Source organism: Eptatretus burgeri, chromosome 12 (assembly GCF_056783735.1).
Source record: "Eptatretus burgeri isolate ZD-2024b chromosome 12, Ebu_testis_v1, whole genome shotgun sequence".
In the NCBI taxonomy this organism is placed as follows: Eukaryota; Metazoa; Chordata; class Myxini; order Myxiniformes; family Myxinidae; genus Eptatretus; species Eptatretus burgeri.
The window spans coordinates 12,604,884-12,829,883 of NC_140972.1; the positions used below are offsets into that span (position 1 = coordinate 12,604,884).

The 225,000-nt window shown below is 45.5% G+C and overlaps 3 protein-coding genes across 15 annotated transcripts in view; all 3 read left to right on the plus strand.

The window, feature by feature from the left end:
* The window catches only part of LOC147015115 (uncharacterized), an 82,316-nt gene extending 76,942 nt beyond the window's left edge, over window positions 1-5,374 (plus strand). For 9 of the 10 annotated variants that reach the window (XM_085849552.1, XM_085849549.1, XM_085849555.1 and 6 more), the window contains 2 exons: window positions 3,370-3,429; window positions 4,669-5,374. In XM_085849552.1, coding sequence (XP_085705678.1) covers window positions 3,370-3,410 — 41 coding nt within the window. In that variant the 3' untranslated portion in view covers window positions 3,411-3,429; window positions 4,669-5,374. The remainder of the gene's footprint in view (window positions 1-3,369; window positions 3,430-4,668) is intronic. The other variant, XM_085849550.1, reaches the window with a different exon arrangement.
* Window positions 5,375-11,312: 5,938 nt separating this feature from the next.
* SETDB1 (SET domain bifurcated histone lysine methyltransferase 1) lies at window positions 11,313-175,795 on the plus strand. 4 transcript variants are annotated; one of them, XM_085849563.1, is made up of 27 exons: window positions 34,724-34,738; window positions 35,172-35,423; window positions 37,853-38,313; window positions 59,014-59,189; window positions 60,748-60,791; window positions 70,966-71,095; window positions 81,475-81,720; window positions 84,472-84,673; window positions 84,936-85,009; window positions 91,932-92,122; window positions 96,809-96,932; window positions 97,196-97,421; window positions 103,490-103,648; window positions 109,999-110,074; window positions 111,370-111,561; window positions 124,057-124,409; window positions 131,510-131,626; window positions 137,372-137,541; window positions 146,878-146,983; window positions 154,895-155,043; window positions 155,952-156,211; window positions 156,553-156,587; window positions 157,414-157,483; window positions 162,579-162,789; window positions 164,915-165,180; window positions 165,458-165,546; window positions 174,775-175,795. In XM_085849563.1, exons 2-27 carry the CDS (start codon window positions 35,244-35,246, stop codon window positions 174,890-174,892), a joined length of 4,425 nt encoding a protein of 1,474 aa, XP_085705689.1. In that variant the 5' UTR covers window positions 34,724-34,738; window positions 35,172-35,243; the 3' UTR covers window positions 174,893-175,795. The 4 variants fall into 4 exon arrangements, with proteins under 4 accessions (XP_085705690.1, XP_085705689.1, XP_085705687.1 ...); XM_085849561.1 differs by lacking the exon at window positions 34,724-34,738 and adding an exon at window positions 34,838-35,075; XM_085849562.1 differs by lacking the exon at window positions 34,724-34,738 and adding an exon at window positions 34,862-35,054.
* Window positions 175,796-211,527: 35,732 nt separating this feature from the next.
* The window catches only part of LOC147015117 (choline transporter-like protein 5), a 200,938-nt gene continuing 187,465 nt past the window's right edge, over window positions 211,528-225,000 (plus strand). The window contains exon 1 of the mRNA XM_085849565.1: window positions 211,528-211,916. Within this exon, the coding sequence (XP_085705691.1) occupies window positions 211,625-211,916 (292 nt within the window). The 5' untranslated portion in view covers window positions 211,528-211,624. The remainder of the gene's footprint in view (window positions 211,917-225,000) is intronic.

Below are 225,000 nucleotides of genomic sequence, written 5' to 3' on the forward strand. Positions count from 1 at the left end.
TTAATCTGCACTTATTTTATCTAAACCTTTCATTATCTTAAACATCTCTATCATATCTCCTCGTAACCATCTGAAACATCTCCATCAGATCTCCTCGTAACCGCCTCTTTTCTAGTGAATAAAGCCCTGTCTCCTTCAACCGCTTCTCATAGCTGAGTCTAGCTCAGCCCGGAATCAATCTAGTAGCCCTGCACTGAACCTTCTCTATTGCATCCATGTCCTTCCTAAGTTGTGGTGACCAAAACTGCACACAATATTGTAGATGTGGCCCTCACTAAATTCCCATACAATGTTAACACCACCTCTTGATTTATAAATGATCCCTCTCTGAATATAACCTAAAACCACATTTGCTTTACCTTTAGCTGCCTGGCATTGTCCTGCCTGCTTTCCTCAGATATCTATTACCACCCCCAGATCCTTCTCCTGTGTGACACGCTCCAAAATTACCCCTTACATCCTGTAATCTCTATTTTCATTGTTCCTTCAAATCCCAAACACCTTACACTTGTTCAGATTAAATTACATCTGCCCATCTTTTGCCAAATCAATGCAAGTACCAATATTTTCCTGAATCTGATCACCACCCCCTCTGCTATCCACCTTACCTCCAAGCTTTGTGTCATCTCCAAATTTGGAAATCCTACTCTTCACCCCACTATCCAAATCATTGATGTAAACTAAAAGGGCACTCTGTAGAGCGCATACCTCCGCCACGTAATGCCTGATCCACGAGAACATATCGGGCCCAATACATTTTTGAAATATCATTAAAAATATTTATATCTCTCAATGGTGAAGAATCACTTTTAAAATTAAATAATTCTCGTATCCAGATCCGGATCCAGATCTTCACCTAAATTGAAGCAATTCTTCATCGTCAAAAACCCAACATGTCCACCAAGTTTCGTATGAATCCGTCCACAACCTTTTGAGATATCGTGCTATTTATCGGTTTTGCCCCAACTCTCAATGGTGAATAATCACTTTAAAAATTCTTGTAGTTGGATCCGGATCTTCACCAAAATCAAATCAGTTTGTCCTTGTCACACACCGAACCTGTCCACAAAATTTCATCCGGATCCGTCCACAACTTTGAGATATCCTTTGCACAAACAAACAGACAGACAAACACAGGAAAGGGGTGAAAACATAACCTCCTTCACCTGTGGTGGTGGAGGTAATAATGAATAGTACTGATCCCTGAGATACCCAACCACTTACGTCGTCCCAGCAAGACATCCTCCCACTCACATTCACTCTTTGCTTCCCACCACGAAGCCAGTTTGCAATCCAATTAGCTCCCTGACCAGCCACTCCACAAGCCCTCACTTTGGCTAACAACCTCCGATGTGGTACCTTATAAAATGCCTTCTTGAAGTCCAGATATACTATGTCCACTGCCTTTCCATCATCCACCCAATCAGACACTACTTTGTAGAACTATAAAAGATTTGTTAAACAGAAACCACCTTTGGTAAACCCATGCTGACTACCTTTAATTAGTTTGTATTTATTTAAATGCTTCCTCATCTGCTCCCGAATTAATGTCTCCAACACCTTCCCCCCAACTGAAGTCAAACTAACAGGTCTATGGTTTCCCAATTCTTCTTTGGATCCTTTCTTAAATAATGATGTTACATTTGCGACTCTCCAATCCTCCGGTACCTGTCCTGACTCCAGTGAGCAATTAAAAATATCCGTTAACATCTCGCTTACCTGCTCAGCCACCATCAATACTTTCGGGTGCATATTACCTGGCCCCGGAAGCTTATCCTCTCTTCGATTTCCTCGCTGTTCCTTTACTTCCTCCACTCCCACCTGGATCTTCTGTAAAAGCCCTTCCTCACCTCCTTGACAGATACTCTCAGCTATTGGCAATTCTCCTGACTGTTCTTGTGCAGAAGTTGAAGAAAAATACCTGTTTAATAAGCCTGCCATCTCACTTTCATCACTAACCACTCTCCCAGTGCTATTCCTCAATGGGCCCACACTGGTCCTAACTTGTTCTTTTCCCCTGATATACTTAAAGAAAGCCTTGCTATTATGTTTAATATTCTTAGCAATGTCCCTCTCGGACTCTCTTTTGGCTTGCCGAGTTATTTTCTTAACTTGCCTCTGTTTACTTCGATAGTGATATAAATCTAACTCCAGTCCTGTTATTTTATACCTCATAAATGCCTTCTGCTTCTCCTTAATCGCATTTCTATCTCACTACACAACTACCCTGACCTCTTTCTGCTTCTAGTTTTACACCTCGAATTTAGACCTCCTTAAAGTCACGTGACTGGAACGAGCTTTGCAATGCCTGTGACCAAGCAGGAAGGGAACCTTGCTGCCAAATTTCAGCCGGATCAACCCAGCGGTTTGGCCGGATAAGTCAAAATAGGAGACGGACAGATGGCCGGACGGATTGTTGGTGCACGATGACGATACCTCATCTGAATTTACAATTACAGATGAGCTAAATAAATATTTGTAAGAGCCCTCATAGCCTGTACAGATCCAACTCCCCTCCACCCACACTCTCCCCCCCCCTTCCCGTCTTCCCATACATTATCAATATTAAAAAATGTCATCACTTTAAACCTACCATGTGCAGACATGCCTCAAATATGACCTTCCCATCAGTGTTGAGAAACAACCAAACCAGATACGGTGTCTCGCTTTGGGAACTCCACGTGGATGTTAGTCATGATGGCATCGTCTTTCTGACTGCAGACGTCCAATTAAATATTTCACCAAGCCTGCCATGTTCACACGTGGTAATCCGGCAAGGTTTAAAGTCCATTCACTGGCAGCGATGGTCGAAGGTTTGGGTAGAACGTACCCTTCGACAAACCATCGGGCCTTGTTCCGGTCAACTTTCTTGGGAGTTTGCAGTATGGGTAGCTGCAAGCTCTTTGCTTGTTGAGCGAATTCGGAAAGTTCAACAACTCTTTCATTGTACAGAAGCACTCCCCTTTCTCATCGGTACGTTTCAAAGTATTTTTGGCTTTTTGTTTTTGAGAAGCTTTTTAAGCCATTTTAGATAGCAATCCTTAGCTCGCACACACGATATATGTTCTGTGCTTGGATGACCCCTATTGCTAAGGGTTTCTACGGATGCACGCCGACCATTCTGGGGGCAGATTACCTCATTTTGGAAGGCCCGTATTGTATATCTATAACTGTCGATATGTCTTTATTTTGAAAAGGTCTTTCAGTGATTGCAAATTTTATAAATTACGAAAAACTCTGTTGTACCTTCAAAACATTAAAATTTTAATAACAACGGTTCGTCAACTTCCTGTACCTTAAACCAATTTTAATGATGGTATTTTGTTTTATTGAGTATCTGAAGGTCCCTCTCCTCCTCTGTGTCACCAGATACGTGCTTTTTGTGGAGCGCATCAACAAAACGGACTTGACAGTTGGAGATGTTTGGCGGTAAGTTTGCATGAGTCATACGATCCTCCCAATACCAGAAAACAAAAGGATAACTTGAACCGAGTCCGAAGCAAGGAGTCACTCGACAAAATCGACAAATAAATTTATGATTAATCGATGACTCGATGACTTGCGCTTGGTGTTCTTGCTTTGGCTAGCTGAAGATGTTCATTTTTCCTACAAATATAACTGAGGGTTAGGGTCTCCTCTGTAATGGAGAGCAATAAACCCCATTCCTCACCCCCACTTGGTTCGTACGGGTCCTTAAAACCCATAAAAGTCCAACATTTCTGAGTTGTACAATTTAAGTACATAAATGTCCTTAAATTTCAGGAAAATGTTCAAAAGTCGATAAAAATCAGAATTTCCTGTTATTTGGTGAAGGGTGTTTCATTTTCCTCGCACTAGTATTCTAAACAAGGACAAATGTGTCCAAGAGCCGCGTCCTTAAGGTTTTGTCGTCACCAGAAGAACAAGAGGAAGAAGAAGAAAAAAAAAAAAAACAACAACAAGAACTTCCGATATTTCGTCACGTGCCTTGATTAAGCCAATAGCGAGACCCGTCATAGTGTATTTACGTATTTATAAAATATAGTGTATTTACGAAATTACAACACATTAAATGGAATAATCTTTAAATAGTAACGTGAACTTTTCGAAACTTTAAAGCAAATGTCCGAATATATTTAAAAGTTCATGATAGACGCTCTCAAAAGGCACCCTCAATGCGAGGATGTGTACAAGTGCTTAGTATTTAAGGAGATCCGGATCCTGTATATAAAAGAGCCGAGTCCCAAAGGTTTTGTCTTCACCAGAAGAAGAACAACAACAACAACGCCGAGCTCTCTTCGAGCCACGTTCGCTACGCGAGACGTGGCGAAAAATGATACTTTATTGGAATTTCTATTTACCCTCAATTTACCTCTGGAATTTCTAGGATGTGGTCCTTAAAAAGGGGTTATTTTAACCCTTAAACGTCCTTAAAAAAAGACATCTCAAAATAAGTGGAAACCCTGCCCCAAACGCAATGGGAGGCCTCCCATTGCGTGCACTGCTGGAGGATACCCCCTGTACCCTGCGTGGGACTTCTCTGCACGTGTTGTGCGGGAGCCCCCTCCCGCCCCTCCCTCTCCTGTACTCTGTGTTGAAGGCCCTTGCTGTTTTTCTTCTCGGCAAAATATGACCAAATATTCAATGGTCTTAATGTATTTTTCCGTTGCCTTTCGTATTATTTTTCAGCAGCTGATGCAAATCCATGCACAGAGAGTGGAGAACCATTGTGCCTGTGAAGAACCAAAGAAAGGTGCGAAGTTCTCATTCTGGACTTCACCGAGCGGTTCGGTCTCCCCAAAATCTCCATCTGCCATGGCTTACAGTGTTCCTCTGAACTTCAACCTGAATGGACGTCCTGATGTTTTTTTGTGCAATACGAATTGGTTAATGTTGGGAAATTACTTGAAGCATTCTGCCAGTAACCAACTTCTGCGGAAACTCTCAAAATTCAGATTCACGGATTTCCGCCCCGATTAATAGTTTGTGAAGCAGCAATCGCACGTCAGGACATTGTGTCACAAATTCCGTCACAATTTATGCTGTACCTCGGACACACGTTAGACTGGGCACCTCATCTCTTAACATTTTGATTGTGGACGATAAAGATCACACGGTGTTTTCCACTAAGAGTAGGTGAGTTATCTCCTGCACTCTGAGCAAACTACAAATTCCTGCAACACCTACGCCACTTGGAAGAGATTTTAGTCGAATGGTGGGCCTGGCCAGCTGGTTCCTGAAAGCCATCTTCGCTGAAGTCTTTCTCCATCGACCCCATAGAAATGTCCATCAACGAAGTAGTCATCGACTTTGTGGCCATAACGTAGACAGGGAGCGTTTCAATGGATGATTGTTCATTGTTTGAGGCAACAATAAAAACGTGTAGAACATAAAATGACTTTGGTACAATGATTTTCACACTATTAATGTTTCTCACATTTGAAATACATCGGTGTGTTCCATGGACAAACGGCTTGTTATCGCTCTCCAAGCAGCTTGCTTGATTCAAAGCGCTCAAGCAAGCACTCCAAAGGAACGCAGTGCTTGGTGCTGCTTAACAACACGGCCGTCTCCATGGAAACGGTGCTATCGTGGTACTCAAGCAAACGCGTCGTTTTCAGTTGTAATCGATCCTCTTTTGACAATTTCCTCAAACTACTACATCGTCTTAGCAGCAGCTACAGAGTACAAGGAAGAGGGAAATAAGGATAAAGAAATGGGGAGTCAGAATGAGGGCCCCCTGCCAAGCTTATGGACCCACCACTGTGCATTTTGGGGAGGGGGGCGGGTTTGCATGATTGTAGATCTTGAAGAATGAGGATGAAAAGTAGAATGACAATTAAAGTATGAAATGCACGTTTCAATAATATTGGCAAAGTACCCACCCTCTGTGTCGGTAAAGTTTGCGCATGACTTGCTGAAAAATGTCTCGTCTGTGTTTTGCAAAAGACTCTTTTGATGCTTGTATGGTGTGTGGTGTGTGTTTTAAAGGTGTCTAAAGGGTTGTAAAGCTCTGGGTCTAAAAGGGTAACGGGGTACAAAGGGTATGTTCCAATAGTAGCTAGTTTTTAATGGGTGAAAGGGGTCTAAAGGGTCAAACGTGTTAATGGGGTCTGAAGGTCGAGAGGGGTCTAAAGGATGGAAATTATTAAATGCATCTAAAGGGTCTTTTAAAAGGTCGAAGGGGTTTAAAGGGGTCAAAGCAGTCTAAAGGGTCTATAAGTTTGAAAGATATGTTCCAATAGTTTACCGAGCAGCTTGCAAAGCAGTTGATTATAGTAACGACTGGCTTGGAAAGCGATAGCAAGCTGCTCTCTAATGGAACACACCCTTGACTTAAGCTCGGTTGTCAAATGCTCAACTTGGAAGCACTTGGCTGCTTCACTGTAACGGTTTCAAAACGGAATAATAAACCCTCAATTGTGAACAATGAAAGAACCGGGCGTAGTGGCGTGCGCCTGTAATCTGGCTACTCGGAGGCTTGGGTTGGAGGATCGCTTGAGGACGGGAGCTCTGTGCTGGGCTGTGCTATGAGAGGGTGTAGAGCAGCCTGGAATCATGGCGAAACCCAATCCTTATCCCTGTGTCGTAAGAGGCGACCAGGGTTGCGTCAGGAAGGGCATCCGGCATAAAACCTGTGCCAAATCAGTATGCGGATCATAACAGATGATCCGCTGTGGCGACCCCTAACGGGAGCAGCGGAAAGACGAACAATAACAATTGTGAACAACGAAAGAAGCAAAATGAATGATTGGGAAGAGACGTAATCCGTTGAATACATTCAGATCGAAGGAATTTAGATCGGGAAGTTTGTGGAACACTCCATGGGGATGAGATCTCCGCAAGGCATTCACTTGGGCCACCACTTGCGAGAGACGTGCTGTCCAAAGACTACCTGTATTTACACAAGCTCATGGAAACACAAGACACAAATGGCAACTTGTCTTTTGATTACCAGTAAGCCTCTTGTTTTCTTTTTTTTTAATCCAAAAATGCTAAAAAAAACTCCCTTTAGCCTGTAGACCGAAGGACAGTTAATGTCAATAACTCGAAGACCTCACCATAAAAAGGTACATCTGTTGTTTCTACGTTAACGGTTTCATCAAGTGAAGCATCCTAACATCTTTCATTTTCAAATTTCATTGCCTTGCTCTTCAAGGAACAACACGGATCTTCAACGACCACTACCAATCACCAACACATCCTGCAGTGGGGTACGGCTTGGCAATCCTGTTATGTTCAAAACTATTCATTATATCTTAATAACTTGAACAAACGTTTCTTCAAAATGAAAATTCCACATCAGGGCTGCGTGGTTATGCCCTCAATGTACAAACATTTCTTCAAAATGAAAATTCCACATCAGGGCTGCGTGGTTATGCCCTCAATGTACATGTTGTAATACATGAATAGTGTACAATTCTACCTCTTTACAATTCTACCTTCATGGTGCTGAAACTGATATCCATCTCAATGCAGGGCTCATGGTGCCAAGAAAAAGATCCATCTCAATGCAGGGCTCATGGTGCTGTGACCGAGATCCATCTCAATGCAGGGCTCATGGTGCTGTGACCGAGATCCATCTCAATGCAGGGCTCATGGTGCTGTGACCGAGATCCATCTCAATGCAGGGCTCATGGTGCTGTGACCGAGATCCATCTCAATGCAGGGCTCATGGTGCTGTGACCGAGATCCATCTCAATGCAGGGCTCATGGTGCTGTGACCGAGATCCATCTCAATGCAGGGCTCATGGTGCTGTGACCAAGAACCATCTCAATGCAGGGCTCATGGTGCTGTGACCGAGAACCATCTCAATGCAGGGCTCATGGTGCTGTGACCGAGATCCATCTCAATGCAGGGCTCATGGTGCTGTGACCGAGATCCATCCCAATGCAGGGCTCATGGTGCTGTGACCGAGATCCATCTCAATGCAGGGCTCATGGTGCTGTGACCGAGATCCATCCCAATGCAGGGCTCATGGTGCTGTGACCGAGAACCATCTCAATGCAGGGCTCATGGTGCTGTGACCGAGATCCATCTCAATGCAGGGCTCATGGTGCTGTGACCGAGATCCATCTCAATGCAGGGCTCATGGTGCTGTGACCGAGATCCATCTCAATGCAGGGCTCATGGTGCTGTGACCGAGATCCATCTCAATGCAGGGCTCATGGTGCTGTGACCGAGATCCATCTCAATGCAGGGCTCATGGTGCTGTGACCGAGATCCATCTCAATGCATTGCGCAATGTGACGAGATTGAGATCCATCTCAATGCAGTTAGGGACAGAGTAACATACCACAATCTATTTATTACGTAAGCAGTTCAACCTTTTTCCTGAATGCATAGTCGGTATCAATTGAATTGGTGTTAAAATAGCCTGAACATAAAGTAATAAATATTGACACTATGGGTGTAATGGGTAAAGCGGGATTCTCCGAAGTCTAATGAGGCCCCACACGTTTCTCTATGATGTAGGATTCAGAAATTATGGACCGAGGAACATACCATGTTCCACCTATTTATTATGTACACAGGTCAGGTCAGGCGTGGGAGCATGCGCCGGAGCAGCGCGTCGCTGCGTCCACTTTCCTCCGGTACTCCAGAGGTCTATGTCTGGCCATCCGCAAGGGAGATGCCGAGCCCATCCCCATCTCCATGAGACTGATCAACCTGCTGCAACCACGAGGCACATGGTCGGCCCACTGGCCTCCTCCACTCACGAGACTCCCTTGCTGAGATAATCTGATGAGCAGGATCAGTGTGAGGAAAATGAGCCACATGTCCATACAGCCGCAACCGACGCTCACGGACTATGCAGGTAACAAACCTCATTCGAGTCTCTCTCAGCAACCGCTCGTTGGACACAAAGTCCGACCAGCGATAGCCAAGGATTCTCCGAAGAGACCTGGTACCAAAGGAATTGAGTCTCCATCTCAGATGGGCTCAGAATCCAAGTCTCATCCGTAGAGCAAGCACCAATGACCTGAAGACTGAGACTTTCATTCTCCTGCACAGGTACCGACAGCGCCACACCTCATGATCCAGTGAATCCATGACTCCCCAGGCCCGACCCAGACGTCTGATGACCTATGGCTCACAGCCGGCGGAGATAGCAATACAAGGTAGCAGTATCCAAGATGTCATTGAAAGCCTGGATTTTAGTTTTGACCCAGGAAACCCATAATCCCAGTGGCTCCGACTCCTCATTCAGCACCACAAGGGCTCCCAAAAGTATATCCAGAGTCTCCGCAAAGATGACTGCATTGTCTGCGAAATCAAGGTCAGAGATCTTGACATTCCCAAATGATGCACCGCAGCTTGATCTCTCCGACATCCTTCCCAGAATCCATACAAGCGCTGAAAGGTGATTGACCTCTTGTGTAAAGCCTGACTGCTCTTGGTGCTGGTGCTCAAGAAGATGGTGGCGAATGCTATGAAGAATTATCTTCGCAAAGACCTTGCTCGCCACTGAGAGCAGTCACACCTCAGTAGTTGTTGCAGTCCTGGTGATCGCCCTTCCCTTTTAAGAAAGGGACAACAGCCTGCGTTCCAGGCAGAGCACAGACCTGCATGAAACGACATGAGTACAGCATTTCCACCAGCCTTGAGCAGTTCAGCATGGATGCCACAGATCTCAGGAGCTTTACCACATTTCAACCCTTTCACCGCAGCCCGTGTTCCCACAAACGAAGGTGGATCTCAGTTGATTGGAGGGTCAGCATTTGGGATAGTTACACCCCTGACATCCAACTCGACAGCTGGTGGGTCAGCCTGGTACAGCCGCTCAAAGTCACCGGCCCAGCAGGCATTCACTTCGGACTCCGCTGTCAGGAGCCCGCCACCCTCCGCTCTCACTGCAGTACTCTGAGGGATGGGCTTTGGTTTGGAGAGTCTAGCAGAGGCGATCTCGGTCTCGGCACACTAATTCCCCTGTAAGCAGGATGAGAATCACTTGACCACAGGTGATGCTCTACCCCCTTAAAGATTCCTTGCACATAGGCCTCCTTGTCCACCTTGAGCACACATCAAGTTTTACACTTCATCTCCCTGAACAGCTCAGCTCTGCAATGAAACCTGGCCCTGTGACTTGTCTATGGTATCTAGCATCCCTTGACAGACAAACTTGTTCTTCGCCCTCCGGTGAGTTAAAGACATCCACCGGCAACATCAAGGACGGTGGTCTTGAAGGCGCTCCACAACTCTTCAGGATTTCCCAAAGCACCCAGACCCCACAAACCCTCACTCAGCCTGTTCGCAAACTCCTCAGATACCCTTTCATCCTTGAGCTTGCCAACATCCCGCCGAGGCTGGGATGGTACCATTCTCCCGGATTTAAGGTGCAACTTCAGAGTTGCCCCGACAAGCCGGTGGTCAGTATGTCTCGTAACCATCCCCATCAGTTCCAGACTCGAGGGTGGCATCGAATGCGTCCCTCACGGTGAGATCACTCGCCTCAGGCAAAGCATAAACAGAGACCAGGGAAACGACCAGTGACGAATCCTTAGTCTCATAATACGCTCGTTGGCCGGTGTTACCTCAATTATCATTAGTCAGATTATTGGACACAACTGCAGCAACTCCTTGGGCATGGTAACCATCAGAGCGACCAGACCAATAGTAGGTGTAACCACCCACCATGATCTCGCCGCAATCCGGTCTCTGAACCTCAGAGAGAGCTGCAATCCCGATGTCCAAACGCTTGAGCTCTTTGGGATAGGACATTCCAGGCACCCATCTGAAGGACCTCCTCAGGTTGACCCAAGGAGTCCGCCCTCTGGTGGACGACACCTCAGCACCACTCCGACACACTCTCCCTGCAATCTGACCCAGGAACGTTTACCCCATGGTTTTCGTGCTATCATCAAGGAATGGGGGTCCCTAAGGTTTTATCCCAAGGCTGTCATCCGTTGAGCTGCCCTTCGAAAGGGAGGAGGTTCTCCACAGAGTGGTGTTTGTAGTTTTCTTTGCATTTGTGGGTTTTGCGGAATGAAGTGTTTCACGGTGGCCGGAGTGCAAATCCTGTCACCAACCTCCTGACTAAAAGTCACCCAACTGCAGGAGGACATCCGCAGTCACAGTTGGGCACCAGATATGGATGGGCGTTACCTCACAAGGAGCTCCTCCGCCCTTTGGTCCCCCTTCCTCCCCCGAAAAAGGTATTTGCTCTCTTCTGGGTAAAATAATGCAGTATTTATTTTTCGTCTCGAAATCCAGTAATATCCAGTGAGTAAGTACATTCTCAGGCAGTTCAGTTCGATAAAATCGCCGCGAGTTTGTCCTTCTGTCGTGCTTCCCTCCATGGCGGTGTAAAGGGCGCCCGGACTCGAAGGCGGTGTTTTTTAAAAACAGCTTTTCTCAAGACGTTTCAGAAGCATTTATGATAAATAATACACAATCTGTGTGATATTTATAAACCGAAGGATAATAAAAAATCGCCGATTAGTGGAGAATAATTAATTAATTCCACCGTGTCGTTGCGACAAAAGGTCCAAGAACGAGCACGGTCATCGCGTCAACTCAGTGCGATATCTCGACGTCGCTTGTCCTTGTCCTGGTGCTCCGGTGCGCGAGGCTCTTCACTTGGAATATCATGCAAGAAGAAAAGGCTGAAAATGTGAGTTTTATGTGGAGACTGAGTTTTCGCGCGGTTTTGTTTGTTGTGTGGCGTTTTGATCACTTGCATTGGGAAAACATGGCGTCGAATCGATTGTCCACATCGACTCGGTGTCCCTCACCCCTCGTGGACTCCTTCCCTACCCTCGTGGACTCCTTCCCTACCCTCGTGGACTCCTTCCCTACCCTCGTGGACTCCTTCCCTACCCTCGTGGACTCCTTCCCTACCCTCGTGGACTCCTTCCCTACCCTCGTGGACTCCTTCCCTACCCTCGTGGACTCCTTCCCTACCCTCGTGGACTCCTTCCCTACCCTCGTGGACTCCTTCCCTGCCCCCCCCCGTGGACTCCTTCCCTGCCCCCCCGTGGACTCCTTCCCTGCCCCCCGTGGACTCCTTCCCTGCCCTCGTGGACTCCTTCCCTGCCCTCGTGGACTCCTTCCCTGCCCCCGTGGACTCCTTCCCTGCCCCCCCGTGGACTCCTTCCCTGCCCCCCGTGGACTCCTTCCCTGCCCCCCGTGGACTCCTTCCCTGCCCCCCGTGGACTCCTTCCCTGCCCCCCCGTGGACTCCTTCCCTGCCCCCCCGTGGACTCCTTCCCTGCCCCCCGTGGACTCCTTCCCTGCCCCCCGTGGACTCCTTCCCTGCCCCCCGTGGACTCCTTCCCTGCCCCCCCGTGGACTCCTTCCCTGCCCCCCCGTGGACTCCTTCCCTGCCCCCCGTGGACTCCTTCCCTGCCCCCCGTGGACTCCTTCCCTGCCCCCCCCCGTGGACTCCTTCCCTGCCCCCCCGTGGACTCCTTCCCTGCCCCCCGTGGACTCCTTCCCTGCCCCCCGTGGACTCCTTCCCTGCCCCCGTGGACTCCTTCCCTGCCCCCCCGTGGACTCCTTCCCTGCCCCCCGTGGACTCCTTCCCTGCCCCCCGTGGACTCCTTCCCTGCCCCCCGTGGACTCCTTCCCTGCCCCCCGTGGACTCCTTCCCTGCCCCCCGTGGACTCCTTCCCTGCCCCCCGTGGACTCCTTCCCTGCCCCCCCGTGGACTCCTTCCCTGCCCCCCGTGGACTCCTTCCCTGCCCCCCGTGGACTCCTTCCCTGCCCCCCGTGGACTCCTTCCCTGCCCCCCGTGGACTCCTTCCCTGCCCCCCCGTGGACTCCTTCCCTGCCCCCCGTGGACTCCTTCCCTGCCCCCCCGTGGACTCCTTCCCTGCCCCCCGTGGACTCCTTCCCTGCCCCCCCGTGGACTCCTTCCCTGCCCCCCCCGTGGACTCCTTCCCTGCCCCCCCCGTGGACTCCTTCCCTGCCCCCCCGTGGACTCCTTCCCTGCCCCCCCGTGGACTCCTTCCCTGCCCCCCGTGGACTCCTTCCCTGCCCCCCGTGGACTCCTTCCCTGCCCCCCGTGGACTCCTTCCCTGCCCCCCGTGGACTCCTTCCCTGCCCCCCCCGTGGACTCCTTCCCTGCCCCCCGTGGACTCCTTCCCTGCCCCCCCGTGGACTCCTTCCCTGCCCCCCCGTGGACTCCTTCCCTGCCCCCCCCGTGGACTCCTTCCCTGCCCCCCCGTGGACTCCTTCCCTGCCCCCCGTGGACTCCTTCCCTGCCCCCCCCCGTGGACTCCTTCCCTGCCCCCCCGTGGACTCCTTCCCTGCCCCCCGTGGACTCCTTCCCTGCCCCCCCGTGGACTCCTTCCCTGCCCCCCCGTGGACTCCTTCCCTGCCCCCCCGTGGACTCCTTCCCTGCCCCCCGTGGACTCCTTCCCTGCCCCCCCCCCGTGGACTCCTTCCCTGCCCCCCCCCGTGGACTCCTTCCCTGCCCCCCCGTGGACTCCTTCCCTGCCCCCCCCGTGGACTCCTTCCCTGCCCCCCCCGTGGACTCCTTCCCTGCCCCCCCCCGTGGACTCCTTCCCTGCCCCCCCCCGTGGACTCCTTCCCTGCCCCCCCGTGGACTCCTTCCCTGCCCCCCGTGGACTCCTTCCCTGCCCCCCCCGTGGACTCCTTCCCTGCCCCCCCGTGGACTCCTTCCCTGCCCCCCGTGGACTCCTTCCCTGCCCCCCGTGGACTCCTTCCCTGCCCCCCCCCGTGGACTCCTTCCCTGCCCCCCCCCCCGTGGACTCCTTCCCTGCCCCCCCCCGTGGACTCCTTCCCTGCCCCCCCCCGTGGACTCCTTCCCTGCCCCCCCCGTGGACTCCTTCCCTGCCCCCCCGTGGACTCCTTCCCTGCCCCCCCCCCGTGGACTCCTTCCCTGCCCCCCGTGGACTCCTTCCCTGCCCCCCCCTGGACTCCCCCTGTGGACTCCTTCCCTGCCCCCGTGGACTCCTTCGCTCCTTCCCTGCCCCCCCGTGGACTCCTTCCCTGCCCCTCCTTCCCTGCCCCCCGTGGACTCCTTCCCTCCTTCCCTGCCCCCCGTGGACTCCTTCCCTGGTGGACTCCTTCCCTGCCCACTCCTTCCCGTGGACTCCTTCCCTGCCCCCCCGTGGACTCCTTCCCTGCCCCCCCGTGGACTCCTTCCCTGCCCCCCCGTGGACTCCTTCCCTGCCCCCCCGTGGACTCCTTCCCTGCCCCCCGTGGACTCCTTCCCTGCCCCCCGTGGACTCCTTCCCTGCCCCCCGTGGACTCCTTCCCTGCCCCCCCGTGGACTCCTTCCCTGCCCCCCCCCCTCCCTGCCCCCCCGTGGACTCCCCCCCCGTGGACTCCTTCCCTGCCCCCGTGGACTCCTTCCCTGCCCCCCCCCCGTGGACTCCTTCCCTGCCCCCCCGTGGACTCCTTCCCTGCCCCCCGTGGACTCCTTCCCTGCCCCCCCGTGGACTCCTTCCCTGCCCCCCCGTGGACTCCTTCCCTGCCCCCCCGTGGACTCCTTCCCTTCCCCCCCCCCGTGGACTCCTTCCCTGCCCCCCCGTGGACTCCTTCCCTGCCCCCCCCGTGGACTCCTTCCCTTCCCTTCCCTCCCCCGTGGACTCCTTCCCTTCCCCCCCCCGTGGACTCCTTCCCTTCCCCCCCCCGTGGACTCCTTCCCTGCCCCCCCGTGGACTCCTTCCCTGCCCCCCGTGGACTCCTTCCCTTCCCTTCCCCCCCCGTGGACTCCTTCCCTTCCCTTCCCTCCCCCGTGGACTCCTTCCCTGCCCCCTCCCTTCCCTGCCCCCGTGGACTCCTTCCCTGCCCCCCTCGTGGACTCCTTCCCTGACCCTTCCTTCGTGGACTCCTTCCCTGTGCCCCCGTGGACTCCTTCCCTTCCCCCGTGGACTCCTTCCCTGCCCCCGTGGACTCCTTCCCTGGACTCCTTCCCTGCCCCCCGTGGACTCCTTCCCTGCCCCCCCGTGGACTCCTTCCCTGCCCCCGTGGACTCCTTCCCTGCCCCCCGTGGACTCCTTCCCGTGGACTCCTTCCCTGCCCCCCGTGGACTCCTTCCCTGCCCCCCGTGGACTCCTTCCCTGCCCCCCGTGGACTCCTTCCCTGCCCCCCCGTGGACTCCTTCCCTGCCCCCGTGGACTCCCCCCCCCGTGGACTCCTTCCCTGCCCCCCCGTGGACTCCTTCCCTGCCCCCCCGTGGACTCCTTCCCTGCCCCCCCCCCCGTGGACTCCTTCCCTGCCCCCCCGTGGACTCCTTCCCTGCCCCCCCGTGGACTCCTTCCCTGCCCCCCGTGGACTCCTTCCCTGCCCCCCCGTGGACTCCTTCCCTGCCCCCCCCGTGGACTCCTTCCCTGCCCCCCCCGTGGACTCCTTCCCTGCCCCCGTGGACTCCTTCCCTTCCCTTCCCTCCCCCCGTGGACTCCTTCCCTTACCTTCCCTCCCCCCGTGGACTCCTTCCCTTACCTTCCCTCCCCCCGTGGACTCCTTCCCTTACCTTCCCTCCCCCCGTGGACTCCTTCCCTGCCCCCGTGGACTCCTTCCCTCCCCCGTGGACTCCTTCCCTTCCCTTCCCTCCCCGTGGACTCCTTCCCTGCCCCCCGTGGACTCCTTCCCTGTGGACTCCTTCCCCCTCCCCCCTGTGGACTCCTTCCCTGCCCCCTTCCCTTGGACTCCTTCCCTTCCCCCCGGTGGACTCCTTCCCTTCCTGTGGACTCCTTCCTGGACTCCCCCGTGGACTCCTTCCCTGTGGACTCCTTCCCCCCCCCGTCTCCGACTCCTTCCCTGTGGACTCCTTCCCTTCCCTTCCCTGCCCCCCGTGGACTCCTTCCCGTGGACTCCTTCCCTGCCCCCGTGGACTCCTTCCCTGCCCCCCCGTGGACTCCTTCCCTGCCCCCCCGTGGACTCCTTCCCTGCCCCCGTGGACTCCTTCCCTCCCCCCCCGTGGACTCCTTCCCCCCCCCCCCGTGGACTCCTTCCCTGCCCCCCCCCCCCGTGGACTCCTTCCCTGCCCCCCCCCCCGTGGACTCCTTCCCTCCCCCCCGTGGACTCCTTCCCTGCCCCCCGTGGACTCCTTCCCTGCCCCCCCGTGGACTCCTTCCCTGCCCCCCCGTGGACTCCTTCCCTGCCCCCCGTGGACTCCTTCCCTGCCCCCCCCGTGGACTCCTTCCCTGCCCCCCCGTGGACTCCTTCCCTACCCCCCCCGTGGACTCCTTCCCTGCCCCCCCCCCGTGGACTCCTTCCCTGCCCCCCCGTGGACTCCTTCCCTGCCCCCCGTGGACTCCTTCCCTGCCCCCCCCCGTGGACTCCTTCCCTGCCCCCCCCCCCGTGGACTCCTTCCCTTCCCCCCCCCGTGGACTCCTTCCCTGCCCCCCGTGGACTCCTTCCCTGCCCCCCGTGGACTCCTTCCCTTGGACTCCTTCCCTGCCCCCCGTGGACTCCTTCCCTGCCCCCCCCTCCCCCGTGGACTCCTTCCCTGCCCCCCCCGTGGACTCCTTCCCTGCCCCCCGTGGACTCCTTCCCTGCCCCCCGTGGACTCCTTCCCTGCCCCCCGTGGACTCCTTCCCTGCCCCCCGTGGACTCCTTCCCGTGGACTCCTTCCCTGCCCCCCGTGGACTCCTTCCTTCCCTTCCCCCCCCGTGGACTCCTTCCCTTACCTTCCCTCCCCGTGGACTCCTTCCCTGCCCCCCCCCGTGGACTCCTTCCCTCCCCCCCGTGGACTCCTTCCCTGCCCCCCGTGGACTCCTTCCCTGCCCCCCGTGGACTCCTTCCCTGCCCCCCGTGGACCTTCCCTCCCCCGTGGACTCCTTCCCTGCCCCCCCCCCGTGGACTCCTTCCCTCCCCCTCCCCCGTGGACTCCTTCCCTGCCCCCCGTGGACTCCTTCCCTGCCCCCCCGTGGACTCCTTCCCTTACCTTCCCTCCCCCCGTGGACTCCTTCCCTTACCTTCCCTCCCCCCGTGGACTCCTTCCCTGCCCCCCCGTGGACTCCTTCCCTGCCCCCCCGTGGACTCCTTCCCTTCCCCCCCCGTGGACTCCTTCCCTCCCCCCCGTGGACTCCTTCCCTCCCCCCTCCCTCCGTGGACTCCTTCCCTCCTCCCGTGGACTCCTTCCCTTCCTTCCCTCCCCCCGTGGACTCCTTCTCCTTCCCTTCCCCCGTGGACTCCCCCCGTGGACTCCTTCCCGCTCCTTCCCTGCCCCCCGTGGACTCCTTCCCTGCCCCCCGTGGACTCCTTCCCTGCCCCCCCGTGGACTCCTTCCCTGCCCCCGTGGACTCCTTCCCTGCCCCCCCCCGTGGACTCCTTCCCTGCCCCCCGTGGACTCCTTCCCTGCCCCCCCCGTGGACTCCTTCCCTGCCCCCGTGGACTCCTTCCCTGCCCCCCCCGTGGACTCCTTCCCTGCCCCCCCGTGGACTCCTTCCCTGCCCCCCGTGGACTCCTTCCCTGCCCCCCCCGTGGACTCCTTCCCTGCCCCCCCCGTGGACTCCTTCCCTGCCCCCCCGTGGACTCCTTCCCTGCCCCCCCCGTGGACTCCTTCCCTGCCCCCCCGTGGACTCCTTCCCTGCCCCCCCGTGGACTCCTTCCCTGCCCCCCCCGTGGACTCCTTCCCTGCCCCCCCGTGGACTCCTTCCCTGCCCCCCCCGTGGACTCCTTCCCTGCCCCCCCCCGTGGACTCCTTCCCTGCCCCCCTCCCTTCCCTCCCCCGTGGACTCCTTCCCTGCCCCCCGTGGACTCCTTCCCTGCCCCCCCGTGGACTCCTTCCCTGCCCCCCCCGTGGACTCCTTCCCTGCCCCCCCGTGGACTCCTTCCCTGCCCCCCGTGGACTCCTTCCCTGCCCCCCCCGTGGACTCCTTCCCTGCCCCCCCGTGGACTCCTTCCCTGCCCCCCCCGTGGACTCCTTCCCTGCCCCCCCCCCGTGGACTCCTTCCCTGCCCCCCCCCCCCCCCGTGGACTCCTTCCCTGCCCCCCCGTGGACTCCTTCCCTGCCCCCCCGTGGACTCCTTCCCTGCCCCCCCCGTGGACTCCTTCCCTGCCCCCCCCCGTGGACTCCTTCCCTGCCCCCCCCCGTGGACTCCTTCCCTGCCCCCCCCGTGGACTCCTTCCCTGCCCCCCCCGTGGACTCCTTCCCTGCCCCCCGTGGACTCCTTCCCTGCCCCCCCGTGGACTCCTTCCCTGCCCCCCGTGGACTCCTTCCCTGCCCCCCCCCGTGGACTCCTTCCCTGCCCCCCCGTGGACTCCTTCCCTGCCCCCCGTGGACTCCTTCCCTGCCCCCCCGTGGACTCCTTCCCTGCCCCCCCCCCGTGGACTCCTTCCCTGCCCCCCCCGTGGACTCCTTCCCTGCCCCCCCGTGGACTCCTTCCCTGCCCCCCCCGTGGACTCCTTCCCTGCCCCCCCCCGTGGACTCCTTCCCTGCCCCCCGTGGACTCCTTCCCTGCCCCCCCGTGGACTCCTTCCCTGCCCCCCGTGGACTCCTTCCCTGCCCCCCGTGGACTCCTTCCCTGCCCCCCCGTGGACTCCTTCCCTGCCCCCCGTGGACTCCTTCCCTGCCCCCCGTGGACTCCTTCCCTGCCCCCCGTGGACTCCTTCCCTGCCCCCCCGTGGACTCCTTCCCTGCCCCCCGTGGACTCCTTCCCTGCCCCCCCGTGGACTCCTTCCCTGCCCCCCCGTGGACTCCTTCCCTGCCCCCCCCCGTGGACTCCTTCCCTGCCCCCCCCGTGGACTCCTTCCCTGCCCCCCCGTGGACTCCTTCCCTGCCCCCCCGTGGACTCCTTCCCTGCCCCCCGTGGACTCCTTCCCTGCCCCCCCCGTGGACTCCTTCCCTGCCCCCCCGTGGACTCCTTCCCTGCCCCCCGTGGACTCCTTCCCTGCCCCCCCGTGGACTCCTTCCCTGCCCCCCGTGGACTCCTTCCCTGCCCCCCGTGGACTCCTTCCCTGCCCCCCCGTGGACTCCTTCCCTGCCCCCCCCCGTGGACTCCTTCCCTGCCCCCCCGTGGACTCCTTCCCTGCCCCCCCCCGTGGACTCCTTCCCTGCCCCCCGTGGACTCCTTCCCTGCCCCCCCCGTGGACTCCTTCCCTGCCCCCCCGTGGACTCCTTCCCTGCCCCCCCCGTGGACTCCTTCCCTGCCCCCCGTGGACTCCTTCCCTGCCCCCCCGTGGACTCCTTCCCTGCCCCCCGTGGACTCCTTCCCTGCCCCCCCGTGGACTCCTTCCCTGCCCCCCCGTGGACTCCTTCCCTGCCCCCCCGTGGACTCCTTCCCTGCCCCCCCGTGGACTCCTTCCCTGCCCCCCGTGGACTCCTTCCCTGCCCCCCGTGGACTCCTTCCCTGCCCCCCCCGTGGACTCCTTCCCTGCCCCCCCGTGGACTCCTTCCCTGCCCCCCGTGGACTCCTTCCCTGCCCCCCCCGTGGACTCCTTCCCTGCCCCCCCGTGGACTCCTTCCCTGCCCCCCCGTGGACTCCTTCCCTGCCCCCCGTGGACTCCTTCCCTGCCCTGCCCCCGTGGACTCCTTCCCTGCCCCCCCGTGGACTCCTTCCCTGCCCCCCGTGGACTCCTTCCCTGCCCCCCGTGGACTCCTTCCCTGCCCCCCGTGGACTCCTTCCCTGCCCCCCGTGGACTCCTTCCCTGCCCCCCCGTGGACTCCTTCCCTGCCCCCCGTGGACTCCTTCCCTGCCCCCCCCCGTGGACTCCTTCCCTGCCCCCCCCCGTGGACTCCTTCCCTGCCCCCCCGTGGACTCCTTCCCTGCCCCCCCCGTGGACTCCTTCCCTGCCCCCCCGTGGACTCCTTCCCTGCCCCCCCGTGGACTCCTTCCCTGCCCCCCCGTGGACTCCCCCCCCTGCCCCCCGTGGACTCCTTCCCTGCCCCCCGTGTGGACTCCTTCCCTGCCCCCCCCCGTGGACTCCTTTCCCTCTCCCCCCCCCCCCGTGGACTCCTTCCCTGCCCCCCCCGTGGACTCCTTTCCCTCTCCCCCCCCCCCGTGGACTCCTTTCCCTCTCCCCCCCCCCGTGGACTCCTTTCCCTCTCCCCCCCCCCGTGGACTCCTTTCCCTCTCCCCCCCCCGTGGACTCCTTTCCCTCTCCCCCCCCGTGGACTCCTTTCCCTCTCCCCCCCCCGTGGACTCCTTTCCCTCTCCCCCCCCCCGTGGACTCCTTTCCCTCTCCCCCCCCCCCCTCCCCCCCCCCGTGGACTCCTTTCCCTCTCCCCCCCCCCGTGGACTCCTTTCCCTCTCCCCCCCCGTGGACTCCTTTCCCTCTCCCCCCCCGTGGACTCCTTTCCCTCTCCCCCCCCCGTGGACTCCTTTCCCTCTCCCCCCCCCGTGGACTCCTTCCCTCTCCCCCCCCCGTGGACTCCTTCCCTGCCCCCCGTGGACTCCTTCCCTGCCCCCCGTGGACTCCTTTCCCTGCCCCCCCGTGGACTCCTTTCCCTCTCCCCCCCCCCGTGGACTCCTTTCCCTCTCCCCCCCCCGTGGACTCCTTCCCTGCCCCCCGTGGACTCCTTCCCTGCCCCCCGTGGACTCCTTGCCTCTCCCCCCCCCCCGTGGACTCCTTTGCCTCTCCCCCCCGTGGACTCCTTTGCCTCTCCCCCCCCGAATCTGAATGAGGATCTGGATACAAGAGTTATTTAATTGTTAAAGTGATTGTTCACCATTGAGGGATCGGGCCAAACATGATATATGGCCTGATATTTAAATATAATGTATTGGGCCCAATATGTTCTCGTGGATCAGAATTACATGGCGGAGGTATGCGCTCCACCGAGTGCCCTTCTCGTTCAAAAATCAATTTCTCTGTTCATTGAATAAACCAACTGATATCCCACTCGTGTTATTATTATCCCCTGTCAACCCACGAGGTTGGCGGGGGATATAGAAATGGGTTCCGTCCGTCACATTTCGTTTCCAGAGCTTAACTACAAATCCCCTCAAGATATATTTACGAAATTTGGTTCACATATCAAGCTAGTGGTGAACTGGTGCCTTTTGATATTTTCCAATTTACAGGTCACCTGGTTTGGCAGCCATGTTGGATTCAAGAAAAATATTAAATAATATTTTCTCTTGAATCACATAACCTAACGAAGCAAAAATTTGCAACTATCATCTTCCATCATGTCTGCATACTTAGTAAAAATTATGACGTCACAAGTCACGTGGTTTAGTGGTCATCTTGGATACAAATACACACCTTATCCGATTAACACGAAACTTCACACACTTATTCCACTGGAGGATTGGAGGCAGAATGTAAATTTATGATGTCAGAGGTCACATGGTTCGTCAGCCATCTTGGATTGATAATTAAAAAAATATTAATAATCTTCTCCAGAACGGCTGGACAGGTTGAGGCAAAATTTCACATACACTTTCCCCAAGACATCCTTTCAGAAGTTTGTGAATTAATTTCCGCCATCGAAGATCGGAGGTTACTGTTTTCACTCCTTTCTGTTTGTTACTTACGAAATCTAAAGATTTCGGAGGATATTGATGACTTCCATCCTCTGTTTGTTACTTACGAAATCTAAAGATTTCGTAAGTAACAAATCTAAAGATTTCGTAAGTATATTGATGCCTTCCGTTTCTGTTTGTTTGTTACAAAATCTGAAGATTTCGAAAGAAAATTGATGACTTCCGTTTCTGTTTGTTTGTTTTTTTGTTTTAAGGCACGATAACTCGAGAACGGAAGAAGCTACCAATGTCAAATTTCACCATGAGATTCAGGAGGGTGATGGCAAGTGCGGATGAGATTTTGGTCAAAATCGGTCAATGGTCAAGGTCACAGTGAGGTCAAACATCCAAAACATTCGATTTTTTTTTATGGTTTGGTACAGAAAATCATCGTAGAAACTTCTGATTTGTGTCGCAACCTTCTCAAGAGACAGCTTTTATTCGACAAGGTCAGAGGTCAAGTTGACGATTTCGGAAGTACCAGTCTATGACTGCTTATTTGTTTGTTTGTAGGCACGATAACTCGAGAACGGAAGAAGGTACCAATGTCAAATTAGACCACGTGATTCAGGAGGGTGATGGCTAGTGCTGATTAGATTTTGGTCGAAATCGGTCAAAGGTAAAGGTCTTTATATTATATCTTTATATATATATATATATATATATATATATATATATATATATATATATATATATATATATATATATATATATATTAAGTCTTTTATCAGATTCTTCTGAAAAGTAATACACCTATTATCTGGCATATCCTGCTGGAACTGAATCACTTTTTTCAAAAATAAAAACAAAAAAATGGAATTTTCAGAAGAAATCTAGTTTTTGTCTGGGACTCATTATCTGCAAACCACAGTGTAAAATCGTAGACCACAATGAATTCAGAATTCAAGCTCCCCTTGGGCTTCTGACTGAGGCAAGGTCAGAGGTCAAGTTGACGATTTCGTAAGTACCAGTCTATGACTGCTTGTTTGTTTGTTTGTTTGTTTGTAGGCACGATAACTCGAGAATGGAAGAAGCTACCAATGTCAAATTACACCACGTGATTCAGGAGGGTGATGGCAAATGCTGCTTAGATTTTGGTCGAAATCGGTCAAAGGTCAAGGTCACAGTGAGGTCAAATATTCGATTTTTAATGGTTTGGTACAGGTAACTCGAGAACGGAAGAAGCTACCAATGTCAAATTACACCACGTGATTCAGGAGGGTGATGGCTTGTGCTGATTCCATTTTGGTCAAAATCGCTCAAAGGTCAAGGTCATAGTGAGGTCAAACATTCAAAACATTCGATTTTTGATGGTTTAGTACAAAATCATCGTAGAAACTTCTCGTTTGCCTCGCAACCTTCTCGAGAGACAGCTTTTATTAGACAAGGTCAGAGGTCAGAGGTCAAGTTGAGGATTTCTAAGTACCAGTCAATGACTGCTTGTTTGTCACTTACGAAATCGAAAGATTTCGTAAGTATATTGATGCCTTCCGTTTCTTATTGTTTGTTTGTTTGTTTGTTTGTGGGCACGAGAACTCGAGAACGGAAGAAGCTACCAATGTCAAATTACACCATGTGATTCAGGAGGGTGATGGCTGGTGCTGATTAGATTTTGGTCAAAATCGGTCAAAGGTCAAGGTCACGGTGAGGTCAAATATTCGATTTTTGATGGTTTGGTTCAGATAACTCGAACGGAAGAAGCTACCAATGGCAAATTACACCATGTGATTCAGGAGGGTGATGGCTCGTGCTGATTACATTTTGGTCAAAATCGGTCAAAGGTCAAGGTCACAGTGAGGTCAAACATCCAAAACATTCAATTTTTGATGGTTTGGTACACAATCATCGTAGAAACTTCTGGTTTGCGTCGCTACCTTCTCTCGAGACAGCTTTTATGAGACAAGGTCAGAGGTCAAGTTGACTATTTCGTAAGTCCCAGTCTCTGACTGCTTGTTACTTACGAAACCTAAAGATTTCGAAAGTATATTGATGCCTTCCGTTTCTGTTTGTTTGTTTGTTATCTTGCCAAAACGAAGTTTTGCAAGATACGTTGGTCAGCTTGTATGTTTTTTTTTTTTTCTTGTTTTGTTTTTTTTTTGTTTGTCTGTTATCACGTATAAAAAATTCTGCAGAGCACAGTTATCTTCGGAAATTTTTGTAACTTCGCATATCAGAGGCCTATAGAGGTCCCTTTCAGTGCACAACAATTTGAAGGTCAAGGTCACTTTGGCGCAAATCAGGGGAGTCGACGAAACCCTTATTTTTGAGTAATTTTGATCTGATCGTCTTCAAACTTCATGGGAATATAGTTCATGGTCTGTCGCTCATCTGATTAATTTTTGGTGGCGATTGGCCTTGACCTTCATATTGTGACGTCCACGGGACTTGAACAGTCCCGCCAACGTAGAATGAGCCGAAACGATGGAGGCGGTTTATTTATTTATAACCCAAACATGGCGGTTCTAATCGCTCTACCGCAAACGGGATGAAGAAGGTGGCACGAGTCACTTTTTACTGAGTTGATGATGTTTATTCTTTTTTATTATTACCAGAAATTACAAGACTCGGCAAGAAGAGGGATCCGGGCCGATTCGACGGGATGGTGTGGGATCGGGCGTGGGGAAAAACACAGACAATTCCAATGAATATACAGTTCTCAATCCCTCAAAGGCGCCAAGCACGCACGCACGCACGCACGCACGCACGCACGCACGCACGCACGCACGCACGCACGCACGCACGCACGCACGCACGCACGCACACACACACACACACACACACACACACACACACACACACACGTAGCTATTTCTGGTGATTAGGCTGGACCGTGGTGTGGACGCAACTGTCCCTGGATGGGCGCCGGACGAGCTGGCCTTGCTCTCGTCAGGGGGGCAGGAGAAACCGTGGTGCTGTCGACCTCCTGGTCTTGGCCCAAGTCCGCTCACAGCCGCCAGGGAACCAGCTCCGGCGCCAAGCCGCGAGCAGGAGAGGGAGGCAGGTCCGCCCGACCCCGCACTCCGAGTCAGCAGAACCCCAGAGCCAACCAAAGCGAGGCACGAGGCTCGGCAAGGCTCCCAGACACGATCAAGAACACTATCGATTCAGCACAACAACCAGGACGCTCTCTGCCGCCACAGCTTCCACACCAAAAAAACACGATCGTTCTGGTTGTAATCTTCTTCTTCTTCCTTTTCGACCCCGAACAGAACCTTTTTATCCTTCCGTCCTCGTCACTTCAATCGAGCCGTTTATTGGCCCACCGCCATCGCCTTCCGCCAATCGTGATCACGGGGCGGAGCCATCCGCTGCACTGTCCTGTGACGTAACGGCCAGTCTCCAGAGAATACCAAAAGGGGTTTACGCAGACACACTTACCCTATCCCGTGTCCCTATCTAATTACGTGACAATTATCATCCCCCCCTTGAAGAAATGAACATTTACTAGACAACTTATCACCCCTGAATTGCTACTTATTACATCGAGATCCTGGTAAACTCGAACAGCATGGCAAACCTAATTAAACATCCTAATTACCCTTTGAATGCATACCCCCACCCCCCCTCAAAAGTAACAATGTTTTTTTTTTTAATTATTTTTTATTTTTTGGTCTGTAATCGCGTATAAATCACTCTGCAGAGCACAGTTATCATTGGAAATTTTTGTAACTTTGCATATCAGAGGCCTATAGGAGGTCCCTTTCAGCGCATAAAATTTTGAAGGTCAAGGTCAAAGGTCAAGGTCACTTTGTCGCAAATCAGGGGAGTCGACGAAACCCTTATTTTTTGAGTAATTTTGATCGGCTCGCCTTCAAACTTCATGGGAATATAGTTCATGGTCTGGCGCTCAGCTGATTAATTTTTGGTGGCGATTGGCCTTGACATTCATGGTTAGCGCCTCAGGTCAAACATATTTGACCCCAAGGTCAAATTTTCAAGTTTTAGGAACCATATCGTGTGGTACCTCAAATTGAACACCTCGATGAGTGCTTTCTAGATATGTCAAGCTTGAGACATTATGATGTCATTTGGTGAAGTTATGAGGCAAAAGCATATTTTTCATGGTTACTCTGGAGAACGATTCTCATCGGAATCTCTCGTAGGCAGATATTCCTCAAGGAGTCGCTCCTGGTGGATAGCAGCTCTGTTCACCTCAGTGTGACCTTTAAAGAAGTCACACGTGTTCACCTTTTGGCAAGATACGGGTCACCCTGCGGGTGACATTGGTTTATTTGATTGTTTGTAGGCACGATAACTCGAGAACGGAAGAAGCTTCCAATGTCAAATTACACCACATGATTCAGGAGGCTGATGGTTCGCGCTGATTAGATTTTGGTAAAAATCAGTCAATGGTCAAGGTCACAGTGAGGTCAATATTCGATTTTTGATGGTTTGGTACAGAATCATCATAGAAACTTCTGGTTTGCGTCGCTATTCTCGAGAGATAGCTTTTATTAGACAAGGTCAGAGGTCAAGTTGACGATTTCGTAAGTACCAGTCTATGACTGCTTGTTTGTTTGTTTGTTTATAGGCACGATAACTCGAGAACGGAAGAAGCTTCCAATGTCAAATTACACCACATTATTCAGGAGGCTGATGGCTCGCGCTGATTAGATTTTGGTAAAAATCGATCAACGGTCAAGGTCACAGTGAGGTCAAACATAATTCCGTAAATCATGTGGAGAAATGAAGTATTTTTGCTTCACTCGACGTTACGAGTTCGTTTTAACTTCGATTTTAATTTTGTCTTCGGTTTTTGCGATTGCTTCGGACGCTTAAAACTCGGTTGTCCAAATTCTGGTAAAAATCGGATGTTTTGGAGACGTTTTAAGATTGTATAAAAAATATTTCACTCGATGCATCACGGGTCGTCCCATGATGCAGTGCGTTCGCGCAGACGCGTCGTTGAGTTACGTTAAGGTATAATTGCGTGGAGAAATGGAGATTTTTGCTTCGGTCGACGTTCCGATTTTTGAGAGTTTGATACAGAATCATCGTAGAAACTTTTGGTTTGCGTCGCTACCTTCTCAAGAGACAGCTTTTATTAGACAATGTCAGAGGTCAAGTTGACGATTTCGTAAGTACCAGTCGATGACTGCTTGTTTGTTTGTTTGTCGGCACGATAACACGAGAACGGAAGAAGCTACCAATGTCAAATTGCACCACGTGATTCAGGAGGCTGATGGCTAGTGCTGATTAGATTTTGTTCAAAGTCGGTCAAAGGTCAAGGTCACAGTGAGGTCAAACATCCAAAAAATGATAACTCGAGAACGGAAGAAGCTTCCAATGTCAAATTACACCACGTGATTCAGGAGGGTGGTGGCTCACGCTGATTAGATTTTGGTCAAAATCGGTCAAAGGTGAAGGTCACAGTGAGGTCAAACATCCAAAACATTCGATTTTTGATGGTTTGGTACAGAATCATCGTAGAAACTTCTGGTTTGTATCGCTACCTTCTCAAGAGACACCTTTTTTTAGACAAGGTCAGAGGTCAAGTTGACGATTTCGTAAGTGCCAGTCTATGACTGCTTGTTTGTTACTTACGGAATCTAAAGATTTCGTCAGTATATTGATGACTTCCGTTTGTTTGTTTGTTTGTTTGTTTGTAGACACGATAACTCGAGAACGGAAGAAGCTTCCATTGTCAAATTGCACCACATGATTCAGGAGGGTGATGACTGGTGCGAATGAGATTTTGGTCAAAATCGGTCAAAGGTCAAGGTCACAGTGAGGTCAAACATAATTCCTAAATTCATGTGGAGAAATGGAGTATTTTTGCTTCGCTCGATGTTACGAGTTCATTTTAACTTCGATTTTCATTTCGTCTTCGGTTTTTGCGATCGCTTGGGACGCTTAAAACTCGGTTCTCGAAATTCTGGTAAAAATCGGATGTTTTGGAGACGTTTTAAGATTGTATAAAAAATTATTTCACTCGATGCGTCACGGGTCGTCCCATGATGCAGTGCGCTCGAGCAGACGCGTCGTTGAGTTACGTTAAGGTATAATTGCGTGGAGAAATGGAGATTTTTTGCTTCGCTTGACGTTACGAGTTCGTTTTCACTTCGATTTTAATTTTGTCTTCGGTTTTTGCGATCGCTTCGGACGCTGAAAACTCATTTGTCGAAATTCTGGAACAGCGATGAATAACTGATATATATATATATATATATATATATATATATATATATATATATATATATATATATATATATATATATATATATATATATATATATATATATATATAATCTTTTATCAGATTCTTCTGAAAAGAAATAAACCTATTATCTGGCATATCCTGCTGGGACTGAATCACTTTTTTAAAAATAAAAACAAAAAAATGGAATTTTCATAAGAAATCTAGTTTTTGTCTGGGACTCATTATCTGCAAACCACAGTGTAAGATCGTAGACCACAATTAATTCAGAATTCAAGCTCCCCTTGGGCTTCTGACTGATTCATGCTTTTATTAGACAAGGTCAGAGGTCAAGTTGACGATTTCGTAAGTACCAGTCTATGACTGCTTGTTTGTTTGTTTGTAGGCACGATAACTCAAGAACGGAAGAAGCTCCCACTGTCAAATTACACCACGTGATTCAGGAGGGTGATGGCTTGTGCTGATTAGATTTTGGTCAAAATCGGTCAAAGGTCACAGTGAAGGCAAATATTCGATTTTTGATGGTTTGGTGCAGATAACTCGAACGGAAGAAGCTACCAATGTCAAATTACACCACGTGATTCAGGAGGGTGATGGCTAGTGCTGATTAGATTTTGGTCAAAATCGGTCAACGGTCAAGGTCACAGTGAGGTCAAACATTCGATTTTTGATGGTTTGGAACAGGATCCTCGTAGAAACTTCTGGTTTGCGTCGCTACCTTCTCTGGAGACAGCTTTTATTAGACAAGGTCAGAGGTCAAGTTGATTTCGTAAGTACCGGTCTATGACTGCTTGTTTGTTCCTTATGAAATCTAAAGATTTCGTCAGTATATTGATGACTTCCGTTTTTGTTTGTTTGTTTGTAGACACGATAACTCGAGAACGGAAGAAGCTCCCAATGTCAAATTGCACCACATGATTCAGGAGGGTGATGGCTGATGCTGATTAGATTTTGGTCAAATCGGTCAAAGGTCAAGGTCACAGTGAGGTCAAACATCCAAAACATTCGATTTTTGATGGTTTGGTACAGAATCATCGTAGAAACTTCCGGTTTGCTTCGCTACCTTCTCTCGAAACAGCTTTTATTGGACAAGGTCGGAGGTCAAGTTGACGATTTCATAAGTACCAGTCCATGACTGCTTGTTTGTTTGTTTGTTTGTCGGCACGATAACTCGAGAACGGAAGAAGCTACAAATGTCAAATTACATCACCTGATTCAGGAGGGTGATGGCTAGTGCTGCTTAGATTTTGGTCAAAATCTGTCAATGGTCAAGGTCACAGAGGTCAAACATCCAAAACATTCGATTTTTGATGGTTTGGTACAGAATCATCGTAGAAACTTCAAGTTTGCGTCGCGACCTTCTCGATAGACAGCTTTTATTGGACAAGGTCAGAGGTCAAGTTGCCAATTTCGTAAGTACCAGTCTATGACTGCTTGTTTGTTTGTTTGTTTGTCGGCACGATAACTCGAGAACAGAAGAAGCAACCAATGTCAAATTACACCACGTGATTCAGGAGGGTGATGGCAAGTGCTGATTAGATTTTGGTCGAAATCGGTCAAAGGTCAAGGTCACAGTGAGGTTAAATATCCGATTTTTGATGGTTTGGTACAGATAACTCGAGAACTGAAGAAGCTACCAATGTGAAATTACACCACGTGATTCAGGAGGGTGATGGCTTGTGCTGATTAGATTTTGGTCAAAATCTGTCAAAGGTCAAGGTCACAGTGAGGTCAAACATAATTCCGTAAATTCATGTTGGAGAAATGGAGTATTTTTGCTTCGCTCGACGTTACGAGTTCGTTTTAACTTCGATTTTAATTTTGTCTTCGGTTTTTGCAATCGCTTAGGACGCTTAAAACTCGGTTGTCGAAATTCTGGTAAAAATCGGATGTTTTGGAGACGTTTTAAGATTGTATAAAAAATATTTCACTCCTCGCTTCACGGGCGGTCCCATGATGGAGTGCGCTCGAGCAGACGCGTCGTTGAGTTGTGTTAAGGTTTAATTGCGTGGAGAAATGGAGATTTTTGCTTTGCTCGACGTTACGATTTTTGATGGTTTGATGCAGAATCATCGTAGAAACTTCTGGTTTGCGTCGCTACCTTCTCTCGAGACAGCTTTTATTCGACAAGGTCAGAGGTCAAGTTGACGATTTCATAAGTACCAGTCTATGACTACTTGTTTGTTTGTTTGTTTGTCGGCATGATAACTCTAGAACGGAAGAAGCTACCAATGTCAAATTACACCACGTGATTCAGGAGGGTGATGGCTCGTGCTGATTAGATTTTGGTCAAAATCGGTCAAAGGTCAAGGTCACAGTGAGGTCAAACATACGATTTTTGATGGTTTGGTACATGTAACTCGAACGGAAGAAGCTACCAATGTCAAATTACACCACGTGATTCAGGAGGGTGATGGCTCGTGATGATTAGATTTTGGTCAAAGGTCAAGGTCACAGTGAGGTCAAACATCCAAAAAATGATAACTCGAACGGAAGAAGCTACCAATGTCAAATTACACCATGTGATTCAGGATGCTGATGGCTCGTGCTGATTAGATTTTGGTCAAAAACGGTCAAGGTCACAGTGGGGTCAAACATTCGATTTTTGATGGTTTGGAACAGAATCATCGTAGAAACTTCTGGTTTGCGTCGCTACCTTCTCGACAGACAGCTTTTATTAGACAAGGTCAGAGGTCAAGTTGACGATTTTGTAAGTACCAGTCTATGACTGCTTGTTTGTTCGTTTGTTACTTTCGAAATCTAAATATTTCGTCAGTATATTGATGACTTCCGTTTGTATGTTTGTTTGTATGTTTTGTTTGTTTGTTTGTTTGTAGGCACGATAACTCGAGAACGGAAGAAGCAACCAATGTCAAATTCCACCACGTGATTCAGGAGGGTGATGGCAAGTGCTGATTAGATTTTGGTCGAAATCGCTCAAAGGTCAAGGTCACAGTGAGGTCCAATATTCGATTTTTGATGGTTTGGTACAGATAACTCGAGAACGGAAGAAGCTGCCATTGTCAAATTACACCACGCGATTCAGGAGCGTGATGGCTAGTGCTGATTAGATTTTCGTCAAAATCGGTCAAACGTCAAGGTCACAGTGAGGTCAAACATCCAAAACATTCGATTTTTTTTGATGGTTTGGTGCAGAATCATCTTCGAAACTTCTGGTTTGCGTCGCAACCTTCTCTCGAGACAGCTTTTATTAGACAAGGTCAGTGGTCAAGTTGATGATTTCGTAAGTACCAGTCTATGACTGCTTCTTTGTTTGTTTGTAAGCACGATAACTCGAGAACGGAAGAAGCTACCAATGTCAAATTACACCACGTGATTCAGGAGGGTGATGGCTCGCGCTGATTTGATTTTGGTCAAAGGTCAAGGTCATAGTGAGGTCAAACATAATTCCATAAATTCTTGTGGAGAAATGGAGTATTTTTGCTTCGCTCGACGTTACGAGTTCGTTTTAATTTCTATTTTAATTTTATCTTCGGTTTTTGCGATCGCTTAGGACGCTTAAAACTCGGTTGTCGAAATTCTGGTAAAAATCGGATGTTTTGGAGACGTTTTAAGATTGTATAAAAAATATTTCACTCGACGCGTCACGGGTCGTCACGTGATGCAGTGCGCTCGAGCAGACGCGCCGTTGAGTCACGTCAAGGTTTTCCATGTGCGCGCTGACGACGTTTTCGATAAAGATGGTGATTAAAAGTCGTTTTTATCCCACTAAAGGTTATCGTCGCATGCCTGACTCGCTGAGTCGTCGGATTATGTTAAGATTGTTGGTGGATGGCCGAATATTACGGTTTTGTAACTTTGATAAAATAATATTAAGTAATTGCGTTGAAAAATGGAGATTTTTGCTTCGGTCGACGTTACGACTTTTGATGGTTTGGTACAGAATCATCGTAGAAACTTCTGGCTTGCGTCGCTACCTTCTCTACAGACAGCTTTTATTGGACAAGGTCAGAGGTCAAGTTGACGATTTTGTAAGTACCAGTCTATGACTGCTTGTTTGTTACTTATGAAATCTAAAGATTTCGTCAGTATATTGATGACTTCCGTTTGTTTGTTTGTTTGTTTGTAGACACGATAACTCGAACGGAAGAAGCTCCCAATGTCAAATTGCACCACATGATTCAGGAGGGTGATGGCTGATGCTGATTAGATTTTGGTCAAATCGGTCAAAGGTCAAGGTCACAGTGAGGTCAAACATCCAAAACATTCGATTTTTGATGGTTTGGTACAGAATCATCGTAGAAACTTCCGGTTTGCTTCGCTACCTTCTCTCGAAACAGCTTTTATTGGACAAGGTCGGAGGTCAAGTTGACGATTTCATAAGTACCAGTCCATGACTGCTTGTTTGTTTGTTTGTTTGTCGGCACGATAACTCGAGAACGGAAGAAGCTACAAATGTCAAATTACATCACCTGATTCAGGAGGGTGATGGCTAGTGCTGCTTAGATTTTGGTCAAAATCTGTCAATGGTCAAGGTCACAGAGGTCAAACATCCAAAACATTCGATTTTTGATGGTTTGGTACAGAATCATCGTAGAAACTTCAAGTTTGCGTCGCGACCTTCTCGATAGACAGCTTTTATTGGACAAGGTCAGAGGTCAAGTTGCCAATTTCGTAAGTACCAGTCTATGACTGCTTGTTTGTTTGTTTGTTTGTCGGCACGATAACTCGAGAACAGAAGAAGCAACCAATGTCAAATTACACCACGTGATTCAGGAGGGTGATGGCAAGTGCTGATTAGATTTTGGTCGAAATCGGTCAAAGGTCAAGGTCACAGTGAGGTTAAATATCCGATTTTTGATGGTTTGGTACAGATAACTCGAGAACTGAAGAAGCTACCAATGTGAAATTACACCACGTGATTCAGGAGGGTGATGGCTTGTGCTGATTAGATTTTGGTCAAAATCTGTCAAAGGTCAAGGTCACAGTGAGGTCAAACATAATTCCGTAAATTCATGTTGGAGAAATGGAGTATTTTTGCTTCGCTCGACGTTACGAGTTCGTTTTAACTTCGATTTTAATTTTGTCTTCGGTTTTTGCAATCGCTTAGGACGCTTAAAACTCGGTTGTCGAAATTCTGGTAAAAATCGGATGTTTTGGAGACGTTTTAAGATTGTATAAAAAATATTTCACTCCTCGCTTCACGGGCGGTCCCATGATGGAGTGCGCTCGAGCAGACGCGTCGTTGAGTTGTGTTAAGGTTTAATTGCGTGGAGAAATGGAGATTTTTGCTTTGCTCGACGTTACGATTTTTGATGGTTTGATGCAGAATCATCGTAGAAACTTCTGGTTTGCGTCGCTACCTTCTCTCGAGACAGCTTTTATTCGACAAGGTCAGAGGTCAAGTTGACGATTTCATAAGTACCAGTCTATGACTACTTGTTTGTTTGTTTGTTTGTCGGCATGATAACTCTAGAACGGAAGAAGCTACCAATGTCAAATTACACCACGTGATTCAGGAGGGTGATGGCTCGTGCTGATTAGATTTTGGTCAAAATCGGTCAAAGGTCAAGGTCACAGTGAGGTCAAACATACGATTTTTGATGGTTTGGTACATGTAACTCGAACGGAAGAAGCTACCAATGTCAAATTACACCACGTGATTCAGGAGGGTGATGGCTCGTGATGATTAGATTTTGGTCAAAGGTCAAGGTCACAGTGAGGTCAAACATCCAAAAAATGATAACTCGAACGGAAGAAGCTACCAATGTCAAATTACACCATGTGATTCAGGATGCTGATGGCTCGTGCTGATTAGATTTTGGTCAAAAACGGTCAAGGTCACAGTGGGGTCAAACATTCGATTTTTGATGGTTTGGAACAGAATCATCGTAGAAACTTCTGGTTTGCGTCGCTACCTTCTCGACAGACAGCTTTTATTAGACAAGGTCAGAGGTCAAGTTGACGATTTTGTAAGTACCAGTCTATGACTGCTTGTTTGTTCGTTTGTTACTTTCGAAATCTAAATATTTCGTCAGTATATTGATGACTTCCGTTTGTATGTTTGTTTGTATGTTTTGTTTGTTTGTTTGTTTGTAGGCACGATAACTCGAGAACGGAAGAAGCAACCAATGTCAAATTCCACCACGTGATTCAGGAGGGTGATGGCAAGTGCTGATTAGATTTTGGTCGAAATCGCTCAAAGGTCAAGGTCACAGTGAGGTCCAATATTCGATTTTTGATGGTTTGGTACAGATAACTCGAGAACGGAAGAAGCTGCCATTGTCAAATTACACCACGCGATTCAGGAGCGTGATGGCTAGTGCTGATTAGATTTTCGTCAAAATCGGTCAAACGTCAAGGTCACAGTGAGGTCAAACATCCAAAACATTCGATTTTTTTTGATGGTTTGGTGCAGAATCATCTTCGAAACTTCTGGTTTGCGTCGCAACCTTCTCTCGAGACAGCTTTTATTAGACAAGGTCAGTGGTCAAGTTGATGATTTCGTAAGTACCAGTCTATGACTGCTTCTTTGTTTGTTTGTAAGCACGATAACTCGAGAACGGAAGAAGCTACCAATGTCAAATTACACCACGTGATTCAGGAGGGTGATGGCTCGCGCTGATTTGATTTTGGTCAAAGGTCAAGGTCATAGTGAGGTCAAACATAATTCCATAAATTCTTGTGGAGAAATGGAGTATTTTTGCTTCGCTCGACGTTACGAGTTCGTTTTAATTTCTATTTTAATTTTATCTTCGGTTTTTGCGATCGCTTAGGACGCTTAAAACTCGGTTGTCGAAATTCTGGTAAAAATCGGATGTTTTGGAGACGTTTTAAGATTGTATAAAAAATATTTCACTCGACGCGTCACGGGTCGTCACGTGATGCAGTGCGCTCGAGCAGACGCGCCGTTGAGTCACGTCAAGGTTTTCCATGTGCGCGCTGACGACGTTTTCGATAAAGATGGTGTTTAAAAGTCATTTTTTATCCCAATAAAGGTTATCGTCGCATGCCTGACTCGCTGAGTCGTCGGATTATGTTAAGATTGTTGGTGGATGGCCGAATATTACGGTTTTGTAACTTTGATAAAATAATATTAAGTAATTGCGTTGAAAAATGGAGATTTTTGCTTCGGTCGACGTTACGACTTTTGATGGTTTGGTACAGAATCATCGTAGAAACTTCTGGCTTGCGTCGCTACCTTCTCTACAGACAGCTTTTATTGGACAAGGTCAGAGGTCAAGTTGACGATTTTGTAAGTACCAGTCTATGACTGCTTGTTTGTTACTTATGAAATCTAAAGATTTCGTCAGTATATTGATGACTTCCGTTTGTTTGTTTGTTTGTTTGTAGACACGATAACTCGAACGGAAGAAGCTCCCAATGTCAAATTGCACCACATGATTCAGGAGGGTGATGGCTCATGCTGATTAGATTTTGGTCAAAATCGGTCAAAGGTCAAGGTCACAGTGAGGTCAAACATTCGATTTTTGATGGTTTGGTACAGAATCATCGGAGAAACTTCCGGTTTGCTTCGCTACCTTCTCTCGAGACAGCTTTTATTGGACAAGGTCAGAGGTCAAGTTGATTTCGTAAGTACCGGTCTATGACTGCTTGTTTGTTACTTATGAAATCTAAAGATTTCGTCAGTATATTGATGACTTCCGTTTTTGTTTGTTTGTTTGTAGACACGATAACTCGAGAACGGAAGAAGCTCCCAATGTCAAATTGCACCACATGATTCAGGAGGGTGATGGCTGATGCTGATTAGATTTTGGTCAAATCGGTCAAAGGTCAAGGTCACAGTGAGGTCAAACATCCAAAACATTCGATTTTTGATGGTTTGGTGCAGAATCATCGTAGAAACTTCCGGTTTGCTTCGCTACCTTCTCTCGAAACAGCTTTTATTGGACAACGTCGGAGGTCAAGTTGACGATTTCGTAAGTCCCAGTCGATGACTGCTTGTTTGTTTGTTTGTTTGTGAACAGTATTACGGAAAAACTCCTCGATGAATTTCGACGAAACTTGGTTGGGGGGGGGTTAGGTATGCTCCAAGGATCATGCCATTAGATTTTGGACTTGGTCCCACCCCCCCCCAAAAAAAAAATTGTTAGAGAAAAATATTTTTTTTTTGGCTTTTCCACATGTTTTAAGTGATTTCCAACTCCCCCCCCCTCCCCAAAAAAAAATTGTTGGAGAAAAGAACTATAACTGTCAGTCAGCACTGTTGACATCATATTTAATGAATAAGATATAAGGTTCACTTGAGTGACCCAGCAGTATTGGCGGCGGAGGTTTTGCACTCTCCCGAGTGCTCCCCCTTTAGTTTCTAATTGATAGGTCACATGGTTTGGTGGCCATATTGAATTTACCCTAAAACCTTCAAACATCTTCTTCTCCAGAACGGCTGTTCAGATCAAGGGGAAACTTCACATACATATTGCACACGTTTCGGGAGTACAAGTTTGTTAATCCTCATATACTATGGTGGGGGATATCGAAGACTTTGTCTTCAACGGATGCTAGTTATTTTTAATGTTGGTTTTATTATTAAATGTGTATAGTCCTATATGGTGAGCAATACTTGAGGATCTGTGTGTGCTCATTTGAGCCATTTCTCGAAGAAAACCGTTTCATCATCTTGTGCCGACGATCATGTGATTATTACGATCATGTCACAAAGATTGAAGAAACCCCAAAAAGTTTTCAATTTGTTTTTCTCTTTGTCATCTTTGCCCCTCCGGTTAAGGGTGTCTCGAGCGTAGTTGGTAGAATAGGAGAGTAGTTGGGATGTCGGATATACGAGGTATTTTACTGTACCCCAGTGTAGCCTGGTTCTGGCTTAGTGGTTGGGGTGGCGGCTTGGGATCCTCGGGTCCTGAGTTCAATCCTCATTGGGCCGCTGAATTAATGCACCAGGAGGTTGACTCAGGCTGTCATCCTTCCGAGGTCGGCAAAATGCGTACCAGTATACTGGTAAGGGGGACACTACATCAGCGGCATAGCTGCGTCCCAACCAATGATGCAACCAGCAGCCACAGGCTGCACTCGGTAGAGAGAGTGATTGTACCCCTGTAACCCCTCGTAACAAAGTAGTTTGGGGCAGCCTGGATATATTTCATGCCTCCCATGTTAAGGATTGTAGAATGAAACGACGAATTTTTTTTTTTTTAAAGAAGCCACACATACTTATAAGCATACGTCCAATAAGGTGATATCTTGCTCTCCGTATTGCAAAACCCCCCGACGATGTGCGGCCATAGAAGGCCGAAGGTTCGTGGATGGGTTTGTTCGATCCAAGCCGTCGTGCTCCTTAACACTGATGGGAACGTCATATCTGGTGCTTGTCGATGCACAGGGTAACTTTAAAATGATATTTACTATTGATCATGTATGGGGTGGTGGGGGGGGGGAAGGGGGAGTTTTGTGGGCTGTGAGGGTCAGTATAAATGATTGTACATTGTTTGGTTCCGGGACCACAAGATCACCTCGAAAGGCACTCAGTGGAGCACATACTTCCGCCACCCAATGCCTGATCCAATAAATATATCGTTTTTAGCCCGTCTCTCAATGGTGAACAATCGCTTAAAAAATTAAATAAATCCCATATCCGGATCTTCACCAAAATCGAATCGATTCGTCCTTGTCACACACCCAACGTGTCCACAAAGTTTCATCCGAATCCGTCCACAACTTTTTGAGTTATCGTGCAAACAAACAAACATACAGGAGTGAAAACATCACCTTCACTTTTGGTGATTGAGGTAATTGTATGAGATATATTTTGTTTGTTTTTTTTTCCATTTATTGGTGCAAGGGTGCGTGTGCGTGCGTGCGTGCGCACGTGCCATGACCGCTCCAAAGTACTAACAATAAATGGTATGAACCTCTTTGTGTCTCTCGTATACCCATCAGGAACGGAACCATTATCGTTAACCACTGAAATTGCCACTATCGTGTAAATGCTGAAAATTATGTTTTAAAGACTATTTGAATCGCACATTTCACGTCGGCAACGGCAGGGTAAAAGGTGCTGGGTGATTAGAACAGAGTCAGTGTAAACATAGAGCGTATGCGCAAAAGGCCTTGTTTAACATTCGTACGTCATTTTGAAGGTCGTGTATTGTCCAATTTTAACTTAAAATAAAATGCAGTACGAGAAACACCCTCTCCCTTTGGGAGCATTTACAAGTGGTTTCCTCCCTCCCCTCACGGGGAGGGGGGGTTAAATACCCTGGGTGTTGGTCACCAACACTGATGCAAAATTTGTGGATTTTTCCCCCCCCCCCACCCCTTGATTTTTCTGGTGCATATACATATACATCTGGAGAATTGCTTTGTTTAATACAGTAGGATATTTTCTTTTCAGAATCAAGAGATTACTTTTCACATGGACAAACACATGGTTGAAATTGGTATCGGATCTAAGGAGAGGGAGATGGAGGCCGAATCGAAGACGACAAAGGAGAATCCACCAGTGTCAAAAGTTGGAGAAGACTTGCAAGGACCAGCGAAGGAGGCGATCGTTTCAGAGAAAGGGCAGCGCGTCGATCGAAATGCTGTACGAGAAACGAAGGATGACGTAAACAATGGAGATGAAGGAAGAAAAGATACTTGCGAAGAGGAAACGTTGTGCGACGATATGACTGCTGCAGCAAAAGAGCTCAATATTTCTGTGGAAGAGCTGGAGAAACTTTTAAAAAAGTACGTTGAGGAACAGATGCAGCAGGAAACGCTATTACAGGAGAGGGTTCCAGACCTGCGTGAGCGAGTGCAACGGCAGGAGGCAAAAGATATTGCTGTTTCGAAGATGTTTGAAGATATTATGAGGTATGAACTCGCTTTTATATTTTTTAATTATGTGAAGTTATCCCAAATGAACTTGATGAACCTGACTTGCTGCTAATTTAAGTGAAATTTTCAAAGGTTTTGGATTCTGATGGAAATCTAATGCATTTTTTGTGCCTTTCGATGAAATGGGTCCCCCAATAGACATCAGACCTGAGAGTGAAAGTAATGACCATAATCTGCCTCGCCTGTTTGTGAACATGGCACGGCAGAGGTTATTGTAATAGGTTTTCTTCCTTGAGTGTGTTTGAGAGTCCGCACGCAGATTGACTTTGATAAACACTAGATACAATCTGACCAGCGATTAAATAAGGATTCTCCGAAGGGATGTGGTACCAAAGGAATTAAGTCTACTTCTTAGATACCTGGTCATGATCCTTCACAGATCTACCATGGTGAGGTTGTGCGTTGTAAAACGCTCAGTCTTGTCAGTTGAATGGACCTGGATTCTTTGTGAGACGTCACATTGTTATCCATTATCTGAGGTGCATCATTTTGTCAGTCTTTAAAAGCTCTTTGAGTAATAACAAGGCATGATGTGTTATCTATAAAAGCCGAAAGTTCAGTAAACCTGCCGAACAGCGCACCACCAGCTGATTTTGTTGACCTACATTTTGCTGATGTTTTGCTCACTCACTCACTTTCCCGTTGACTCGCTGACACCCACTCGCTCAGATTGAATCAGTCCCTTGCCCACAGATACTCACTGAATCACTCACTTACTTGCACGCACTATATATATATATATATATATATATATATATATATATATATATATATATATATATATATATGTATATGTATATGTATATATGTATATGTATATATATGTATATGTATGTATATATATATATATATATATATATATATATATATATATATATATATATATATATATATATATATATATATATATATATATATATATATATATATGTATATATATGTATATATATGTATATATATGTATATATGTATATATGTATGTATATATGTATGTATATATATATATATATATGTATATATGTATGTATATATATATATATATATGTATGTATATATATATATATATATATATATATATATATGTATATGTATATGTATATATGTATATGTATATATATGTATATGTATGTATATATATGTATATGTATATATGTATATATATATGACCGTTTTTACAGCCATTTTTCCCTGCTATGCAGGGGTTGGGCTTTTTCTTGAGGCAATGTTTTATGGCCGGATGCCCTTCCTGATGCCAACCCTGGTCGCCTCTTACGACACACAGGGATATGGTACACCTATTCTTACCGGGGCATACACCGGGACCAGTACACTGGTACTCATTTCGCCGACCTCGGAAGGATGACAGGCTGAGTCAACCCCCTGGTGTTAATTCAGCAGCCAACGAGGCTTGAACTCAGGACCCTGGGATCCCAAGCCACCACCCTAACCACTAAGCCAACACCAGGCTTTTCATAATTATATTTTCATAATTAATATATATATATATATATATATTTTCATAATTCTCTTTTTATTAATTGTAATTCTGGATTTTTTTTTTCTCTTGTTATCTATCTCTCAAAGGAGAATTGAATTCTTGCAGAAATTTTTCTGCAAGGTTCACTTGGCTGTGCTTGGATGGGTTTGAGGGTTGTGGAATAACCGCTGAATCATATCCAGGTTCCTCCTGATGACTCCATCTTTGCTCTTTACTTCTTTGGGTTCCTCACTGGTCTTCCATTTCAATACTCACTTGCTTGCTGAATTGCACACTTACTTAATTACATGCTGATATAGAGCCAGTGATATCCCCCTCCCCCCCACCACCCCATTTCAAAAAAACAAAGTGCCTCTGATTCAGGGATTTTTAGTTTGATGTTTGATTATTTTTAGCAATCTCGACTATTTCAACGATTTTTCACCGAAGAAAAAAAAAAAAAAGTCCCTGAAGAAGTGCATGCATGTGCATGTGATGCTCGACATTTTGGATTTGCTGACGATCTATCGTATTTTCAGGAAATATTTTGAACAAAGTGGGTCGACTTCCAAATCTAATTTCGCTTTAATTGGGTTCTCTAGAAATTGTTGGGATGGAATTTTCAGGTCAGGTATGGGAGCATGTTCTAGAGCAGTGCGTCGCTGCATCCACTTTCCTCTGGTACTCCAGTGGCCTCCATCTGGACATCTCCCAGGCAGATGCCTGGCCCATCCCCATCTCCTTGAGATGCTGATCAACCTGCTGCACGAGGAATGTAGTCTGCCCATTGGTCTCGTCCACTCACGAGGCTCCCTCGCTTGGAGAATCTGATGAGCAGGATCAGCCTCAAGAAAATGAGCCACATGTCCATTTAGCCGCAGGTGACGCTCACCGACTATGCAGGTAACAAATCTCATTTGAGTCTCTCAGCAACCACTCACGAGATACAGTCTGATCAGCCATAAATAAGGATTCTCCGTAGGGATCTGGTACCAAAGGAATTAAGTCTACGTCTCACATACCTGGTCAGAGTCCAAGTCTAACATCCGTAGAGCAAGACTGGAAGCACCAAGGATGTGAAGACTCAGACTTTCGTCCAACTGCACAGGTACTGACAGTGCCACACCCCACGATCCAGTGAACTGATGACTCCCAGGCCTGACTCAGACATCTAATGACCTCTGGCTCACAACCAGCAGAAGAAAGAATATCACTGCCAAGGTAAGGTAATTGAATCTCTCCATGACCTCAACATCCTCACCACAAATGAGTACAGACAATATAGCAACATCCAATATGTTATTGAAAGCCTGGATCTTGGTTTTGATCCAGGAAACCCATACTCCCAGCAGCTCCGACTCCTCATTCAGCACCTCGAGGGCCCCCAAAAGGATATCCAGAGTGTCCGCAAAGATGACTGCATCATCTGCGAAATCAAGGTCAGAGATCTTGACATTTCCAAACGACACACCGCAGCTTGATCTCTCCTACATCCTCCCCAGAATTCAGTCCATGCAAGCACTGAAAAATGTCGGGGCCAGTAAACACCCCTGACAAACTCCAGTAACAATTCGAAATAAATTGGAGATGGCATCACCACATCTCACAATACCCTCAGTACCAAAATATAGTTGGGACATGAGATTAATCAGTTTTGGTGGCACCCCATGAAGACCAAGAATCCTCCAGAGGGCATCCTTATTCACTGTATTGAACGCTTTGCAGAGATCAACATAGGCTGCAACCAGCCCCTGCCAAAACTCTCGTCTGTGTTTGTTGAGGACCCAAAGGGCAAGGATACGGTCAATCGTTGACCTCTTTGGTGTAAAGCCTGACTGCTCTGGGCGCTGGTGCTCAAGCAAATGGTGGCGAGCCCAATCAAGAATTATCCGAGCAAAGACCTTGCCCGGCGCTGAGAGCAGCATCACCCCTCGATAGTTGTAGTCCTGACGATCACCCTTCCTTTCCAGAGAGCGACAACAAGGCCCCTCTTCCAGTTATTTGGGATGATGCCTGTGTTCTCGGCAGAGCACAAAACTGCATGCAACGACATGAGTACAGCATTTCCACCAGTCTTGAGGTTCAGCATGGATGCCACAGATCCCAGGAGTTTTACCCTATTTCATCCGGTTCATCACAGCCTGTGTTTCCACAAACGAAGATGAACCACAGTTAATTGGAGGGTCAGTGGTGGGGATAGGATCACACCTGACATCCAACTCAACAACGAGTCGATCAGCATGGCACAGCCGCTCAGTCACCGGCCCAGTGGGCCTTTATTTCTGACTCCTCTGTTAAGAGCTCACCACCATCTGCTCTAACTGCAGTACACAGGGATGGGCTTGGAGGAACATAATGCATGAATTCCCCTGTCAGCAGGATGAGAATCGCTTGACCACAGGTGATGCTCCACCCCCACAGATTCCTTGCACACAGGTCTCTTGTCCACTCTCTGTGCACGGACAGTTTTACGCCTCAACTCCCTGAACAGTTTTGCTCTGCTTTTAAGCCTGGCACTGCGACTGGTCAATAGTATCCAGTGTCCCTTGAGAGACACAACTCCTCCCCGTCCGACAGTGAGTTCCATGACATCCACCGGCAACATCAAGGATGGTTGTCTTGAAGGCACTCCACAACTTCAGGATTCCCCAAAGCACTCACCCCCAAAATCCCCACTCGGCCTATTCGCAACACTCCTCAGCTTCCCTCTCATCCCCAAACTTGCCAACATCCAGCCTAGGCTGGGATAACACCATTCTCCTGGATTTAAGCTGCAACTTCAGAGTTGCTACTACAAGCCTGTGGTCGGTGTCGTAGAACTGAGCACTCTGAACACTCACATGGTCAATATCCTTTGCCACACTGCCGGCGTTGGAATACCAAGTCCACCGATGAGCCTGTGGGCACTGAAACCATGAACCAGCCACCCTAAGTCCATGACTTGTTGCAAAGTCAAGGAACTTAGTGCTATTCTGGTTCACAGTTCTCGACCCATGGACACCAACACCTGTCTCATAACCATCCCTATCAGTTCCAGTCGATGCATTGCATTCCCCCAAGGCTAGAAGAGTATCTCGCCTGGGGCTCTGATCATCCACAGACTCGAGCGTGGCATAGAATGCGTCCTTCATGATGAGATCACTCACCTCAGTCGGAGTATATACAGAGACCAGGGAAATGACACCCAAGGAGTGATGAATCCTTAGTTTTAGGACCGGTGTTGCCTCGATTGCCATTGAAGTCAGCTTATTGGACACAGCTACAGCAACTCCTTGGGCATTGTAACCATCAGAGTGACCAGACCAATAGTCGGTGTAACCACCCACCATTATCATTATTATCCGGTCTCCGAACCTCAGAGTGCTGCAATACTAATGCTCAGATGATGAGAGGCAGGTGATCCTCCTCTCTTCAGGATCGGAAATTCCAAGAACCCGCCCGAAGGAACCACCTCAGGTTAACCCAAGGAGTCCGCTTTCTGGTGGACGACGACACCTCTACACCACCCCGACACACTCTGCTGCAATCTGACCCGGGAAGGTTACCCCGTGGTTTTCCTCCTATCCTTAAAGAGTGGGGTCCCGAAGGCTTTGACTCAATCCCATCATCTGGTGAGTTGCCTTGCGGAGGGCAGCTGCACAAGAGGTACTCCCATGGAGTGGGTTTTCAATTTTCTTTACGGTTTTCTTATGTTTTGCAGAGTGAATGGTTTTACGGTGGCCGCAGTGTATATCCTGCCACCAAGCTCTTGAATAAAAAAAATAAGTCACCGAACTGCAGGAGGACGTCTGCAGACACAGTTGGGCTCCAGGTATGGATGGCCATTGGCTCAGAAGGCGCTCCTCTGCCCTTTGACAGGTTTAAAAAAAAAAAAAAAATCCTGCAGGCTGTCCATATCCATACACCCTCTTCACCAGGAAATCTGGTGGGGGAGATTGTTTAGTTGCCGACGTCCTGACCATGAAACAGGTTGGTACATGATACCTGTAGCAAGTCTCAGATCTGATCTGGCCTGACCTGGCAATAGGTATTTATTTGGTATTTCATGGCAGAAATGAAGATCTGGACTTGCACGCACACACCATCTCGTTTTTTTTTCCGTTTCTGTTCCTCACAATTCGCACACATGCATCGATACATGCCTGATGCGTTTTATCAATAGAACAGTTTCGGCTTTTCCTAAAATAAAATTTTAAGGATTGCTGAAAATGATGCTTAATTTCACAACATCCTATATTCAACTTGATTTCAGTTGAAAACCTCAAAACAACCTTGACTTGTTTCCCGATTGCCCAGATCATCAGCTTGACACCGTTCTTCCTCAAGGTTTCAATCTTTTAAATCTAGAACCTCTCCAAATGGCACATCCACAACCTCAGACATGGATCCACATCAGTAGATCTACATCAATATATCCACAACTTCAGTTGCATCCAGGCAGTCGGTCAACCCATCAATGCAACATCACTATTCAAACTTTACTCGCTCGAGGATTGAATATTATCACATGGTTACAACTCCCATCACACATTCCATGATATGATATGATATTACATTAAATCATGCACATTTTACCTTAAATATAACATGCCCACCAACCAGCACGACCACCTCACTTGCCTCTGGATCAAACTTATTTATAACTGATTTACCAAAATGCTGCAGTGTCCCAGCAACCACTGAAAATGGTTACTATATACATATATGCACACCAGCACCCCTTGGGTGGGTCGAGTTAGTGCACCACTTGTGGAAAGAAAGTATAGTCTGTTTTGTGTGGTGTGTGCTTAAAAGGTTCTACTGTAGATGGTCTAAGAGGTCTAAAGTATACGTTCCAATCGTAGTTTGTGTCCAACGGTTCGAAAGGGTCTAATCTCTCAAGTATGTAAAAAGGGTCTAAAAATGGTCAAGGTTCCAAGCTCTGTAATCTGTATAAATGGTGTAAAGGTCGAAAGATTCTCGTGGTTAAAGGGTATAAAAGGTCAAAATGGTGATGTGTTGAAGGAGTCTTGGGGGTCTCAAGGGGCCTCAACATTCTAAAGGGTCAAACGGTACATTCCAACAGTACGTAATTAATAGACATATAGTCACACGGCTTCTCTGACTGCTTCACCGTGTTTTTCGTTTTTAGATCCTCGTGGAGGATCTCTAAGTCTTACTTACGTTGTTGTTCTTCTGATTCTTCTTGTGGACTTTTTTGTTTCGCAGCCTACAGTTTTCATCGAAACTTCCTGAAACTTGGTATATATATGTAAAAATACCCCGCGCAGACAGTAACCATCTCCGATTTTGAAAATTCCTCCCAGAAAAAAAGTTGTGACGTCAAAATATCTCCGCTAAAGGAAATCGCCTAAATATTATCTCCGAAACTAGGCAAGCTGTTTGAATTCTGTTTGTGGGAATCGAACAGGGCATTAGCAGAGATGAATTACCGCACATATGATGCATCACTATGACGTCGTATCAATTTTTATGACGTCATTCCTATTTTTGACATTTTTTTGTTTCACAACCCAGAGTTTTCATCAGATCTTCGTGAAACTTGCCATGTATATGCAGAAAGCCCACGCGCAGGCAGTAACCATCTCAGATTTTGGATATTCTTCCTCGAAAAAAAAAATAAAAAAAGTTGACGTCATAATATCGCCGCTGATGGAAATCACCTATACTATTATCTCCGAAACTTGACAAGCTGTTTGAATTTTGTTTGTGGGAATCAAGCCGAGCATTAGCACAGATAATTTATCGCAAACCTGAAACATCATAATGACGTCGTATTCGTTTTTATGACATCATTAAGAGGATGAGGATGTTAGCTCATTTGAGCTTATCTCTATATATGCTGTAGATATTTTAAACAATGTGTTTACTGCAATGTTTAATGAATTATATTTTGGGTTGTCTGTGCGTCCATCTGTGATAGTTACTATTCGTATTGTATTTCACGAATTCTATTTGGTGTCGTTTTATGATCTTGAAGAAAACTTGTTTTAATCTGCTAACTGTGTAGCTCCTTGTGTTGGCATACTTCTAACTTGTTGTTTGAATCTACTGACAAGTTCAGTGCTGTGTGTGGTTGCTCTTGCGCAGTCCTAATTATTTCACCTGCAACTGTACCATAGAATAACTTCTTCGGAATATTGCTGTCTAAGAAATGCATTTGTCCAATGTGGAATGGAAAATCGTCTCGTTTATTAAATAATTTGGTGTGAAATTTATTATTATTTAATTCGATTTGTAATTCCGAGTTTGTTTGTTTTTCCTTTTTCAATTCGAGTTCTTTTGGATGTATACCTTCACAAAGCTGATCAAATATAAATCATCAATGAATCTAAAGAGGTTTGCACATCTTCTCGCAGTTAGTTTATTCCAGCACATGTTATTGACCCAATCGGAGAGAGTAACGTGGGTAGAGTTTGAAAAGGCAAAGGATTTACCTTGCGTATCTTTTCATGGTTGCTTTGTGCAGCTTTTGTTGGCTAGAAGAGCATGGGAGGAGTTAATTTTATATTTACCTCTGCCACCTAAGGTGGATGGAGGTTGTGTTTTCACCTTTCTGTTTGTCTGTTTATAGGATATCTCAGAAAGTTGTGGACAGGTTGGGTGTGTGATGAGGACGAAGTGATTAGATTTTGGTGAAAATCCAAATCCGTATGAGAATTTTTTTTTTTAAGTGATTTTGCACCATGGAGATGTGATGCCAAAAACGATGCATAGAACGATATCTCAAACTTTTGAACGGATTCGGATGAAACTTGGTGAACATTGAAGAATTGATTCTGTTTTTGGTGAAAATCCAAATCCATGTACGAGAATGCTTGTAAGTGATTCTACACCATTGAGTGATGGGGCCAAAAATGATCCAGAGCATGATATCTGGACATGTTGGGTGTGTGACAAGAACAAATGTATTCGATTTTGATCCAGATCCAGAACCGGCCTATCGGTGAGATACAAAACATAAACCGTTAAGCCTGGCGGAGGTACGTGCTCGACCGAGTGCCATTTGAGTTATATCACACACACACACACACACACACACACACACACACACACACACACACACACACACACACACACACACACACACACACACACACACACACACACACACACACACACACACACACACACACACACACACACACACTGAGCAAATACGACCTGTCGCTTCACTGATGGGAATACTGAAAGAGAGAAAGAGTGTGAGGCGAGAGGAGGGAAGGCAGACGTACGGTGGAGCGTTAATAATTATCCCCACTGTCTCATTAAAATTATTCTGCATAAAATAACAGAGAAGATGGAAACAAAAATAATGTCTGAAATCCATTTTCTCCCAGTCAAACTATAAATATAGCCCAGAGACTATCTTCCGTCCGGATATAAATGCTGTCCGGCGACACACACCGCCCAGACATAACCACCATCTGGATCGAGAGAGAGAAAAGAGGAGGGTGCTGCACTATATTGGGAGGGGGTAGAGCAAAGATAGGACAAAGAGAGAGGGAGAGAGAGGAGTGGGGTTAGGGGAGTTGGCAGAGAATGCTATGTTTAATGAACACTGCGCACGCACTCGGAATGACATAGCGTGGTACTGCTATCTACTCTAAGGTGTTTGACAAGTGGCTTAAGCACTCCAATTAAATAGTTGATGAGGAACGGCTGGCCAGGCTGGTTGCATACCATATGGGTTACCTTTCACTTTAAAGCCGGTCTTCACCACGCCTGCATCAGTTAAAGAAATATGACTTTATTCACAAAAGAGTTGTTGTTTAATGTAGAACAACCCTGGAGACATCGCAAAGTTTAATTAACAATGTGGATAATGCACACGTGTTACGTGGTGCATCAGTTCGCAGTCTGTGTAAACATTGTAACTTTATTTGAAAATGTCTGTTTTTATTTTTTCACCACATTTGTTATAATTCCCTGTGGAGCACTTCGTGAAACCTCTGAAAATATATTGTTACGAAATTGGGAATTCGATTGCACACAACATTCAGGTTCCTTTAGTCAGCTATGTCGATAAGTGCTTGTTCCCTAGATAGCTCACCTTCCATTGTTTAAATGTTCAGAAATCGATTAGATGCGCTGCGGATCAATTTAATAGTTAAGAAGCGAAACAATGGAGACATCCCTCCCCCCCCCTTCTGCGAAGAGGAAGAGGAAGAAGAACCCTGCCGTCCCGTGACTCATGATGTCAACAACTCCCTCCCGCCCGTGATTGAGCGGGAGATGGAGCACGAGGGCATGAGTCATGAGTCACGCCGGGAGCGGGGGAAGGGCGGGAGAAGGATAAGAGGAGATCTTTTCTTTGTTTGTGACCGGAGTTGGAGAAGGGAGTTGAGGGGAGTCGTTCAGCAGACCGTCGGGTCCTGCTTGGCTTGCGTTAGGGTTGAGGCCTTCGGAAGCTTTTTGCTTCGGCTGAGGCCTGGCTCGGGAGGCTTTCCTTTGGTGGTTCAGTGGGCCTTTGGCTTCTGTTTGGCTCGGGAGAGCTTTTTGCTTCGAGCTGTTTTGTTTGGAAGAGAGTTGAGCTGGTCGCTCGAGCTGCAAGTGGTGGCTTCTTCTTGGTTCGTGGAGCTCTTTGTTCTCCATTTTGGTTCCCGGCTTGGTGCGACTCTTCGACCTCTTCTTGGAGGTGGTTCCTCGGGGAAGCGACGCATCGACGGGAAGGATCGGCGCCTCGTCTCACCAGCATGTGTTGAGAAGCGCGGGAGGATTCGCGGGAGCTCGGGAAGGATCGCGGCTCACGGCTATTGGATCCAGCTCGCTCTCGCTGGAGCCCGGGTCCGAACAACTTGAAGACCACACGAGGTGGAGAGGTTCGAGATAGGTTCTTTGTTTCAGCTCACCTGTCCTCCGAGCTGGAGCCCGTTATTAAAGGCCTCTGCCACCATTTCTTTGTGTGTGTGTGTGTGTGTGTGTGTGTGTGTGTGTGTGCGTGCGTGCGTGCGTGCGTGCGTGTACGTGTGTTCCTGGGCCCATCTCATAAGTAGGAAATTGTTAAGTGCTTTGTGTGCTGTAAATGTTTGCATTGCATTTCGTATAGACGGTCGTAGTTATTGTGTCGTGCTTTTGTTGCTTGTATAATTGCATACGTGTTTTGCCCTGTTTAATTGCATACGTGCTTTATTATAATAAATGTCCTTGTGTGAATGTAATCTTGTTCATTGCGTCCTTTTCCCTTAATTGAGCGTCCACCTTGCGCTCGAAATATTGTTGGTTTTTAAATAGCCGGTAAAGTGATCGGGTCCAATGGGACTGCGCGATAATACCCCACTCAGTTATCCCAAAAGGAAGCGAGCTGCTTAAGCGGCTTGTTTCCAAGCGGTCCCGTTGAGGTACAATCTCTCGGTAACCTACCCGTGCGAATAATTAGGTAAATCGAAGATTTGGCGATCGGACCCTGTAGCACACGGGTAGAGTGCGGACAAGGTTGTGGTGTGGTTACAAACACACCCGTGGCTGGTTTCCGGCGTTGATCCGGAAAGTCGCGATTGGATTGTCCGTTTGGTGGGCGAAGCGACCGCTATTGGTTAGACGCGGTCGTTCGCACGCTGGCGGGCGGAAATCTACAACAATATACACAGATCTTGGCAGACACTATGGATCGGCAGTCCTTCTGGGGGACAGGGTACGATGTCAAGCGGTTAATGTGTTGAATCATTTCGCTCGATGAAGCTGGTTAATTTTGGCACGTTTCTAAATATTTTGTTCACTCAATATAATTCTCCAAACAGTAGAAAAAGATGTTTAATGCTTTGGAAATTTCACATTTTCTTGAGTATGTATGGAGAATGAGGGGACATAGCCTTGCATGCTTAAAGTAAATAGGTATATTGGCTTAGTTATAAGACTCGTTATTTCTTTATAGACGGGTCAATATACTGCCTGACCCCAAAAAAATTGCAAATTTTTGTTTTATGCTTATTTCTAGTAGTTTATGATGTGGAAGACAACATATTAAAAGTTGGACAATTTTGACGCATGGGAAAGTCCCTCAGTGATGTCAGAAAACAAAATGGTTGCTGGCAGATAAAACGTCAAAAAATTGACTGATAATCATCAGACCACTAACAATTTAAAGTTAATTTTGCACCAATATTTGTATTATGATCGTTGCTGGTAGTTTATGCAGTGCTAATCCTGAGACCATTTGCAGTTTAAAGTAAATATTTGCACAAATATATGTTCTTTGATGGTTTCTGCCAGTCTATGACATGGAAAGGAACATATAAAAAATTGGACAATTTTGACACATGTGGAAGTACCATATGCCTTCTGGTCTTAGATTCCAGTTTCATCATCCTCCTCCTCCTCCTCCTCCTCTATCTCTGGTTCAACACTCATATTGTCACAGTTGCTGTCCTGGCAATGTCCACATGCACTGGTGCATTCTAATCCATGCTTCCTACATGAACACCTTGGTGTTTTGCAGTGAATCATCTGAAGTAGTATGTCTGGAGCAGGGCTTTTGTCTGTCATCACTGGAACAAGTTTTCCTCCTTCTACCTTCCATCCCCACTCCGTTGGCTCCATTCCACAACAAAGGCCCATCCATTCCATTACCTGGTAATAGGTCCGCAGAGAATAAAACTTGCAGGCAGCGGATGTCGGGGGCAGTCTTTCAGGAGTGACAAATGCCTTAGCCCTTGCAACCTTTTTGCAGAGAATGTTGTATCTGATCGGTGCGAATGAGTCGTTCTGATTTGCTTTAAACAATGCCACCATTGCTCTGCAGCCTGCAGTTTCAATAACATCCTGACTCTGCTGTGGTTTACAGAACACCTTTGAGCTGTCTATTGTGGTGTCGTGATAGTGGTGCTTCGAAGGCAGACACGAGCGGGGGAACAGTCCAACCCGGCTTTGTTGCACAAGCGGGAGTGTGAGCGTACGTTGCCCGTAACTCCCCTTTATTACGTACTCAATGCACTCTACAAGCCACAGTGACTACAGCAACCACTACAACGCCTCAGGCGGCACGCACTCCTATATCCCTTGCACGCACGTGATCACGCCGACCACTCCACATCATGCCCTGCCCCCACAGGCCCGCTACACCACACTCCTCCCTCCTAAAACTATGATTATTAAATGACCATCATAATAACCAGAACCAGCATAGGATACCATGATATAAAAGCAGATAAGGTACCAAAAATGATAATCGCCTCAAAAAGAAAAAGCATAGGCACATCACACCATATAACGTGTCGATGCGAGCGAGTGGAGCTGCAACGGCCAGGTCCCGAAGACTGAGTTGCCCAATGAACCCACAAAACTCTGACCGCGTTACAGATATCAAGCAGCAAGGCGAGAAGCACAGCATCACTACGCAGCAAAAGCACCCCCAGGCGGCTCATGCTTACACGCCCTCCGGCGAGGTCGTGGCGACCTCCCGAGCAAACCTCCCCCGGCACCATCAAACGCCCCCGGCCGACAAGGCGGCACATCTCCCCCAGCCAGACTTGAAGCAGATAAGCATTCCGAGGCCGGAAACCCGCTGTCTGGAAGCCGTGGCGCCAATGCCAAACCCGACTGACCTTGGGTGGGGACGCTGAACAGCGCCGTCGGCTGGATGCACCAATCACCCCACAACAACCCACGCACTACAATCAGCCGAGACTCCAACGTATGTCCAAACGGCCTCGGGCGAGAACAGAGAGTTGCGCCCCAGGCGCCAGACACGTCTGACCTTGCCGAAATCAGAGGTGGGGTTAACGCTGAACAGCGAACCAGCCCCGGCTCTGAGTCGATCTCTGAGACCCACACGGCAATTAGACGGTAGCAATTCCATACAAACCACACATCAAACCCAGGCTCGTCATAAATCAATAAGAACCTCATCTGTGCAATTGCAAACTCCTTTTTTCGTACAGCGCGTTCTTCCGATAAAATCCCCGCACATGACAAAGCAACAACCCGTGGCCCGTGGCAGCGGGAGGCCAATAAAACCTCTTTATTTGCCATGATCGCTCCCAAAGCCTTCACATCACATTGATTATAACGAAAATCCCATCGATTGATCCCCGCCAAACATATTCTCACACATGAACTGTCGGCATTTATTTCAACAACGTTAAACTGCATCACTTGAGCACTGAAAATCAAATACGCAATGAACAGCAACCCATGAACCACATCACGTGTCCGTCTCCCGGCTGTCGTTGCGACGCTGCGATGACCTGCTTGCCGTCGACAGTCGCGATCCGCGAACTTCTTGAACGCGACGGGCTCGCCGCAACTCCCCGTTGAAATCGCCTGACCGACACAGGCGTGCATTGCATCATGAGCGCAGCCGAAGCGCGAGAGCTCAGCGCGAGAGCTGGCACGGCTCCCGTTGCTCCCGAACCGCAGATGATCGTTGCAGGAAGCAACGAACGGCAGCTCACGTTGTATCGTTGCGGCCCCCGTCGCCGGAACCTCACCCTCGCGTCTCGAGGGAGGCCCGGGCCCACACGGAGGTACGTGCCCCGAGGGAGGCACAGGTGCACCTGGAGGTACGAACTCCGAAACAGGAACTGCGAGTCCCTCCCCTCGCACCACGAACCGTGGGAGCGCAACCCGCTGACCCCGCTGGGCAACCAAGACATGTGCCCCGCCAACCGCCGGCAGCGCTTCATCGGCATACGCGTGCGATGCGAGGGTAGCACGAGCGGACTCAACTCGACACCCTATCAGTGCCCCGATCACTTCGCCCTCCATTGGCATTGGTCCTGCCACCGTCGGACCAACTGAAACCAGGCTCAACATGGGCAGAATCAGTGCCCCGGTCACCTCAACCTCCCCTGCCATTGATCTTGTCACCTCCGGACCAATTGAAGGCAGGTTTAACATCGGCAGTATCTCCCGTCCCGGGTCGCTGGGATCTCTGTACCCAGGCTGCAAGACTCGACCCGGGGCGTTAAAGTGTACGCCATGTACCGAACACCGTACCGGCAGCAGGTCTTGACCCGGGACGCAAGGGTCGCTTCGTACACCGCCATCCATGACCGTTATGATGACCGATGACTCTCGGCACACACACCGTAGACGTCCCCGAGTGCTCAGACCGCCGTCCGATTGACTGCATTGCAACGCTCGGCCACGACCCGCGCCGAAGACCTTGCACGCGGTCGTGCGCGCCTGGAACACCGCACCGACCTCCGGATCATCTGCTCCGCACCGACCATCGAGACCCCGGACATTCCTCAGAGCTTGCGCGACGTCTGACGCCGCGTCCGAGCTGAACTGCGTGTCCTCGTTCTTTAGCCGTGACCTCGCAGAAACCATTCCCGAGATTTGCCAAGCATTAATAAAACAAACTCCGAGCGCGGCCGTTGTCCACTCGACGTGACCGTGGCAATAGCAGCCCAACTGTTCAGAAAACAATTCGAAGTCGACTCCGACGAAGGCGGGCACGCGCCCGTGCGCCGTGCCCCGACTTCCTGCCATGCCTGAGCTGGCCGTGCTGGCGAGCCTCCTGGCTCCGGAGCCTGTGCGCGCGGCGTGCGAACCTGCGATACGCTCTTCGCGATGCGCTCCTCCGGAACCTCGAACCGCGCGGAGTGTGCTGAGTTACTCGCTGCCGATCCGAACCCAACCACCCTGCACACGCTGATCCGAACAGCCTCGTCGCCAAACTGTGGTGTCGTGATAGTGGTGCTTCGAAGGCAGACACGAGCGGGGGAACAGTCCAACCCGGCTTTGTTGCACGAGCGGGAGCGTGAGCGTACGTTGCCCGTAACTCCCCTTTATTACGTACTCAATGCACTCTACAAGCCACAGCAACCACTACAACGCCTCAGGCGGCGCGCACTCCTGTATCCCTTGCACGCACGTGAGCACGCCGACCACTCCTCCACATCATGCCCTGCCCCCACAGGCCCGCTGCACCACATCTATCAGTTCCTTTTCTTTCTTGATGATTCTTTGAAACCCTGACTTCTTTCCAATCCCAAAGACACGAGACGTTGCGTCACAGCCAGTTAATGCATGAAGGAACAATATATCTCTGCAGGCTGCATTTCCAAGTATCTGCTGAAGGACTTTGATATTGTAGACATTTGATTTTGCCTTGTCAGAACGGAAATAGAGTTCAATGCAGTTTGTCTCCACCATATAGAAGAGCAGGAGGAGAAGGAGATCTGTATCTTCTCCAATGAGGGTTGTAGATCTGGAAGCCGCATTTGCGACGGCCGCTTTTGCAATCTCAACATCAGCATCTCCCTCTGCTTGGATCACCTCACAGCCATCCTTGCGCAACACCTCTATAATCAACAGTATCATTGCTTGCTTGTTTGACTCATTCGACAGAAAGCCTCCTTTTTCCCAACAAATTTTGTTGACTCCGTAATGTTAACCTTGGTGGCATTCTTGTTTCTATTCCGACGTTGATGAGAACAGTCCTTTGTGCTTGGCCCAGCCTCATAACCATCAAACACAACAGTCGCTTTGCCATCGTGTCTGACTGTAAATGAGGCATATTCATCTGCAATGGAACTGTAGATGAATCCCTTTGTCCACTTTAAGCGGTGAATAAGTGATCCCCTGTCAAGAACAGTGATCTGTTCCTGGAACTGTCTGGTTGACAGCAATGTCAGATTTGGTTGTAGCATAATTCCTTATTGCCTCCGCCAACTGTGGCTTATCTGGCTGGCGCAGGACGTTTTTTGCCTCAAAAAGAGACATTGGGTATGGGCAGAGTTCATATTTCATCACTTCACCTATCTGGAGATCTCCCGTCTGTGACACGACTAAGAACCTCTGGAATAGTAACGCTGGATCTATTGTGCGGTCCTCAGAAACTTTGACTGCCCTGCTGGATGCAAGTGTCTTGACTTTAGAACTCCTTTTGTGTGAATAGGAGTAAGCTGGGTGATCATCCATCTTCTTGACAATGTCACTACCTACTTTGAATAGGTCATGAACATTGACATCCTCATTTGCAGTAACCCCTGTGATGATATTGCGCAATGACTTGTCATCAGAAAATGGTGTGAAGCTGTCCAGTTTTTCGGCAACTTTGCCACGATCAGCTTCATCTCGACTCACCCTGGATGTTGTCAACTCCTAATGTTGTTCACTTGTTGAGTAGCTACTCGAGGTCAGTTCTTGCATAGCAAGGTTGCAGGAGGACGATATGGTTGAAGACAGAGTCCAAACTGCTCTCTGGTGCTCTGACATCCCACTTCCTCAAGTCGGCCCCCCTTGGCTTTTCAGTGAGCGCATTAATGTCTGTTCTATCACAAGATCAGAGCCTAGGCCAGCCCAGTATTGGTCACTGCGCCAGATTACATGATAACCAGATTGGAACTTCTGATGAACCTCAGGGTTGTCATCCTCAAACGCAAGCATCTTCTCGAGATAGAGTTGAGCTGACTTCAGGTAATTGGGATGGCCAGCAGCTGCAAATATCGGCAAGCAAGCTGATATGGCTTGGAGATGCATCTCCCAGGACCCCGTCCGATCAGCTGCCACAAGTGCCCTTGCAATTCCCAACATACGCTGGTAGTTGATCCAAAGTGCACTGGTTTTCGAGTCCTTTGCAAGTTTATTCCTTTCCTGATTCAATCTATTGTCAATGAAATAAATGCACTCTGATTGCAACACAGACTCTATAGTGTCACTTTCGACAGTCTCCAGGGAAATGTACAGTCGCTCCAGTTCTGCCACTTGTTCTTGAAACCCAGGGTCAACTTCCACAATCTTGCCAACAACCTGACGTGTAAGACACTGATCCACAAGCAAATGGCCACGAAAAGCACATTGCACCGCCTTCCCACTCAGCATGTGCACAACAGCATTTTGACCATACACTGTTTCCAGGATCTCTTTCAGTCCACTTTCATCCATCAAACTTCCAATGGCACCCAACAAATTCATTAATGTGTGGAAGCTCCCAAGCAGTAGCACTGCATTATGGATTGGGTTATCAGCAGGAAGAGCATTCACTATCTCAGAGGCCTTCCAAAACAGCGGTTGGTCAAATGTGATGATTGCTGGCATGTTGTGTTTTGATGCAAGTTTGCTCAGGTAATCAAGAGTTGACAAGATGCATGTTTTGTCACCTGGTTTCATATCAATCATTGGGAGAAACTGTATTGAGGCTTTCCCTGGGTGATCACACTCCTCATGCAGAAAGTGCATCATGCCTTGCCAATTTGGTGCACTCTTTTCGAAGCAAAATGACATCTTCCATAATATGTCAATTGTGCGATCACAAATTGATAACAAAGGGAGGGGCTGAAATTTGAGGTTGCGGTTGATGTGCTCTGCATAGCGGTAATCTATTATATTGATCTTCGTCAGTTCGACGAGCTTCCTGTCAGACATTTTCTTTCTAGATATGATGTGGCTCGATTGCCACCCTGGTGTAATAGCTGCTATCATGCCCATCCCATGAAAGGTACCCTTTCCATCCAACATTATGATCTTGTGGTCCACATTGTCTCCAGCAAATAACAAGGATGTATCAAGAATGTCGGTGTCACCTCCAAACACATCCGGAGCAAGAGAAAAGGCTGCATTTACTTCAAACCGTTGCACTTCGGAGTAAGATGAGGAAAAGCCAAAGGTTGATAGACTATCTATCAAGAAACGAGACCTATACAAGTGATGCATTTGCACTGCACGACCAAGCTGCAATGGTGCAATTACAGCCCTTGGACGCACTGCTTGGATGACTGCTTGTCCAATACCAGCAACCTCCCTAGATGGATCTTTCCCGACCAAGAGATGAACTAACTGCAGCAAGAATCGCAGGCTAGCTGGGACATACCCCAATGCAGCAGTAAGGCTTAGGTCTGCAGTAGTTGGGTATGTATCCCCATGTGGTGCAACTGTTGTTTTTATGTCACTTTTTATTAGTTTTGCAGCAGTCTGAAGAATTGCACGTTTTTGTGCTTCTTCATCATCTTCTCGTGGTGCATTGTAGTGGTCACGGAGGATCTGGGACGTTTTTTCTCTGAATGTCACAATGTCTTTTAAGCCTCTACCCTCTGCCATGAATATAGATTCACCATATCGTTTTTTAAGCTGTTCCTTCATGTATTGGTTCACATATGCATTGGATTCACTGTAGCCCAGGTATTGTTCCATTCTAGCCAAGAGGAAGAGGTCGATAATTGTTAACTGTTCCTCATTATTGTCTTCAAGAAAAGAGCACACCTTATCAAAAGCCTCATTCTGGTCACTGTCCTTAGGCCTTCCCATTTTTCGTCTCTTGTTTGACTCAGTCGGCTTGAACCGTTGTGGAATGTCTCGCATTGTGCGAAAATTAATGTTGCAAGACTTGTGGTACACACAGTCAGCTGCATGGAGATCACCCTCAAAATATTCAATGCGGCCTTGAACAGCAATGGCCCATTCATCACTCATTGTTTTGCAATGAACTGATATAGTTTTAACAAATGCGTCAGTCTTTACATAGCCAAAACTGGCTGTTTCTGCATGGCCTCGCTTTGGGTCCTCTTCCTTAACTTCAGTGCCGCAGAAAAGGCAATGTGTTTTACTGTCATGGTCCCAGGGAAATGCGAGCACTCCTCTTGACTGATGGACCTGATTCCGCATGATCCTTCTTGGTTAAAACAATGTCCTTTTTGTTTATGTGATTCACTCGGCATGATTTGTGAACACTGGTACCAGCTAGAATTCTGATGTCAACACCCCTTTCGGCACTTGCACGGTTGATGCCTTCTGCTCCTTTCTCACGAACTAATACTGTTTCCTCACAGTCCAATCCCCTTTGGCATAAAGGGCAGGTCTCTTTACCATATAAAGAGTTCATTTTCCATCTCTGAAAATCCAAAAATGAGATCTTTTAGAAGCATGCAGTCAATTTACATTGGCCATATACATTGAATGCCATCAGAGCATTCTCTGCCCCTGAAACCGAGATATTTATGTAAGATATATATATTAGGAGGAAACATACTATGGAATAATCTGCATAGTGGTTTGTTTTCGACGTAATGAATCGTGCATGGTTTTGTGACATTTTTATCATGTCAAACTTTTTTACTTTCCCATGGTCCATTTCTGTCCAACGTTTGATATGTTCCTAAGTAAATCTTGAAATATAAGGAAATGCAATAAAACAAAAATTTGCAATTTTTTGGGGGTACGGCTGTTCTGGTTGTATATTGACCCGTCTATTAAATTATCAGATGTCACAACAGATTTCGACATTTATGCCGGACCATATCCGATCCTTAAAACCGAAATAACATTTCGATGACTTACTTTAATTAGTCCGTGGGAGTAGATTGTGGAAAATCGTATAATATAATGCATAAGAATGCTCCAAGTTCCTAATTTGAAAACTATAGTACTTGCAAAAGCGATTTATACACCGATTCGTAGCTATGATGAACAGGCATTCGATAATATGAGTGAGGGGGGTGAGGGGGGGGACTTTATCGTTCAGAAATTGTTGCGGTCTGTTCCAAGTAAGTGAAGGCATGGTTGAGCAGGTCAAAAACATGGTGACTTCAAAACCCAGCGAGGTTACCTAGGATACGCCTTCAGACCCCATAGAGAGCGGTGACCGAGGATGCGCCTGATAAAGCATATAATTAAACAAGGCCGTTAATTACCTTCTAAAGGGGTGTTTTAATTAACCCAAACACCCAATTTTCAGTCATGCACTTCCTTGGAGTTTTCTTGGTATGCATAGAAAGTTTCATCGTTTTGGAGTTAGGGAGGACACATACACACTGTCATTTATCAATTTTGATGTGTGCTATTTAAAATTGATGTCATAGTCAATCATAGGTGTATAAGCGTAAACCTTGCTCGACCAATGCATTGCCTAACAGATACAAAACAAAATTTGTGATTATGGAAGCCTAGACATGCAAAACCCCAGCACATTCTTCTCAACAGAAGATGGTAAAATGTGTATTTTTGTGTTGTCAGAGGAAAGGAAGTATCCGACATTTGTTGCTTGGTGCCAGCTTGTTTTGACCTGTGTATTGTAGTTGTTGCTGTTGTGCAGAGCAAATTTATTGATGGTGTGGGACATGTACTCAATGGGTAAAATTGCCTTTTTTCTGCATCTTCATGCCTTGTAAGTTATTCTCTTTTCCTCCTCTCCCCAAAATGGAACGTTTTATTGTGTCGAGTATTCCATCACTCGAGGGCTGCTCCCACTTGGTGCTCTGTTTTTTTGTTTGTTTTAATGCATTCTGGCTGGCTTCATGGCTGGCTTCTTTCATTAGCTCCATGGAACTAGTGGAGTCTCAAGTGGAGGAACTCTATGGATTGATGGATCTTGAGAATGAAGAAAACACACAGACTGAATCGTCTTCTGGAGCGAAAATGGGAGTTCAGTCGGATGTCATCGAAATCCTGGATGGGGATGAGCAGTCAACCGCTATCAGTACGACCAGTGCAGGTGAAATGTGACATTGATGATATCTTTACTATTTTCCTACACAATTGGGAGAGGGATCCGACGCTATACGATCGGACACGACCGTATGAGACAAACAGAGAGAGCGAAAGCTAAAGAAATGATCTCTTGCTTCTCTAAATATGTTTTATGTTATGTCGGCACATCTTTAGTTTACGTTTTATCAGCACGTTGTATATTCTCACAGCACACCTTTCCATCGAGTATGTTTTATGTTTTGGCCATAATGTTCTCTGGTCTATGGACCCTCATCCATCCTTAAAACAGTTCACATCCAAAATTTTGAAACCTGAGGATCATCACCTGATCTCTGCTTTCACCATTTCAAATCTCGGTGTCACAATGGACTGAACTATTTGGTTTTTAAATTTATTTTATTTTTAAAGCTCACCTGCACTTTAGTCCGGTGAGCTTATGCGATCGAGCAGTGTCTGGAGGTGAATGAGTCGGTCAGTCCATCCGTAAACACTTTAGTCATTATCGCTTGAACCAAACGCCCAATTTTGATGAAACTTGGCCACAAGCTTCATATCTGATGCCTAACGAAGGTGTATTGACCGCCTCAAAATCCGCACTCATTAAGGAAGTCTATGGGGGAGGGAGGGTGTTTGACCCCCCTCCCCCAAAATAGATACTTGCTGTCTCCTCAAACTACATGCACGATTTTGTTGAAACTTGACCATAACCTTCATCACCCTTGATGTACCAAAATGTATCAACCGCCTCAAAATCTATGCTCATTAAGGGGATCTACAGGGCATGGTTTGACCCTCCCCCACCCCCAAAATAGGTATTTGCTCTTCTCCAAAACTACACATGTGATTTCGATGAAATTTGACCACAACCATCATCACCCATGATGTACCAAAGTTTGTTCATGGCATTAAAAAAAAATATATATATATATCATTGTCTAAGGGGGTCGTGTCTAAGGGGGTCACTCACTGGATGAGTGACTTGCTCCTGATCCAGGTGAGCTTCAGGACGCAAGGTCCCTTTTTAAAAAATGTTTTTAATTTTCTTTTAATGTAGTGCAGTGATATTGGTGGATTTCCAAGCAGAACGATGATGACCTCGTGCAAATGACAGGTTGAAAAGGGCAGAGAAAGAGAGAGGATGTGCAAGAGTAGCAGAGCAGGTTTTTAGAACACGTGTGCTGATGCCATCTGGTCCTGTAGTAGTCAAAGGAAGAAAGAAAAACGTCTCGACCTAATCAGGTGCAAATCGACAGAGTCCAGGAGCAGGAGACATACTTGATGGTTGTTGTTAAGACATTAACAGCAAATCAACCTCACAGCAGCACGATAAAATGATACGACAGTTTGTAAACTTGTCTGATTAGACATGAGATGATTTGAACATTAAAAAAAATGGATTGTTTTTCATCTGAATGTTGATGGGAGAAGTTCAGTCCTGTCTCGTTCCGTTCATGATTTGTTTAAAGGTGCCGCTATTTTGACATATTTATACCACTTTGTAAGAATAATTTCATTGCAAAATGAATTTGTTTTATTTATTTATTTATCTATCTCTGTCATAGGTTCCTATTGTGGAGCAAGTTCTGAAGACCTGGATGAAGAGCAGGTATAGTTGACATGAATTTTGGGGATACCCTTTCTCCAGGATTAAAGTGTGCAATAAATATGATTGTCTGAGCGATATTTGATTATCCAAATACAATCTGAACAACTTGTAGCAGAAGGTATTTATTTGGTCCATAACAGAACTTGAGTAGGACTGATCAGTATCGGGTGTAAACAGGCCTTAATTTTTAATGGTAATAGAGAGCTCTGAGAGCCCTCGGCATACTTGACCACCATTTAGAATTTTTTTCTTCTTCTTTCTGCATTCCCAAATGCCATATCCAACTATGAGATCCATAAATGGCTCGCATATAATATTGTCGCAAGTCTGGCTGGTTAGGTTTAATTCCCTGACCCAAGTGTGATGGATGGGCAGAAAAACACTGACCAGCCCGGATCGCCGAACGGTTTTGCTGAGGAGGTGGACACGTGATCCTCGGAGATTATGGCGGGAGGGGCAGGGAGGCACAGATGGATGCACAAGGGGTTTATACTCGAACCCACAACAGATACACGGACACAGCAACTTAAAATAAACAGGGATTTAATGAAAATAGAAGAAATATTGACAAGGGTAAAATTCAAAAAGTAATAATAATACGTGAAGTAAATTAAGATCTAAAGTCGAGGCACCTCGACACACAGACTTCAACACAGACAAGGGGAAAAGGAAACAAAAGAAAATCCTCCCTTTATTCTGGCACTGAGCTTTGTCCAGAGATGGTCTTTATTGAACTTTGTGATCGATGCGCTTCGTCCTACGTGAGTAAACGTGCCCAAAATGGTGCTGAGCCGCTCTCTGGGCGGGAAACGTACGTGAGGAGATATTCAACGCCAGGGCTTACGAACCGCCGTGCGGCTTCCTCATCGATCGCGCTTGCCGATTCTGCTCTCTGCAGAATGGTGCTGCTCCCTTTGGTGACTGGCACGAGGCTTCAAGATCAGTCTCTCACAACCCAAAAAAGAGTCGATGGCCAGAATCTTGCTCCTCCATGCAAGCCAGTTCACCTCAGTACAAATACAAGAATCGTGCCGCAGTCTTCATGCGTTGAAGGAAAGCCAGCCGTAATGCCCTGATCTTACATGCCATCTCCTAGCTCTGTCATCTCTCGACCATGTCCACACACCCAATTCAACCCAACCAAACCAAAACCACTCCCTTCTGATGTCACGCCCCTCAATCATCCACTTCTGGGCGTGGCTTGTTTGCACGAAAACCAGAGAGGCGGGGCTTCTGCCTGCTCGGCACGTTTTGCTTGCATGTTATAAAAATGCACTTCTTTCATGGCTGGCTTGTAAATACAAAAATGCAGGTCGTCACATGGGGGCAACTACATACTGGGGAACTTGGCTTTAATCCCAATCTAATGAACACAGCATCCCTCCCAATGTGGTGACAAGTAACACTTGAGCTCAGTTTCCCTACTTTTATTTACATTGAGATGTCTCCTACACGTCCACAGACCAAGCAACTATACAATCCTAACTTTGCTATGACATTCCTCCATCTCCCCAACAACCATAACAATATTATACTGTGATTGCAAATTTTAACATGATTACATTATTGGCATTTAAAGTAGCCGTTTCAATTACACAGTCATACTGGATGTATGGAGGCCGTAGCCAAAATGACGGTCATTGAATGGGAATATGGAAATATGGCTGCTATGTACTAAATAATGTGCCTCAGGTTTACATGATACTAATAAATTAACATAATACACCAATTTATTGAGTTCAGGTAAAAATGCCTCTGGAAATATGTATATACAGATGTGATGAAATATCTTGCTTGTCGCTTGAAATAAATGTAATGCAAAAAAAAAAAAAGTTAACTTTCGGGACTTTGAGCAACAGAAAGAGAAACTTCTCGTTCAGTTCAAAATAATCACAGCAACCCAGCAAACACAATGCCTTTAAAACAAGTTTAAGGATTTTACAACATTGTGACAACGTAAAATTGTTTGCTGGGAACACAGCAACAATATCCAGCAAGAAGGTTAAGTCTCGGGAAGATCGCCAAGGGTAAACGGGGGAGGACTAAAGGGGGGTTGGGTGTGAGAAGACTTGCCCATGGCGATCGCTTTGTGATCACAGATATCTAGTAATTAATGCCAGAGAACTGTTCGTAAGTTTGTTTTGCGGCTTGAAGGGAGTGCCGGATTGTGTTGCCACGTGTGAGGTGTAAAATTGCAAGTTTCCTCCACAGCAGACTTGCAATACCCTTTCCAACTACCACTAGGTGGTGTTTGCATATGCATATTTTAGGTCATCTAATTTCGATTCTCGAAGAGATGAACTTATAAAATGGGCAGTGATGTCCGTTTGTCCGTTAACTCTTTGTTATATTTTTGCTACTCCCTTATCACCCAGCTGATTGTTCTGAAACTTGACACATGAATAACAAATAGTGGCTGCCACAATTGCTTGGGCTTCGATTTTTCGATTTTTAAAATTTATTTTTTTATTTTGTTTTATTTTATTTTTTGTTCATGGGGGCTACCAAGGGTGGAGAGATACCCCCTGAAATTTCGGATCCCGACTTGTCCCTTACCAACCAATTGCTCTGAAACCTGATACAGCCCTTCTTCTTGATGGTCCTCAGAATTACTCGGTCTTAAATTTTTTGATTTCAGATCGGGGGAGCTGCCAGGGGAGTGCATGCAGGCAAAGCTCAACGTTCACTTTTTTTTGTTATTTCCAGTAATCTTTAAAATCAACATGAACATCTGGCTTAAAGTAGATTTCATACAGATCTTCACGGGGTAACACACAATGTAAAAAGATATATTTTGCCGCCCTCTTTAGACAAATTGAACCTGCACCACCATTTTGCAGTGGGTGGTACAAGCTCAGAGCTTTGGCACTGAATGAAACAGAGTGCAACACAATTAACCTTTTTAAAGTCCATGAAATAATTAAATTAATAGATTAACTGAAAGTGTGCGTGTGTGTGATTATAAAATTTGACTTTACTGATTTTATATAGATTAAAAAAAAATATTGGCCGATTCTGCTACTCGTGCAGATTATTATCATTTTTTGGCATCACTTATTGTAATGACATGATTTTTTTCTTCTTTTTTCCATGCTTTCTAATGGCTATGACTACAGTGCATCACCACTGCGACTGTGGTGGAAATGAACTCATTTTTTCCACAATTTGGATCAGCATACCAAAGGAGAATCTTTAATTTCGTATATACAGAGGAAGAACTTTCAATGATTCACTGAAACATTCGAATGAACTTCACTAACTGGAAGGCCGAAGCTATCACTCTTCTACACAATTTGACATCCATGGGAGGGTGAGACATTTGGCAATTCAACTACGGGATGAGCTGATAGGCACTGAGCAAAATAACTCAGAACTGCAATACATGGCCACTTTGGGTGGGAGGGAGAGAATGACACAATCATAGCAAAAGTTTCCAGTGTTATCAACCAGGTCACCCTGTTTCTATGCAGCGAGCAAGACCTTTTTCAAAGTAAGATATTCATTTATGAATGTGTCGGTCAAGACTGTTGGGAAAAGGGAAACATTACTGACAGCCAATTTGACGACTACAAAAATTTAATTTATAAAGTACAAACAACAATTCAACAAGTGAATATAATTGAGAATACATTAATATAATTAGTTTTCTTCTACATCACTGAGGATGCAGATTACAAAGTGGTAAATAATGACATTGACGTGTATACCGTGTCGGAGAGGTGCCGTGCTTACGATTGACGGATTGACGTTATTGAGTGGCTGTGAATCGATACATTTCAAATCGCTTCTCTAATCGATTGGTGTATCGACCGGCACAGAATCCTTTTATTTTAAACTAATGATCTACCATGTGCAGTTATCTTGATGCTGATGAAGTATCAATTACATGGAAGGAAGAAAGGAAGTGTGCTCATTTGATAAAGTAATTGACGGATACAAAATGAAGTGTTTCATGCTTGTCTGTGCAAAAAGCAAGTTTTATCCAAAATACAACACAGGCTGGGAGTCCCCGGGTTACAAACGGATTTTGTTTTAAACAATCGTTGATGCATGAAGAAAATTGATTGGCCGTTGATTCAGTGTTATAAATGGTGGTATCGGCGCACGAATTGGAGGATACTCACCTGGTGATTGAAGAAGCTGAGCAGGAGACCAACCATTACATTGTTGCCCATGCTCGCATCGTTTAAATATTAAAATTCTTAAACATGGCATTTTCCTTATTTTGAATTCCACAAAGCTCAGATTCGTTTTGAGAAAGCTCTTCTCAAAACAGAAAATGACAATCTCTGTTGGTGTCATCTGACAACAATCGATACTCTTCTCCTGCCTTGTCAGATGACAGAGTTTATTTTGTTATCATATGCTGCACAAGCAACACCGAACAGTCCAGAATACTCGAGCATCCTAGAATGTTGTCGGTCTGATTTTGAAATGTAACTTTTTTTTATTTTAACTGATGTTTTGACGCACTCGATAGGCTTGGAACGTATGACGTCAAGACGTACTGCTCAGGAAGGCCGTACAATAGGTTTTAACTTTTAACCTCAGCAGCGTACTTTGATCGCGTTTCCCTTTGTCCTCAAGACTGTTTCTAAAGCAATTGTTTATTTAAATGAATCACGTCGGCTTTGGAAAGGAAAGTTGTTTCTCTTTGTGAGTTTCAAAGCAAAATATATGTCATCACACCAGATTTCCGAGCTGTTTGCCATATTAACATTTTTTCGAATTGGAGCCAATTTTTTTTCCCTTCCCCCATCACATGACTATTATCTCCTTGAAATGTCTATAATGTGACACTTTTAAAAAATTTGTTTATTCAAATTCACTCAAAACAAGGGTGAAAGCTACTCGAGGTTTTTGGGTTGCATGCAGTGCTGTAATTGGCACTCACACTGACTCTAGTTGGCCAATGCTGATCATGAAAAATTGCCTATGTGGCCTGGCGATATCAGCACAGCATGTATATTGCTGCGGACCCGGGGTCGGGGGCGAGAAGACCACGTGGGGTGGGGAGGGGAAGGTACCTCGTGTTTCCAACAGACTCTCCAGAATCACAGGCCATCGCACACAAATAACTTTGTGACACGGCGGGTCGCTAATCGACCGTGAACGCAAATAACTTGACCACATGACTTGGGTTCCTCCGTCTAATGAATACTGTTTACCTAATGTTCACGTGATCTAATTACTGGGGGACATGCCCTCGGTACGCCCTGTTCAAACTGGATCAGATGCAGCCGGGCGTAACTGCCCAAGGACGTCCCTGCAAGAAAAACAGATTGTTGGGGGATAACGTCCCGGTTAGGCTAGAATACGGACCATGCTGGACCAATGAAGGAAAAGACGAAAACGAGCTGGGAACATTTCTACACAAAGCATTTATTTACACTCAAGCGTGGAAAGGTATGTGGCACAGTGAATGGGGTTTCTTATTTTGTATAGCAGGGATAGCAAAGAATTTGTGGGGTGCAACAAAAGGCAAGCAATTTACAAAAGCAGACACAGAGCAGACTTATCCCGTTAGAACTTCTACAGTCTTAACTTATGCTACGACAGGTGCCATCACAAACGCACTAATCTGAGGAAGATGAGATAGTCCTCACCTGTTCTCTTTCCTTCTGGCTAACGGCCTCACAATACCTGGCGCGGTCGGCCGACCAACGCAACTCAGTACGCTTTGGGAAAGGTAGGAGGGAGAAATACTGGTGTCTCGGGAGTGGGAGGTGTGGTATGGTGTGCCAGAGGAAACTGATTACGAATCAGTAATGGGTGCTCTTTTGTGCGTGCGAAGGGGACGAGATAGAGGGGTGGAAAGAGAGAAGATGAGTGAGGCAAAAGATTCCTCGCCAAGTCGTGCATAAGGTCTGTGAGTGTGGCGTGTACCTCCGTGGGACGCTCCGTTTGAGCATTCCCACCTCAAGAGATGGCGTGTTATCTCCTGCTTAGTCACTTTGCCGGGGCTCGTGGAAACGTTCACAAGAACGTCTGTCGCCCACCAACCACGAGTGTATATCCAGTGATGGGCAGGCAGGCAGGTGAAGAAGCGGGCGAGGCAGGTGAAAATGAGGGCGGACGGCTTCGCGATCTGCCTTTTATAAGCCCCGGGCGAAGGGTGGGGTGACGACCCGAATCGCACTTCCCTATTGGTCCATGGCATTTCTAGCCACGCTCTGCCAGGCTCCTGTGGCTGGAAGCAGTCTTATTCGCACATCCGGCGCGACACGGCCCGGAGCTCCGTACCGAACTCCCGGACCGCTCTTCCCGCGACCCCCCCCCTCCCCCTCGCCGCCTGTCCTGCCGTGTTCTGGCGACTGGACGAGGGGTCGTATCAATCTTGCGTGCCCATTCGGGGCACCCCCGACAGAGATGCAGTTGGTGCTGCTAACGTTCTTGGCTTGTCCCCGCATCACGCGGTCTGAGTAATATGAGCCGTGCAGCCCGCCTCTGTTTAGTGGCGATTGTATTGATACCGCGGTACGAGGAGGTGCGGGAATATTTTTCCCGTGTGCGGGAGATGGTTGTCAAGTTGGTGAGAAAGGTGAGATGCCGTTTTAAATTGGCACGCAGATTTGAATGAAAGGTTGTGCCATGTGCGCGCTGGCAGCGTCTTCCTTATTGTTGTGATTCGCTCACAGGAGACTGCGCGGGCGTTTGTTAGTCGTATCGTGTGAGTTTGCTTGCTTGCTTGATTTGATTTGATTTGTCCCATGGATAAAAGGAAAGGGTTGAAATGGAAGATAGAGATATAATTAGACTTGGCAAAAGACCCATGCAATGCACTTCATCCCATTAACCCATGAGACAAGAGGGGAAGATCTGACTGCATGAAAACGAACAAAATAACTGCCTGGGATCACTATGTTGGGTGCCATTGCCTTCGAGGCATGTGGTCTCACAGAACTGCAAAAGTGTGTGTGTGCGTGTGTGTGTGTGTGTGTGTGTGTGTGTGTGTGTGTGTGTGTGTGTGTGTGTGTGTGTGTGTGTGTGTGTGTGTGTGTGTGTGTGTGTGTGTGTATGTACGTGTGGCATGCGATGAGCACTCCCCTGATCTCCAATGGACATAAAGTCCCACACCAAAGTGTCACCTGCAATCTGGAGGCCTCAGCCCAGCAACTGTCAACTAGACAAAGATTACATGGTCAACATCAGTTAACCGTTAAAGAGAGTCGGCTATCCGGACTTTCGGCTGATTTGCTTTCATCAGGATGGCATTCCAATAAATATCTAATCAATGATGACCACATTCGTCGTTTAAACATCATTCGCACCTCCTGGCTGTAATTGTGAGCATCTCTGGATTGTCACACGGTAAAACCGCATAATCCGCAAAGAACAACCATCTGCTTGCCACCCAGACAATTGTTCCCGCTAATGCAAATCATTCAACCAGAAGGCATGTGGTGCTATCGTTGGGTAGATCGAAATGTGGAGTGTGACGAGCACTCCCCGATCTACCATGGATATAAAGTTGTACACCGTGGTTTTACCGTGTGAGACGTAATCTGCGGAGATGTTCACCATAACAGCCAGGAGGTGTGATGTATGTATGTATTGTTGCGAATTCTGGCCCGCCTGGCGTGCGATCGGCCGCGCAACTCGAATCGTGACCGCGTCACCCACCGGTCAGACAATTCAGTCATGACCCTCTTTGGAACTACCGCCAGGAGCTAGTCACGGGTGGGGGTTTAACCCCACCACGATCGTGCCAATTGCCCACCCGCGCAGGATAGGGTTGCTCGCCAAATTCGACCTACCTAAGTACCTGCGCGAGTCGTCGACCGGGTGATCGTACCTCGCTGCAGGTCGGCCAAGGACACCAACCGCTTAAGCGGTCCGTTCCGTGCTACAGTGATAACCGAGCGGTGTTATCGCTGACCTCGACGGATGTGATTCTGTTTCCCGGGTGCTTACACCCCTCTACCAATTTCTTCCGTGATGCAAGATGGCACTTTCAAAACAGGGAATAGGACGCAACGAACGGGGAACAGTTCAATTAGCACATTTATTAGACATTGCACGTACTTACAGTCACAGCAATGAATCATGCATGTATGTGCAGTCAAAGCATGCAGATAAAAGAATTACCACCGAATAAAGCGTTTTATTCGCACACACAGTCACTTAAACAAGTCTACTGACTAGACGGCGCCACCACATGCATTTATACAAAAAGCAAAGAAAAGCCACCCCCAAAGACAAGGGTGGCAGACAGGTCCGTGGACCGAATGTGACGTGGAGCCTGGATGAACGGTCAGGCCCACGAGACCGAAGGGTCTAACCCGTGCCCTCATGGCGCGGCGGTGGGCAGGTCGCGACGTCTACTCCCCCACGGCCTGGCGTGGCCGCGCCTGTCCTCTGACACCCGGCTTGGTCGGTGAGCTCTCTCCGGCGTTCTCCACCCGGATGCGCAGGCTCGCGCCACAGAGCAGGCACCACGGAACGGACGGGGTTACCAGCGCTCTCTCAGCGTGGATGCTCGGTATGGGGGGAATTGCTGATGCTCTCTCAGCACTTCGATGCCCTCTTAGCCAGTCGATGCTTTTTTAGCGAGTTGACGCTTTCTTAGCGAGTTGACGCTCGAACGAGCACTCTGGACCGCCTTGGCTCTGGCAAACTCTCCCTGGCTGTGGTCTCCACTTCACCCCTTTTCCCGGCGGTGGTCTCCACGTCGCCCTTTGGTTTGCCTCCGAGCTCCTCTCCGCGTCCCTGCTCCGTTCACCAACTCTCGCTCTGACACCACCACCGTCTCCCCACAACCGGCTGACTTGAGCTCCGTCTCTCGAAAACTGAATCCAGACTGACTTGTAACTGATCGTGAGCTCGTCTCCCCCACCACTGACTGCGAGCTCCGTTCACCAACACTGGCAACCGGCCCACCGACACTTCTCTCGACACTGCCTCGAGCTCCGTAAAACCCACTGGCCCTGAGCTCCGTTCTGCTCGCCCTTTTATAGGGCCAGGGAAGCGAGAATCGACCCCTGACCCTTGACCTTCAACCCCGGCAAAGCCGACATGGTAGAAATCGCCAAAACACACGCTCGACAGCGTGACCCCTGACCCCGGCAGAGCCGATGTGTGTAATTCACCGAAGCTTCGCCTCGACAGCGCAACCTTTGACCACGGCAAAGCGGACGTCGCGGGAATCATCGGAGCGCTCGTCCTGACAGCGTGAACTCCGACCCTGGCAAAGCGGACATGATAAAAATCATCGGAGCGCTCGTCCTGACAGCGTGAAGATGGCGTTGTGTCTGGGATGGAGGTGAAGCGATGTTTGCGGGGTGGCGTTGTTGATGGTAGTGAAGGGAAAAGGGCAAAGGTGGTGGTGGTTTGGTTGTGGTTGTTTGGGAACGATGTTGGTGGCAATTTGGTTGTTGTGGGCGTCGTTTGAGAATGGCGGTGAAGCGATCTTTGCGGGGTGGAGTTGTGGAGGTAAAGAGGCGAAGGTGGTGGTGTTTGAGTTTTAGTTGTTTGGGAATGATGTTGGTGGTGGCTATTTGGTTGTTGGGGGATGATTGGTCCAAAATAATGTTGGAGAATAGAAAAACGGCTATCTCAAAGCGTTGCAGCCTGGTGAACACGAATAAAACCCTCTAAGCAACGGTGGGGAACTATCTGCACATAAACTTACCGGCATAACTGATCTAAGGACCTTTCTGGTGTTGTGCAAATTTCCACAGCCATAACAGTATGTATATTACACACATACACATGATAAAAATTTTATATACTTGTGCGTGGCCGTATGTGCAAAAAAAAAACCCCAAAAAACTTCAAACCACATGCCAGAAACAATAACCACACAGGCCGTTCCTTCGCTCTCGCGTGCCCGTATATGCGTGGCCTTTATCGTTGGAGTTTAAGAAATAAGTCAGGTGAATACGATTTTAAAATGGAGGAGTTGCACGTACTGTATTGAGAAAATAAATTAAAAGTATGGATCAATTGATCAGATATTGCGTATAATTATTTTTATTTTATTTGTTGTGTAGATTCAAATGGATTCAATAGTTGTCATCCAAACTGTTAAATATGTTGTAATGTCCATGTCTTCAGATCCCTCTCGGTTTAGTGAAAGACCACCTGTTTTGAGAGATCTATTTGGACTTTTTGAATGAAAGATCCTGATGTTGTTCGGCTTTATAATTTTAATTTTGTATTTTTCACGACACAGATAATGACAACAATCTCGATATTGAGCGATTCACTTCAGGACATCCGCTGTTGCCTTGATGCAGTGCAGCATTTGAGTCAAGATCGGGACGATCTTTTGAGCAAGTGCAAGGATTTGCCCACAACATCTGGTGTGTCGCAGTGCCGTTGCTTCGAGAATAATTGTTCTAACTTTGTATTAAACCTTTAAAATGACTTGTAACGTATTCTTATGATACTGTTGTTTACAATCATGTTATTAAGTTGTGGCATCAAGCTGCGCGCAAGTGGGTGCATATCGACTGGATAAGGGAAATGAGCAGGCTGAGGGAATGAGGGCTGTGTAAGCTCGCACTTAAAGCTGACAGGCTGGATAAATATGGAAAAGTGTGGGTTGATTGGGGGGAGGATGGAGCATCAGTTGTACCAGTGGTGGGAACAGGGACTGGAGCTTGGGCTGGTGGTGGTGTGGTGGGTGTCTGATTGGTGATATTAAAGATCTGGAATGAGAATCAAAGTTCATGTTTTTGATGTGTATGTGGAATATATATATATATATATATATATATATATATATATATATATATATATATATATATATATATATATGTGTTTATATATGTATATATGTATTTTTGTGTGTGTGCCTGCCTGTCATAAAGTTGACCATAAGAAAGGTTTTAATGTTTTTAACTTGGAAAGCAAACATTGTTTTAAGTAGTGGTGGTGGTGTTGTTGGAAGTAAAGAGTTTAGGACAATAATTTGGATTTAATTCATTACATTTTTGCCTCTGATTATATTTGAATATGGAAAAGGGTCAAAGGTCTGTCGCACTCTTGTTACCCAGTTTGAAATGCAGGGTGGGCCCAAAAAAATGTACCCAATTTCAAAATTTGTACCCAAAAAATGTAACACCCCCCCAAAATACAGGGGTTGCCCCCCCCAATTTTTTTAATCTGGCTTTCATGGGGTCTATGGGGGTTTTCCCCCCAAATTTGCTTTCTTCTCAGAAACTACACATGCATTTCTGATGAAATGTGACAATAACCTTTATCACCCGTGATGTACCAAAGTTTTTGTTCATGACATTTAAGAAGAAAAAAAAAACATTCATTGGCATTTGCTTTCTTTTCCTTTACATATTTTGTTGGTCATCCGTGCCTACCAGTGGTTCCCTGGTTATCTTATCCAGCCGCTACCAGTTGAGCACCCAGGGGTATTACCCCTATGTTTAATTCTGTTATCTGCAAACTAAACTCCACCCACTCCTCAAATTTCAGATGGTGTTACTTTGCTCCATTGCACAGCCCCTGCACAAAAATATAGGTATTGGATGCTTTCTTCCTTTAAATTTCACAGAGGTAAAGGTCAAAAATGAATATGAAATTGAGGTTTTCGACCAGCCGATGCTTTAATATTGTTGCGGATCGGTGGTTCGAGTTTCGCCACGAGGGGAAGCGCTCAAGTTCCTCCCAAACATCTGATCCTGAGGCCACCAAGCACAGTTAACTCCGCGCTCCAGCGGGTTAAGTAATCACGAACACCGATTCCCACTGCCAATCCTGGAAGGGTGTCACTACTTTGTGTGATACCGTTTCCAGTGGATTGACCGCTCCAAGTGAGGTCTTGTGCCCTCGATGCGTACTTGCGTTAACTTACCGTATCAAGTGCAGCCGAGCAGACCTGCCAAGTACGCACCGGCTAACAAACGCAAATCATGTGGGGTAGATCTTCCCAGCTAGTACTATGGGCAGATGATGCTGGACCAATGGAGGAAAAGACAGGACGAATTGGGTCCATTCACAATGAGAGCATCTTATTTATAAAGCGAGGGTGAGGAAAGGCATGTGGAACAATAAAAGGTTTTAATACAAAGCAATATGTACAGCAGGAGAAAGCAAGGATTTGTGGGATGCAGCAAAATAAATAGTTGTGTTTAAAAGAGAAGACGTAGGGCAGAGTTAAACCGATAGTAAACTTCTGCAATCTTAATTATGCGAACATGACAGGTGCCATCAGACACACACCCTCAGAAATTAGAAAGAAAGGGAGAGATAGTACGAGGTGTTTGCGACGTCTCTTACCTTGCGTCTTCGACGGACCAACGCAACCGAGTTGCAGAGGAGGGTTAAGGGGGGGGGGGGAGGAAAACTGAAGGTGACTAAGGTTCGTGATTGGAGGAGTTGTGATGATTGGCAGATGAGATGTAATGCAGAGAGGAAGGTGTAAAGATGTCGGACAGGAGTTTTTGGAAACGAAGAAAAGAACATGTGAGAGGATAGACTTAACGTGAAGTGTAACGAGGTCTGTTCATGTAAATTCTAATCCTACCTAATTGCACTCCATCTGGCTCTTCCGCTCGGTCATAGACTTCGTTTTGCTCCGTAACTCCAAGAACAAGAATGGCGGGACAAAAGGGGCAGAAGAAGAAGAGCGGGCAGGCCTGTTGAGAGGCGGGTGGGCTGGAGAAGAAGGCAGGCCAGATCAGAACTTACTTTTATACCTCCTCAGCGGGGGTGGCGCTTGAGAGCAGAACAGCCTGAGCAATCAGTGTTTTCCCACACCCTCATTGACGTGTGGATTCAAAGCACTGTGTTGGTCCTGCCCTGACGAGGATTTCTCATTGGAAATGGTCTCATTTGCTCTGAACTCCATCATGTGATTAAGCTCCTAGAATAACGTGGACGATAACATCTGGTTGACGATGCATCTGGTGGTGCTCTCTGGCCACGAACATGAGCTCGACACCAAATGGGGGGCTGCAGTTGAGCGGAATGCTGTGGCTATTCCCATTATGTTGAACTGCGCCCAGCTCACACTCATGCCGCAAGCTTGACGCTAGAACATCCAGCCCCGAGAATGTGTAAGGGTTCGTTCCACACCCTTGTCTCTTGTCGGTTCAGAGGGAGTTGGTGGTGATGGTGGTTGAGGGGTGGTGTAGCGTAGCAATTGTAGTGCGGCAAGTTTGTGATGTTGATGGCGGTCATGTTCAAGATTGTGGCGTCTATGGTGAGTATAGGCGAGCTTGAGCTGTGGTTTGATGATGTGGGGATTGTTATGAAGGCGTCGGGATGGTTGTGGAATTGTTGTCGCATTTGGGTTGGAGTATGCAAAGGTCTGAGGTGAGCATCGGTTCGAAAATGATGCGAGGTTCGAATGAGGTTTTTGGCACCACATGTTCATGAGGTGCTCCTGTTGCTAGGGTCTGTGACATTCATGCTTGTGTGAAGTGAAGTAAAATAAAGAATGTGAACAAAGACCTGCCAAAAAGCCCTTGCAATGTATCTTCTTCCCTAAACCCACAAGACCTGTGGGAAGGAAGGGCTCTCCAAAACGGATACTAATGAAATAACTGTCTTGGGACTGCTATATGTTGTCTGCCATTGCCTTGGGGAGTGGTGGTTTCGCAGAACCACAACAATATTTTATCCAATCCAGACAAGACTTGGCACATAAATTCTTTGTCCCCTTCAGACAGCCCCTTCAGACTAAAATGGGTAAGCATTGGTCCTCATTGATTTTACTTGATTATAAGTGGATTGGGGGTAGGGGGAGGGGTTTCCATGAAGACTTATTGCCTTCACTTGTGGATGACTGCAATTCTATTGGTTCACGAAAAAGTAAGTGACCACTATATTTGTTATTGGTGTGTGTCTGTCTGTCTGCCCCGAGCATAGCTCCATGGATTTTGATCGGATCCTGATAAAATTTTGGTGGGAGGTTTATATCCTGCTCTGGTTGTGTTTTCCTGGGAATGGGCGTGGTGCGACCATTTTGGGTGGAGCTACACCCAAAAAACGTGTTTTTAGGGGGTAGGTCAGGTCAGGTATGGGAGCATGTGCCAGAACAGCACGTCGCTGCGTCCACTTTCCGCCGGTACTCCAGGGGCCTCCGTCTGGCCATCCCCCAGGCAGATGCCAGGCCCATCCCCATCTCCTTGAGATGATGGTCAACCTGTTGCAACCATGAGGCACGTGGTCGACCCACTGGCCTCCTCCACTCATGAGACTCCCTCGCTGAGAGAATCTGGTGAGCAGGATCAGAGTCAGGAAAACGAGCCACATGTCCATACAGCCGCAACTGACGCTCACGGACTATGCAGGTAACAAATCTCATCCGAGTCTCTCTCAGCAACCGCTCGTTGGACACAAAATCCGACCAGCGATAGCCAAGGATTCTCCGAAGAGACCTGGTACCAAAGGAATTAAGTCTCCGTCTCAGATCCTTGGTCAGAGTCCAAGTCTCGCACCCATAGAGCAAGACTGGAAGTACCAAGGACCTGAAGACTCGGACTTTCGTCCTCCCGCACAGGTACCGGCAGCGCCACACCCCATGATCCAGTGAATCCATGACTCCCCAGGCCCGACCCAGACGTCTATTGACCTCTGACTCGCAGCCAGCAGAGACATGAATATCACTGCCAAGGTAAGTGAATCTCTCCAAGACCTCAACATCCTCACCACAAACAGACACAGACAGGACAGCAGCATCCAAGATGTCACCGAAAGCCTGGATCTTAGTTTTGACCCAAGAAACCCGTAATCCCAATGGCTCCGACTCCTCATTCAGCACCTCAAGGGCCCCCAAGAGGATGTCTAAAGTCTCCGCAAGGATGACTGCATCATCTGCAAAGTCAAGGTCTGAGATCTTGACATTCCCAAATGACGCACCGCAACTTGATCTCTCCGACATCCTCCCTAGAATCCAGTCCATACAAGTGCTGAAAAGTGTGGGGGCAAGTACACATCCCTGACGAACTCCAGTAACAACTGGAAATAAGTCAGAGATGGTACCACCACACTTCACAGCACTCTCAGTACCAGAGTAGAGTTCAGACATCAGATCGATCAGTTTTGGTGGCACCCCACGAAGACCAAGAATCCTCCAGAGGACATCCCGATTCACTGAATCGAACGCTTTACAGAGATCAACATAGGCTGCAAGCAGCCCCTGCCGAAACTCTCGTCTGCGTTCGGTGAGGACACGAAGTGCAAGGATACGGTCAATCGTTGACCTCTTTGGTGTAAAGCCTGACTGCTCTGGACGCTGGTGCTCAAGCAGATGGTGGCGAACCCTATCGAGAATTATCCGAGCAAAGACCTTGCCCGGCACTGAGAGCAGCGTCACCCCTCGGTAGTTGTTGCAGTCTTGGCGATCACCCTTCCCTTTCCAGAGAGGGACAACAAGGCCCCTCTTCCAGTCAGTTGGGATGATGCCTGTGTTCCAGACAGAGCACAAAACTGCATGCAACGACACGAGTGCAGCATTTCCACCAGCCTTGAGAAGTTCGGCATGGATGCCACAGATCCCTGGAGCTTTGCCCCGTTTCAACTGGTTCACCGCAGCCCGTGTTTCCACAAGCGTAGGTGGACCACAGTTGATTCGAGGGTCAGCAACAGGGATTGTAACACCCTTGACGTCCAACTCGACAGTTGGGGGATCAGCCTGGTACAACCGCTCAAAGTAACCGGCCCAGCGGGCCTTCACTTCAGACTCCTCTGTCAAGAGCCTACCACTCTCTGCTCGAACTGCAGTGCTCCGAGGGATGGGCTTGGATGAACGTAATGCGCGAATTCCCCTGAAAGCGGGACGAGAATCACCTGTCCACAAGTGATGCTCTACCCCCTCACAGATTCCTCGCACATAGGCCTCCTTGTCCACCCTCAGTGCACGTACAGTTTTACGCCTCAGCTCCCTGAACAGCTCAGCTCTGCCATTCAGCCTGGCCCTGCGACTCTGGTCAATGGTATCCAGTGTCCCTTGAGAGACAAAATTCTTCTTTGCCCTGCGGTGAACTCCAAGGCATCCACCGGCAACATCAAGGACGGTGGTCTTTAAGGCGCTCCACAACTCTTCAGGACCCCCCAAAGCACCCAGACCCCCCAAGTGTCCACTCAGCCTGTTCGCAAACTCCTCAGCTACTTTCTCATCCCTGAGCTTGGCAACATCCAGCCTCGGCTGGGATGGTACCATTCTCCAGGATTTAAGGTGCAGCTTTAGAGTTGCTACAACAAGCCTGTGGTCAGTATTGAGGAACTGAGCACTCCGGTAGACCCTGCAGTTCTGCATCATCCTCCAACGACCGTCAATGAGGACATGGTCAATCTCCTTTGCCACATCGCCAGCGTTGGAATACCAATTCCAGCGATGAGCCACCCTAAGTCCATGACTTCTTGCAAAGTCAAGGAACTTAGTGCCATTCTGGTTCATAGTTCCTGACCCATGGGGACCAACACACACCTCATAACCGTCCCTATCAGTTCCAGTCGATGCATTGAAATCCCCCAAGACTAGAAGTGTATCTCGTCTGGGGCACTGATTAACCACAGACTCGAGTGTGGCGTAGAATGCATCCTTCACGGTGAGATCACTCGCCTCAGTCGGAGCATAAACAGAGACCAGGGAAATGACACCTAAGGAGTGACGAATCCTTAATCTCATAATACGCTCGTTGACCGGTGTTACCTCAATTATCATTGGGGTCAGCTTATTGGACACAGCTACAGCAACTCCTTGGGTATGGTAACCATCAGAGCGACCAGACCAATAGTACGTGTAACCACCCACCATTATCTCGCCGCAATCCGGTCTCCGAACCTCAGAGAGAGCTGCAATCCCGATGTCCAAACGCTTGAGCTCAGATGATAACAGAGACAGGTGATCATCCTCTCTTAGGGATAGGACATTCCAGGCACCCACCCGAAGGGACCGCCTCAGGTTAACCCAAGGAGACCGCCGTCTGGTGGACGACACCTCAGCACCACTCCGACACACTCTCCCGCAATCTGACCCAGGGATGTTACCCCGTGGTTTCCCTCCTATCAAAGATTGGGGGTCCCGAAGGCTTTGCCCCAATCCCGTCATCCGGTGAGCTGCCCTACGAAGGGAAGCTGCACAGGAGGTACTCCCACGGAGTGGGTTTTCAGATTTTTTTGCGTTTTTGCGTTTTGCGGAATGAAGGGTTTTACGGTGGCCGGAGTGCAAATCCTGCCACCAACCTCCTAATAAGAAGTGACCCAACTGCAGGAGGACGTCCGCAGACTCAGTTGGGCACTAGATATGGATGGCCGCTGACTCACAAGGATCTCCTCCGCCCTTTGACAGGTTTTGTTTTTAATCCTGCTGGGTGTCCATATCCAAACACCCTCCTCACCAGAAAACCTGGTGGGGGAGACGGTTTCGTCGCCGACAACCCGACCATGGAACAGGTTAGTACAGGTTTACATGGTACCTGCAGCAGGTCACAAATCGAACCTGACCTGACAGAGGGGGTAGCCGATTAGGGGGTAGCCGATTTCAATTTGCATCTCCTCTGAGGGGGTTTGTCGAATCTGGCAGGGGTTTCGGTATTTGGTTAGCCCAATGGCATCTGCATAGCCCCACTGAGCTTGATTTTTCATTTTCGTCACAAGGTCACGAACTGTGAAAATTGCGAACTTTGACATAAAAATCCATCTTCTCCGATGGAGTTTGTCGAATCTGGCAGGGGTTTCGGTATTTGGTTTGCCCAATGGCACCTGCATAGCCCCACAGAGCTCGTTTTTTTTATTTTGTTTATTTTTTTTTCATTTTCGTCACAAGGTCACGAACTTAGAAAATTGCGAATTTTGACATAAAAATCATACGACCGCCCAAACTTTGAGAGCTCGGATGACTATTTTTTATGCATAATCTTGAGGTCATTCCCCACCTAAAGTCTTGAAACCATTTTGCTCTATATCGAACACCTTGCCGGTGGCGCCCCCTTCAAGTTTGTTTTACGCTGATTTCATCAAAGTATGGATAATCCGAGGTGTGCGAAATGCCATATAGCCTATATGACGTTATTATTGTTCCTGGAATGTTCCAGAGGAAGTTTTGCACCAAAGGTCATAATCCTTGACCTTTGACCTTTAACGTTCACAAAGGTCAAATTTTCAAAGTTGTGGGAATCGAACCGGGTTTTCGACCTTCTTCGACGAACTAACTCCAATAAGCTATAACACGTATCCTGTTTCCTTATTTTAATGTCCACAACATTGTTTTGATTTTTGGTATTGATTTTTATATCACAGGGCCATCTTGGTAAAGTTATTTTATGGTTATAAAATCAAGCTTATAGCTTCCAGTAATTTTGTAGCAGCTTGGTAAATGCAATTTGTTACGTACTTCCTAACATTTTTGACCCAATCATGGAAGTGAACCTAAAAACTGGTATGTAGTAATGATCCATGTTGAAACTTGCCATTTTAAATCATCACTTTATGCAGAAGTAAATTGCTATTTAATATAAGATGTTCTATCAGATGCATTTCAAATTTCTGGAATAAGATTTTGTAAGCTTCACTATGACTGGGGAAAATTTTGCAAATTCTGAAATTTTACACATTTGAAGGTGCCAAGATATGCAGAAGGTCATAAGAAATGTACTGTTTCGAGGAATTGTTCTATTTTTATGTATAATGATATATATCAAACAAAAATGCATTTTCAACCATTTTGGACACCAAATACAATCATACATGTAACCCATTTCTAAAAAATGAGCTATAAAAATGGAAAAAATAGCCTGTGTTTGGATAAAAAAACATGCTTTGTAAGCAACTATATCCATAGGACCCATAGCAAAGTATACATTTTCTGAAAGCACAGACACCGGGGCATTATATAACATTAAGATTGTTTTTGTTATTAAAACTGGGTTCAATTTCTAAGCTTTCTCCTCATTTAGGACCACAGTGTACACAATACCATGCTACAAGCCTTGATGAAACTTGGACACAAGCTCGATATTATGATCTAGTTGTGTCTTTTTGTACGAGGGGCGTCCTACGCCCCTTGTGGGCAGAGCCTCGCCCACTTGAACATTTTTTATTTTTTATTTTTTTTCTCTTTTTTTTTCTTGCAATTTCATTTCCTAGAAGCTGTGCGTAATGTCCATAAGTGCAACATATAAAAAATCCGATTTGATTTGGTCAATTTTGATGGAAGAGATAGGTTTTTACGGTAGGGCTTCCTCAATTGCTTCCACTAACTCAATTGTACCTATCGAGGCATTGTTCAATAATGCCAGCGAACCATCGTCACCTCCCTGCTAGTTATTTTTATATACATGGTTGAGGCTCATTGAAGAGCTCGATCAAAATGGAAAGGGGGAAACACCAGCAGCCGAATAGAAATGAGTGAGATTAATGGGAGGAGGAGGAGGAGAAGTACACCTGGGGGTGAACGAGCTAAAATGCAGCAAGAAGGGGAAGGGGGAAGGGAGGGATGAAATGGAAAAGTAACAAATCAACCAACAACGAACAGAGTGTTTGGGAATGGGGTCACTTGGGGTGGAATAGATCACTAGTATGGATAGGGGATGACCTGAGTTAGTGGTGAACAGCTGTCCTTGAAGCCTTGGAGGGAAGAATGGGAATGATCAGACTGGGGAAGTTGGTTCCACAGGCAAGAGAAAAGCAGACCAAATGAGTGGAGGTGAGCAGTGAACCTGGATATTGGGAACTATCACCATGCTGCTGACATTTATCCAATGTTATCAAAAGCGATGGATGTGGCCAGATGCTGAACAACATTTACCAAGGCCACAGATTTGCTCCTGTACCAGCTATCATGTATGAAAGGGGAGGAACATCACTTTTGTATTTTAGTTACAGTAGACCCTCCCCATTCGTGGGGATTACGTTCTTGGGGGGGGGGGAATCCCCGTGTTGGGGCAAAACTACGATGCGCAAAGTTAAGACCTTGTGGGAAAATAGTTAGGGGAACCAACTCTAAAATTTATCGACTTTTTTGCCTAAACGAGTAAAAATGAAAAACACTTAAAATTGTGCGTGCTTTTGATGATTATGATTGAGGGCGTTAGAGGTCATTGAGATGACGTCGTCATCCCTGGCTTAGGGTCGTCAGGGTCATCGGACTTTGTGAAGAAGGAGGTGACTTGTCAGCTTTGCCTTGTTCTGCATGTCCTTGTAGACCTCTGTAGAAGGTGTCATGACCGCGTCCATCTCGCGCTTCAATTTCAAGCACCTCTCCATGAAGACGAGCAAAAAACCTTTCAAGATATGTTCCTCATTCTGCTTTATCCCAATTGTTCTTTTTTACGCTCCTCAACTGTATCTTATTTCCCCTTCTCGCTTCAAATCTAACAACCAAATATTTTAGCTCAAAAATTTGTGAACTCATTCTGCCTCATATTTCCTTCCTTGGTTCGTTCTTTATTTCTTCCTTTCTCATTACTTCCCGTGTGGCATAATGTCAAAGGAGCGACTGAGTTTTCGATGGACGGCAGCGTGTGGCTGTGCGGTGAGATGGAGATGCAAGGTTGTGTATTCCTCTGCGATAGAGCAAGGAACCCATTCCGCGATCGGCACATTTTCCCACAATAATTCAACTGCAATGCGGAAACCCTTGTTTGGGGCGCGCCTGCTGTAGTTTAGTTACTGACTAAACAAACGGTTACTACGAGGGAAAATTTGGGAAGATGAGATTTGCTCTGCGGAAGGCATGTTTGTTCATGTGTGGTCGATAATTTATTTGTTTGAACAGGACCTGCATTACCAGACACAACGCAAGAGGCGTTGACGACTCCGGGCCCATCCTCTCCTGATGAAAGCCATTCTCAGACGTCTGGCAGTGGGGTTGGTCCAGATGTTGGAGCTCTCTGCTCTGGGGAAGCTTCAAGCGTGCGGCGCCAGCCTGTAGGTGGTGAGATCACCTTGGGCCTTCGTGTACTCGGCAAGAAACGCAGCAAGACATGGCACAGGGGCTCCATTGTAGCCATCAGTAACGTAGGTGGGTACTCCGGCGGGTTGCAGTCGCTCAACGGGTCCCACTCACCGTGGTTACTTTTGACATTGCAAATGTATGGCTGTGCACCATTGTTTACTCGTACCTATGAGATTTTCATTTTTATTAACATTATCAGCTCCTATGTATTTGCTAATTAATTTATTATTATTGTTGATTGTGGAATTGAAGATTCTCAAGTACGGTATATTAGTTTCCTGAATGTTTGTTTGTTCTTGAATTGCGACTTGTAAGTGACCGACAGACAATCTTCACAAAACATAACCAACTAGACGTTTGTGTCTGTGTGTCCCTCTGCCAGTGTGGGTGTGTGCGTGCGCCTTTTCTGTCTGTGGCTTTGCGTACGATCTGATGTCAGTACCTTCAGAAAGGACTGTGCACAAGTTTAAGCATGCACTTCCCATTATATTGTGGCCTGCTGACAGACCTCCGGTAGCTTGTACATGTTTGCATTTGAGCCTTGGGAGTAACCGCTGAAATCTATTTGTCCAGGTTGTTCCTGTCATCTTTGTTCTTTCACATCTCTTTCTGATTTTTTTTTATTTTTTTCACGAATTCTCTTTATTCATTCTAATTCTTGCTTTTTCTTCTTTCATCATTCACTCTCTATTCCTCTCTTTTGTTATCTGTCTTTCTAAGGAGAAGTGAGTTCTTGCAGAATTTTTTTCTGTAAGGTTCACTTGGCTGGGCCTGCATGGGTTTGAGGGTTGTGGAGTAGCGGCTGCAACCCGAATCCTATCCAGGTTCCTCCTGATGACTCCATCTTTGCTCTTTACTTATTTAATTCAGGTTCCTTCTTGGTCTTCTGTTTGATTGGAAATGTACCCTGGGGGAGAGCATACATGGACATATAGGAGACCCAAGGATAAGTTATTTAATTGGTCTATGTGTAGATAGACTTTTGCCCCTTGTCTCAGGGTTTTGTGGGGCTTGTGTTGAGGTTAGTTTGTGTATTCCCAGTGTGACGTCTCCCCACCCCATTTGCTAATTTCAGTACCCCATTGTTCCCTCCTCGCCCCTCGCCCCTCTTCCACTACTTTCAATCCACCATTGGTCTGTTCCAACAATTCCCCCACCTTTCTCAGTCCACCAATAAGCCCCTTCACCAAACCTCAATTCAATAACCGCTCTTTCATTCTGTCTGTTTCTTTCAACCCCGCAGGTTTATTCTCGTCCTTCAGTGCGCCTGTCTTTCTTACCACTCAAATTGCCTCATTCTTTTATTATTTACCACCAACCACCCGTTGGTCACCGTAAACAATTGATACTCCGGACTGGCATCAAATTGCTTTCCTGTATTTCCCACATTCTTCCTTCCCTGTACTTGCTTTTTCTTCCTTCTTGCATTTCACATGTTTGTGGCATAAAGCACAATGCTTGTTGCATTTGTAATAAAGTACAACACTCTTCCCATCCGCAAAAAAGTACGGTGCTTCTCGCGTGCAAAACAGTACATGCAGTACAAAGGACATTTGCGCATGCAGAGAGGGACTGGGGGCACCTTCTGTGTCTTTCGCGCGTGTGGGGCAGGATGAAGGCTCCCTCAGGGACAGCGGGATTTTTTTTTTTCACAAGCTGGATCCTGGACCCGCCCCATCGAATGCAAACCAATGTGAGAAACAGAGACTTGCACGAGAGGGATAGGAGAAAGCTATGTCCGTGCAGGACAAAGGAGCTCAGAGCTTGTCCTTGTCATAAAGGTTGTCCTGCAAGGAGCGGAGAGTGCGGAGGAGAGGAGGAATGAAACCATAGTGCAGAGGAGAGCAGAATAGAAAGGCCAGAATGTGGTTTGGTTCATCTGGAGCTGCTGTTCCTGAAGGCACAGCATAAAAGGAGATGCTTGCCGTTCGCATAGCTTTTATGCCGGAGAGGACTTGCCTGCTGGGTCTGAATGCCCCAGAAACACCGCTGTATATCACATCACATCGCCACTCCACTGTCCATCTTCCCCATCCCTCCCCTCACCCCCCAGTATATTTAGACTGACAGCCCCGTTGGGTCATATGAGGTGACGGAAGGAGTCGACCACACACTACGTTCTTTTCTTTTCTTTTCCGAGTTCTTGTCTTCTTCCTGGATTGAATGATGGTCATATGTCTTGTGTAAATAAGATTGTCGAAGAATACATGTTCAGGCTAAGCCTGCTCTTTTGTGACTTTGGCCTGTAAATACTCGCTTTAATAATTGCTTTCTTTTGTGAATAAAGACGTGTGTGTCCGTGTCCGTGTCCGTGTGTCCTTTCCTTCATTGGTCCGACAGTGTACAAGCATGGTTAGCTGGGAAGTTGTACCCTACCTGATTTGCTCTCATTAGCCAGCATACACTCACTGTATCGCTTGGCAGTAATCCGAGTGTGCGCTGAGGGTACCAATCGGGCCGTAACAATATTATGTCCAAGACAATTTGGCTTTAGAATGTTCAAAATGTGACTGCAGAATAACCATGCGATCTGTGGCTCCAAGGTAAATGGCTGCTGAGACTCTCAATAAAAGTTTGTACAAATTTGTATTGTCGTAGAAGTCCGCCAGTCTCGGTTTGACATGTACAGACGTGACCTTCTGGCGTGCCGACCACCAGCTAATTTCATGTGACCAAGTTTTTGGTCTCTGTTTGCGTGCAGTGTGCCTGGCCCAAATGTAATTATTCTGAAAATACCAATTTGTAATCGTGTGTTTATAATTTGCATTTGGCTAACTGTTTTGTAAACTTGTTTCTTGTCGGTATTGTGGCCTGCAGGAAGTAGTTGCAAGTATAAAGTGAAGTTTGACCACAAGGGCAAAAGTCTTCTTTCTGGTAATCACATAGCCTACGACGTCCATCCGCAGCCGGATTGTCTGACCGTCGGTAGTCGCGTTGTGGCAAAGTACAAAGATGCCAATTCCATGTGGCTGTATGCGGGCATTGTGGCCGAAACACCCAACAATGTAAATCGAAACAGGTGAGCTTTGAGATGGTTTTCTGGTGAAATTGTCTTTCTTTCATTTATCAGACAGAGGCACTTTCCTCTGTGAAGAGAGGGTTCCAGTTCTTGATTTTTCTTTACTTTTACAAATTTTTTTATTTTTATTTTTCAATATGGTGCGTGGAACTTTGGGTCACGTTGGCTTGTAAATATTAACATCTCGACCTGTTTTTGTTTCACAATGGTTCCTTTAAGCCATCTTTAATTATATGTATTTACCTTCCACGTGCTTTTACAGGTTTTTGATCTTCTTTGATGATGGATACGCTGCCTATGTGATGGTGTCAGACCTTTACGAAGTGTGTCGGCCATGTAAGTATGGTGTACCACACCACACGGCAGAGTGATTTGTGATTTAAAAAATTAATGTTGTTCTCGCCCAAGTCCTTCGTCAATCGAAAAGACTGGCAGAACTTTAGTATCATGCAATATCCACCGGACACTCTGAGAGATCTATTGCAGAAGAGGTATCTTTGTTGCACCAAGTTTGGGCAGCTATAAGTGTGGTGGTTTGTGGGGAGGATAGATAAAGGGTACATGTTGGGTTTTGTGGAGGTTGGAATCTATGTTGATTTTGCATGAGGGAGGGATGGTCTCCACACTGGAGTCTGGCAAGATGGACTCTCATTTCACAACGAAGTGTTTCTTTAGAAGAGTGAATTTCAGGGGTTGGGTGGTTGAGGTTATTGTTTGGCGGATGATGTTCTATGGACTGTGATTATAGATATTTGTTAATGCAACGGCACATGGAGGTGTTTTGTGGGGGAGGAGGTATAATATTAAGCTTATGAGAGTAATGGTGAGCAGGTGTATTTTCATATGTCATCAGGGTGGAGGATGGGTAGTTGGTGACATTAGTGAGAGGGATGTGGAGGATGGGTGGTCAGAGTGACTTGGGTGAAAGGGATTTTTTTTTGTATACCTTTTCAAGGCTCATATGAGAGCCAACACAAAACGCACAGCAAGGGGAGCATGAGACAAGATGGGCTTGGGATGGACAAAACAGTGGGGAACAGAGACATTAGGAGGTCTGTGGAAGGGAGAGGGATGGGGTGGGGAACATGGGGTATACAAGATGGACACCACAGGCACTTTCAGGAAGGAAAGCTGGGACTTTGAAGGAGGTGGGTTTGGGGTCGATTAACGGGGGTAGAAAAGATCGAGGATTTGGATGAGGGATGAGAAGTGGTAGTGAACAGCTGTTTTGAAGTCCTGGAGGGAAGAATGGGTGAGGGAGTTCATTCAGATTGAACAGAGTGGGAGTTTTTTTTCCAAAAGCGGGGAAAAAGAGGAATGAATGAGAAGGTGAGCAATGATTCGTGATATTGGTACTTTTATCAGAAGGGGGTTGTTGGCGGAACTTGAGCGCCCTGCGGAAATATGGTGCGGACAAATCGCAGACAGAGTGGGGGGGGAGGGGCAGGCAATGATCGGATCATCTGCATATGATGGAAGCAGCGAATCTGCTTGAGGGGTCGGGAGGTCATGGGGCAATAGATTAAAGAGCGAGGGAGATGGTACAGAAACCTGTGGGATGCCGGTAGGTGAAAGTTTGAAGGCAGAGAGGGAGTGCTAATTGCTTAAGAAAATTTGTTGGCCATTTCTTATTGTTGTTTCATAGTTGAGAAATGTTTTTTCAACGAGAATATGGTATCCAAAGTTTTATTCATATGCATGGTATTATCGTGAGAACAGTTCTTAGTGGGGGTGTATAAGAGGTGAGAATGGCTGATATCTGATCCTGGGTTATTGGGAGGTTTGTTCAGGTTCAGTATTGGTATAATGATTGCTTTTTTTTTTCCCCCCCATATTTCCCCCCCCATATTCCCCCCCACACTAACCCCATATGAAGGGAATTTTTATTGTGACAGTGAGTAGTTGTGTATTTTGGTGCATTAATGGCTAAAGGGATGAAGTGTTTCCGGTGGATATTTGAGATCTTGTCTGGTCCTGTGGAATTGGAGTTTTTGGCTTTTTATTTTTATTTTTACCATCGTATCTAGCCAATTGAAAGGTGAAATGTGGTGGAGCTTCAATGTAAAGTGTCACTTTCTTTCTTCTTTTTGTGATTGATCGGTTTCTGGGATTGGTGGGTTTGTAACTGAGGCCAAAAAAAAAACAAACATTTGTTCCCTATTGCATGGCCCCAAAAAATTGGGTAGGTAGGTCGGGAATTTTTTTTGTTTTTGACGATCTTTTTTGCCATGAATACATTCATATAACTCGATTAAAAATGTTTATTTTCCTTGGTGGTAGTGGTAGTGTGGTGGTGGTGGTGGTGCACTTGACTTGCTAAAATACACTTTATTCTGTCTTAAATTTCTCTACATATTTAACAGTGCATGTATGCATGCTGAAAATATGCACTGTTTATTAATGTGTGTGTGTATATATATATATATATATATATATATATATATATATATATATATATATATATATATATATATATATATATATATATATATATATATATATATATATATATATTTAGCCTGGTGTTGGCGCAGTGGTTAGGGCAGTGGCTTGGGATCCAAAAGGTCCTGAGTTCAAGCCCCGTTGGGCCACTGAATTAATACACCAGGGGGTTGACTCAGCCTGTCATCCTTCCGAGGTCGGCGAAATGAGTACCAGTGTACTGGGCTGGTGTATACCCCGGTTAAAATAGGTGTACCATATCCCTGTGTCGTAAGAGGCGACCAGGGTTGCGTCAGGAAGGGCATCCGGCGTAAAACATGTGCCAAATCACTATGCGGATCATACGGATGATCCGCTGTGGCGACCCCTAAAGGGAGCAGCTGAAAGAAGAAGAAGAAGAAGAAGAAGATATATATATATATATATATATATATATATATATGAAGATATATATATATATATATATATATATATATATATATATATATATATATATATATATATATATATATATATATATATATATATATATATATATATATATATATATATATATATATATATATATATATATTATGGAATAGGCAAAGCCAAGAAGTGAATGTGGAATTCTTACATTCGCTTCTTAAATATATCAAATTAAAGTCTTCTTGCTATGAAAAAATAAATATTACCTTCACAACAACTACACTGCCGAGAACAGGATCTCATCTGCAAAAATAAATATTACCTCAACATTACCTTCACAACAACAACAACACTGCCCAGAACAGGATCTCATCTGAAAAAAAAAGTCCTCAACATTACCTTCACAACGACAATGACACCGCCGAGATCAGGATCTCATCTAAAAAAAAATGAATATGACCTCAACATTATCTTCACAACAACAACTACACCACCTCGAACAGGATCTCATCTAAAAAAAATTAATATTACTGTAGTGAATGCGAGGAAAAAACCTTCGGAGTGTAAGGCTTTATTTCACTTGATTGAAGCCGATGCTACAGACACATAAAGGAATACATGTGCAGCAAGGAATACACGTGCAGTCGATCACCCCAAAATAAATCGGCAATTAGCCAGCATAAGCACGGAGTCCGGTATACTCTCAATTCTCACCATTCAACGAGCACCAAGTGAACCACCGCCGTAAATGACAATGCCCCAGGGACAATCCCACCAACGGCGCGGCATCACGGTTTTATCTAGCCGCGCGACATCCTTTAATCCATCACAATTACCTCAACATTACCTTCACAACAACTACACCACCGAGAACAGGATCTCATCTGAAAAAAAAATGCTCAACATTACCTTCACAACGACAACTACACCACCGAGAACAGGATCTCATCTGAAAAAAAAATGCTCAACATTGCCTTCACAACGACAACTACACCGCCAAGAACAGGATCTCATCTAAAAAAAATTATATTTCCTCAACATAACCTTCACAACGACAACTACACCGCCAAGAACAGGATCTCATCTAAAAAAAAATATATTTCCTCAACATTACCTTCACAACGACAACTACACCGCCAAGAACAGGATCTCATCTAAAAAAAATTATATTACCTCAACAGTACCTTCACAACGCCAACCACAACTCCTCGAACAGGATCTCGTCTAAAAAAATTTAATATTACCTCAACATTACCTTCACAACGACAACTACACCGCCAAGAACAGGATCTCATCTAAAAAAATAAATACGAGATTGAACGTAGAATTCTTCTTACATTCGCTTCTGACTTTACCTTTAACTTGTTCACAACTGTATATGCAATTTCCGGTTACTTCGGCCTGGATTCGGGATCAGCTATCAAATAACGTAAATCACGATAAAAAAATTATTTTTGGATGATGCGGGAGATATCTTTATTAAAATCAGTGGAGGAAATATACACCATGTCTGATATTTGGGTTTTTAATGTCTCCGACGATGCCTTTATCTCCCGGCATGCATCTTTCCCCATGACAAAAACCAGAAGCAAAAAAAACCGGAAGCAAAATGGTCATAGCCAACCACACGGATTCAAAATTGCCATGGTATTGTGTTGTTGTTTCCTATTCTCTCATGTGCACGCGTTAAGTATTATTCACAAGATAGAAATAAAACCCAATCGTGTTTATACACCACACAGCGTTTAAAAACAACCGGAAGCAAAAGGGTCATAGCCAACGACACGGATTCAAAATCGTCCGGGGTATTGTGTTGTTGTTTCCTATTCTCTCATGTGCACGCGTTAAGTATGAAGCTCACTGCGTTCGCTATTAAAAGTTTAACAGCAAGTCTAGTGCATTTTTGCAAGTCTATTGCACCACCACCACTGTCACCATCATCACCACCATCACCACCACAATAGGTGAAACTAACCGTGAAAAGACTGATCCACAAAGCAGTCCTCGTGTGCGTTTGACTCGGGCGCCGCCATTTTGAAACTCACTGACGTAACACGTGGGATTCAAAATGGCGGCGCGCGAGTCAAACGCATACAAGTCCAAATTGTCAACAAAAATCGTAGGGTCGCATATAAAAGCAATGGGTCAGTAGGAAACCCGAAACAAACTCCTTTTTTTGTTTGGCCTGATTGAATCGTAGTAGTTGAGTTTGTCTGATTGTTTTGTTTTTACCTCCGCAACCGAAGGTGGAGGTCATGTTTTCACGCCTTTCTGTCTGTCTGTCTGTCTGTCTGTGTACAGGATATCTCAAAAAGTTGTGGACGGGTTGGGTGTGTGACGAGGACGAACTGGCTATATTTTGGTGAAGATCTGGAACCAGATCTGACGACTGGAATTTTTTTTTTTTAAAGATTCTTCGCCATTGAGAGATGGGGCCAAAAATGATAGATAGCACGATATGTCAAAAAGTTGTGCACGGATTCAGATGAAACTTGGTGGACAGATTCGGTGTGTCGCAAGGATGAATTGATTAATTTTTGGTGAAGATCCGAATGCGGATCTGGATACAATGATTATTTAATTTTTAAAGTGATTCTTCACCATTGAGAGGTCAGGCCAAAAACGATATAATGTATAAGCATGATATTTCAAAAATGTATTGGGCCCGATATATTCTTGTGGACCAGGTGTTGCGTGGCGGAGGTATGCGCTCCACCGAATGCCCTTCTAATTTTTGTTTGTGATTGACCTATCTTGATTGATCACCGATTCGTGTGATTGGGGTGGGTTGTTACGTGAGTTGTGCATGTTTGATGTAGTCCATTAGAATTTTATGCTGCTTGTTTTATGATCAAGGCTGCTGATGGATTTTTTTTCCAAATTTTTCAGTTGATTTGTGTGATGATTGTGTTGACGAGTGCAATGATGTACATACTTTCAAACCCCTCTATTCGCAGGGGATACGTTCCTGAAAAATGCCACGAATATCAGGGCATTTTTTTTTACTTACGAAATCTTTAGATTTCGTAAGTATATTGATGACTTCCGTCATCTGTTTGTGTGTTTGTTTGTAGGCACGATAACTCGAACGGAAGAAGCTACCAATGTCAAATTACACCACGTGATTCAGGCGGGTGATGGCAAGCGCTGATAAGATTTTGGTCAAAATCGGTCAAAGGACAAGGTCACAGTGAGGTCAAACATTCTATTTTTGATGGTTTGGTACAGAATCATCGTAGAAACTTCTGGTTTGCGTCGCTACCTTCTCTCGAGACAGCTTTTATTAGACAAGGTCAGAGGTCAAGTTGACGATTTCGTAAGTACCAGTCTATGACTGCTTGTATTTTGTGTTTAGCTGGTCTAGGCTTGTGGAAGAACGATTTACACACAACAAATCAGGACACATCGCAAAGAGAACAGCAGGAGAAAAGGGGAAACACCAACAGCAAGACACAGAGAGACAGAGAGAGAAAAATATAATAAAATAAGCAAGTGACGAGGGGTAAGGGGAAATGGAAAGGGTGGACAATATGGATACATAAGAAAAATTGTGTTTGACCATTTTGTGATTTTTGTCAAGTTCTGAGGAGAGGGAAGAGGCTGCTGCCTGTCTGTCAGAAAGATGCAAGGTGTCATGGCAGAGTGGTCATCAGCAAAGAGGTAAAGAGGATTTTCCAGAGAGTCAGTGAGATCATTGATAAAGATTAGGAATGAGATGGGGCCGAGAACACTGCCTTGGGGGTACTCCCGTCTTGACGGGGAGAGGAGGTGAAAGGGTTCCGTTGAGAGCCACACGTTGTCTACAAGAGTAGAGGAAGTCAGTGATCCAAGAGTGGAGTTTGCCTTGGATTCCATAGGCAGACAGTTTGGAGAGCAAGGCAAGATGCCAGACTGTATCAAATGCCCGAGATATGTCCAGAGAGATAGCCCTGATCTCATGTTTGATATTGATGGCCTCCATCCATTGTTGTGAGGGGAGAAGCAGCATGCCCAAGGTAGAGTGACCACGTCTGACTCCGAATTTATGTAAAATGAGGCTCTCAGAGAAAAGGAATGATTTTACGTCAACTGCAATGATGGATTCCATGACTTTGTTGATGATTGGAAGTACAGTAAGCTAATTTTGCTCTAATTCAGGGGATACGTTGTTGCACCTTTTCTAATGTCATGCTGTGATGTTGGGCCGATTTCCAATTTCCCAGGTGGATATAGAAGACCAGTACTGAAGTGTAAAATTACCCTGCCCCCTCCCTCCCCACTCTATTCCCATTCCTTGATTTTTAAAATAAACTTGGTTCCCACCCCACATTCTGTTTGTAAAGCTTTTATTTTAGATGAATTTGAAGGGTAATGGTTGTACCTTGAAAGGTATTGATCCCTCAACGTTTAATGTCCCTTTTGGATGCAGTGGCACGGACCTGGGAAGATATTGACGACTCATCTTGCCGGGATTTTCTTGCCGATTACATTACGTCGTATCCCTCTCGGCCAATGGTGCTTTTAAAACCAGGGCAGAGCATCAAAACGGAATGGGAAGGTACCTGGTGGAAGTCCCGGGTCGAGGAGGTGGATGCAAGCCTCGTCAAAATTGTTTTTCTGGTGAGAATGATGATTGATTAAAGGCAACTTTGATCTGTGGGGTTATCACCATTTGAGCATATTACGTCCACCACAGAAGGTAGACTGAGGTTATGTTTTCACCCCTAATTGTCTTTAAAAAAAAAAAAAAAATTTTTTTAAATGTTTAATTTTATATGTGATTCTTCACCATTAAGAGAAAGGGTTAAAAATGATATAGAGCACAATATCTCAAAAAATGATGGACATACTTGGATGAAACTTGGTGGTTTTCCCACAACCTTCTTTACAACTTCATATACTACCACTCAACCCAATCACTCGCTTCCCTCAATCACTTCATCCACTCACACTTCTGTCCCTTCTCTCACTACCTTTTATACCCCAGAGCACAAGTTGCAGTTTTTAGCGAATTTGGTTCAGCGGTGCAAGAGTGCATAGAAGTCAACCAAACAAACCCCTCAAATGATCATGACGACTTCAAATGTCTATGGTTTTCATGCAGAGAGTCAACATTTTATTACATTATGACTTGTCATAGCCATTACCACCGGAAGAGCAGTGCACAATACACACACTAATTTGGCCTTGACAACTTAGACTAATTATGTTCAAAAACCTTCATTTATTATACAAACTAGCAGAATACACCCCCCCCCCACCTCCAACCATGGACGATCCTGTTCCAAGCATGCAACACATTCTTCTGACGCGTATCTTTGTTTGGGTGGTGTTTAGGCAAGCGTCAGCTCTGCATATGCAAAAATAAATAACCCAGGTTACGTGCATGAAGCAAAAACATACCTACTGCTTATCTATCTATAATTCAAGCTGTGTGTGTGTGTGTGTGTGTGTGTGTGTGTGTGTGTGTGTGTGTGTGTGTGTGTGTGTGTGTGTGTGTGTGTGTGTGTGTGTGTGTGTGTGTGTGTGTGTGTGTGTGTGACTGCTGTTTCTTGACAACCACTGGTCCGATCTAATTGAAACTTGTCAGGTATATTGCTGGGGCCCGGTGGATGTGTCTTTTCAAGGTTTGATATTAATCAGACAAGTGGTTCCCAAGTTATGGCCATTTATTTACCAAGCAATGAAAGGACACGTTGCTGCATAGCCGTGGCTGCGTAGGCCGGTGCGCGGCCGGCCGACGATGACGTCACATGCCGTGCCGGTTACGATGGGGATCGGTGTAGGTTACCTTAGTTATCGGCCTTAGTTACTGTGGCGTAGGAGTGGCAATGGTCAATGGCAACGAATGTCATGGCAAGCAAAGACAGGGAGGTAAACTTGATTTTAATTTGGATTTTAATTAACTCTGTGTGTAAGTATCACAGCAGTTGTTACTTCAATACAAGCGATAATTCGTGGAATGATGTGAACATTCCGTACGGGCACTCACTACTTCCGGATAGTGATGACTGACTGTATTCTAATAATTTCTCGATTTCTTATGCACATTTATAGATAAACACAATGCCCCAATCCAGTCGTCATTTACGAGCGAAGGAACGGCCTGTGTGGTTGTTTCTTGCTCGTGGTTTGAAAGTTTTTTTTTTTATTTTTGGTTTGCACGTACGGCCACGCATGTACTAGTAATTCAAAATGCCTCACTGCATTGAAAAACGTGGGACAGGTATACTGCACTGTAAATGGTGGAGACTTGTAATACCCTCCCCTACCTGGAGGGGGTGCGACATGATACACATTTACTTGGAGAATTTGTGTCCCCTCCCTCCCACCCACCACCAAGACCACCGGTGAAGATAACACCCCCATACATTGAGGAAATGCTGATCCTCTGGAGCAAGTCTGGATATAATTGGCCAAAAACTGAAGGAGTCGTCACATGACAAACCCACAAACACTGGTTTGTGAAATGTCGTAAGGATTGCTCATCAGTTTATTTTGGCATTGCAGCTTCATTCAGCTTATTTATTTATTTATTTATTTATTTTTATTTATTTTTAATATATTCATTAAGTTCGCTACAACGAATGGTTTCATTTCGGGCTGTGCCATGCTTGGCACATGCGCGCGCACACACACGTCCCCACAACACAGTGTTTGGTAATTGCGCAATGTCACAGCCAATGATATGTGTTTTCTCTGTGATTAATTTTTCAGAGGGCTTGTAAATAATTAACTTTTGAGAATGAAAGGGTTAAAAATAAACATCCCCTCTACCACCTCCTTTTCCATATACTTCTCCTATGGAAACTTGGACTCGAGATAGTTTTGGTGAGTGTGACAACGAAATTAACTTTATTATTGCGTTACTGTCTCCATAATTAAGCAATTAATAATATTGTTACGGACTCGTGGTTCGAGGCTCACCACGAGGGGAAGCACTCAAGTCCCTTTTGAACTCCCGGTCCTGAGGCTGCCGGGCACCGGCAGGTTACTAACTAACCACAAACGCGGATTGGCACTGCCAATCCGGGCAGGGTTACACTACTTCGCGTAATGCCTTAGCTGTGGACGGCCGAACCAATTGGGGTCTCATGCCCTCAGTGCACACCCGCATTGCTGTTGAGGGATACAGTGAGTGTATGCTGGCTAACAAGTACAACTTAATGGGGTGGAACTTATTGGCTAAACTAAAGTGTGGACCATGCTGGACCAATGGGGAAAAGACCAACACTGAGAGATTGATACATTTACAAGTAATTTATAAAGCAAGGGCGTGAAAAGGTCATGTGGCACAATGAATGGGTTTTATTCATAAGTATGTACAGCAGGGAAAGCAAGGATTCATGTGGTGCGGAAAAAGAAATGTAATTATTTACAAAAAGAGAAGACGGAGCAGAGCTAAACCGATATAAAACTTCTACAATCTTAAATTATACTACACATTACAGTAGCCAGCAGATACACACCCGAGGAAATTACATAGTCCAGAAAGAGGAGAAGTAGTTGAGATGTAAGCAACCTCTTGGTACCTGTTGCGGTCGACCGACCTACACAACGTTGAGTGAACGCTGTTATTTAGTGGAGCGCCAGAGCTACCCAGTTGTTGCCGAATGAGTCCCAGCACACTCTCACGACACGCCAAAGTATTCTATCAGGCACCTGCTATGTCTCCCATGCCCTGGCATCTCCAATGACTATCGTGAGCGTCCAGGGAGCTGACGGCAGTTGCAGTGGTTGTCATGAGGTGGGAGAAATGCTGTGGCAGCTGTGGTGAGGTCGTTTAAGTGTTGGGAGTGGTTGAAGTGATTGTGGTAATGAGGTCGACGTGGTTGTGGCGTTTGTGGTGAACAAGTCGGGTGTAGGTTATTGTGGTGAATTCTGGAAGGCATTGTGGGAATTATGGTGAGGTTTGTGGCATCTTCGTGAGCATCGTGAGGGTCTGAGGTGAGGTGTCGGTTGGTTAACGGCGCGCTGTTTGAATGGGGAAATGGCGCCCAGTTTGAACGGGGCCGCTGCAGTCTATCTTCATGACACTCTGTGGGTACTGCCACTGGTCTGGCGTGCATGCACGTATGATGGGGTTCGTGTCTGAAATAAAGTGAAAGAATCGGGGATTGAAGACCTAACTGAAAGCCCTACACAACGCATCTTGTCCTATTTACCCACTCAACGTAATGGAAGGGCTACCTAAACGAATACTAATGAAATAACTGTCTCGGGATCACTATATGTTGGGTGCCATTGCCTTTGGGTAGTGCCGGCTTGGCAGAACTTCAGCATTATTATAATGTCACCTGCAACTGAAACCATCGTTATCAAGCATATGACTGCTTCCAGACCGAACAATTAGGGTTAGGAAACGAAGTGTAATTTTCCCATAAGAAATTGTGGAAAACGAGCTCCCGCATCATGAAGATTCGCTGTACGAAGGGGTATAAGGATACGTCGCCCCTTCATTAAGTGTGGTTACCTATATAACCTACGAGCATGGGTACCCCCACCTTTCCCGGTGCTGTTCTTTCTCATCCTGTTGGAATTTTGAAGAAATCAATTTTTTTTCTTCTTTTTTTGTGGTGGTCCAAAACGCTTCCCTTCACCCACTAAGGAATGGGTTTTGGGATCATTTAATATTATCTTTCACAAAGCTGCAAAGGCTTATGCTCTATCGCGCAATAAAAAAAAAAAAATTAAAAAACACTCGCTGACACTCTGATGAACCTCTGAAAGTTTACTGAAGATCTGTTCAGCCGTTTGAGTAAAATGGACACACACACACACACACACACACACACACACACACACACACACACACACACACACACACACACACACACACACACACACACACACACACACACACACACACACACACACACACACACACACACACACACACACACACACACACATACACACATACACACCTCATCGTACAAGATATGTGTATAATACTCTGTACACTGTATTGACATATGTTCAGGTCCAATTTCCACACCTTAAACTTCTCTTGTGACTCTTGTCCAGGATTTATTCCTCCGCAGACGAGAAACTTGCTTAAATGGTCCATCGCTAGGGTGCTATATGATTATGTATGCTGTCCTATCTGTTCCATTCAGCAATCAATAGTGGATATTCAGAGTGTAACCGTGCCTTTTTGAAATGCTTTGTAACTGCTCTCTTGACCTCCTTCCCCTCTTAAGGACAAAGGGTCAATGTTTTTACAAGTCAACGGATGGTTTGTGTCTAGTAATCTTATGTAGCAACAATTTGAGCTCGTCATATGAACCTAAGTATGGTATGCAGGTGGATAAACGGTGCGAGTGGATATACCGGGGATCGACACGCCTTGCGCCGATGTACGACCGTATGGTGTCTTATGGTGTCAGTGCAGAAAGGAAGTCTGGGCAGAGAATGAGGCCAAATACTGGTGAGTATATACTTTTATGAAAATGTTTAATCTCAAAAACAAAATGTTTATATTTTTTAAAAGAAAAAATTGTTATTGCTGTTTATCAGAGCACATGGATCCCAATGAGATTACAAATTAGTCTTTAAATTTTTTTTTTAATTTTCTTTTATTTACCTTGTCGTATATTTAAAATGATGCAGATTTCTTCCCTTCCGCTATTCCCATTCTACTTTATACTTTGTTGTTTTGTGAGTCGGTTGTAACCTCCTTCGTTTGTGCAGCTGGAAGGTATCGAGGCCCCGTCGTACAATACATGCACGAAGAGCCCAGCCAAGCGGGGCAAGTGGCCACTGCTCAACCTGTGCTACAAACGGAAGGGCATTCTGAACCTGTCGGGATTTCACCGGCTCCACAGGTGCAACGTTCGCCCCGGCCTCAAGCTCCACCCAAGCAGGTCGTTTCCAGCAGTCCGCAACCTGCTGGCCAGATTCCGCTGATTCGGCAAAAGTGAGTGTTTGCCCTTTCATTTGTATTGAAATGTAATTGGTGTTCCTCGTTTCATTTTCCATTCACAGTGTCTGTATCGGGCAGGAGTGCAAAGTAATTCTCGCTCTTGTTACAGTGCAAGTTATTAACGTGAAGTAGTTGTAATAATTGTCATAATCCAATTTAATGACATGAGCGATTAATGATATGAATTACTGCACAAGTTAATAACATGAAGATACATATTGTGTTTATATTTATGATATTTGGTTATATTGTTGCGGGCCAGGTATCGGCTGCGAGCATGACCACGAGGTCGAGCAGTAGGGTCGACTCTACCGAACATCCGGAATCTAGATCGTACCTTTCGGAAAACTCCGAGGGTACGGAGTCTTTTACCGGACCGTGAATCGTCAATAATTCCACCACGTAGTACAGTGTTATTTGCCAAACTTCAAAATACCTGGAGACCCACGTGGCGAGCTACCGAGTATTCACACCCTCGACGACACTCGTACGGGACGAGCCATATGCGTGCTCGACCCGTGCGTGACCCCGAGCGGATGGTCACCGAGCTTCCGTCGGTCCCAAATGCACACCACTACGGCAACAACGGCCTTCTTTAATTCTCCCAACACGCACCGCGTTAAACGAATGAAGAAAACACAAAAACGAGCTGATACATATAACACATGGATATTTATTTACAATGGGTGGGGAAGGAACACATAAGAGCAGAGTTTGGACTTCCAGTTCTGGGTTTGGAGCATTGGCAGGTCTCCTTGGGGGCTCCCTGCTGACGATCTCAAAGTTAAGTTTCCGGTCGTTATCTGTCCCGTTTTAACTGTTTATTTTCTCACCAACTTGTTACTGTGTGTTTCTAGTTCGGTTTTGTTTCAAAAATCGTGCTATTTTGAGATTTCGTCAAACTTGTCTTACTGGGTGCTTGAGGCCTATCCTTGAGGCTTGAGGCCCACCCTTTGTTCCACTCGGTGTACGATCGTGTTTATTTGTTTTTTCTCCCCATTATCTTCAATTTCTATCTTTCCCACTTTTTTAACGTCTCCCATCCCAACTAATCACTCTATTTCTTATCTTTAAATAAAAAAACCCGCTACCTTTCTCCGATTCTTCTTCTCATTCTTCTTCTTCATCTCCTCTTCTTCTTCCTCTTTTTTTATTTTTTATTTTTATTTTTTCTCAACAACACTTCCATGACTGAATCTGTTGAAAACTCTCTCAAACATTAATAATAATAACAAAAACGATGTCTTATAATGCTTCATCTTCCTCTTTCACATGTGTTGGTACTCTTTACTGTATCAGAATGCACTACTCTTCTGCTATTTAAACAGACTGCTCTCAATTCGACCTTTCCTTCATACCTTGCCTAAAAAATCCAACTGTTACAGCGTTTCTTCTCTCCATTCTCTGAATTCGCCTTTATTGCATCCCTCAAGAAATGTGTTTAATCGCATAACTGACCTAAAACTTAAAAAAAAACCCCAGTTTGCTATGAATGTTCGCTTTCCATCAACCATTCTTTTTTTCCAACTTCAGTGCCAACTCACTCCTCTCACCCCTCACTCTCAAAACAACCATCTCACTCTTCTCCCTCCAAGCCTCCCTCTCACCTCTCTCAAAACTCCCCCCTCACCTTTCTCCCACCATTCATCCCCTCACTCATCCTTCCCAAAGTTGCCCCCCTCCCATCCACAAAGCTACCTCCTTCCACTGCCCTCTCACCTCCATCTCTTCACTCCACCTCCTCAAATCCTCAACTGCCTTCTTCCCCCTCTCTTGTCCCCCCTCTCCCCCAGCACCACAGAGCCTTTTCTCCTCCTCATTCAGCCCACTCCCCTAGCGATTCTGCAATCCCCCACACTTTCAACAACACTCCTTACCTCCCCCCCCTTGTTCCTTGTCCTACCCTCCCCCTCCCCCCCGACCCCCTGCACCCAAAGCCTCCTCCCCAACCTCTTCTTAAAAGTATGGACCTCAAATTTCCGGGGCCTTCGCTCAAACCTTTCAGATCTTTCCATACAGGTTGCCACTGACAAACCAGACATAATCTGCCAAACAGAAACTTTCCTCCCCCAAGACGTGTCTGACTCCCAAGTATCTCTCCCTGGTTACTCCCTCCTCCGGTTTGACAGACCTGAGCCTCACCCTGGTGGAGGAGTTGCTCTCTTCATCAAAAACTCTATTCCTCACTCTCCATGCACTGCCCTCACTCCCCCACACCCCCAGGAATACCTCTCGCTAGGGCTTCCCCTCAACTCCCACCTCATGTTTAGATGTGTACTGCACCGTCCACCATACAGTGATGATTCCATCTACACCTCACTATCTGAAAACATGGACCAACTTCCATCTTCTCATCCAAACTCTCTCTTCCTCATATGTGGTGACTTCGATTGTCATCATGCCAGTTGGCTAGGTGTGGGTACCTCTCTCACCTGTCATGGCACCTCAGCAAAAGCTTTCTGCGACTCATTGGGACTGACTCAATCGGTCAACTTCCCTACCCGGATCTCAACCAATGGTACTCCATCTCTTCTGGATCTGATTTTGACAAACTTGCCTGACAATATCTGCTGCTCTTCCTCCACTCCAATCGGTTCTTCTGACCACGTCCTTGGCAAAGTGGACATCTCTCTGGCTGTTATCAGAGAACCACCTCACTGCCGTCGAGTCTGGCATTTCACTCAAGCTGACTGGCAGGGTCTCCAAGCAGCCCTCAAACTTATGGACTGGTCTCCTATCACTACTTTCTCTAACATCAACTCATCCTGGGAATTCTTTCAACGAAACTTTCTCTCCCTCATGCACAGATTTATCCCCTCTCATCTTCAGTTGTCCAACCCTTCCTCCTGCCCCTGGTTCACTGAATCTTGTGGTGAGGCAGTTGTCCTGAAACAACTTGCCTTTCCCTCATGGAAAGCAAACCCAACTGAGGGCAATCTCAGTTCCTTCCATAAAGCTCGGAACAAGTGTGTATCTACCCTCAGGAGAGCCAGAAAACAACATCATTCTCATCTCAAGTCTGAACTCTCAAACCTCTCTCCCTCAAAATCCTGGTGGCATCTAATCAAATCTGTTTCTGGTGTATGTTCCCCCTCCATCCCCTCCCTTACCTTAAATGGCAGCACTGCTGATACCGCACGTGAAAAAGCTGAATGCCTCAACTCGGTGTTTGCAGCTAAATCTTGTGTCCAAGACCCATCACTTTCTCTACCCACCTTACCCAGTTGCACCCAACTGTCCCTGGACTGTGTTCTTTTCTCCTGGCAAGGTGGAGAGCTTGTTGTCAAACGTCGACTCAGATTCTGCAACCGGTCCAGACGGCATCAGCCCACGTGTCCTCAAAGCCTGCTCTTCTGCTCTTGCTCACCCTCTCTCTGTTCTATTCACTCTCTCATTTGCTCAATGTCATCTGCCATCTGCTTGGAAATCAGCAAACATCACTGCCCTGCACAAAAAAGGTGCAAAAACAGATCCCTGCAACTCCAGACCAATCAGCCTTCTCCCAATCATCAGCAACGTTATGGAATCCATCATCGCTTCAGACATCAAATCCTTCCTCTTCTCCAATGGCTTGATTTCTGATCATCAATTTGGTTTCCGACCAGGTCACTCTACCCTGGATATGCTGCTTCTGCTCTTCCAACAATGGATGGAAGCCCTCAATGCCAGACAGGAAATCCGAGCCGTATCCCTGGATATATCACGTGCTTTTGACGGTCTGGCACCCTGCCCTGCTCACCAAACTCTCTTCCTATGGTATCCAAGGCCATCTCCACTCATGGCTCGCAGACTTCCTCTCCTATCGCAGTCAACCTGTGGCCCTAAATGGAGTTCTTTCCTCCCCCTTCCTGTCCAGGCTGGAGTTCCTCAAGGTAGCGTTCTGGGCCCTGTTCTTTTTCTGGTTTTCATCAATGATCTCTCCGACTCTCTAGAAAATCCTCTATATCTCTTTGCTGATGACTCCACCCTCTGCCGTACCATCAGTCATCCTTCAGACCGCCAAGCAGCAGCTTCTTCGCTCACTGCTGATCTGGATAAAATCACAAACTGGTCCAACATGTGGAACATGTCTTTCAATCCAGACAAATCTCACACTCTCACGATGTCTCTTCGAAAGGACCGTTTAGAAACCCCCCCCCCCATCCACTTTCTCAACAATCCTCTGGAAGAAGTCCTTTCTTTCAAGCTTCTGGGTTTCACTATCTGCCATGACCTTTCCTGGGAAAGCCACATTTCAAACCTCGCCTCCAAAGCCAGTCGCCGACTGGGAATCCTCCGTCGTGCAAGGTCCTTCCTCGCCCCTCCTGAGCTCCTGACCACTTGCAAAGCTTTTGTCCGCAGCCTGATGGAGTACTGCTCTCCCCTCTGGGCTGGTGCTCCTGCCTCCCACCTTTCTCGGCTTCACGCTGTCGAAACCAAGGCGTTTCGGATCATTGGCATCTCCCGCAATGAGGCTGAGTCTTTGGGCCTCTCGCTCTCAAACTGCAGGCTGGTCAGTGGTCTTTCTGTCTTCTACCGTCTCCTCTCCAGCCTTGCCCCCCTGCTCTCTCTCTGCGATTTGTCCCCACTACATTTCCGCAGGGCGCTCAAGGTCTGCCAACAACCCCCTTCTGGTAAAACTACCAAAATCACGAATCACTGCTCACCTTCACTCTTTCATTCCCATTTTTTCCCGCCTTTGGAATAAACTTCTCACTCTATTCATTCTCATTCTTCCCTCCAGGCCTTCAAAACAGCTGTTCACCACCACCTCTTATCATCCCCCATCCAAATCCTCGATCTTTTCTACCCCCGATAATCCACCCAAGCCCACCTCCTTCAAATTCCCTGCTTTCCTTCCAGAAAGTCCCTGTAATGTCCATCTTTTATTCCCCATGTTCCCCGTCCCATCCTTCTCCCTTCCATTGATCTCCAAATGTCTCTGTTCCCCACTATTTTGTCCTTCCCATTCCCTCCCCTCCTATCTCATGCCCCCCCCCCCCGCCTTGATGTGCGCTGTGTGTTAGCTCTCATACGAGCCTCGACAAGGTATACAAAAAAGAAGAAAAAAAAAAAAGAGTTAAACTTACGAAAGCAAGGCAAATAATGTACAGCGAAGGTACTTATCCAATTCCTACTTTCAGACAGGGCCACACACACACACACACACACACACACACACACACACACACACACACACACACACACACACACACACACACACACACACACACACACACACACACACACACACACACACACACACACACACACACACACACCCAGAAGGACATGGACCTTCCCGCCTCGTGCGGTTTTCGACGAGACGAGCGACCCAGGCGCCAGCGAGATGCGATGGAAGAACCAGGCGCCAGTGAGACGCGAACATAGTCGAGAGCTCCGTTCAGTGCTCGTCCCGACAACCAAAACTCTTTTTTTCCTTTTCGATCGCGCCGCAACCTTATTCACCCTTGTTCAGGGGGGGAGGGGACGCCTCCTCCTTCCCCGCTCTTCCTCCGCTCTTCCTCACTGGACGGTTTTGGCGCGCAAAATGCGCTCGTCGCCCTGTCATTGGCCAAAACGGGCGCCAAGGCCATTAATTGGACCGGGGGGGGGGGGCGGCGTGACGGCCGTCCGGCGGACCACCCTCCAAACAGGCAGAGGAACATTATCTTGCGTGGGCTGTGGTCATTGGAACTCGTTCACATCTCCCTGATTGGGCGAGAGCCGCCTCGAGGCTCCAGCTTGAACTCCGCCCACCACTGGCGCCATGGCGTCGGCCAGTGTGAGGTGAAGGTGAGGGTGATGCTGGTGTTGTTGTGGAAGATTTATGGATGTCATAATAAAAAACCCTAACTATCAAAATAACTCCACAGCGCATGAACATTTAATTACCCATTAAACAAGGGACGGGGAGCTATCTATCCACATTTACTTATCGAAATAACTGAGCTATAGGACCTGTATCTTGAGTGCTCATGGCTTCCAGATTCGTAACAATATTTCATCTGGGGTTGCGTGATGCTGCAGTAATTGTTGTCGAAAACCCTTTTTGAAAGGATGGTTCCTCCATGTTTGTGCAGTTCCAGCCACTCGGAATCGTCGCTTGGTTCAAGCCTTGTGACTGTGCGGAAACAGGTCGCAAAAAAAAGCACGTCCAGTTTGCCAACCAACTTGATTTCCCGTGTTGCTCCCCCTGAGACATCTTGGACAACCAGTTCTGAGCTTCGTCCCCTGCCTCGGTGAGCCATGGTTCCATGCTTTAAGTATTTTCTTCTGATAATTTGAACTATTGTTAATATGATATCTTTGGACGTGCGGTCACAGTTTCTGCACCAGTGCAGCAGTTTTCTCAACTCTGAGATTAGCTCCAAAAGCTGTGGTAACTGCATCTGCTCTGTCTTGTTTGTTCGTTGTATTGCTCATCATGTGTTCCCATGTCGTCTTCTCCATACTGCTTTGGTCTGGTTGTATTGATTTTTTGATTTTTTTGTCTCAGCTCGGCCGTGTGCTGGTGCTTCGTATTCCCAGCACACTTTCGCTTTCTTTTCTCCTTTGCTTTCCCCACTTTCATTTTTGGCATCTTCTCCCTTTGGCAACAAAACTGTTCACTCAGAAAAAAAGCATTATAAGCTGCAATACTGTCTGACCCCACCGTTCGTTGGGGATATGTTCCTGAAAAATGATGCAAATGTCAGGGCATTGTTTATAAAAACAAAACACACTTTATATGGTCTCAGCTTATGGAAGACCGATTATACAGACCAAATCAGGACAGAACATAACAAAGGGAACAGCAGGAAAAAAGGGAAATGACAAAGGCAGTGCAGATGGAGAAAGTGGTCCGAGAAGGATGAACAAGGGATGCAGGTAATGATGAGGGGTAAGGGAGAATGCAAAGAGTGGACAATATGGATACACAAGCAAAATTGTTTGACCAGTATATATTGTCAAGGTCTGAGCAGAGGGAAGAGGCTGCTGCCTGTCTGCCGTGACATCTCTCATCCTTCCGACAGAAAGAGATAGAGGATTTTCCAGAGTCAGTGAGATCACTGATGAAGATTAGGAATAATATGGGGCCTAGAACACTGCCTTGGGGTACTCCAGTCTTGACAGGAGAGAAGATGAAAGTGTTGTGTTGAGAGCCACATGTCTACGAGAGTGGAGGAAGTCAATTATTCAAGAGTGGAGTTGGCCTTGGATTCCATAGGCAGACAGTTTGGAGAGCAAGGCATGATGCCAGACTGTATTGAAAGCTTGAGATATGTCCAGAGAGACTGCCCTGATCTCATGTCTGATATTGAAGGCCTCCACCATTGTTGGGAGAGTAAAAGCAGCATGTCCAGGTGGAGTGACCACATCTGAATCCAAATTGATCTGAGAGGCTGTTTGAGAAGAGGAATGATTTTATGTCAACTGCGATGTTGGATTCCATCACCTTGCTGATGATTGGAAGCTAACCAATTAGGCTCTTGTTGAGGGGATCTGTTTTTACACCTTTTTTGTATAATGCTTGTGATGTTGGCTGATTTCCACTTAACCAGGTGGATATAGCAGACCAGTCTTGAAGTGTAAAATAAATAAATTAAATAAAACCGCAAATGCACCAAGTGCGGCTATCGAAGCAGGTCACACTTTATGACCCGTGAATACACGGGGTCTGCAAATAGCGAATCCGTGAACAGAGGGGTCCGACAGTGTTACTATTCAGTTTGATAAGTTTGGTCCTGAAGTTTGTCTGTTGTTCTCCCCAGCAGATACTCTGTTCTGGCCAAAGCTTTGTGATCACTGTGATTGTGATATTGTGTCGTCGTGAAAGCAAAATGCTACTTTTGCTTGCAGCCAGTGCTATTTGGTGTTGTGATGTCACCACTAGTGTGGTGATGCATTAGGGACTGTCAGAGTATGTGTTAAGCAAAGTACCTTGTACATGGGGGTTCTCAACTCGCGGCCCACAGACTGCAAGCATCTCAATTGGCAAATAGGTGCAGCCCGTGTGACATTGTGCACCAATGTCAGCTTTCTTTTATTAGTGTACCAAGTCGACAAGGTTGGATAACCTATTGTTTTTCTTCTGTTTCGTAATTATTTTTGTTATTCCGCCGGCAATTTTCGGGGTTTTTTTTCGCTTTTAAATTCATTTTCCTGGCAACCGTTAGTCCAAGTGACACCATTTTCACCTTAATGTGTATCTTTTTTTCCGTGGAATATTTAATTGATAATTATGACTTCTTCATATGTCATGTGGTACGGGCGCCATCTTTGAAAAACCGAAAGACTTTGGACCTCTGTAGCTTTGAAACCACACAATGGAAAAAAATTGAAACTTGGCATATGGCAAGAACTCTCCATGGGGAAGGAGTGTGATTTTTTTGTGAGGTCGTTGGTGAAGTGTTATCCCGGCAAAAATTCCACACGTGGAACGCTGCATCCGAAAAATTAGAAATTTATTGAGCGTCATCTACACAACTTTAAAAAAAAAAGGGGGGGGAGGGGGAAACAACATCAAAAGAAGAAAAATAATATATAATATCATAGGTCACGTGGTTCGGCAGCCATATTGTTTTGATGTATATATGTATATATATATATATATATATATATATATATATATATATATATATATATATATATATATATATAATAATATATATTTTTTTTTTAATCTTCTCCAGAACGGCTGGACAGATTGAGGCGAAACTTTCCACAAATGTTCCCCAAGACATCCTTTTACAAGTTTATTTATTAATGATAGATCACATTGTTTGGTGGCCATATTGAATTTACCCAAAAACTTTAAAACATCTCCAGAATTGCTGGTCACGTGGTTTGGCAGCCATATTGGATTGAAGAAAAATATTAAATAATTTTTTTTTTATCTGGAACTACTTATCCTATCGAAGCAAAACTTTGCAACTATCATCTTCTGCCATTGCTGCATATAAGGTAAAATTAAAATAAAAAGACATGACAAGTCACGTGGTTTGCCGGCCATCTTGGATAGAAAACGCACCTTATCCGATTTAACATGAAACTTGACAAGCATGATCCCCTACCCCATTAGAAGCAGAATTTTAATTTATGATGTTATATGTCACGTGGTTCGTCAGTTATATTGGATTGAAAATTAAAATATTAAAAAATCTTCTCTGAAATGGCTGAACAGATTGAAACGAAACATTACAGGTATAACGGCTTAACCGCCTATCTATGGCGAACAAAAAGTTCCCTTCCCTTTTTGACTTAGGTCACATGGTTTGGCAGCCATATTGGATTGAAGGAAAAATATTAAATAATGTTTACTTTGGAACCGCTGCATCAAGCAATGTGAAACTTCATAATTATGATATAGCAGACATGGGGAATGTACGTTTTAAATTTCAACCCGATCAGCCACATGGTTTGGCGATCATATTGGAATAAAGTAAAATATTAATAATGTTAGCTCTGCAACCGCTTCAACACTCAACGTCAAACTTCGCAGTTGTGATCCAGTCGACATGGGAAATGTATGTTTTAAATTTGAACCCAATCGGCCACACTGTCTGGCAGCCAGAATTATTTCATTATTTGAATCAGAACTTTTAGAATTTTTTTTTTTTTTGCATAAGGCTCACTTGGCTGTGCCTGCATGCGTTTGAGGGTTCAGGAGTAGCAATTCAATTGATACCGCTGATGGCCCCAGGAAAAATGGTCAACTGTGTACATAAATAGTTAAAACATGGCCTGTTCCTCTGTCCATAACTTGTGAATCCCACTTTGTGGAGAAACAGGTGAGGCCTAATTGGACTTGGGGGTGGGGGAGGGGGGGTGGAATCCCACTTTACCCTCTGTACCCATGGTGTCAACATTTATTACTTTGTGTTCAGGTTATTTAAAGACCAATTCAATTGATACAGACTATGTATTCAAGAAAAAGGGCTAACTGCTTACGGAATAAATAGATTGAATGCAGCGTGTTACTCCGTCCGTAACTCGTCAGTCGGTCTGCATTCCATGTTGTATCAAAGCCGAACATCTTGGTACCTGCATCTTGGTTATATCGGCAGTAATTCAGTGGCAGTTCTCGTTATTATTTTATTTTATTTTTTACAATCAATTTGGTTTCTTCACACAATGTGTCTTGTCACACACAATTTCTTCACACAATTGTGTCACACAATTTCTTCACACAACTTCACATGTCATGTAGTTTCATGGTTTCTGCAATTTCTTCACTTTTGTTATTCAAAGGGAATGTGATAATCATTGAAAGGACAGCATTGTTGGCCCATCTTACATTGCAGCTGAGGAATTATTATGATTATTAATATTTTTTTGTTATTTCTGCTGTGAAAAAAAATGGTCTCCTCATTGAGAATTGTCAAAGTTGTTAATGAAAGTGCTGATATTGTGTAGGCTTCTCTGCTCAGAGGTGATTGATTGCAAATCGAACACAGTCGAGCCAACTGCAATTTAGCCCTGCTTGGTGTCGTGCTGTGTGTGGGGTTGGGGACAGTCGAGTCGAGCGCTGTCCGTCGGATTGGGCACAGTTAAGTCGCGTACGACCTTATTAACTTCAACCCAAGAGAAAAGTTGTTCATGACTTTGGTGGTGACATCAGCGATGAAAGGTGAGAGAACTGAATACACCGACTGGTGTACATGCGGGCAATGTATCGTAATGGCGAGCGAGGTGGAGTGCATCTTCCTGCCATGAAGTTCCTGCTGTGATTTCACAATGATGAAAGTTGCGTGATGGAGAACAGAGCGTTCCAAACTGTTTGTGTGAATAAGATGTTCTTGAATTGGCTGTAATTGCTTTGCATGACACCAGGACGTACCTCAGGAAAACCCTATACTGGACAGGTGAATCAAATCTATGCCCACCAAATATTTTGGAGTATTTGGCATGAATACAGATCAATACCGGATGAACTTGCGAATGCCCGATCTCGTTTTTCCCCTCTGTGCACTCGACCATCATGCTATCGGACGCATGGAAACCAAAATTTGGTGGACACAGCATCTGGTTTCAGTAAATTCCGAGGTTTAAGTCTCACTCGTTATTTTTAAGTCTTTCAAAACAATCAGGCTCAAAATATTTCGAGAAAAGACGTCTCGTATTAAATCTTTCAGGAACTCTAGCGAGTCTCAGGTTCTGTAACCATTTCTTCCATAAATCCAGCTGTTTAAATGGCGATGAATAGAAACTAATGTTTTCCGTTTTGTTCCTCGTCCGATCATCAGTGTTGTTATAACAGCCAAAGGCAATGCACTGTGGCATATCACTTGAATACTATGTGGGCTACCAATCTTTGGTGGGCTGTATTACTAACAAATATGGTGGGCTTTCACGACATATACGACAGATGTCAGCAAAAGCGGGGTCCGATAATGGTGCGACCCAGCAAGTATGAACTACCCAAAGTTGTCGTTTTATTGATTCACTTGTTTTTACAAGTCGCACATTCACAGACGTTGGTTTCAAAACATGGATGATAGGCTATAATTCATTTGAAAGTTTTAGCTTAACCAGAAAGAGATTGCAGAGATAAGATTAGTTTTATTTGTCAATGATAAACTTTTTTATGACTCCTCCGACGAAGTCGCTCTTGGTACAAGTATACTCGTATATTGTTGCGGATCTGGAGTTTGAGGCTTGCCACAGGGGAAGCACTCAGGTCCCTCACAAACGCCCGGTCCTGAGGCCGCCGGAGACAGACAATTTCCACGGGTTGCCAGGTAACCATGAACATCCATCGGTACTGCCAACCCTGGCAGGGTTATACCACTTCATGTGATGCAGTTTTCGGTGGATTGACCACACCAAGCGACTTTCATGCCCTCGATGCGTACTTGCATGGAACTTACCCTATCGGGTGCAGCCGAACCGAGCGGAGTTGCCAAGCACGCACCGGCTAATAAGAGCAAAATCGTGGGGTATAACTTCCTGGATAGACTAACGTGCGGTCGACATTGGACTAATGGAGGAAAACACAGAATGAGGTGGGGACATTTATATCATAAGCAATTTATAAATAAAAACAAGTGAGGAAAGGTCATGTGGCACAATAAAAGGTTTTATTACAAGCAATATGTACAGCAGGGAAAGCAAGGATTTGTGGAGTGCTGCAAAAAAGCGCACAGTTATGGACAAAATCCGGACTTGTTGTTCACCTGCACTCATTCGTTCCTTTTTTTTTCTCTCGCCTGTGGAACCAACTCTTCAGTCTCATTCTTCCCTCCATTGCTTGAAGACAGCTGTTCATCACCATCATTCTGTGGTCACTGCCATCCATACCTGTGATCTTTTATACCTTCATGAACCATCCCAAAGTTCACCTCTTTGCGTGTTTACAGGTTGTTGGGTTTCCCCCACTCCTTTACTCTCACCTTTGATTTTCTTTTTTGTTTGTTCCATTTTTGCTTATTCCCCAGTTTTCTCTTCCAAATCTGTGATTGAGTGTTTGCACCTGTATCCTTTCAGTTTACTCACCCCATGTCCTCCAAAAAATAAAGAGACTGAAACACTGCTTGGTTAGGCATCACTTGCTTGGTTCGTAACTCGCTCACTTCTCCCATCGTTTTTTTGTTTTGTTTTGTTTTTGCAGCAATATTGGTGAACATGAAACCCAAGAAATTCCTCAATACAGCCCCATCTTTGTCTCCAGCAACTACCATTTGGAGGTCTGAGATGGTGTGGGGGGAAGGGGTTGTCCTTTTGTCTTCGACCGGGTTTTGAGCTATGAACTTGTGTATGTGGAATTGTGACTGGCTGCAGCAAGAAAACTTTCAATAGTTTCTGTGAATTTTGTTTGTTTTAACTTTTAAAAAAACAAAAAAACAGTGAAACGCTTTGAGTAGGGTGCAAACACGAAGAGAAGCGAGAGAAGATAACTTTTTAAAACCATGAACACCATATTGAGTTTTATCCTAGATGTATGCATGTAGTCTTGCTGTTATTGCCCAGCAATGTTATATTTTTAATTATTGATTTTTGTAATGACAATATAGTGGAATTTTCAGGCTTTTATTTTTTTTTAAGGAATGTTTTTAAATGTGACACGTTGTATACGATATGCTGATATTGTTTCAGTCTAATCTCATTAATAGTCAATGTGGAACATCTTTAAGTTATTTCAGTTGAACTACATTGATACTGTGGGATCATGAAATGGAGCTTTGGATACTTGCATTAAAAACATAAGGAACACTTTCTAGTGAAAATGTCCCAGTGTCCTTGTGTTTTTTTTTCAACATATATCGAAGTACCACTCAAAGCAGTTTTACAAGTTGTTTTTTTATTTTCTTGCAGAACCGGTTTACTTTAATATGCAGCTATTTACTTCTAGCTCGTATGGATTGAAACGTGTCTTCTGGGGATTATACGTGAGCACAGTTAACCGGTAGTTTATGCTTGCATTGGGAAAGCGGACCTGGTTGTCATCATTTGTACTTTAACTAGTTATAAATGGATGACCCCATCGCTGATGCGTCTTCCTAATGGATTGCCAAAAATGTGACTAACTACCCAAATTTTAGCACAATTTACCACCCAAAGGTTGTAGAAACGCACATCTCTGAACTAGTTTTGAGGCATTTATTGTGGATTGCAGTGCACCATTTTGCCTTTTCTTTTCTGATCCAAGAGGCTTAAGTTAGGAAAAGCCATAGATGAGAAACAGGTCGCTGTTGATATTCCATTACGGGATTCGTTCCTGAGGTCCGTCCCAGACGGTGCCGGGACGCTTATGAGCTGAAGAGGTGATCAGCCTATGAGTTGGGAAGCTGCCTGACCATCACTAATGGATCGGCGCCCTGCTAGTGGCGAACGCGGGAAGGTAGAATATGAAAGCTTCAAGCAGGCTTTGATGCCAGGTTGGTATTGCAACGTACATGCTGTTCAAACTCTTAGTGTGAGCAACTCGTAGCTGATCCTCAACTTCTTCTTTCCTGTTGGGGGGGGTTTACATGCTGTGCAGGCATTGGACACCTACCCGCTCTACATGGCTCCCAGAGAGAAGCTGTTCTTCTGCCCGCACGTGTGTTCGCCACTTTGCTTGCAACGTGTACGTCCCAGCAGGACTGACATATACCGAGGGCGTAATCCACTTCTCATCCCTCTCCTCTACGACTTTCAACGCATATGTGCTCGTCGCAACATCGCTCGTAAGGTGCATTGGCCTGGACGTCCGCTTTGTCTGTAAAATACTGAATAAGCTGCTCGCATATTATACAGTGACAAACGTTGCTGATATCTCGATTGCTTCACCTTAAGTGCGTATTGAAATTGCTGCTGAAAAGATTGTTGTATTTAGAATGTATTTTGTTTTTGCCACAGTGAAAGTTTAGCTCTGAAAAAAGGGCACTGTGACTCCATAATTACATTTCCTGGTATCAAAAGAAGTTGTTTTGATTCAATCTGGCCGCTGTTAACAAGGAACACCAAATTGAAGGTCATTTAAAATTCAAATCACATTGTTCTCTGTAAATACTGAAATAGACTTGATTGGTAAGCTGTTTAAAAAAAAAAACAAACAAAAAAAAACATTTTTTGCATTCACTGTCAAGGCTCGTATGAGAGCTAACACACACAACGTACAACGAGGGGCAGGAAAGGGAAGGACAAAACAGTGGGGGAACAGAAACGTGAGTAGATCTGTGGAAGGGAGAGGGATGGGGTGGCATACACGGGGTAAACGTGATGGACACTACAAGGACTTTCAGGTCTTCACACGACAGGGACTTTAGGAAGGAAAGCAGGGAATTTGAAGGTGTTGGGTTTGAGGTGGATTAGTGGGGGCAGAAAAGATCATGGTTTTGGATGGGGGAAGATAAGAGATGGTGGTGAACAACTGTTTTTAAGACCTGGATGGAAGAGTGGGATTTAAGAGATTGTGGGAGTTTGTTCCAAAGGTGGGGAAAAAGATGAATGGGTGAAGGTGAGCAGTTATAAAGGACTTTTATTGAACAAGCTTCTGAGCTTTGAACAAGTTTTCAAGACTTGATATTAATCTAATCTCTCCTCAATCACAGTGCTGTCATGATTTGGCCTTCCACAGAGCAATTCTTTCTTTATTTAATGATTATTGCATGTTTGCTGGAAATACTTGGATACTTCCTCCAACTTCGCCTGCACAACCCTTTTTATTTTTCATTCAAAAACTCCTGTAAGCCACATATTTCAACTGGACTAACCCTAACCCCTCACTCCATATTGTTATGGTTGAAAAAGAAAACAAAATGAAAGACACCACTGACCTCTGTGTGATGTGAGAGCAATTGGTCTTGTGCTTCGGCCTCATCATGGGAGATGGCAAATAGTGGCGAGACCTTTGGATTCCATATGTTCCAGGAGAAGCAAATGTAATGCTGGGCTCGTGGGTTCCAAGTCCAAAGTATGGAGCAGTACTCTTTCGAACTCCAGAAAAGGTCATGTAGCTATGAGTAATCCTGATTTCACAAGAAATTGCTGGAACGATGGAGGATGCCAATCCTGTGGCTGACTTTGGAGTCCAGCTTTGCAATATGGATAAGCTAGAACAAGTCATGGTTGATGGTGATGCTGAGAAGTTCATGATGCTGAACCTCTGCCAGCAGCTGAAAAATGCCTATCTACCAGAAGGGGGTTGATGGACCGCATGCACCCTGCAGAAACCTCGAGGGTGGGAGGGAAGGGGTGGGGTGGACAAGGTACGGAAAGAGTTGAGGGTGCAAGACCAGAAAGGAGATTGAGGAGACAGAGACCACTGACCTACCGGTCTGTGATGGGGAAAGTGATGGGCCCATACACTCGGCTTCAACACTGGAGATAACAATGATCTTAAAGGCCTTGGTTTCTGATCTTGGCGTCAAGCTGAGCAACTGTGAGGCAGAGCAACCATTCCAGAGGGGAGAGCAGTACTCCGTGAAGTTGCAGATGAAGGCCTCGTCAGTGGATAAGAGTTCAGGTGTGCCAAGGAAGGACTTTGCATGACTGAGGATGCCCAGTTTGAGTCTGGCTTTGGAGTCTATTTTTGAAATGTGGCATGTCCAAGAGAGATCATGGCTGATAGTGAGACTCAGGAGTTTGAGTGACTGAACATCCCCAAGGGGATGGCTAAGAAAGTAGATGGGAGGATTTGCCGTACAGTCCTTTTGCAGAGAGAAATGGTGAGAGATATTGATTGATTTTTCATTTTTGTCAGGATTGAAAGACATATTCCAAGTGTTTGACCAGCTGGTTATTTTGTCAATGTCTGAAGGATGAGGGGTGTCATTGCAAAGGGTGGAGTCATCAGCAAATGGATTTTCCAGAGTCAGAGAGACCATTTCTGTAGATTAGGAATTGGACAGTGCCCTCAAAACTGATTCCAGCCTTGACAGGGAGAGGAGATTAAAGGATTCTGTTGGGTGCCGCACATTGACTACAATAGTAGAGGAAGTAAGTAAGCTACATGTGGAATTTGCTTTGGATGCCATCAGCAGAGTTTGGAGAGTAAGGCGGGATGCCAGACTGCATCAAAAGCACGAGATGTGTCTGGAAAGATGGCCCTGATCTCAAGTCGGACATTGAGGACCTCCATCCATTGTTGAGTGAGTAGGAGCAGCATGTCCAAGGTGGACTGACTTGGTTTGAATCCAAATTGGTGATTTGACAAAAGGAAGGATTTCATATTGACTGCGATGATGGATTCCATGACCTTGCTGATGATTGGAAGTCAGCTGATAGGTTTGTAGTTAAAGAGATCAGTTTTTGCACCTTTGTGTATAATGCAGTGATGTTGGTTGATCTCCAAGCAGGTGGAAGATTACTTCGGGAAAATTATAGGATGAAAAGAGCAGAAGGAAGATGCGCAAGAGCAGTATAGCAGGTTTTTAGGACACGTGAGCTGATGCCGTCTGGTCCAGTTGCCGAGTCAGAGTCGAGGGTTGACAAAAACTTCTCCACCCCCTCAGGTGAAAAAGACATTCCAGGAGCAGTTGGGTACGACAGTGAACGGTTGTGGATGCAAGATTTGGAAGCAAACAGAGTTGAAACATTCTTCCTTCTCACGAGCAGTCGGCTGTGGTGTCATTTGAAGAGAGGGAAGGGACGGAAGGGGAGCATACACCAGAGACAGACTTGACAAGGCACCACCAGGTATTAGATGGGGAAGACAAGTTTGAAAGTTTTTGGGGTTGGACAGATGTTGTTTTTCTGGCTTTCCTGAGAGTAGACACATTTGTTGTGGGCTTTTTGGAGTGATATGAGATTGAGTTTGCTTCCCAGGAAGAGAAGAGAAGGGAAGTTGTTTTGGAGCAACTGTCTCACCACAGGATTCAGTTTACCATGAGTGGGAAGAATGATCGGATAATTGAAGATGAGATGGGATGAATCTGTGCATGATATAGAGCAGGTTTCTGTGGAAGAATTCCCAGGCTGAGTTGACATCAGGGGTAGTAGATATGGTAGACCAGTCCTGAAGAGAGATAGCTGCTTGCAGTCCCTGCCATTCTGCTTGAGTGAATTGACAGACTCACCGGTGCTGATGCAGCTCTCTGAGAATAGTCAGATGTTGACTCTCACAAGTATGTAATCAGATGAACCTATTGGAGCAGGAGAAGAGCAGGAGACATTTGCAGAGAAGTTTGTCATCCACTTCAGATGGGAGGATTTGCTATTAGAGAAATCTGGATTGGAAAGTTTGCAGATTGAGTCAGTCACAGAAATCTTTTGCCAAAGTGCCATGGCTGGTGAGACAGGTGCCAACACCCAGCCAAGTTGCATGATGAAATTGCCATGTAAGAGGAAAAGAGAGTTGGATGAGTGGTGAAAAGTTACTTCTTGTCTGTGAGAGGTATGGAGATGTCACCATATCGGCTTGAGTTGGGCAAACCACTTTCATCTGTACATTGGATGGAAGCCACACAACATTGATTGATGTAACCCAACTGCTGTGGAAGTAGGAGAAGCTGACATTTTTTGTATTAACTCTTTGTTGGAACAAAAGATGGATACTGGATGAGGGAGGAGGTTGATAGAGTACCATTGAATTGGAAAAGCATCTTGATCCTCAAAGTATGCATCTTGATCTTCATTGTGCACCTGGATACCAACCCCAACTTACCAATTTACAAAATATCCCTGACTTTATAATTGGAAGGGACCTCAACGCAAAAGACCCCTCCTGGTTAACCAACCAGGGCACAAGAGGTACACTAATTCTAGAACAATTGGACCATTTAAATCTCCTTGATGATCACAACTTGTCCATTAGACCCCCTCTCTGCCCCCCAGAGCTCTTCCACATCCCCTGATATTATTCAATGCACACAATTTCCAACCTTTCATCGGATCACCTTACCATCATCATCGTTCATCATCTCATCCCCAAATCCATTCCTAAAGATGACAGAAGAATGCATACCAACTTTAATAAAGCTAACTATTCCAATTACACACAATACATTGAACAAGGTTTGACAAATTATCACTTCCTTGCATTCAATTCAATAGACACCAGCAGTAAAACATTTTAACAAAATGGTAACATATGCATCCAAAAAATGTATCCCAAAAGGCAATATTCTAAATTTCATGAAACTTCACCACAGAAATAAAACCATTCATAAACTAGAGGGGGAGCACTCGGGAGAGTGCAAAACCTCCGTCGCCAATACTGCTGGGTCACTCAAGTGAACCTTGTATCTTATTCATTAAATATGATGTCAACAGTGCTGGCAGAGTTATAGTTCTTTTCTCCAACATTTTTTTAGTGGTTGGAAATCACTGAAAACATGAAAAATGCAAAAAAAGAAATCGAAATTGTTGAAAAAAAGTTGCAAATTTTTTTTTTTCTCGAACAATTTTTTTTTTGGGGGGGAGGGGGTGGAAATCACTTAAAACATGTAGAAATGCAACTAGAGGGGGAGCACTTGGGAGAGTGCAAAACCTCCGCCGCCAATACTTCTGGGTCAATCAAGTGAACCTTATATCTTATCTATATTAATATTTTGCCATGCCCCTTTTTTTGTTCCACCATCAGATTTTTGTTACTGCATGAAATGAAACAAGATTTGACATATCTTCTTCTTCCTCTTTCGGCTTGCTCCCGTAAGGGGTCGCCACAGTGGACCAACCGTCTCCATTTCGCTCTATCCTCCACATCTTCCAGTGACACTCCAACCTCCCGCATGTCCGCCCTCACCGCATCCATGAACCTCTTCTTTGGCCTTCCTCTTCTCCTCCTGCCTGGTGGCTCCATCTTCAACATCCTTCTCCCGATATACTCTGTTTCCCTCCTGTGCACATGTCCAAACCATCTCAATCTTGCCTCTCTCACTTTGTCGCCAAACCATCCTACCTGCGCTGTCACTCTAATATACTCATTTCTTATCCTATCCATCCTCGTCACTCACAACGAGAATCGCAGCATCTTTAACTCTGCCACCTCCAGCTCCGCTTCCTGTCTTTTTGTTAGTGTCACCGCTTCCAAGCCATACAACATAGCTGGTCTCAATACCGTCTTGTATACTTTCCCCTTCACTCTTGCAGCTACCCTTCTGTCACAAATCACTCCTGCAACTCTTCTCCACCCACTCCATCCTGCCTGCACTCTCTTTTTCACTTCTCTCCCACACTCTCCGTTACTTTGGACAGTTGATCCCAAGTATTTAAACCAATCCACCTTCCCCACCTCAACTCCTTGCAACCGCACCATACCACCACCCTCCCTCTCATTTACGCACATGTACTCCATCTTACTCCTACTGATTAACATTCCCTTTCTCTCCAGTGCGTACCTCCACCTCTCAAGGCTCGATTCAGCCTGCTCCCTACTCTCCCTACAGATCATGATGTCATCCGGGAACATCATAGTCCATGGAGACTCCAGTCTGATCTCGTCCGTCAACCTGTCCATCATCATTGCAAACAGGAAAGGGCTCAGAGTCGATCCTTGGTGCAATCCCACTTTAACCTTAAACCGGTCCGTCATTCCTACCGCACACCTCACCACTGTCACACTGTCCTCATACATATCCTGCACGATCCTCACATACTTCTCCACCACTCCCGACTTCCTCATACAATGCCACAACTCCTCTCTTGGCACCCTATCATAAGCTTTCTCTAAATCCACAAACACACAATGTAACTCTTTCTGGCCTTCCCTATACTTCTCCATCAACATTCTCAAAGCAAACATCGCAGCAGTGGTGCTCTTTCCTGGCATAAACCCATATTGCTGCTCACAAATCGTCACCTCTCCTCTCAACCTAGCTTCCACTACTCTTTCCCACAACTTCATGGTGTGGCTTAACAACTTTATCCCTCTGTAATTTCCACAGCTCTGCACATCACCCTTATTCTTGAAAATCGGAACCAGTACACTTAATCTCCACTCCTCCGGCATCCTCTCACTTTCCAAGACTTTATTAAACAATCTGGTTAACAACCCCACTGCCATCTCTCCTAAGCACTTCCATGCCTCCACTGGTATACCATCTGGGCCAACCGCCTTTCCACTTTTCATCTTCTTCATAGCATTCCTCACTTCATCCTTACTGATCCACCCCACTTCCAGATTCACTATCTCCACCTCTTCCAACCTTCTCTCTCTCTCATTTTCTTCATTCATCAGCTCCTCAAAGTACTCCATCCACCTTCTCAACACACTCTCCTCGCTCGTCAGCACATTCCCATTTGCGTCCTTTATCACCCCAACCTGCAGCAAATCCTTCCCAGCTCGGTCCCTCTGTCTTGCCAATCGGTATAAATCCTTTTCCCCTTCTTTTGTATCCAACTTCTCATACAGCTCGTCATATGCCTTTTCCTTGGCCTTTGCCACCTCTCTTTTTGCTTTTCGACGCCACTCCTTGTACTCCTGCCTACTTTCTTCATCTCTCTGACTATCCCACTTCTTTTTCGCCAACCCCTTCTTCCTGATACTTTCCTGTACTTCCTCATTCCACCACCAAGTCTCCTTATCTTCCTTCCTCTGTCCAGATGTCACACCAAGTACCTTCCGAGCTATCTCCCTCACAACTTCTGCTGTCGTTGCCCAATCATCCCACCCATCTTTACCACCATCCAACGCCTGTCTCACCTCCTCCCTAAATTTCACGCAACAGTCTTCCTCCTTCAGCTTCCACCATCTGGTCCTTGGTTCAGCCCTCACTCTCTTCCTCAACCTCACCTTTAAAGTCATCCTACAGACCACCAATCGATGCTGTCGAGCTACACTCTCCCCTGCCACAACCTTACAGTCACGAATCTCTTTCAGGTTGCATCTCCTACTTAAAATGTAATCCACCTGTGTGCACTTTCCTCCACTCTTGTATGTCACCCTGTGTTCCTCCTTCTTGAAATACGTATTTACCACTGCCATTTCCATTCTTTTTGCAAACTCGACCACCATTTGCCCTTTCACATTTCTCTTGTTGAGACCGTACCTCCCCATCACCTCCTCATCCTCTTTATTCCCTTCCCCAACATGTCCATTGCAATCTGCTCCAATCACCACTCTTTCATCCTTGGATACACTCTCCACCACTTCATCGAACTCACTCCAGAAATCTTCTTTATATTCCATCTCACACCCCATATGTGGGGCATATGCACTGATGACATTCATCATCACCCCTTCAATTTCCAACTTCACACTCATCACTCGGTCAGACACCCTCCTCACCTCCAATACCCTCTTGACATAATCTTCCTTCAGGATTACCCCGACACCATTTCTCCTCCCATCCACACCATGGTAGAACAGTTTGAAACCACCTCCAATGCTCCTCGCCTTACTCCCCATCCACCTGGTCTCTTGTACACACAGTATGTCCACCTTTCTTCTCTCCATCATATCAGCCAACTCTCGCCCTTTGCCAGTCATCGTCCCAACATTCAGAGTTCCAACTCTCACCTCCACACTTCTACCCTTCCCCCTCTCCCACTGCCTCCGGACTCGCCTTCCCCGTCTCCTTCTCCTCCTTCGCCCAGCAGTAGCACAATTTCCACTGGTACCCTGCTGACCACCAGTACTGGTGGCGGTCGTTGGTAACCCGGGCCTCGACCGATCCGGTATGGAAATTCGTTTTGTTGTCCGCATAATGATTTGGCATAGGTTTTTTTCGCCGGATGCCCTTCCTGACGCAACCCTGGTCGCCTCTTACGACACACAGGGATATGGTACACCTATTCCAACCGGGGCATACACCGGGCCCAGTACAACTGGTGCTCATTTCGCCGACCTCGGAAGGATGGCAGGCTGAGTCAACCCCCTGGTGTTTTCGACTTGGTTTATATGTATATATATATATATATATATACATATATATATATATATATATATATATATATATATATATATATATATATATATATTATATATATATATATATATATATATATATATATATATATATATATATATATATATATATATATATATATATATATATATATATATATATATATACATATATATACCTCGGAAGGATGGCAGGCTGAGTCAACCCCTGGTGTTTTCGACTTGGTTTATATGTATATATATATATATATATATATATATATATATATGTATATATATATATATATATATATATATATATATATATATATATATATATATATATATATACCAAGTCGAAAACACCAGGGGGTTGACTCAGCCTGCCATCCTTCCGAGGTCGGCGAAATGAGCACCAGTTGTACTGGGCCTGGTGTATGCCCCGGTTAGAATATATGTATGTATTGAATTCATATATGTATGTATATATATATATACATATTATATATATATATATATATATATATATATATATATATACATATTATATATATACATATACATACATATATATATATACATATTATATATATACATATACATACATATATTAATTCAGTGTCCCAACGGGGCTTGAACTCAGGACCTCTTGGGTCCCAAGCCACTTCCCTAACCACTGCACCAACACCAGGCTAAGATTTGACATATATAGTAATGATATTATTGTCTTCCTTAAGAGGCCCCTCAAAATTCGTTTTGATGATTGTGGTAGTTAAACAGTTCATGTTCTCCATTTACAAAATGGGAGGAATTATTGCACAAAAAATAAATAATAATGTTTCCCATTTTTTAGAGGACCGCTAAGATGAGTTCGGCTCATAGAATCACACTCCATTTGGGGAGAAAACAGTTGAGTTCATACCTGACGAATTTGCACTTTCCATGTGCCATCGTTTCTTCACAAACCATGACTTTCTGAATAAGTACAAAGTATTTCTTTGCTTTTTTTACATGGTTGCCGTTTTAAATTTTCATCGACCGATACCCACTGCCCAGCCGGACCAACTGCTAACAAAGTATCGCCCGGTTAGTTACGGTTAAACCCAAAATAATGATCATCGTTTTAGTGTGGAGGTGAGTACTGACAGTGTACTTGGGTCTTTTCCGGGTGGGTGCGGGATTGAGCACGTGCACATAAAAATCTTGGGTCTCCGCATAGTGGCGTACAGGCTTAAGTCGTACTTCTGTTTACTACCGTAGAAAATCACAGAACCATCCGATCAACATGCTGCTAACAGTTTCAGACTCAGCGAAATTCTACAACATATGAATATGTAGACGAAACTGATCCGGCCAGCTAAAATCTACAAGATATGAATATGTAGACGAAACTGATCCAGCCTTTTGGATCACTTTAAAGTAGGGTGCCCTGTAATTTTAATGCGCTCTATGGATCCTCCGGAACTCACGAATGGTACACGTTGTGTAGTCACTAAACTACGTGGTAATGTCATCGAAGTGGAGCCACTGCGGGACAGTTGAAGGGGAAAACCTGAATGATTATAATCAATGGATAAAAATGATATAATATATTGTTTAAAATATATTCATGCTATCTGTCTTTTACCATATGTTGCCAGTGACGCCCGTCGAAGACGGGCACCTTTACTCGTTCATTAAATATGACGTTAACAGTGCTGACTGACAGTTATAGTTCTTTTCTCCAACAATTTTTTTATTGGGGGGGGGGGTTGGAAATCACTTAAAACATGTAGAAATGCAAAAAAAGAAATCGAAATTTTGTTGAAAAAAAAGTTGCAAAATTTTTTTTTTCTCGAACAATTTTTTTTTGGGCGGGGGGGGGGGGGGTGGTTGGAAATCACTTAAAACATGTAGAAATGCAAAAAAAAAATTTCCTCTAAATTTTTTTTTTTGGTGTGGGGGGGGGACCAAGTCCAAAATCTAATGGCATGATCCTTGGACGATACCTAACACCCCCCCCACCAAGTTTTTGTCGAAATCCGTCGGAGTTTTTTCCGTAATACTGTTCACAAACAAACAAACCGGTGAAAACAGTAACCTCCGATCTTCGATGGCGGAGGTTAATAAAACAAAAGGTAAGCCTCACCCTTCATGATCAACATCAAATTAGTATCTTGAACAACACAATGACTACAATCATCAACACAATCACATAGGCCTGGTGTTGGCTTAACGGTGTAGAATAAAATAATGTCATCCTGTACATTTGAGTCATTTATTCAACATACAAACATAATATGCGCATATGGAGGATCTGAAAAAAGAACAGTGTCTCTCCAGATCTCTGAAATGCATGATAAAGTTAAGTCCTTTATTTAGGAACCAGTGAGACATAGTGTTTTTTTTAATTTCCAAACACTGGTGCCACAGTTTGTCAGGTCTTGATACTCCCAGGTGTAGCTCATCTTCAGCCTTCGTGCAGCCGCCAGCTTGATTTGGTTGGAGAATTGTAGCATTTTTTTCAAACCCATATGTGTGGATTCTCTCCCAGCACAGAATGACGCATAGAATGACGTCAAACTGCAACCCTTTTGGGTATTTTGATAGATTTCTATATTATGTAGGTTAAAAGTCAGTCTGCTTCTAACAGACTAGGGAAATATACTATCTTGAAGCAATTGGAGTTTAGTGAATACATCTGGACATTGCCTTTGACCCACATTCCAGTTTGTACTGAAATCATATTCCTTATCCAGCTTGCTGGTGCCTTTCATAAAAATCCCTTATAAAGCAAGATAGCTTTTAAATGATATGCAATTCTTTTATACTGAATAATGATTTAAGTTTTAGTTGAAAGGCCAACCTGTTTTGAACATCTTTACGAAACAGATTGATCATCTTTCAATACAGAAGAAAGATATGATTATGTAAATTAAAAGATACATAAATCAGCACATAAAATCATACCATATTTGAGTACATTTTCCATTACAGATTAATAGCAATAGATCTATTTTAATTGACAACATTTTACTGTTGTTTTTACCACTCTCGAACCCATTATTCAAATTTTGGAGAAATTGCATCGACAACGGTTAAGGTGGCTGGCTTAAGATCATAGGGTCTTGAGTTGAAGCTCCTGTCGGGCTGTTGATTTAACACCAGGTAAGGTTAATTCAGCCTGTCATCCTTCCGTGATTGGCAAAATGAGTCCCAGCTTACTGGTAATGGGCCATTGCGTCATGACACAGCCGTGCCGCAAGGAAATGATGCAGCCAAGCAGCCATAGGCTGCACACGAACAAAAAGACACGACCAACACACTAATCAACAGGCAAAATCAGAAAAAATGGGAAAAATCCATCAGCAATCTTCAACATAAAACAAACAGCTGAAAATTATAGCAGATTACAAGGTGTATGATATGTCAATACCCATTTTTAAATTGTTGTAGCAGCTTTATCAACAACATTTTGTTTCATTAAAAATTGGTTCATAAATAGTGTCCAATACTATGATGCCAAAAAACCTTGATGAACTGGAGGAGAGAATAACTAATGTTCTCACCAACATTCCTGAAAATGTGTTGCGATCAACGGTGGCGAATGTGCCAATCCGATGAAGGAAAGGTTTTGACAGTGCCAGAGCATACATGGATAAGCTCACTGGAGTCCAACGGCTTCAAGTTGCATTGAGTAGAACAAAATGGACTGTGTTGAGGGAGGCCTTCATCCTGCAGTGGGTGCAATTGGCTGCTCAAGGCATCCAGTTAATTTCTTGCAATCTTGCTGTTCCAGGATTACATGACATATTGAACAAAGTAATTTAGGAATGCTTACAAAATAACAGGGAAAAAAAAAATCAAGATTTTATTCCGGATCATCGATAACTCCAAATGGTAAGAGATTACTCGGACTGTTTTTGATGTAGACTGATTCAAAGTGTGCTCGTCAACAAACGGTTGAAAAGTTGATGAATCAATTTACTTGGAATAATTTTTTTTTTCAAAATTGTAAGACAGTGTCTTGTTTAATCACAATAATTCCCTTTATCAGGACTTGGAGCTTAATTCTAAACGGTACCATTTTAATTATTCTACAACAGCAGGAACTCTTTAGAATAAAGTGTTTCACACATGGAAGGAGCACACAAAATTATATATAGTAATACTTCTCAAAGCATTAGAAGAATACCAGAACGTAAAAAATACACGGAAGGAACAAAAAAAATAAACATACAAACGGACAACGACTGTTATAAAAGATCCTTTTTCTGTGTTGCACTTCATTTTACATCCTCATTGAGACTCACAGATAGACATGCACTATGTTTGTGAAGTGCAACATGCTGTCTTAATATTAAACCCACCAGGAAAGCGATGGGTAGGCATGGCTCGTCCTGAGAGAAAATGTTTCTGAGTGTGTGCATGCGTGTGCAGACGACATTCAACATGCTCTACAAGGCACCTTGTGGACGATCGCTGCGCAACATGTCTGAGGTCTGCGACTACCTGTTTTTCACGGATGCTGACTTCCTCTTCCTCGAGCAGTTCTGCTTTGACCCATACGTCTTGGTCCAGCGCAGGATGCCAATGTCGCAGCTGTTTTTTTCAGTTCGGGACATTTCTGGTGGCGTTGAGGATGTTCCAGTGTCGTGTGTGAATGAGATTGATTCGCGTCCACCGCCTGCTGTCAGCTACAGTAAAGAGCGCATTCCTGCAACCGGTGTCTTCATCAACACCAGTGTGGATTTCCTTGTGGGATGCAATTGCACCGACGGCTGTCGTGACAGGTGTGTACCTTGTTTGGATTTCTGAATGCAAGGACTTGTTAAATTACCTTGTTTAAAATTTCCTTTTCTTTCAAACAGATGCTGATTACAGTTTATCTTCATCATCATCAAATTGCTAATTAACCAACCATATGGACATGAGCACCAATTCTGCTGTGATTGTGTAAATAATCTTGATCTTATTCTTTCTGTTCAATAGACTGTTCCAAATTAGTCTTGTCCAACTTTTCTAGATTGTTCTCGACAATGTAATCGGCCCATGCATCCATTTAAGCGTTCATGCATTTCTTTCGTGCTTTTCCTTTTATTACATATATGTGGGTCCTGAACATGTAGCCACATCTCTGTAGGATTCAATAGTTTACCCTTCCTTTTTGCTTGTCTTCGTCTTCTTACTCACACTCTCATTCACTCACTCACACAAACACAACCATATACGCACACTCTCGCTCAATTACCTAAACATTACCATTTCCCTCTTTCTCTCTGCCACCTACCTGATAAACATAACATTAAAATCTAATGCTTTTTTGATTGATCAATGTCCAACCAGCAGGTATGTGCAGTCCAAACTTGCATTTATTCAATAAGAAACGAGTGATACCTGAACACACTGACACATCACTTTATACAGCAAAGCAAATGGTGACTCGCTCTTCTCTCCCCTCAACAATGGCTTTGAGCTTTGGAGCTCAAGTGTGCATAGAGCCTTTTTTGTGTACCTTGTCTAGGCTCGTATGAGAGCTAACACACAACGCACAGCAAGGGGGCATGAGACAAGAGGTGCGGGAGTGGGAGGGACAAAACAGTGGGGAACAGACACATTAGGAGATCTGTGGAAGGGAGAGGGATGGGACGGGGAACATGGGGAAGAGAAGATGGACATTACAGGAACTTTCAGGAAGGAAAGCAGGGGAATTGAAGGAAGTGGGCTTGGGTGGATTATTGGGGGTAGAAAAGATCGAGGATTTGGATGGGGATTCCTCACTCTCCATGCACTGCTCTCACTCCCCCACACCCCCAGGAATACCTCTGGCTACGGCTTCCCTCCACTCTCACCTCATGTTTATATGTGTACTGTACCGTCCACCTAACAGTGATGACTCCATCTACACCTCACTATGATGATAAGAGGTGGTGGTGAGCAGTTGTTTTGAAAGCCTGGAGGGAAGAATGGGAAAGAATATAGTGAGAGAGTTTATTCGGGATAAAAGAGGAATGAAAGAGTGAAGGTGCGCAGTGATTCGTGATTTTGGTAGTTTTACCAGAAGGGGGTTGTTGGCGGACCTTGAGCGCCCTGTGGAAATGTGGTGGGGACAAATCGCAGAGAGAACAGGGGGGGGCAAGGTTGGAGAGGAGACTGTAGAAGACAGACCACCGACCAACCTGCGGTGATTGAGTGAGAGGCCCAAAGACTCAGCTTCATTGCGTGAGATGCCGATGATCCTAAATGCCCTGGTTTCGACAGCGTGAAGCCGAGAAAGGTGGGAGGCAGGAGCACCAGCCCAGAGAGGAGAGCAGTACTCCATCAGGCTATGGACAAAAGCTTTGTAAGTGGTCAGGAGCTCAAGAGGGCTGAGGAAGGACTTTGCACGACGGAGGATTCCCAGTCGGAGACTGGCTTTGGAGGCGAGGTTGGAAATGTGACTTTCCCAGGAAAGGTCATGGCAGATAGTGAGACCCAGAAGCTTGAAAGAAATGACTTCTTCCAGAGGATTGTTGAGAAAGTGGATGGGGGGGGGGGGTTTCTAAACGGTCCTTTCGGAGAGACATAGTGAGAGTGTGAGATTTGTCTGGATTGAAAGACATGTTCCACGTGTTTGACCAGTTTGTGATTTTATCCAGATCTGCAGTGAGCGAAGAAAGTGCTGCTTGCCGGTCTGAAGGATGACAGATGGTACGGCAGAGGGTGGAGTCATCAGCAAAGAGATATAGAGGATTTTCCAGAGAGTTGGAAAGATCATTGATGAAAACCAGAAAAAGAACAGGGCCCAGAACGCTACCTTGAGGAACTCCAGCCTGGACAGGAAGAGGGGATGAAACAACTCCATTTAGGGCCACACGGTGACTGCGACAGGAGAGGAAGTCTGCGAGCCACGAGTGGAGATGGCCTTGGATACCATGGGAAGAGAGAGAGTTTGGTGAGCCGGGCAGGGGTGCCAGACTGTGTCAAAAGCACATGGTATGTCCAGGGATACGGCTCGGATTTCCTGTCTGGCATTGAGGACCTCATCCATTGATGGGAGAGCAGAAGCAGCATATCCAGGGTCGAGTGACCTGGTCTGAAACCAAATTGATGATTGGAAATCAAGCCATTGGAGAAGAGGAAGGATTTCATGTCTGATGCGATGATGGATTCCATAACCTTGCTGATGATTGGGAGAAGGCTGATTGGTCTGTAGTTGCAGGGATCTGTTTTTGCACCTTTTTATGCAGGGCAGTGATGTTTGCAGTTTTCAAGCAGATGGCAGATCACCTTGAGCAAATGAGAGGGTGAATATAACAGAGAGAGGGTGAGCAAGAGCAGAAGAGCAGGCTTTGAGGACACGTGGGCTGATGCCGTCTGGACCGGTTGCAGAATCTGACTCGAGGTTTGAAAGCAAGCTCTCCACCTTGTCAGTAGAAAAGGACACAGATTCCAGGGACAGTTGGGTGCGACTGGGTAAGGTGGGTAGAGAAGGTGATGGGTTTAGGACACAAGATTTAGCTGCAAACACCGAGTTTAGACATTCAGCTTTATCACGTGTGGAATCAGCAGTGCGGCCATTTGAGGTAAGGGAGGGGATGGAGGGGGAACATACACCAGAAACAAATTTGATTAAACGCCACCAGGAAGCCTCCATTTAGGATCCGAGCTTTTCCTTTACAGTCTTGAGCCTCTTAGCCACATTACCCCCACTGTTCGGACGCATCCTTTTCACCATGCTGTGTCATAAGCTGAGATTTTTGTGCAAAGAAAAGTATTTCTATAGGTGTAAACCATATTATCTGCTGGAAACTGTCCACTACCAATCTAAGGTGACAGAAGAGCAGCATCAGTGTCATAATCCTTCCTTCAATGTCAATTTGTACTTACACCTGGATGCTAGTGCATCGTGTGTGTGTGCGCACGCGCACTCAAGTTTTTAAAACGCACCTGAGCCAGAATCGTCCCTCACTGACTGTCTTCAGTTGAAATCCTCATCATTGTTTTGGATCTCCACTTTTCATTGATGAGTGGAGAGTCGACCTCATCAGTCCTCCGAGGGAAGTCCACTCGAGGCATCCATACGTCCATGTGCAGAAACTACATGTGGATAAATACATACCATTATCACTATCCAGTGAGAACACAAACCTGAACAACTAAAAACAGCATCTTTCGCTCCCAGAATCCCCTCAGAACCTACACTGTTGATCACTTGTTGGCGATCATAGTGAGCCTTGGTGTTGCGCGTTTCTGTCTACGTTGTCGCTGATGATTCGTCAAGTGATGAAACCAGTCTGGCAGCTGGGGGGTGGTGGAGGTGTAACTGGGATTCTCATCTATGTACTACTTGTGAATGTCTGAGCTGCAGAGGAAATCCAGTCGAGTTTGAAACTGCGGAGGACTTACCTTGTTTAGCTTTTCGAAGTTGCTTTGTACAGCTTTCTCTGACTGGAAGAGCATGGGAGGAGTTAATTAAAATAATCCTCGCCATCTGGGGTCATTGATTAGACGAGAGTTAATTGGTTGTTCTCTCCTATTACAGGTGAAAGACGTGATTGAGTGTTGTTGTATGTACTAGCAGAGTACCAACCTGACAGGCGATCTTGTTCCAAGCATGCAACAAGTTCTTATGATTCCTATCTTTATTTGGGCTGTGTATAGGTAACTGACAGCTCTGTCTCGGAAATCAAAAAACAAAAAAAACACCGGGTTATGTGCATGAAACAAAAACATACCAACTGCTTATAATTCAAAACACCTCGCCGCACTGGAAAATGTGGGCACAGGAATAATGTACTGTAAATGGTGGAGACTTGTGGTACCCTCTCCCACCTAGAGGTGGCACAATACAATACACATTTACATCGTGAATTTGCGACTTCAATCCCCCCCCTCCTCCCCAGACCACCAGCAAAGAAATACACCCCTACACATGAATTGGGTTCATGCTGATCCTGTGTATCAAGTCTGGATTTTTTCAGCCCAGAACTGTTGGAGCAGTAGCACGACAAACAAACACACCAGTCCATGAATTGTCATCACGATTTAAACACAGGAGGCCATTCAGCCCATCAAAGCCTATGCTAGTATTGCCAACCTCTGTTTACCCATGGATAATCCTTTTAAATGGTGATCTTCGAGCAAGAAAGCAGCACCTACCATTTTTAGTCTTTGATACGACTCAGCTGCGGTTTGAACTGCCGACCTCTCAGATTCAGAGCCGATGCTCGACCCGTGACACCACCGATCACCATTGTTATGGATTCACAAACTGTGCTGTAACTTTCAGCCAAAACTGTCGAGCTAATTCAAAAGCTCTGACTTTTTTTAACTCCACCTTTCTTGACGGAAGACATTTTGAAAAAGCAGATTGTAAATTGTGTAATCACCACTGTGAGGTTGAGGGAACGGTTGGATTTTGTAATTTTGATGATTGTAATGATTGTGTTATATTAATTCTGTTTGTGTGATTGTTTTTTTGCTGTGCACCTCTTGTGCAACTGTTCCCATCTGCCCTATTAGTTTGTTATCTAATCAATTTTGTGATAAAGATTTTCCAGGGTGTCTTGATGACCCTCATTGGTCTTCAATGTGCTGTTAGGCAGCTTGAGGGGGGGATGGAAAGCAGCGTTAAGAGGGGGGGGTGGGGCTGATCGCGAGTGGGGGAAGGGAATGGGGAATGCAGCACGAAGGGGGGGGATTGCAAGCGGGTGAAGGGAATAGTGAATGAATCATGAGGGGGAGGGAATGGGGAATGCAGCGCGAGAGGAGGGAATGGGGAATGCAGCGCGAGAGGAGGGAATGGGGAATGCAGTGCGATGGGAGGGAATGGGGAATGCAGTGCGAGGAGAGGGAATGGGGAATGCGGTGCGAGAGGAGGGAATGGGGAATGCGGTGCGAGAGGAGGGGATGGGGAATGCGGTGCGAGAGGAGGGGATGGGGAATGCGGTGCGAGAGGAGGGAATGGGGAATGCGGTGCGAGAGGAGGGAATGGGGAATGCGGTGCGAGAGGAGGGAATGGGGAATGCGGTGCGAGAGGAGGGAATGGGGAATGCGGTGCGAGAGGAGGGCATGGGGAATGCGGTGCGAGAGGAGGGAATGGGGAATGCGGTGCGAGCGGAGGGAATGGGGAATGCGGTGCGAGGGGAGGGAATGGGGAATGCGGTGCGATGGGAGGGAATGGGGAATGCGGTGCGATGGGAGGGAATGGGGAATGCGGTGCGATGGGAGGGAATGGGGAATACAGTGCGAGGGGAGCTGAAGGAATGAGGAATACAGTGCAAGAGAAGGGGAGGGAATGGGGAATGCAGCGCGAGGGGATGGGAGGGATCGGGGAATGCAGAGCAAGGAGAGGGGAAGGAACGGGGAATGCAGCACGAGAGGAGGGGAGGGAACGGGGAATGCAGCACGAGAGGAGGGGAGGGAACGGGGAATGCAGCACGAGAGGAGGGGAGGGAACGGGGAATGCAGCGCAAGAGGAGGGAGGGAACGGGGAATGCAGCGCGAGAGGAGGGGAGGGAACGGGGAATGCAGCACGAGGGGAGGAAATGGGGAATGCAGCATCAGGGTTGAGTAGACAGTGTGCCAGGGCATTACTGGGGTGACAAAACGCACCCAAACAACGTTTTCTTTTTAACCACCGTGTTCTTTACAAAACCAGGCGGGAGCATTTAAAAATAGAACCCATGCTGCAAATCTGTTCATATGATAGGCCACTAGTGTGCCAAATTTGGTGCTTTCCTCACAAAATGCACAATTGTTATGCTATATTTCGCTAAGTTGCCCCACTACATAGATCATCATGGATTGTAAAAGCATGTTCGAGAGCACAGCCTTGTGGCAAATGAAGTTCCACTTTCTGCACATTTCTTAATCTTTTCTCTTAAAAATATTATCGTCTGAACAGTAGAACAAATTATAAGCTTAATGCTTTGCTTGAATAAATACACTTGGTTATAAAAATCACTAATTTGTTAAAATTTTAAGATTTCACTCCAGATTTTGACACTTATTTAGTCCACAAGATCCAACTCTCAAGTCAATGTAATAATTCGATTATAATACTTTAATTAGTCCATGAAAGTAGATCGTGTTTCCACATCAAGGGATGTTTGAATAGGCCAAACAAAATGGTGAATTAAGACCCCTGCAAACTGATAGAGGGCTGAACAAGCTGAGCCTTGATGCGACCGTTTTTACAGCCATTTTTCCCTGCTGTGCAGGGGTTGGGCTTTTTCTTGAGGCAATGTTTTATGGCCGGATGCCCTTCCTGACACCAACCCTGGTCGCCTCTTACGACACACAGGGATATGGTACACCTATTCTAACCGGGGCATACACCGGGACCAGTACACTGGTACTCATTTCGACGACCTCGGAAGGATGACAGGCTGAGTCAACCCCCTGGTGTTAATTCAGCAGCCAACGGGGCTTGAACTCAGGACCCTGGGATCCCAAGCCACCACCCTAACCACTAAGCCAACACCAGGCTTCAAGCTGAGCCTTGATAAAGGATATAATTAAACCAGGGCATTAATTATCTTCAAAAGGGGTGTTTAAATTAACCCAAACATGCAATTTTTTACTCTTGCACTTCCTTGGGGTTTTTTTTCTTAGTGTGCATGCAAAGTTTCAGGCTGCTAGGTTTCATGGTTTTTGGAGTTATGGAAACACATACACACACACATACACACACACATACACACACACATACACATACACATACACATACACACACACACACACACACACCTATCAGTGTAGATTTAAGCACATATATGACGTTTAAGCTTGATAAAGCCATGAAGGGGTTATCGCAGATCGGTCACATTATTCCTCTGGCTTGTTGATCAGAAACCACAATTGGCTATTTAAATTCCATTCTGAAATGTGTTTTGCTTTCCTTTTGTAGGAACAAATGCAGTTGTAATCAGCTATCTATTGAAGCATCAGGTTGCAGCCCCGGGGGGGTTTTTAACCGAGAATCTGGATACAAGGACAAGAGGCTGGAAGAATGTATTCCTACAGGGTAAGAAAACCTCACATGTTGAGTTGGTATTTTCCAGGTGAACAACGTCTCACTCAAATCCTAAATCATTTAACGTATGATTGTCTTCCACCTCCAAGGTGCTTGTCACAAATTTGTTTTAATGAACGATTTTGCTAAGCGGTGTATCGACGTTATGTGCACTTTTGAATGATTGTACATGTATGATTCATGAAAGAATTGTTTGATACCCACTCATGAGGCAAAAGGTGGGAGTTAAGTGATACGCAGCTTTCAAAATGGCATGAATGCTAAACGAGGCGATGTGGGAGTTAAGTGATACGCAACTTTCAAAATGGCATGAATGCTAAACGAGGGGATGTGTGCGTCAGGTCAGGTATGGGAGCATGTGCCAGAGCAGCGCGTCGCTGCATCCACTTTCCGCTGGTACTCCAGGGGCCTCTGTCTGGCCATCCCCCAGGCAGATGTCTGGCCCATCCCCATCTTCTTGAGATGCTGATCAACCTGCAACCACGAGGCACATGGTCAGGCCATTGGCCTCCTCCACTGATGAGGCTCTCTCACTGAGAGAATCTGGTGAGCAGGATCAGCGTCAGGAAAACGAGCCACATGTCCATACAGTCGCAGCTGACTCTCACGGACGATGCAGGTAAGAAATCTCATTTGAGTCTCTCTCAGCAACCGCTCATTGTACACAAAGTCTGACCAGCGAGACACAAGGATTCTCCGAAGAAACCGAGGACAAAAGTAATTAAGTCTCCGTATCAGATCCCTGGTCAGAGTCCAAGTCGCACATCCATGGAGCAAGACTGGAAGCACCAAGGACCTGAAGACTTGGACGTTTGTCCTCCCACACAGGTACCGACAGCACCACACCCCATGATCCAATGAATCCATGACTCCCCAGACCCAAACCACACGTCTGTTGACCTCTGGCTCACAGCCAGCAGAGATATGAATATCACTGCCAAGGTAAGTGAATCTCTCCATGACCTCAACATCCTCACCACAAACAGGTACAGACAGGGCAGCAGCATCCAAGATGTCATTGAAAGCCTGGATCTTAGTTTTGACCCAGGAATCCCATAATCCCAGCGGCTCAGACTCTTCATTCAGCACCTCGAGGGCCCCCAAAAGGATATCTAAAGTCTCTGCAAAGATGACGATCTTCTGTGAAATCAAGGTCAGAGATCTTTCCATTCCAAAACGATGCACCGCAGCTTGATCTCTCCGACATCCTCTGCAGAATCCAGTCCATGCAAGTGCTGAAAAGTGTGGGGGGCAGTACACACCCCTGACGAACTCCAGTGGCAGCTGGAAATTCCTTGGCGATGGTATCACCACATCTCACAACACTCTCAGTAACAGAATATAGTTCAGACATCAGATTGATCAGTTTTGGTGGCACCCCACGAAGACCAAGAATCCTCCAGAGGGAATGCCCATTCACAGAATCAAACGCTTTGCCGAGATCAACATCGGCTGCAAGCAGCCCCTGCCAAAACTCATCTGCATTCGGTGAGGACCTGAAGAGCAAGGATACGGTCAATCGTTGACCTCTTTGGTATAAAGCCTGACTGCTCGGGACACTGGTGCTCATGCTGATGGTGGCGAACCCTTTCAAGAATTATTCAAGCAAAGACCTGCGTTCCAGGCAGAGCACAGAATTGCGTGCAATGATGTGAGTACAGCATTTCCACCAGCCTTGAGAAGTTCAGCATGGATGTCACAGATCCCAGGAGCTTTACCCCATTTCAACGGGTTCACCACAACCTGTGTTTCCACAAACGAGGGTGGACCACAGTCGATTGGAGTGTCAGCAATAGGGATAATAACACTCCTGACATACAACTTGACAGCTGGTGGATCAGCCTGGTACAGCCGCTCAAAGTAACCGGCCCAGCGAGCATTCATTTCGGACTCCTCTGTCAAGAGCCCACCACCCTCTGCTCCAACTGCAGTACACCGAGGGACTGGCTTGGAGGAACACAATGCGTGAATTCCCCTGTAAGCAGGACGAGAATCATTTGACCACAGGTGATGCATTACCCCCTCACAGATTCCTCGCATATAGGCCTCCTTGTCCACTCTAAGTGCACGTACAGTTTTACACCTCAGCTTACTGAACAGCTCAGCTATGCCATTCAGCCTGGCCCTGTTACTCTGGTCAAAGGTATCCAGTGTCCCTTGAAACACAAAACTCCTCCCTGTCTGATGGTGAGTTCCAAGACGTCCACCGGCAACATCAAGGATGGTGGTCTTAAAGGCACTCCACAACTCTTCAGGATTCCCCCAAAGCACCCAGACCCCCCAAATCTCCACTCAGCCTATTCGCAAACTCCTCAGCTACCCTCTCATCCTTGAGCTTGCCAACATCCAGCTGAGGCTGGGTTGGTACTATTCTCCTGGATTTAAGCTGCAACTTCAAAGATGCGACAACAAGCCTGTGGTCAGTATTGAGGAGCTGAGCACTCCGGTAGACCCTGCAGTTCTGTATCATCCTCCAGCGACCATCAACGAGCACATGGTCAATCTCCTTTGCCACACCGCTAGCGTTGAAATACCAATTCCAGCGATGAGCCTGTGCGTGCTGAAACCATGAACCAGCCACCCTAAGTCCATGACTTCTTGCAAAGTCAAGGAACTTGGTGTTATTCCGGTTCACAATTCCAGACCCATGGGGACCAACACATGTCTCGTAACCATCCCTATCAGTTCCAGTCGATGCATTCAAATCCCCCAAGACGAGAAGAGTATCTCCTCTGGGGCACTGATCAACCACAGACTCTAGTGTGGCGTAGAATGCATCCTTCACAGTGAGGTCAGTCGACCATATACAGAGACCAGGGAAATGACACCCAAGGAGTGACGAATCCTTAGGCTCATAATACGCTTGTTGACCGGTGTTACCTCAATAATCATTGGTGTCAGCTTTTTGGACACAGCTACAGCAACTCCTTGGGCATTGTAACCATGAGAGTGACCAGACCAATAGTCGGTGTAACCACCGCCATTATCTCGGTATTATCCGGTCTCTGAACCTCAGAGTGCTGCAATACTGATGTTCAAATGCTTAAGCTCAGATGATGAGAGAGACAGGTGATCATCTTCTCTTAGGTGGAAGATATTCCAGGCACCCACCCAAAGGGACTAGCTCAGGTTAACCCAAGGAAACCGCCGTATGGTTTATGACACCTCAGAACCATCCCGACACACACTACTGCAATCTGACCTAGGAATGTTACCCCGTGGCTTCCCTCCTCTCATCAAATATTGGGGGTCCCGAAGGCCTTGCCACAATCCCAGAAACCGGCGAGCTGCCCTGTGAAGGGCAGCTGCACAGCAATTACTCCCACGGAGTGGGTTTTCAGATTTTGTGTTTTTTCAATGCTTCTTGAATGTTTTGTGGAATGAAGGGTTTTACGGTGGCTGGAGTGCAAATCCTGCCACCAACCTCCTAATAGAAAGTAACCCAACTGCAGGAGGACGTCCGGGGACACAGTTGGGCACTCGATATGGATGGCTGTTGGCTCACAAGGAGCTCCTCCACCCTTTGACATGTTTTGTTCTTCATCCTGCTGGGTGTCCATGTCATACACCCTCCTCACCAAGAAACTTAGTGGGGTAGGTGGTTTAGTCACCGACAACCCGACCATCGAACAGGTTTATACAGGTTTACATGATACTTGTTGCAAATCGCAGATATAATCTGACCTGACGTGATAGGAGGTGCCTCAAAATTAGATTTAGGTTACTTCACATCTTGATTTATTGCTTTTATAATTGTTGATTTTTTTTCTGTTTTTTAAATCATTATTTTTTTTTAAGTTGCTGGTGTCCGTGTATCTGTATGTATGTATGTATGTATGTATGTGTGTGTGCATGTTTTTACATCGACGTACTTCTGCTCACCGGGCACTTTTTGTCGTTCCGTGACGAGCATAAAATCTGTGATTCACATCGTCTTTTAAACATAATTTTTAGCATTTAGATAAAAGATTGTCAATTTCATAATTGTTAACCATAATTGTGCCTGGATGCAAATCACTCACATAAATATTGCAAATATGAGACGCATCTGTGGATGAGAGGTGTGTGTGTGTGTGTGTGTGTGTGTGTGTGTGTGTGTGTGTGTGTGTGTGTGTGTGTGTGTGTGTGTGTGTGTGTGTGTGTGTGTGTGTGTGTGTGTGTGTGTGTGTGTGTGTGTGTGTGTGTGTGTTACGGTTCTCGGGGTAGATGGAATAATATCATCAAGAAGGTAGGATCGTATAGATTTGTTTGGTCCATGGACGTGTCGGAGGCATCTCGATGTAATTAAGTCGGGAAACTGTGAGCTTAAATGTTACATGTCACCACACGGGGGGGTGGTGCTGTGTTAATTAGACAGGGATTAAGGATAATTGCCCCCAGTATGTAGTTGCCCCCTTTTACCATTTCCTATGTTTTTGTATTTCAAGACCGGCGATAAAGGGGGATCACGTCCATAAAACAGCAACTACAAAGCCATATGTCCAAGCAAGCAGAAAGCCTGCCTCCAGGGGCGACGGCTGGTGAACCACGCCCCTGGAGTGGATGATTAATGGGCGTTGCATTAATAAGAGGAACGAGCGTGTCTCGGCAAGAGAACGGGGAAGCTGCTCGTTGAAGGAGGAGAGAAACATGGGCGCGCTGTTTTTGTGGTGAGCAGACCTAGTTTTGGATAGAATCGGTGGTCAGAACACGACCAGGAAGAAAACACAGAAACGAGTGAGGCAGAAGTTTCGGTGAAGATGGGAGGATTGAGATAGAATCGGTGTTCTGAAAGGAGAATGGAGAGGACAGAGTTTGTGGAGGACACGATCGAAAGAGGATCTCGTTTTTGGTCTCTCAGCACGACAAAATGGCTGTGCGATTCTCATGTTCGTGCTGGTGAATTTGCAGCGTGCTGGGCAAGACGCTAGCCATTGACTATTGGCTGAATCGTGTGGGACCAGCGCCGAAGCCTCGTGTCAAGCCATCGGGGGAAAGATGCCTCGCAAAGCAGCGGCGTCGGCGAGGACTATTGACGCAAGAAGTTGCACGACGGTCTCTGAGCCTTGGCATTGACGAACGCCGCTCGAATTACCTCCCGTACCTTTGCCCGCCCAGAGACTGGCTGTGCGCCATTTTGGGAGCATTTTCCTGCACAATGACGTGGTTTGGTGACTTTGAAGATACTCAAACTCCATTCTGGACCCGCAGCTCAGTGTTGAAATATAGGAGGGATTTTTTCTTTGTTTTATTGTGTCCCCTTGTTTGCATTTAAGTCCCTGTGGAGGAACCTCTAAATTAGATTTAGATTACTTCATGTCTTGATTCATTTCTCTTCTAATTGTTGATTTTTCTGTTTTTTAAATCATTATTTATTTAAGTGGCTGGTGTCCGTGTATCTGTTGTGCGTTCGAGTGCAACCTATGTACCTCCGTCCTTTGCCGCCCTTTCCTTCCCGCACGCGCCATAATCTCCGAGAATTTCTGATGTAATTCTCCAAGAGAACTGTTTGGCCATCCGTCCAGGTAGGGGCAGACCACATGGGCCAGATAAAAACGTGTCGCGGCTGAATCCGGCCCATGGGTTAGATGCTCCTCATGCCTCCTCGATGTGATAACAGCATGCGCTTGCAAAATTATTTGTGCACTGAATTTGAGGCGAGTCTCTTGCACTGATGCTGAAATGTATCTTTTTTTAATTTAATTTTTCATCTGGTACTCCTGACAAAACGGCCCTCTCGTGTTATGTCACCGGCAGGGTTTACGAGTGTAGCAAGCGGTGCAGCTGCAATGCACAGATGTGCCAGAACCGTTTGGTACAGCATGGGCTGCAGGTGCGTCTGCAACTCTTCAACACGCTGACCAAAGGCTGGGGAATCCGTTGCCTTGATGACATTGAGAAAGGTTCATTCGTCTGCATCTATGCCGGTGCGTTCATATACTTGATGGAACTTGCTTTCACATAAATCTCACAAAGGGCCCGTTGGCCAGCTCCACACTGACTCCAGTACACTTGCTAACATTGGTTACATTGATCAACTGAATTGATTTTCTTGACCACAAACAAACCAGAGAGTTTACTTGACATTAAACATAGGAGGTAACCTTGGATAATTTCATTGGCTGACCTATTTATAACATTTGTCCTGTAAGTACAGTGCAGTGACAGTTCGTGTTTTGCTAGTGGGAGTAGCGGGAGAATTATGGGTGAAAGTGGCATTAACGTGTTACCTGCGCAGTGATCCGCTGTGTTTTCAGGTTGGGCACGAGGATAACGTGTCACATTCCAGCAATATGACTGGGGGTACAAATCCCAAACGATCTCTCAGTAAAATTTTATTTGACATTACAGTTGAGACATCATACCTCCATCATTCGTACTCTGATTCCTTCTTTCATTGGTTGGAAACGTGAAGCTTTTCCTTCCTTCAGAGGATTTAAAACTGAACAATCTCAAAAATGTTAACATTCACATTTATTCACCTAGTTATTTAATTGTTAAACTTACTTATTCTCCTTTCAAGGAAATACAGTATTTTATCCCTCTTGTTACAATCTATACCCAGTATGCCTGGTTTTGGTTTTATGGTTAGGGTGGTGGGCTTGGGATCTCATGAGCTTGAGTTCAAATCCCACTTCGCTGTTGAATTAATACCAGGTGGGGTTGACTAAGCCTGTCATCCTTCCGAGGTTGGCAAAATGAGTGCCAGCTTGCTGGTATCTTGCGGCGGAGTGGTGAGCTGTCCAGGATTGTGCCCAATAGCCCAGGAGACTGCTTAGGCAGGACCAACGCTCTGCACAGAGTATGGTCCCAATGGATGGATGGATGGATACCCAGTGATCATGGCAGTTCCACATTTGCATTATAATGATACGGCACCATTATATTAACGGAGAGTTGAATTATTCCTCACTGCAAAAGTAAATGACTCTCCTGAAAATTTCCACATAAATCCTTTTATTTATTTATTTATTTATTTTTAATGGTCATTTCCTTTATTGTCCAAGGATTTATTAATTGCATTTCTCAAACCTATATTGATCGATAAACACCCATTGGTTTCCCTTCATATTTTTCTTTAATGGCTGATCTGTCTCGTGGTGAATTTTGCTTTTCAAGCAATATGATTACAAAAATGAATACAAGAAAAACATTGAACAGATTGAGGAAATCGCACAATAAATTTCTGGGCAATGCGTCTGGGTTCATTGTCTGGAGATGGTTGAGTGAGGGTTGTGAATCTCAGTTGTCTTCCAATTACATCGACAAATGTTATCCTGTCATTCAGGGAAGGTGCATTAGCGGTGTGTGATTTATCAGAAAGTTTGGAAAAGTTGCCCTGTTCTTCACAAAAAAAAATGTGTACCCATGATTGAGGCTCATGGAAGAGCGAGAGCAGAATGTAAGGGAACAAAATGGAAAGGGGGAAAAATGGGGAGATCAAGGGGAAGGGGAGAAGGACACATGCTGAATGAAACCTAACAAGAAGAGGAAAGGGAAGGTGGGGGTGAAATGGAAAACTAACGAGCTAACCGACAACTCGCAAACGAAAGGAGGTGTGAGAGACAGACACACACACAATAACCTGAATAAAACAGGGTGCTTGGGAATGGGGTCCTTTGGTGTAGAAGAGATCATGAGTTTGGTTGGGGGATGACCTGAGTTGGTGGTGAACAGCTAGCTGTCTTCCTGAAGGGAAGAATGGGACTGAACAGACTGGGGAAGCTTTTGGTTCTTCATGTGAGAGAAAAGAGGAACAAATGAGTGGAGGTGAGCAGTGAGCCTGGATTTTGTGAGTTTAACAAGAAGAGGGTTACTGGCAGACTCTGTGCCCTGCAGAAACCTGGGAGGAACAGAGCCAAGAGAGGGCAGAGGGTGCAAGATAAAAAAGGAGGCGGTGGAATACTGCGATGCCATTGACCTGCCTGCAACCTGAAAATAACAGGCCTCGACACTCAACTTCGGCATTGGAGATCCTAATGATTTTGAGGGCCTTGCTTTCCACGGCATCAAGAACTGGACAAGGTGCGAGTCAGGGACGCCAGTCCAAAGGGTAGAACAGTACTCCATCAAACTGCATATGAAGGCCTTGTGGGTTGTCTAAATTTCAGAATGGCCAAGGAAAGACCTTGCACGATGAAGGATGCATCGTCAGCGGCTGGCTTTGGAGGCCATCTTGGATCTATGGTCTGTCAAAGCACTAATTGTGAGGCCCAAACGTTTGAGTGACAACTGCTTGAAGTACTTTGTTTCGGAAGGACGTGGGAGGGTTTGCTCGACTGTCCTTTTGGAGAGATGGGGGTGAGTGTCTCGTATGTGTCGGGGTTGAAAAACCTATTCCAATTGTTGGAGCAGCTCCTGATTCTACCAAGGTCTGCAGAGGGGGAAGAGTGCTGACTGCCTGTCTGAAGGATGAGAAATGATATTGCAAATGGTGAAATCATCAGCAAAGAGCTAATCGGAGATTGTCAAGATTGGGCTGCCCAGGGAATCAGAAAGATCATTGATGAAGAAGAGGAACAAGACTTGGCCTACAAGAGTGCTTGACAGGGAGATGATATGAGATGTTCCTGTTAAGAACTACCTGCTGAATATTGGAGTGGAGGAAGTTTTCATTGGTTGGAAATATTAAACTTTGCTGATCCATGACAAGAGGTGGCCTTGGATGCCTTGTAATCAGAGAGTTTGGAGATCAAGGCAGGGTACCAGACTTGAAATATGTCCAGAGATGACCCTGATCTCGTGTCTGATATTGAGGGCCTCCATCCATTGCTTGGAGAGTAAAGGTAGAATGACCAGGTCTGAAACTGAACTAATGACCTGCGATCAGGCTGTTGGAGTAATGGAAGGATTTGATGTCAACTGAAATGATAGATTCCATGAAGTTGTTTATAATTGGAAGCAAGCTAATAGGCCTGTTGTTAAGATCATCTGTTTTTTTGCACAATGTTTGTGTATAACAGTGAGGTTGGCTCACTTCCATGGAGGCAGGAATTGACCAAGAGAGAATGTTCGAGTGAACAAAGCAGAAAGAGGATGAGTAAGAGCAGCAGGATGGGGTTTTCGGACACGTGCACTGATGTCGTCTGGGCCTGTTGCAGAATTGGACTCAAAGTTTTCCAGAAACCTCTCCACCTTCTGAAGTGGAAAAGACAACTTATCCAGGAGTGGTTAGGTATGACAGGGAAGGGATGGTACACTTTGGTTTCATAAGGTTTGGAAGCAAACACAGAATGGAGGCATTCGGCCTTCTCATGAGTAGTCAATTGTGGTGCCATTCAAAGTGGGGGAGGACACACCAGAGATGGACTTCAACAAGGCACCACCAGGTCTTTGAAGAAGGAGACAGGTTTTTAGAGTTTGGCCAGATATTGTTTTCTGGCTTTCCTGAGAGTGGATACACACCTGTTTTAGGCATAGTGGAATTATCTGACGTTGTCTTCGGTTGAATTTTCCTTCCATGAAGAGAAAGCAACTGCTTCACCACAGGATTCTGTGTACCATGGATGAGGGATAGGTATGATAACTGCAGACGAAATGGTATAAATCTGTACATAAGGGAAAGCAGGCTTGTACAGAAGGATTTCCCAAGCAGTATTAATATCAGGAGAGGTGGAAATGAGAGGGCAGCTTGCAGTCCCCTGCCAGTCAACTTGGGTGAACTGCCAGACTCTATGGCACTGAGGCAGCTCTGTGACGAGCCAGAGAGATGTTGACTCTCACAAGCACATGATCAGATGACCTTGTTGGAGCACAAGAGGAACAGGAAACATTTGTATGAAAATTTGTCATTACCAAGCCCGGAAGGGAGGACATTGGGAGAAATTCTGGTCGAGAAGTTCACTGAAGTCGTAGTCAGCCATTGCTGCATTGCCATGGGTGGTCGAAGAGGTACCAACATCCAGCCAATAAGCAAGGAGACAGTTGAAATTATAACATGGTCCAAGTTGGCAGGGAGGAAGGTGAATTCGCGCCCGCCGGCATGCGATCGGCCATGTAACTCGAATCGCGACCGCGTCACCCAACGGACGGACAATTCAGTCATGACCCTCTCGGAACAACTCCCGGAGCTAGTCACGGGTGGGGGTTTAACCTCACCACAACTCAGTCCGCATTCTTCCCGCGCGAAATAGGGTGAATCGCCGAATGTCGATATACCGAAGTACCCGCGCGAGTTGCATACCGAGAAGTTGTACCACGCCACAGGTAGACTCCGGACACGAACCGCTTTCGCGGCTCGTTCCGTACTGCAGGGATAACCGAGCGGAGCTATCGTCGACCTTGACGGTTCCGATTAATTACCGAGTGTTTTAAACCCACTACCAATCCCTTACGTGATGCAAGATGGAGATTCAATAAAAGGAAAAGTCGAAGCAAAACGGAGAACAATTGGACAAGCACATTTATTCACGGAAGGCACGTATATTACAATAAAACAAAGGAACAAAAGCAATACACGTATACGTTTATGTAAAGAAAAACACAAGCAAAGAACCAACGCAGATCTACAACCGAATATGACTTACACGGCAACACTTATAACAGTTCTACTTTTCAAGACTGGCACCACCCACAGACATTTATACAAAACCCCAAAAGAAAAGGAAGTCGCGACTTTCCTTAGCGTGTCGAGTCCTTGGCGACCGTAACTCCGAGTTACGGCGTGGTCCACTGAACGACCGTAACACGTAACTCCGGCGTGGTCCACTGGCTCGTGCCGCACGCCTGCACGTGTCGTCCGCCCGACAGCTCGGACGAACGAACAGAACCTGCGACCAGGGACGATCACCACAACTCTCCACAATTCCCCTTCAGGGACAAGGGAACAGGAAAGGGAACGACGTTCTCGTCAACCTTCACGCCCACACCTTTTGTCAATCGCTTGAACGAACCGAGAGCCTCCCGCTTCCAACTCTCCACACCCACGCCTTTTTGTAGGGGCCGGCTCTGCCCCATTTGCCCCGCCCCATTTCTGTCTCCACCTCCCTTCTGGAAGCTTCTCAAAAAGGGGCGTGTCCTCGCGTTCCCCCCTCCCCGCGCCTTGCGGGGGACGGGGAAAGTCAGTTTTGGCTCGGGGCCAGGGAATCATTCCCCCAAAATCAGGCCCCCACCTTTTTCACCTTTGACCTCTGGCTCAAATCGCCCCTCCCCCATGCCAAAGCGCGGGAAAAGCAGAAGGGAAAATCCCACAGGCGCTGTTGCTTTTTGTTCTTGCACGCGCTGTATGACGAGGGAAGAAAGACTCTGGCGGGAGATGCCCCTTCACACCCCGGCTGCCCCTCCCATCCGTCCCACGGAGATCGTGACCGCACGGTGCTCGTTGAATGGCGAGTGGCGAAGATGTGGTCGCGTAGTTGTGGAAGGTGGCGTCGTGTAGTGAATAGCGTGATCGTTGAGATGTTGGTTGTGGCGATGTTCGTTGTTGTTCTTGCACCAAATTAGCAATAGCCAAAGAAAAACGGCAAACTGAAGCGTCGCAGCCCGAATGGATCACATATATTCCCTCTATACAACGGGTTTGGGCTAACTACATATGAACTTACCGATATATCTCACCTGAGGACCCTTTATGGTGTAATGCGAATTTCCACAACCGTAACAATAGTACAGCCCACACACACAAAGCAGCAAGTGGTTGCCGAGGGGAAAGTGAAGACAGGTACTCCTTGGCAAAAAAAGAGGAGGGGTGGGGGAATGTGGAGAAGGGGAGATGGGAGGATGTGGAATTGGATGTGGGTGTGAGCTTGGTGGGGTGGTATGCTGGGGTAGTGCAAAGGGGGGGGGATGGGACGCTGGCAAATCAAAAAGGGTCGAATGCTCGTGATGAGGCAAGGGTTTGTCACCCAGAGATGTAGAGAGAGGGGTGAAATAGGAGGCAGACTGGGAGAAATGTTTGGAAGCAAGTATGTGGGAGGATTGAACATGTAAATAGGTTTACATTGATGGGTAGAGAGTGGAGGAAGAGGATTTCTTTTTATTATCACGCCCCCCCCCCCCGGAGGGAAGGAGCGGGATATTGTAATCATCCGGTTTGTTAGATTTCATAAGTATATTGATGACTTCTGTCGTGCGCACGCGCACGATAACTCGAACGGAAGAAGCTACCAATGTCAAATTACACCACGTGATTCAGGAGGGTGATGGCTCGCGCTGATTAGATTTTGGTCAAAGGTCAAGGTCACAGTGAGGTCATACATTCGATTTTTGATGGTTTGGTACAGAATCATCGTAGAAACTTCTGGTTTGCGTTGCTACCTTCTCGAGAGACAGCTTTTATTAGACAAGGTCAGAGGTCAAGTTGACGATTTTGTCAGTACCAGTCTATGACTGCTTGCTTGTCTGTTTGTTTGTCTGTCTGTCTGTTAGCAACTTTACGGCAAAACGGCTTTAGCAAACGCTATCAAATTTAATCCACAGGGTAGTTGCCACAGGGCAATCCACAGGGTGGGCAATGAACCTTGGACGACCCCATTAACTTTTGGGTCCAATTGGATCAAAGGTCAAGGTCAAGGTCAAGGTCACGAAAAGATCAAAATCGTTTTTCACTCATAACTTCGTCAAAAATGATCTGATTTACTTCAAACTAAGCTTATAGTGAACCTTATTCTATTTGTCGCTTATAATCCTACCCATTCCTCCAGTGAAAAATGCATATTTGTGAAGATCGGTAGGGTCCGAACTTTTGGGGGTCATGGTCATCGGTCAAAATTACAAATTTTCCATGAAAACTAAAACATGGTTACGAAAATACAACTTTACGGCAAAACGGCTTTAGCAAACGCTATCAAATTTAATCCACAGGTGGGCAATGAACCTTGGACGACCCCATTTACTTTTGGGTCCAATTGGATCAAAGGTCAAGGTCACAAAAAGGTCAAAATCGTTTTTCCCTCATAACTTCGTCAAAATGATCCGATTTACTTCAAACTAAGCTGATAGTGAACCTTATTCTATTTGTGACTTAAAATCCTCACAATCCTATCGTGAAAATGCGTATTTGTGAAGATCGGTAGGGTCCAAATTTTGGGGGTCATCGTCGCCGGTCAAAATTACAAATTTTCCATTAAAACTAAAACATGGTTACGAAAATACAACTTTATGGGAACACGGCTGGCTCAAACTGTCAAATTTTATTCACAGGTGGGCAATGAAAGTCTATATTCAAAATCGTTTTACGATCAGAACGTTTTCATTTATTAACCTCCGCCATCGAAGATGGACGGATTACTGTTTTCACCCCTGTCTGTTTGTTTGTTTGTGAACAGTATTACGGAAAAACTGCTGGACGGATTTCGACGAAACTTGGTGGGGGGGGGGTATGGTCCAAGGATCATGCCATTAGATTTTGGACTTGGTCCCCCCCCCCAAAAAAAATTGTTAGAGGAAAAAATGTTTTTTTTTCATTTCTACATGTTTTAAGTGATTTCCAACCCCCCCCCCCCAAAAAAAAATTGTTAGAGAAAAAAAAATTTTGCACCTTTTTTTTCAAAAAAATTTCGATTTTATTTTTTTGGTATTTCTACATGCGCGTCGATCTAGTTTAGTTTATTCAATCGTGATTCAGTAGAGTCTGATCCGTTTTGACCTACAATGAATAGGATATCAGGTTCACTTTAGTGACCCAGCAGTATTGGCGGCGGAGGTTTTGCACTCTCCCGAGTGCTCCCCCTCTAGTTTGTTATTTAATATTCTTGTTGAACAAATAAAGATAACACAGAATATAAATTGAAAGAATATTTCATTGTTTATTAACAAACACAAATAACAAACCGTTCTCAATACTATATTACATATAGTACATACCGTACCTATAATATGGACTGTATATATTGTAACTGTGAAAGTGAAATTATTATTTATAGTATGGATAAGGTTAGCTGTAAACTCGTGGCCAAGTATATCTTGAGTTTATATTGTTTATTGGCTTTCATTTGACACCATGACCTTTGACCTTACATGGCCTTGAAAGGTCAAAATCATTTTACGGTCATAACTTCGTCAAAAATGGTTTAATTGACTTCAAACTAAGACTAAAATATTCCTTATTCTATTCATTATGATCAACATTCAGGTTAAGGATGTATCTAATTTAAATTTGATCCCCAAAATAACTTTATGCCTTAAATGGGCAGAATTTGTTGTCCCTGGCACCACTTGTTATTATTTTTTAACTTTTAATTTATATTAAACGGAAGTTATAAGGAAGGAATTAAAGTGAGGGTGGTGCATGATGGGACAGATAATTGGAGACTCATCATGGGTATGGGAACAGTTTGGGGGGAGGGGGGGGGGGAAACGAAAGAAAAATAAATGAATAAAAGGGTAGGCCCCAAACTGAGCCTGAGACAAAATATCAAAATGTGTAGGAGAACAAAAAAACAGGCATGGACACTCAGTACGAATAACAATCAACACAAGCGGAAAACATAAAATCTCCGGCAGCACAGCGATTTACTTAGCTTTTTGGAAGCGGATATCTCAGAGGAGAAGCGACCACGTCCAGATAATTGGAAACGGAAATTATGTGTTTGAATCACAGTATCAAGAATCTGCATCTTGGAATTGAAACATCTCAGCTTTATTTGAATCTCCAGTGATTGGGCTGAGGCACAAGGTCTTTGTCTCTCATGTCACAGGTGGGTCAATGGTCTGTTTTTTTTACCTTCTTTTCTCTGATATTACTGCCTCTGCTGTCTCAGTCCTCTGACCCTCCTTTGCTCTTCTTCTGTTATGTAAAGAAAAGAAAAAAGAGGATAGGTATGTCAATCTTTTGTTAATCATGGGCTTTCGACTTTCCTTCTGCCTTCCTGTCAAATGGTCCATGCCTTATCTTTTTCTCCCCACATAACTTGTTTCATGGTGCCGTGGGGTGATAATACAATCGCTGCTGTGTAAATAATGTCCAACAAAAGACGCGTTTGATAGACATTGCTTAGGAACAGCCCAAAGAACACCAATGAACACCATTGAAGCAAGAATGAGGTGCCCTGCAGGAGGTGATTAAGAAATACAATATAATCAATATGAAGGCCTGTCTTGGCTGCTTTCTTGCTTGTGCTGCAGGTTTGAGCTGATGGTGCATTTGTTGGGTGCAAGTATGTCAAACTTTGTGACTTGGCTTTCATGATTGTAAATATATAGCATGTGTCACGATGTGCCCAAAATGGGGCTTACGTGCGGTGTGCGTGCGCGCAGTCTTCACTTCACTGTGCCGAAGTCCTGCCGTGTTGCCATCATGACTTTGGGAATTTTATTTTTTGCAGGGAAGATCCTGACGGATGACTTTGCAGACAAAGAAGGGCTCGAAATGGGTGATGAGTACTTTGCCAACCTGGACCACATTGAGAGTGTGGAGAGGAACAAGGAAGGGTAGGAATGTTTCACATTTGTTCAAAATGTAATCCAAATTTTATTCTCTTATAAATGTCTTTGCACTTTGACTGGCATCGTAAGGAAACCTTTATGATTGTAAAGTGACGTCATTTACATTGAGATTAAATTCAAAGGAAATTAATAGGTGTTTAAGTTTCTGTTTTGGGGGTTAAAAACCTTTGCACTTTGCGAATGGACATTGCACTTTTGTGTTCATCATTTCGGAGATGTGAAGAATTTCCAGTAGAGTTCTTCCATTAAAAAAAAGACAGACAGCAAGGGGAACGCTTAAGGAACTATTAAAAATATTTAATATGAGCAAATACCACCCGTTGCACTGCTGACGGGAATACGAAGAGAGGGCGGGCAGAGAAGGAGGGGGAGGGGGGAGAGGTGAGGGGGGGGTAAGAGGAGGAAGAGGGGTAGAATAGAGAGGAGGGGCAGAATGGAGAGGAGGAGGAGAAGGGGGCAGAGAGGAAAAGGAGGAGAAGGGGGCAAGGAGGAGAAGGGGGCAGAGAGGAGGAGGAGGTGAGCGGGGCAGAGAGAGAGGGGGCAGAGAGGAGGAGGAGGAGAGCGGGGCAGAGAGAGGGGGCAGAGAGGAGGAGGAGGAGGAGAGGGGGCAGAGAGAGGAGGAGAGGGGGCAGAGGGAGGAGGAGGAGAGGGGGCAGAGAGGAGGAGGAGGAGGAGGAGAGGGGGCAGAGAGAGGAGGAGAGGGGGCAGAGGGAGGAGGAGGAGAGGGGGGCAGAGAGGAGGAGGAGGAGGAGGATGGGGGGAGGGTGGCAGAGAGCAAATAAGGTCCAAGCTGACTTTGCCGTCATATTAAAAATCTCCCCCCTTTGGAGAGATTTTGTGGGAACCATTGAGAAAGAAAAACTTGTCCTGTTTTCAAAACACGGAGCCTTCTTGAAGGTACATCAATGATGGTTGAAATAAGTCATGGTATAGATGTTCATCCTCGTCACCATGTAAATAATCGAGAGGTGTGTTTATACCTAATTTCTTGAAGAGCGCTTGCCAAGTGACTGAAGCACTCAAGCATGCACTCCATTCAAAACTGTTAAGGGAAAAAAAAATCTCGGGAATTTCACCGGCCTAATTTCGCTAATTAATTACATACTTCTCTTAATGTCTGTTTATTTCACAGAAGATGTGAATCACATGTCCATGCACATGTGAAATAGTTTATTTATAAATTCCTGTACTTGTTTTGACAGCAAGTACAATGGTCCAAGCACTCCATACAACATGCAATCAATCACCCATCAATACTCAAACTACCTCAAAGTCCTGCCAACATCCCCATGCCCCTCTATCTCCATAACTTCCAGGTACCCATCTAATTCTAATTTAAACTTATCTACTGTTTCTGCTGCCACTACTAGGCCATCAGCCATGGCTCAGAAAGTGCCTGAAAATCAAGTTTCGTTCCACTCATCGGGGGGGGGGGGGAGGAGGGGGGTAGACAAAACCTTGATAATATGATGGTTTATATCCAAATACATACGTATCCAAAAGTTCTCCACTCGAATAGCTGCAGTTATTGTGTATTTTTATGTTGAAAATCGATGCATTCACCGCGCTCTCATTTGAATTTTCTCCACACGGATCACGTGACGCCTCGACAGCCAATAGACACTCCCCCCGTGTATTATTCACCAGGACAATGTAGCGAACGAAGAAGTCAGACGTTTTACGTCTGTAAGATGGGATAAATGGAGAGAAAGTGTCAACAAATGGCTCGTCTTAGACTGTCATGAACGACGTTTAGCCGAGAGTGCGGCGCGGGAGGACCAACTTCGATCATGGGCCGATTGTACCCGGAGTGCCGGTGTAAAGACTTCAAGCTACCCCCCTTTCAAGCTACCCCCTTACAAGTTACCTCCCGGTAATCTGAAATCGATTTCAAGTTACCCCGGGGGTAGCTTGAAATCTATTTCATCCGACCCCCTACGATTTCAGATTACCCCCCTCAAAACATTTATTAACCTCCGCCATCGAAAATCGGAGGTTACCGTTTTCACCCCTTTCTGTCTTGTTTGTTTGTTTGTTTGTGAACAGTATTACGGAGAAACTCTGACGGATTTCGACAAAACTTGGTGGGGGGGGGGGTTAGGTATGGTTCAAGGATCATGCCATTAGATTTTGGACTTGGTCCCCCCCAAAAACAAATTGTTAGAGGAAAAAATGTTTTTTTTTTGGCATTTCTACGTTTTAAGTGATTTCCAACCCCCCCCCAAAAAAAATTGTTGGAGGAAAAATTTTTTTTTTGCATTTCTACATGTTTTAAGTGATTTCCACCCCCCCCCCAAAAAAAAAATTGTGAGAGAAAAATATTTTTTTTTGGCATTTCTACATGTTTTAGGTGATTTCCAACCCCCCCAAAATATTTAGAGAAAAAAATTTTTTTTTTTTGCATTTCTACATGTTTAAAGTGATTTCCAACCCCCCCCCCTAAAAAAAATGTTGGAGAAAAGAACTATAACTGTCAGCACTGTTGACATATTTAATGAATAAGATATAAGGTTCACTTGAGTGACCCAGCAGTATTGGCGGCGGGGGTTTTGCACTCTCCCAAGTGCTCCCCCTCTAGTTTATGTATGTTTATTTACAAAAAATAGTAATTTAATTGATATTGAAAACTAATTAAGGAAACACCATTGACCACGTGACAGCCTTTAAAGAGTTTGCAATGAATTTTGATTTTATTATGAATGATTTTATTTTAATATTGTTATTAATTGAAATCAGTATTTCTCATACAGTTATAGTTTTTGCCACATTTTTATGAAATCCTTCTTCGATATAGTTGATACAAATAGACATACTGGTATATCTTTTTAACCAACTCAGACTATACTTACAATTATGGAAACGCAATAAAATTAATGCATAAGAAAGGCAATGAAAACAGCTTATTTTTAATTCACAATTTCGTTGTGGTCGTATGGCAGCTCAGCTGCCGGGGTAGCTCTCATTTCTTGAAGCACGACTGTGTCGCTGATGCAGTACCCCTCTACCAGTACAGACACTGGAACTGGTACTCATTTCGCCGACCTCGGAAGGATGACAGGCTGAGTCAAACCCCCAGTGCATTAATTCAGCGGCCAACGGGGATTGAACTCAGGACCCTAGGATCCCAAGCCACCACCCTAACCACTACTCAGGACCCTAGGATCCCAAGCCACCACCCTAACCACTACTCAGGACCCTAGGATCCCAAGTTGCCACCCCAACCACTGAGCCAACACTAGGCTACACACTCAGCCTGTCATCCTTCCGAGGTCGGCGAAATGAGTCCCAGTTCCAGTGTGTACTGGTAGAGGGGCACTGCATCAGCGACACAGTCGTGCTTCAAGAAATGAGAGCTACCCCGGCAGCTGAGCTGCCAGATGACCACAACGAAATTGTGAATTAAAAATAAGCTGTTTTCATTGCCTTTCTTATACATTGATTTTATTGCGTTTCCATAATTGTAAGTATAGTCTGAGTTGGTTAAAAAGATATACCAGTTTGTCTATTTGTATCAACTATATCGAAGAAGGATTTCATAAAAATGTGGCAAAAACTATAACTATGAGAAATACCGATTTCAATTAATAACAATATTAAAATAAAATCATCCATAATAAAATCAAAATTCATTGCAAACTCTTTAAAGGCTGTCACGTGGTCAATGGTGTTTCCCTAATTAGTTTTCAATATCAATTAAATTACTATTTTTTGTAAATAAACATACATAAATAAATGTTTTGAGGGGAGTAATCTGAAATCGTAGGGGGAAGGATGAAATCGATTTCAAGCTACCCCCGGGGGTAACTTGAAATCGATATCAGATTACCGGGAGGTAACTTGAAGGGGGGGGAGGTAGCTTGAAATCTTTACACTGGCACTCCGGGTACAATCGGCCCATGATCGAAGTTGGTTCTCCCGCGCCGGCACTCTCGGCTGAACGTAGTTCGTGACAGTCTAAGACGAGCCATTTGTTGACACTTTCTCTCCATTTATCCCATCTTACAGACGTAAAACGTTTGACTTCTTCGTTCGCTACATTGTCCTGTTGAATAATACACGGGGGAGCGTCTATTGGCTGTGGAGGCATCACGTGATCTGTGTGGAGAAAATTCAAATGAGAGTGCGGTGAATGCATCGATTTTCAAGATGAAAATACACAATAACTGCAGCTATTTGAGTGGAGAACTTTTGGATACATATGTATTTGGATATAAACTATCATATTATCAAGGTTTTGTCTTACCCCCCCCCCCCCCCGATGAGTGGAACGAAATTGCACGACACAGCTTATGGCTGATGGCCTCTACCTTTCCAGGGAGACACCATTCAGCCTTGAAAACTCAGACGAAAGTGAATTTTTTTTTATGAAAGACTTCACTGTTGTCTTTCCTCTGTTCTTATTCACTTTCTTTGGACAGTGTATAATAGACCGCTGCTGCGATCACTCCAAACAAAACATGCATTACCTCATTTCTTCTGCAGGAGTTATAATCAAAATATACCTTTGTTTCCTCAAAACGGTACCTTTAATGATAGAAGACTCGTTGTTCTGTCTTCAAATTTACATTAGAAGCCTATAAAGCCTCAGTGCTCTGTCGAGCGAAAAAATTTACGGTGATTTCTGGTCTGCTGGAGGGAAAGGTGTGGCCTGGCTAATGGGTGGTGCTTGTCACGCTGGGGGAGAGGGATGAAGGCGTGACCTGTGGAATGGGCGGTGCTTGTGGCACAGGCATGAACTGACCTTTTTTTAGAAGAGTTGTATTATCTCCGAATGCCTGCATTACCATTATGAGAATGATGGCATCCAATCTCTCAAACTCCCACTGAAAATTAGGCCTTCACCTGAAAAGTGTCTGCACAATGCACCGGGCAAATTGGCTCTTTATTGACAGATTACGAGCTTTGTGGGAACCACTGAGAAAGATAAACATGTCCTGTTGTCAAAACTCTGAGCCTTCTTGTAGGTACAATTTGAGTGCGTCTTAATTTGCCAGCTTTTTGAAATTATTATCCCCATGCTTTTTGAAAAAAAAATAGAGGGGGGAGGGGTTGGATATTGTAATCAGTCTGTCTGTCTGTGTCACGCTATCTCCTCCTAAACAGTTGTTCAGAAATTCACCAAACTTGGTAGTTTATGATCACCACATGGCACGAAGGTGAAAGAGCAGTATAATATTTGGCCACACACCCCTGGGGTGGGTTCACAAGGAAACACTACTCAAACAACCTAAAAGTCCTGCCAACATCCCCATGCCCCTCTATCTCCACAACTTCCAGGTACCCATCTAATTCTAATTTAAACATATCTACTGTTTCTGCTGCCACTACCTTTCCAGGGAGACCATTCCATGCATTAACTACTCTCTGAGTGAAAATCCCCTGCCTTACTACCATCTTAACTCTCCTCTTATTTACTCTCAGGCTTTGGCCCCTGGTCCTATCACTGTCTACTCTGGTGAATAATTCATCTGCACTTATTTTATCTCTACCTTTCATTATCTTAAACATCTCTATCATATCTCCTCATAACCGCCTCCTTTCTAGTGTATAAAGCCCTGTCTCCTTCAGCCGCTTCTCATAGCTGAGTCTAGCTCGGTCTGGAATCAATCGAGTCGCCCTGCACTGAACCCTCTCTGTGGCATCCATGTCCTTCCTCAGTTGTGGTGACTAAAACTGCACATAATATTCTAGATGTGGCCCTCACTAAATTCCTCCACAATGTTAACACCACCTCTTTTGATTTATAAATGATCCCCCTCCGAATAAAACCTAAAACCCTCTTTGCTTTACCTATAGATACCTGGCATTGTTCTGCCGGCTTACCTCCCATATCTATTACCACCCCCAGATCCTTCTCCTGTGTGACGCACTCCAAAATTACCCCTTGCATCCTGTAATCTCTATTTTCATTGTTCTTTCCCATCCCAACACCTTACACTTGCTCAGGTTAAATTCCATCTGCCAATCTTTTGCCCAATCAATGCAAGTATCAATACTCTCCTGAATCTGATCACCACTCCCTCCGCTATCCACCTTACGTCCAAGCTTTGTGTCATCCGCAAATTTGGAAAGCTTACTCTTTCCGCCATTATCCAAATTGTTGATGTAAATATTGAATAGTAATGGTCCGAGTACTGATCCTTGAGGTACCCCGCTACTTGCATCCTCCCAGCAAGACATCCTCACACTCACAGCCACTCTTTGCTTCCTATCACTCAGCTCGTTTGCAATCCAATAATTAGCGATCCGACCAGCTACCCCACAAACTTTCACTTTGGCTAACAACCTCCGATGTGGCTCCTTATCAAATGCCTTCTTAAAGTCTAGATATACGATGTCCACTGCCTTTCCATCATCCACCCAATCAGACACTGCTTTGTAGAACTCTAAAAGATTTGTTAAACAGAAACTACCTTTGGTAAACCCATGCTGACTACCTTTAATTAGTTTGTATTTATTTAAATGGTTCCTCATCTGGTCCCGAATTAATGTCTCCAACACCTTCCCCCCAGCTGAAGTCAAACTAACAGGTCTATAGTTCTCCAATTCTTCTCTGGATCCTTTCTTAAATAATGGTGTTATATTTGTTTCTCTCCATTCCTCCGGTACCTGTCCTGACTCCAGTGAGCAATTTAAAATATCCGCCAACATCGCTTACCTGCTCAGCCACCTCCATCAATACTCTCGGGTGCATTTAATCTGGCTCCGGAGCCTTATACTCTCTTAGATTACCTCACCGTTCCTTGACTTCCTCCACTCCAACTTGGATCTTCTGTCAAAGCCCTTTCTCACCTCCTCTATAGATACTCTCAGCTCTTGGCAATTCTGCCTGTTCTTGTGTAAAAGTTGAAGCTGTCATTCAAATCAAAAGGTCAAACACCAAAAAAAATGCAATTGCAGGCACATTTTCCAATGAAAGTTTGTATAATGCAATCAACATTGCGAGACACATGAAATAATAGTACGAAACAATTTTTTTTTTAATTTTATCCCCGGTTCATGCCCCAGGGGTGGGGACTTAGGGTCGCAGGTCCCCCGGTTTTGACCCCCGGTTTTTGATTTGACCCCCGGTTCATGCCCCAGGGGTGGAGACTTGGGGTCGCAGGTCAAAACAAAGAAAAATAATTTTAACTCTAAATTTGATATGAGGTCATTCCTGGTGAACGTTTTGCCATATTTCAACCTTGCTTTAGGTGGGCAGCATGGGGGATTTGCAATGGCGCTCCATTGAATTTGCTCGTTGTTATTATTATTATTATTATTATTATTATTATTATTATTATGTGTGGCATGAGCTGAACACAAACTTCCTTCGTGCAAACCCACAAAAGTGTCTGTTCTCGTGCCGACATTGTAAAATCTGTTTAAAGTGTATTAAAAAGCCCTTGGGCGCCTCAAACATCACACAACAAAGCGAAGAATGGAAACGACACTCAGGGGAGAAATGGTGGCAAAGAAACTCGGCTCGACATACAGGTTCCTTTACCAGAATGAGTTGATGGTTTCTCTTTTCAAACGGTTTCAGTCACAAACATAAATTCTCTTGCATTGGCATCGGTCCCAATCGAAAAACCATGCTCTACTACATGGAAGCTTCCTCAAAAAGGACTCATCTGCGCTGACTTTCACCGGCATACAACCATTCATTCATGTTTGGGGGAGGGGGAGGGGGCAGGGGTAGTGCCGGATTTCTTGTGAATCTATCGATTTGCAATTAGAAGATAGCCCTCTCCTCTTAATCATTCACTTGTCCTTCAGATATAGTAGATTTTACCTTCTGTGGAACATCGCTTATTGTACTCCAATGTTTATTTTGATTCATGCATTTCAATCAAAAATCTCCACGTTTAAAACTTCCGAATAATTCTGTAAATAATGTTGCCATTGTTCACGCAGTTACGAGAGTGAAGCCGCGAGTAGCAGCAGCAGCAGCGGTGTCGACAGGAAGGCTACCGGTGAAGATGACGAAGATGAAGATGAAAGTGATTTGAATGATGACAGCTATGATAGTGAAGATAATGGAGTGCAGGCCTCAAGACGTCCTGGTAAAAAGAAAAACAAGAGTTTGTCATTTATGATTCCTCTTTCCTTCCACTGATTCCTCCTGCTTCCCAACCACCTTTACGTCATGTTGGTATACACGGTACTTTGAATGTTCACCCTTCAGCTGTTCTGGAGCCACATATTTGTCCTATTATGGCCATTGTCATGCAAAAAGCCAATAAGGTTTTAACCCAAATGGATATGCTTGCAACGTATTTACAATTTTAATCTACATAAGTAAAAGGGTGGTGTTTGATTTTTGTCTTTCTGTTTCCTATCTCTCGTTCACCATTTTGTGTGTCATCACCAAACGTTGTACAGTGTACATCACTAACAGTCTTGCAGTTCAGATTACGGATACAAACTTGTTTGCAAACTCTCCTTTTAATTCTGCTTCACCCAGTCAAAAAGTAAACTTTTCTTTGAGCATTCATCATGCTTGATGACGTTGAGGCATTTTGTTTGATGGAGCTTCTGGTGTCGTTCTGTCATGGGGTTGTTCTTCCACTGCCCTCCCAGTCTATCAAATCTCGTACCATTCGTCCTTGATGTGTATATCAGCTCGGTTACTTTAAAGGAGGCACGTACTGATTAAAATTTGTGTAGTTGGCTGTGATGGGACAAATTTGTGCCACCACAACAGCTAAAGGTAAAGGGAGAATATTAAAATGAAGTCTCAGAAGAGACGACGTCCTTTCGGGCCATCGTTTGGTGTTTTTGGGGAGGGGTTGTGGAAGTGGTTTGCGGTGCTGATGATGGACAATAGGTAGAAACTCGTTTACAATTTGGTGACTGCTCCACTCTGGCTTTGTGCTGTCAGTTTATATTTTGTTTCATCATGTACTTAACAGTAATATCGATGTTAAACTTTATCAGTACTATTGCACTCATACTTGTACACCATCTACAGCAGGACAAGATGACAGCAGTGGCTCCAGCAAAGTTCCACCTGCCTACGTACGAAAGGTTATGAAAAAGAAACAGTTGCGACAGTATCAAACTCAGACCAGCGCCGGATCCGCAGCAGCCGTGCAGGGTCGTAGCGGTCGGCTATTGGCCAAGGCTTCAACACAGGCTGCCGTCTCGTCTGCGGCGCTGCCGGCTACGGCAGAGACGGCGAGCAGCAAAGTTGCCTCGTGGTTGAGCGCCAACTCCATGGGTGTGCATCCGGTGAGTATCTCGATGAATCGTCCGGTTTTCAAAAGCATTGCAGAGAAGTAAGTGAACTGATCACATGAATTGTGTGTGTGTGTGTGTGTGTGTGTGTGTGTGTGTGTGTGTGTGTGTGTGTGTGTGTGTGTGTGTGTGTGTGTGTGTGTGTGTGTGTGTGTGTGTGTGTGTGTGTGTGTGTGTGTGTGTGTGTGTGTGTGTGTGTGTGTGTGTGAAATAATAATTGCAGTATATCGTTAATCATCGAATTGTTTATTCAGTGGATCTATTTTATACGAGAACGTATACAAAATCGGAAGGCAGAAAATTGTCAACTTTTTCCCTTTTTGGTGTGTTTTCAGGACAAGGCTGCTGATGGAAGTGCTTCAGTTCAAATGTATGTTCATTGTGCGTTTGTTTTGAGAGTGTCCGTTTACTCACCTCTTTAATTTGCCACCTCTTCTCGGTCCACACAAGTTCATGTCCCATTGTTTCTAGCACATTGCTGTGACATTGCGCAAATTGCAGTCGCTCAGTGTAGTAATGGAACTGTGTGTCACATGTGCACATGCCCCCTGGTGATTGGATTGATTTGGATCGTTGCACCTTGTTCTGATTAATTATGATCAACTTGCAATGGGTTTATTTAATCGATTGGGTTTATAATATCGTAATCTTGTGGCACTGACGTACCCTGGATGAATATCTTGCTTTTGCATTATTATCTATATATTAATACTGAAGGACCAATTTCGTGCTCCTCCCAGCGGTCGCGTCACGTTTTTCTCCGTACTGTGACCTGAGAAGTTTTGACACTGTGTTTGTACGTCAAAGTAGACACGTGCACAAATCAGAGGACTTCTTCACAAAGAGTGGTGTACACCAAAAATGTCATGTACAAGGACGTTTTGTAGGCCTCATTAGGTGAGGCCATGGAGTACATCGACTGGGATCCGGCTCTTACAAGAGCCACCACTGGTTGTCATATTGGGCTCATGGAACGGAATCCGTCTGTGACGGGGTTTCGGCTAGTTATTATTATTGCAGAATTATCGGAATGCCATGATGTCATTCGGCACGGTGAATGCAATTACTTTGATATTCACCAGTTAGATTCGAGAGGAAACGAAATGTTAAGCATGTTTTTTTTTTTTTACTTTGCTTGTTGTGCTGTTTATACCAATTGATCTACTTTAAACATCGATGTAATTGTTTTTTTTCAGGACGAAGACAGCACAAGATAAAGCAGCAGCGGCGAGTCGAAAGCAAATGACGCACGAATACAAAGATGATGTAAGTCTTTCCATGAAAACATTGTTTCGAATTTGGAATTCGATCGCACTCAACATACAGGTTCCTTTAGCTCAGATATGTCGATAAGTCCATGCTCTATAAATAGGTTACCTTCCATTGTTTAATGGGCAGAAATCGATTAAGTGCACTGCGATTCAATTTAATAGTTAGGGAGCGATCACAACACAAAGGAAGACGCCCCCCCCCCTCTTCTGGGAAGAGGAAGAAGAGCCCTCCCGTCCCATGATTCATGACGTAAGCAACTCCCTCCCACCCGTGGTTGAGCGGGGGATGGAGCACGAGGACATGAGTCGCACCAGAAGCGGGGGAGGGGGCCGATAAGAATAAAGAAGAGATCCTCTGCTTTGTTCGGGCTGGCTTTTAGTAAGCTTCGGCTTCTGCTTGGCTCGGGTTAGGGAAAAGGCTTTTTGAAGGCTTTTTGCTTCGGCTTGACTTTTAGTAAGCTTCGGCTTCTGCTTGGCTCGGGTTAGGGTCGAGGCTTTTTGGAGGCTGTTTGAAGGCTTTTCAGCAGGCCTTCTGGTTCTGCTTGGCTTGGCTTGGGTTCAGTAAGCTTCGGCTTCTGCTTGGCGAGGGTTGAGACTTTTTCGAGAGCTTTTTTGCTTCGGCTTGGCTTTTCAGCAGACCTTCGGGTTCTGCTTGGCTTGGTTCGCTTTTTGGGCTCTGGCTTGGTTCGTCGAAGAGAGAGGCTTTGTTTATCGGAAGAGAGTTGAGCTGGTTGCTCGGCTCGGAGTTCTTGGTTCGTGTTGTGACAGGCTTTGTTCATCAGAAGAGAGTTGAGCTGGTTGCTCGGCTCGGAGCTCTTTGTTCTCCGCTTGGCTCCCGGCTTGGTGCGACTCCTTGGCCTCGTCTTGGAGGTGGTTCTATGAGGAAGCGACGCATCTCCGGGAAGGATCGGCGCCTCGTCTCACCAGCACGAGCTCGGGAAGGATCGCGGCTCACGGTGATTGGATCCAGCTTGCTCTCGCTGGAGCCCGGGTCCGAGCAGCTTGAAGACCACACGAGGTGGAGAGGTTCGAGATCGGTTCTGGGTTTCAGCTCATCTGTCCTCTGAATTGAAGTCCTTAGTAAAGGCATCAGCCACCATTTATTGGGTGTGTGTGTGTGGACGTGTGTGTGTGGACGTGTGTCCGTGGGCCCGTCTAACAAGTAGGAAACTGTTAAGTGTCTGTGTTGTATTTGCTTTACATTTCATAATAGAACTCGGCTGTAGGTTTTTGCTCGTGTCTTTTTCCCCATCCCCCCATTCATTGCATGTCTGTGTATGGAAATAAATGTCCCCATTGTTAAATGTCACCTGCTCGTTGCGTCCCTTCCTCACATTGACTGCCATGGAGCGTTCGGAATGTTAGCTGGTTTTTAACACCGATAAGATAATCGGGTCCGACGGGGCTTGGCGATATATAACCGCTCGGCAATCACAAACGGAACGAGCTGCTAAAGCGGCTCGTTTTCATGCACACTCCGTTGAGGTGTAGATCCCCGGCATTTCTGTCTGCACGAATAATTAGGTACATCGATAATTCGGCGATTGACCCTGTAGCGCGTGGACAGAAGAGTTGGCTGATCTATGGTGTGGTTAACAACACCCGAAGCTGGGTTTCGGCGTTGATCCGGAAGCTATGACTGGATTGCTCATTCGGCGGACGCGCGGCCTGGATTGGGTTTAAAAGGTCGTGCACACGCCGAACGTGTGGAAATCTTCAACAATATGTTGGCATGTGAGTGCTCGACTCTATTTATGACTATTTCCTTGAGGCTGGGATATTTGACCGTTCAGAATGCACTCGCCTTCACAAGCACGCCTCGCTGGCCCATGCCATCAGTCGATGTTTCAGTCCTTTCAACTTTATAAGACCGCTGAGGTGGACCAGTGGCAAAATATTTGTCCCAAGATGTAGTACTTGCATTGAAACGCACAAACAAGAAAGATGTCATGTGGCTGCTGGTTGCATCATTGCTGGGAGCATGGCTATGTCACTGACACAGTGCTACCCCCCCCCACCCCCCTCCCCAGTAAGCTGGCACTCATTTTTCTAACCTCAGAAGGATGACAGGTCGAGTCAACCCACTTGGTGTTATTTTAAGGCATGATGGGCTCAAACTCAAGACGCTAACAGCTTAAGCCAGCCACCTTGACCGTGAAGCCAACACCAGGCTAACTTGTGAAATGCAACTCAAGAATAGTCACCATAGAAAAAGCAATTTGGCAATTTCAAAAATTTGACCTGTCAAGTGTTTCACATGATGGATTTTTATGTAAAACAGATTTGGTTGAAACATTTTCTAATTGCAGCCTAATAGGTGTTTCACATGTTTTGGATGGCCTTGATCTTGACCAGATTTTATGCACATATACTACACAAACGTACAAATATGCTTTGTAAGTTTCAATTTGATATCTTGAAAAAATACCGAGGTTTGGCAAAAATAAAATCATCAAAAGTCCCATTTGATTATAATGTAGTGCAATCATTGTCATGGAAACCGTTGACCTGTCAAAACGGTGAACCAGGTCTGTGATCCAATATGCAAATCCTGTTAAAATTTCAAGTTGATTGGATGAAAAGTGATTTTTTTTCATGTGACCTTTTAACCTCAAACAATAGGCTTCAGTGACCCAACATGTAAATCCTATTCAAATTTCAAGTCTATTTGATGAAAATTGATGATTTCATGCAACCTTGACCTTTGACCCTTTGCGCTTTTGCTCTCAACAATACGCTTCTACATTTTGATTGATTCGGTGACCCAATATGCAAATTTTGTTCAAACCAGCGGAGTACCCACCCTCCGGCTGGGTGGAGATTTGCGCATTACTTGCTGAAAAGGTACGCCTTTTGGGTATTCATTGTTTAACGTGGTCGTTTCGGTCCGAGAATTTACCGCGTTAGCTGAAAACGCGTAAAACTAAAGTAATTTTCCCATGAGAAACAATGTAATAGGTCATGGTTTGTCAGAGCTTGGATGGATGGGATCGACCGAGAGAGGGAAAGTCACTGATGCATTAAAATAAAAACATATTTCATTAAACTGATGTCAAATGGTGTTGCTTGCACTGATGGTGGAGGTGGAGGCACAATGGTGTGCAGCTGAAGGATTCCGGTTAGTTGGGCGTTCCATCAAGCAAGCATTCCATCTTCTCCACGATGGCCAATTGCGAACAACTCTCTATCATTGCATTTAAAGCGTAACACTGAGCACTCGCTTTGATTTTATCGGCATTTGCACGAATCGTTCGTAAAGTGGATTCGGTATGTCTAAGTGCTTTGCTGATGTCCACTGCTCGTTCACTTTTCTCATATCACTTGATCACTTTTAATTTCACCCTTCCCAGTCATGGTGTTGAAGGATGCACAAGATACTGTGTTGTGCCACAAGTTTGGCAGATAAATTCATGATAATTTTGATGCGTGCTCTATAGCCCTCGCCTGTATATTGCAAGAAGACTCCATTGATGTTTGTTTATTGTGTGTTGTGCGTCGAATGGGTCTAAATGTTTAAAAAGTCTCAGGGGTGAAAGGTCTAAAGGGGTTGATGGGGTCTATAAGCAGGGGCGTAGCCAGAGGTCCAAAAGCGATGAGGCGAAAAGAGGTGAACTTGGTTGATGTGACGGCACGCGTCGCGAAAAGTTTGCAATCCCCAGAAGCCAATGCATTTTTGATGCCCAGAAACCTATTCTTGGCTAATTTCAATGCTCAAAATGGGAGCTCAGATGGCCAGAGGGCTCAGGCCAGATCATATTTCAGGAAATGAGCGACGAGGCAACTGCCTCGTCTGCCTCAGCCTGGCTACGCCGGTGCTATAATGGTCTTAAAGGGTCTAAGTGGTCTGAAGGGTATTTTCCAATAGTGGTTAGGTTGTGAGGGAATCTAAAGGGTCCAGAGAGTCCAAGGGGTCGAAAGGGTATGTTCTAATAGTAGTTAAGGGTCTAAGTGGTCCAAAGTGTCCAATGGGTCTGAATGTCTAAAAGGTCTAAGGGTCGAGGGGTCTAAGCAGTCCAAAGGGTGTCAAGGTCTGAATGAGTCAAAAGGGTCTTCAGGTCTAAAATGGTCAAGGGGTCTAAAATTGTCTTTAAAGGTCTAAAAGGCATGTTCCAAATCGTATGTAATTAATAGATGCCAATCATGGTTCATTAATACGTAATTAAGATGTACTCTGTCTGAATCGTGCTCAAACAGTACGTAATTTATAGACATGCTCACGTAGGTCAACTGAGGTTTCCCCTTCCACTCATGTTTTTGGGTTATTACCTCCACCACCGAAGGTGAAGGAGGTTGTTTTCACATCTGTTTGTCCGTCCGTCCGTCCCTCCGTCCGTCCGTCCGTCTCTGTCTGTCTGTCTGTCTGTGCGCAGGATATCTCAAAAAGTTGTGGCTGGATCCCGATTAAATTTGGTGGGCAGGTCGAGTGTGTGACTAGGACGAACCGATTAGATTTTGGTGAGGATCCGGATCCGGATCCGATAATTTTTCACGTGATTCTTCACCATTGAGAGTTGGTGCTAAACCAATAAATGTATCGTAGTATCTCACAAAGTTGTGGACAGATTCGGATGAAAGTTGGTGGACAGGTGGGTGTGTGACAAGGACAAATTGATTTGATTTTGGTGAAGATCCAAATCCGGATCCGGAGAGGATATTTATTTAATTTTAAAAGTGATTCTTCACCATTGAGAGATCGGGCCAAAGTTGGTCTCATCAAAAAGCATGATATTTCAAAACTATTTTGTGCCTGATATGTTCTCATGGATCAGGCATTGCGTGGCGGAGGTATGCGTGGATCAGACAACAGACATAACAGACCAACCAATATGCTTGTGAATCTTTGATTTTGCAAGTAATACAATCACCCTGGGCCTGCGGGAATGCAAAAGGGGAATAAACAAACGAAAACCTTCATCAAGACACACCACACGCCTGGTCATCAGCTCCTGCCGTGTGTGTGTGTGTGTGTGTGCGTGTGCGTGTGCGTGTGCGTGCGTGTGCGTGTGCGTGCGTGCGCGCGCGCGCGCGAGAATGCACACACGTATGCTGTAGATGACAGTGCTTTGTGCTCGCCACCGTATGTGCTGCAGGAGGTGATGGTGCTTTCAAGTGGTTCAGAAGCTGAAGGGTTGGATCCCCCCCAAACGGTTAGCAAGATGCCTGCCCAGGTTGCTCCTGTGCAGCGCAAGCCGAACCCAGTTTGCCCAAGCGATGATGTACAGACAATCTCATCTGGTTCAGACAGTGATGGAGCTGAAGGAAAGCGCAGACCTGAGGATTCGACATCAAAGAGCTCAGAAGGTAAAATTGTATTCTTAATGGAGGTGCTTTCGTTAATCAATACGAGTGGCTGCATTTTTATAGGTATAAATGGAGGGAGACTTGGACAAACAATGTGTGTGGGGCGGAGGTGGGTGTGTGTGTGTGCGTGTGCGTGTAAAAGATCATGATTTTGGATTGGGGATGATCTGAGATGGTGGTGAACAGATTTATTTATTTTTTTTGTCTCCATTTCTTCTTCATCTTCCTGTTGTTTAACAACTTTTTAAACTAACTCTTGATGTTCTTTAAGCCTTGCTCTTTCTTGTACATCCATGTTCTTTCTGTATTTATTTATTTATTTTAAAATATAATTTCGTGTTTTGTCTTGCTTCACAACGATTATACAGTATATATTTATATCTTGCAGTCGAGTGTTTCATATGGTCTACAAATTCCCTTTTAATACTCCCGTTGGCATTTTATCGTTCTGTATGCTGACCGAGGAAGGAAAAAGGGACGCAGCTTGTTTGGCGGGGCGTGACACAGTGGCCCTCTCCGCAAGTTCGGCACAGCCAGCAGCACCAAGGAGAAATCGGAAATCCTCCGATCCCAAGAAGCAATTCGATCCGCGTCTGCCTTTTTAAAAACTTTCTCTCGGCAGCTCCTCCGGGCGTTATGAGCTCTGCACAATCGACCGTTTTTTTTTTACGGCTCAGTCAGCTCGACATGCGACGAACGGCAAAAATACAAGCAAACATTTAACGGAAAGATAACAGTGGAAAATAATTATCGGCTTAACAACTGTGGGCCAGCTCTTACCTTTGCAGTTGACATATTTCCTACCATTTTCTGGTACTTCCTCATCAAGAAAAATGTGTTTTTCTTCTTGTCGATGCTCACATCATGATTTAAATCGTGTACATTTCACCATTGAGTCTGTCTCTGATTTAACTCATTACCTTCGCAAACTTTGTTGCAAAGGTTATGTTTTGATTGTTGTGTATTTATTTATTTATTTGTGAATATGTGTGTTTGTTTGTTTGTTTGTTTGTTTGTTATTCGCATAACTCCAAAAGTATTGAACTGAATCACAGCAAATTTGGTGGGATGATTGGTTATTATCCGAGGACCATTTGATTAGATTTTGGGAGCGATCGGGTCAAAGGTCAAGGTCATGAAAAGGTCAAAATCGTCTTTTTACCATAGCGCGGTCAATTTGTATCCAATTTGCATGCAACTAATGCCAAAATGTTCAGAATTCAATGCCCCATCTTGTGATATGTGACATGACACAATGACGTAATAACCCTTATTAGCGGTTGGGAGTCAAAGGTCAGGGCGGGGGGGGGGGGTCACCACATTGCAAAATGTGCGGTTTTAGTCATAACACGGTCAATTCTTATCCGATTTGCATGAAAGCAACACCAAAATGTTGACTGTTCTGTTCCCCACACTCTAATACCAATTACAAAATTAAGAGTACAAAGGTCAAGGTCGAGGTCATGAAAAGGTCAAAATCGTCATTTTGCCATAGTTAGGTCGATTTTTATCCAATTTGCATGCAACCAATGCCAAAATGTTGTGAATTCAATGCCCAATCTTGTCATATACGATATGACACAATGACGTCATTACCTTTGTTAGCGGTTTGGGTCAAAGGTCAGGGGGATCAACAACCTTTATTATCATAACGCGGTCAATTCTTATACAATTTGCATGCAAGTAGATTCAAAATGTTTAGAATTCAATTCCCTATCCTGTGATGTGAAATATTTGATTTCTTATGATGTGACCAGTTGTCATCAGATTGACTTTACACCGACACCGAAAAAGGTCAGGGAGTTCATACAGAAATTGTACAATGTACGTGAATCAGTGTCAAACAGCAGGAAATTTAATGTTTTTAAGCCATCATAACACATATGAGATGGCAGATGTGGTATGGGATTAAATACCCTCACAATCAACGGTTTCTGGGGGGGGGGGGGGCACAACGTAGCGTTGGCGAAGGTATGCGCTCTACTGAGTGCCTGTTCTGGTTTATTTAATAAATGATTTTTTTTTTTTTAAGTCGACTGTACTGTGGAAAAATTGCTTCTGATTTACATGACAAACCGATAACCATTCATTTGAAGACCTTTTTGATGTCCTATTTTGGTTGCAGATAAGCCGACAAAGCCACAGGTGGCAATTAAGACAACCCGCTGCTTCGCATTCAAGAGCACGTCTCGAGGTGTGGCGATCAAGTCCACCAGCCGGCCTACGCGGAACCAGTCAATGAAGGATTCAAGCGGGATGCGTCGGGCAAGCAACGACAATGTTGAAGATTTGGGCATGGTGAAGAAGACCACACGACAGTTGTTCAACGGCGAAGATTCATGCTATATCATCGATGCCAAGCTCATTGGCAACCTGGGCCGCTATCTCAATGTGAGGCACACGAGACCTACTTTTACTACTTTTTGTGCACACGGAAACATGTTACCCAGTTGGAGTGGTTGTGAGCTGCAGTTGTATTCATATTTCTTTTGGAAAGTAAACTCGAACACACAACTAATCTTAAAATATGTTTTGTAATTCACTGAATGATGAGTAAGAATTGCCGAATCATCGAGCATTTGGCTGAAAGTACATGTTCTCCTCAACCACACTCACCTGTCTCAGTGCAAGATGAATTACTGTTCTTTGGTCTCTTTATCTTCCACAGCACAGCTGCAGTCCAAACCTATTTGTACAAAATGTATTTGTGGATACGCATGACCTTCGCCTTCCCTGGGTCGCTTTCTTTGCCAGCAAGTAAGATCCAATACCTGTGAACTACTCCCTTCTTGTACCATGGAAATGATGTTGATGTTTGTTGATCCATTAATTCCAAAGAGGCAACCTGCTCTTTGTTGCAAACATCCTCTATCCTTCAAACCCACGTCCTTTACTGAGTCCAGCCTCATGCCAATATAGCCCGTTGCAATCGCATTGAATCCAGCGTCATGCCAAGATAGCCCGTTATACTCGCATCAAATCCAGCCTCATGCCAAGATAGCCCGCTTTACTCGTATCAAATCCAGCCTCATGCCAAGATAGCTCGCTTTACTCGCATCGAGTCCGGCCTCATGCCAAGATAGCCCGTTTCACTCGCCTCTAATCCAGCCTCATGCCAATATAGCCCGATGCACTCGTACAGAGTCCAGCCTCATGCCAAGATAGCCCGTTTCACTCGCCTCTAATCCAGCCTCATGCCAATATAGCCCGATGCACTCGTACAGAGTCCAACCTCATGCCAAGATAGCCCATTGCACTCGCACGGATTCCAGCTTCAAGGCAATTTTGCCTGTTGCACTCGCACCGATTCCAGCCTCATGCCAATATAGCCCGTTACACTTACATCAAATCCAGCCTCATACCAAGCTAGCCCGTTTCACTCGCACCGATTCCAGCCTCATGCCAAGATAGCCTGTTGCACTCGCACCGATTCCATCCTCATGCCAAGATAGCCCGTTGCACTCGCACGGATTCCAGCCTCAAGGCAATTTTGGCCGTTGCGCTCACACCGAGTCCAGCCTCATGCCAAGATAGCCCGTTGCACTCGCACCTATTCCATCCTCATGCCAAGATAGCCCATTGCACTCACACCGATTCCAACCTCATGCCAATATAGCCCGCTTCACTCGCATCAAATCCAACCTCATGCCAATATAGCCCGTTGCACTCATCAAATCCAGCCTCATACCAAGATAGCCCGTTTCACTCACACCGATTCCAGCCTCATGCCAAGAATAGCCCACTTCACTTGCATCGAATCCAGCCTCATGCCAATATAACCCGTTGCACTCACATCAAATCCAGCCTCATACTAAGATAGCCCGTTTCACTCACATCAAATCCAGCCGCATGCCAAGATAGCCCGTTTCACTCGCACGGATTCCAGCCTCAAGGCAATTTTGCCTGTTGCACTCGCGCCTCATCCAACCTCATGCCAATATAGCCCCAGCAATGCCAACCCTCCCGATTTCATCGGGAGGCTTCCGAAAATTCACCCAAACTCCCGCCCTTACGATCACTATCCTTATCCTCCCGAAATTTTGATATTTTTGCACTGTTCACTAATCAGAATGTACTAGTATGAGAATTGAATGAAAAGCATCGTCTGCTACGTATAGCATGTGGTAACTCCATAACGTTCGCTGCTACCAAATTGTACGTAAAAAATTGCAAATTCAAATGAGGAGCAGCGAAACATTGGGTCTGGATCTCGCTTATGCGATCATGCACTGAGATTTAGTGCATGCGGTATGTGTGCAATACAGTGCATGCGGTATGTATGCACAGTGTATATGCATGCGATACTCTCACTGCATGCAGCTGGGCCCCGTACCAGCCCGGCGGTCGCGACCACCGTGCGGTGTTTAATTTAACAGCCGCTAGAGTTCTACGAGTCGTGCTGCAGCTGTGGAACATCGACTTCGAAGTTACCGATGCTTCAAGCCCTCGATGTTGATTACGAAATGGCAGAAAAGAAGCTTACTACGAAGACCAAGAAATGGTCTCAGAAGTACAAGATCGAATACAGTCTCCAATACCCGTGTATTCGAAAGTCTGAAAGAGGAATTCATCATGCGTATTGTACAGTATGCAGCGTTGATATTTCAGTTGAGCACGGAGGTCGCGATGATATTCGGAAGCACGTTGGAAGCAAACGGCACACAGACATTGCAAAGGGAGAGATCTTCGAGCACAGTACCGGTACACTTCTGAATTATTTCACCAAACAAGGGACAAGCGAGGAAGAGGATGTTACCCGAGCGAACTTCTCTTTAGTGGATTTATTGTGGGAACATAACTTGCCCATATCAGTCTCAGATCATGCTGGACCTCTATTTCAAAAGATGTTTCCAGATTCAAAAGTTGCTTCAAAGTATGGATGTGCAAGAACAAAAACTTGCAAGATGTGCAAGATGTGCAAGAACAAAAAAAAAAAAAAAAAAAAAAAGCAAAGAAAAAAAAAAAAGAACAAGAACAAGAACAAGAAAGAAAAGAACACTGGTCAACAATTTTTACTTTCTGAATGTTTGTCTAGATTTCTACAAGTGAATTAGGGTATTCTGGCACTGCTGAATCAGGAAATGGCATCCGTTTCTCTCTCCATCAGGTCAGGTTTTGTGCTAAGTTGATTTGAAAAAATCAGATCTTGTGACAAAATCAATTACATTTTGTGGCATTATCAGCTGATTTTTGTCAACACATATCATCCTAAACATGTTTTTAAGAAAAAAAAATGTTTTGCCAACAACATTTATTGATTACATGATAGAAACATCGATTACTGTCATCTGAATGGTGGGCATTGATAAAGGTAAGTACAAGTAAATTGCATGTTGCGTCACCACTGTTCAAACTTCAGGGCTTGAACTTCCGTTTCTTCGAACTCCTGGAATGTTCAGCGGCAGGAGGTCTCTCTTCAGATTCCAACAGTAGTCAGCCATCATGACTGCGTCCCAGCGACCCTGATACCTGGTCTCCATCTCCTTCATGTCCTGATGGAATCTCTCCCCTGCTCGTCACTCATTGAACCCTAGGTTCTCAGGAAACCGGTTCATATGTGAAAATAGGTAGTGCATCTTGATGCTCATGTTGCAGCCCAGGTTTCTGAAAGCAGTCAGCATGTTGTTGACAAGTTCTGCGTAGTTTCTGGCCTTATTGTTGCCAAGAAAGTTCTTCACTACCAAAACAAATGTCTTCCACGCTTCCAGTTCCACTTCGTTCATTGAGTTTTTGAACTCTGGATCTCTGATGAGCTGACGGATCTGAGAACCATCAAAGATGCCAACTTTCCAATTTCTCCATGGTCAATCCTGGAAAAGCCTGGCACAAGTAAGTGAAGCAGTCACCATCTTTGTCCAGAGCCTTGGTGAACTGCTTGATTAAGCCGAGCTTGATGTGCAGCGGTGGGAAGAGTATTCTGTCTCTGTCCACCAGAGGGTCGTTGATGACGTTCCTTTCTTTGCATGGCACCAATTCTTCCCGCACAGGCCAGTCCTTCTTCGTGTAATGCTGAGCACGGTCCCTACTATCCCACATGCACAGAAAACATGGGTACTTGGTGAAGCCAGACTGTTGTCCCAACAAAAAGTTCACCATCTTCAGGTCAACACAAATAAACCACTTATGCTGATCATAACCAATTTTCTCCAGCACGTACTTCACCGCTTCATACTTCTCCTTCAGTGTAGTCGAGTGAGCGATGGGTACAGAGGAAAACTGGTTGCCGTTGTGTAGCAGAACACATTTCAGTGATCGCTTGCTGCTGTCAATGAACAGTCTCCAATCTTTGGGTTCGTGCTGTGGCACTCCAAGCTTGAGCAGAAGCGCATGTCATAAATTGGCGCATGTAGGTATTGTACATTCTTCAGAGTTCGTTATTTCAAGAAATACAACTTTTTTGTATCACATTATTACAAAATCTGCCCCATTAACTTTAGTTTTGATCCACGAACTTTATGCTTTGCCTCACCAATTTTTGGAAGATTTTGAGGGTTTTATGACTTCAAACTGATCCCTTTTCGACATAATCACCCAGAACTATCGTACCTGAATACTTCTTGTCATTAAAATAATTATTTCCAATCAAAACAATTATTTGACATGACATTTTACCCCCACCAACTTCTTCTAAAATGCTCCACACATGCATACATGTGAACAAATATGTAAAAAACGACATGTGGCCATATCTCAAAAACTTGACCTGATTGAACAAAACTAATGTGAGTTTTGGATTCAGCGCATCAGATTCGTCCTAAATCAGCTTAAAAAATGCAGACAACAAATTTGTTGTTGACCAGTGTAATTGGTGAGTTGTCAAATGTTACTGCTTCATCTATTGCCGATATTGCTAGACTAGCTCCATTTAGCCTAGCTACAGACGGTAGCAATGACAGTGGTGAGGCCCAGCTATATCCTGTCCTGATTTCGTACTATGACAACAGTGCTGGGATTGTGAAGCAAGGTTTGCTAAGTTTGCCTGCGTGCAAACAAGATTCCACTGGAGAAAACATTTTCAAACTGCTTGATCATGAGTTCAGTGACAGGAAAATTCCGTGGGGAAATTGTGTTTCCTTTTTGTGCTGATAATGCCTCTGTCATGGTGGGCAAGCACAAAGGAGTCGCTGCTTATATCCACAAACAAAATCCAGAGTGCGACATCATGGGATGCCCTTGCCATATGATGCACAATACGGCCAAGAAGGCGGCTCAGGCCTTACCCATTGAATTAGATGACTTTCTCATCGATATTTACTACTACTTGGACAAAAGTAGTAAACGCGTCAAAGGAGTGAAAGCACTGCAAGAACTCTGTGATGCCCCGACACACAAGATTCTGAAGCATGTCGCAACAAGGTGGCTGTCCCTTGGTCAGTGCCTAGACAGGCTGATTGAACAGTGGGAGCCACTTCGCCTCTTCTTCAAGAAGAAGTACGAAGAAAAATGCAACCAACTGTAGCCAAGACTCTAACAACGAGCAAGAAGGACGGCACTGTATCTACTGCCAGTACTGGCACTGCGAGATCAAGCACTAGTGCATCATCCTCCACCACTACCACTGCAGTATCTGCTGCGAAGAAGACAGCAGGGCCAGCACCAAAACCAATGCTGAGAGCAGGTAGCATCGCCGGCCCTTCATCACGTTCATCTACAAAGCAGATCCCTTCAGAGTCGAGAAAGACTGTGATAGTCCCATCTACAGGCAAAGAAGGACCCAAGTTAAGTTCTGCTTTTGCCAAATCACTGATAGAAGCTCAGCAAAACCTTCGAATCAGAGGTCTTCTTCCTTGGCTGCACCTACCTCAAGCTCTCTCCTCAAACGTAAAATTGGATCTGGTACTACGAGTCTGACCTCTTCTGCTGGCAGTAAACGCAAAGTGTGATCGCCCTGCGGCTAAGTGTACTACGAGTTCTACAACTAAAGCGCATCTTCCTCAAACACTGTGCAGGAATCTAGAAAAAACGTGTCAACAGGATGTTCTTGTCTCCACAAACAAAACTCTATTGTTTCTTCCTTCGATATGCTAACAAGCTTTTTTGAGAAGGGGAATCTTCTGCTCCAAAGAGACGAACCCTGTATTCATCTCCTGCACGGAGAATTGAATGGTCTTCTGAAAGATATCTTCGATACGGTTTTGAAACCATCGGTGTCATCGGTTGCTCTGGTAAATGTACCCTTCTCTGACAGAAATCATCAGAAGAATGATGAGGACCTCATGATTGGGAACGATGCCAAACTGTATATAAGGGAACAAAGGAGTCTCAAGAAATCCACCTTCACTCTGAGTGAGTCAGACATCCAAGGTTTCTTCAGTGCAGTTCGCTCATATTATGTGAAAGCCTGCAATTACATCTTCAAAACCTGGCCGCTAGATGATGAATTAGCCAAGCATGCTCAGGTGCTGGATGTTAAGCTACACCAAGAAGTGGGGGTTTGACTGTGTGGAGTTTTTCATCAAGAAATTCCCTGTCTGTTCAGTGGTGGTGATAGTGACATAGACAGTCTTGAGAGTGAATTCGCTCACGACCAGGCAGACGCCTCCATAGCTACAATTGCTACTGAGACAGTGAGAGTGGATGAGCAGTGGCATCGGATTTCACAGCTCAGAGATCCCTGCACTGGGGCCAAGAAGTATCGTAATTTGAGCAAAGTGATGAAGGGAATGTTGGTCATTCCTCATTGGAACGCATCATGTGAGCGGGCACTCAGTCTTGTACGGAAGAATCAAACTGAATTTCGTCCCAATTTGAGTGTCAAAACCCTGGAAGCTCTCTTAATTGAAAAACTAGCTCATAGCACCCCTTGCTACCAGAGAGAATACAGCAAAGACATAATCAGAAGGGCTAAAAGAGCCACACAGCTGTCACTCAGCAAAGCTGCCATGGAAAAAGCAAGCAGCAGTAGTACCAGCCAGTAAGGTAAGAAAAATATTGCTTCTTTTGTGCTTTTTGTTAATCTTTGATTGTCCCCTAACTTACTAATATTAACATACATGTAACATTAAAAAGTGCACAATTTTCCCCTTCTTTTGTTCAAAAAGTGGGAATTCTTAACATGTTAAATGCTCCAAAATAGGGCTCAGAGGGCACTAGAGAGCGTCTAGAACCCCAGAGCTTCCAGGGCCCTAAGGCGGGCCCTGGACCCCGCCGCAAGGGTCGAGCGCTCCGCGCTCGAGAGGTGCGCTTCGTGCACATTATTTGGTGTCGGTTGAAAATCCTCCCTAATTCTGATTTCCAAAAGTTGGCATCTCTGTAGCCCGTTGCACTCGCACCGAGTCCAGCCTCATGCCAAGATAGCCCGTTGCACTCACATCTAATCCAGCCTGATGCTAATATATCTCATTTCACTCGCATCAAGTCCAGCCTCATTCTAAGATAGCCCGTTTCACTCGCATCGAAACAAGCCTCATGCCAAGATGGCCCGTTGCACTCGCATCTAATCCAGCCTGATGCTAATATATCTCACTTCACTCGCATCAAGTCCAGTCTCATTCCAACATAGCCCGTTTCACTCACATCGAGTCCAGCCTCATGCCAATATAGCCCGTTGCACTCATCAAATCCAGCCTCATACCAAGATAGCCCATTTCACTCACATCGAGTCCAGCCTCATGCCAATGTAGCCCATTGCACTCGCACCGAGTCCAGCCTCATGCGAAGATAGCCAGTTGCACTCACACCGAGTCCAGCCTCATGCCAAGATAGCCCGTTTCACTCGCATAGAGTCCATCCTCATGCCAAGATAGCCCGTTGAACTCACACCGAGTCATTTATTGTACAAGTTAGGTGCATACACTATTTATTTCTTTATTTATTGTTGTATGTTCACCTATCCAAAACCATTCTTGACTTGTTTGGTGAAACAAAATATTGTTGATTAATAAGTTACAAGCAATTACATTTTGACACTTATCATTAATCTTCGTCTTTAGTAGATTGTCCAAGCACAGATTCCATGCTATAACAAAGCAGTCTCTTGGCACAGAAATGCACTGGGTTGTTTGCCATTGCCTTCCAAACGGTTTGTAGTCCATTCGTTTGGAATTTTGACACTGCCTGCACCTAATGGCCGATCTGTTTCAAAAGCCATCGAGGGATCTCCCGTCCACCATCTAATGCTGGAAGGTGATTCCTTGGCTCAACCATCCATGGGAAGGGTGCACCCTTTTGCAGCAATGCACTGCTAGCGAAACAGCACTCCATAAATTTATCGTCAGGTCGAGAACTGGACCCAAGCTGGACACTTAAAAGTTGCCAGTTGAATCGAGGATGCCATTTTGTAATTCTCGACGTCGACCATTTCTCCGTTCTTTTTGCTACGTATCCGGCCAAGTTGTGATTGCTGGTTTATTTAATTGCACAATGATCAAGTTGAATCTCTTCCTTTTTGTCCATAATGGTTGAACATTTGTCTTGTCTTTGTCATATTCATTGATAGTCGACTCCACTAATTCTCCAAATTTAGCTCTTCCATCATGATTTTCAGTTCTTCAACATTGTTTCAGATTAAAATGATATAATCTGACTCTTCGGTGCTTTAGTCATTCTCCATTGACTACCATTCTATTTTCCCAATTTAATTGTTGGAACACTCTTTGGGATGCAGTGAATAGTTTTGGTTTTGGTGACATCATCTCTCTTTCAAATCTCAATATTTCCACTGTTTTGGTATGGTTTGCAGTTGCTATTCCACCGTTTACGATATTGATCTGTCTGTATTTGACATGTCGGAGATTTTGAGCTTTTATACCAGCTTTTGGTTTCCACACTGTCAACGGCTTTTTCATAATCATTATATGCAAGATACAAAGGAATGCAATCATTTCCTGTTCGAAAAAAAAAAATGTATTGTTTGTGAATGATTTGGGAAAGTAAATGCTCTCTTCGACTAATGAAGCATTCTTTTTTGATTCGCATTCAGAGATGCTCTACATAGCCATTTATCTCTCATTAGCCAATAACCCTTCCTTATGGACGTGTTAATACTCCCACTTTTACAATCTCCATGGGTTATTTTATTGTGACTTGTAACACCGGCTTCGACGAGGTTGCGCTGTATGATATATGTTTACATCGAGAGAGTTGGTGTCCTCTCCGTAACTTTGCATTGGAGTAGATGATAAAGTTCACAATTGAGCAGCTTGGGAGCATGATGCACCTTTCCGTGAACTGGCGGCAAGGGAGACGCCGAGAAAAATAGGTCGTAAAGGATGAGACTCGCTTCCTTGCCTTCAAGGCGTTGCCGTCGGCATCCGGCAGACAATGGTGTGCCACACTCGGAGACATTCTTGGCAAAGTGACGCCACCAATCCTGAACCAATCAGTGCTATGGCCACCGAGCAGCACGGGCCAATGGTATGTCGCCTTGCTTGACCCCGACCTAATGAATGTCAGAGAGCTTTCATTGTTGCTCTTTCCTTCTCCTCTGTCCCTCCCTCCACCAGTGATATGGAAGGAGGTGGGGGGGGGGACTTTCCGTGGCATCCACCATGAGTTGCAGGTCAGCAACGTCCGACTGGGGATGCAGGAAGCACATCCTAACTAGGCTAAACTGCCTCGGCCCATCCACCCAGCTGGGCCACACCAGACAACTTATACCCAACATGTGTCCTTAAGAGAGGATTAAAAAGTCCTAATAATGTACAGGAACACAAACGGTGGTACGGTAAGGCCTTAACCTAACCCATATACCTTGGTCATGTATGGCGAAGGTGCAGTCTCGTATTTTCTCTTGAGCAAGATCACAGCCCTAGTTTTCTTGGATGTCAAGGAAATCCTGCAGATGGCCTTTACACCTCACGACGCAACAATCACAGTGGAATGATGCACTAATTTTTAGCATGTGTGATAGTTGTACAAATGGAGTAGTTTATCCTGTGTGGGAGTCAAAATGGAGTCTTATGTAGCCTGTGTTGTAGTTACGAAATATAATAGCGGTATTATGTTTGACAGAAAACTGCCTCTAATCAAGCCATGTGTTTCCAGGCGCATCCGGGCTGGGACAGAACTCACCTGGGATTACAACTACGAGGTAGGAAGTGTGCCCGGGAAGCAGTTGCTGTGCTACTGTGGTTCGTCGGAGTGCCGCGGCCGGTTGCTTTGATTTGTACGGGATCGTCATCCGTGTTTCGACGTCGACACCTGGCTTGGAGCGCTTCCCACATTTTTTTTTTGTTACTTAAATTAAAAATGATGTAGCTACCCAGTGTGTATGTAGTCTGTTTTGGCTGCTGTGGTGTGCAATACAGCAGTTTATTTTGTGCAGGAAGAGAACCTTTTTATCCCTTTTATCGATTCATCCGTCGGCGGCTCTTTTACCGTTTTTCATTGTTCGAGATTTGTTCTGATTTGTTCTGATTTGTTCTCTGACGCATTATTTCACCTTTGTTGAAAAGTTTTAAAGAGGATTGTTTTATTGAAGCAGTTTAATTCAACTTGCCATCAATAAAATCCCTGCCTCGGGGAAATTGTAACTGCTGAGGTTTTAGTGAGATCCCATTTTCTTGAGAGTTCTCATTGGCTGATTTTATTATTATTATTTTTTTAAAGTTCATTTAAACTATTCGCCACGGTTCACACACTGCAACTTGTTGGGTAATGAAAGGGCGATGACCGTGATGCCCCACTACCCCTCGCAATCCAAACCATTGCAGTCAGAGATGGTACGCGACTACAAGAGAACACATGACCTGGTTCGGTTTTTGTCAATATCCCGAGCAAGTGTGCAGTTAAATGGTTTGTCTTGAGTGAACAAGGAGGTTCACAATGCAAATTTATCAACTAGCTCGTGCCTGCATTTTTTTTTTGTTTGTTTGTTTGTTCAACAATGGCAGTACATATAAAGCTCGGGATCAATAATAATTAGTTTCTAGAATGAGATTATTTGTGCTTTAAACTGAAAAATGAAATTTTCCCCACCATGTAACAACATTTCCTCTTTTTGGTATCGGCTTGATCTGTTATCATCTTTGTATTACGTTAAATAAATTGCAATGGCTTGTGGCAATTGTTGTTTGCTCTTGTTTTTTTTGTTCAATACTCGGAGCTTTTGCACCAACAAAGGGTTAACACCCAAAACATCAGCTTCTGCTTTCTTCCCACAGTGGTTAGTGTACCTCGATCAACGTCTTGTTTATTTCTTCCACGAGCTAAGAGCCCGTTGTCATGGAAGGGTTTATCCGCCCAGAAATATGGATTAAAAAAAAATAAAATTGTATACCTTGCCGAGGCTTGTGTGAGAACTAACACACAATGGACAGCAAGGGGGGCATAAGACAAGAGGGGTGGGAGTGCGATGGACAAAACAGTGGGGAACAGAGACATTAGGAGATCTGTGGAAGGGAGAGGGATGGGGTGGGGAACATGGGGAATAGAAGATTGACATTACAGGGACTTTCAGGAAGGAAATCAGCGAATTTGAAGGAGGTGGGCTCGGGTGGATTATCGGGGGTAGAAAAGATTGAGAATTTGGATGGGGGATGATAAGAGGTGGTGGTGAACAGCTGTTTTGAAGGCCTGGAGGGAAGAATGGGATTTAATAGAGTGAGGCAGTGTATTCCAAAGGTGGGAAAAAAGAGGAATGAAATAGTGAAGGTGAGCAGTGATTCGTGATTTTGGTAGTTTTACCAGAAGGGGGTTGTTGACAGACCTTGAGTGCCCTGCGGAAATGTGGTGGGGACAAATCGCAGAGAGAGCAGGGGGGCGAGGCTGCAGAGGAGACGGTAGAAGACAGAAAGACCACTGACCAGCCTGCGTTTTGAGAGTGAGAGGCCCAAAGACTCAGCCTCATTGCGGGAGATGCCAATGATCCGAAATGCCTTGGTTTCCACAGCATGAAGCCGAGAAAGGTGGGAGGCAGGAGCACCAGCCCAGACGGGAGAGCAGTACTCCATCAGGCTGCGGACGAAAGCTTTGTAAGTGGGCAGGAGCTCAGGTGGGCCGAGGAAGGACTTTGCACGACGGAGGATTCCCAGTCGGCGACTGGCTTTGGAGGTGAGGTTTGAAATGTGGCTCTCCCAGGAAAGGTCATGGCAGATCGTGAGACCCAGAAGCTTGAAAGAAAGGACTTCTTCTGCCGGCTAGCTCAGCACAGGCCTTGGGTCACTCATCTTCAATCGCGATACCAACGTAATCCTTGTGCCTTACCAGTTGGGGAGATAGAACCCCGGTTACAGACTGGTTGTGTCAGATGCCGAGCATTTTCTGCCAGTCTGTAACCATTTCATTTTTATATGCCAATCGAACGGATCGTTCCTCGACGCGAGACTAATTAATCCATAGCGGCAACTTCATACGAACCAACCAGATTTATTGGGGAACATCGAGGGACACGACACAAGCAAACCATTCACGACAAAGTTTTTATTAACAATCTTTAACCCGTTCTTAACTAGGGAACTACGGACTACAGGTTTTGAGGGGGTCGCTACCGAGATATGCCTTAAACAACGTGCAAACAAGACAGACAGACAGACAGCATGCATGCAAGACAGAGTACTTGGTGATTTCTCATGGACGAGAGGACAGTGTCAAAAGCACGAATGTCGCTCGCAACAAGCGGATGTCCACGGATTCGAGCCCCCGGCTCAATTGCGCCGCGTGGCAAGATGGCGGCGCCGTACTCTTTCTTTTCCGCACTGCACGTGGTCTCCGCGCGCTCTTACCCCGAGTAAGATTGACGGCATAAGACCGCCAGATCAACGATGGGCCTCAGCCGATCTCTCCTAAGGTCCAGCACACAAATCCAGGCCTGGCCTGTTCACCAGACAAGGCCCAAATCGAGGTGCCAGGCTCCGGCAAACGGATCAGCAAACGTGTCGAGCCGTGAGGTGAGCAAGGACCATCAGAGGCTCCGTCGTTTCCTCTCTTGCCTTCCCTCCTCGAAGCCCGACTTCTCAACTCCGTCCTCTCAGTTTCTTTCTCCGCAGAATCACCTTTTCTTTCCTTTTCCACGCTCGCCTCTCAAAGCCGGCTGCAGTTTTTCTCACTGCAGAATCACCTCCTCAAAAGAGTCTATCGCCGACTCGACGTGCAGGCCGCCTCTCCTACTGCCCAAAAAGACAGACTCGGCACGCAGGCAGCCTCTCTTACTGACAAAAATGCAGACTCCGCTCTCAGGTTCAGCGTCTCTCCCGGCAGATTCAACACACTGTCCCTCCTTTGTTCACTCGCTTTGAAACACGAGCACGCCTCGAGAGCGACCGTTTCCACACACTCAACCTTTTTCTCTCCAGTGAGGTTTGTTCGCTCGCTTTGAAATACGAGCAGGCCTCGAGAGCGACTGTTTTCCCCAAAACTGAACCTTTTCATCACAGTTTATCTTTCATTCGCTCGCTTCGACCCCGAGCATGCCTCCCTCAGCGAAGCCGACAAACTCCTCCCCTCCCTCTCCACCTCCCTCTCCAGGCCATTCCCCCTCAGCCGACTGGGCGGGGCCTATCGTCCGGAGAGGGGAGGAAGAAGAGGGAGCCCACGGCACACCACCGCTGTACGAACAATAAAACGTGCATGCTCCATCTCCCGACATACATGTAACGTCCATTTTACTAAACAACCTAGCTTAACATGCATTTAATGGGGGATCTGAGCTAATCCTATATTTAGCAGCATACGAAGGGCCATTTCCGTAACAATATAATAACAAACCACAAGGAGTACGTTTTTGATATTTATTTGTGTATGATTTATTTGGATTTGGAGAAACAGTATCTATCTTTTCAAGGATACTTTCAAAATCAGCATATATCACAAACAGATGTTTTATCGATTTGTTAAAATCTTTGAATGATATGTTTGAACCTGCTTTTGGTAAATTGATTACGGTTGATTTATGATTGCTACAATATTTCGAATGTTGATTTAATCGTTCTTTTGTGTGAAAGGAGTTGAGAAATCTCTGACAAGGATACATTTTACATTTTCTCTTATATAGTTGTGATTTGGTTAATCTTAATAAATTTTTATTGAAAGCGTAATGTGATTTTTCCTTTGAAGTAAAGTAGAGAAGGTCAATGTGTGTTTCATCATTTTATAGTTGTTTGAAATTTTTAATATCTGATCTTTGGTTGTATCTGTTAATCCATATACATTAACAGATAGATTATTCATTTTTCTCAAATTTAGGAATATCTCTCAATGACATTGGAAACTTTAAATCTTTAACATTTAATGTATTCTCGTATTTCTTATAATGTTCAACCCTTTCAGGATTCCATTGTGGAGGATGTAGGTGAGCAAGATCAGACCATAGAAAACATTTATTATCCCACCCCATGGAGGGAGGGAGCGGGATATTGTAATCGTCCGGTTTGTTTGTCTGTCTGTTAGCAACTTTACGGCAAAACGGCTTTAGCAAACACTATCAAATTTAATCCACAGGTGGGCAATGAACCTTGGACGACCCCATTAACTTTTGGGTCCAATTGGATCAAAGGTCAAGGTCAAGGTCACGAAAAGATCAAAATCGTTTTTCGCTCATAACTTCTTTAAAAATGATCTGATTTACTTCAAACTAAGCTTATAGTGAACCTTATTCTATTTGTCACTTATAATCCTACCCATTCCTATTGTGAAAAATGCATATTTGTGAAGATCGGTAGGGTCCGAAGTTTTGTGGGTCATGGTCATCGGTCAAAATTACAAATTTTCCATTAAAACTAAAACATGGTTACGAAAATACAACTTTACGGGAAAACGGCTGGCTCAAACACTGTCAAATTGTATCCACAGGTGGGTAATGAACCTCGGACGACCCCATTAACTTTTGGGTCCAGTTAAGGTCAAGGTCAGGTCACGAAAAAGTGAAAATCGTTTTTCGCTCATAACTTCATCAAAAATGACCCGATTTGCTTCAAACTAAAGTTCTAGTGAACTTTATTATATTTGTGACTTAAAATCCTAACAATCCTATCGTGAAAAATGCTTATTTGTGAAGATCGGTAGGGTCCGAAGTTTTGGGGGTTATGGTCAGGTATGGGAGCATGTGCCAGAACAGCGCGTCGCTGCATCCACTTTCCGCCGGTACTCCAGGGGCCTCCGTCTGGCCATCCCCCAGGCAGATGCCAGGCCCATCCCCATCTCCTTGAGATGATGGTCAACCTGCTGCAACCATGAGGCACGTGGTCGGCCCACTGGCCTCCTCCACTCATGAGACTCCCTCGCTGAGAGAATCTGGTGAGCAGGATCAGCGTCAGGAAAACGAGCCACATGTCCATACAGCCGCAGCTGACGCTCACGGACTATGCAGGTAACAAATCTCATCCGAGTCTCTCTCAGCAACCGCTCGTTGGACACAAAATCCGACCAGCGATAGCCAAGGATTCTCCGAAGACACCCGGTACCAAAGGAATTAAGTCTCCGTCTCAGATCCTTGGTCAAAGTCCAAGTCTCGCACCCATAGAGCAAGACTGGAAGTACCAAGGACCTGAAGACTCGGACTTTCGTCCTCCCGCACAGGTACCGGCAGCGCCACACCCCATGATCCAGTGAATCCATGACTCCCCAGGCCCGACCCAGACGTCTATTGACCTCCGGCTCACAACCTGCGGAGACATGAATATCACTGCCAAGGTAAGTGAATCTATCCACGACCTCAACATCCTCACCACAAACAGACACAGACAGGACAGCAGCATCCAAGATGTCACCGAAAGCCTGGATCTTTGTTTTGACCCAAGAAATCCGTAATCCCAACGGCTCCGACTCCTCATTCAGCACCTCGAGGGCCCCCAAGAGGATGTCTAAAGTCTCCGCAAAGATGACTGCATCATCTGCAAAATCAAGGTCCGAGATCTTGACATTGCCAAACGATGCACCGCAACTTGATCTCTCCGACATCCTCCCAAAAATCCAGTCCATACAAGTGCTGAAAAGTGTGGGGGCAAGTACACACCCCTGACGAACTCCAGTAACAACTGGAAATAAGTCAGAGATGGTACCACCACACTTCACAGCACTCTCAGTACCAGAGTAGAGTTCAGACATCAAATCGATCAGTTTTGGTGGCACCCCACGAAGACCAAGAATCCTCCAGAGGACATCCCGATTCACTGAATCGAACGCTTTACAGAGATCAACATAGGCTGCAAGCAGCCCCTGCCGAAACTCTCGTCTGCGTTCGGTGAGGACACGAAGTGCAAGGATACGGTCAATCGTTGACCTCTTTGGTGTAAAGCCTGACTGCTCTGGACGCTGGTGCTCAAGCAGATGGTGGCGAACCCTATCAAGAATTATCCGAGCAAAGACCTTGCCCGGCACTGAGAGCAGCGTCACCCCTCGGTAGTTGTTGCAGTCTTGGCGATCACCCTTCCCTTTCCAGAGAGGGACAACAAGGCCCCTCTTCCAGTCAGTTGGGATGATGCCTGTGTTCCAGGCAGAGCACAAAACTGCATGCAACGACGCGAGTGCAGCATTTCCACCAGCCTTGAGAAGTTCGGCATGGATGCCACAGATCCCTGGAGCTTTGCCCCGTTTCAACTGGTTCACCGCAGCCCGTGTTTCCACAAGCGATGGTGGACCACAGTTGATTCGAGGGTCAGCAACAGGGATTGTAACACCCTTGACGTCCAACTCGACAGCTGGGGGATCAGCCTGGTACAACCGCTCAAAGTAACCGGCCCAGCGGGCCTTCACTTCAGACTCCTCTGTCAAGAGCCTACCACTCTCTGCTCTAACTGCAGTGCTCCGAGGGATGGGCTTGGATGAACGTAATGCGCGAATTCCCCTGTAAGGTTATGGTCATCGGTCAAAATTACAAATTTTCCATTAAAACTAAAACATGGTTACGAAAATCATGTTACGGTCATAACTTCGTCAAAAATGGTTTAATTGACTTCAGACTAAGACTAAATATTCCTTATTCTGTTCCTTGTAATCAACATTCAGGTAAAGGATGTATAAAATTTAAATTTGATCCCCAAAATAACTTTATGCCTTAAATGTGTGGGATTTGTTGTGCCTGGCACGACTTGTTATCTTTGTTTTGAATATTAACAACCACTTTCTTGAGTTTTATCTTTTGGTAAATCAATAGAAGAAGAAGCTTGAAGGGGATCTGATTTTAAGATGTGTATATCTAAAAAGATTATTTTTGTAATCGTAAATCCACTACCTACGACAGTGTTATCAACATCTTGTTCTTGTCTCTGGAGTTCATCGTAAACATCACATCTTACAAAATCTTGAAATGATGAGATAAAGTGAGGGTTTGTCCTCATATAGGGAGTAGTTTCATCACCTTCTCTTACCATATTCAATTTTACTCCGATATAAAACTTAAAAGTTTTGAATCACTCAATGTGTTTTTAATTATAGTTTCAATACTTTGTTTAACCACATCAACAGCTTCCATGATTGAAGATGGTCCAGGGTCTTGAAAGCGAAACAATCTTATTTTTATATGTCCTTTAAATGCCCCGTCAGTGTTTTCAATGGAGAATTTAGTGGCACCTTCCTTTTCTTCATTGTTCTTGTGTTTGCATGATTGAAGGTGTTAATTATAATTTTTTTGAAGAATATCATTGTCACATCTTTCACAATGTTTTGTTTCTTGGTCAAGTGGAGATATTTGTCTGAAAAGATTGAATGTGTCTTTGTTGGTTTGAAGGTGTTTTTTGTAACATTTATATTCATGATTACAAACATTGCAGTACGTTGTATTCACCATATTTATATAATAAAACTTTGCTTAAAATAAAATTTTCTTGATGAAAATTTCGTTTAATTTAAATGTGAATCTGTGCTTAAAACCATTTTATCCTCCAACTTTTTTTCACTTAATAAATATAATGTATCAAGACACAAAAGACAAGTTTCAATCAATCTCTTCATTTGTAATAAAAGATACTGAGAAATATGTCGAGGATGTAAAATTGAATAAAGATAAATATAACAAGTATTGGATAAAAACAATTATGGTGAATAATATGAGTTCTTCAATTTCCTTCAGTGGAAGGGCTTTTGGTATATCTGGAAGAACATCAATGAAAGTAGCTCGAACAAAAGTTTCTCCTCTCCTTCTGGCAATATATTCAAAACTAGAAAAAGCAATGAAACAAGAAAAAGTATCAAAAATGAAAAACCTCATGGATGAAGCTTTAGAAAGAAAAGCTAAGACCATCTGTAATATGCAAGGAGAAATTTGTATTTTTTTCAACAACCCTAAAGATGTAAATCCTGATGAAATAAAGGATGTCAATATATCAGGTGAAATGACATTTCGTTCAATAGTAGTTAAGGATCATTTAAAAATCATCTTTAATATAAAAAATTTAGTAGTTGAATCTGTAAATGAAAAAAAGTATATAGATGGTAATGTTTTTTTTCTACGAATTAAATACGAGTCATTATTCAACTGAAGATTTTGAAGATTATGAGAGTGATGATAGTATCTCTGTTGGAACAGAAGACAGTTATGATACTGAGTTTGTGTTCAAACGATAGTTATGAAAGTAGTTTTATAGATGATTGTGAAAGCACTAATGAAAGTACCAAAGATGAATTTTATTTGTAGTAAAGTTTTACTTTATAAATATGAATAGTATATACTATATCTTGAACCCCTTGAATTCCCTGATTTTCCATATGACGAATTTGAGGATTGTCCTACATGTGATAGAGTGGGATTAAACACAATATAAAAAATATAAAAAGGAATATAATTATTTTAGATTTCCACCAAAAATGAATTACTTTACAAGATTGATTAGAGAAATGAATGTAAAGTATGAGGGTGATAACACACCTTTCTTTACAATGGAAGAAACTGAACGTATTAGAGAAATGTTCAAAGGATTGTTGTTATATATTATTCACGATTGCCATTTTCAGGGAAATATCAACACAAGATATTGTATAAATAAAATAATGGATTATCTTAAAACTAAACCTGAACTGAGGATAAAATATAGTTTCTTAAAAAGCCAATAATAAATTAAATAACCTGTTTTCCAAATGTATAAATCAGTGGTCCCCAACCTTTTGATCCCACGGGCCGCATTCACGACTCCCAAGGATGTTGGGAGCCAGAAAAAATTGGTGCATTTTATTGAGAAACTTGATACTGTCACACAACGTTTGTGTTGAGAAATCGATACAATGTTTGGGGTTTATTGGAGTAGTTTTTTTTAATTAATAAATTTTATATGTATTCGATCGATCGATTGTTCACGCACTGTAATTCTGAACAAATTTCCGTTTGGGGTGTAATTAATTTTAAATACTGCCGCAAGATGCCGGAAGGTAAAATCAAATTGATTTGATTCCTCCTGGCGGTAAGCGGCAGTGGCCGGCAGCAGCATTGTGTAAAGCTTTTCAGGTCATGGCGCCGGCCGGCAGTGGCCGGCAGTGGCATTGTGTAAACCCCTTCAAAATTGCTCCATGGAATGTGTTTTGATTGGAAAGTCCTCGCGGGCCGCAGTATAGAGCTCTGCAGGCTGCAGGTTGGGGTCCAATGATATAAATGAATTTTTTTTTTACCCATTTAGGAAAATATGATCAAATTTAACAACCATAAAAATCTTCCAAATTCATTAAGATGTCTCATAGTTTGTTCAAGTGGATGTGGAAAAACCTGCTTACTTTTAAAGATGCTCCTTACTCCCAACTTTTTAGATTATGATAATTTAATAATTTTCACAAAGTCAAGTTTTCTCTCTGAGTATCAACTACTCTCACAAGGTTTTAATGCTGATCTTCAAAAAGAAGATATAATCGGTTTATTTAAACTTCAAAACAAACTAAATGATAACATTGAAGATATAATACAACTATTTTGTGATACACACGACACAGAGATATAAAAAGAAATCAAAACCGATAACTTGTATTCTTAGTGATAATACGGATGATATACCTTCTCCCCAAGATTTGGATAAATCAAAAAAGAACCTCGTTATCTTTGATTGTGTTAATGAGAGAAACCAAACGGTAATGGATAGCTACTACACAAGAGGGAGACATTCTTCTTGTAATTGTATTTATCTTAGTCAATCATACTTTCAACTTCCTCGTCGCTCAACAAGAAACAATGCTAATACTTTTATTTTATTCAAGTTAAATTCAATAGATATAAACCATTTTTGGAGCGACAGTTGTTCTACATTATGTGGTAAAAAGGAATTTGGGGATTATATGAAGCACACGACTGAAAAATATCAATATACTGTTGTGAAATAAGATATTAAGGGATATATTTTTTATTTTATAAACAATTACATATATAAATGACAACTATTATGATAAATCTTGTGGGCAAATCTGCTTCTGGAAAAAAACAACTTTCATAAATCAAGGTTCTTGTATAGTATAAATGAGAATATTGTAAATTTGCTTTAAAAGCACCATGTAGTTCGTATTGTATCAACAACAATGAGAGCATTAAGATCTGGAGAAGTGGAAGGTGAAGATTATTACTATATTTCAGTGGAGGAACATATGTGATTGAGGAATGAAAGTTAAATATTTTAGGAGGTTTCTCTTGGTACAACAAAATATTCACATTGTAAGAGTGAGTTAAAGAAACTAAAATCTGGTGGTCTTGGGATATTAGAAACTAATCCAGAAGGAATGAGACAAATTTTTAAACATCTGAGTGGTGATGGGGTTAAGATTTTATCATTCGGTTTTGATGTTGATGAAGAAACTCAACGCAAACATATGAAAAGCAGAGATGCAAGTATAGTATTAGTGAAGAAGAAATTACAACTCGTATTAATGTAAATAAAGAATTTGATGAGATATTTAAAGAAAAGGATTTATTTGAACAAACTTACTTTAATGATGAAGAAAAGGAAAATTTCCCTGTTGACCTTTATAATTCAGTGAATGATATTTTTCAATAAATAAATGGATGTGAAAGAATGGGCAAGAAGATTTAAGGAGCATCCAGAGTTGATTTCAAAAGTTGTAAAACAACAGGAAGACATGAAGAAGAAACGCAGACAGAAAGTAACGGGTGAAGAAGCATTTGAAAGAAAACAAGATAAATTTTTTAAACCACTTTGAAAAACTTCCCAAGAAAAAAATTGTAGATGCTTCCACAGTTCCCACAATAGAATATACTCCAAAAAAACTTCAAATGTTAAAAGATTTCAGGCACATGACGGAGAAAGAATTAGAGCATATAGGAGAATTAGAAGATGATGATGAAGGATCATTTCAATAACTGGAAGAGATTAATCAACCCCCTGGTTATGTTGCAAATGCTCTTCAAAACAATGAATATTCAGTGGATTCAAAAACCAAAGCAGGACTCGTTCCAACAGAACAAGCAGCAATATTTCATCTTGTTCAAGAAAAGGTATTCTCACACTCTCACTATGTCTCTTCGAAAGGACCGTTTACAAACCCCCCCCCCATCCACTTTCTCAACAATCCTCTGGAAGAAGTCTTTTCTTTCAAGCTTCTAGGTCTCACTATCTGCCATGACCTTTCCTGGGAAAGTCACATTTCCAACCTCGCCTCAAAAGCCAGTCGCCGACTGGGAATCCTCCGTCGTGCTAAGTCCTTCCTCGACCCTCTTGAGCTCCTGACCACTTACAAAGCTTTTGTCCGTAGCCTGATGGAGTACTGCTCTCCCCTCTGGGCTGGTGCTCCTGCCTCCCACCTTTCTCGGCTTCACGCTGTCGAAACCAGGGCAGTTAAGATCATCGGCATCTCCCGCAATGAAGCTGAGTCTTTGGGCCTCTCACTCAATCACCGCAGGTTGGTCGGTGGTCTTTCTGTCTTCTACAGACTCCTCTCCAGCCTTTCCCCCCCTGCTCTCTCTGCGATTTGTCCCCACCACATTTCCACAGGGCGCTCAAGGTCCGCCAACAACCCCCTTCTGGTAAAACTACCAAAATCACGAATCACTGCTCATCTTCACTCTTTCATTCCTCTTTTTTCCCACCTTTGGAATAAACTTCCTCACTCTATTCTTTCCCATTCTTCCCTCCAGGCTTTCAAAACAGCTGTTCACCACCACCTCTTATCTTCCCCCATCCAAATCCTCGATCTTTTCTACCCCCGATAATCCACCCAAGCCCACTTCCTTCATTTCTCCTGCTTTCCTTCCTGAAAGTCCCTGAAATGTCCATCTTCTCTTCGCCATGTTCCCCGTCCCATCCCCATCCCTCTCCCTTCCACAGTTCACCTAATGTGTCTGTTCCCCACTGTTTTGTCCCTTCCACTCCCGCCCCTCTTGTCTCATGCCTCCTTGCTGTGAGTTGTGTGTTAGCTCTCATACGAGCCTCGACCAAGGTATACAAAAAAAAAAAAAAAGGTATTGATATTAAATGATGAATTAAGGTTCTTGAGTTCTGCTCAACCCTCTGTTGAACTAACTCCGAGATGAATGTTTCTTTTTACAAAAGATGAAAAACAAGGTTCAACTGTGAGGGATGAATCAAAGTATTTTGATCAACCATTGGATATGGGAAATAGGATGATATAGTATATATTGATCTGCTGGACTCTCTTAATTATAGGGTTAGTCTATCTGGTAAAAGTAGGAAGAATGAGAAGGAGAAACACATTATTCAGGTGTGGAGAAAATAATTATATTAATGTATTCTAAATTGTAATTGTGCTGGTGTTCTATAAATTTAAGTTTTATGCTATAAGTCGAATTGGCTATCAGTGCCCCCTTCGCTTGTTGGCCAAGAGTCCTTTGCCCTAAATGTTGATAAAATGTCTTGTTGTGGAGCGGTGTTACCTGGGCTGATAACAGCAAACTTCTGCCTTGAAATGTACGTCGTGTGCTTCTCACCTCGAAGACACGTATGCAGTTCGGGTTCACAACCCCCTCCACTCTCCCATGAAAGTATAAATGCCTTGAAATATAATCTTGTTTTAGTGCAAGCTCGTGTGATGTGTAGCTTCTCAGTGGCTTGTACTCCTTGGGACTGACCAAGTACCAAGTAATAATAAAACTCTCTGATGTAATGTACTTAAGCTGTGGAAAGTGAATTAATCGGGTTGGATAGATGGTTAACTAAAAAGTAAGATAAATAAAATAGAACCAAATAATATTGCAACAAATGGGGGTTCTGTTTGTTCATTGTGTGAAGTGTACGAGGGATACATTTAAAACCGAATCGGCGAGACGTTAAGCCCTGCAAGTTAAATAAGATTCCACAATAAACCAGCAAGAATTTCTACAACCATCACTACGAGGTTCAAGGTGAAAAATCCACATCAGTTGGTGCCGTGACTCGGATGTGCTTAATCTGCTGGAGGCAGTGCCTGGAGGAACGACAAGTGCTTGAGCAGAGGTAAGCGGAGAGCGTTCCTCAAGGGTGAGCTGTCTTAGTGGGTAACACATTCTCGAACAAAGAAAAGTCCATTGTCAGAGAATTTTATTGATTGAAAGATGAGGAGTAATTAAAGTAAATGATAAGTGTATATATGTATATATATATATATATATATATATATATATATATATATATATATATATATATATATATATATATATATATATATAGTTGTTTTAGAAAAGTGCTGGAGGACAAGAGGAGTGCAGAGGGCACAGTGCAAGAAGAGGCTCGACGAGGAGCCAGAGGAGTAATTAAATGGGGATGACGAAGCGACATTCCACAGACCGCGCAGAGGACGCGCGAGATATATGTTTGCATTGATACGGATCGGCTGAGACAGAGGCCGAGGACACGGCTGAGCGTGGCCGAGATAGGGTTAGAAAGGATAATGGATAAGTGGAAAATAGATAAGTATTATAAGTTACAGTTGTAAGAGTTACAAGAGTTACCTGTTTGTTCATTGAACTCACTGGAAGTTTGTTTGCAGTGAGGTTGTTGTATTATATTGTGTGGAGGTTTTACGGATTTGTAAATGCAATGATTTGCACGAAACGTTTTGTAGAGTGCAGGAGACGATTGACCGGCTGGGAGCGTGGCTGGTGATTTGCATTGAGATGCATGTGTTGCTGAGTGTGGAGAAATGGAACTTGTGCGAGTCCAATAGATTTTACTGCAATGAAATGTGCTCTATTGGGATTTGGCTTTGAATCCGGTTTGAGAGGTATGTGTGTGAACTCGATAGGTAATTTGAATCACGCGTGGTGGTCAGGATGGCCGAGTGCCGTGTCTCAGCGAGGCAATTCGATCAAGCATGTAAGAGGGTTGCAGGTTGCAGATTCGTCACGGGTCACGTGACGCCGCGGGTTTTGCAGACAAAAGTCTGAGAATTTTCCCATTGGTGGACTACTTATCGTGAGGGTCTACGAGATGAATGATAACACTTTAGAATGTTTAAGAACGTCCTTTACGGGTTTCTGTAAAAATTCCGATGAAAAAATGAATATTTTAAGGTTTTGTAAAAATATTTGTCGCGATCACAAGCGAGTCTGAGACGCAATGCTCGAGAGTGTGCGTGTTGAAGCCATGACAGAGTAATGCCAAACTGGGTCTTTTGCCTGTCTTGGAGTTTTTTTTTCTTCTTCCCACCGGATGTGGAGAGAACTTCCTGTTCCTTGTTGCTTGGTGTTTGTGGCGCACCCTCTCCACTGAATCTGTTTAAAGTGAAGTCCATTTAGGGAAAAAAAGTGTTAAAGTTTTATTTAAAAGCCATAGGAATTTTAGATAAATTGTGAAATAACAATTGTGAATGTGGGATATATTCGGAGGGTGAAGTCTTGGGAGGTGAGCTCTCGCTGGCATTGTGACGAAATTGTAATTACTCAAACCAGGCAGGTTTGAGTGCTGGGCAAGCTGTGTGGACGTGTCAGAAGTGTTTCGAAGATTGTGATCTGAGTTGTAACCATTCCACTTAAAAGATGTGATTTATATGTAGAAACATGATTTTGAATGATTTTTTAAAAAATGATTTGATGATGTTTAGCACGTGGGGCGATTCACAGATAATAGATGATGCCCTCGGATGGACGTTGAACTCGGCGTGCCGTTTTTATTCGTCTGTGAATGTTAAAGTTGCCTGAACTAGTGCTGGGAAGGCAATGGCAAACAACCCAGTGTAACCCTTTGATCGATTCAGTCAAGGTAAATTCATAAGATTTAATTGGATAGACGCTGAAGATTTTAGTTTTTGATTTATTGATTTTAAAAGAAAATATTTTATTGTTTAGACCAAAAAGCTGTTTAAGAGAGATTGGATGTTTTATTAGTCTGAAGTTTAAGATGCCTCCCCCAAGACTGTGATAAAGTTTGGGAAGGTTCTAGCTACATGTGTGGACGGAGTGTTTCAGCTGCAATTTAAATGATATTCGCCTGATGACAAATTTGACAAATTTGACAATTTTTGTACAACTGTTTAAACTGTATTTAATTGTTTTGATAAAGGAAATGGATTAGTATATTGAGAAGGTCAGAGGAAGTGATAGATAGTTTGTGTATGTGAGTTGGAAAATGGCAGCATATTGCTGTTTTGGTGAGAGAGAAGTGGATAGATGGAAAATGTCAAAGATTTAAAATGTCGATGGAATTCAGTGGTGATAATAGAGATTGGTTAAACATTATTTTTGAGATATTTTAGTTCCATTTCAACATTAAAGAAATGGATGCTCACCGGGTTAATTAAACAACGTTAGCATTTTGGTATAATTTAAACTGTTTGGAGAAATTTTGTAACAATGTTATCAAAGTTGTTGTTTCAAAATGGACGCTCTGCAGCTCGGCAACTCGGTGTCAGGATGGCCGAGCGGAGTGGAACTCCCATCCTCGGGGGTTTGTACATTGTTTTGTTTTTGCATAAACATGGGGAACAGTAAGCAAATGGGGGTTGTGCAGTAACTGTGTTAGTTACTTTCAGACTAAGCTCATAAAAAAACCTTGTTAATCTGTTAATTGAGGATAGGGAAAAGTTACTGAGAATTGAATCAAGATAATATAATGGCAGTTGCTCTGGAACTATTTGTGAATGAAACTGTAAATTGTTTAGCAGATGTGAATGTTAAAATGGTGCAAAATCGAATCGATTTGGATTCAGTTCTTGAAGAAATAGATAACTTTCATATTTTTGTATAGATGATGGAATATTTTTGTGAAAATAATTATTGATTGCAAATTGGAACCCTGATAAAGACTGTTTGTTTTTACATGGAAAATAGCAAATGAGATGAATGTTTTGAGTACACATGCAAATGAGATTTCTGTATATTTTAGCATGTTGTTTTGGGAAAAAAATAATAATAAGGAAATGGAGAAAATATTGATATGACATATGATGCAAGTTGAATGCTTCTGTAAAAACCTCTGTCAGTCTTGTGGAAATACTTGAGCCCATGATGTTTACTGATGATGTTTAATCGATGTTAGCTTTGATTTTGTTTGTTTCAGAGTGTTGAGCGCAGTTAAACCATGTAATGTACGATTTCGTCAAAATGAAGCTTTGAAGAACTTCCACCAAAAGATTGGACGATGGGGAGAACCCAGATTTGGGTGATTGGGCATTCAATACGTGATCATGAAACTACCCCCTTCCTGAGGAGATAAGATGAGGAATGTGAAAAAAAAGAAAGAAAAAAACCCACTGAGGAGAAGGTTGAGTAAAGTCTTAACGTCGCCGTTGTGTGGTGCCTGCCTGGAGGAATGTCTGCTCTGCAAATACATTGTGAACTTGCTGCGGTTGCTTCAATGCATGACGAAGGCCTGGAGGTCCATACGACGAGGCCTCTGCAACATGTACTCAATGATGCAAATGGGGGCTCGTGCTACTACCGCGATTCGACTGCATCTAACGTGCACAGCTCGCTTGGTGAATCAAACCTGATTGCACAAACTGCTGCTGCGAGGCCCCAGGCTCTGTTGGGGCTGGATCTCTGTTCCCCTCTTGAGTCCTTTTCGTCTCCTTCAACCTAGTGTCAGGCGCAAGCTCGTACTTGCCAACATCTACCTTCTCTACTGTGTTTCCCGTTGGGTGCTACTCTATCTACACCCTGACCTGTTTATCTTCTGACTTCGGGTAACATGTTTTCAATGTGTGACACATGCTGATGAACAGGCCATAAATTAAATGGAAACGCACTCACTTTTCTGATATGCGCACTCGCTGCCATTGTTGATTGAACTTGAGTAATGAATATATTTTCTCCTTCAGGAACGGGATATGGTAATCGTGTGTAATGTAGTTATTCAAATTTTCCTTAGAAGGAAAAAACGGGGGACTGTGGAGGAAATAATTATTTTAATGTATTCTAAATTGTAATTGTGCTGGTGTTCTATAAATTTAAGTTTTATACTATAAGTCAAATTGGCTATCAGTGCCCCCTTCGCTTATTGGCCAAGAGCCCTTTGCCCTAAATGTTGATAAAATATCTTGTTGTGGAGTGGTGTGACCTGGGCTGATAACAGCAAACTTTTGCCTTGAAATGTACGTCGTGTGCTTCTCACCGAGAAGACATGTATGCAGTTAGGGTTAACAACCCCTCCACTCTCCCATGAAAGTATAAATGTCTTGAAATATAATCTTGTTTTAGTGCAAGCACATATGATGTATAGCATCTCAGTGGCTTGTACTCCTTGGGACTGACCAAGTACCAAGTAATAATAAAACTCTCTGATATAATGTACTTAAGCTGTGGAAAGTGAATTAATCGGGTTGGATAGATGGTTAACTAAAAAGTAAGATAAATAAAATAGAACCAAATAATATTACAACAAATGGGGGTTCTGTTTGTTCATTGTGTGAAGTGTACGAGGGATACATTTAAAACTGAATCGGCTCGACGTTAAGCCCTGCAAGTTAAATAAGATTCCACAATCAACCAGCAAGAATTTCGACAACGATCACTACGAGGTTCAAGGTGAAAAATCCACATCACAGGCTTTAAGTAGGCTTGGTTCAGGTGTTGGTTTTCTTCCAAATGACCCATCACAATTAGCTAATAGACTGTTATTGCTGTTAGGTAGTAAGAAGGCTGGAAATAACAATTGTTTTAATGAAGCATGAGCCATTTTAGACCAGTTGATGAACATGAAAATAATTAATAAATGTCAAAACAAAGACATGTTATCTCATTAAATAAGATGAGAAGCACAATCCTTAGTTTTAATTTCACAACAAGCGACAACACATCTTCATTCCCATACCCACTACAACTTGACCCAACAAAAGAATATGAGGCGTCTTTATTGTCCATGGAAACTTATAATACCTTATTTAATATCACTGAGAAAAATGACAAGTTAAGTTATAATCTGGGAAGTGAATACAAAACGATAACAGTTTCACCCGGAGCATATGAGATTTCTCAAATATCTTCCGAAATTGCTCGTCTTATGAAAGAACAATAATAAAAAGAAACTAAAATCAATAATGGTGTTGCCAAGTTAACCTCTGCCATCGAAGATGGACGGAGGCTGCTGTTTTCACCCCTGTCTGTTTGTTTGTTTATTTGTTTGTTTGTGAACAGTATTATGGAAAAACTCCTTGACGGATTTCAACGAAACTTGGTGGGGGGATTAGGTATGGTCCAAGGGTCATGCCATTCGATTTTGGACTTGGTCAAAAGTCCAATATGGCCGCTATCGTGGTCATTTTGAAAAAACATTTGAATTTTTGTTTTTGCATTTCTGCATGTTTCAAGTGATTTCCAACCCCCCCCTCCAAAAAAAAAAATTTGTTGGAGAAAAAAAAACAAAATTTTGCAACTTTTTTTTCAACAAAATTTCGATTTTTTTTTTTTGCATTTCTACATGTTATAAGTGATTTCCAACAAAAAACATGCCAAAATTATAATTGCTGCTGATTTTGGAACTTCAGGTGGATATTCCCACGAAAAATCAATTTGTCTCAAGGAATCTAGTTATGACGAATGAATTGAGTATGTAAAAGGGAAAGTTGCAAACTATAACTCTGTGAGCACTGTTGACGTCAAATTGAATGAATAGGATATCAGGTTCACTCGAGTGACCTCGCAGTATTGGCCGCGGAGGTTTTGCACTCTACCGAGGGCTCCCCCTCTAGTTTATATCATAAAATCACAAAGAACAGTATTATATATAAGTAAGGAAATACAAAATGATTTCACTCTGGGAAGATGGGGAGGTATTTCCTGTCATTATATTAATCTGTCATATATTTCGAATGCATAAATGACAGCAAGAAGGCTTCAAGAAAATTATCATTTCTGTGTCCAAGCATACCTTCAAGAAAAGGGTATTCGGTATTTTAATAAATATTGTTACATCTGAGGGGGGGGGTATGCATTCAAAGGGTAATTAGGATGCTTAATTAGGTATGCCATGCTGTTCGAGTTGTACCAGGATCTCGATGTAATAAGTAGCAATTCAGTGGTGATAAATTGTCTCGTAAATGTCCATTTCTTTAAGGGGGAAATGATAATTGTCACGTAATTAGATAGGGAGACGGGTTAGGGTAAGTGTTTATGCGTATTCCCTTTTAGTATTCCCTGCAGGCTTGCCATGACGTGTCAGAACGGTGCTGATGATGGCTCCGCCCCCTGGATGACGATTGGCGGAAGGCGACAGGCAGAGGGCCAATAAAAGGGCTCCATTGGAAGTGACGAGGACTCTGGAGGATAAAAGCGTTCTGGTTGGAAGGGGAGGGGGAGGAGTAAGAAAGAAAAGCTCTCTTCGAGGCGGGTCTCTTAGAGCTCTCTCAGGCTGCGCTTGCTCATTCCTGAATTTTGTCGTGTCTCGTGGCCTTGCTGTACCTCGTGCCTCACCTTGGTTGGCTCTCGAGTTCTGCTGGCTCTGAGTACGGGACCGAACGGTGGGCAGACCTGCCTCCCTCTCCTGCTCGCATCTTGGCGCGAGAACTGGCTCCCTGGCGGCTGTGAGCAGTCTTGGGCCTACACCAGGAGGTCGACACCACCAGGAACAACACCGCGGTGGCTGGTTGGAGCTCACAGGCCGGGAACCATGGTTCTGCACCAAAGGTTTGACAGAACCTCTGCACTACCGCGTCTCCTGCCCCTGATGGGCGCAACGCCAGCTCGTCCGGCACCAATCCAGTGACTTTTCCGTCGACACCACAGGCAAGCCTGACCACTAGCTACGTTTTGTGTGTGCGTATGTGTGCGTGTGCGTGTGCGTGTGTGTGCGTGTGTGTGCGTGCGTGTGTGTGCGTGTGTGTGTGTGTGTGTGTGTGTGTGTGTGTGTGTGTGTGTGTGTGTGTGTGTGTGTGTGTGTGTGTGTGTGTGTGTGTGTGTGTGTGTGTGTGTGTGTGTGTACCTGGCGCCTTCGAGGGTTTGAGATTTGTATATCAATTGGAATTGTTTGTGTTTTCCCCCACGCCCGAATCCACCCCACCTTTCGTCGAATCACCCACGGATCCCTCCTCTTGCCGAGTTATTATCGTTCTTGTAAGAAAAATAAACATTATTAACTCAGTGAAAAGCGACTCGTGCCGCCTTCCTCGTCCCGTTTGCTGGAGAGCGATGAGGACCGCCATCCTCGGGTTATAAAAAATAAACCGCCTCCATCGTTTCGGCACATCCAACGTTGGCTGGACCGTTCAAGTCCCGTGAACATCACATTGGTGTCAGGAGTGGGATTTTCGAACCCCTCTAAATTATATTTGGTATCAGGAGAATATACCAAGATTAAAATCTCGCCACGAATTGGAATATAAAATTACTTCAGAAAAGCGCGCGAGCGCGGGACAATTTTGGTAGGATTTTTCAAATTAAATGTAATTGGCGTCAAACGGGACTTCTGCACCATGGTGGATGTACAGATGTTTGAGGAGGAAGGCCACATGTCTGGCAGCGAGTCGGGGGGAAGAAGGGAGAGACGGGGGTAGAATTGGAATCTTCCCCATTCCAAGCGGGGACCGTGCTTCATCGTCCGTAATGGAGCCGGCAGTGCCGGAAACCGGCGCGATGTCGATCTGGACAATGTTGGAACATTTAATGAGTGCAATTACAGCACAGGGGGCAAAAATGACGGCACAGGGGGCACAAATGGCAAATCAATTCGTGACACAGGAGGCAGAAATGACAGATCAATTAGGGTTAATGGGGGAACAGTTGGGTGCACGGATTGATTTAATGAGGGATGAATTAGGGGAAAAGATGGAGAAAATGAAAACTGAGATGCAGGAGTGTGTGGATGTTAAATTGGGGGAAATAAAAAGTAAATTCGAGGATAGATTGGAGGAAACAAAGGTAGAAATTACATTGGTGGGGGAAAATAAACGGAAAACATTGGTAGATAAAATTGATGCAACGAACATTCGGGTTGATAAAGTGGATGAAGGCCTGGAACGTCATCATGCCTGTGTGGATGCTCGTATGCAGCTGCAAGTAGAAGAATGGGGAGAGCTGAGGAATCAAGGGATGAATTTGTTGGAGGAGGTAAAAGGATTGGAGGCTCGTTTGGACGAACAAGATAAAATTATGAGCCAAGAGGGAGACTTAGATAAAGGCCTGGTAGAGCCGTGTTTTGTCAGTGGAGTGTCCGGGTTGGTTGAAGAGCAGCTACAAACTCGCGACGGAGCCTTGGAGGAGGTTGTGCGAGCCCAGAAGATCCTGTGGGAAGAGGTGAATCGGTCCATTCAACGTTTGGAACAGGAGGCAAAATTGACCCATGAGACCCTCACCACAAAACATCTTTGGCCACCAGGGGCTCCGAAATTGGATACGCAGCCACAAGGGTGTTTGATCCCTGGGCTGGATTCGGACAAGGGAGAAACTGGGAAGCGGGCCACTGGGAAAGTGATCCCCCTGGTAAATTTTGACGGGTCAGGGAGCCTTGAAGCTTTTCTGATGCAATTTGAGTGTATTTCTCAACTAAACGGGTGGAATGAGTGGGAACGTCCAGGGAATTTGGTGGCAACATTGCGGGAACCAGCCGCAGATGTGTTAAATGTGATCGTGGAGGGATGTTGACCAGCTCCCACATTTGCGAGGCGTTGAGCCGTCGGTTTGGGTTCGCAGCAAACTGTGATCTGGTGCGGGCCCAGCTCCAGCATTGCAGATTAAAATTGGGCGAGACAGTGCAGGAGCTGGCACAGGACATTTACCAATCAGTTTGGATCGCGTATTGGGACCTAACAGTGGAGGCGTGGGACAGACTGGCACGAGAGAACATTTTAGCTGCTCTTCCAGAGACTGAGGTCCGAGCGTTAGTGGAGTTACAGGATCCACCCACCGTTCACCGAGCGGCCGAATGCGTGGCCAGGCTGGCCTCGTGGAGGCGGCCGGGTCGGGTGCCAGACAGGCCATCGGTGACGGTCCGTCAGGCAGATATTCAGGATCAGGGAGAGGGGCTGGGAGAAATTGGCATTACCCAAATGTTTCAGGAAATTTGCCAGAAACTGTCAAGTTTGATAAGGGGTAATTCGGCAGTTGGTGAAAATGAAATAGGGACCATGCCACAGCGGCGGGGTCCAGCCCAGCCAATAGAGCAATTCGATTATGGCCGAGGGGGTCCGGAACCGGAAGAGACATTACACCGATACACACGGGGTCCTTTTATGGGGAGTTGTTTCCGGTGCGGGCGAAGAGGAAACATGCAACGATATTGCCGGTACCCGGCGATGGAGGGACCCTCCAATAGACTTTAAGTTCCGGAGATGATGAATCGTCCTGCTGAACCGCCAGGTCTATCCGAGGTGCCCTTACCTAGATTGAGTCCGGAGATCACTGTCGGGGGTCGGGGGTCGGGGAAACTAGATCGGGCTGAGTAATAGGGCCATTCTCGACTGGTGAGATTGTAGCGAAGTGCCCTCCTTTGGTGAAAATAGTGAATTGTGAGAAAATTGGCATGGGTTTGTAAGTTCTGCTGGGTTTTAGAGTGACAATAGGGACAGTGGGAAATTGGTAACAAAGCGGGCATGAGTGGCTGTCCAATGGCTGGTGCGTGGATCGGGTGAGGAGAAGTGCTGTGTGAGTTGTTTCAAGTTTAGAAGTGAACTGTATGGTGCACACATTGATTTTTTTTATTTGACATGGTGTGGTAACTGGGAAGGTCATGGTCGGTGAAGTGTTAGAAATGCAGGTGTCACATGTAAGGCCGATGGGGGTGGGGGGAGTCATGTGGGTTTTGTGGGTGGGGATGATGTGCTTGTCCACAGGGATTGCTGAGGTTCACGGTGAGCGGGAATTGCGACCCTCCTTCAAGGAGATTCACCCCTGGTGGCTGATGGTGACAGTGTCTGGAGGCAACTGGGAGATGGTCTGGTTGGGCGACCAAGGCGGTAGGACCTGAGCGACCCAGGAAGGCCAGAGGAGCCAGTGAGACCCCTTCCAGTGTGTTGTACGGGGATAGAGCTGATGGCCACCAGGGGGTGGAAATCAAAGGGAGCGGGGGCGGAGAAACGTTCAGGTTGGACTAAAGCTTACCTCTGGGCATGTTTGCACCTGAGATGCCCCCATCATCTTGTGGTAACCCACCCCACGGCCATGATGGGATTCAGCCTGCATTTATTGAAATAGGGACCATGACCTAGAAATGTGATGATGACCTTGGTGTGAGTGTTGTGAAGATGTGTGAGTCCCACTCGATCCCGCACAACTTGACACGTGCAGCAAGGGCATGATGTCCGCATAATTTTAGAGTGAGGCAAATTTGAAAATTGGCTCCCCAGGTAACGCTGGGTCTATTAGCATCCACTGGGGGACGTGGTCGCGTTTAAATATCCCGTGAATAGTGTCGTTAAGGCTTAGCGTAGGAATGTAAAGTACAAGTGTTGTGTTTTTGTGGAACCTTTTGTTTCGCCTCCCCAGATCACCGGAAGAGTGTTGGACAGGAGCGATGAACCAGAGGGTGGAGTGCAACTTCACTCAGTGCTCTCATGTGATTAAATAAAAAGATGAATGATTGTTTTGGCGAGGATTTGGCCATAAGGGGGTAGTATGTTAAGCAGGATAGGTAAGTTAGCTGCGGCTCGCTGCCCATTGCCCCTCCTACTTTATTTCGTTAGGTTAAATAGGTGTGAGTCAGTAAGTGTTAAGGCTGGTACGGTAGCACCTGTGATATACCTTGCAGGAGCTGCGGTACCAGAGAAGGGGGCAGTGTTACGTCTGAGGGGGGTGGGGGGGTATGCATTCAAAGGGTAATTAGGATGTTTAATTAGGTATGCCATGCTGTTCGAGTTGTACCAGGATCTCGATGTAATAATTAGCAATTCAGTGGTGATAAATTGTCTCGTAAATGTCCATTTCTTTAAGGGGGAAATGATAATTGTCACATAATTAGATTGGGAGACGGGTTAGGGTAAGTGTTTATGCGTATTCCTTTTAGTATTCCCTGCAGGCTTGCCATGATGTGTCAGAACGGTGCTGATGATGGCTCCGCCCCCTGGATGACGATTGGCAGAAGGCGACAGACAGAGGGCCAATAAAAGGGCTCTATTGGAAGTGCCGAGGACTCTGGAGGATAAAAGCGATCTGGTTGGAAGGGGAGGGGGAGGAGTAAGAAAGAAAAGCTCTCGTCGAGGCGGATCTCTCAGAGCTCTCTCGGGCTGCGCTTGCTCGTTCCTGGATTTCGTTGTGTCTCGTGGCCTTGCTGTGTCTTGTTCCTCACCTCGGTTGGCTCTCGAGTCCTGCTGGCTCTGAGTACGGGACCGAACGGTGGGCAGACCTGCCTCCCTCTCCTGCTCGCACCTTGGTGCTAGAACTGGCTCCCTGGCAGCTGTGAGCGGTCTTGGGTCTACACCAGGAGGTCGACACCACCAGGAACAACACCGCGGTGGCTTGTTGGAGCTCACAGGCCGGGAACCGCGGTTCTGCACCAAAGGTTTGACGGAACCTCTGCACCACCATGTCTCCTGCCCCTGACGGGTGCAACGCCAGCTCGTCCGGCACCAATCCAGTGACTTTTACGTCGACACCACGGGCAAGCCTGACCACGAGCGACTGTGTGTGTGTGTGTGTGTGTGTGTGTGTGTGTGTGTGTGTGTGTGTGTGTGTGTGTGTGTGTGTGTGTGTGTGTGTGTGTGTGTGTGTGTGTGTACCTGGTGCCTTGGAGGGTTTGAGATTTGTATATCCATTGGAATGGTTTGTGTTTTCCCACACGCCCGAATCCACCCCACCTTTCGTCGAATCGCCCACGGATCCCTCCTCTTGCCAAGTCTTATTATCGTTCTTGTTAGAAAAATAAACATTATTAACTCAGTGAAAAACGACTCGTGCCACCTTCCTCGCCCCTTTTGCTGGAGAGCAATCAGGACCGCCATCCTCGGGTTATAAAAAATAAACCGCCTCCATTGTTTCGGCACATCCTACGTTGGCGGGACCGTTCAAGTCCCGTGAACGTCACAATATGTTCGACAACATAAGAATGAGGTATTTTCAATAAAAGATTGGTTTATACTGACTCGCATAACCCGTGCTCTGCACGACATGTTCGGGTGGGTGTGTTTGAGAAAGGAACTGATGCAGAGTATCGGTAGTAATTTTACTTTAATGCAGTAAGTGGAATACAATTTCACTGTTTCAGAACCATTTTATTTACTTTTTTTTGTACCATGCACCTCATATGGTCTTTGAAATAATGTAAGCCGAATATCACGTTACTCGAGCGCAGAACAAAGTCGAAGATAGCGCGACACGAAACCACAAACTCCGAAATAATATACAAGATGTTAATAAACCAACAACTTTGGATTTAATTAAAATGTTAAATAATGAAAAAATTATAAAGTTAAGAAAACACAAGGCTCTTTTAGAAATTCAGAAGAAATTTTATTGGTTTCCTGTTGTAAAAAAAATTATTTTGGATGCAGGAATAGCAAGAAATCCTGATGAATATATTATGTATGATATTCTATGGGGTGAAAGTGATTCAACGATAGTGAGGGACGAGGAAGGAGTTGAAGAAACTGAGACAAAGGAGGAAAAGGAGAAGAGAGAGAAGGAGGAAAAGGAGAAAAGAGAAGGAGGAGAGGGATAAGAGGGAGAAGGAGGAAAAGGAGAAAAGAGAAGGAGGAGAGGGATAAGAGGGAGAAGGAGGAGAGTGAGAAGAGAGAGAGAAGGAGGAGAGGGTGAAGAGAGAGAAGGAGGCAAGAGAGAAGAGAGAGGAGGAGAGGGAGAGGGAGGAAAGAGAGAGAATAAATAAATGTAAAAATATGGAAACCAGTGAGATTAGAAAAAGATTGAGGGTATTACAGAAAATAAATAAATAGAACTGAGGAGGAAAACAAAGAATTGACAAGTCGATTAGAAATATTTGCGTCAAGACTATTAACATAGTTTTCCTTGGTGTGATTGACTTTAATTAAAGTTTTACTTTTTTTCTTAAATAAATGGAGGAGAGAGTGGAGACATTTCGAAGGATTCTTTATGTTTTAAAAATGAAGATTCAGGTGTGCATGTTGGAAACTAAAAAGGTTTTCGCACTCTGTAGGAATTTTTCTCATAAATAAATGAGTTATTGTCTCAAATGTAAAAAGAAAACTAATACTAAAAATATCTCGTATTTTAAAAGTAAAAATAACAGGGTTATACAAAAAGGCATATGTTCGGTGTGTGGCTCTAAAAAGAGTAAATTTATCTCCAAATACAAACGTGGGGGAGATATTCAAAAGTTTTTATCAGGAAGTAAATTTACAACTACTGGAATACCAGGGGAATTGCATCTACCAGGGTATTCTTTCTGTGGTCCAGGCACAAACTTGAATAAATGATTAGATGAGGCTGACAATCCTAAACCGTGGAGCAAACCTATAGTACTGCAGCATATGAAACCAATTGTTTGACTTTTCATAAAAGCACCAAAATTGGTACATATGTTGACTAATGTATTTTAAACAATTCTGGATATGGAGCCACTCGAGATTTTGCCTTGGTCAGCTTTGGCGGCCATTTCTCAAAATGGCCACCATTCTACTTTAACAACATGGGATATCTGTCATTGTTATTCTCTTGTAGGTTTCTCAGAGGTGATAAATACTCCATGTGATGTGCATTTACAAAGGAAAACAATACAAATGTCATTTGTGTTGATTTATTATATTTCCAACCATTGTCTTGGGGAAAAAATGGTCATTTTTATGGGAAAATCCATTTTCGCAAACAGCATCAGTGACAGGTTCAGAAGTATTTTGTTTTGGTGGTAGTGGTGGAGGTGGTGTTGTAATTGCTAATATTGGTGTAGTCCTCCCTCGGTCCACAGAAGGCACGTGCCCTCCCTGTATTCCACGCCATGACCGGATGTGACATGGTATCAACATTCGTGGGGCATGGGAAGAAATCTACCTGGGCCACATGGAACTCGTTTCCAGAACTGACAAATTCTCTTGTGACCCTGACTACCATGCCAGTCAACATCCAGGATGACACAATGCACTGCATTCAAAGGTTTGTGGTGCTCCTCTATGACTGCACCAGTCCATATACGGACGTCAACGAGGCCAGAAAGAAACTCTTCGTCAAGAAGAACTCCGTCCAGCGCATCCCACCTACCTACAATGCTTTGGAACAGCATGTGAAGAGATCAGTCTTCCATGATGGCTATGTCTGGGGGCAGGTCTTGGTCCCTCAACCCATGCTTCCATCATCAACAAGCTGAGGCTGGTGGCAAACAGAGGATGGGTCCTACGAACCGCTCTGGACCACACTCCCTGAGGCTTCAAAAAGCTGCTTCGAGCTGGTGTCGTGCGGCTGCAAAAAGGCTGTAGAAACCACTGCAAATGCAAGAAGGCTAATCTGCAATGCACTGGACTGTGTGCTTGTGAAGGAGAATGCCAGTAGACAGACGCAGTAGACAGACTGAGATATCGACCTCGCTTAGAATGTGCAAATGCAAAGTCGCATTGCTTGTAAAAGTGTTGACTTCTTTATCCAGAGCCAGTACACTTGAGCTCAGAAACTCATATTGTACTAGACTGATGTATGCGTGTACCATGTGTCCTGGTAGAATGGTAGTAGACAGTAAACCGTAGCCGCTTCAAAGTGAAGTGTGCAATAATTTGACTACATTTTCTGAGTTTGTCATTATCACGATTATCAGTTCCCTTTTCAAAATAGAGTAAAGTATGTAATCTATAATGCAATTTTTGTTGATTTCAAACCCATTGAATGTGATGAATATCATTTGACTCTTGTTCTCCAGGCAATAATAGGTACTTTTCAGTGAAAGGTTTCAGGAGAGCAGCAATTTACAAATCAAATAATGGCTTTTTAACCGAAAATACTGGCTCATAATATTTGAATACGCCTTTTCATGGTCAATTTACTGAATTTTACACTTTCCTTATATCTACCACCAATGCAATAAGAAAATAAGAGCATATAGCCAATTTCGCTAAAGTAGAATGGTGGCCATTTTGGAAAATGGTCGCCGAAGCTGACCAAGGCACAATCTCGGGTGGCTCCATATCTAGAATTGTTCGGAATACATTATTCTGCATGTGTACCAATTTTGGTGCTTTTATGCAAATTTGAACAATTGATCTGAAATATCAGACTACGCTGCAGGACTACTATCGATAGGGTTGATGAAGTGTGCATGGGGCATGATGTTGATTATGTAAATATCACAATGTTGGAAGAAAAACATGAAGCCGATAGAGCAATGTTGTATAATTTGTCTCTGATACAAAATCCAACCTTGAGAGAAAAAGTTGATAGGTTCATCGTGAAGAAGATGATCAGTACTAAATTGAAACTGGCTTGGAAATTCAAAAAACTTATAGGCTCTAATGATGTCATTAAGATTGAAGAGCGATTAGCTGATGAATTACATAAACCAATAATCACAAAGTTTCATGGAAGAAAGGTTTATTCCAAGGAAGTTGATTGTATCTGGTCCGCTGATTTAATTGAACTAAATTATGAAAAGGGGTACAAGTATGCTTTAACCGTTATTGATTTGAGGAGTAGATATGCATGGGTCGTCCCTTTGAAGAACAAAACTGGGAATACACTCATGTTAGCCTTCCAACAGATATTTAATAAAAGTAAGCAAAAACCTAAAAAAACATTGGACTGATGAGGGTACAGAGTTCTACAGCAAAACATTTATGAATTTTCTTTAAAATAACATTACATTATATTATACAGCACCTTTAATGAAGGAAAAGCGGTTGTTATTGAGCGATTCAATCGCACTTTAAAAGCGAGACCATATAAAAAATTCATTCAACTCAGTTCTCAACTAACGGGGGAGCACTCGGTAGAGTGCAAAACCTCCGCCGCCAATACTGCTGGGTCACTTAAGTGAACCTGATATCCTATTCATTGTAGGTCAAAACGGATCAGACTCTACTGAACCACGATTGAATAAACTAAACTCGATCGACGCGCATGTCGAAATGGCAAAAAAATAAAATCTAAATTTTTTTGAAAAAAAAGGTGCAAATTTTTTTTTTCTCTAACAAATTTTTTTTGGGGGGGGGTTGGAAATCACTTAAAACATGTAGAAATGCAAAAAAAAAAAATTCAAATATTTTTCAAATAAAATCGAAATTTTTTTGAAAAAAGGTGCAAAATTTCTGGGGTTTTTTTTTCTCCAACAAATTTATTTATTTTTGGTTGGAAATCACTTAAAACATGTAGAAATGCAAAAACAAAAATTCAAATATTTTTTCAAAATGGCCGCCATAGCGGCCATATTGGACTTTGGACCAAGTCCAAAATCTAATGGCATGACCCTTGGACCATACCTAATCCCCCCACCAAGTTTCGTCAAAATCCGTCCAGGAGTTTTTCTGTAATACTGTTCACAAACAAACAAACAAACAAACAGAAAGGGGTGAAAACAGTATCCTTCATCCATATTCGAAGATGGCGGAGGTTAACAATGGTCATCTTTAATTCCGGATATTGTAGTTAAGTATAATGATATGATTCAAACCTCAACGAATACCAAATCATCAGAAACATTTACAAAATTAGAATATGAAAAAGAGATTAATGTCAGAAAGCCTAAGTTCAAAGTTGGTGATATATTAAGAATATATAGGTGGAAATCTCATTTTGAAAAAGGTTATGCAAAGCGATGGACAAATGAACTTTTGAAAATCGTTGATGTAATAGATACATTTCCTTGGATTCATAAGGTATATGATTTAGAAGGGGAAGAGATGTTCAGTTCATTTTATTCACAGGAATTACAAAAGACAAAGATAAATTGAAATATTTTTTGACTCCACCCCTTTTTAACTCTGCCCCTTTTTGACTCCGCCCACACAAGCCCCACCTACACAAACCCCACCCACATAAGCCACATCCCCACAAGCCCCACTCACAAAAGCCACATCCACACAAGCTCCACCCACTCAAACCCAACCCACATAAGCCACATCCGCATGAATCATATCCACATAATTACTGATAAGTTAATTAGTTCCCCACATACATGTTTAATGAGAAAAAATTGCTCCACCCACACAAACCACATCCACACAAGCTCCACCCGCACAAGCTCCACCCACCCACACAAGCCCCACCCATCCACACAAGCTCCACCCACTCAAACCCAACCCATATCAGCCACATCCACATTAATCATATCCACAGAATTACTGATTAGTTAATTAGTTCCCCACATACATGTTTAATGAGAAAAATTGCTCCACCCACACAAACCACATCCACACAAGCTCCACCCGCACAAGCTCCACCCACCCACACAAGCCCCACCCATCCACACAAGCTCCACCCACTCAAACTCAACCCACATCAGCCACATCCACATTAATCATATCCACAGAATTACTGATTAGTTAATTAGTTCCCCACATACATGTTTAATGAGAAAAAATTGCTCCACCCACACAAACCACATCCACACAAGCTCCACCCGCACAAGCTCCACCCACCCACACAAGCCCCACCCATCCACACAAGCTCCACCCACTCAAACCCAACCCACATCAGCCACATCCACATTAATCATATCCACAGAATTACTGATTAGTTAATTAGTTCCCCACATACATGTTTAATGAGAAAAAATTGCTCCACCCACACAAACCACATCCACACAAGCTCCACCCACCCACACAAGCCCCACCCATCCACACAAGCCCCACCCCCCCTGTTTGCCCCCACCTTTGACCCACCACCCTCCTCATCCCACCCCCACCCTTCCCCAGACACACATGGGGGAGGGCAGGGGGTGGGATGAGGGGGGTGGTGGGTCATTGGGGGAGCGCACCTACCCCCCTCCCCCTCCTTTGCACTTCATTTATTCTTTTTTTATAATTAAGAATTAAATAATTGAAAGCAAAGCAAATATAATTCATCAAGATTGAAAATATCAAACATTTTTCTTTGGGTAAAATATTCAGTTGCGAGAATGGACGATCTTTCCCAGCAGTCTGCTTCAGATGTCTTGTGATTTTAAAACTCGATCAACATATTCTGTTCAAAACAAAGAGTGAAGAACAATTAGGGTATATAAAGATGATTATATTATAATATTAATAAAATAATAACATATAACATTTACATAAAGATCGAGTTTTGTGTCCATTTCATCCAGATGAGCATTTAATCTGGAACCAGTTTGAAATGAATCATCACCCTGTGGAATTTCAACATCTTCCCATTCAAAGTTGCGAAATTCATTCGTTTCACTACCCATGTATGATTCAGTTTTAATGATGAAAATAAAAAGCAAGTAGTCAAAAAATTACCACCAAGTTGTGGTATTGCTTTAAAATTAATTACCACCACACCAAATGAAAGGGTGTGAGTAAGGAGAACAGAAAGAGACAGACAGAGACAAAGAGACATACAGACAGACAGAGCTAGACAGACAGAAAGACACACACACACACACACACACACACACACACACACACACACACACACACACACACACACACACACACACACAGTGATAATTTCTCACCTTGGACTCGGATCATTCAAGATCAAAGGACGTGTGAGTACTTGTTTCCAGTCAACAATAACATCATTCAGTTATTTTCAAAATGAATAAATGTCTTCAAGGAAGTCGTTCATTTTTATGCATTCCTCGTGATATTCAGATAACTCATTTTCAACATCAGTTATTAACGATGTTCTTATTGGGGACAACCTGTTGGATAAAAGACATACAATAATTATTGGTTGTATCATGATTTAATTAATAATCAATTGCTTTACCATCATTCTAAGAGGAAGGCAGACTTTCCAATTCACACAAACTTACCAATATTGTGATGAGTACCTTCTTCGTCAGATGAAAGATAGTTCATGTCTCATTCATTTACCATTGGGACAAGATGAGAAAAATGGAAAAAAAAACGTCAAACAGAAGAGGTTTTCAACCGAGAGAAATTGCCTGGCTTATAAACACGGTCTTCACACAAGTTGGTTTAAATAAGCAACTTGATGACTTAATGGGAGATGACATGACAATGGTTTTTCCAGAGTGTGTTTCCACAAAGGAAATGACTTGATTCAGGCGAGGCAGCTTGGTTGACTCCAAAATGACCCATTTTAACACGAAAATGAAAATGCTTTAAATGATTTTGATAAACCTACGTTTAAAAGCTGTTTTTAACTAAACTTTGTTCCGTTAGTGTTCTGATGATTTAAAATATAACCACGAGAGACAAGGGCACAGAATACTTCCTCATTTTCACGACACGACTGTGTTCTAAAAACACTTCCCCATTTCACAAAACTCGCCCGAACAACCCTTTCTTTCGTGCTTCAAGAGATAAAGTGAATATAATAGGAAAATTAATTTATTCCCTAAAGGAGAACATGGACAAATATTCATTGGTTCGCTCTTTGAATGGAATGAAAATATAAAAGGAAAGAAGTGTTTTAATCAGTAAGTCTCAATTTTACATTTGCTTGTATGGGAGGGGGAGGAAATCAGTCTCTTATTTTGGGCTTTTGGAGCTTAAGTTAGAAAGTTTTTCCCTTTTCCCCCTTTCATTTGAATGGCTGCCTCAGAAGCCCCATTTATCCTCTACTGCTGTGGAAACCAAGGCTTTTAGGATCATTGGTATCTACCGTGATGAGGCTTGGGTCTCTCACTCATCGCAGACAGATTGGTCATCTTTCTGTCTTCCACCGACTCCTCTCTGGTCTTCCCCCTTCTCTGTCTGTGCTTCATTCCCCCTATATTTCCACAGGGCACTTGATGTCCACCAGCAACCCCCTTCTGGTGAAACTACCAAAGAATTACTGCTCACGTTCCCCCTTTCATTCCTCTCTTTTTTTTTTTACTGCCTCTGGAACAAACTTCCACACTCTTCATTCCCACTTTTCCCTCCAGGTCTTCAAAACAGCTGTTCACCACCATATCATCTTCCCCCATCCAAAACCTCCATCTTTTTCTACCCCAGTTAATCCACCCCAAACCCACCTCCTTCAAATTCCTTGTTTTCCTTCCTCAAAGTCCCTGTAGTGTCCATATTGTTTACCCCGTGTACCCCATCCCATCCCTTCCACAGATCTCCTTATGTCCCTGCTCCCTACTGTTTTACTTCCCTCTCCCACCCCTCGTCTCCTCGCTTTGTTGTATGTTTTGTGTGTTAGCTCTTATACGAGCCTTCACAAAGTATACAAAAATAGCCTTGGGGGGCGGGGGGTCTCAGAGGGTCTTGGGTCTTCAAGGGTTTTTTTCAGGTGTCAAGTCTCTTCATGGTTATTAAGGGATCTCAAGGGTCTTGTGGGGTTATAAAGGGTCTTTCGGGTCTAAAGTGTCCAAAGAGGGTCGAAGTGGTCTGAAGAGGTCTAACAGTGGAGGAAGTAAAGGAACAGCTCGGTAATCTAAGAGAAGATAAGGCTCCAGGTCCAGATAATATGCAACCGAGAGTATTGAAGGTGGCTGAGCAGGTAAGCGAGATGTTAACGGATATTTTCAATTGTTCCCTGGAGTCAGGACAGGTGCAGGATTGGAGAGTAGCAAATGTAACGTCATTATTTAAGAAAGGATCCAAAGAAGAATTGGGGAACTATCGACCTGTTAGTTTGACTTCAGTTGTTGGGAAGGTGTTGGAGACGTTAATTAAGGACCAGATGAGGAACCATTTAAACAAATACAAACTAATTAAAGGTAGTCAGCAGGGGTTTACCAAAGGTAGTTCCTGTTGAACAAATCTTTTAGAGTTCTATGAAGCAGTGTCTGAATGGGTGGATGAGGGAAAGGCAGTGCACATAGTATATCGAGACTTTAAGAAGGCATTTGATAAGGTACCACATCGGAGGTTGTTTGCCAAGGTGAGGACTTGTGGAGTGGCTGATCAGGTAGCTAATTGGATTGCAAACTGGCTTAGTGGTAGGAAGCAAAGAGTGGCTGTGAGTGGGAGAATGTAAGTGGTGGGGTACCTCAGGGATCAGTACTCGGATCATTACTATTCAATATTAACATCAATGATTTGGATAGTGGGGTGAAGAGTATGCTTTCCAAATTTGCAGACGACGCAAATATTGGAGGTAAGGTGGATAGCGGAGGGGGTGGTGATCAGATACAGGAAAGTATTGATACTTATATCGATTGGGCAAAAGATTGGCAGATGGAATTTAACCTGAGCAGGTGTAAGGTGTTAGGGATGGGAAAGAACAATGAAAATAGAGATTACAGGATGCAAGGGGTAATTTGGAACGTATCACACTGGAGAAAGATCTGGGGGTGGTAATAGATATGGGAGGTAAGCAGGCAGCTATAGGTAAAGCAAAGAGGATTTTAGGTTGTATTCGGAGGGGGATCATTTATAAATCAAAAGAGGTGGTGTTAACATTGTGGAGGAATTTAGTGAGGGCCACAACTGGAATATTGTGTGCAGTTTTGGTCACCACAACTCAGGAAGGACATCGATGCCATAGAGAGGGTTCAATGCAGGGTGACTAGATTGATTCTGGGCCGAGCTCGATTCAGCTATGAGGAGCAGCTGAAGGAGACAGGGCTTTATTCACGAGAAAGGAGGCGGTTATGAGGAGATAGGATAGAGATGTTTAAGATAATGAAAGGTAGAGATAAAATAAGTGCAGATTAATTATTCAACAGAGTAGGCAATGGCAGAATCAGGAACGTAGCCTGAGAGTAAAGAAGAGGAGAGTTAAGATGGTAGCAAGGGAGGGGATTTTCACTCAGAGAGTGGTTAATGCATTGAATGGTCTCCCTGGAAAGGTAGAGGCAGCACAAACAGTAGATAAGTTTAAATTAGAATTAGATAGGTACCTGGAATTTATGGAGATAGAGGGGTATGGGGATGTTGGCAGGACGTGTGTGTGTGTGTGTGTGTGTGTGTGTGTGTGTGTGTGTGTGTGTGTGTGTGTGTGTGTGTGTGTGTGTGTGTGTGTGTGTGTGTGTGTGTGTGTGTGTGTGTGTGTGTGTGTGTGTGTGTGTGTGTGTGGTTGGTTGACGTGCTTCTCACCCAAGAGCCACCTTCGCCAATTACCACCCCTCCCCCCCCCAACCCAGAAAGAAGAAAAATAAACACAAAAAAATTTATTTTTTTTTAGTATTATTTATTTATTTGTTTTTCAGAAACATTGGTCTGGTGTTGATGTGGCGCAGGCATGATGGGCCAGACGGTATCCTCGTGTCTAATTCCCTTGTGCGTTTTGACTTTTTAATAATTAATTAGTTAATGCATCTCACATTCGGACCTCTATGGATTGTTCAGAGCAACGCATTTTATGTTATACTCAAACAAAAAATGTATGTGCCATGTGCCAATTGTTCCCCAGTCCCCCACCCATCAACACTCATTGTAAAAAAACACACACACACACACACACACACACACACACCACGTCCAAAAGGCCTCATTTAGCACTAATATGTCATTTTGAGAGTCGATTATTGCAAAAAGTGATCTGATGCACCATATCATGTAATTCCTTCATCACACGATCTTGGGAGCACTTTGTTTTTCCGATACTCTTCTGTAAGATGTTTGGGAGATCCAGTGACAATGTGACCCTAAAGGTGTTTAATAGCCGGGATCCAGGGACAATGTGACCCTTAAGGTGTTTAATAGCCGGGATCCAGGGACAATGTGGCCCTTAAGTTGTATAATTGCTGGGATTCAGGGACAATGTAGCCCTTAAGGTGTTTAATAGCCCGGATTCAGGGACAATGTGACCCTAAAGGTGTTCAATCGCCGGGATCCAAGGACAATGTGACCCTTAAGGTGTGTAATAGCTGGGATCCAGGGACAATGTGACCCTTAAGGTGTTTAATCGCCGGGATCCAAGGACAATGTGACCCTTAAGGTGTGTAATAGCTGGGATCCAGGGACAATGTGACCCTTAAGGTGTTTAATCGCTGGGATCCAGGGACAATGTGACCCTAAAGGTGTTTAATAGCCGGGATCCAAGGACAATGTGACCCTTAAGGTGTGTAATAGCTGGGATCCAGGGACAATGTGACCCTTAAGGTGTTTAATAGCCTGGATTCAGGGACAATGTGACCCTAAATGTGTTCAATCGCCGGGATCCAAGGACAATGTGACCCTTAAGGTGTGTAATAGCTGGGATCCAGGGACAATGTGACCCTTAAGGTGTTTAATCGCCGGGATCCAAGGACAATGTGACCCTTAAGGTGTGTAATAGCTGGGATCCAGGGACAATGTGACCCTTAAGGTGTTTAATCGCTGGGATCCAGGGACAATGTGACCCTAAAGGTGTTTAATAGCCGGGATCCAAGGACAATGTGACCCAAAAGGTGTTTAATAGCCGGGATCCAGGGACAATGTGACCCTAAAGGTGTTTAATAGCCGGATCCAGGGACAATGTGACCCTTTAGGTGTTCAATCACGGTGGGTCCAGTGTGAACGCTCCCAGTCCCACGTCTTGGTGCAAACGGCTCAATGTGGTTCTGGTCATTCAAAGTATGTGAAAGACCAATGGTGGATGTGGCTCTTGATTTGAGGTGTCCATGGTAATGTAATGAGTAAAAACAAAGATACAGATGGATAAATGAGGATGAGTTGATGCAAATCATGCGTGGGATGTGGATGTGGATGTGGTGATCAGGCTGTTTCTGATGCACCAATTGGCATGATCTTGCGTCCACAAACACCATTTTGTTCGGTCATGAGGCCAAATCATCAGCATGATGAGAATCATGGATCCAAGAATCTTGTCGACCTTGTCAACAGCCAGGTGTTTGTCCTGGGCGTCTCTCTGGCTGCGTTGTTACTTGGAGACGTTGCTCAGGTGACGATAATGAAAGGGTGGCCCCGAGAGACCGTGGGTGGATCCTGGAACGACTTTGGTGCACAAACAATCGGTGAAGCTATTCCCGCCATGGGAAAGGGCATCGAGGATGTACACGGCTCCACATCATATGGTAACGTGTATTGTTTATTGGATTACCTGCTCACGATGTATTTTACCTGTTACCTTCTTGTTTTACCTGCTCGGAGTTGTTTACCTGTAAATCCCAAATGGATGTAACTTCCTGCGCCCCCGACTTGGTTATAGACACCTGGGTGGGTCCGTGTTCGATTCAGGTTCCTATTTTATTTCCTTTTTCATGGGGTCGTTCTCTTTATGACATTATTATTTTTATTATTTTTATTATTATCATTATTTTCTTCAATACATTCTGGTCCATATGGCTTGTTACGCCGTTGTGTGTATGTGCTTGGACATGCACATGTATGTGTGTGGCATCATGACGTATGGACCGCTCTCTTGTTCCTCATGTGTCCAAATCGAATGAGTAGCGTTCCAAAGGGGCACAGAATCTCATCTTTCATCGTACACCCAATTGGAATGTCAAGCCGGCAGTCCTGCCTGATTTCTTTGATGGATGCAAAACATTCCATGGTGAGACTCGAAAAGAGTAGGCCAATGTGTTTTGGTAGCCTAGCCAAGTTTCCTGTTTGAGATTCAGCAGGAGATAGAGGTCGAGGGAGATGTGTGGATGTTCACCTGGATTGCGGTAACAGGTAACACAAACGGAAGGTAAACCGATAAAATTGAAGGTGTGTGGAGGCAGCACAGACACGATGAGCCCATGAGTCTTGTCCAATGTTAATGTTTCCTGCGGGTTTATCCAAGTTCTGCACCCCATGTTTATTCACAACACAAACGAACATATTGTTGAGGAGACACAAGCATGTTATATGGGTGTTTTATATATCTGTAAGCATAGTATATGGGTGTGTTTTATATATCTGTAAGCATAGTATATGGGTGTGTTTATATATCTGTAAGCATAGTATATGGGTGTGTTTATATATCTGTAAGCATGTTATATGGGTGTTTTATGTTTCTGTAAGCATGATATATGGGTGTTTTATATATCTGTAAGCATAGTATATGGGTGTGTTTTATATATCTGTAAGCATGTTATATGGGTGTTTTATATATCTAAGCATGATGTATGGGTGTTTTATAGATCTGTAATCATAGTATATGGGTGTGTTTTTTTTTATATATATATATTTATATATATTTATATTGTTGCGGTCTTCGCACCCGCCGGCGTGCGAACGGCCACGTAACTCGAATCGCGGCACGTCGCCCACCGGACGGACAATCCAGTCGTGACCCTCTCGGACTAACGCCGGGAACCAGTCACGGGTGGACCTTTCGGTCTCACCGCGATCGAGCCAATCAGCCCCCGCGTGGGATAGGGTTGCTCGCCAAATTCGAACTACCTAAGTACCCACGCGGAGGGTAGACCGGGCGATCGCACCTCGCCGCAGGTCGACTTCGGACACGGGCCACTTAAGCGACCCGTTCCGTACTATCAGAATAACCGAGCGGTGTTATCGTCGACCTCGACGGTTCGATTAATTATCGGGCGTATTCAGCCCACTACCAACCCTTTACGTGAAGCAAGATGGGGATTCAATGGAGGAAAAGACGAAGCGAAGCGGGAGAACAGTTCAACAATAAAGCACATTTATTCGCGACGAACGGAAAGCACACAAATACAATTCCACCAAATGCACACAAAAAAAGAAAACACAATTCCATTTACACAAAAAGCAAACATAAAAGTGAAAACACAGTGCAGAGCTAATACCGACTACCGAGCACACGGCAACACTTATACAATTCTACTTCACAGACGGCGCCGACAACACATACCCAAAACCAAGGAAAAGAAATGCCCCAAGAATGGGGCAGGCCTGAGGCCGAGACCGGGTCGGGCCTACCCGTCTGGTGATGAGACGCGGAGCGGCGATGGCGCCTCTCTCCGCGGGCCTCGTGGACAGTGCCTGGCAGGGGGTGGGAACGGGGCCCCCTTGGTCGCACTATCTCAGCGCGGGGGGAAACAGGAGGGGGTTGCTGATGCTCGGGGTTTCGAGGATCTTTATTATGTGCGACGAGCGTCTCCACCTCGGCCAGGTCGCGCTGTCGGCCTCCCTCGGGTGCAGCTTCCTGCACGACGCGAGCACCCCCTCGTCTGGTGTCGCCGCCTTTCCACCGCTCCGTCCCCTCCGTTCCGACTCCAACGCACACGACGAGCAGCTCCACCGCCCGCGAAGTCTTGACCCTCTGCTTCCGACTCTCCTCTTCTTGACTCTCCGACCCGTTCTTGTTTGCGACTCTCTCTTCTTGACTCTCCGACCTCGTTCTGCTGACTCTCTCGTTCCGACTGACGAACACCGTCCTTTTATCCCCCCGTAACTTCGCCTTTGACCCCCTCCCTTTGACCTTTCACCTCGCTCCCCATTGGCCCGAGAAAAAGTGGGCGTGAAGGCTTTTTGATCCATAAATTTGCATATATCGATCGTTCTGGAGGCGGGGCCAAATCGCCCCTCGCTCACCGATTGGACGGCAAAAAGTGGGCGTGTGTCGTTTTTGATCCGTTTTTGAAGCAGAAAATCCGTGATTTTGTACACGCTGTTCGACGCGCGTCCTACACGAGTCCAGCATCGGTGCCCATGAGTGGCGCGAGATGACGGTGATGCGATGGTGGCGAGTTGTGACGGTAAAGGTCGTGGCGGTTGTGGTGAAGCGGCGTTGTGGTCGGTGGTTGATGTTGTGGTTGTGATCATGGCGGTTGGTCCAAAATAAAGATAGTAAAAGAAAAACGGCTATCCTGAAGAGTCGCAGCTCGCATAAATGACATGTATTCCCACTAGACAACGGGTTTGGGCCTAACTACACATGCACTTACCGAGATACCTCACCTAAGGGACCTGAATGGTGGTTTGCGAATTTGGTAACCACAACACTACCCCCTCCCCTTTTTACAGACTCGTCCCGAGTCGTCAAATTTTCGTGTGCCATCATGTGTAGTTTTCCCCTAGTACATTTTACCTACGGATCCCTGAGTGCGACATTCATGGTATTTGTGTCCCCAAAATAAATAACCTAAGGGCTGCGTAACTACCTAAACAAACTCACTCACACGGACGACTTAAATAAAATTGCCGGCGCTAAGACAAACATGCCGGGGGCGCACTCATATGTACAGTACATCTTAACCTTAACTTACAAATTTTACACTAAACCATGGCCCAGGATCATTGAACTCTGCAAAAGAAAGCAGTTAGCAGGGAGCCAGGCTGCCCACATGCAGTCTCTGACTCAAACAATGCAGGTGACAGGGAACGTGGCTGGCTGCTCACACGCAGTCCAAGGCCTTCCCTTTTGAACTGAACTCAGTGAACCACAACGGTGCTTGGGCTGCACAAACGCAGTCTCCGTGCCAGCTCAAGTGGCACACGCAATGAGCACAACGAATGGATGGATGCAAACACGGTGCACGGGCTGCCACTGCAGGCCCGTGTTGTAGCTGCCAACAGGGCAGTTCTTGCAGCTTGCAAACTGTTGCTTTTACGATCCTGGCGCACATGGCAATGAACAGGGGGGGGGGGCAAAGCAAAATTGAACGGGGCTGGTGAACATGGGCAGTGGGCATGGCATGGCAAAGGCAGCAGGCAAACACAGCCCGCAGAAGAAGGCCGCTGCAGGCAAACAGCCCGCAGAAGAACTGGCCGGCACAGGCCTTGAAGTACCACAGCTGCAGATGAAGTGGCCGGCACAGGCCTTGAAGCAAAACACGGCCAGCCGATGGAGTTGGCTAGCCTTTGCCGTTCAGTGGAGGTTGGTGGAGGGAGTGCGGTGGTGCTGGCCACTTGGAAGTCGGGCTCGGACCTACCTACCTGTCTCCCTCCCAACCTATCGCCTTTGCCTGTCACTGTACATACCCACTCCCTTAATTTGTCAAACCCCAATTTAGCCCCAACTTATTTTTTTGTTGTTTTTATTTTTACTTCCCCTCTATAAATCGTCCCCTAACCCCCTTTATCGTCTTTGTTCGGCTAACCTATCCTGTCACCTAGCCTACTCCCAACCCCTACGTTCCCTTCCCGGAGGGGAACAAGGGAGAGCTAACGTCCTGTGTCGAGGCCCAACGAAGCCTCAGAATGGCCTCCCCAGAGTTCGGCGATCTATAACCCAAGTGGGTCCAGCGGCCCACAACGAGAGCGAGGGGATGGATGGTGCGGAGGGGTACATCTCCTAATCTACCCTATCCATTTAACTGTTAAACTACCCCGGGGCTTTCAACAAGCGCCTCTCGCTTAAACTATTGGTTCTAACAACCCAGATTCCCGTCGCCTGTGTTGGTGTCCTCACAATTTCGGGCCTCGCCCCCAATTTCTCTCTCCCGTGCCCTCACACGGTCTCCTGGCTGGGACACGTGGCTCTCTCTGGCAGGCACGACCCTCTGCCGAATCTCCCGCTATGGCACCCCCGGGCACTACACTGCCTCCGAGCCTACCAGCTCCCTAACACCGGGGAGTGCCCCCCATGGCACCTCCCCTGAAACGCACACGTGGCAGGCCGGCCTCCCGGGCCCTTTCCGAGGGTCACCCGTGCCCACTGCACTGGCCGCGCGGCTAATGGCGCCCCGGGCCCCCGCACCAAGCAGGCGCACCCGTGCCCACTACTCTATCCCGGCCCCCCATGGGCCCATGGCCTACCGCGGCCGACTAGCCTGGTGCCCGGGGTACCCACTCAGCGATACTCACTTTTCGCAGCCACGCTCCCAAGCCCGTCAACAGGGCTCCTGCACCCCTCCAAATGGGTTTCGAGCCTACATTCCCACCAACAGCAAAACGACCTCCATTTTTCAATTTGACTAACCCAGCTAACTCACTTTACTCTGACCCCGGGGTCCCTTGGGCGGGAGTCACTCCTCCCCCCAATCACTCATCGCACCATGCATTCCCCATTCACTCCACACACACAGACCCGCTGGCCTCACTCACTCAACAAGTACTCACCTCACAACTCACCAACTCTTCAACACACACACCGCTGAACTCTGCCATCCTTCTAACTACATCCCCTAACTAACTCGTGCTCCCACGTCATCCCTTACACTAAAGCACGTTCCTTTTAACACTACGTAGCTAAGCTACGTCCCCTCTACACATTCACAAGTCTGTCACTGTCTCCTAACTCAAAAATTCATTTTATTTCCCAACCTAAATCTGGCTACAATCCCTCTAACTAATCCATTCCACGGACTCCATGAGGACTTACCCCTGCCCCATGGAGTCGGTCTAACTAAGCTAACCCTTCCCCCTAACTAGTTTCCATCCTGTGCCCAGGTAAGGGGGTCTCCACCCTTTGCCCAGGAATCCTTTGCACCCGAAAGTGAGGCTTGCTTTTTTTTTTTTTCCCCATGCGCAGCACCTGCGCGGCAACTCAGAGCTCGCGCACTTTGCACCTGCCCGTGACGTCATGCAGCTGCACGTGTTCCTCGTCCCTCCTTGGACGGTGCCATCCGGCAGAGATACCCCTCCTGCCGGATTCCAACCACACGTGCAGCCATGACGTCACCGTGCGCAAAAAAAAACACAAGCCCCACGTCTCGAGGGGTTTCCCACGCGAACACATGTGCTTTTCCCGTTGGAGCTGAACACACACGATCGCGTGGAGAACCCGTCCGGTCCAAATCCATTTACCTGCCTAAACTTTGTCCGTCCGCGGGATCGGCAAATCCACCGCGTGCGTTTCCGGACCGGGACTTCACTCTCGCAAGCGAGCACGTGGCGGTCTCGTGCGTTGCACAGCACGAACCGCGTGCTCACTGCTGGGTGAACCCGGCACGGTCCTCGAAACAACCACAGCCGCTACTCGGCTTTCGTTCCTCCCATGTCGCCGTCGTCGCCATTCCACACACGCATACCTGCGTGTCACGACGCACACAGTCCACTCCATCACATTCACACGGGGAGACGCGGCTGCGTGCTCCCGCATGCCAACCGACATCTCCCTTACATACCGCTCTCTCACACACACGGTCTCCCTGGCACACAGCGACCTTGCACACGGCCGTTCACTCACGCGTGCCTCACTACTCACACAAACCATACTACTCACACGTGGTGCTCCATTCACTCGCGCGGGGGCACTCACCCGCGGTGCCTCACCCACACACGCGAGGGCACTCAACCGCTGTGCCTCATCCACACACCGTGCCTCATCCACACACGGTTCCTCACCCACACACGCGGGGGCACTAACCCGCGGTGCCTCATCCACACTGGCCGTTTCACTCACACACACGGCCTCTTCCACACACGGTGCCTCATCCACACACGGTGCCTCATCCACACACGGCGTGCTGGGAAGCACGTACTCCGGCACCATCGCCACCACACCAATCACACACGGGGTCGCTTCCACACACGGGGACGCACTCACACCTTGCACCACACACACAGGGACAACCATACTGGGGATTCGTGTCCCCACAAGGGTCTCCGGGGCCTCTATACCCCCCAAGCTCTCCGTGCACCCGTCCACAGCACCCGTCCCCTCAACCTCGCAAAACACGACCGAACTCACCTGGTCGTGACTCGCCTCAAGGGGGCATACTCCCTCCCCTCGTTCCTGGAGGAGGCCATCCCGCTGCTCGCACCGGGTCCCGACACGCTCCGCGAGCTCACGCCCATTGTCCTCCACTACCTCCGTGTGTGTGTGCGTCACTTACCCCGTCTTCATCGTGTAGTCTTCCCTCTATCGTTCCCATCTCCCGTGTCTCTGCCAACTCTTCACCCTTTACCTCCCTTGTCTCAACTATTATTTCTGTTGTCGTCACCTCGTGTCTCGTCTCACACGTTTTGGTCTCCCCATTTAATTTTTCCCTTTCGGTCATCGTCACGACCCTCGCCCAACACGTTCCACGAATTATTTTTTCACCCGCCTCCACCGCGGGCCTGTCAGCCGTTGCACCCCCACCCAGCTCGTTTGCTCCCACACGTGAAGTCGCCATTCCCAGCTCCCCGGTCACGGCCTTCATGCCCGCCTGCAGGCTTCGGCCCATGTTCTGCGTCTCACCCCGCAGCTTTTTCATTTCTTCCTTCATTTGCTGTGTATTCGCATCCATCGTCGTTTTCACTTCATTCATTTGCTTGTTCATGTCTTTCATTTCGTTTTTCATTTCATTTGTATTTGTATCCATCGTCGTTTTCACTTCATTCATTTGCTTGTTCATGTCTTTCATTTCGTTTTTCATTTCATTTGTATTTGTATCCATCGTCGTTTTCACTTCATTCATTTGTTTGTTCATTGCCGCCAGCATGGCGCATAGCTGGGCCATGTTGGATGCACTCAGCTGAGCCGTTTCGGCAAGGGTTGGGGAAGGGTCTTGGTGGAGAGGGGGGTGGGAGGTGTCATACACCGCGGCCGCTGCCGCACCCACCTCGGGCCCTGGGTTCAGTTGGGCGAGTCCGTGTTCCTGCACAATCAACATTTCCTGCTCGGGGATTCCATCCTGGACCATGGACTCTACATTATTACACATATACATTTCTTATACCCCCGGCTCCCGCTCGCCTTGAGACGCCATCTTGCTTCTCGTGAAGGGTTAATTTAGCTCGCTCGTAACTTGGAGGGAATCGGGGGTCGCTTCTCTCACCCCTGGACCGATTCCCGTGAATTTAATTGGAGACAGGACAGCCCGTTTTCCTGTTCTCCGATACCAGTGCCGCGAGGAGGGCGATGAATTTGTATCCCACTCCTGACACCAGTGTTGCGGTCTTCGCGCCCGCCGGCGTGCGAACGGCCACGTAACTCGAATCGCGGCACGTCGCCCACCGGACGGACAATCCAGTCGTGACCCTCTCGGACTAACGCGGGAACCAGTCACGGGTGGACCTTTCGGTCTCACCGCGATCGAGCCAATCAGCCCCCGCGTGGGATAGGGTTGCTCGCAGACTACCCGAACTACCTAAGTACCCACGCGGAGGGTAGACCGGGCGATCGCACCTCGCCGCAGGTCGACTTCGGACACGGGCCACTTAAGCGACCCGCTCCGTACTATCAGGAATAACCGAGCGGTGTTATCGTCGACCTCGACGTTCGATTAATTATCGGGCGTATTCAGCCCACTACCAACCCTTTACGTGAAGCAAGATGGGGATTCAATGGAGGAAAAGACGAAGGAAGCGGGAGAACAGTTCAACAATAAAGCACATTTATTCGCGACGAACGGAAAGCACACAAATACAATTCCACCAAATGCACACAAAAAAAAAGAAAACACAATTCCATTTACACAAAAAGCAAACATAAAAGTGAAAACACAGTGCAGAGCTAATACCGACTACCGAGCACACGGCAACACTTATACAATTCTACTTCACAGACGGCGCCGACAACACATACCCAAAAACAAGGAAAAGAAATCCCCCAAGAATGGGGCAGGCCTGAGGCCGAGACCGGGTCGGGCCTACCCGTCTGGTGATGAGACGCGGAGCGGCGATGGCGCCTCTCTCCGCGGGCCTCGTGGACAGTGCCTGGCAGGGGGTGGGAACGGGGCCCCCTTGGTCGCACTATCTCAGCGCGGGGGGAAACAGGAGGGGGTTGCTGATGCTCGGGGTTTCGAGGATCTTTATTATGTGCGACGAGCGTCTCCACCTCGGCCAGGTCGCGCTGTCGGCCTCCCTCGGGTGCAGCTTCCTGCACGACGCGAGCACCCCCTCGTCTGGTGTCGCCGCCTTTCCACCGCTCCGTCCCCTCCGTTCCGACTCCAACGCACACGACGAGCAGCTCCACCGCCCGCGAAGTCTTGACCCTCTGCTTCCGACTCTCCTCTTCTTGACTCTCCGACCCGTTCTTGTTTGCGACTCTCTCTTCTTGACTCTCCGACCTCGTTCTGCTGACTCTCTCGTTCCGACTGACGAACACCGTCCTTTTATCCCGCCGTAACTTCGCCTTTGACCCCTCCCTTTGACCTTTCACCTCGCTCCCCATTGGCCCGAGAAAAGTGGGCGTGAAGGCTTTTTGATCCATAAATTTGCATATATCGATCGTTCTGGAGGCGGGGCCAAATCGCCCCTCGCTCACCGATTGGACGGCAAAAAGTGGGCGTGTGTCGTTTTTGATCCGTTTTTGAAGCAGAAAATCCGTGATTTTGTACACGCTGTTCGACGCGCGTCCTACACGAGTCCAGCATCGGTGCCCATGAGTGGCGCGAGATGACGGTGATGCGATGGTGGCGAGTTGTGACGGTAAAGGTCGTGGCGGTTGTGGTGAAGCGGCGTTGTGGTCGGTGGTTGATGTTGTGGTTGTGATCATGGCGGTTGGTCCAAAATAAAGATAGTAAAAGAAAAACGGCTATCCTGAAGAGTCGCAGCTCGCATAAATGACATGTATTCCCACTAGACAACGGGTTTGGGCCTAACTACACATGCACTTACCGAGATACCTCACCTAAGGGACCTGAATGGTGGTTTGCGAATTTGGTAACCACAACAATATATATATATATATATATATATATATATATATATATATATATATATATATATATATATATATATATATATGCATGGGATATGGATGTTTTATATATCTAAGCATGGGATATGGATGTGTTTTATATATCTGTAAGCATGGGATATGGGTGTGTTTTTTATATCTGTAAGCATTGGATATGGGTGTGTTTTATATATCTGTAAGCATGGGATATGGGTGTTTTCTATATCTGTAAGCATGGGATACGGGTGTGTTTTTAAATATATATATATATATATATATATATATATATATATATTGTTACGTTTGAGGGGGGGGGGGTATGCATTCAAAGGGTAATTAGGATGTTTAATTAGGTATGCCATGCTGTTCGAGTTTACCAGGATCTCGATGTAATAAGTAGCAATTCAGTGGTGATAAGTTGTCTAGTAAATGTTCATTTCTTCAAGGGGGGAAATGATAATTGTCACGTAATTGGATAGGGACACGGGATAGGGTAAGTGTGTCTGCGTAAACCCCTTTTGGTATTCTCTGAAGACTGGCCGTGATGTCACAGGACAGTGCAGCGGATGGCTCCGCCCCGTGATCACGATTGGCAGAAGGCGACGGCGGTGGGCCAATAAACGGCTCGATTGGAAGTGACGAGGACCGAGGATAAAAAGGTTCTGTTCGGGGTCGAAAAGGAAGAGGAAGAAGATTACAACCAAAAGATCGTGTTTTTTTGGTGGGGAGGCTGTTGCGCGGGGAGCATCCTTCTTGTGCTGATTCGATCGTGTTCTTGATCGTGTCTTGGAGCCTTGCTGAGCCTCGTGCCTCACCTTGGTTGGCTCTGGGGTTCTGCTGACTCGGAGTACGGGGTCAAACGGCGGGCGGACCTGCCTCCCTCTCCTGCTCGCAACTTGGCGCCAGAATTGGTTCCCTGGCGGCTGTGAGCGGACTTGGGCCAAGACCAGGAGGTCGACAGCACCACGGTTTCTCCTGCCCCCCCCCCCTGACGAGAGCAAGGCCAGCTCGTCCGACGCCGATCCAGGGACAGTTGCGTCCACACCACGGTCCAGCCTGACCACCAGAAATAGCTACGTTTTGTGTGTGTGTGTGTGTGTGTGTGTGTGTGTGTGTGTGTGTGTGTGTGTGTGTGTGTGTGTGTGTGTGTGTGTGTGTGTGTGTGTGTGTGTGTGTGTGTGCTTGGCGCCTTAGAGGGATTGAGAACTGTATATTCATTGGAATTGTCTGTGTTTTTCCCCACGCCCGATCCCACACCATCCCGTCGAATCGCCCCGGATCCCTCTTCTTGCCAAGTCTTGTTATTTCTGGAAATAATAAAAAACAAATAAACATCATCAACTCAGTGAAAAGCGACTCGTGCCACCTTCCTCGTCCCGTTTGCGGTAGAGCGATTGGAACCGCCATGTTTGCGTTATAAACAAATAAACCGCCTCCATCGTTTCGGCTCATTCTACGTTGGCGGGACTGTTCAAGTCCTGTAGACGTCACATTGGTGTCAGGGTGTTGGATGTTCGAACCCCTCTAAATTATATTTGGTATCGGGAGAATATACCAAGATTAAAATCTCGCCACGAATTGGAATATAAAAGTACTACAGAAAAGCGCGCGAGCGCGGGAAAATTTTGGCGGGATTTTTCAAATTTAAATTAATTGGCGGCAAACGGGGCTTCTGCATCATGGCGGATGTGCAGATGTTTGAGGAGGAAGGCCACGTGTCTGGCAGCGAGTCGGGGGAAGAAGGGAGAGACGGGGGTAGGATTGGAACCTCCCCCATTCCGAGCGTGGACCGTGCTTCATCGCCCGTAACGGGCCGGCAGCGCCAGAAACCGGTGCGATGACGATCCAGACAATGTTGGAACGTTTAATAGCGGACATGACGGTACAAATCAATTTGTGACACAGAGGGCAGAAATGACGGCACAAATGGCAAAAATGACGGCACAAATGGAAAATCAATTCGTGACACAGAGGGCAGAAATGACGGCACAGGGGGCAGAAATGACGGCACAAATGGAAAATCAATTCGTGACACAGAGGGCAGAAATGACGGCACAGAGGGCAGAAATGACAGATCAATTGGGGTTAATGGGGGAACAGTTGGGTGCACGGATTGATTTAATGAGGGATGAATTGGGGGAAAAGATGGAGAAAATGAAAACTGAGATGCAGGAGTGTGTGGATGTTAAATTGGGGGAAATACAAAGCAAATTCGAGGCTAGATTGAAGGAAACAAAGGTAGAAATTACATTGGAGGGGGAAAATATACAAAAAAAATTGGTAGATAAAATTGATGCAACGAACATTCGGGTTGATAAAGTGGATGAAAGCCTGGAACGTCATCGTGCCTGTGTGGATGCTCGTATGCAGCTACAAGTTGAAGAGTGGGGAGAGCTGAGGAAGCAAGGGATGAATTTGGCGGAGGAGGTAAAAGGATTGGAGGCTCGTTTGGATGAACAAGATAAAATTATGAGCCAAGATGAAGTCTTGGATAAAGGCCTGGTAGAGCCGTCTTTTGTAAGTAGAGTGTCCGGGTTGGTTGAGGAGCAGCTACAAACTCGCGACGGAGCCTTGGAGGAGGTTGTGCGGGCCCAGAAGATCCTGCGGGAAGAGGTGAATCGGTCCATTCAACGTTTGGAACAGGAGGCAAAATTGACCCATGAGACCCTCACCACAAAACATCTTTGGCCACAGTGGGCTCCGAAATTGGATACGCAGCCACAAGGGTGTTTGATCCCTGGGCTGGATTCGGACAAGGGAGAAACTGAGAAGCGGGCCACCGTAAAAGTGATCCCCCTGGTAAATTTCGACGGGTCAGGGAGCGTTGAAGCTTTTCTGACGCAATTTGAGTGCATTTCCCGACTAAACGGGTGGAATGAGCAGGAACGTACAGGGAATTTGGTGGCAACGTTGCGGGGACCAGCCGCAGACGTGTTAAACGTGATCACGGAGGGGATGTTGACCAGCTCCCACATTTGTGAGGCGTTGAGCCGTCGGTTTGGTACCCTGGCGGCTGTGAGCGGACTTGGGCCAGGACCAGGAGGTCGACAGCACCACGGTTTCTCCTGCCCCCCCCCCCTGACGAGAGCAAGGCCAGCTCGTCCAACGCTGATCCAGGGACAGTTGCGTCCACACCACGGTCCAGCCTGACCACCAGAAGTAGCTACGTTGTGTGTGTGTGTGTGTGTGTGTGTGTGTGTGTGTGTGTGTGTGTGTGTGTGTGTGTGTGTGTGTGTGTGTGTGTGTGTGTGTGTGTGTGTGTGTGTGTGTGTGTGTGTGTGCGCTTGGCGCCTTAGAGGGTTTGAGAATTGTATATTCATTGGAATTGTCTGTGTTTTTCCCCACGCCCGATCCCACACCATCCCGTCGAATCGCCCCGGATCCCTCTTCTTGCCGAGTCTTGTTATTTCTGGTTAATAATAAAAACAAATAAACATCATCAACTCGGTGAAAAGCGACTCGTGCCACATTCCTCGTCCCGTTTGCGGAAGAGCGATTAGAACCGCCATGTTTGGGTTATAAATAAATAAACCGCCTCCATCGTTTCGGCTCATTCTACGTTGGCGGGACTGTTCAAGTCCCGTGGACGTCACTATATCTATATATATATATATATATATATATATATATATATATATATATATATATATATATATATATATATATATATATATATATATATATATATA

Excerpts from the sequence above, each read along its gene's own strand:
- SETDB1 (XM_085849563.1), top strand. The coding sequence starts at position 35,244 with ATGCTGATTAGATTTTGGTCAAATCGGTCAAAGGTCAAGGTCACAGTG. Across the intron at positions 96,933-97,195 it reads GAGAATGAGGCCAAATACTG|CTGGAAGGTATCGAGGCCCC; the intron begins GTGAGTATATAC and ends TCGTTTGTGCAG. Across the intron at positions 156,212-156,552 it reads ACTCCATGGGTGTGCATCCG|GACAAGGCTGCTGATGGAAG; the intron begins GTGAGTATCTCG and ends GTGTGTTTTCAG.